Source organism: Microplitis demolitor, chromosome 5 (assembly GCF_026212275.2).
Source record: "Microplitis demolitor isolate Queensland-Clemson2020A chromosome 5, iyMicDemo2.1a, whole genome shotgun sequence".
NCBI lineage: Eukaryota > Metazoa > Arthropoda > Insecta > Hymenoptera > Braconidae > Microplitis > Microplitis demolitor.
In genome coordinates, this window is record NC_068549.1 from 4,226,079 (window position 1) to 4,477,078 (window position 251,000).

The 251,000-nt window shown below is 27.2% G+C and overlaps 16 protein-coding genes and 4 long non-coding RNA genes across 30 annotated transcripts; 9 read left to right on the forward strand and 11 right to left on the reverse strand.

Annotated features, from left to right (window-relative positions):
* Positions 1–4,849: 4,849 nt before the first annotated feature.
* Positions 4,850–24,773, reverse strand: LOC103569035 (uncharacterized). Of its 7 annotated transcripts, none has more exons than XM_053739260.1 (8): positions 24,708–24,773; positions 14,917–15,398; positions 14,059–14,644; positions 13,452–13,991; positions 9,917–10,039; positions 7,099–7,237; positions 5,784–5,943; positions 4,850–5,359 (listed from the first exon to the last, which is right to left on the reverse strand). In XM_053739260.1, exons 2-8 carry the CDS (start codon positions 15,390–15,392, stop codon positions 5,263–5,265), a joined length of 2,121 nt encoding a protein of 706 aa, XP_053595235.1. In that variant the 5' UTR covers positions 15,393–15,398; positions 24,708–24,773; the 3' UTR covers positions 4,850–5,262. The 7 variants fall into 7 exon arrangements, with proteins under 7 accessions (XP_053595235.1, XP_014294972.1, XP_014294968.1 ...); XM_014439486.2 differs by lacking the exon at positions 24,708–24,773 and adding an exon at positions 21,701–21,871; XM_014439482.2 differs by lacking the exon at positions 24,708–24,773 and adding an exon at positions 18,597–18,665.
* Positions 24,774–29,701: 4,928 nt separating this feature from the next.
* On the reverse strand, positions 29,702–74,686 carry LOC103569036 (box A-binding factor). Of its 2 annotated transcripts, none has more exons than XM_014445294.2 (8): positions 73,621–74,686; positions 52,837–53,311; positions 51,773–52,747; positions 41,550–41,680; positions 41,077–41,400; positions 32,462–32,637; positions 30,934–31,237; positions 29,702–30,199 (listed from the first exon to the last, which is right to left on the reverse strand). In XM_014445294.2, exons 1-8 carry the CDS (start codon positions 73,691–73,693, stop codon positions 29,814–29,816), a joined length of 2,844 nt encoding a protein of 947 aa, XP_014300780.1. In that variant the 5' UTR covers positions 73,694–74,686; the 3' UTR covers positions 29,702–29,813. The 2 variants fall into 2 exon arrangements, with proteins under 2 accessions (XP_014300780.1, XP_014300783.1); XM_014445297.2 differs by lacking the exon at positions 32,462–32,637 and adding an exon at positions 32,149–32,234 and having other exon boundaries at positions 73,621–74,685.
* Positions 74,687–77,692: 3,006 nt separating this feature from the next.
* On the reverse strand, positions 77,693–81,632 carry LOC103579565 (mitochondrial import receptor subunit TOM40 homolog 1). Its single transcript, XM_008560997.3, has 6 exons — positions 81,256–81,632; positions 80,952–81,066; positions 79,634–79,887; positions 79,199–79,360; positions 78,974–79,123; positions 77,693–78,302 (listed from the first exon to the last, which is right to left on the reverse strand). Exons 1-6 carry the CDS (start codon positions 81,419–81,421, stop codon positions 78,163–78,165), a joined length of 987 nt encoding a protein of 328 aa, XP_008559219.1. The 5' UTR covers positions 81,422–81,632; the 3' UTR covers positions 77,693–78,162.
* Positions 81,633–83,275: 1,643 nt separating this feature from the next.
* LOC103579566 (MIP18 family protein galla-2) lies at positions 83,276–84,501 on the forward strand. Its single transcript, XM_008560998.3, has 3 exons — positions 83,276–83,521; positions 83,620–83,699; positions 84,151–84,501. Exons 1-3 carry the CDS (start codon positions 83,401–83,403, stop codon positions 84,415–84,417), a joined length of 468 nt encoding a protein of 155 aa, XP_008559220.1. The 5' UTR covers positions 83,276–83,400; the 3' UTR covers positions 84,418–84,501.
* LOC103579568 (mitochondrial inner membrane protein OXA1L) lies at positions 84,488–89,478 on the reverse strand. The gene is made up of 8 exons (XM_008560999.2): positions 89,303–89,478; positions 88,976–89,189; positions 86,834–87,013; positions 86,157–86,300; positions 85,991–86,076; positions 85,646–85,912; positions 85,166–85,328; positions 84,488–84,767 (listed from the first exon to the last, which is right to left on the reverse strand). Exons 1-8 carry the CDS (start codon positions 89,366–89,368, stop codon positions 84,610–84,612), a joined length of 1,278 nt encoding a protein of 425 aa, XP_008559221.1. The 5' UTR covers positions 89,369–89,478; the 3' UTR covers positions 84,488–84,609.
* On the reverse strand, positions 87,116–87,360 carry LOC128667751 (uncharacterized). The gene is made up of 3 exons (XR_008403688.1): positions 87,330–87,360; positions 87,214–87,243; positions 87,116–87,145 (listed from the first exon to the last, which is right to left on the reverse strand). It is a non-coding gene; the product is annotated as an uncharacterized LOC128667751 (long non-coding RNA).
* On the reverse strand, positions 87,640–87,910 carry LOC128667750 (uncharacterized). The gene is made up of 3 exons (XR_008403687.1): positions 87,876–87,910; positions 87,773–87,799; positions 87,640–87,667 (listed from the first exon to the last, which is right to left on the reverse strand). It is a non-coding gene; the product is annotated as an uncharacterized LOC128667750 (long non-coding RNA).
* Positions 87,994–88,599, reverse strand: LOC103579567 (uncharacterized). The gene is made up of 3 exons (XR_549544.2): positions 88,579–88,599; positions 88,485–88,511; positions 87,994–88,109 (listed from the first exon to the last, which is right to left on the reverse strand). It is a non-coding gene; the product is annotated as an uncharacterized LOC103579567 (long non-coding RNA).
* Positions 89,479–92,198: 2,720 nt separating the features above from the next.
* On the forward strand, positions 92,199–94,752 carry LOC103579569 (dehydrogenase/reductase SDR family member 7). Of its 2 annotated transcripts, none has more exons than XM_008561000.3 (5): positions 92,199–92,468; positions 92,646–92,905; positions 93,030–93,269; positions 93,331–93,620; positions 93,990–94,752. In XM_008561000.3, exons 1-5 carry the CDS (start codon positions 92,345–92,347, stop codon positions 94,075–94,077), a joined length of 1,002 nt encoding a protein of 333 aa, XP_008559222.1. In that variant the 5' UTR covers positions 92,199–92,344; the 3' UTR covers positions 94,078–94,752. The 2 variants fall into 2 exon arrangements, with proteins under 2 accessions (XP_008559222.1, XP_008559223.1); XM_008561001.3 differs by having other exon boundaries at positions 92,200–92,468; positions 94,005–94,738.
* LOC103579571 (28S ribosomal protein S2, mitochondrial) lies at positions 94,745–96,889 on the reverse strand. Its single transcript, XM_008561002.3, has 3 exons — positions 96,663–96,889; positions 96,490–96,600; positions 94,745–95,474 (listed from the first exon to the last, which is right to left on the reverse strand). Exons 1-3 carry the CDS (start codon positions 96,694–96,696, stop codon positions 94,831–94,833), a joined length of 789 nt encoding a protein of 262 aa, XP_008559224.1. The 5' UTR covers positions 96,697–96,889; the 3' UTR covers positions 94,745–94,830.
* An 810-nt stretch (positions 96,890–97,699) lies between these two features.
* LOC103579573 (protein UXT homolog) lies at positions 97,700–98,137 on the reverse strand. The gene has a single exon (XM_008561003.2). It carries the CDS (start codon positions 98,135–98,137, stop codon positions 97,700–97,702), a length of 438 nt encoding a protein of 145 aa, XP_008559225.1.
* Positions 98,138–98,673: 536 nt separating this feature from the next.
* LOC128667866 (uncharacterized) lies at positions 98,674–99,663 on the reverse strand. The gene is made up of 3 exons (XR_008403783.1): positions 99,627–99,663; positions 99,014–99,132; positions 98,674–98,923 (listed from the first exon to the last, which is right to left on the reverse strand). It is a non-coding gene; the product is annotated as an uncharacterized LOC128667866 (long non-coding RNA).
* Positions 99,664–100,523: 860 nt separating this feature from the next.
* LOC103579574 (glycine--tRNA ligase) lies at positions 100,524–103,869 on the reverse strand. The gene is made up of 2 exons (XM_008561004.3): positions 103,408–103,869; positions 100,524–102,767 (listed from the first exon to the last, which is right to left on the reverse strand). Exons 1-2 carry the CDS (start codon positions 103,639–103,641, stop codon positions 100,785–100,787), a joined length of 2,217 nt encoding a protein of 738 aa, XP_008559226.1. The 5' UTR covers positions 103,642–103,869; the 3' UTR covers positions 100,524–100,784.
* Positions 103,870–105,782: 1,913 nt separating this feature from the next.
* On the forward strand, positions 105,783–108,485 carry LOC103579575 (soma ferritin). Its single transcript, XM_008561006.3, has 3 exons — positions 105,783–106,071; positions 106,174–106,398; positions 108,140–108,485. Exons 1-3 carry the CDS (start codon positions 105,973–105,975, stop codon positions 108,323–108,325), a joined length of 510 nt encoding a protein of 169 aa, XP_008559228.1. The 5' UTR covers positions 105,783–105,972; the 3' UTR covers positions 108,326–108,485.
* Positions 108,486–108,635: 150 nt separating this feature from the next.
* On the forward strand, positions 108,636–110,503 carry LOC106693088 (soma ferritin). Its single transcript, XM_008561005.3, has 3 exons — positions 108,636–109,820; positions 109,906–110,097; positions 110,213–110,503. The coding sequence occupies exons 1-3, from the start codon at positions 109,572–109,574 to the stop codon at positions 110,483–110,485; spliced, it is 714 nt and encodes a 237-aa protein (XP_008559227.3). The 5' UTR covers positions 108,636–109,571; the 3' UTR covers positions 110,486–110,503.
* Positions 110,504–112,093: 1,590 nt separating this feature from the next.
* Positions 112,094–114,999, forward strand: LOC103579577 (DNA primase small subunit). The gene is made up of 5 exons (XM_008561008.3): positions 112,094–112,267; positions 112,376–112,526; positions 112,602–112,777; positions 113,735–114,135; positions 114,291–114,999. The coding sequence occupies exons 1-5, from the start codon at positions 112,180–112,182 to the stop codon at positions 114,696–114,698; spliced, it is 1,224 nt and encodes a 407-aa protein (XP_008559230.1). The 5' UTR covers positions 112,094–112,179; the 3' UTR covers positions 114,699–114,999.
* Positions 115,000–115,877: 878 nt separating this feature from the next.
* Positions 115,878–119,814, forward strand: LOC103579578 (solute carrier family 35 member E3). The gene is made up of 5 exons (XM_008561009.3): positions 115,878–116,474; positions 117,842–117,994; positions 118,254–118,336; positions 118,431–118,569; positions 118,884–119,814. The coding sequence occupies exons 1-5, from the start codon at positions 115,986–115,988 to the stop codon at positions 118,950–118,952; spliced, it is 933 nt and encodes a 310-aa protein (XP_008559231.1). The 5' UTR covers positions 115,878–115,985; the 3' UTR covers positions 118,953–119,814.
* Positions 119,815–120,189: 375 nt separating this feature from the next.
* On the forward strand, positions 120,190–133,418 carry LOC103579581 (GATA zinc finger domain-containing protein 14). 2 transcript variants are annotated; one of them, XM_053739382.1, is made up of 7 exons: positions 120,190–120,679; positions 121,742–124,028; positions 125,632–125,793; positions 127,732–128,112; positions 129,407–130,474; positions 131,394–131,628; positions 131,698–133,418. In XM_053739382.1, exons 2-7 carry the CDS (start codon positions 121,806–121,808, stop codon positions 131,733–131,735), a joined length of 4,107 nt encoding a protein of 1,368 aa, XP_053595357.1. In that variant the 5' UTR covers positions 120,190–120,679; positions 121,742–121,805; the 3' UTR covers positions 131,736–133,418. The 2 variants fall into 2 exon arrangements, with proteins under 2 accessions (XP_053595357.1, XP_053595358.1); XM_053739383.1 differs by lacking the exon at positions 120,190–120,679 and adding an exon at positions 121,279–121,369.
* A 1,149-nt stretch (positions 133,419–134,567) lies between these two features.
* LOC103579579 (autophagy-related protein 9A) lies at positions 134,568–145,429 on the forward strand. 2 transcript variants are annotated; one of them, XM_008561011.3, is made up of 8 exons: positions 134,568–134,795; positions 135,324–135,491; positions 140,170–140,486; positions 140,955–141,421; positions 141,511–141,695; positions 142,698–143,642; positions 144,714–145,079; positions 145,181–145,429. In XM_008561011.3, the coding sequence occupies exons 2-8, from the start codon at positions 135,438–135,440 to the stop codon at positions 145,331–145,333; spliced, it is 2,487 nt and encodes an 828-aa protein (XP_008559233.1). In that variant the 5' UTR covers positions 134,568–134,795; positions 135,324–135,437; the 3' UTR covers positions 145,334–145,429. The 2 variants fall into 2 exon arrangements, with proteins under 2 accessions (XP_008559233.1, XP_014294899.1); XM_014439413.2 differs by lacking the exon at positions 135,324–135,491.
* Positions 145,430–149,010: 3,581 nt separating this feature from the next.
* Positions 149,011–238,657, forward strand: LOC103579580 (myb-like protein P). The gene is made up of 9 exons (XM_008561012.3): positions 149,011–149,084; positions 149,213–150,390; positions 228,711–229,116; positions 229,966–230,853; positions 230,949–231,128; positions 233,897–234,038; positions 235,339–235,469; positions 235,561–235,628; positions 236,807–238,657. Exons 2-9 carry the CDS (start codon positions 149,348–149,350, stop codon positions 236,982–236,984), a joined length of 3,036 nt encoding a protein of 1,011 aa, XP_008559234.1. The 5' UTR covers positions 149,011–149,084; positions 149,213–149,347; the 3' UTR covers positions 236,985–238,657.
* Positions 238,658–251,000: the final 12,343 nt, after the last annotated feature.

Genomic DNA, 251,000 nt, shown 5'->3' on the forward strand with positions numbered 1-251,000 from the left:
TGTTAAGGGACATGAAAAAAAAAAAGGATGAATAAAAATAGAATACGATAAAAAAAAGAAAACTCATCATGGGTGAATTGATTTTCTGTAATCTAATCGTGTGACGGGGTTTCTGGTCGAGACTTCCTGGAAATCGGGGCGGCAGCTTGATACAGAGGACCCGCGAATCCTGTGGGCGAAGAACGAGACTGTAGGAGAAAACTCGAAGAAAAATAAAACTAAAAAATTTTTTAAATGGTAAGAGAATAAATAAATAAAATAAAGAGAAAGTGTTTGTGAGATATTGGAGGGAACTGAATAAAGACAACGGCGAGGACGAAGTCGGAATATAAAAGACAATAAAGAGACTTAAAGACGTGGAATGAAGAATAAAACCGAGGAAACTGCTGAGGAAAGACAAGAGGAAAAAAAAATGTCCTGAGGTGCGGCTATAGGGAGTGGGCAATTTCGCTGGACAGAGTAAAATATTGCTGATAAATAATAATAAGACAACAATTAAATTATTCAATTTATTTTTAATATTCTGTCGGATTAAGTTAATTTTTTTTTTTTTACTATTTATTGCTATAGCTATTCAATTAAAAAAATTTTTAGTGTTTAAGTTTAGCAAAAGTTATCAAACGTTAGTTGGTAATCACAACTTAAATACAAGGAAATTAAAAGGGTAAAATTCATTTTAATTTCTTATTAAATTATTTTTCCGCCAATTTCAGAAAAAAAAAATTCCGGGACGGTGGCCCACCTCCAATTAAAAAAAAATTATTTTTGTCAGTTTTAATTACCTTATATTTTTTAAAGTCACTTTTATTAAAAAAATTTTTAATTAGACATAAAAAATTTTCTTTTTTCAAATTTTCAAGTCTAGTTCGGCCAGAAAATTTTAAAAATAGAAATTTTTGTTTTTTAAAATTTAACTTTTTTTTTGGATGTCCCAGGTGTCTCATTTTACCCCAAATACTACAATTCATACATTTCGCTTCTAAATTCCGTATACTTGAAATTTCCACAGAAATTTCAAGATAATTTTTTGTTTTTGAACAGATTTCCGGCTTGGTCCATATTGCCCCAAGTAAATCACACCTTTTAGAAAAGTAAAATGGGATTTGAAAAAGTAGATTTCGGTTGTAATCAATTAGTTGACAATTTAAATATTTTCAAAGATTCTAAACTGTTATTGAAAACAGTAAACCCAGGATATCTGTCCTCCATTCCGGACCACCAACTACTTTATTAAAATATATAGACAAGTTTATTGTTTTTTTTTTTTTTCTTTTTCAATTTTTTCATTTCATTAAGTGAAAAAAGTGAAATTATATTGAAGCGAGTAGTATAGGTAAAGAAGACTGATAAGAAATAAACTAACCGTAGACTGGCGCCACAATATATTTTCATAGTTTAGTATAGTGTACAATATTTTTTGGTCGATAAGTAACTTTTGTCAACGATCGAACAGAAATATCGTTAAAGATTTCATTTATGTTGTCCTAAAGACATCTTCCTAAAGTGGCGCCAGTTCAGCAGTGACAAAAAATTTTAAAAATGACTCATGTTTTAACCGTTTCCGAAATTAATCTTGAGAATAAAAATTGATTGCTAAGTTCGACTCAATTTAGTATTCATCGATTATTTGTTTTTATTGTTTATTTATTTTTTCTTTTTTTTTTTTTTTTTTTCTTTTTTGATAGAGAGATATTTAGTAAAAAGAAAAGTAATATTGGTTATAAGTTATACGGATTTGTTAGACGCGTGCTCCGTGTGATAGGATTATGTACATTCAAAAAGGATACGTGACCGTGTTCAAACACGGGTGGGCACATGCAATGAAGAAGCTGAACCCAAAGAACCTTTACTTTGGAATCTTCGAACTACGAGATGCTTTTTCGGGGGCAGAATGTTGGCGCCGGTTCTTAAACTTCCTCTCACCACATTCTAGACATCGTATTTACACGTTTTCTTAATTTACTTTTTTTTTTCTTTTATTTTAAGGTGAATCGTTGATCTTCATTCTTCCCTAACTAATCCACTATTTATTTATTTTTATTTACATAGAAAATTATTATTAATAATTTTTTTCAAATATTAGATATTTTTCATTAGTTTTGAAAATGCTGTCATGTATATTTATTATATAAATTTACCGTCGGAACAGTATAAATTATTGATCGTAATTACAAATGACGGTAATTTTTATATTTTGTCAGATCAGGAAAAATTTACTGACAATTGAAGCAGAAACAGGAAAATTTAAATTTAGTTACACAGTAGTTAAGGATGAAAAAAGTAATCGAATCTGCACGGAAAAAAGAATAGTGGAAAAATTACAGTTTCAAATATCAGTAAAATCTCTAAACTTTGAAACTGTAAAAATTACAAAACGTAGTAATTATTACAGTTTTATCAGTTTAAAAAACATTAGAAACTGTCTGTGTAAAAAAAATCGTTGCAGAAAGATTAAAAAAGTGTTGACTATTCTAAACTTCAAAATGTGACACAATGGCGAACTTTTTTTAAACGATGTTCAAACTTCTGAAAAAACACAGAAAAAAAAACAGTTGACTTGATAGTACAAATTTACATTTTTTAATGCGAAATATGTTCAGAAAAAACTGATTTCGAACTATTGCTGAAAGTTAACATATCTTAATGATATTAGGATATTTATTTGTTTTTCTCTTCAAGTTTTGAAAGTTTAAAGACATTCAATAAAAGTTCGTCGTTGTGTCACGTTTTGAAGTTTGGAATAGTCAACACTTTTTTAACCTTTTTGCCGAAAGTTTTTTGTGCGAGGGCCCTGTTTCCACACTGAAAACTGTAATTTTGCCCACTGATCATTTTTCCCAGTAACTCAGGAGAGTGAAATAGGTAATTTTCGAAAGGACCGTTTTCATAGATAAAGACCCTAATCATTAAATAAAATATTTCATTCGATGCGTGAAGTTATTATTTTTCAAATGAAATACTTCTCGTTCGGAAATTCCAGGTTATACCTGAGAACGACTCATTTGAAATTTCCATTTGCTAATATAAGTGCAATAAGGACCGTTTTGTTTGTTCACATGTGTATAAGAAAGAAAATAAATGGCATATTCTCTTAAAATAAATTTTATTTTGTGATTTTAAGTACACAGAGGAATATATTACTCTCATTTGAAGCTACGGTGTCATAGAAACGCCAGACCATGTTGGCCATCTGCAGAAATTGAAATAAACGCATGGAAAATTTCCTATGGTTAACAGTAATTTTTGATATACCTGTCGTTAATTTTGCTATGGCTATAGTAATTTTTCCATGCGCTTTTTTCAATTTCTGCAGGTGGCCAACATGATCCGGCTTTACTATGGCACCATAGAATTTTTCAAACAAGAATAATTTCTCCGCGTACTTCACAATTTTCATCATTCCATACAACAATTAATTAAAGAATTTCAAAAAATAACTAAAAACTTTTTTGTGCTTCGGTTCAGATGTGAAATGAGTTAAAAATTTCCCAATTAATTTTTTACAAATCAATTTTCAGGACAATAGTAAATTAGCGGGAACCAGGATTAAATTTAAAAAATTACCGGTGGTCAATTTTTTCATCGGTCGGTTGTTCATAAAATTTTTATAGGATTTCTATGTCTTACATCACTAATTGTTAATTTTTTTCAATTAACATCAAAACTAATATCCTTAACTTTTGTCTCCATAGATCAAATTTTTTCACTATATTCCGATCTACGAAAAAAATTTTCAAGATTAAAGCAAAGAAAATCGAACCATGAAAATAAAAAATAAAAATTTCATAACTTCATAGATTAAAAACAAACAGATTCTAGATTTACATCGATCAGTATAGATCTTCTAGATCAATTAAAATTATAGTAAATCTGTAATTAATAAAATATTGAGATTCAAGTCGATCAATTTGGAGTAAATAATTTTTTTCAAGTATATAATGCATTAAATAAAATGATAATTGGACTATAAATAATAATAAAATTGTAAAATGGAGCAAAATAAAAATAATGTGTATCGTACAACAAATACCTCGGATACTTTACCTTCTCTTCTCTCAACAATTATCATTTTTCGTCCGACATTGTCCGAAGAGTATATCTCTTTACAGCAAGCGATAAATTATACACGCGGTAGGGATACATTATAATGCCTCAGCTTAGTCCAGGTTGAGTTAAGTCTGCAAAAGTCGGAGTGAGATCATCTCAGCAGAGGACTAATGTAGAGAAAGAGAATCTTTCAGGCCAACACAAGTCCGCTGGCTGCCGGATCATACACATGTGAACGTGTGTTGCCCGCGAGTTTATAAAAACCAAAGAAAAAAAACATTTACTATGTATGTAAGTAATATAAGGAAGATAAAAAATAAATAAATAAGAGTAAGAAGAGGGATCGTGGTGAGAGGGCGGCGCCACGTTTGCGCCGTAAGAGAAACGTCCAGCTGAAAAAAAAATAAAAAACGAAATAAAAGAAAAAAAAATTTGCGGCGAGACTGGCTAACATGGAATAGCCCTTAGCGTTCTTGGGGCCGGTACGATAGCCGACTCTTTTAGGCTGATGGACTCTCCTCTTACCTTCCTACCCTTCATCACTCAACGCTTTTTACCCTCCATCTCTTTCCCATCCTATTCTTACTTTTATTTTTACTTATACTGTAAATAAAAAAAAAAGAAAATAAGCAATTAATGATTTCAAATATTTTTCAAAACAATTTTATTAGTCATTAAATAGTACAAATTATTTACTTTATATTTATATTTATATGTATAAATTTAATTGACTGATTTATCTAAGATTTTTATTTTAAAACTAATTATTAGAACAATTATTAAGTTGATTACTATAATTATAATTCGATTGACAAAAAAAAATCGAAATTTTTTTTCTTTGCTTTAAATAATTCATATATATATATGAATTAATTATATATATATATAAATTAATTATAAATCTTTGGATGTATAAAATTTATATACAATATGTAGAATCTCATTGATTAAAAAAAATTAAAATGGATAAAAGCAGTCGCGTAACACTTACGTACTTATATATACATATTTATATATATTTATGTGTCTATATATGGATGCATATGTTTGAAAAAGTTGTTTTTTATTATTTGAAGGTAAGGTTGAGTGACTGATGTTGCCGTCGTTAGTAAGTGGTACGGAGTAGTCGATAAAGCAGCTATTTTATTAAAATATATATATATAATGTATGAGAGACAATGAGTATGTTATCGACTTGTGTAGAAAACTAAGTTATCATGATCTGTCGATATTAGTAGCCAGTGATGTTGATGTTATCACCGTCAGATCCCCGCTGGATTTGTTAATTGTGATTGGTTCTAATGGGGGCACACTGTAAATAAATTAATTATTGATAATTATAAACTTAAAAAAAATTAAGTATTAAAATTAAGGCTATATTTTTTGGACGTCATTAAAAATTTTTTTTTAATATAATAGCCGTGATAGCCAAATTGACAGAAATTTGATGTCAATTCACTGCCGCAATTTGATGTCAATTAAATGCAATAAGTTGGTGGGCAAAAAAATTGACACCAATTTGACGAAAATTTTTTGTGTCAATGACGACAAATTTGCAGCAGTTAATTGAAGTCAATTTTCTAAGGAAATTGACGTCAAATTGATAGCAACTCATTGACATCAACTTTCTAATAAGAAACTTTTGCTATCAGAGAGTATAAAAATTTTTTTGGTAGTGATTAAAAAAAAAATGATTGAATAAGATGGCGGAAAAATTCGAAAAACCTAAAACTTACGTAAGATTAGTTTGGCGATTCAATACCGCAGCAGTGGGTAATGTGATGGGGGAGTGCGCGTGACCCAATTGCGTTGTTATGGAATTCATGTAATCGTCTTCAACCCTCTCAACACTCCCACCCCTATTCGTGAGCATGTTCAAGTGCAGCTTCGAATCCACTGCAATAATTATATTACATCGATCATTCTAATAATTTTTATTTACAAACGTATCAAGCTAAACCATATTTAAACAAGTATACGTATTTAAAAATAAATGGGTATTAGCCATGTTAGGCAAGTGTGCGCTCACTTTCCTACTTGACTCTACTATTATCGAAAAATTAAAAAAAGAATAAAAATTTGAATTATTTTTCGTGCAAATGTCTTTTGAAATTTTTGACTTTCTAAAGTACACTCCCCGATAAATATAAATTTTAAAATTCATAAATTTGTTAATCGAAAATCAACTTTCTGAGATAGTATCGTTTTTAAAATACTTCGGTATTTCTAACTCCTAATATTTGCCAATAATTTATTGTATTATTTTAATCCGAATATAACAGATGGGACTTTCCCGTCCCTTACTATATATATATATACACATATATCTTTTATTGCATTGTTTATCCCCACACTATTGTCCACTAGCCCCTTCTATTCTCTGTCTACACATATCATACTCTGGCACCAGATATTCCGCCGCGCAAGCGTGCAATTTATATATATATATATATATATATATATATATATATATATATATATATATATATTTCCCAGCAATAATACAAGGAAAAATACTCGTTATAAAATTATCGCGTTTATTCATTTTACTCTAACCAATCGCTATCATTTGATCCAATCACTCGCACATAGTATGCCCAGCCTTCCCTTATGTCGTCAAATTATCCGCCATCATTGAAATATATATAAATATACATAATTCACGCAATAAATTGAAAATATTGATAGCAATAATCATTAAAATGTAACTCATTTTTAAACTAATTTAAAAATTCCTCCTCCCCCTTTCTCTATCTCTACCCCTAATTGTTCGATAAATAGCTCGTATATATATATATATATATATATATATATATATATATATATATATATATATATATTTATTTATTAACTAAATATTTTTTCACCATCCGAGGAATTTGAAATCGACAAGTTTATATAGTTAATTAAATTTAAAAAAATAAATATATAAAACAAATATTATCTTATCCAAGTAGATCAATCAGAACGGATTGTATAGACGATAATAAAAGTTATATATGTATATATATATATGTGTATATATATAGATATTGCTCACCAAAGACTCACCGAGTAAATTTTGTTTCATCTCGGATTTATTTAGTCCAGCACTTGGTCCTGCCAAAACGCCAGACATTCCTGAGTGATTTTTTGGTTTTCTTTTACGTGTTTGTATTCCGTCTTTTTTCATGCTCATGGGCCTGTTTACCTGTTAATTTTAAATATTTATGTACTTTTTTTGTAATTTTAAATTAATAAATAATAATAATATTTATTATTATTATTATTGTGATTGTAAAACTTTATAAAATATAAATATAAATAATTTATCAGTTTTATCGTCTACCATTTTTCCATGTTTACATTTTGAATTAATTTATAAATATTTTTAACGATCATAAGATATGACGGTGAATTTTGCCCATTGCAGAAAAAAAATAGTCCAACAATATGTGGAATTGTTATCGGTAGAAAAATATATGCGGGTGATAAGCAACGATTACTTATTGAGATCTTTATCAATATATATATATATATATTCTTTGATGAGTATGAACTCAATGTAACAAAGTTCTTAGTAAATTTTTTTTATATAGTTATTATTAACACTATTATTATTATTATTATTATTATTATTATTATTATTATTATTATTATTATTATTATTATTATTATTATTATTACTCTGTAAAAAATTCGGCGTCTTAATATAAAAATTAACTCTTCTTCGGAGTGAAGTTTACTCCGAAGGAATCAAATAAATGACCAGTCATCCGTTCCGTATTTACTCCAGACTCACTCCGAGTTTAATCCAAATTTACTCCGCAAATTTTGAACAGTGAATTAGTATGAGGTGATGTTGACAATAATAAATTTCACTTTCTATTATATATACATAGATTCAAATTTAAATATATTATTAAAAGTCTATAAGTAAAAATAAACTGCAAAGATTAAATTTTAAATTTAATTACTCCGGCATAGGGTAGAAGTAGCATTTGTAGCCACTGCTCGATTTTTAAAAATTTAATACTTCATTTTAATTAATGAAAAAGTATCAAATAAAATTTCCATTTTAACAGTGAGATAAACGTATCTTTGAATACATTTCAAAAATTAATTATGTCATTGTGTATTTTATAAATTATTTTATTTATAAATTTATTATTTGGAATGTTCAAATTCCCCATATTGACACCCGGATTCCGGGTTATAATTTCTAACACTAATTTTTAAAGTTTATTGTTTTCCATGTATCAAACAAAATAAAAATTGAAATATGATAAATTCTGTCGGGTTTTCTACTGTTTGAAAAAATTCTTAGTTACTTCTATAAATTAAGATAAATTTTTTAACAAATTATTTATGATGATAAAAACAATAATATTATTGTTACTTATTATAAAACAATTACCACGTGCTAGATAAAAATAGTAAATAAATTTATCAATTGAATGAAATATTTAATCGATTGTATATACGATTACTTAAATTAAAATTATCTAGATAAATGAACGGTCTATAATTAATCATATTTTCGTGAATCGAGTTGTTTTTATATTTCCATAGTATAAGTGCATTAAATAATTTGCATAAAATGTTCCATAGTATAAATGCAAAAAATATCAATCAGTTAATTAATTATTTTTATAAATAGAGCTATCAAAAAATGGAATATTTTATCGCTCTCAATCAAAAGACATTAACGTGGCGTCTTTTTACTAATAAAAACTTATCGCAAGAATTCGCACATATCTATAAATATAGTATATATATGATTTGATTACACATGACACAATTGTCATCAAAGCCTCAAAAACCGTTTGATTTTACGATAGTTACAAATGACTCACTTTTTTCATCATTTCCGTCCTTGTATATTTTAGTAACCTGTCAACCGGAAATTACATTAAGATGGAAAATAAATAAACGGAACTGAATCTCAGTCCTCAGTTAAAACAAGAAAATGTCTAAAATATCATAGTTTTTAAAGGTGTAAAAAATAATGATCATAAATTTTTTTTGTTTGTTTCCCTGCAACCTTTTTTCAATATTAAAAAAATATAACAATACACCGTAAAAAAAAACCGGGGTAAGTCCAGGCAGTGTGGGTATTAAATTTTAACAGCGAAAGCGGTGTTAAAATAACACTGATGCCAGTGTAATTATTCTTTCCTGGTGTTAAAACATTTTATTTTGTGAATATTTTTATTTACTCGATCACTACAGTTCGTTAGTGGTTTTATTAATTAATTAAATTTAATAGTGATTGAAATGGTGACCGTAAAATTGTGTAATTTTTAAATAAATTACGTATGACATAAATGATTATTTAAATAAGTATATAGCAAAATTGAAATTTCCTCCAGATAATATTCATTTAATTTTTATATTTTTTTATATGTAATACATTTTTTTTAATTTTTATCCGTGGAATTTTTTTTTACACTGATTTAACACCGCCAAATTACACCGCCTACATCAATGTTATTTTATTTTAACACCACATGGTGTTAAATTGAGTTCATTTTTAACACCGCTCTTTTTACAGTGTAATAATAATAATAATAATAATAATAATAATAATAATAATAATAATAATATTTAAAGTATATATAGAGGAAATGACACTTAAACCCGCGCTAAGAATACAAGAGCCTTAAATAAAAAAAAAAAAAAAAAAGAAAAACAGAAAGACTAAAACAAAGAAAACGTAGATGGAATAAAACCATAAATAAATGTCATAAAGTTCAACGAACTTTGTTTGCATAAGTTTTTATAACATATAAAAATTATTTAAAAAACAAACGGATTTATATTTTTCATAAAACTTCACTACAAATTCAACAATAAAATAAAAAAAAAAAATATTTATATGTATACTTACATTGTGAAGTTTATAATAGAGCCCACATGCATTACAAACAGGTTCTCCATTATTATTTCTCCGCCATAATGTTGTATTACTTGTATTACAATTTGCGCATTGTATCCCGGCTCTTCGTCCACTCTGAAATAATAATAGTAATAATTATAAAAATAAATATTTTATTATTTGCTAAGATATTTCCGTGATTCAACCCCCTAACACTTCCAGTCCCTCGCCAACAATTATAATTGTTTAATTGTTTGAAGAGTTTGAGGACTAAAAAAAAATAAATAAAATAAAATAATGGGCGGTCCCGTCAGGTAAGTAAACTAGAGCAAACAACACCCGCCGCGTCCCGACCTTTGTTATTTGCTCTGGTTTGAGATAACAAGCGTTCTCGAGAGCACAAACATTACTTAATATCGAAGTCGTGTAGTCGAGTATTATAGTACAAGTCGAGAGAGGCTAAACCCTAAGCGTCCATAACGCGGACTCTTATCAGCACAAATACCTGTGGCCTCGTTTAACGATGGACAATTTTTTTGGTATCAGCTAAATAGATTTTATAACTGGACACTTTTTTTTTTAGCTGAACAATATCCGGAAACCGGGGCATTTAATTAGATAACAAATTAATGGATGACAAATTTTTGAATTATTAGGTGTACAAAAAAGTTCTACCCGTTTTTTGTCAAAAAAAAATATATTTAAAAATTTTAAATAAAATACAAATTTTAATCAAAATAACCACCATCAGCATCTACTACCCTTTGCCAACGCTCAGGCAACTGATGGATCCCACGGCGATAAAAGGCTTGATCTTTTGTCGAAATGAAATCATCTATTGTTTTTTGCATTTCGTTTTCATTTTGTAAGTGTTTGTCAGCCAAGTAATTTTGCAATGAACGGAATAGGTGAAAATCACACGGTGCAAGGTCTGGTGAATACGCCGGGTGCGGTAAAACTTCCCACTGTAAATCATTTATAGTGTGGTGGACGATTGAACTTCTATGAGGCCTGGCGTTATCATGCTGCAGTATCTTTGGTCGAGGTTTTTGTCCCGCAAATCGTCTTTTACTGTTGATTTCATCTGCTAATTTTTTTAATTGACAACTGTAGCGTTCTCCAGTAACGGTTTCTCCTGGTTTGAGTAACTCATAATATAGCACGCCCCACTCATCCCACCAAATACAAAGCAATATTTTTTTCCCAAAAACATTACGTTTTGGTGTTGATGTCGTTGGTTGTCCTGGGTCTACCCAATGTTTTCGACGTTTAGGATTCTCATAGTAAACCCACTTTTCGTCCCCTGTTACAAGTTTCCACAAAAAACTTTTTTTTTTAAGTCGTGAAAGCAACGACAGGTAGGTGTCAACTCGTCTCTCTCGTTGTTCTGGAGTTAATTCATGAGGTACCCATTTTCCTTCTTTTTGAATCTTACCTAAAGCATGTAATCTTTCAGAAATAGCTTGTTGAGTAACGTTTAACTTTTTCGCAAGTTCTTGTTGTGTTTGTGCAGAATCTTGATTCAGTAATTCTTCCAATTTCTCGTCACTGATTGTTGAAGGTCTTCCAGAGCGTGGTTTATCATTTAAATTAAAATCTCCGTTTGTGAATTTCCGAAACCATCTTCGACAAGTACTGTCATCAATAACACTGTCACCATAAGTTGCACAGATTATTCTTTGAGCTTCAGCAGCACTTTTTCCTTGATGAAATTCATATAAAAGACAATGGCGGATATGCTCATTACTTACTTCCATTTTTAACTTAATAAAAAAATATATATATCGAAGATTAATATATTAAAAGTTTGATGAATTTAAAGAGTACAAACAGCTGTGCATGTACATATACGTATTCATAGCTAACCTATAAATAGCTGTTAGATAACTCCATCTTTGAAAAACGGGTAGAACTTTTTTGTACACCTAATATTTTGATAAAATGTAATGAAATTTTTTTTTTTTGTAGTTATTTGGAGTAAAAATATTCACAAAGTAAAATATTTTCAACACCGAAAAATATTTTAACACCATGAAATTTTTTTAACACCAGTAAAGAACATTTACACCTTCGGCGGTGTTATTTTAACACCGTTTTCGGTGTTGAAATGTAACAGCGAAAATTTTAACACCTACACTTCTTAAATTTACCCCGGTTTTTTACAGTGTAGAGAATTATGCTTATAGGCTGTATATATATGAATCACTTTATGGTTTAAGTGTTTATTTTGACCTTTACGGTTATTTGTCTAAGACTTTGTCATATCCAGGATATTTTCTATTACTTCATTTTTACATAGACTGTACTTAGTTTACTAAATTCTTATGATCTAACGGCAATAAGCTGTCATTAGTGAAGAATGACATTTTTTTACGAAAAAAAAAGAAAACTATTTTTAATGGTTTTAAAATTATATTTCTGTGACGCGCTCACTGTAAATCGAAGTGTTTTAGTTTCAAACACTTAATTTTTTATTGCCATTTAAATACATGGTACACCGTAATCACTTTTTAAACGTTGAGCAAGTATTTAAAAAGTGACGACAGTATTTAAATCGCAATAACACTTGGGCCAAAAACGATTTTGTAGTGACTTTATAGTTCCTTCGTAATTTATTTACGTCAATGCTATTTATTATTTTATAATTATATAGTGTGTATGTTTTTACATAAATCGGTAATTTTTATAAAGAAATTTTGAGATTTTGCTCTGTTTTTTGTGACTTTTTGAAAACTGTAAAAAATCGGGAGTTTTATAATTTTGGAAAAAATCTCTGTGTACAGAGATCGGTAATTTTAATCCCGTGAAAAAGGAATCATATATGTCTATATATAGAGCATACGTGTAAAATACATGAACATTAGCCATTTATGAAGTATATATAGATTCCAAATGCTCTGTATATGAAACGTATGAAAATTGACCATTTATGAAATGTATGTAAATCATATATGCTCTATTTTTGAATCACATATGCTTGATATATGAAACCTTTGAAAGCTTTGTTTTCTGAAACATACACAGATCATATATGCTCCATATTTGAATCATATATGATGTATATGTTTCACATATGAAATATATATGCAGCATATATGATCTACATGCCATACATAAAAGGCTAATTTTCATATTTGTTCAATATATGAATCATATATAGCACACATGTGGCCAATTTTTATATATGATCATATATGATTCGTTTTTCACAGGATGTCAAAATGAACTCCTCTTCAGAGTGAATTTCACTTTGATGAAAAAATTTAATAAGTAAAAAATCATCTGCTCCACTTAGTTCCAAATTTACTTCGAATTTATCTGGTCTAAAATGAATCAGTGAAAAGTACTGTAAGTCAGTGTATATTCACCGCGAATCAGTCCCAAGTATATCACTGATTCAATCATACTTGGGGCTGATTCGCAGAGAATATTCACTGGTTTGCAGTATTTTTCACTGATTCATTTTAAAAAATCGCGTTTACTCTTAAAAATTTTTTTGCACTATAGAGCCATGAAAAACGTAGAACATAAAATAAAATAAACTCACCGCAGCAATAGTTTGTTTCATCTTAGAATTATATCTCATCGTAGCTCTATTCGCCCCATTAGGTTTGTTATAAATTTTACACGTATTACATAGAAAATGTCCAGTTCCATCTCTTCTCCACAGTGTCGTCATATTAGCTGCGCAATTAACGCATTCTTTTGTTTCAGTCATAACGGAGCCATCGAAAGCTTCATCTTGCAAACTTGCCCATGGTGAAGATCCATTGCTCGTCGTAACATAACCACCGCCGTTGTACATAAGACCTGCGGAATCGGTTGCCGAAATAGTCGCAACACCTGGGTAACCCTGTACGTACTCGAGAGTCGGTGGTGATGCTGAACCAGCTGGTTGCCAAAATGTTTCTCCAGTTTGCTTGACATACTGGAATGTCGGCGTGCCAGCTGATCCATAAATCGTAACTTGTGATCCCGGTGAACCCGGTTGTTCATGATACAACTGTGTCGTTCTTCCACTGCCGATCAGTGACGAGGAAGACAATGTGGGATCACTTTTTATGTAAACTCCAGAAGGTGCTTCAACCTAAGATCAATAGAGTAAATAAACGGGCCAATTTGTTGATAAGTTTTATCTTTTACTTGATAGTTACCTCGGAATTTCTATTGGAATGTCCTCCCGAATAGTTCAGGTAAGTTATTTCCGGTTTGGCGTAACCGTAACTGTTGCCGTGTTGAAAACTATCAGGAACATACTGAGCATATTGTACGGCCTGTGATGGTGGCAATGGAACAGTCTCTAAAGTCGTGTAAGTACTACTCGTTTTTATGCTTTCGGACGCTGCGGCAGCAACTGCTGCAGCAACGTCGTACTTAATCGCTGCCTCGGAATAACCTGTTGGGACTAATTGATGCTGCGTCGTCCGGGCGACTTCAACGGGCGTTGAATAAGACGCAGGTGACCCTAAGACCGTTGATCCAGATTGAGACATCGAGACACTGGGTTCGAAGTCTTCAGAACTGGGTGATTCGTACCTGCTGTTCACTTGGCCGTTTTCGTGGGGACTGAAACGGTGTGACTGGGGATGGTGATGGTGATGGTGGTGATGATGCTGCTGCTGACGACGGAGGTCTTCTTGCATTCGCTGGACTTGGACAAGCATTGGGACTTTTCGGCCGTCTGTTGTATCTGAATATACGTATACGCGTTCTACTTCTGATCTTTCAGCGGTTATATATCTGAAAATAATTAATGATTAATTGGATTAATTTCAGAAGCGAAGCTGGAAACTGTCATTTTTCCCCTGTTCTTTTTTCCGTAAGTAAAAATTAAAAAAAACTCATCCAAAATTCAATTCAAATTATTTAAAAAATTTACTCCAATTTACAAAAATTCATCCGTCAAATTTTCAACGCAATTACTCATGTAATTAAATATTTTATTAGACCCATTTCATATTGCATAAGCTAGAGTATGTAATAAACTACAATTCTCAATAAAAAAAACTTACTTTGGTGGTTCTTTGAGTGACAAAGTAATAGGATGACCATCGGAATTTTGTGTCTCAACTTGTAACTCATCCCCATTATTAGAATAAACAACCTGCTGATGCTGATTACTGTCCGTACTGTTGTTATCAGCCGGCAAATGTATATAAGATTGTTCTTGATAATGAGAAGTTTGTTCATTATGTTGATGATCTGCAGTTTGTTGCTGCTGATGAATTATCTTATGATTAGTTTTATTTTCCCCAGGACTAGAGACTGGCGAGGGCTCGGAGTCTTCGGCAATAGTTTCAGTAATATGTCCAGTGGTAGTAATCGTCCTGACGTGCCGGCGTGTCGTCGTAACGATCGTCGGCCCATTGACAGGACTTCCAGCTCCGGCCTGTTCTTCAGCCGTCCGCGGAATCTGCGGGGAAGTTTCTTCAGGGTGACGGGCCTCCCAATCATTTTTTGTTTCCTGCTTCAGCGAATTCTCCTTCATCGTATCCTATAACACATTTCAACATTCAAAATTACATTTCATTTTTTTTAAAATCAAAATTTTTATTTCGTCCGTAAAAATTTTTCAGCTTTTGCTAGAAAGTGGATTAGAAAAAATTTAAAAAAAAGACACGCGACTCAAGTTTACACAAAGCACACAGCGCACACTTATATTGATATATATGTCCACATAAAATGTATAAATGTGTATATATATGACGACACACCTTGTCCGTCATAAGAAAAAAATTGTTCAAGACCATCGTCGGTTTATTTGCTAAAGAACGCGTCACTTCCGCTCGACAATGTCAAACTTTAACTTCCGCCGCTCAATATTCACTAATTGACTTTTTTATTTTATTATTAAATCTCTTTGTCTTCATAAAAATACGGATAATAAAAGAAATAAATATAAAAACTGAAAAAAAATTTTAATTCCCGGGAGATTTAAATTTTTTCACTACACGGTAATTAAAAAAAATTAATTATTTACCTCAATAGTTGCGTGACGCATCGAGTTGGTTATTGTTTAACAAAACACACGATTATTTATTTAAAATTTATGTACTGATTTGTTATAAAAAACGTAAGCGAGTGAGGGTAAATTGTATGCCGATAGACCGAAAAGTTTTCGTCGGCAATCTGATGATGACTGACGGAGAACCTGAAGAGCTTGGAGTAGGTGACGAAGTTTAAAAAAAGGTGAGAGGAGATAATGAAGAGATACGAAGGTGGGGGTGGAGGTGCTGGCCGTGGAGGTGGAAGTGGTCGTGGTGGTCGCGTGTCAACTGAACTCATCTTAAAAGTTAAACGGTGATTCCTTCTCTGTTTAGTTTGCACGGACTATTATTGTATTGGAGTGAGTTTGCGTCTGTGTTGGAGTGGTGATCACTGATGATGATGATTATTGATGGCTAGTAGAGATTACTGATGACAGGAGAGTCTGATATCTGAGAGCTGGACGGAGAAAGGTTGAGATTTTAAACGAGGGAGAGAATAGAACGAATGGTTGCACGGGAGCTAAACTCGTGACAGTGCTGATTGGACAGCGTCCCCCACCGTTATTTCTATTGGTCAGTAGACTTTTTTGCTGATTATCTGCCTGGTGAACATAAAAGTCGGTAGTTCTGATGTCTGGTGGTTTTATAGAGATATGGGAAAAGGAATTGTTTTTATGGAAAAATATGTAATTTATATTTCCCGCGGTTGGAAAAATTTTAATTAATTTTTTTAGGAATAGTAATTTAGTTGGTTTTGTAATAAACATTTAGTAAAAATGGTCAAGCTGTACAACTTTACGCTGTAAAAATTGGAAGTTCGAAATTTTAGAAAAAATTTCTTCAAGTACGGAGTAAACAGGGAGCCTGTCTTTTTAAAGAAGTTAATTCAGAGTGATCTGGAGTCAACTTCAATCCACATTGACTCCGATTCAAAGTTTTATTATTAAAATAAACTCGCCTTTGGAGTAAATTTCATTTTGAGGGATCAAATAAAGGAACAGTCATCCGCTCTTTAATATTCACTCCAGATTTAATCCGTCTTCACCGCAAAATTTTTTTGGTGTGTGATTGTCCAGTTTCAAAATCTAGTAACAGCTAAATTTTAAATGGTTCTTTTTATTTGTATTTTTGTACTATGACTTTATTTTTGCATAATCTCGTCCATTTTTTTAATAGAATGACGGATTCGAAATGAAATATATTGGATCTTGATGAATTTTGAAAATAGACAGACGTATACTGTAAGAAATCAGGAGTGAGTCCGGATTTTATTTCAATCCAAATTCACTCTGTAACTCCAAGTTTCGAAGTTTTAAAAAAAAATCACTTCGCATACGAAATGAATTGGGATTTTTTTTTGAACGGAATAATTTCGAAATGACGCGATTTTATTTAAACCCGCATTTATCCGATTCGGAGTTTATTAATTTAAAAAAAAAAAAAAAACTCCCTTTCGGAGTAAGTTTAGTGGCATAGTTTTTATGGGAATATTTTATACTTCGGTAAAATACAAAATAATGTTTCGTAGAAAAATCTACTTCTTTAACTTCATTAGCACGAATTTCCATTATAATCTGCTTATAATTTTTTGAAATTATTTCGCGTAAATATATAAAAAGAGAGCTCGCAATTATTTCCATACGTAATATAAATGTCAAAATATAAAAGACCTAATCTCAGTATATATTAGCATTTTTTTTTTTTAATTAATATTTTTCAAATCTTCCCTTCGAAATGAAATTCACTCGAAGGGGAGTAAGTAAATAAAAAATCATCCACTCTTTGAATTTTATTCAGTTATCCGTTATAGTAACTCTTAGTTAAAAGTTTTATTGCACACCTCAACCACTAAGCATCAAGTGAATTTCGTTTAAAAATTTTTTATAGTAACTTCTAAAATATTTAAAGATGTTTAAATTTACCTGTATAAAGTAAAAATAACTTTAAAAAAATTTTAATAATTCGCATAAAAAATATATAAAGACCTGTACCCAAAATATCAAATATTTGAGCTTGCAATTTAATATTTATTTTTTTATACGAATTATCTAGAGGATTAGTTTATCGAGCAGTTAAATTTATGGCTGAGATTTTGTATCGACTGAAAAAATTCAGCGGATCAATTTCATATTTTTATTTTTTTTTTTATTGACATCGACAATAAATTAATCAAATAAAAAAAATTAACTCTATATTTTTAGTCTAAAAAATTTGATTTAAAAAAATCAGAATAGAGAACCGTAATATTTTTTAAACCATAATTTATGTAATGGAATAAAATATAAATTAATGAATTAATTGGTGGAAAAAATATTAAAAAATTTTAAAGATAAAAATAGAAATAAAAAGCAAACTATAAATTACGAGGGATGTAAAGTGAGAAAAAAAATAAAAAAATATATAAATATATTAAAGTCTCTGGTGATTGACACAGAGTTAAGCGCTGCAGAGGGGTACGTTATTTATTTAATGATAAAGTTGCAAGCCAAACGGCGTTAAAGAGATAACAGTGTTGTAGTTTTAAAAAAACCCGGTACATCTATATATAAATGTACTTTTTATATTTTATATTCTCTCTCGCCGATTTCCAGCCATCAGGCATCACGAGCCGCCATTTTGTCTACACGTATGCCCGCGGGTAAGAGCAAAAATAAACATCACCCAAATAACTTCGTTATTGCACACCCTCGGGTGCAATGACTCACCAATATTTGGCACACCCGCAGTGACAGTAAACAAAAAAATATATTTCTCGACATTTTTCACTCTCTATTCAACACTAAACCATCTCTGATTCATAACACTGACTAACCTAACTACAGTAGTTAAATAATAATAACGACTCATTTATTCTCATAAAAGTATGACTACTTAAATAAATCATAGCTTAAAAATTAAAACCACTGACAGTAGGGAAAATCTTCGAAGGAATTTCAAAAATTTTAATTTTAATTTCTAAAATAAATATTTTAATTTTTAAATCATGAGTTTTTATTCCATGGTGTGCATTCTTATACTCCATGTAAATTTCAATAAAACTCAGATTAAAATTTAATTAATACACGGGGTAAAATGGGCTTATAAAAATTTGTGACAAAAATAAATCAATTTTTACTAACAAAATTTGTCTTTTCTATGAATTATAAAAAAGTATGGAGTAGCCGGTATAAAATGGGTCAGCTAAACTGAGGAAAATTTTTTTTTATTGGAGTAATCGCGCGCCAAAAAAAATTATTTAACAAATTTACGGTAAAATAAAAAAAAATTTTGAGAAGATAAAAATTAATTGCAATCGATCGAAGAGAGTAATTAATTAAGTAAGTAAATTGGCGGTAAATCTCGTGGTACCTGAGTGAGTTTTGTTATTTAAATATTTTTTCTAAGATATGAGGGCTGATAGGCGCCGATGATAGGTCGGGAGTGAGCCTGAGCGTTGTCAAAATAAGCGGCACACTATCGCAATTTATCTCGTTTCCCATGATAATATATGAGATAAAACTGCATCATTACATTAGCAAAGTATCTGCTAAAATGATTATTTCAGTCGAGTCACAGCGGCCATATGTGCTTACAACCCTACTCATTATACACAAAAATACCGTATAAATTTTTAAATTACGTATAATATTTCACTTCAAATAACAAAAAAATATCATTCTAAAAAAAAAATCTGCGAAATAACCGCGCCGATAATTGATAAATTTAAATATTTAAATAAGTGAGTGAAAATTATTTTGACAGGTTTAAAAATTTGCTTTATTGTTATTAAGTGAATTTCAATAATAATTTAATAAAAAAATTTATTTGAAAATAAACAGAAAATTAAATTCAAAATTAATTATTAATTATTGTAATAATTAAAAGCCAACGGTTACATCATCGGGTTTATCTACGATCTAGTAAATGGTTAAAAAAAAAAGTGTCACGTTATCATGAAGATACTTGTCAACAAAACGTCTTAAGTTAATATAAACATATATATATGTATATATATATATATATATATATATATATATATATATATATATATATATATATACATATATATAGAAGAAAATAAGAGACAAAAAGTTAAAATTGTCTTTCTCATTTTTAAGATCTTCAAGTGGATCAAGATATCAGCAAACAAATATCGATTCTTTGTAAAATAATTATTCTTTTAAATAAATTTATTTTTTATATATATAAATATATATAATGTATTGATCGATGATCGTATTTGTAAGACTAAAGTCCAAGAACTTATTCTACGGAATTTCTCAGTAATCGCGATTATAGATAACAATCAGTTTCAATACGTAAAATAATAAAATAATTTAATTGACAGGAAAATTTTTTTTATTGAAAAAAAAAATGTAACTTTTTTTTTTGATAAAGTTAATAAGAAATTTTTTTTTTTATTTAATTGAAATTAATTTAAGAGACAAAGAGGTGATGAGTCTTTGAATGTGTGTTGAGTGTTTTATGTGGGTTTATGTAGTTTTAAAAAGATTTTATGAGACGTATATTTTACAACGTAATTGCACTAAAATTTACAATACTAGGGATTTGAACGTATGACGATTTATAATATATATATGTATGTATGTATAGGCATATGTATTTTGTCCGTGTATAATATGATTAATAATATTACGAGAAGTGTCTTATTTGAGTAAATAAAGCCAAGAAAATTTTATTTTATAACTTTATTCTTAGTACATTTAATGTCTATAAAATATAACTTTTTTTTAAATTTATATATATTAGAAATACTTTCGAATGTTGAATTTTCAGAATATTTAGAGTAGAATTTTCTTTAATATTAAATAAATATAAGGGAGCAGTAAAATGTTACTATTGCCGGTACTCTGTAAAAATTTTGGCAAAATTTCGTCGCCTTATTATTTTGTAAATTGACGGTGTATTTAATTTTTTGTTAGTAGAATTTATTAGGTTTGTTTTCTATTTTATTTTAAAATGAAAAGAAAAAATAAACAATTTGAAAATTTGAAAAAATCAAATTTGGATTAATAATGAGATCTCATTAAATCGTAGATCTAATTTTTTGAAATAATAAATTTATAGACACACTGACATGAAAAAGTCTCTTATACGATCCAATATTGTGGTCATATTTATTTATTGTGAAGCCTAGAATTTTTTTACAAATCGAAATTTGGAGTTTTTACGATTTTGATTTTTTTTTGCTGTGAGTTACGTAGCAAAATATGTTTTTTTTTTTTTTTTTTTTGCATAAGAAAAATATTTTACATTCGAAAATATCTATTATATATGAAAGATATGTTTTAGTCTAAATTAGTTAGATTTAGATCAAAATACCAAAATATAGACTTTAATTCTAAATTATTTTTTCCCTTTTATCAAAATCTTTAAATTTATTTACAGCCTTAATATATATTCAATTGATATATTTCTTTAGTAAATATATTTTATTTAAAATTTTCACAAATTCAATTAAAAATTTTGTTGACCGAGTAATATATATTGAAGTGAAAAATTTTGAAAACCAAATTTTGATACTTGAAGCTCAAAAGTAAAAAGTATCAACAAGAATATTCAATAATTTATAAGAAATGCGGTAATAAAAAATTTGATTTAATATATTCCTTTTTAAAATATATATAGAATGAGAAAGATAAATAAAAATACAGATGAATAAATAGTGACGACTTGGACTTAGGGTATAAATGGTATTTATTTTTTTGTACGTTGGAAATAAAAAGTTTAAATTATTAAAAGAACTCATTAAAAACACTTAAAAACTGAATATTGGAAAAAAATTGTAAACGGTAATTCAAATACCTACGGGCATTAATACATTTACTCGAGTGTCCAAAGCCGTTTAATTACTCGATGACTAAACGTCACTGTGAGTACACGACACATTACTTATCTTTCGATGATAATAGCTTTACGGACAAATAATATTTTAATAATACGCGATGTTTTATTAAGTAACTAGAAATTTAACCATTAAAAACTAAAATGTATTTGAAATATAGTGATCTTTGACTATTAGTAATTACTTAAATCATACGTATTTAATGTATGTAATTTTTTTTCTTTTTTGAGAAACCGAAAATACATAGATATATGTACGCATGTATAAATAAATATTAATAGTCTTTAAGTGTATTATATATATATATATATATATATATATATATATATATATATATATATATATATATATATGTATTTCATATTTCACAGTAACTAGTCTGTGTAATGAAATTTATTAATGATTTATTATATTAATGCACAAACATTCGATATGTATTTATTAATATATACATCACGACCATATGTGAGTATTTTATGTTTTAAGTAAAAATCAAATAATTATTATATAAAAGTGTTACATATTTTATTAAATATTAATATAAAAATTGATTAAATTGATTTTAGTCTTTTTTAGTTTAAAAATATTTAGGAAGTTTTTTTAATTTTTTTGACAATTTTTGGTAACCAAAATTGATCTATTTCAAATGTTATTTTTGATATTATAGAAATAGTTATTTAATATATGATATATAGAGATATCTAGAGCAATACACAAGACTTGATTTTGCGAAAAGATAATTTTGAACTATACCCGGGTCAAAAAAATTATTTGATTTTGACTTTTTTGATTTATTCGATTTGCTTTTGATTTAATTAACGTGATTTTGGCTACAGTAACTTTTGTTAATTTTAACTTGACTTTTTTAACTTAAAAATTTAAGTCAACTTAATCAAATTAACGTCACGTTGACTTAAATTTAGTGACGTAAATCGGTGCTAAGTAAAACGACAGTCAAAATCAAGTCAAAACCTAATGTGTTTTCATATCTTGAAATGTGTTTTTCATTTGTAAAAAAAAAGGACAAACTTAACTTGCTTTTCAAATTCAAATTCAAATCAAATTATATTTTTGACCCAGGTATGTGTTAATTTATCAATGAAAGTAGAATCAAAATAATTTCAAAATTTTCGAACTGCTGCGCATGCCGCCAACTTGTCTATCCCTTTCTCTTTAAAACATAATTTTTTTTTTCACAATTAATAACTTTTTAGCTATCATATCTTTTTATGATAAAAAATTCCCCAAATCTCATTAATTCGACAAATTAATAAAAAAAAATTCATAAGTAATTTACAAAATACTTAATTAGTCTAAAAGCAATTTACCTCTACAATTACTCCGATAAAATAAAAAAATTTCAAAATTTATTTATCATAAAAAAATTATTGATCGCCTATAGGCAAAAGAGAAAATATATAAATATACAAATCTACCCATTTTAGATCCTAATATTTTTTTTGGAACAATATACATATACATATATTAATACGCTACGATTACCCTGACATTCGCACACCGTCCGACGGCAATCATCATAAATATCCGAAGATTAATAACTAATAATATAAATTAATATATTGAATCTAACAAAAAAATAATAACATTCACACACATAAATATTATATATCCACATATATATATATATACATATATATGTGTAAATCTATTGTAGAATATTTAAATAAAATCAATAATAATTAATGAATAACAAACATTATTATCGCTATTGCCTGATATTATTCTTCATTATCTTATATATACAGCAACGGTAATATGTGTTTAATGATTAATAAAATATTATCTGGGTGATGAGGGCTATCGCACGTCTTTCTGGTCGACGGATAGTTTCAAATCAGACGTATACCTGAACGTTCATTTCCAAACGTCTTTAATAAATTTCATAAAAAGTTATTACCGTTGCGTATACTAATTTATAACATTAAATTATATAACTCTACTCCACATATTTTCAAAAATCAATCACATATGGTCGCAGTTTTGAAATTTTGAAATGTTTCAAAAATATATTTTTAGTTTGTAACCGAGTTTGTGGGCAAAAGTGATCGTTTACTTTTGTATATTATAATAGAAAAAAATAGTGTGTAATAAAGTTTACTTATAAGTGTACCATCAGGTGAACGGATTAATATTTAGTCGCGGGAGTCAGTCAAAAAAAAAATGTGTGTGACAAAGTAAAGTGTTTTCTTAAACAGCTTGGCTGAGAGAGCAACTTGTAGTGTAGAAATATTAAGAAATTTTATATTACGTTTAATAACCAACGAAATCCCACTTTATATATACTTAATATTAAATATTATATATATCTATAGAGTATATGGAACGTCTGGCCCCCTTCGAAATAAAATGATCGCGCATTATATTATTGTACGAGAATGTTGAATTTAAATTTAATACGCAGGTTCAACCAACAGTGTGTCGTTCAATGTTAAATATATATGTAAATATATAAATATATATTATGTTTAAGATGAACTTTTGATACGTGGTACCACTGAAAAATTTTAATAACTGAAAATAATAATAATAATTTTTATAATTAATATTTATATTTATATGATAAATATCAATTTAAGAAGACATTGAAGAAAAATATATGACCTTAATATATAAGATTTTTTTTTATATATTAAATAAAAAATTACGTTTTCAATTTCGGCTAATGGAAGGATCATTAAAAAATCTATTAAAGAAACTTAATTACTTGGAGTCACGTGGTATTGAAAAAAAATATTTTTTTTTTTTGGTTCTTATAATAAAAAATAAAATATTTCATACTGATTATTTATTGTTAATTACATAATTTATATTAATTGATAAATTGAACACGTGAGTTTAAATATATTCTGAGTTAAAATTTTATGTGAGAAAATATTTATAAATGTTAGTGTAAATATTGAATTTATAATTTATATTAATATTAAATTTAATTATAAATTATTTCACTCACCTTGGCTTTGATTATAATTAATTTTTATTTATAAAAAAAAAAAAAAAAAAAAAAAAAAAAAAAAAATGATTTAAAATTTGTAATTACACTAAGATAGCGGAGGTGATTTTTGATAAGTATTTTTGATAATTATGATGATTAAAAAAAAATTTTTTTATGTGAACACACAATTTTAGGTCGTTATAAATTCCTGTAACTTAGTTTGTAGACGACTAAAAAGTCTCTGCCAGCGTTTTCTGTATGTTTGTAGTATAGACGGCAATGCCCACTTGACACAGGTGTGATCCAAGGTGTTAATAAAACGACGATGCTGCCGTCTAGGTAGCGATTCCTATATTATTTATTTGCTTTTTTTTTTTTTTTAATATACTAAAATGTAATTTTCAAGTTTTTTACAATTTTGATATTTTTTTAACATATTTTTTGATAAATAAATACAAGCAAATTATTAAATAATGACTTCAGTATTTTTGTATCCAATTAAACTTTTGAACTAATTGTCAACGTATAAATTTAAATCCGATTTTAAAAAAATTTATTTATTAATTTCAAATATAATTTTTTAAACAGACCGCCAAATTCAAATTATTTCCGCTTATTCAATTTTCGCGGGCAAATTTTCAATTTTATTTTTTAAGACTCTTTTTATTATTGGCTCCAATTTTTTTTTATAAATTTCTCTTTTTGAGTTTTGAGTTCAAATTTTTTTGTTCACGATTGAAGAATTTATTTGAAAAATTGCCTGAATTCTCAGTTATTGTGAACCCTTTAAAATACTGATATCTTTATTTGAGGGTTACATTTATTTGGAAAAGACTGGGGCAAAACGGCCCACCCCAAAAATTTGACTAAGAAAAAAAAAATTTTTCAATTAATTTTCGAAAAAATTGATAAATTTTCTGTCTTTTGAACGCGATGAAATACTTGGGGTAAAATGACCCACCCCCAATAATTGACGCTAACAAAAAATTATTTATCGAGAATAAAAAACTTATTGGAAAAGACATGAAATAATTAATATTCGATGATCGAAATCAATAAGAAATTACTTGATTAGTCAGACCATTGTGCCCCGGTCGTTATCGAAAAAATATAGTCAGACAAGATTTTTAAGATACCGCGCAAGTAGTCGACATTTATTGAAACTTAAAGCCAATTACTCGCATTATTTTTAAATTTTCATGTTCCGATGAAAAGTTGAAAAAAAAAAGTATTTATTTAGAACAATATGAGTTGTTTATCGTAATATAGACGCTGCATAAGACACAAATGTATACACGTGTCTTCTTTATGATCTTTTTAATTCACACTCCAATAAATCTCTCCACACTAGTTTATTGTAGCTTAAATATGTAATTACACAAAACTGTTTTTATATAGTCAATAATTATTTAACGTTAATAAAGATCTCGTTAACGACGTCATAAAAAAAAAGTCTCGGTAACTCAACCGCCTTTATTATTTTTATTTTTTTTATATTCATGTAAACATGTCTATATATATATTGAATTATTCTCGCCCACTAAAATCGTTCTCGGAATTGTTAGATCTTGGATCCTGTAGACAAGTTTTCTATCTTTTTTAAAAGTTTTTTAAAATCTCTTATCATGTGTTGTTGTCATGACAACGTCGTGTACTTACAACTGATAACAAATATATATACATATAAATAAAACAATAGAATTTTTTTCTTCAATGTTTATACTACTGTGACGTTAAAATTTTCATTTTTCATATTTCTACTTTAATTAAAAATTATGTCAATTAAATTTTCTTTTTTAGCCTCTTCTCCTCAATCAGGAGTTACTGAGTCCAAACAGCTTCCCTACTTAATCACTCTAAAGAGTTTCGTACTAGAAACCCGTTATAAGCCTCTGTTAAAATTGTCTTAATTGTCAACTAACAATAGGAAAAAGTAGACAAATTAATGATGAAAATTTACTATCTATGTTTCGCGTATAATAATTTAATCATTATTAAGTAAAATATAATTTATTATTCATAATTGTAATCATTAATTACATCAAAAGCTTCTGTTACAATTTAAAAGTTTTATTGAGCATTAAGTTGATCAATAAAATTATTATTTTAATTATTACTCTAATCAATACTGTTATCATTACAATTTTTTTCATTTAAATTATTATTAGTGTAAAAAGATAAGCATTTATTTTAGCGCTGTAAGCACCAGGACAATCGGGATAGTCTTATATGTAACAAAACGTAAATATGACGTTTAAAATGATATAAAAAAAAGCAGGCTTATAACGAGTAGTCGAGAATAAAACTAAACGCACGGTAGTGGAAAAACTGAAATTACAAAAAAAATTTCCTCTACATCCTCTAGACCAGGCTTATGACGTGTAGTCAACTGTAATGTTTTTATTTGAAATAAATGAATGTCAAAATAAATAAAAAATTATCATCTCTATGATGACAATACTTTTTTTTATTACATCAATTTATTAACTATAAACACGTTTATTAAAATCATAAATATTTTCAATAAACTTTGAAAAAAATATAATAAAGGCTATCAATAGTTTAATTTATTATCAATTTTTATAAATAATCAAACTGATTTATTAATATCAATATAATTTTTTAAACTGATTTAGCTTTATTAACAACGAGATTTGATTATTAAAATTGAAGTACGGATAAAGAAATGTTTTATTTACATATTCATTAATAAATTTAGACAAAAAAATATTAAATCGAACGATACTCAACCAGGATCTGATATTCGGGCCATCTGAATCAAGATCATTGATTTTTTTTACAATATATATATGTACATATATATTAGTGATGCAAAATGACCATCATTTTTATGTCAAGTCATCAGTTACAATCAGATGACAAGAAATTTATTGTCAATCGTTCGGCAATTGACGTCAAAAATGACTTGGTCACTTTTTCGGACAATTTCTTATAAAATAATTTTCTGAGCAATGTTAAATGCATGAGCAATTGCAATTGTACATAAACTGCAAATCGCATCACTCAACATAACGATCGATTTTTTTTTTTTTTTTCATAAAAATTTTTAAAAAATTTCTCTTCACTTCTATCCAAATGCAAAATGACTAAGAAAACTTTCGGTTGATTTTAAACGAATTAATTTTCTAGGAAAAATCCATTTGGTGCAAAAATGGCCATTAAATTAAAAAAATAACCTTTGGTCAATTTTGCGCAGGTCAATTGTCTGACAATTATCTAGACAATTTCTCTGCCGTTCATCTATACACAGAAAAAAAGAGAATTTTTCCAAAAAAAAAAAGCTGTTGCCCCAAGAAAATTTTTGATTTTAATTCATAATTATAACCGGGCAGCGTTGGTTTACGACGTGAGAGTGCGGCTCTCTCGCTGTCTCAGTCTTGATTTGGTCTTTCTCTATCCTTCTCATTGCAGCCTGATTGCCGAGTTTGGCTGAGCTAGGCGTTAGACCACAAGGGATGATTCCACGCAGCAGGTGACCGTAAATCGGTCATGTGCGCATAATTAGGTAGGGGTCATCGGAGGTTGGGGCCTAAGACGACTAGATAAAAGAGACGATTCAAGTGCAGGCGAAGAATTCAATTCAAGGGACACTCAAGTTCAAGTGTTCGGCTAGATAGTCACGCTGAAGTCAGTCTATTGATTCCATAAAATTATTAAATTCGTCCTAGTGATTAATTTTGATACAAGTGGTTTATGAAAACCAAAATTCGTTAAGTTTTTTCGTGAAGTGATTTGCCACAGTGTCAAGCACCAAGTCCATCAACAGCTCAGGAACTGGAAAGGAAGTCACACTAGGATTCGCCATGCAGCGACGCCCGATTCCTGCAGTACGTCCTACTCAATAAAATCTAGATAAGATTTATAATAAATTTATTAATATTTATCTCTCTTCAACGCGATCTAGCGTAAATAATTATTAGATTTTATTTTTCCCGTGTTCATTAAGCTTGGTGCGTTAAATAAATTTATAGCATTGTCGCTGAACACTTATTTATTTCTAAAGGAATTAAATTAATAAGCAAAGGGAAATTTTGTATATATTGGGAATGTGGTTAAATAAAATTTGTATATAATAATTAAATTAAGCCTAAAATTACTTTCATCACCAGTGTCTTTAGAATAAGTTAAATTTCAGCCGCGTGTCCGGTCAAGACGAGTCGACCCATCCCTGAGATCTATTTCCCGCGTTCAGAACCAGCAATATAATAATTAAAATTCATATTTATAATTAATAATTAATTATTTAATCGGGAAATTTTGTAACTGTGGTTCGTGGCTACTGGACACGAAGTAGCCAAGGTCACCGTTATATAATACAAAACTTCTTAGGTCAAGTGAAAATTTTCTTAGGGACAGGAATAATTTTTCGCACCAAGAAATTAGTTTTTTTTTAGTATAAAAAATCAATATATATTACATATATATATAAATTTTTCATTAATAATAATTACAAAAAAATAAATTTTAAAATATTTTTTTTTCATTTAAATTTCTTTAATAATTCAATATATTTAAATATTTTAATATATAACAATTATAAAAACTATTGTTGTACCTCGATACATTTTATACTATACTAATTATATTATTAATTAAAAAACATCTGTGATTGTCACGACCAAAAAAAAATAATTGCTACTTATTCATTAATTATTTATATAAACTAAATATTATTATTGTCATAATTAAAAAAAAATTTAATAACTAAATTTATCATTTCTAATTACATATTATATACCTATAAATATTGTATATATACAAAAATAAGATTTTATTAGTACTCCAATTATAATAATTAATTTTTTAGTCAATTTGGTATCGTAAGGAGTTTGGTGACGTTATCTTTGGTAAAAAAAAAGTAATTTGTAAAATTAAAAATCAACTAATGTCTAAAAAAATTTTATTTAATTTTTGTTTATTTTTTTTTCCAATTTTAGTGTCAATCAACTCCTTAATTGATTTATTTAAAACATGTTGATTAAAAAAAGAAATAAAAAACTCAATAAATTTTATTTACAAAAATAATTGACGAAATTATTTCATTAGAATAAAAAAAAAAATTTTTAATTTTATATTTAAATAATATAATTGAAAAATAATATTTTACGATGATATTGATACGACGGTTGGTCTTTCTAGATGATTATTATCAAGCATAAGCTTACTGCTAGTTGTTGTTGGCGAGGAGTTACCTAAAGTTACGATGTGAGGGGAATTTAGATGATGATCTGGAGAATGACTCGCTGATAATAACGCCGGAGATCCTTTGTTTGATGGGGAGGAGCATTCAACTTTAGGCGAATGACACTCAAGTAACTGATGCTGCTGTTGCTGATGCTGATGCTGTTGGGACGCGAGCATGTCGTAATAAACAGTCTGTGCTGTTGGTTGGTATGAAATAATTCTGCTCGATTGACCATTTCCGCCGTACAGCGAACTTGCGTATGATTGGTTTATATTCGAATGGCTCATTCTTAAGTCAGGGTAATCTAAAAAAAAATTTATCATTATTTATTAAGCTGTTAATTGAATAAGTAAAAAAAATCTTTAGCATTTAATTATGATATGACATTACAGATTTTAGGTCTTGCTATGCATGGATTATTTCAAATAAAACTATACTGTAAAAAAAACAGGGTAAGTCCAGGCGATGTAGGTGTTAAAATAACACACACACATTTTTTACACCGATTTAACACCAATATTTCAACACTGCTAAATTACACCGTCGGTACCGGTGTTATTTTATTTTAACGACGAGTGGTGTTAAATTGAGTCCATATTTTAACACCATTCTTTTTACAGTGTAGTGAAATTTATAAAAATATTTTTCTTCTTATTATTGAGGGTCATCCATTTATTGGTTGAGTTACCCCAGGCTTTACAATCAGAAATCAGAAATTGAAAAAACAAAATCTATTTTTCTATGAGCATACGTCAAAAATATTTTTTTTTTATACACTGATATAAAAAAAGACTTGATATAAGAGAAAAAATCTTGAATCAAGAATACCATTTTAAAGAAAATGATTTTCTTGAGTTAAGAGAAATTTACTTAAGCTAAGAATAATTTCTTGGCTCAAAAATTTTTTCTCTTATATCAAGTCATTTTTTTTATCAGTGTAGATTTATGTCTTAAGTAGAATTCCCGAGTTGTGATCAGACACTTGTTATTTTATTATCATTATTATTATTATTATTATAATTAATTTTAGTAACACACCTGGTTCTAATTTAATGTTATTATTAATAACATTATTGTTATTATTGTTGTTATTATTATTAATAACACATGACGGAATGTTGTGGTTGATTGGAGTGTCCGAAGACTTCATGCCACCCTTTGGTTTACGCTTGCGCGTCTGAATGTTGTCTTTTTTCATAGCCAATGGCCTGTTGACATTATGGAGTTTGTAGTAAAGTCCGCAGGCATTGCAGACCGGCTCTCCGCAAGTGTTTCTGCGCCACAAAGACGTTACCGTCGTCTGACAATTGCTGCAAGACAGACCCACGCGCCTCGACGCTGACTGGATAAAAAATCAATTCGAAAAATTAATTCAATTGTTAATTATTAAGAAATTGAAATTATTTTTTCATGCTCGACAAAATTTTAACCGAAAAGTAATTACATGCATGTAGAATAAAGAGGTACCATGGGTATAGTGGCACCTCAATAATTTATGAGAAAAATATAAAAAGTGATAATTAAAATACAGTCGACTACCCGTCATAAGCCTGGTCTAGGGGACGTAGAGGAAATTTTTCTTGTAATTTCAGTCTTCCCACTACCGTGCGTATAGTTTTGATCTCGACTACCCGTTATAAGCCTGTTTTATTTTATATCATTTTAAACGTCATATTTACGTTTTGTTACATACGCGACTATTTCGATTTTCCTGGTGCTTATAGCGCTAAAATAAATGCTTATCTTTTTACACTAATAATAATTTAAATGCAAAAAATTGTAATGATAACGGTATTGATTACAGTAATAATTAAAATAATAATTTTATTGATCAACTTAATGCTCAATAAAACTTTTAAATTGTAACAGAAGTTTTAGATGTAATCCAAGATTATAATTATGACTAATAAATTATATTTTACTTAATAATGATTAAATTATTATCCGCGAAACATAGATAGTAAATTTTCATCATTAATTTCGATATTTTTTCCTATTGTTAGTTTATAATTTAGAGAATTTTAACGGAGGCTTATAACGGGTTCTCTAGTACGAAACTCTTTAGAGTGGTCAAGTGGGGAAGCTGTTTGGACTCAGTAACTCCCGACTGAGAGGAAGAGACTTATGACGGGTAGTCGACTGTAAAATACTTAGAATAAACAAAAAAATGTTAATTATTTAAGAGACAGATTATTTTAATAAAGATAATTATTGTAGAGTTATTGTTTTTTTGGAAGGTTTGATGACACCTACCAAGCGGCGGCTCGATTTCTCCTCGAGGACGCGACGGGTGCCATTATACCCATAGAAGCCTTTGTAGAATTCGCCCGGGTCCGCCACTGAAACAGACAGGAGGCCAAGCGTTAGGGTCATTTAATTTATCTTTTAGTAAAAAAAATTTCTTTAAACAGTAACACAAAATAACAATGGGGGTGGGAGTGCGCGATGAGAGGCAGCACGGGCGAATTTCCACTCAGGCTCCTGGTCCAAAAAAATTTCATTTTTAATCTTTCTTTTAAATATTTTTAAATTGAGATTTTTTTTTTACGACCGAGCCTCTGCTTACCAGTCGCCGTGGTTGTTTTACTAGTGGCCGGTTCATTCCATTCATCTTGTGGTAGAGGCCGCAGGCGTTGCAAAGATAATGTCCCGTGCCGTCTCTTCGCCAAAGGGGGGTCGATATCGCCCCACAGTTCACGCACTCGCGACCCTCCGTAAAGTATTCCGCCTCGATGTTGTGCACTGGATTTTTAGTTTTATTATTTAGTCTTATTTTTAAGATTTTATTCCATTATTATTATTATTAAATTTTTTTTTTTTACATATTTTTGTTAATATTCTTAAATATGAATATATGTTTTTTTTTTATTACGTTGGCACAATTTTTAAGTAAATATGTTTTTTTTTACAATATATATATTATATATATATTTTATTTTAGTTGTGATGAGTCACAATACGTCAGTTGACGATATCACGGACTTTTTTTTTTTTACTACATAATCTAAAACAATATATATATATAGCATTAAAAATTTATATATATATATATATATATATATATATATATATATATATATATATATATATATATATAAATTTTTAATGCTATAAAATTTTTAAAAATTATATTATTAAATTTCTTATAAAAAAAAATTCAAAATTATAGATGTGGTCATAATTGAACACTTAAAAAATCTTGTAAATATATTCTGTAAAAAAAATTATTTATTTTTATTAAAATTGATCTCGAGTGACCGAATTTTAAAAAATATTAAAAGCTGTCTCAATAAATTTTGATAATTTCTGATGCGACTTAAAAATATTAATAAATTTCCAATTAAAACTCTCAACACTAAACAAAAATTCTTATTTTTTTTCTTAGGTTTTCTAAGATTTATGTCAAAATTTCACTGAAACAGAAATTTTTTTTATCAGTTGTATCTGAGACTTTTTGCAGTCAATATTAATCATCTATAGATTATTAGCAATTCTCACTGCAGTATCAAATTAAAAATCTAATAAAATCTTTGACTCCCCCCCACCCAGACATTGAAAACTGTGCTGTCAATTGATTCCAACAATTTTATACCACAATTGATCCCTACAAAATGATCCCATCGACATTAGATTGATATTGATAAAGGTAATGATAATGACAGTTATAAAAATCTTGATTAAACTGATTAATTACAAGATCTATTGTCAGTTGGATCTAGTCTATGGGATCAGTTGTCTAAGATCAATTATCATGGAACCACATTGAAGTTTTTATTAAAAAAAATAACAATAGTTCAAACAATTTCAAGTGTCATTTAGTCACAACATTTGAAAATAGATTTTTAAAAAAATCTTTTTGTAAAAAAAAAAAAAATTAATCTATATAAAATTGGAAATATTTGTAATAAAAAAAAAATCTTTAATGATTACCAGACTATAAATATATAAATGCATCGTCTGTTAAATAAAATTTATCTTTCCGAAGTTCAACCTCAATAGCAGTGATTAGTTAAAATTTTTTACTATTATAGTCTATTATAAGCTTCAAATTAATGATATAAAAAACTCGAGTCAAAAAATATCAACGATTTCAGCGATCATTAGCGTTAATATAAAAAAAATTGAAAATGAAGATCATATATATATATATATATATATATATATATATATATATATATATATATATATATATATATATATATATATATATATAGAGTACTGAGAAAAAGAAGATGGACGAAATAAAATGAAATATAACATAACGGAAGACTATAAAAATATTTATGGGGATCCGAATAAGTAAAAAGGGAGTTGATTTATAAAAAGAAAAAATGTCCAAGTGTGGGCGGAAAGTGTTATCAGGGCTTCCGGCAATTGCTGATAGCGGAACAGACACATCAGAGCCTAACGTTGTACTAGTTGCGAGTCTAGTCGTGATTCTTTACAAAAAAAAAATTTTTATATATTTTATTACATATATGTATGTATAAATATATACATTTTTTTTTTTATTTTTTACACGGCTACTTATCGATATTTTAAATACAAGAGTTTTGTACCTGCATTACGTACATAGTATACAATGTCCACAATATTATCGGAAATTCCATTCGCCGCGTGACAGCGGTGTCATTAAAAATCACTTAAAGATTATTAGCTGAGAGTTTATACTTAAAAATATTTTATTTTCTTAACCTGAATAGTTTTTTATTTGTTTTGTAGTAACAAAAAAAAATATTTAAATTTATTTTATGGAAAAAGAAAAAATAGTATTGCAAAAATAAAAAAAACAAATAGAAAAAAATAATAAAAGTGTAATGTGAGTTGACATGACACAGAATGTAATAGTTGATAAATTTATTTTGTAATTGATAAGTATATGTATAAAGTACAGGGTTATATATTTTGAATAATATAGAAAATCATTTTTTTTTTTCCATAAAGAAAAAATGTAATGACTTTTATGTTTTTTGCGGATTAGAAACTCAGAAAATGAATCTTGAATATATCGAATCCAAAGTTTGAAAAATTAATTTTTTTATAATTGATAAAAAGTATTTTTATATTTAAGTAAGTGAAGCTGTAGTTTTCATAATTATTATTTTTAAAAACTGGGCCGTAATAAGATAAAATCTCTGGGAAAAATAAATTTTTTAAAAAAATAATAAAATTTTGCAAGGGTCGTAATCTTCAGGGTGACCAACTTGCCCTATAGTGTCTTAGGCCATTAATAAAAAATAATTAATGTAAGAAAAAAAAAATTTTTCCTCTAAGGTAGTGTCTTATTTTGCCCATAGTTGCGTTATTTTAATACATTTTGAATTATTTTAGGCTACAGTTTAAAGGACACTTCAATATTTCTTAATTTTTTATGTAATCTCAATCATGTAATAAAAGTGTATCACAAGAATTTATCATCTATAAGCTTCAATTTAATACCCAATTGATAACCTTTCCTGCCATATAATTTTTACTGTACAAAAATTAAGATTCTCTGTGTCGGTACAAAAAATAAGTGGCATTAAATTTGATCAACTTTTAGTTCACTATCTTTTTACAGAAAGCAAGTTATACAGAATGAAATTATATAATTTCGTTTTTCTCGTATAATATCAAAGATTTGCGGAGGGAACTCGGATGAAAATCCCCATTACTCTACTGAAAAAAGAACTCCCTTTTTACTCCGTAAACGGAATGATTTTTTCAAAAACTGGAACTTCGAGTGAATTCAAATTTAAATAAAATCTGTATTCCGTCCTAATTTTTTGAAATTCTGGAGTTTAAAAAAAAAACTCTGCATACAAAGTAAGTAGGGAGTTTCAATGTTAGTGAATTCTACTCCATCCTTCATTTTATAAATTAAAAAAAAATAATAGTAATAAATAAATATATTATGATAATTTTAATCTTCTAATAAATCCCAATTATGGTAACTTATTTTTATAAAAAAGTGGACCATGGTCAAATTCAATGAAGTCAATATCAATAGTAATCAGTAATGTCTATTTTGGTCCACTATTCAATTATCGTTAAAAAATATTCTTAACTTATATATTAACCCTGCGTGTGTACAAAAGGGAAGAGTCAAGTTTTCAAAATTTCTAGGCTTTCAAAAAATCTGGAAAAATTTTTAATTACTTGTTACAGTATCTAGTACAGAGCCTAGAAGTTGCCAAAGTCAAAAGTTCAAAATTGTTGTCAACAAAAATTGAAGAACAATAAAAAAAACTGAATTTTTTCAAAAATTTGCTGTTCCTCCAAAGACTCAGTATAGATAAGCAGGGTTAAAAAAAATTTTAATTCTTTTGGATGGTAAAATTATCAGCAAAGATCGCATTGACATTTGCACATAAATTTGTTTGATCAGCTTATTATCTGATTTTAAAAAAGAACGAATACTTAAAGTAGCATCCTAGTGAATGTTTAAATAAATAAATAAAATGAAGATTTAAATTACAGGATAAAAGGTTTTGTGTGAAAATGATTACAAAGATAAAAGGATTAAAATTACTTAAGCACGGAATTGGATATTACATAAGTAAAACTGTAAGCTGAAAAATATGATGACGGTTGCATTGTATTTTAACCTCAGATTGCTCTCCGGCGTCTCACTGACGCCGGTATAATGCCAATGGAATGTGCATTTACTGCTGAAATTATTCAATGAACCCTTTTAAGATCTCAGGACATTAGCCTTTAATATAGTTCATATATTTCAATAAATTATTGATTATTTGTAAATAATGATATTTTTTAAAAATTCTAAGCCCTAAAAAATATAAATTGACAATTATTATTTATCAATTAAAAATTATTTAAATCATTAATTCGTTACTAATTAACAAATTTAGATAACATCTGATGACATCCACTGAAATATTTTAACTACACAAGTTAATTATTTCTAAACTTATTAAATAAATATCTGAGATTAATGTTACGATTAAAAAAGCCCTTAAGCTAAATAATGTAATTTAAATATATTGAAAAAAAAATTTTTTTTTATAAAACACAAGAATTTTTTTACAATTTCGAAATTTTAAAATTAGACAAGACTGAGGTTGACAGAATGTAAGATAATTTAATTATTGTAACTTTTAAACGCACTTTTTTTATTTATTTAAAAAAAAAAAAATCTCATTTTACAAACTTTTTATGATACTGAAGTGAGCCGAGGTTTAATAAGTTTGGATTATTTTCAATACGATAAATTATAAAAAAAAAATTTGAAAAAATTGCACTTACAGTTTTTTAAAATTTTCTACAAGTGCATATTTTTTATTTTCTTTTTTTTGTAATTAATTTGTTAAGAAAAAAAAATCTGAAAATTTTTGATTATGTCAATTTCAGGATCATAATTTTTTTACTACTCTATCATACACTAAAAAATTAATATCGATTCAAAATTTACGATAATTGCAAAATTATTGATAACAAAAAAAATTATTTTCGAGACTTTTAGGGTTTCTGATATCGCGCGCTGATTCTCCAATTTTTTTTTATGAAATTTATCAAGCCCACGTTTGAATATAAGATTATTATTATGTCTATTTTTTTTTCTAATTAATATAATAATGACTAGCAGATAAATTAATAAATTGTTCAATAGACATTCATTTTATTGAGATAATAAAGAGAAAAATGTAAATAATAATTAAAAATAAATACAAATGAATGAAGTTGTCAATTGAATTCGATAAATAAGATTAGGGATTGAGTTTACTTGTATTAAATATGAACGTGAATTGAAACAAACCAACATTACATGTATATAAGTAACATATATATATCGTAAAATGATTAGATACACAACATTAGGTGTCGTCGACTTGGAATATCGAAAAATTATCGTACACTGCGGTGTATTTTGGATAAATATTACTCTATCAACTTTTATGTATATATATATGACTACCAGCTGCGTATCAATCGTAGACATAACTTGATTACAACTAAATAAAAACTCAGTGTCGAGGTCATGGTTTTCAATTGATCGTTTTGTTTCATTAAATTAATTGTTTTTTTTTCTTCAATGCTTTTCATAATTAAACGAATTAATTTTTCCGAGCTTCGATTACTGACAAAAAATTTTCTTTCGATTATTTTTTTTTTTGAAAAAAATTTCTTTATTTTTTTTTGAATACTTGTAATTAAAAAAAAAAATGGGGAAATACAGAAATCCCTAAATTGTGAAAAAAACAAAAATAGTTATTTTTTTGAAAATCGTTTAGGTGCCCCAGGTATTTAATATCGCTCATGAACGGAGTATTCATTATCTCAGATAAAATTAATTGTTGTTAAGTAATGTAGTTTATTTCAATCAATTAATTATTATTGTGTCTATAATAATGTCATTTAACTTCAAAATAACAGTATTTATAGCAGATAAATGGTAACGTCATCAACTCTAAAGAATTAAGACTCAAAAACATCAGAAGCGAAAGTGAATACGGATTTTCGGCGTTTAAAAAAAATAATTCGTGTACGAAGTGAATAGGGAGTTTTTTTTAGCGGAGTGATGTGAATTTTAATATTACAATCAGCTCCATTTCGAAGTCAATTTGACTCCGAGGGATTTAATAAATAAAAAATCCACAAATTTTTTACAGTGAATAGAAGTGAGCAAAAGAAAAAGTGTAACTTATGACTATATTTTTTAAAAAAAATCCAATAAAGAATTTTATTTATTTTAAACTTTTTTTTTATCGATATAATTATGGTTATTAAAGAAACTACCGAAATAAAAAGTTAATTTTAAAGTAATTAGGCAATATAACTCACTTCAATCTATAATCAAAGAGTATGTTTTTTCAAAATTTTTAATCGACCGATTTTTAATGATCGAAATTCCCTAACCGTAGGCAATATAGAAAATAGATCATCACATTATTTATAAATTATTACATGACAAAACATCAATTTAATATTCGATAATGCATAAAAAAAAAATAAAATTGTTGAGTTAACTATAAAGTTTGGGTTAAAAAAAAAATAAATGTGATAAATAAAACATAAAAAAAAAATTATCAGTATACATTGAGACAAATAAAATTTCTAAATATCAATTTAAAAACAAAAGTAAACACATAAAATTATTTTTCATATAGTAGAACCTGGGAATAGATGCGATATCATTTCGGAATTTCTGTTTTTATAAATATTTTTTATTTATGATTCTTAAAAGATAATGCGCAAGTTGGTGATTCATAAGAGGTTGACAAAATTATATGGAAAGAAATTGTTCTTTGAATTTTTTTAATTATAAAAGACAAAAATAAAACTAAACTTGGGTTAAATTTACTATTACAAAAAAGTTATTTTTTATTCAAATTTTCAAGTGGCCGTACTACAGTCGACTACCTGTCATAAGCCTGTTCTAGGGGACATAGGGGACATTTTTTTTATAATTTCAGTCTTTCCAATACCGTGCGTTTAGTTTTGTTCTCGACTACCCCTTATAAGCCTGTTTTATTTTATATAATTTTAAACGTCATATTTACGTTTTGTTACAAACGCGACTATCCCGATTTTCCTGGTGCTTATTGCGTTAAAATAAATACTCATCTTTTTACACTAATAATAATTTAAATGCAAAAAATTACAATGATGACGGTATTGATTACAGTAATAATTAAAATAATGATTTTATTGATCAACTTAATGCTCAATAAAACTTTTAAATTGTAACAGAAGCTTTGAATGTAATTTATGATTACAATTATAAATAATAAATTATATTTTACTTAATAATGATTAAATTATTATCCGCGAAACATAGATAGTAAATTTTCATCATTAATTTGTCTACTTTTTCCTATTGTTAGTTTATATTTTAGAGAATTTTAACGGAGGCTTATAACGGGTTCTCTAGTACGAAACTCTTTAGAGTAGTTAAGTGGGGAAGCTGTTTGGACTCAGTAACTCTCGATTGAGGGGAAGAGGCTTATGACGGGTAGCCGACCGTATTTTTAATAAAAAATCAGAAATAAATTTTTCAGAGAAAAAAAAAAATTTTACTCTGTACCTCACAAATAAAAATTTCTAATTTTCTTTTCATTTAACCGGGGTCTTATTTTACCCGAATGTTTCATTTTGTTAAAAATTTTTCTGTACTCATATGTATAATTATAAACATATGTGGGAAAATTTATATATCGTAAACGTATTTGACGATGACCACGCGTACAATTATAATGGGGTTTAAAAAAAAAAACCATAAGTTACGTCGGATGGTTTTTTATAGTTATCATATGATTTTATTTTTTTTCAGGACCACCCTTATGTTAGAAAAATATATATACATATACATATATATATATATATATATATATATATATATATGTCGACACAAGCATCGCGAAACGCGTGATTTTTTACCCTCTAACCACTTTAGTAGTATCAAGTTAAAAGATATGCCGCCAAGATCTTCAAGTGGGCGGTTTATTTCAAAAGAAAAAAATAAACACGTGAAACAAATATTTACCAAATATATAATTTCCCAATTTTAATATATTTATATAATAATAAAAATTATATTATTATTGTTTATTTATTTATTTACACGTGTAAAAAAATCCTTTAAAATAATTGTCGTAATAAAATTAATTTGATAGCAAAGCCCGATTTTTTTTTTATTATTATTAAAAAATTAGTTTACAAATTTTTGAATTTTTCTCAAAAATGCCCAAGGTTACAAGAAAAAAAATCAAATTTCAATTCTACTGAAAAATGTTTTCTAATTTATTTATCTCAGAATAATTTATTAAAACTAATTAATAGTATCATATATATTTTTTTTATGAGTAAATTGTTAAAGAATTTTTTTTGTTTTATCATTTGTCGTAACTCCATGGACTTAGTACTTGCAGCAAATGTATTTAATATGATTCAACAATTGTTTAATAATCTAATACGTGAGAATACATCAAGACTTACACATTAGTATATGTGTATGTATATGCATATATATAAATATTATTATAATTTATAATTAAAATATTTAAATACTATCGCATGTAAAACCTTGAGTATTTTTTTATTCGGATAAGGAATTAATTGTTAGTTTTTTTTTTGTGCCAACGTGGGTTAAAAATTAGATATTATATATACGTATATATTTTCGTTTATACGTAATGAATTATATAGTAGATATAAGTGATAAAAAAAAATAAAAAAACTCACTGGCTGAAAGACTCGCGGCGGCACTCAATTGGGAATGAGATGTCGAATTAGATGTTTGACGTCTCGAGGGCGCCGCGACGCTACCGTATTGAGAAGTAAGAGAATCAGCAGCCGATGAAGGATAAGACCAGGTATTGGGATCCCCTGTCGCGTTTGCTCCAGATCCACCAGATGTTTGCTGTGAAGTATAAGGAGGACTGTACCCTCTAAAGCTCGGGCGACCCCCGAATGGTTGGGAAAATGCCGGTAGACTTTGGTGAGTCACCGTAGCCGATGATTTAGAACCATAGTCGTCAGATATTGGTGGTAGCGATGTACCAAGACCTGGAAATAGTTTTTAATTTTTTTACTTACTAAAACTTTTTTTATAATTTTCTTTAAATATAAAAAAAATTTTTTGGTATGGGAAAGTTTTTTTGTTTCAGTTAGAAAAATATGTATGTATATGTAGATAAATTTTTTTTTTTAATTACTTGATGAAGTCCAGAGTTGCTGAGGAGAACCAGCTAGATCTGTAGGACTGTTCATGTAAGGCAAAGTATAACCAGCACCTGCTCCTCCCATCGAACCGACTCCAGTCATACTGCGGTACAGAGATGATGAACTGTAACATGTAACATGAGATATATATATATATACATATATGTATATGTGTGGTTAGAAATAAAATAAATTATTTTTATTGAAAACACATTGACGAGAAGTGTGTCTGGCACACGCCCCTGCCCATGGGAATTCTCTCTTCATTTCTTGTTTTATATAGCACTCATCATTTAATTTTTACTTTGAATTAAATTCGATATATTTTTTATTCAATTGTACATGAGTTTTTTTTTAATTTTGTATACTTTGGTCACTAAAAAATTTACTGTAATTTTAGCACAAGATTCTCAAGAACCGAAAAAATTTATTCGAAGTTTACTTGACCGATTTATTTTAAATTTAAATTTTTATTAACTTCTTTGATTGAAATGAATTGCCAGGCGAATATTATCATGTCACAAGCGCGTAATTAACGGAAGGTTATTTGTTGCACATATGAGTAAATCTAAATTTCGAGTGGTCCATCACTTATTAATTAAAATACTTGAAAAAATAAAATTATACATGATAAATGATAACTTCATAAATACATCAAATGAGACTTAGATAATTTTTTAGGGTTCAAATTAAATAAATTTTGTAAAAAATCGGCTAAACATGGAAATTTTGATTTTCTATTTCTTCTGTGAGTATTCACGCATTTATTTTTAAAATATATTTTATGTTATAAAGTATCATTATTTAATATTATGCAGTTGAGGTGCAGGTTGTATAGATTTTTTTAAATATTTCGCGGGTTTTTTTTTTTAATTTCACGGCGCAGTGCGATGTCGCAGCAAACAGCAAGCTTTTTAGGTGTCACAGACATGTTGCAGCAATGGTAAATTTTTTTGCTCGTCACAATCATGTTGCAGCCATCAATTCTGTAACTGTATTCTGTTTTTACTTGGGACTACCCGGTTTTTTTTAACTTGCAGTAAAAATTTATTTTTACAAATATTTCATCCATCATCAATTAATTTGTCAGCTTAAGAAAATAATAACGTGCTGTCTAGATTAAAAAAATGAGTTGTATTAACTGACATTGAAATTTTTTACCACAAAATTTACTGTGACATTGAAAAAAAAAAAAATTCGATTTGGTTTAGTTAAAAAATAACATTTTTTACCCAAGACATTAAGATTTAATTTGATAATAAAAGACTTCTTTATACTTTTAATGATAATAATTAATTTCATGGCCACTTCAATGCGAGTAAATACTTTCAACAAAAAAAAAACCAATTAACGACAAAGAATTTTTTACTTCAACATTTACAAGCTATTCTTTAACTTTCGAAGCTATAACGATAATAATTAATAAATAAAAAAAAAAAAGTAAATAATCATCATAGGGGGTACAAGAAAAGGTTTTTTTAAAAACCGGAAACCAGGGGCTCAGAATACCGGAATCGCGGAGGATGGACTTAACCAATGCGGGCGCGTGCCTCAGGTTTTATTTTTTTTTTTTTAATGGATCCCCTAGACACTTACGACCTAGACAACAGGACCTAGACCCCAGTCCCTAGACCTCAGACCATCTGAATACAAGTTGACCACCAGGACAACACGATTACTCCATTACTTTAACCCAACATACGACAACTGTCTACACGTCACCTTTCCTATATTTCATCCTCACTTATCCTTCATCGACATGCTCAATAAAATTCCTATACTACAACAACAGACAACTCATCGATGCAAGGAATTAAGAAAAAAAAAGTAAAATAGAAAAAAATAGGACCCGTTAGGGTAAAAAATTCTTAGACGATGGCGCCTAAGCTTCTTTATCGCTCTGAATTCTTCAGCTCTCTGAGTCATACATTTTTTTCCAGGTATTTACTTTTTTTTCTAGTGATCTTTGCACCTTTTTCGAAATTGTCAAAGTCTATCTGCTATCTGGTATCTATTTATTTTAAAATTGTAACGAACTATAATGACTAACACCAGAAATATGTGGAGCTCAAATTTCTAACCGAAATTTTGATTAATTATTAATTGCAGTAGCGGTAATTTTGAATTTAAAATTAATTGCTAGATCTACTGTAGAGTAAAAAGCGGCAATTATTTAAAGCTTAATGTCAACATTGTGATAAATATCCTTGAAGACGTACCAGTTAGTGAGCACGTTCGAATATGTTAAGTACGTGCTCAAATGAGTGTCGAAAGAAAGAACAAAACAACGCAGTTATGATATCAACTAAAATGCACGTGTACATTTTTCTTACTACCGCATCCGTATTTTTTAAACTTTATTTTTTATGCACACATTTATTTTATGATGTATACTTGTCTTTTTGTTGTTTTATTTACAAGAAAAAAATCTTTTTATTTACAAATATTCTTTAAGATAATGTAAATTTCATTGTTTTTATTTTTTATTTTGACTGAGTTTAGATTTTTTTATTTTTAATAAAATACGAATATGCTTGCGCTATTTGAAAAATATCTTCCTTTTTTTTGCGGTAAAAGATGTAAATATAAGCTCTGGAAGTTAGCGGTATTTTGTGCGCACGTGTAAACATATCCTGAATTAAGTTAAGTGCAACGCGTGCCATGGATTTACGGATGAGTAATTAACAGGGAAATTGTGGAAATTCATTGCCGTGTTCTGTAAAAGTGCATCTGCATGTTTTATGTAATACCATAGACAAATCTTTATATATATGTATATATGTACTGTGTATGAAGAAGTAAATATTGACAGTAATTTTTAAAACGAATGATGAAAAAAAAAGTCGTCAAAAAATTTCTTATAATTTTAATTTTTAAAAAATGTATGAAATAGTTTTAAGTCAATTGTAAAAAAAATACTTGACTATTTTTAATTTTGAAAAAAATTAAAATCGAAAAAAAAAAATATATATATATATATATATACTAAATTAGTATATTTAAAAAATAATTAATTTGTTTTTTATTTTATCTTATTTGTTTATTTCTCCTTCTTGTTATCGTCCCTATTGGGCCACGTGTCACTTTTATTTAATATTAAAAATGAATTTAATTGTTCAATTAAAACAAAGTAAAAAATTATGAATTGCTAATGAACATAAAACAAATGTTATTTTATACTTATTGCTATTTTTAATTATCAAAAATTACTACTGGTTTTACCAACGATGTAACTCATTTTTATGAGGCTATTAAACTTTTGCACGCTTTTTATTACTTTATGTGATATAATTTTTGTTAATAACTTAATTATTTATTAATTCATAAACAAACTCCATCATTTCGTAAGTTAGAAAATTTTATGAAAAATTATTTTCTTTAAAAAATTTGTCCCCATAATTTTTGACATCATAAGTAAAAAAAACAGACTTTAATTCTTTGTAACAAAAAACAAAAAAAACATGTCGATAATTGAAATCGCGATCTGTATACTAATTTTTTACAAAATTTCACTGAAATTTATTTTATCCTCAAATAATTGATATACAAAGTTTCCAAAATGAACGTACCCGAATTAAATGACGACAGAAAATAAATAAATACTGGCCATTCATAAAATAAACCCGCGTTATTTGATACCAATTTCTTGGTGGTCCGTCAAAGACTGAGTTTATTAACGTAAGGAATTTTATACATAACGTATTAATGCACTTGAGTGTCAATATAAATAAATACATAAATACATACACTACAGTATACGTAACTAATACATGTATTAAAATATTATTATTGTTATTAGTATTACTTAACGCAATAAACCTTACTCTTATTTCTTCTAAGAATCATTGACACTCTTATTTCCACGACTTTTTAATCATCCGTTAGATTTATGAGATATTAAATGGTTTATCTTTTTATCCAATTAATTAATTAATTAAAAATAAAAAAAATTGCTTATTTGTTTTTAATTTTTTAAGCTAAATACTGTAATAAAAATAAATATATAAGAAGTTTAGATGAGAATTAAAAAAAATGGAATTTTGTAATATAATATTACACATATGAGGTTATTAGCCCTTTTATTTTGCTATGTACGTCCGGCATTTGATCATTTCTCATATGATAAAATATCATTTCTCACGATGTTATATATATGACAATTATTATGATGATTATTAATTTATAAAAATAATGAACTTGAATATTTTGTTACTATTCAAATTTTTTCCGTTTCCCGCGTAAATTTTGAATTTCAAAAAATCATTTATTTTTTATCGATCGAATCAAAAGACTCAGCTATTAGCTGCGTATCACTTGACACTTTAATTTGGTCAATTATTTACTAATAAAAATTTTCAGACATTCACAATAATAAAATTGAAAATTTGACAAAGCTACAAGTTGTGAATTTTTATAAAATCTTAAAATGGGAACTTTAAATCATGATTTAATTTCGACATTTTAATTTTAATTAAAGGTTCTGTGTAGCGCGTCATCAAAAAATGAATTTCAAATTTATTTCAATCGTTAACTTCAAATTTAACATTATTCCGGGTGCCAAATTCAAAATTACAGTAAAATTCATATATGTTTCTTTCATAAATATACATTTTATCATTTTGATTTTGATTTTCTTGTAAGACAAATTTTAAGAAATATTTGAATCGGTCCATGAATTTCAAAATTAGGAAGAGTTCAATTGGAATTTCCAAAATAAGATCACATAAATTCAAAATCAAGATATTGTCAAAATTTGAAATTTAAAAAACTTTAAGCTTGATTTAAAATCCTCAACATAAGTTTGGAAAATATAATGAAAAATTTTTTTGATTCATTTTCAAACTGAAAATCCCTAGAAAATGAACTAATTTTTCATTTAAATATAAAAAAAAAAAAATGAAATTTAGCGCCGTTACCAAAAATAATACAAAACTGAAAATTCTCTAGATTATATAGCACACGTCAACAATTAGTACATCCAAGTCATCAACTGATTCCACTTAATTTTATTTATCAACAGTAAAAACGATTAATTAAATTAATATAATTATCAAAAAAGCGAATGCGTTAAAAAAAATATTTACTATTAATATTGAACAGATAAAAAATATATAAGAAATTTACTAAGCGTCAAATAATCAATAGATTGAACAGTTATTCAAAACAAATAAAAATAAAATGTAATAAATAATTTATAAAGTTAAAAGTACCAATACTAAAATATATATTTTTTATCAGTGCAAAGAACTGATAAAGTAGGGCACTATTTTTTTAAATATTTGCTCAGTCGCATCAGAGATTATATTCCAATATTATATATATATATATATATATATATATATATATATATATATATATATATATGATCTGTCCTATATGTCAAGTATTCGAAAACTAAAAACAAGTGATCTAATATTTACTCAAAATTTATCAATTTTCATTTTTAAAATAAAAAAAAAATAGTCTAATATTTTTTAGTAAAAAAACTTCTCTATCTTAGAATTTATATATAGATATATACATATTTAAAAGAATAACTCACTGCATGTTTATAGACTGTTGATTGGTTTTAAAAACGTTGGATCCACTGATAAAATTTTGACACGTGTCGACGTTAATTAATTAACAAAAAAATACAATAGTATATCAAATAACGGAAACAGACATTAAGAAAAAAATTTTTAATTGTAGTGAGTCACAAATTTGAAAATAAAACAGTTTGATTAATTAAAAATAAATGCAAGTTAACGCTGCAGAGGATCGTCGTTATATGACGGTCCTGACGGAAGGTAACTAACAAGTATATTTCCCCTCCAAACCACCAACGCTTTTCTCACTCTTAACTTTTTTCTCCCTTCTCCATTTCATTTGACTTAACTTTGACTCTCAAAGAATCCCTACCTCTTTTTTATACGTCGGCTTCTTCTTACACTCATACTTGATCATACACTTGGATTATAGTTTTGTCTACTGCTAGTAATGAACGTTATATATATAAATATATAACTTTAAGTGCCTCTACAATATCCCCACTCAATTAGTTTCAAATACTATTGTTATGATTATTATTATTAATATGACTTTTAATTATTGGTTTATATTTCAAGAAAACCAATTTTTTCTCAACAATAATTTTAAAAATTAATTATGACATATATATAACCAGTGTTATCTAGAAAAAAGTAAATATTAATTAGTTTTCTAATTAATCTGTGATTTGGTCGTCTTACGAAAATAATCAATAATCAAATATTTAAATTAAATTATTATTTTATTACTTTACTAATTAGTGAGTAATAATCACGTGCTTGACATGATATTATATTTTTTTGATTAATGAGGATTTATAATAGAGCGGGGCAGGGTGAGGTATCTACGCAAGTATGTAATTATTTTTTTTATATTAAGGTACAGTTTGCTCGTATTTTTTATCTATTTTTTAAGAATTTCAATTTCAAAAAATTTGTTTGTTCACGGTAAGGTACCGGCTGTGACTGAAAATTTATTTTTTATTTTTTGAGCCCTAATTTAGCTGGAGTACTTCTCAACCCTTTAACAAGTCGTATAAAATTGAAAAAAAAAAATTCCCCATTTCTTATGCCAAACACTATGAGCCTTTTCGCGCCAAAATTTTAAAATTGAAAAATTGATTAAAATTTTCGAACTAGTCCTATTGTGCCTCGGCTGTCTCAAAATAATCAACTCTCCCCTGAAAAGAAATTTTCTATTTACTCCGTTTGCGGAGTGATTTTTGTTGAAAACTCCGAAACTCCAAGTAACGGAGTGAATTTAAATTTAAATAAAATCTGTAATTACTCCAAATTCACTCCCGATTTTTTACAGTGTAAGAATAATCAATTCGATTATAAAATTTGGTCGGTTCAAAGTCTAAATATTCGTTTATTTAAAATTGTTTAGAATCTTATTGTAAAAAAAGTTCATATATAATTTCATTTTTATCTGCAGGCGCAATGTTTTGGTTCTCTGATGTAATTTTGAATTTTTGACTGTCTAAAAAAATTAAATACCTGCTTAATTTACCCCAATATATTTTTATAGAGTTAGAGCTTATTTTTTCAAGCCAACTTTTGTTAAAAAAAAAATCGTGGATTATTTTTACGTTTAAAATTCAAAAATCTCATATTTTCTTTTCTTCACATAAAAAAATGAAAATTCATAATTGTTAAAAAAAAAAAAAAAAAAACTGTACGTCAGTATTTTATGGAATCATAAGAAAAGTACTACACTGCAATTCCCTTCGAAAAATATTTAAACTCAACAGCTGAGTTCTTCCAAACTTTATACCAATCGAAAACTTGTTATCATAAGTGACAAAATAACAATCACTTTTAAAAATAAATAAAAAATAAAAACAAACGAAGCGACAATTACCTTAATATTCTAAAGAATAAAATTATGAGCGTGGAAATTTAAAAACAAAGTTTAGTAACACATAATTCCAACAGATGCCACTTCCGTCGTTTTTTCTCTCGTCTTATTCGTCATTGGATCAGAAAGGTCATAGTCTGTGTAATTTATAAACTAAATAATTTTTAATTTTTTGCGAATTAATATAATTTATTATTATCATTTATCTCGCAACAATTAATTTTAAAAATTACTCATACATAAATATATACATATATATATTTATATATTGCTTATTTATTTAACGGACACTGAATCTTTAGAATGAAAGTCGATATCTTTGAAAGTGAGGATTATACTATAAATTGCATATGTAACTATTTATGATATAATAATATATGAATATATATTATGTATGATCTTAAATTCTTAGAAAGCACGCATACTAATTATTGTAAATTAATATCTTCTAATAACATAAGAAAATTATTTTTAAAACATTTAAAAATATTTGAAAAACTCAAATTAAAATTCTGACTTCTTTAATATCAAATTAAAAAACTTAAAAATTTTTTATTTTGAAAAAGACCGGCGGCTTTTGAAAAAAAAATTGTTGGTTCAAGGAGATGTTCATTTAATATCTAAACATATCGATTGATATCAATGTAGATTTAAAATTTTTTGAAATTAGATCTACGTTAATCTAATTAGAACTCGTATATGATCCAACATGTTTATTACTGAAGGTATATTGCGTAACAAGGGATAAAACAATAAGTCGATTTCAGACGAGGGTGAAAGCTTACTGACATCATCCGAAGTTTGACAACGTGTTTTACCCCGTACTATGTGCACTATATTTCCCATATTACTGCATTGATACTGAGAGTTTGAATGCCTGGAGTCTCTTCACTTTTAGGTACACCCTTAAAATGAATCAGTGAAAAGTACTCCAATCAGTAAATATTCACTGCACAAATAGTTCCAAGTACTAATTGAATCAGTGGTATACTTCGGACTGATTTGCAGGTCTTGTCATTGATTCACTTTTAGATAGTTTAGTAATTTAACAAGGAAGCAATGGCTTTTCCACCATATCTGCACCAAAAGTTTAAATTCCTGCCTTGTTTAGAGGGACGAAAGTCATTCTCTACTTCTATGAGAAAACAAATGATAAAAATTAGCGCATGCGCCATTCTTCCCACATATAGACGCAAAAATTCAAATTTTCAGGTACAGATCTGGTGAAAAATAGTATATAGACACCACAGAAGATTATTGGTCTGTTTCAATCCGCGGGTTAGAATCTCCTACTTCCCTCCCTTGCCGTGTCATATACTATTTATTAATTTTTTTTTTTTTTTATAGAAACTCATATTATTTTAAAGATTTTCCAAACACAAATGACAGTTTGGTTGGATATTAAAATGGCATAAATCTTGATACTAAACTTTAATACCAAAAAAAAACTAATACAGATTTGTGTAATCACTTAAAACGAATTTTATGGTGTGTTAAATATCTATATAGTTTGCTTATGACGTTTCAATTTTATTTGACAGGTGCGTTAATTTTGACTACCCATATGATTTTAAAACAATTATAAATTAAAAACTTTCATTGTGATCAATTGTCATCAAATTTACTGACATACATAAAAAAAAAAATTTCTTGGCGCAAGAAATATTTTGCATCATTAAATGAAATAAAAAATTTTCTTGTTTAAAAAAAAAATTTCTAAGGGCAAGTAAAAATTTTGTTTGGACGAGTAAAATTTTCCGCGTCACGAAGTCTATTTTTTGTGTAGAACCATTAATATTTTTTTTTTTTTATTTCAATTACATCCAAATCATTTATTCCTGACTTGGATAAAAAGTTATTTTTAAACGACTAAGTAAATTTAACACATTAACTGCCTATTAACAAGATATAAATAATTAAATAGACCCAAACATCAGTATCAGATAAAAAATTTTTGATAAAAAAAACTGGTATATAACGAAAATACGGAGTTGTCCCAAGAAAAATTTCTTTTTTACAAAACACTTACAGAGTAAAAAATAAAAATACTTAAATTAAGTAATTGTCCAAACGACAATTAAAAATTGATAACATCGCCATAGCGATAGGATCTTCAGTTATCAGTTTACTAATTCTCCGCGTGTAGTTTAACGAAAAAATAAAAATTAATCATTACAAAGTTATGCAACTAATAAATAACTAAAAAAATTTTTTCAACGCGTTTAAATATTGATCCTTATCCTTGTAAGCATTAGAAAAGTAAAGAGACTTGAAATAATTAGTTTTCTAGGTATGGCCTAAAATATGTGTCCATAATTGCCTGATTGATGAATCAGTGTATTGGTTTTTAATGTACACATCCATTAGTTAATTTAAACCATGTGTTGACAGAATAGATGCTTTGGAAATTAAAGCTTTAAATTAAAATTAATTTCTTCTCTACCTAGTGTTAATGAGCAGCATAATTACACACGAATTTAATTCAAATTACTGTCTAGACACGCATAAATTAATAATTCATTGCTCAAAACATATTTTCGTCAATTGATACTTGATATTTTATTGAACTATAAACTTTCCACCATATAAATTCATTGATAAAAAAAATTATTGGTAATTTTGACACCTCGAGATAAATAAAAAAATTATTTAACCCAAACTAGATCATAACGAATGAGATAAAACAGACATTAGAAAATTTAAAACTCAAAATTTTCAAAAAAGTATAAAGCTAATCACAATCACGATTCGTATCAATGGATTTTTTATTCAAAAAATGAACTTTTGCAAGTCATCAAAATTTTCATTAAATAAAAAAAAAACTTACCTTGAGAGTGGTCCTGAAGGCGAATGAGAAGTAGGAGGTTGATCATGATCAGTATGATGATGTGAAGTAGCCGCAGGATTGTAAATTGAAACCATATATAAATCCGAAACGCGGTCAGAGTCCTGAAGCGATTGATGGACACCAGGTGGCTGCATCGAAGTCAGATGAGTAAAATTTTGCAGTCTGCTTTGGTCATTGGGGCTGTACCCGTCGTCTGTCTGTGAATTATTTACGTGCGCGGATGATGACCGATGAGGTGATAATCCCTGGTCATCACGAGGGCTGCGGCTAGAACCGGGTGAACTTCCAGTTCTGACGTTACTCGGCGAGACACCACCACTAGAACCTCTGATATGATGTGACAAGTACGGGTCTTCTGGTAGAACTTCATCCAAATGCTGAGCACTAGAAACGTCAACAGAACCAGCCGTTGAACCGGCGCCAGGTAAATTTGGAAACAATACGCCCAATGAATAATCACTACGTGATCCTCTCATGGCCGCGACAATTCCACTGACCCTTTCAGCAGCCTCTTGATGATGATTGCTGTGGTGCTGATGGTGTCCGTGCTCTTCTAGATGTCGAGCCAATTGGGAATCACTCAGATGCTGATGCTGATGCTGATGATGTTGATGTTGATGTTGATGTTGCTGATGTTGATGTTGGTGATGTTCTGCTGACTGTGAGAGCGTTTCACTAGTGTACCGATGCATCGTGGAGTGAGGCATGTGACTACTAACTCGATGATTTCCCTCTGTTGTGAGCGAGACCTCAGACGGATGTCTATCCCCTCCTTCAGGGATCGGTACCTCGTTTACCCCTCCGCTGCCCCCACTACCGCCAGGCTGCTGGCCATACTGCTGATGATGATCGTGTAAGTGATGCTGATGGAGGGAATTAGATGACTGCTGGTGATGATGATGATCCTCTTCTTGACTGACTCCTTCATACGGGGATCCGACCACCAAATAATCCCTGGTGATTATAAACAATAGATTATTATTTTTATGGTATAATTACACGGTAAGTTAACGAACAATAGAAAAGTTTTGTAAATATTATACCTGGACATTATGATATGAGGCGACTGATAGTCCAAGGTATGGTGAATTGTGTAAGAATTGTCCTTTGATGAAAGGACAAAAGACACTGGCTCCGTGTTTGCTTCAACCAGGACGCCATTTTCAATTTCCGGTCGGACCGCCTCCAGTACGCCCACGGTATCCCCGCCATCTGGGTAATTCAATTCTTGCTTTAGCTGGTGATGATCTGCTAGCTCCGATAAACTCTGATCATGACTTTTGTGATCGGGTAGTTGATCGTTATGATCAGGTAGCTGCTGATCATGATCATGAACGTGTAAGTCGTGATTGCGATCTGACAGCTCATGATGATCTTGATGTTGATCATGTCGCTCTTGATCTGTCAGGCAAACAGCGTCGACTATTTTTAATAATGCTGGGTCGGCTATTAAATTTTCACTGTCATTTATACTTTTCGTGTCTTCCTCAGTCCTTTCTACGTACTCGGATAATTTTGCTGAGAATAAAAAAAAAATTTTTGTCTTAATTAAACTGAGGTTCTAATTGTGATTTCGAGTGACAGATTTTTTTTAACAAAACCGTTGCTAACCGTTGCCTTATAAATATATGTCTGTTATCTCATATACTAGTATATAGTTTATATATATTTATATATATAGCTTGTTTAGTGAAGACTATATATTTAAAAAAAAAATTTTTTAAAGAAATGAGATAAATTTTTTTTTTTTTTGTATGATATATAAATATATATAGACTGAAAGGGCAATAACTACACTGTAAAATAAGCGGTGTCAAAATACCGGTGTTAAATCGGTGTAAAAAAAAATGTATTGCATATGAAAAATATAAAAATTTAATGAATATTATCTGGAGCAAAAATATTAACAAAGTAAAATATTTCAACACCGTGAAATTTTTTTAACACTGGTAAAGAATATTTACACCTTCGGCGGTGTTAATTTTAACAGCGAAAATTTTAACACCTACATCAACTTGACTTACCCCGTTTTTTTTACAGTGTATATAAAAAAAAATATTTATTATTCATCACCATAATAAATAAATAAATATATTAATTAATATATATAAAAAGAAAGTATAAAAAGTAGTTTTTAACATTGAGTTAACCTTATTGACGTTACCTAATCAAATTGGAAAGGTCAGGCCCACATGACGATAATAAACCATATTTTTAAGTAAAAATAATTAACAATTAAATGAATTTTAAAAATTTATAATTTAAATCTTCATTACGAATAAATATACATATAAATTTTTCTCAAATAAAAAATACGAATATGAATACGAATGTGTAATAAAAATAAATGTAGGAGGCATAGAGGACAAAGGTTAAGGCCTTATCATCTCTAGTGTACAAAAACAGTCTCTGTCATCCTCCATGTACACAAGACGAGCATCAACGTCCAAAGTGTACGACAGCACGGAGTATAAGTAAAGAAAAGTAGTAGAGTATATCATTCTATTAAATTCCATTTAATTCGTTATTTCTCAGTCCTCAGTTCTCAATTAAGTCTCCATAAGATTTCAACTGATTCAATGAAAGCTTTATCTTAAGACGTCACATTAAACTCCATGTTGTCCATCTCAGTTCAATGACTGACTTTTATTAACTAATTTTTTTTTTTTTTTTAATAAACTTCCTGTCTAACTTAAGTGTTTTTTTTTTTTTATTTTTTTATGAATAATAAAGCTCTTGACATTCAGGTGAACAAGGTGTTGGTTATGAATATATGAATTGTCTACAAATGCCGGGTGCTAGACTTTTTTAAAATATATATACATATATATATATATATATATATATGTATAACAGTTACTAAATTTGCTGATAACGTACCAGATGTTTCCCTTTTATATTCTTTACCAACTTTCATACACGTATATATGTATGTATATATATATATATATATTCGAATAAATTGCACATATTAAGCGCAAGTTGAATTTACTTATATATTTATTTTTGTTAAAAAATTTTTCGCTTCTACTTATTTTGGTAGGGGTAAAAATTAAAAAAAAAAATTGTTATTGTTTTCTAGACATATTTGTATGTATCTATTTATCTATGTGTATATATGTATGTATATGTATATGAATGTATATATGCATGATGTGTACTATCATTATTAAAGATTGTAAATTATCACAAGGACGTTTGGTTAAAAAAGATTAGGATATCCTAGGCCATATATATCCGATATGACATAATACGAAATCAGCATGCGTAAGTTTGCTATCGTTACTATATACTACGTACTGTAATCATTGTGTATTGCTATGATAGCTTCTTGAGTAGAAAATAGAGATAGCGACAATCGGGCAAGTCCATTCATCCCGCATTATAAAGATATGCTTAATCTCTGCATCACCTTCTTTATATATTTCATTAACTTCCTACTTTTTTATTTCAACTAATCAACACACTTGTGTATTTATATTTTATTTTTTTTTCTCATTAGATATCGAGCTGGTCATTAAATAAATTTCACTAAATTTTACTCTAATAAATTCAACAATTTACCATTAAATTTTTTTTTTAGAAAATTTTGACAAAATTTTTTACTTGAGTGAAAAATATTTTTATACTTTTTTTAAGAAAATAAGAATTTAAATTGACATCAGAATTTTACTTTGCGAAAATTTTAAAAGATTAAAATTTTAAAATATCCATAGATATTTAACTAGAAAAAAAAATTATATAAATTTGTATATTTATTTATGGAATTAATTATATTAAATCAAGATAAATGTATAGGGCAAAATTGGTGATTTTTTTGAGGTCAAATTGCATTCAATAAATAATTAATAATTTCATATACAAAAGTTGACTTTTAATTAGAATAATGATTTGATAGATTCAAATTTTCAAATTAACTTGATTGGTAATAAATTTATCTATAAAAAAATTTTCGTAATGAACACGAATTAAATTTGGCGCGAAAGATCGTGTCTTAAATAAATTCACTTGGAGTAAAAGTCACTCCGAAAGGGAGTTTATTTAAATATTAAAACTCCGAATCTGAGTAAACGCGGATTTAAATAAAATCCAGTTTACTCCGAAATTACTCCGCTGGAAAAATAAACTCCCTATTGTCTTCGGATCTTCCGAGTGATGGAATGAATTTGGATCTAAATACAACCCGGATTTACTCCCGATTTTTCACAGTGTAGTCAGTAAAATAATGAATAAGCATCTGAAAATATTTCAGTAAATAACATGTAAGTAGAGATTTGACACCGGTAAGAGACTATTGATATTAAATGCTTAAAAATAATGACAGATAAATATTTACGAAAATATTTTAAAAACACTAACTGTCCCCTAGACACTTTCTTGTTATTGTTAAAGTTAATACGCAGTAAAATGTGTTTACATTGATGGTTAAACGGACGTTTAAGTTTCTTTTGCTTCCAGAAAAAATGCAAATGACCCCTGAGGAGTCACCCACAGATCATTTAAGCGCACACGTGTTAAGGATTCAGTAAATTTTATAATCATGGCCCCACCTCTTTTTACCCCGAAAAGAAAAAAAAATTCTAATCTTTTTATTTTTTATAATCAACGATAAATGAAACTGTAATTCGAAAATTTACCAAAATTAAAATAAATTTCTAATAAATTTTGTCTGTAAATTTTTTTTTTTCAAAATCAATCACAAAAATTTTACGAAATAAATTGAAGTTTAAATTTATTTTAAAAAGTTTTTAAAGTTTTTCTGCAATATCTCAAAACTTTGACTATTTTATTGTCCGCAAGTGACATTATTATGAGTCCCCCTCTGCAGTAGGGGTCAATGTATCTCCTCTATGGAATAAAATAATCATAATTATAATTATTGTTAAGTTAAATTCTTTTACTTCATTTAAAATATTTATTGCAGTCCGCACAATTATAAATAAATAAATAAATAAATTATAATTAAATTAATAAAAAAAGAAATAAGGGGAGTACGGGTCATCAATAACTGTTTAATGAACTTTTTTAAATTTAAAACTTGTTTATCTCAAATGTTTCTTCGTCTTCAATTTTGTCAATAAACTTTTCCTCTCTTCATTATAAATTTTTTTTTCTGTACATAAATTTTCAAGGTTTAAAATAAAATAATTGAATTTTAGTAACGTCACAATATATCAGTTTGAAGTCAATAAAAATATGACTACACACATATATTTATATATGTATATAATATAAATGAAGTATAAGAAACGATGAGAGTCAGTAGCAATGATCCCTAATGAACTCTGGACCATGTCCCTCTTTCCTCTCATATATATTTCTCCGTAATTGTACATATTTTTTTTGCATTAAATGTTTAACCAAAACCCGACAATAAATTATTTTATTTATATACAATAATATTTATTGGCAATTAAACAATTATTTTTTTTTTTATCATAAATAATACAAAATCCGTAAATAACTTTTCGACATAACGCAAGTAAATAAGTAATAAAATATAATATATATTATTACTGGTAATTATTTTAGCAGCATCCAAATATTTATACTGATCAAGTATTACGATAATTGTTTATCTACTGCTCATTAATTATTATTATTAAATTTATTTGTTGGTAAAAAAATAAGATATGAAAATATTTTCCTCTGTAATGCAATTTATTATTAAACTTTAGTTTTTTTTGATATTTATATATATATTATTTTATATTCAATGCTACTAGAAATGTAGTAGTAAAATTAAAAAATATCTATGTAATAATTTAATGAGTTTTTAAGAGTTTGTAAATGTCTACTGTATTGTAGACTTTTTAGAGTGTAGTGTTTTAAATTAATGATTTTTCGAGTAGAAACTTAATAATGATAATAATAATAGTACGTTAAGATTCGGATTTAGAAGCAGAATAGAAGAAAAAATGATTAAGAAGAAGAAAAAAAATAAAAAATCGGTAATAAAAGTTATGGTTATACAGACACCAGACTCTCAGTCGCTTCTTTTTCGTTTTCTCCGTAATCTCAAAGTATTTCTTGTGATGTTTGGAGTCAAGAGGGTTAACCTTTATTTTTTACTGCATAAGAGGGATGTCTGAGAGTTTTGATCATTTTTATACACAATAATGAAAAAAAATATATGGATATATTTTACTGTTAGATTATTAATTTTTTTTTTACTGTAATAAATTTTATCCTTTAAATTACTGGTGATATTTTTTCAAACAAAGAATAAAAAAATTTTATTTTGTTTAGATTTTTAATTTTTTAGAGAACGAGATCTGCAATTCAATTTCATTTAATTTCACAAAAGTCATTTTTTAATACTAAATTATTTTTCACCGCGCAACTGAGTCTCGAAAATTTTTTTCCGATTTTGATTACGAAGATTTTGAATTTTTCACCTAACAAATTTTGGTCTGAAACGAGACGTAATTTTTTTTTCTTTTATATTTTTTAGCTCTCATATTATCCTAGATGCTTAATTTTACTTGAAAATTTATTATAAACTCAAGGATAATAGTGAATTAAAAAAAATAAATTTACAAAATTTTCTGGACCCCAGTTTCCCATAAATCCCCATAGCTTTTTATTCTAGAAGAATTTAAACAAAATTTTGGCTTGAGATTTTTAATAGAGACTTTTTTAAAGACCGCGAAAGTAAATATTAAAGTGTGGCCAGAATAAAATAATCTGTCCCTTTTTTTCATATATCTTAACAAATATATTTATATATTCCCATCTTTTTCCTTTATTTTGTATTTAACTATTATTTTAGGATCGTTACTTTACTCCATTACTATTAAGAAACGCAATTATTTAACTATTAATAAACAAACCGGAAAAATAAGGAACCAAAATTATTTATTTTTGAAAATAAAATTACACAAAGTATTTTTCTACCCTTTTATTGTTTACTTTTTAAACTTTTTCGGCACTAATTTATTATTAAAAAATTATATTTTATTTAGTCATTAAAAATAAATCAAATAATTTTATAATTTCCCTTAATTGATCCTTCAATTTCCACGCTTGGAAAAAAATCCCAAGATTTTCTCACGCCCAATCAATACAGTGGCAATTAATTATTCAAAGGTTAAAAGTAAAGTAATATTTTAAAAAATGTAATTTAGTAATTTCTGTCTGTATTTTTTTCTGACCACTTGAAATAAAAATGAGGACCTCCGAAATTTATAAAGATTTTTTTTTACTTTCTCTTCTACATCTTTTTTAAATGTAACGTGAGTGTGGTATATAGCATACATATATATTACATTATATTAGGGACCGGGACAACAGTTTAAATCGAACTGCGAACAAACGTAACACAGACAGAGAGGTGTAATATGAGAATCCCAGCGGGTAGTCTTCAGTATTTTTTTTTTCAATCGTGTGACAAGTGTTTAAAAGGTCGTATTGGTTTAAATAACATTTTTTTTTCTCTCTTGTACGTAAGTAGAGCGCCACTGATGACTACTTTTAAATTATGAAGATCTTTTATATTAAAAAAAAAATATATATATATATATATATAAGCCAAGAAGTTGAATTGGAATAAAAAATAATTTAAAACATTTTTTAAATTAAATTTGAATATTCCCGCGCTAAAGCGTTCGGGTTGACCGATAGATGACACTAAATAAATTTTTCTCGCAGGTACTCATTAATAGTGAAGTTTGAATATATAAAGGAAATTAAATGGAGAACCTCGGGCAAATCCGTCAAGTCATGACGGATTACCTAAGGCTCGACGTAAGAGTTCCAAGGTGTTATACCCAGTCAGGGCGCAGCCCTTCCTCAGGGTCGTTATGACCCTATAACTCTGTGGGCCGGTGGGTATTTCCAATTAAATTTCGGAATATCTATCGGCCCCGTCCCGCTGGAGCAATGAAACTACGTAGAAAAATTTCCCCCGGTGGACAAAGACGAAGACATTGGGTATAATGGTTAACACTTTGGATCACTTACATCGAGGAGATGAGTTCTATTCGGAGAGACGTAATGCAATCTCTATACCGACTAGAAGTTGGTCACAGCCAATAGGTAACTCTCATCTCATTACCCACCGCGAGGTTGGGTAGTCCTTTTGCTTTTGTGAATTCAAATTGACAAAAAAAAATTATAATTAATATTTTACAAATTACAAAATGTATTTTTTTTAATAATTATGAACTATTTTTAAAGTACGATTAATGACAATATTAATTAATTACTCAACAATAATTATTAATTATTTTTTTTTCTAAATTAAAAACTTTAGATGATTTTTAACTTTTTTAAAAAATTTTAAAAAATAATAAATATTTTTTTGAGTATATAAATTGATGGTCTGATTTATTTTTATAATTAAAAATATTTTAAGTAATGATTAAAAAATAATTATAAGCATCTATACAGTAATTTAAAAATGATAAGACTTATTTATGTCAAAATAAAAAATTGATAAGTGATAAGGTTTGCAAATTTATCTCTATGTAATGTAAAATATAAAAAGAATTTCGCAGTTAAATAAAAATTAATGATTAAAATTAAACTTATGAAATATCGAAAAAATAATTTTATCAATAATTTTTTTTTATTTTTTTCTTATATAACGTATCTTTGATTTTTGAATATTACATGAATATTATGATTGATATTGTTAATTTCAAGAGGATAAATCTTACTCGGTATTAGTAACAAGTGTGAGTATTACAAGACTTAAACAAAAATGAAAATGAGGCCAAGAAATACTCAAGAGTGTCCATAAATCAGTCATCGCGAGTCAAAGGTCGCGAGGGGACGGTTACTCTTCTCACCCTCACTAGTAGACGATTTATAAAATAAAAAGAGAGTAATAAATTTGTATAAACTTCTTACCGATTCAAATCACACTTATGTACATACATATTTATAATAAACATACATATATATAAAAAAAAATTTTTTACTGATAAGTCCGATCTTCACGGATGATGAAAATTCGAGACGTTAAATCTTTAAATTTATTGACGAATTTTTTTTTGTACTTTCAAATTAAAAAACAAATAATTTAGTATAGAAAGGAGAGAGTCCCTTAATTTTTTAAAATCTAATGACTAAATAAATTATCTAAGGGAATAAAACTAACTTGCAATTGATAAGAAAAAAAATCAATTTTTTTTTCTCTTTCTATACTGAGGATTATTTTGTGATAAAAATATGTATAAAGTAAATGTCCCAATTATTGATTAGATAAATATTGTATATTGACACTTGGTGTTATATATTTTTTTAACTTCCTTTAATACTAATAAAAATCACAAGTATTTTAATATAATTTTTTTTTTCTCTGAAAAATTTATTTCTGGTTTTTTATTAAAAATACAATCGGCTACCCGTCATAAGCCTGTCCTTCATAAGCCTCTTCCCCTCAATCGAAAGTTACTGAGTCCAAACAGCTTCCCCACTTAATCACTCTAAAGAGTTTCGTACTAGAGAACCCGTTATAAGCCTCCGTGAAAAATCTCTAAAATATAAACTAACAATAAGAAAAAGTAGACAAATTAATGATGGAAATTTACTATCTATGTTTCGCGGGTAATAATTTAATCATTATTAAGTAAAATATAATTTATTATTCATAATTGTAATCATTAATTACATCCAAAGCTTCTGTTACAATTTAAAAGTTTTATTGAGCATTAAGTTGATCAATAAAATCATTATTTTAATTATTACTGTAATCAATACCGTTATCATTATAATTTTTTGCATTTAAATTATTATTAGTGTAAAAAAATGAGTATTTATTTTAGCGCTATAAGAACTAGGAAAATCGGTATGGTTGCGTATGTAACAAAATGTAAATATGACGTTTAAAATGATATAAAATAAAACAGGCTTATAACGAGTAGTCGAGATCAAAACTAAACGCACAGTAGTGGGAAGACTGAAATTACGAGAAAAATTTCCCCTAAGTCTTCTAGACCAGGCTTATAACGGATAATCGACTGTATAAAATAATTCTGTTTAAAATCTCAAAATTAATTTTAATAATAATTATTATTTACATTTTTCAAATATTTTCATCAAACATTCACGTATTAAATCACTTCAGTCTTTAATTCTCATGAACTCGTATTAGAAATAGAAAAAAAAAATTATACTATTATTTCTTAAGACGGCTCATCTTACCCAGCTTTAGTCTAAATAAGAGAGAAAATATATACACATATATACATATTCAAACTATATTTTTGAAAAATATTTATGCAAGGATTCTAGATAAAAGAAAATAAATTTCAGCACAAGAAATACTTATTGTTTTTATTTTCTCAAAATATTGAGTGACAAAGACTTTTTATTTGATCTCGTGGTCTAACTTTGACACGTCGGCATTGTTCTGAAGGACTCATGTCCTTTTGTCACAGTTTTCAGACACTCAAGCCAGTTAAACAAATAAGACACTGAAATGTTTAACTTTTTCTTTAAAATAATAACAATAAATATTTTTCTTACAGTCTATAGTCTATATTTAATAAATATACAAACATATCCTCATACATTTACATATTTATTATTTTTCCTGCTCATTAAATAAAGGATTTAACAGAACCGTCCTAAAATAAATCCGAATAATCTCTCGGAAAACTTGAAATTTATTTTTTTTTTATTATGAAAAATAATTACTCATATTAATAAATATATTTTTGATAAATATATATACTATATATATGTATATATTTGTATATATTATTGTTTAAAAAAATTTATTCAAAGAATTGTTGGTAAACTAAACTTATGAATGAACGGATTGAATGGAAATGAAATAAGAGAAGTAAAAAATAAAAAAATAAACACATAAAAAATTTAAAAAAAAAAAAAGGAGAAGAATAAGGTAGAAGTTTATAAAAGAGAGTGCGTGAAATGAAAACTACCTGAAAGATTGTTCGCCGAAAGATTGTGTACTAAACATTGGAGCTAAAGGGGCTAATGTTTGCGCCTTAGCTTTACGGCGAGGCTTTCATCTATATATATATATATATATATATATATATATATATATATATATATATATATATATATATATATATTGTGTGTAACTGTATTATAAAAAAATATAATGTACACTTTCATTTTTTAACTCTCTTGTTCTTTTTCACTCGGTCTATAACTTTCTCTCTCTTCTCTCTTCAACTGCCACGAGACTGACGTCACATCCTGAGCAGGCGGACATCCGGTTTTGGCTGGTACCGGACTCCTAGCCTGGCCCAAGTGATAATAAAATCTACGTCTCATAAAATAACAATACTTGTAAATAAAAATAAATGTATAATAGACTCACTAAATTCAGCATAATTTTTTTATAGTTTTGAGGATTTTGATATCTACGAGAAAAATCCTCAGAAACTCTGGTTAGAAATTTATAGAAGATTCGGACTTTATACATTTTTGTCAGTTGAAAAATATTATTTTTTTCTTTAATTATTGCTATTATTTTTTAAAAAACCGCAAACTCAAAATTTATGTACGTATATAATTTATATAATTTAGAAGTGCTCAAACTTAATTAGACAAAAGTGAAGCAAAATTTTCCAAAATTTTTTTTTAAAGTTTCAAAAACATTTTTAAAATAAATTGAAATATTACAGTTTATTTTTTCCCATTTCTCCCAATTATAGATTTGATAAAAATCTAAATGAAAAGGATAAAAATTTTGAATGAATACGGAACGGATGGCTGTTTATTTATTTACCCCCCTCGAAATGAAGTTTACTCCAAAGGGATGTTTACGTTAATATTGAAATTCTGAATCAGAGTGAATGTGGATTTAAATAAAATCCCGATCACTCCAAAACCACTCCGTTGGAAATAGAAACTCCCTATTTACTTCGTATGCGGAGTAATTTTTTTTAAACTCCAGAATTCTGAGTGACGGAGAGAATTCGGATTTAAATAAAATCCGAATTCACTCCTGATTTTTTACTGTAAATCTAAATTATATTTTTTCAGGCCTTATGAAATTTTAAATAAATGTTAAAATATTTGTCTAATTATATAAATAAATCTCGTTAATTAATTTTTGATAACTAAAAAAAAATTTCAATTTTCAAAAAAATTTTTTGATAAAAATACAGTCAAAGAATTAAATTCCATAGAATATCATAAAAATTGTAAACGAAAGCTTAAAATTGCATTAAGAAAATACTTAAGACCACTTAAGTTTCTGAAAATACTACGGTATTAGTATACAAGGATATATTTTGCGGTTTTATGGACATGATGACGAAAAAGAAACGGAAGAGGTTTAGAAACTTTGAGAGAAACAAGGAAACTATGTATATATTTATACATATCTATAATCTAAAACCGTCGGAAAGGACAACGACAAATATTTGCCTCGTTATTATTTTACTGGCGGTACTTTGTTGCACAGACAGGATTACGAATTTACAATGCCCCAAAAGGAAAATACGTAAGCACAAGAGTAGGATATAAACAAACTTTTGTATTTAGTGTTAAACATATCTTAGAATCTCTCTTCACTTCTTATTCATATTTTTAAAAGCATTAAAATATACAGCAGTCATAAATGTTTTTTAAAAATTTTTTTTCTAGCCGCGCTTATTTTTTTTTTTTATTTAGCCTAGACCGTAGACTCTATAAAAATCTATGGGAAAAAATTTTTTATAAAATTGTTAATTATTTTCACTTATATGTAATTTCAATAGCAATAAATATTTTATATAATATATAAGATCTTGTAGCATCTTTTAAGTATTATATAAATATATATGATATGCTGATAATAAAAAATAATTATTGCAAAAAATTAATAAAAGTTCACTTAGTTTTATACAGATGGCATCAGTTCGCAGAAATACTAATGTTGTGTTTACTATACACTCAAAGTATCCTATATATATATATATATATATATATATATAAAGACACGCAGTAAATCTATGTACATATTTGAATTGGTAACACAACTACGTCACACATATTTTACCTCTTGCACAAGTACTGTAATTTTTTGTTGTTAAAAAAATTCTATTTTTTTAATCAATTTTTCATATGTATTCATTTTATAAAACATATATAGAAATTTCTGAAGCAAAGATATGACACAAATTTCTAGACAAATTTTTTTTTAATGCGTAATTACAGTTTGCAAAAAAATACCGGGTAAGTTGGTCAGCCTAGAAAATTAAAAAACTTCTAGTAAAAACACAATTTTTTTTTTCCAGGTGTTTGTTATCTGAATTATTTTAATAAGAAGTAAAAAAAATTGAACTTGAGGTAGAATGGGCCAGAATCTATCAAAAAAAAATTTCCTCAATATTTTCAATGGGTCGCACTGTTGAATTCGATCAACTTGCCCCATGCTTCTAACAGCATTTTTAGATAAACAAGAATGGGGTCTTATTTTGCCCCGAGTTTCCCTGTATCTCAAAAATGAAAATAAAATTTTTATCCAAATTTTCAAGCTTTCTTTCAGTTTTTAAATTTTGAATTTGAAAAAAAATTGTATTGTTCAATTGGAATAATAAAATTGTGGAAAATATCCTAGAAAACTGTAAGCTGACTGAAGCATGAGAAAAAATCATAAGAAGTCTTCTCAAAGTAAAGAAATAAAAAATAAAAATATATAAGAACCACTGCACAGTCGATCAAAACACTAGTTGAGAAAAGTTTAACAAAGGTATAATAAGCAATAACAAAATAAACTAGTAAATCAAAGCCATAAAAAAAAATTTTAAAATAGCTTTGCTACATTAATTGCTAAATGAAGAAATTTTATTACTATGATTGAATATAGTCCAGTACACAGTATAGTAGTACGCACATGAGAGACCTGAGAAGTAATTTCTGATCGACTTTACATCGTCTTTCATATGTTGTTATACATACATATATATATATATATATTATATACTGTATATAGAACAATCAACTACCTCGACGTTTCCTTATGGAACTCATAAAATATCGCGACAATCCGTTATATTGTTTGCCCTCTAAGTTCACCAGTGCCTCTCATTATTTTTAGTTTTTTTATTAATATAAAATATATAAAAATATATAATATAATTTTGATTTTTATTTATCCGCCGATAAATTAATAACTAATTTGAATATTGTACTTTTATAAAAATTGTAATATATATTTATGACTAAAATATATTTTGACGGGTGCGTTTAACTCATATAATGCATATTAAAAACAGTCATACAAGAAAAGATAAATAAATACATATGGAGTACTCACAACTATTAGTTGAGGGGCGTATAGGGGCGGTTTTCAATACCCATGAGATTTTTAAAAAAAATACGTGTATTTCATAAACAGATAATTTGAATAATCTTCGACGAACATCTTTAGTGACATGACACTTGAAAACATATCTCATGGGGCTTGTTAAGATTAATTGATTGTTAAACGCCCAGCAATTGGTTATGTCTAGGCCAGCGCAACATACAACATATGTGTTTTTTGTTACTAAGTCATTTCTACAAGATTATTTATGGGTGAAAATTATCATGACGATAATGTCTAGATAATTTGAAAAATTTTCAATGTTTTTTTAAATTATATTAAAAAAAATTTAATAATTATTAAAGACCGGGTGAAATAAAATTTAAAATTTTTTCTACGTGGGGTAAGTTGGTCTTTCAAAAATTTTGGAGTAAAAAAAAAATTAAGTCTTTTTTTTCTTGAATGAAATTATTTTTTTTTTTAAATTTGTATATTTTTTTTATATGGGGTAATATGACCATCTCAATATTTTTAGTTTTTAAAAATAAAAATTTGGAATTTCTTATATGACTTTGAAAAAAAAATTTATAATGAATTAATTAAAAAAAAATATAAAATAAAAATAATTACCAAGTAATTGACGTTAAAACTCTTGTACTTTTTTTTACTGATAAGAAAAAAATAAAATTTTTCCCAGGCAAATAAACGAGAGCGGAAGCAAAAAACAAGTTTGCGTGGGTTCGCGGGCACGCTCAAGTCTTTTTACGAAATATAAATACAAATATATATTATTGTAGACATATTTAACGTATATTACTTGTACATATATGAATATATATGTATGTCCATGTGTTTGAATAATGAGTAAAGCTTATTAGCTGCCCTTATGCGGGTTTGTTATCATTTAAAATACAGACTGACTACTAATGCCCTCCCTCGAAGAGTATCGCGATTATTTAAAAACGACGCTAATTATTCAACTCGAGGACAAGCATTTAAAGTGACTTCATCAAGTGGGTCGTACATATGTTATACAAAAATTATTAAATAATTATATATAAATAAATTAAGTTGTTCCTTTCATTAAGAATAAAAGTCTACTACGCAATATTTGATAAATTAATTAATAGATCACTGATAGATCACTACATATAATATTCAAAATAATATGATTTAAATCGTCGTTAAAAAGGTAAATGACACGATAAAAAGTACAGTGAGAGTGTCAGGTCAGAGTGAGAGTAAAGAAATGCAACAATGCCGTTTATCTTCACGTCCTTGGCTAATCTTTAGTCGCTAAAAGATTACAATATCACTAACAAGTTACCGTACACCCAAGATTATACTAATAATCATAATTATATATACATATATACATATATATAAAAAGGTATAAATACTACCTTCATTTTTTCGTAAAAAAAATTTACTCTGATTTTTTTTTAAATTAAAGTAAAAGTTGTAATTAATGACACGATAGAAAGTTTTAAAATTTGAATTTATTCAATAGGAATTGAAGACATGTAATTCTAGGCGCAAGTCTAGTATTCCAGAGTAAGTGAGATCAAATTTTAGCGTCGGTGAAAGATATTTTTTGTAACAAAAAAATTTTTTCGGGTAAAATGTATATATTGGAAAATATTTTAGGTATGCATAAATACATATAGTAAAAAAGGATTTTTTGGCACAACGAATTTTTTCAATGAATTGAAAAAAAAAGATTTTGAGTCGAGACAAAATTTCTTCTGCCAAGAAATTTTTACTTGGCCTTAGAAATTTTTTTGATCATGAATTAGAAACTAAAATTTTCTTGGGGCAAAAAAAAATTTCTTACGTCAAGAAATCCTGTTGTTCTGAGTATGTATATATATATATGGATGTGCCATCAATATATTTTATGTTACGCATTTTTTTTCCTCTGCACTTCAATATGTGACCGAATGAAACTTAAAGTAAAAAATCACATATATATATATATATGTTCATAGGTTCGCTATCGCCCGACAACCAACTAGCGATACCTTATCTGAACTAGTTGCATAGACAGTGACTCTCATTTTTTTTTATTTAAAAAATATATACATATATATATATATATATATATATATATATATATATATATATATATATATATATATATATATATATATATATATATATATATATCATCTATTTAGTATAACAAACCACTAAAAAATATTTTCAATCCCTCATCACTCGAACTAACATTTATTAACTCAACTTTCCTTCAATACATAATCAATGAACCTCAAAATTAAAAATTTTTTATTTGAACTATTAAATAAAAAAAAATCACAAATTATTTAAGCCAAATAAAACGTCAATTAATATTGAAATTCGATAACAAAAAAGACTTTAAAAAATATAGTTTATATAGAATATAATATAATATATATGTTTATAATAAACTCGGCCACGACTCACATATCGAATGATAAACGAAACCATCAAACTCTTCAGCTGCACATTAATATACATGTACACATATATACGTCTATGTTTATAGTATAATTTATGTACATAAAAGTATTTAGTACATTTAACTATAAAAGATCGTATCAAATATCTCAGAAGCTTTTGAATGATGATCGTAATTGATAAGACAACTCATTCATTCAAATTATTTAATTCATTATTTATTATTCAACTCTATATATATATATATATATATATATATATATATATATATATATATATATATATATATAACATTTAAATTTACCTGTTGGTTGATATTTATATAGATGTCTATATTATTAATAATATTAATATTAATATATTTAAGATCACCTGAAGTAGCAGCAATAAACGGAGTTAAAAGACATACTGGCACGATTGCAGTGTCTTAACCATAATATGCGGAAGGCTGTATAATAGTACGACGATATCAGGCCCGAGATAACTCATATCGCAAAAGTCATAATGCTTTAGTAGGCAAACTGAACTGTAATTCTCCTCGTATATTATATATTACACTGCTAAAGATACAAGACCATGTGGCATGTGCGATTATTACCGTAGTGTACTCCCAGATATCGGTAATCAACGCAACCACATTCTGCACAAAAAGTATGTTTATTATTATTATTTATTAATTGATTATTAGTTTTTATATGCAAAATCAGTTGTGCGGCTTCATACTTTGAATTATTACTGTTTTTTTTTTTTACATTGCGTCGATTATTACAAAGAAGTGACAAAAGTATATAAATTATTTTTTAAGTTATTAAGACAAACGTTTGTCAAATGACTATGAGACAAGAGTCAACTTTGAAAATTATAAAAATGTTAATTGTTTTTTTTGGTTACTATTTTTTTTTCGTGATCAATATTTTAATTTAATAATAATAATGATGTTAATTATACACTGTAATAAATCGGGAGTGAATTTGGAGTGATTACGGATTGTATTTAAATTTGAATTTGAAGTTCCGGAGTCAGAAAAAAAATTCTGCATAAGAAGTAAATAAGGAGTTTGTTTTTTCAGAGGAATGATTTCGGAGTGATCTGGATTTTATTTAAATGCGCATTCACTCTGAATTAGCTCCGGATTTAAACTGCTTTTACTCAAATTTTTTAGTGTCATAATAATAATAATAATTATAAAAAAATAAAAATTATAATAGACACTCAGTTAATAACGTCGCCAGCAAATTAAGTCGTTTGAGCACGTGAGTAATTTTTTACTGGCGCTTTAAAAAATTGAAGTAATCTAACGTACTTGCAAAATAGACTTATTAGCTTTGAATTATACAATATAAAACTGTAGAAGGTCGCACTCTAAAGTTACTGATATTATAAGAATTATATATGTGCTTTAAATGTATCAAGTCGTTTTTTATATTTTTTTTACACTTTAAATTTGAGATTAAGTGAATCAAATGTAGATTTAAGTGACTTTTTACACAAAAAAAAAATTCTAGAAAAATTCTATTGCTGCAAACTAGAAGCATATAAAAAAATAGAGATTTCTACTTGTAGCATCCGAAAATTACCGTTATTTAAGTAGAATTTCAAACTATTACTATAAATGATATTTTTAATTTTTGAAAAAATTTTATTGTGTGAAGTCTACCGTAGAATCTCGAAGTTCTATTTCTCCTAAATTGGCTGCAATATTGGAACCCTGTATTAAAGTTACCACTAAATTTCGACCCGAACCAACTTAACAATAAAAAACAAATATTTTTTAAATTAATTTTTTTGGATCTATTTTAGGACCAAATTCTTTATTTCTCAAATCTTTCAAACAAATGGGATAAAAAATGACTAAATTCGACTCATTTATTTAAAAAATCTTCAAATATACCTCGATATCAACTTTTCTATATTTTATATTTTTTGCCATAAATTTTAATAAATTTAAATACAACTATCATAAAATTTTTTAAAAATAACTGCAAGTCGGAATTCTGCTCATGCATAAAAAATTTTTCAAAAACTAGATTAACAAATTTACCGTAAAATTTTCTAAAGTAAAAAATAATCCACTGCTTGAACAAAATAAAGTAATAAAAAATTTTTTTTTATGTAAATTAAAATAGAAAAATTGAAATTGACGGGTCGATGACGTATAAATAAGCCGATATCAATATTATTATTTATGTGACATGTCGTAAAGTATGGAAATGACAAAATAAAAAAAGGAAAGTGTAAATATAAAGATAAAAGGGAAATAGTATAGAATATAAATTATATATACGTGGGTTATTTCTGAAACTATGTAACGATTAATGTACTAGCCTGGACTATTATCATTTAAATTATGTAACACATTGCACTCGCATTTTGACTTATAAGGCAACTCGTACTTGAACTAAATACATTTCATAAAAAATACTAAATATTAATGTTTGTTAAAACTTTTGTGTTTTGTTTACTTAACTTTTTATTTTTCTTATCATAAAATTATTATTTTCTTACACATAAACATATATTAATATATGTACTAATATCATTCATGAAAATTTTTTTCCTTCCTTTCCTTAATTTTTGAAATTCCTATTTATATATTTATGTTTTTTTTTTTTTTTATCATTATTATATTTTATCAGTAGTGACGGTCACAATTTACGTATTGACTACTTAGGAGCCCAAGTAACTGCACATGTGTAATTAAAAAGTTAAATTATTATATGTATACCCAGTAAATACTCTACTCTACGTATATATTCATATATATCAATTCACAATGTCAATAAACATGCGACAGCAAGGAAAATTATTAAAACTAATTACTAAAAAAAAAAGTAACCTGTTTACTGATAAGAAAAAAAAATTTATGAGAAAAGTTGTAGTGACAATTTAATTTTTTGTGCAAAAAATTCGACGAAAAAGTCGGAAAATTTTTCTCTGAAATTTAAAAAAAATTCTCCATTAGACAATAATTTTTTTAAATTTTAAGTGAAAAATTATAGATTTTTTGTCTAGTTTATAAATATAAATATATATAGATATAGATGTATTGAGTTTAGGTGAAGGCGGAGCAAAACTGTGGATATGCCTTCTAATTCTTGACAGCGAATTGCTTCGCTTCCCACCAGCCGCCATTTTTCGAGTCATCTTTTTAGTCTTGTAATCTTATTTTATACTACACATATATACATATTCTCAATGCTCATAAATATATATGTATGTATAGTTAGGGGAATCCGGTGCAAAATGGAATACTATAAAATCCAGGAGTTTCTGGGGCAAAGGAGATTTTGAGAGAAAAAAAAATTTTTTTTGGTTCAAATCTTAGAAAGTGGGGTGAGTTGGTCATCTCGAATTGGGAAGTCAATTTTTTTTAAGTGTTAATTATTTTTCTAACTTAGGGGAAAAATTACTAAAAAGAAACTGGGATAAATGAGTCACTAAAAAAAAGTTTTCTTTTGCTCAAAATTTTGGAGTGACATCAGATCAACTTACCCCTCCCTCTTCTAAACTATCAATAAAAATTTTTTCTCCCAAATGACGTCTTAGTTTTCCCAGGTTTAAAAAAAATCAACTCCGAAATAAAAATTTTTTGTACTGATAATTTTATTTCTTAAAAATTTTTAAACCCAACACATTTCTCCCGGTTATTTTTATACGAGGATGTGGTTTTCAAATTAAAAAAAAAACTTAATAATATAAATTTTATCTACAAAAATAAAAAAAAATTTTCCGTAAAAAAAAAATTCATGTCTGAGATGATTTAATGAATTGTTTATATGAACCCTGACTTTTGTTACTAATGACCTCGATCATCAGACCAATGTCCGCTGACTTGTAAACTGATAATCCCAGAATAATAATAAACATTTCTTAGACATTTAAAAAAAAAAAAATAAAATAAAAACATTTTCCATTCGTTATCTTCCCTTACATTTTAATAATTTAAATTTCCTCAGATAAAGTTAATCTATAATTTATCCATTTAAGTATTTCCTATATCCAACTAATCCAATATAAATTTAAAATAAAATAAAGTCTTGTATTATTAAAATCATAAGTAATTATTATTAGAATGATTCAATAGTCTAAATAATTATTAATAATAAAAAATATAAAAAATATTTATACTTAAAAAATGAGTCAAGTGAAGGTTAAAAAATAAAATAGAGTACATACTAAGAAAGAAGAATATACATATATATGACGTGTCGTTATAACGTTATAAGCTATTCATAATAACTATATGGAGTAACGTCAGTAGCAAATAGCAATATAATGACGACCCTGACTAGCAAATGACGACGTTTAAAAAAATATATATTGACTATTATTTTATATTAATGCCAATTAACTTTAAACTAATTACTAATCAGCAAAATAAAATAAAAAATTTTTTCATGTTAAAAAAATTTTAATTAATACACTGTAAAAAGAGCGGTGTGAAAAATGGACTCAATTTAACACCGCGCGGTGTTAAAATGAAATAAAACTGGTGTAGGCGGTGTTAAAATACCGGTGTTAAATCGGTGTAAAAAAAATTCCACGTATAAAAATGAGAAAAAAAATGTATTACACACAAAAAAAATTAAATGAATATTATCTGAAGGAAATTTCAATTTTGCTATGGACATTTAAATAATTATTTATGTTATATGTAATTTATTTAAAAATTACACAATTTTACGCCCACCATTTTTATCACCAATAATTTAATTAATTAATAAAAATACTGTCTGACACAAAGTAAAATATTTTCACCACCGAAAAATATTTTAACACCGTGAAATTTTTTTAACACCAGTAAAGAATATTTACATCTTCGGCGGTGTTATTTTTCATTTTAACACCTACACCGCCTGGGCTTACCCTGTTTTTTTACAGTGTAGAAAAAGTCAAAAAAAAAGTAAATCTTGAAATCATTAATTAAATTAACGATCATAAAAAAATCTATAATAAAGTAACAAGTCTTTATCGCTCATATACAGGGGCGGTGTTATCACTATTGATATCCATATATACATCCACGACAAACGGCCCCTGGTCTCCAGTAAGTCGCGGACCACCGGACCAGTGTGAGTTAATTAGTTAATAACATATATTAATTTAATCTTCCCCCTTAAATGAACCGCCAAAAAAAAACGGGGATATAAACAATAAAATATAAACAACTCACCAAATTCTTTTACTCGATACTTGGTGACATCTGGCGTGAGATTGTCTTTGCATCTTCGTCTCTTCATTTTCATTAAACACTTTTATAAATTTATATATATGTATATGTAAATATTTTTATAATTACATATAAATGTATTGACACAACAAGTATTTATTTATGTAAGCGATTGTTAAATATTTAAGGTAAAAAATGGTCGATTTAAATGAAAATAAATGAACCAACTGTGTAAATAATTTAAAGTTGACTATGAGGTGCGTGGAGAAGAAATAAAAGTCCGCGGGCATATGAACCGACTCTATGATCGGTCATAAGCTTTACTTGTGTATATCGTGTACATAGAAAAAAAAATTTATATATATACATATGTATAACTATACTAATATACGCTGAATTTCATTACACTACATATGCATATGCACTACTCTCTGCACTTCTCTGTACTACACTAGTGCCGTGCAGAAACCGCTAAAGACTTACTTTACTTATGTTAAGAATAATATGCCTGTGAGTAAGTGAGTAAGTAAGTAAAAGTGAGTGAGTGAGTGAATGAGTAAGTGTATAAGTATAATAATAATATGTCGTGAGTAAGTGAGTGAGTAAATGCTGCAAGAAAAAGAAACAACCAATTGCAAGAGTTTGAGGGCATGAAAATTGCTAATATATATATATGAGAATTAGGAGGGGAATGTATATATATAATATATAATAAACTATTGATGAACTAGTAGTGGGGTAGAGTTCAGTAGACATTTAATTATTTTTATTTTTCTTTTAAATATTTTATTGGAGTGGAGCAAAGTGGGTTGAGAAAAAGTTTTTGTAATTTGAGGGAATTTTAATTTTGAATATTAGAGAAAAAATTTTTAACCGATTTTGTATAAAGTTTTAGCCTAATAGTGGGGATAGAGTTCAATAACATATTAAGAGGTGGGGAGGAAGGGATTTTGAAAAAAAATTGTTAATGTAAATTATTTTACTATTTTTTCTTGTACAAAATAATTATTTTTTGATTTAATTTATTTGGGAAAATGTTAATTCAGATTTCATATAATCAAAGTAGATCGATTTTTTTGAAATTTCTACACAAATCTAGACAATAATTAAAACATTTGATCTTAGACTCGAATTTAGATTTCAGTAAATCTAAATTTTTTTTCCGGCAATTAATTTTAGAAAAATTTATGTAAGGTAAAATGGTCATTCTAAAAAAATAAAACACTTATTTTTTTCAAAATTTAAATTTTCTACGCAATACAATAATTGAACTGTTAATTTATTTTTAAAAAAATTTTTCAAAAGTTGATTTTAATTTTAATTATTTTGAGTGACCCAACTTACCTTACTTTTTCGAATTTAAAAAAATTTTTTTAATTTTATTATAAAAAGTCTATTCGTTGCTACTGTAAAAAAAAAATCCTAAAAAATTGAATGAATTTAAAAAAAAATAAATTTTCATTTGAAGTATGAGTCATATCTACAGCAAATGTGTAAGCAATGAAGGGCCTTTATGGTAATTTAAAAATGATCTTTTGTCTTACAATAAAAATAAATGATTTATGAATAAGTTTGTTTACAAATGAAGGAAAGCGTGAGTTTGTTTATTCAAATATATATTATTGAGAAAAATGAATCACGTAGAGCCTAATTGTTCAAAGCGATGTGTTCAAGATCTTGTTACAAAACATCTTAATGATCAAGGACAATCAATATTTTATTTATTTTATTTCATTCATGGTATTTTTGTTTGGCTTTGTTTCGCGGGGGCGTAATTTTATTTATTTTTTTTTTTAAACTCTTTTATTTCATTCATATTCAATTGAGTTACGGTATTACAGACGAGAAATTTATTTACCAAGTGTATGGAGTGAATAATACGAGGCTATGGTTTATGGTGGAGAAAAAAAAATAATATGTAATGTTTACTATTGTACGGTGTGTATTGAAGTATAATGTACGGTCCGGTATGTAATATGTTTCTAGGTACATAAGGCCACGGAGTTGCGCGAAAAGTCACGCTGTTGTATTGTATGAGCGTTAAAATCACCTGAAACTACCGTCTTGCTATGTGTTATTTAGCACGTAGATGTATGGTTTTATGCATATTATTTTTTCTTATACATTATTTTTCTTTTGCAGTATACATTTAAATATATTTTTTAAATATTATTGTATATTTTTAATTTTCATCACATAGTTTTTTTTTTTTTTTTTTTTTTTTTTTTTTTTTTTTTTTTTTTATAAGTAATTCGATAAATAATTTTAATATTCAATCTTCTAAGTATAGTAAATAAGGGATCAAAGTCATTTTTGGAGTGAGTCACGGTCTAGAAAATTGAAACAAAATTTTTTCTCAATAATTGCAATTGATGATTTTTTTTTTCTGTCAAAAATTTTGTTTTATTATGAATAATATCTAGAGTCAAATGATTGGATTTATTGTAATGGATATTATTCAGACGTTGACTTGTTGGTTAGTAATTAAGTAAATAATTAAATTTACATTTAAGCTATGCTTCATATTATTTTTAAAAGAGCCATCATTTTTTTTTAACGTGATATACACGGTAAAAAATTTGCGGATCGAATGCGGATTGAATCCAAAATGAACTCAGAGCGGATGACTGTTTATTTTTGTCGGTGTGCTGTCACCTGATCCCGACAATTTTATACCACAAATGATCCCTACAAATTGACCCCATTGACATTCGGTTGGAAATAATAAAGATGAAGGTTTTGAGGATGATTTGATGATAATGAAAGTTATAAAAATATTGATGAAACTGATGAATTGTCAGTTGGACGAGATCAGTTGTCAGTTGGATCTAGAATCTGTGGAATCAATTGTCGTGCCATCACTTGCCGGGGATCAGTTGTCTTAGAACCGAATACAGATTTGAATAAAATTCAGATCACTCCAAAACCACTCCGTTGGAAATAGAAACTCACTATTTACTTCGTATGCAGAGTGATTTTTTTTACTCCGAAACTCTGAGTGACAGAGTGAATTTGATATTGAAAAAAATCTGTAACTACTCCGAATTTACTCCCGATTTGTTGGTGTATTAATTGGGAGTAATTGAAAGAATTTTTATCAATTGATAAATCAATAAATATAAAAAAAAGTTTGTAAATATATAAACAATAAAATATGAATTAATTCTTGAATTAATAATAAATTTATCAATAATAAATCGATCTTTACTCCAAATATTCCGATCACACGATTTCTCAATGCTATATATATGTGTCTATACAAATATTTTCATATTTCACAATATCTTTATCACAAAATATTATTTCACAATATTTCAGTTACGAAATAAATAACTTATTTTCAACAAATATTTTTATCCAGTTATTAATTCAAATTTTTTTTTTTTTATTTATCACCCCCTTCAACTAAATTAAATTACCAAGTAAATAATTAATCATCAATAAAAAACATGTAAGTATATTTTACATATAAATTTTATATTTGTTATAATTATTATATATGTAATTTATTAATAATCTCTATGAAAGATCAAAAACCTGGAAAGTTTTTTTTGAAAAATCCAGACAAGTGAAAATGTTTAAAGTTGCAGTAAAATTAAAAAAATTGCAGTAATTTTCGCCACTGAATTTTTTTTTTTACTTTAGTATTTAAAAGTTCGCGTTAAAAACCCGGACAAAAAAAAACCCAGGGTACCCTGGACTTCAAAAACAAGGACTTGTCCAAAAAAATCCGGGCGACTAAAGCAGCACAAAAAAAATTTAACTTTTTGTAGAATTTCACTTAAAAATTGATTACATGGCAACAAATTGTTGCCTTAGGTTCAACAAAACGTCAACGATTTTTTTTGTGCCGCTTCGGAGATGAGATCAACTGTAACTTTTTTGTTTTTAAATAAAAAACTGTCAGACAATCAGAGCTGATCCACCCAATCAATAAAAAAATATTCAACAAATTAATGACAGTAGGGCAATTAAAAATAAATAAGAACTCCAGTATAATTTTTTTTTTTAACATTAAACCATATAATTTTAATAAATGCATTTATGTATTATTCACTATGTGTATATAATAAAAAATACAGTAAGACTAATGATTTTAAAACAATTAAAAAAAAACTGAGGTCCAAAATGTAATAGTTGCTATGAATAAAAAAAAATACACAACCACGTGGTAACAAAATGTATTACAATAATTTGCTACTAATATTGCGTTAAATAGTAATGCAAGAAACCGGATATTGTAGTAATATTATACATTGTTTAAATTAATATGTAACTATTCACAATTAGCTGAAAAAAAATTCCATTTTTTCTATTAGTAATGTTTTGTTTATTTTATTTTATTTTATTCTTTAGTTTAACAGACCAAACTAAATTCTGTGTCATGAGCCTCGACAAAAACTGATATTGCATCATCAATGCATATATTGTTTGTTTTTTATGTTAGTGTTGATATTAATAATAATTTTTTTTTTTTATTATTATTATTATTACATTGAGACAAAACAAGAAGAATTATTTGTTTTAATTTTTTCTTTAATTATTTTAACCGATAATTAAACCACATCCTAATTGGAAGTGCCCTTTGGCGTGATTTAAAAGACCGCTGAGTGCAAATGAGAATGGCAATGGCTGTAATTTTTTCTCAAGTACTGCACCAACTGACCAATTTGAATCAACGCTTCCTAAAAAAATATTAATATATTAATTTTAAATATTATTACAATCAATTACTTTAATTTTTTAGCGGAATAATAAATAAATCTGAGGGGTGTGATTCGTATTCGAACCGAATATGAAACCTAACAACTTGAAAATTTTGTACTTTTTTTAAATTTTTAAATTACTCGAGCCGAATCGAAGAAATTCTGATCAGCTTTCAATTATTCAACTTTTATTTAATGGAGAGCTTCGTTTTTAAAGCAACAAAAAATAATTATTTCGTAGATTCGTGTCTAAGTTCTCGTTTCTTTACCTCTGAGAAAAATTTTAATTATTAAGAAAAATAAAATATTTTTAAGTCATTAAAAAAAAAATTTCTGGAATTATTCGTAAATTTTAAATAATTCGAGAATTTACGAATAATGCAGAAAGCTTTGAATCATTTGAAAATTTACAAATAATTCGAAAACTTATAAAAAATTCGTAAATTTACGAATAATTATAAAACTTAGAAATAATTCATAGTTTCGAACTATTTGAAAATTTATGAACAATTCAATTTGATTTGAATAGTTCGATTTGATTTGATACAAATGATTCGTAAGTTCAAACCATTCGCACTCTCTTAATAAATATATCTATAAATTACTATATTATTATTAATGATAATTAAAAATAAATAATAAAATATTACCTCTAAAAACTATATCTGCCTTTGGTAAGTCAACTTGATACGCAATAGTTGCTGTTGATTCTTGTATTCTTCCATTAACTTCTAATTCGACACCGAGTTGTAATGTTGGACTTGCACGTTGATGGAAACATAGATGGCAACTTGCTAAACCTGCAGATTTAAATATTAATTAATAAACTAATAATTATAATAATAATTGATTATTTGAAATTATTATAAACTTACCAAGACTTGCACTAATTGTTGAATCACCGGCGGTATAACGACCAACAAGAGAACCGACAGCAATGGAACCACCAGGAATACCATAACCACGTTGATAAGCAAGTTCACCACCCAGTGCTAATTTTGGTGTTAAATTTTGTAAATAGTGAGCAACCATAACTCCTGAAAATATAAAAATTAGTAATTAGTTATTGTTAATTAATCATCTGTATAATATTATGAGAAGAATTAAAATAAAAAAGTTTTTTTGTGGTATATCTCTGTAATAAAGCAAATTGAGTTGATTAAATTTGTATCAGTAGATGTCTTGACTTTAACTTAAGACTCGAATTTAATTTAATTTAATAAATATAGTAACGACACTTGGGCAAACCTATAAGGACTACAGATTTGTAATTATTATTATTTGAGTAAATAAATGGAGTATAGTTTTACCGGAGCCGTTGATAATATCGGGATTAGCAACAGTAAGTGATGCTGTGAATGCATCGCCACGATAATCCGATGTCATTTGTACAGCAGTGAATTTACTTCTTTGTACTTGTGTTGCGACTTTTGTTTTGATACGCGGATGAAATTGATGTAATATATTGGCATTTAAATTTCCGCTTGATTCAATGTCACCTAGTAGTACCGGATATGCCTCCGTTGGTGATGTTTGTTTTGTACCTACATATGTTGCTCCAAATCTGTAACAATTATTTTTTATTAATAATTTAAATTAATTTTAATAAAATTTTGCTAGCAATATTTGAATATATTAATTATAGTCAAAGTCTTCCGTATCAAGATCTCAGTCACTAATATTTCAACGTAAGTACAGTCGACTACCCGTCATAAGCCTGCCCTTCATAAGCCTCTTCTCCTCAATCAGGAGTAACTGAGTTCAAACAGCTTCTCCACTTAATCACTCTAAAGAATTTCGTACTATAGAACTCGTTATAAGCCTCCGTTGAAATTGTCTAAATTATAAACTAACAATAGGAAAAAATATCAAAATTAATGATGAAAATTTACTATCTATGTTTCGCGGATAATAATCTAATTATTATTAAGTAAAATATAATTTATTATTTATAATTGTAATCATAAATTACATTTAAAGCTTCTGTTACAATTGAAAAATTTTCTTGAGCATTAAGTTGATCAATAAAATCATTATTTTTATTATTACTGTAATCAATACCGTCATCATTGTAATTTTTTGCATTTAAATTATTATTAGTGTAAAAAGATAAGTACTTATTTTAACGCTATAGGCACCAGGAAAATCGGGATGGTCGCGTATGTAACAAAACGTAAATATGACGTTTAAAATGATATAAAATAAAACAGACTTATAACGAGTAGTCGAGATCAAAACTAAACGCACGGTAGTGGGAAGACTGAAATTACGAGAAAAATTTCCCTCTAAGTCCTCAAAACCAGGCTTATGACGGGTAATCGACTGTATATTGAGACACTAAGATATTTTTGTCAAATAAAATGAGGGAGAGCCCTAAAAAAAATTTAATTGTAAGATCGAACTTTTTTTATATTTATTCAGGTAATTTTTAAATTCCCAGACTTTTCCCAATTGTCCGCATGAGTAGCGACTTGAATAATTGGCTTCCTTACACACTCTGAATTTACATGAGCGAATTTACTTATATTTTATGACACACTAGCAGTAATTACTCCAATGGGAGAGATAAAGTAATTAAGTATTTTAAATTATCAGTAACATAATAAATAAATAAATAAATAAAATTACTTGTATCCAGATTTAACCACAGAACTCATTGATAATGTATGTGATATTTGAAAATGATTACTAAGCGCTTTGTTGACCATAAATTTAGCACCTTCAAAATTTGTTGGAAACACATCTACAATTAAAAATATATATATATATATTAATTAATATCAATAAAAATTGAAATAACAAACTCTTATTGTTTATTAAAAAATAAAATTTTATAAATAAAATTCTAAGTTATGATTAATTGTAAAAAAAAAAAAATTAAAAAATTGATCACATGGAATTGTAATTTATAGTGAAGGAAAAAATTTAATACCTTTGCAGAGTTTATGAAGTTCTTCAACAGTACCGGGATTTTCAATTTTCTGAGCTACTTCAGTTGAAGCCAGACCTAGTTGATGATCTTTTGGTATTTCTGGCGGTGCGAGTACCGACATAGGCGGTGGTGGAGGTGGTGCTGAAGCTGCCACAACGTTACCCATTATAAATATGTAGATTTATTTTAGTTTAAATTTAAATAATAAATATAGTTTATTTATCAACACAGTTTTTATTACTAATATAAATATATATATTTATTAGCTTATTGTTTATTAAAAATAATTATATTATTATTTAAATACACTGGAATTATTGACCAGTAAATGCGGGTTATAAAAGGCAGCGTGTCTTGCCGTGTGTCGCCATTTGTAAAAAAAAAAAAATACAATTGCGATAATCGATATATATCGAACACGCGTTTCCTGTAGATCACTTCATACTGCTGGATATTTTTATGTTATTGTATTTAAATTCAAATATTGTTATTTATCTATTTAAAAATTAATTAGTAATGTTATTAATTGTAAATTTTTACTTTTTGTTTGAATTTTTAATTTACTTTTAAATAATCTTTTTTTACTTTATTTGTTGGGTTACCTTTTGTTGATAATGAAGTGTTTGACCCCACGCCCTGGCGCATTCGACTACACTTAAGTTGGCAGGGAAGTTTAAGATTTTTTTTTTGAGAAAATGGGAGAAAAATTAATAAGTTGGAAAATATCAGCATCAGCAATTCGCAACACTTTATACTAGCACTTAACACTCAACACTTGACTACACCATAGGCACTATTTGAATTAACAAAAGATAAATTTCACAATCACTGCACAAATTTACACGACTTAATTGCAATACACTTTAGCAAAAATTTGAACGCTGAATACAGTAACGCGCAGTGGCGCCAACTTGGCGCGAAATTTCAAAATTGAAATTTTTCTGGGAATCCTAGACAAATCCAAGATAAATCCAAGAGAAAATTTAGAAAAATTCATTTCTCTGACAATCCTAGACAAATCTTAGACAAATCCAAGACAATTATTTCATAAAAATTTATATATATCAATAATTATATTAATTAGACTAAAAAATATTCTCGAAAATTTTTATTTTCATCATTAGTTTATTAATTATTCTGATTACTTGCTCGGTAAATTTCAATATTTGAAAAATAAATTATTAGAAATTAGAAAAAAATTAAAAATCGTACGACAGAATAAAATGGTGGCAAAATATGTTAGAAAAAAATTTTAAACATTAAAAAAAAAAACACGCAAGTGTTTGAACAAACCTTGGTGGAGAAATAATATGCAGAAGGGTATCCTAATACACTTGGAGATTTGATTTAAATTGCTCCAAGTGTATTGCAGCTAAACAAACGTCACTTAACTGCTATTTCCCACCAGACAATGCCAGATAATTTTGATCAGGAACTTGTAAGCTATCAGCATCAACCATCAGCCATCAGCAACACTTTATATTAGTACTAAACACTTTACACTTTACACTAGCACTGATCACTTAACACTCAACTGCACGAAAGATACTTTACACAATTATAATTTAATAAACACTACACAATTTAATTAAATAATAACTACGAGCAAAATATTTTATGGATAATAAAAGGACGCTACTGCAATACTGTGTTTTAATTCAAATGTAAAGAACAAAGAAAGATCTGGACTGACTAGTACTGCCGTTGTCGATGATACTGACTACCGCTATTGGACCGTCAGTTGCTACATAGCAATCGATTTTGCAATTCATTCTCCCACCCCCACTTTGACACGCAGTGGCGCCATCTTGGCGCGAAATTTAAAAATTGAAGTTTAATAATCTTATTAGAACTTATTTATATCAATGATTATATCAATCAGACTAAAAAGCAAACTAAAAATTTTTTACTTTTATCAATAATTTATTCATTATTCTTATTAGTTACGCGGTAAATTTAAATATTTAAAAAATAAATTATTAAGTCGATAAGCTAGAAAATGAAAACTCAATAATGATAATAATATAAATATATAATGTTTTTGTAAAAAAGTTGTAGGTTACATATTTATTTAGTAGAATCTAAAAATAAGTACATACATACTTATATTAATTAATTATTTGTTGCAAAAAGTTAATCAGTAAAATGAGTGAAGTATTGGAAAATATAAATCCAAAGTTGTATGAAAAATTAGATGATCGTTTGATAACTATTGATGATGAAAATGAAGACGTTGTTGATGAGTTCGATTCAAGAGAAATTTTTGGTAGTAACATATATATATATATATATTTTTATTTGTAATTAGTTAATTCCAAATTATTGTTGAACTAAATTAAAGCTATTTTATTTTTATTATTACAGATTTAATAAGAAATATTAATGATCCAGAACATCCTTTAACATTAGAAGAACTTCATGTTGTTGAGCAAAGTCTCATTAAAGTAATTATATATATTTATTTATTTATTTAAGATTTATTAATCAATTTCGTTCCTCTGGTTTTAATTAAACCACGCGACTTTCCACTTAGTAATAATCTGGATCTTACCTTAAATCATTGTATAATTTTCTATTAATTTCAAATGATCTGAAGTTAGCCCATGTCTAATAATTTAAAAAATTTTTTCCATACGATTAATTATAAAAAAAAAGCAATTGTACCTATAGTTTTTGAAGTTTTCTACATGTCTATATATAATTTTTTTCTTTTGTAACTGATTCGTTGGAAAAATAATCTGAAAGTTTTTAATTGTCTGTTAACTTCAGGATCATTAATTTCAAAGGGTTTCAAAATTAAATTATAAACATTCAATTCAAATAAAATAAAATATAATCAATCTAAATTATTGTATTTAATAATTAGGCTGATAAATTTGTTCTTTTTTTTCAAAGGTCGACAATAAAAAAAATACAGTAATGGTTAATTTTACACCAACAATACCTCATTGTAGTATGGCAACAATTATTGGACTGTCAATACGCGTACAATTATTGCGCGCATTACCATCAAGATTTAAAGTTAACGTTGAAGTATCTCCGGGTACACACAATGCTGAGTCAGCTGTAAATAAACAATTAGCTGACAAAGAAAGAGTTGCCGCGGCTTTGGAAAATTCACATCTTATACAAGTTATAAACCAATGCATCACTGAAAAATAATTTTATTTTATTGTATAAATAAAGTAGAAGTACTTTAATCATAAATTAAAAATGTAAATAATATAAAAACTTACAGAAGATAATTTATATTTTTATTAAATAGAACTATTACACATAAAAATTAAAAAATTTTTTTTTGTTTCTTTTTCTTTTTTATTATTTTTATGATACATAATTAATTAAAGTATAAATTCATCTTTTGTCAGCAGCTACTGCACGTTTTTTTGAATCTTCGACAGGATTGTATGCATATGTTTTGGGTAAAGGTCCTCTGCCGAATTTATTGAATTGAATTGTGTCCAAATGTTGACGATCAGCCATTTCACGTGCAGTTTTCATGTTACTCCAAGCTGTGAAAGTTATTTATAAATAATTATTATTAATTATTTCTTTAAACTGCTTCAAAAAATTCTAATCTCTTGTTCTTTAAATTCAATTAGAACTGATAATTACGGCAATAAATACAAATTTGTTTAAATTTATCGTTAAAAATTTAAAACAATACGATCTTTTAAATAAACTATTAAAAAAAAAAAATTTAATGTTAGACAAAATGAGTCCCTAAAAAAAAAAAACTCATTAAATCTAAATTAATATCTTTAAAATATTTTTTATTGAAGTTTCTGTTGAAAATAAAATCAACTCAAATTAATACTTTATAATTAAATATCATTTGCTAGAAGAGTCATTAATTAATTGCAATCGATATCATCAGTTACACGATAATAATTAAAAGAAAATATCTTACACTCTTTGAATCCTTCTTTGAAAGCTTTCTTTGGTTGTAATTGGCTGGGCGGATGTTGTATTTGCTTGGGAATTTTACATAATTCTCTTATTTTAGGAATTTTTAATATAGAAACTTGCATCAATGAATATATGTTTGTTGATACCCAGTACCAAACGATTGCCTAGTATGTAAAATAATAATGAAATTTAGTAAATTATGTAACCCGTCTAAAAAAAATAGTTGACTAGTATTTTATATTTTTTCATTAATTACAATCAAGTATTAAATGTCCAAAAATAGAGCAGTTGCCATAAATAGTACTTCTACTTCATTTTAATAGTGTCAAGTCAATGAGTGATTTTTCCTTTGAATTTTTAATTTTAAAAAAATTTTCAAAAAAAATTCATCGTTGTCACATTTTGGAGTTTTTTTCAACAATTTTTTTTTTCACGGGAATTATTTAGAAATAAAAAGTAAAAATTCAAAAAAACTACTTACAGATGGGAAATTTATAGTGAATGGTAAAATTATAATAGGAATAGCTTGTATAACATATTTCATCATTCCCATAGTCTCCAATTTTGGACCATCGATACCCAGCTTAAGAGTAATTGCTAGTGTAGCACTTGTCATTATTGGTAATATAAAATAAGGATCAGTAACAGTGAGATCTGTGAACCACCAGAGCCCACCTTGACGCATACTATCCACTGGTAAATTTGTCATCCGTTTTAATCCGAAAAAAAATGAAATAAATATCGGTGCCTAATAAACAATTAATTTTTTTTCTTTAATAATAATAATTATTGAATATTTCCAATTAAAATGATAATAAATTATTACTTGACACAATGGAACGATCATTGATTTCAAAGGATTGCACTGATTTTCTTTCATATAAAACATCAGCTCCTGCGAATAACGTGCAGCTGCAAAATGTATTTATAAATAATTATTAATTATAACAATAAAATTTTAGTGCTAAGGGATTTTTAAAAATATAACTGACCTTGCAATTGATCACCAACGGCTCTAGCTTCTGTTATTTTATTTTGTATTTTTTGTAATCCAGGTAATGTATTATGTAAATTCGCTGTACTTCTTTGAGATATTACTACTAATGGAAATAGTAAAGTCCTGACACAAACCGTTCCTTGAAAAAAAAAAAATAATAATAATAATAAGTTATTACTGACGTACATAATTTTTATTGGCAGCAAAAATTTCCAGACAATCAAAAATGAATAATTGAGACTTAGATAAAAATACTGAATTTTTTTGAACTCTAGCATGAGATCAAAAACCTGGAAAACTTTTTTTTTTTAAATCTGGACAAGTGAAAATTTTTAAAATCGCAGTAAAATTAAATAAATTGTAGGAGTTTTTTCTCATTATTATTAAAACAAACTACACTTATTGTTATTGAAACAAATTTATTTTTGATAATTAGGAAGAACTTTTTGTAAATTAAATAAGGAAATTATAATATTGTTTTGTATAAATAAAAAATTTAAGCCGCTGAAAATTTTTTTATCAGTCAGTATTTAAAAGGTAAACATTAAAAAAATCCGTACTGCCCCGGAGGCGCTGAAAATGAGGACATCTGAGAAAACTCGGACAGATGGCAACTCTCTAAATTACTTAAAGTGTCAATTTAATAAATGAATATTAATTTTAATTAATTACCAAGTGCAATTGTTGCCCACCATGGCAATCCGCACGAAACATGGACCATATCTAATAATTGTTGGATAATACCAATAGGCGACCAACCACCGAGTCCAAGGGATTGTAAAGTCGGTTCTCCTAGTGCATTTGTAGCGGATACTATTTCTTCAACAGTCACTGGTGGTGGTACAGGTACATCTGTAAAATTAAAATTAAAATTAATTAATTAATGAATAAATGTCATCATAATTTAGAAAAATTTAGCTGAAAAATTAATCAGGTAATTTTATTTATTTTTACCTGGGATTGCATCAATTAAATTGTTCGCTTCTGTTTAATAATAACAATAATTAATTAATTAATTTACACCACCAATTACTTTGTTTTTCTATTTTTACCTGGAGTAGTTTCCACTGTCTCCGTTATTACTTATTGTTAGCATTAATAATAAAAATAATATAATTAATATAATTAAATGTAAATAACTAACTATATTATTTAGTAAAATAATTACCAGGAATATTCTCAGTCACGTCAGCTACAGATTAATAATAAATATTAATTTATATATACTATTTTATAATTAATTTTTACTAGTTTTTTTTATTGTTACCTGGAGACTCCACTAAATTGTTTGCTACTTTTAAAAATAAATATATGATTAATTTATTTAATACTCAAATAAATTTGTCATAAATTTAACTTTTGTTTTTTTACCTGGAGTTGAATCCATAAAATTGTCTATTACTACAAAAAAAAGCGACAAATTTATTTATCTTCAAAATTATTTTGATAATAAATTTTTTCAAAATTCAATACCTGAAATTACATCCTCCAAATTTTCTGCTATTACTTAATAAGAACGACAATTAATAATTAAAATAAACTATTCATTTTTTTTTAAATTCATTATTTATTTATTTATTATATGAAGTATATTTTTAAATTAATGTTTACCTGAACTATCTCCTATCAAATTTTCAGCTATGAAAAATAATTATCATAATTAATGTCGATTATTCAATGTCCGCAATAATTATTTTTTTTTTAATTTAATTACCTGTAGGAATTTCTACTGGATTTTTTCCTATCATAAAATATTAGAAACTAAATAAATTTCTCGATAATAAAAAAAAATTATAATTTTTTGATTAAAAGTACCTGTAATATTCTTTAAATTGCGCGAAACTAAATAACAAATAAATCGATAATTTATATTGATGTTTTATGATAAATATTATTTATTTATTTTTACCTGGTGTATCAAGGAAATTCATTTCTATCCTATCGTAAGCTATGATTAAGCAATTGATAAAACATTAATTATTACTCCGAATATTAGTTTAATTAATTGATTTATTTATAATTATTTCGTTGCAAAGCTTTAAGAATTTTTTTTAAGCGAAATTTCATGCGCTCTTAATTAAAAATTTTCAATTAATATTTGAAATTTAATCTACATGTATTAATTACCAATTAATAATTACAAAAAGATTTATTTTTTTAAAATTCTGCACTTTGATATTTTTTTTAAATTCATTAATATCTCAATTCTTGTAAAATTTTAAATTATTCTAAGTTCTAATTAACATTTTGGTAATAAAAAAATTAATTACATTAACAGAAATATTGTATACATTTAATTTTACTAATTATTCGTAATTTTTACCTGTGCCAGCATCAAATATCGTTTTCACTGTTATTTTTAAATAATAATAAATAATTAATTAAAATTTTTAGTTAAATACTTAATAATATTTTACCTGGATCATATGTGCTGGCTGTCATTCAATAAAAATTAATTAATTAAAATTAAAAATTAACTATAATTATTTTTTTAAATATATTTGACATTAAAGTTAGCCGACGTTTAATAATTTTTGGATTTTTTTCAATACTATAAATTATAAAAAAAAAAAGTATTTGAAAAAATTGCGGCTATGGATTTTTAAATTTTTTACATGTGCATATTATTCATTTTTATTTTTTTGTAATTGATATTTTAAAAAATAAATTCAAAAATTGTTAATTGTCCGCTAACTTTAGGATTATAAAAATTTTACCTGGTGTTAAATCTATCAGATCGTCTGCTTATACAAAATAATTATTTAATATTTATTTACTGTAGTAATAAATTATTGTAAATATATAAATAATAACCTGGAATAGCTTCCAATGGTCCAGTTGCTGGGGTGACATTTTCAGTTACTTTATTAACAGATTCCCCGGTGACACTTTTTATTTCCGCACCATCGGTGTTGATTCCTCGTACAAATGATGAGCAAATAGCCGGAGTTGATTTCCTTGACAAATTTAATCGTAACTTTGAGGTGACACTTCTACATGTCACGTGGATTGAACGATTCGTAAATTTCTGTATAATTAATTACAATTATTAAAAAATGTAATTAATGTTTTATTTATAAACAATTTATTATTTTGTTTAACCTCTTGCGTAACCTATAAAATGTTAAATATTATTTTTACCTGTGATATTACATGTGTTTTTGATAACACACGATTATTAATACACACAGCAGCTCGTGATAACATTTTATTTAATAATAAATTATTTTTTTTAGTTAAATATTTATTGTTTTAATTTCTAAGACCATTCATTGGAGTCAGCGTGAATTATTTTCAAGTCACAAAATCACGCGGAATTTTTTTTCATCATATGTATAGGATATATATGTATATATTTGATGATAAAATTGAATTTTTATTTATCAACATTAAAATTTATTTTTATAATTACTATTATTAGTTAATTTTTTTTTTTTTTTAATCAAATAAATAAATTTTCAAATTTAACTTTGGAATTTTTCTGTTTTACAACAATTATTTATTGTTTTCTACAATATATATTAATAAATGAATTTATAAATGAATAGATCAATAATTATTATTGAATTTGAAAAATAATATTTTTAATTATTTAAATATGAATGAGTGTGAATGTAGCTGACAACTGACAATTTTTTAAATTTTCGAATAGATTAACAAAATGTAAGAAGAGTATTAATAAAAAAATGCATATTTAGAAAAATGCAATATCCGTACGCACATTTTTTTAAATTTATAAATTGTCTCATGTCTGCGACATTCACACTCATAAATATAATCTTGAAATTGACAGATAATCAACAATTTTCGGATTTTTTTTTTAACAATTAAAATATTTAAAAAAACTAAAAATATGCACATGTAAAAGATTCAAAAAACTAAAGGTGCAATTTTTTCAAATATTTTTTTTTATAATTTATCGTTTTGAAAACTAATTCAAAAATTATTAGACGACAGCTGACTTCAGTATCCATATAATTTTTATTTTTATATTAATACGCATTAGTTTAAGCTGATAAAAGTTGTTACTGATCAGAAAATTATGTATTTGTATTAAAAGACCCTGTTATTGACTTTGGCTGTTGGGTCTTTGCTAAAGCCATAAATAAATAAACTAATTATTAATGAATTACAAAGTAAAACTTCGAACGATACTGAAGTCAGCCGATGTTTACTAATTTTTAAAACGATAAATTATAAAAAAAAAATATTCAAAAAAATTGCGCCTTTAGTTTTTTGTATTTTCTACATGTGCATATTTTTAGTTTTCATTTTTTTGAAAAAAAGAATCCGAAAAATTTTACTTTGCTCTTAACTTAAGGATCATAACTTCGACTTCTTAAAAAAATTTCAAATTAAGTGATTTTCTAAAATAAGTACATTCAAATAAGTAAGATGGCGCCACAATAGACGTTTTCTCGCAAGCACTTGTTAATAGTGTCGTTTGAATATATAACAATTCGTTAGTGTCTCAGTCGGACGCCTCCGGCAACGTCATGTCGGAAGTCTAAAGGCTCGTAGCAGTGTGCGCAACTCGATCCGGGCACACTCTCTCTGTGTGTGTTCCTCTTTGTCTTGAAGCGAAGCATTCTCGCTTTCTCGCTGTCCTCCGCCTGAAGGACACAACCACCCACGCAGTCATGGAAGTATTTATTTGAAGTCTCTCAATGGAGCAAAGTTACAGTCGGACCAATGTCCAAGATGTGCTACAGTGCGCATTCGCAAACTAATGTTGACGCTCAACGTCAAAAAATACAAGTCCTTACATGGTTGCGTGGGAGGATCAGGCACTGGAGTCGCTACACTGCTCGAGGGGATGGCTCTCTTCCGGGGAAGCGTAATGCAACTTCCTTACCGGCTGAGATAGTGGGCAATGATATAACTGCTATGTACTCATGTCTCATTGTCACAATTAAATGTTAGAAATCGCCCATTGGGTAACCACCATCCCATTACTCATCTCTGAGATCATCTCTCGAGATGAGTAATCCTTTTGTATCATTATTTTATTTTGATTTTAAAAATTATAACAATTTTTTATTTTAAATTTAAATAATCAAAGTAGTACAGAGACAACTTTAAGATGTCAAAGTCTCTATTATTATTACAGAGATTTTTTTAGCTTACGGAAAAATTCATAAGACGAATTTCCTCGTAAGATTTTCACTATTCGAATCGCATAAATATTTAAAATGTAATTACCCAAGTACAGAGAGAACTTTAAGATGTAATAAAAATGTCTTTTATAAAAACAAAACAAATTTTATTTTGTCTCAAAAACAATTGTTTGTTGACTCTAGGAGTAATAGAAAATTTGTCATCTTTTTCCTGTCTTAAAAAAGTAATTTCAATCGACATCATTTAGATAACTTGTTTGACAATTATTTCTAATTCAATTTTTACCGCCGTTCTTTTCAAGTATTTAAAGCAAATATTTTTTTTCAATGACATTAATTTCTAATTTTTTTGTCAACATTTTGGTGCCTATCAATAAGTCAAAAACCAGCTTCAAAACTAATATCTCATCTGCTAATTAGAATTTCATATTTGTAACTATTAATTTTAAAAAATAGGTCTAATATTTTATTTGAATTATATATATATATATATATATATATATATAATAATTAAAAAAATTCAAACATTACTTCAAATTTAAACACAATTCAAAAATAAAAGATTGAAAAAAAATTAGGATGTTTAAGTTAGAAGATAATTAACAATTTTTTGATTTTTTTTATCAACAAATCAATTACAAAAAACAAAAAAAATGAAAATATGCACATGTAGAAAACTAAAAAAACTATAAGTGCAATTTTTTAAAATATTTGTTTTTATAATTCATTGCTATTAAAAAAAAATCCAAAAATTATTGGATGCTGGATAACTCAGTATCATAAAAAAATTTTATTTTCCCTATAAATAATTCATTTATTTATCAACGATTTTGTTCTTAAAAGTTCAAAATACTCTTTTGTTGATAATTGTATTCATATATATGTATATAAATATGTATAGTACATACCCGGCTGATTACATAATACAGCGATAATAAAAAATTATTCTGCAATAACATAAAGTTACTGCGTTGTAAATACTTTTATTTTTTGCAGTTATAAATTTGAAAATTCAAATACCAAAAATATAAATTATTTATAGTAATCAGATTATTAATTAAAAATAATGGTATTGTGTGAATTAGTGGGTGCAATAACAATTATTTATTATATTTTTTATATAATATTCCCATGGTTTATTGACTGTGATATACAATTATTTTTTAAAGAGAAATTTGGTCAACCCATAGGTAACTATTAAAAAAATATATATAAATATATGCACAAAAATTTTGAAAAGTCATTCATGTAGATATTTTGTATAAATTTAACTTCCCCGCCAAAAAATTTATTTTAAAAATCTATCAGATATTAAAGATTACTATTATTATTTTTGTTTAATTCTATGTATGTTAATGTAATTACAGATGTGCTGAGTAGAAAAGTTGTTTGGATAACCGGTTCCTCGAGTGGTATTGGAGAAAATCTAGCATATGAACTTGCTAAAGTTAATTGCAAATTAATTTTGTCAGCACGTCGAGAAGAAGAGTTGATAAGAGTTAAAAAACAATGTTTGGAAATAAATAAAAATTTACAAGATAATGACATTGAAATTTTATCAATGGACGTTTGTGATTATCAGTATCATGAAAAAGCACTAGGTTATATTATTAATAAATTTGGCAAAGTAATTATTATTTATCACTTATATTTAATTAAATAGTTATTTATTAAACATCATGTCATTAATTATGGTTTGAATTTATTAGAAATTACTCTAGAGTAAAAAATATTAACTGTATTTTTTTCAGTTAGATATTTTAGTTAATAATGCCGGTCGATCACAAAGAGCTAATTGGGAAAAGATCGATATTAAAGTTGACAAAGATCTATTTGACTTAAATGTATTTTCAGTAATTAATTTAAGTCGATTAGCTTATCGTCATTTTATGGAAAATGGACATGGACATTTGGTTGTTACTTCAAGTTTAGCTGGTTTATTGGGAATACCATTTTCTGGATCTTATACTGGTTCAAAACATGCATTACATGTTGGTACATTAAATATATCTAATTATTTATGATGACAATAATTTTATTATTTTATTGCAGGGTTACTTTGAAAGCTTAAGAATGGAAAAATTAAATGAAAATATACCGATAACATTAGTGTGTCCTGGGGCAATAAGTACTCCATTTTTATCCGAAAGTTTTACTGAAAAACCTGGTGAAAAGTATGGTTTGAAAACGGATGTAAAGGCGTCTAATAAAATAAGTCCTGAACGCTGTGGATATTTGATGGCAGTAGCTATTGCTAATTGTCTCAATGAATGCTGGATTGCTAAATCTGTTGCTTTACAACTGACTTATTTAGCTCGATATTATCCAAATCTAGGAGAGTTGTAAGTTAATTTTTATATTTATTTAATAATATTTATTATTATGGTTTTAAATCTATACTGTAAAAAAAGTCAAGAGTAAATATGAATTTCATTTTGGTCTAAAAAATTACACGCTAACGGAGTTTTAATTTCAAAATAAACTCCCGCGGAATTAATTTCACTTCGAGTTGATTAAATAAATAAAAACTTATTCGACCCGCAAATATCTTTGGTGTAATTAATTTTTTACCAAATTATTTATAGTTAATATAAAAAAAAAAATATTTTTTTTTAAACTACGTTATTACAGACGATTTAAATCATAATAATTTATAAAAATGATTAAAATTATAAATAATAATTATTATTTTACCTTTCATATTTATTCAGTTTTTTAAATTTAAGCGTAATAAAAACACTGGGACCAAAATTTTTGCAACGTCTTCGTGATAACAAAGTAACCGTAAATGAAAAGTGATAATCAAGAGGATTCATAGTCGACTACCCGTCATAAGCCTGGTCTAAGGGTGGTAGAGAAAATTTTTTTTGTAATTTCAGTCTTCCCACTACCGTGCGTTTAGTTTTGTTCTCGACTACTCGTTATAAGCCTGTTTTATTTTATATCATTTTAAACGTCATTTACATTTTGTTACATACGCGACTATCCCGATTTTCCTGGTGCTTAAAGCACTAAAATAAACACGTATCTTTTTACATTAATAATAATTTAAATGAAAAAAATTATAATAATGACGGTATTGATCACAGTAATAATAAAAATAATGATTTTATTGATCAACTTAATGCTCAATAAAACTTTTTAATTGTAACAGAAACTTTTGATGTAATTAATGATTACAATTATGAAAAATCAATTATATTTTACTTAATAATGATTAAATTATTATCTGCGAAACATAGATAGAAAATTTTCATCATTAATTTTGATATTTTTTCCTATTGTTAGTTTATATTTTAGAGAATTTTAACGGAGGCTTATAACGGGTTCTTTAGTACGAAACTCTTTAGAGTGGTTAAGTGGGAAAGCTGTTTGGACTCAGTAACTCCCGATTGAGGGGAAGAGACTTATGACGGGTAGTCGACTGTAAAAAAAAAAATTATTAAATAATTGTACAATTACTTGGTAATATTTTTCATACTATTGTTATAAATTTTATATAATTATATACATTAATAAAAAAAAGAATATAATAAATTTAAAAAAACGTTTTTAGTGCGGCAGCATATCAGCCAACTTAGACCGCGCCTCTTTGCCTCGTAAAATAGCTTGTTTAAATAATTTACAATATAATTCAATAGCTACTGGCGTATCATCATTACCAGGAACTGGATAAGTCACTAAATTTGGATTACAATTAGTGTCAACAATTCCTACAGTAGGTATACACATCTTAGCGCTGTCACGTACTGCATTACTCTGATGAAGAACGTCATTGAGTGTATTCATTAAAATACACAAATCCGGAAGTCGTGTTACAGCTCCATACTTTTTTGTCGAATCTGTGAATATTCCATCTTTCCAAAAACGTGTATGAGCAAATTCTTTGCACTCGATCGCTGTTTTTTCAACCAAATGCGTTATTTGTGGGTTGCGAGCGACAAATAAAATAATCCCATTACGAAATGCAATATGAGCGGTAAAATTAAGTGCTTCACGTAATAAAACAGCTGTTTTATCAAGATCAAATATGAGATGACCAAGTCGTGATCCAAATAAAAATGGTCTCATTCTATCATCAAGCGATCCTATTTTATGCCCATAATGTACTCGTGCATCGAATAAATCTTTTACAGTAAACAGTTGATGTACTCCAAAAAAATCTGGATGTTTTAGTGGATCAATTGATGGAATATCTAAAAAAAAAATAATAATTAGTTAATAGTTAAAATATTTATATTAAATACAAAATACTGAGTAGACAACAGCGTCAATGTGTTAATGCGATGATTTTTATTATTGTAGACTTAATAATTAATTAATTTATTTATTTATTTATAACACATTTATATAATTATCTGGAACTACTTAATAAATACTTAGTATTTAATTGAAATTTATCCAAGTAACACATGCTTGAGCAAGATCTTGATGCCAGTGCCTTGATCACAACCCCTAGTCACCAGTGTCTTTTTCTACGTATGGGTCTTGGGTAAGATGTAGTAAGAAATCGTCATCAAGACTTGTTTATGACTTGCTCAAGGCATTGTAAAGAATATTGAAGATATTTGAAATACGGTGCAGTTTAAAAATTTCTGGCGCATTTCTTGCACTAGTAACTCAAGGCTCAATGTAAATTTTGAGCCTTGAGCAGATCTTAAGCAAGCCATACGCAATTATTTTTAACTATAGTCTTCCTCCAGAATTGAGTTATAATCTGGCACGAATTTCTTGTGTAAGACTTGCTATTGAAATCTGGCCACAAGTATCTGCAGCAAGATACATTGGTAAGAAAAGACACTAACGTCTATCGAACTTGAGACCAGGCTAGCTAACTCGAGTATTGAACAAGATTGTTATATGGGATAATTAATAAAAAAATATTTTTTTAATTAAAATAAACATTAAATTAAAAATTTGCCATGGAAAATTCGGGTGAGTATAAATTTTACTTTAAATATTTAAATTATTTCAAGTTTGATAATAAAATAATTAAAGCAGCCGATCATCAATAAAATTAACAATAAATGCTGATTGTCGAATAGTTTTTTAAATTAGTAATTAATTGATAATTATTAAGCTTGTAATTATGTATAAAAATTAAAAAAAATTGCTGTTATTATTAAATTAAAAAATTGTTATTTGAATTAATTGTTGACATAAAAATTTAATTAATTAGAAACTAACGAATAATTTTACTTGATACTATACCATTTGGATTCATAGATTGAGTTTCCGATTCACTTTGACTAGGAAGAGGATTAGCTTGTGTAGAAAAATTTTTCACACGCGGACATGATCCCAAAAATTTGAAACCTAGGGCTGGTAAAAAATAAAAGGTTACAATGCTAATTAAATCAACAAACTTTAAATTGTAACATTACCTTTATTTGATACTTTGATTGAATGACCCAACATAGTTGATCTAATATTAATAAACACTTTCTCAACAAAATTAAAAACTCTGAATACTTAATTAATGAAATGTCATAATACAATTTAATGTTCACTGACCGGTCAGCACATGGACCAGGGTTTGTTTCAGATTCTGAAAAATAGTCGCTGGTTCACAACAAATTTAATCATCGATCAGAACATTTATAAGCAGCGAATACTCTAATATATAATTTTATGAGGTTATTAAAGTTTTTAAGATTATCAACAAATGGTACAAAAGTTATTTTTCAAGGCATTCTCAGTCAATGCCTCCCATTTTTTTAAAATATTGAATTACTTTCAACTGTCATTTGTATAAAAATTTAATTAATTAATTAAAAAAAAATACTTACAGTTGACATCAATTAGAAGTTAAATGAAATTTATTGAATAAACTTTAGCTTCTTATAATTTGATGTTTTAAATTCGAATATTGACGAAGATTTTACTGAAATTTATTTTTCAAATTTCGTTCAACTTCAAATTGACATCAAATGTAAATAATTTTTTTTTAAATCTACACCCCGGCGAAATGGTAACTACTATGTTCTTTTTCAATTAATGCTATAATTTATTAATTAATTAATTAAACTTTAATATGGCTGACAGTCTAAGGTCATTGAATATTTTTAAAAAGTCGAGAGAGATGTCTAAGAATGATCATAAAGAAATTACTTACAGCATAACATTAAATTATATTTTTTAAATTTATCAGTATCATTAGACATGAATTATTTATTTATAAATTAAGTGCGTAAATAATAATAAATTATATGCAGATTTAAAAAAAGTATTTATACTTGCCGCCATTTTATCAGACTCTAAATTAAATTAAATGATTTAATTTAAATTAATATTAACACTAATTGTAATATGTATAAATTTTTTATTTTTATAAATTTAATATTAGAGACATTAATAATAAAAGATTAGTCAATTAATTATAAAAAATTTATTTACAAAAAAAAAAAGTCCAAGGGCGACACTATTTTAACCCTTGTAAATTTCTAATACCAATTAACAATAATTTAATATGCGCGTTCGTTTTCGCAATTTCTTTACGCAAGTTGTTTATCTGCAACTCTAGCAGTTTTATTCTCACATTAATGAGCAAAAGGGCTTCATCTAGACTGAATTCGACGTAATATCCCAGGCCAACGTCAATAAATATTTTCGAAGCATCATCAACACGAGCTTGGACGAAAAAATTATTTCCTAAATCAACTTTTGTTTTGAATCCAGATTCATTAAACTCATTATTTTTTAATGTTGTAATAAGACTTTTCAGTTGAATAAATTCAGCAAGATCAGTATTTTTAGCGTCCAGTTTTTCTTCGAATTTTTTGAGATCATTTTTCAAAACGTCATTGATAAATCTTTCAAATTGAGGAATTTTTTTTAACGCATTTGAATTTGTGGCCATCTATTAATTTTAAATAAAAAAAAAAAATTAATCACACACACATATATGATATATGTAATATAATTTTGAGGTTAGTATACATTTAATAACAACGAAGACTTAAATTATGTATTACTTAGATAAAATAACAAAAGTATTTACTTACTCTTTATAAAGTTATATGTAACTATAGTAATTATTCAAAAATATTTAATAATTGTTTATATTTTATATTTTACAGAAAATAAATTTTATTTTGATTCATTTCTCGGTAGCGAAATGTAAACAAAATGTGAATTAACGAACAGATGTCGCATTTACATTCAAAAAATATAACGGAATTTAAAAAGTAAAGAATTCTACTGGAATGTTAAATATAAATTTTTTTTTTAACTAATTTTAATTATTCGTTTTAATGGTTTTTTTTTTGTAATATATATTTTTTTTAATTTTCTTCAATGCATTCAGGGCCAATTTCTCAATTCAATTTAATTCACGGACAAACACTGGAAACCTAAAATAAAATCTTTAGGGTTTTTTGATAAATTAATTAATTTGACTTATCTCAGGATGTTCAAAATTTTTAAATTCAAATTATATACTAAAAGATTTTTAATAAATGTAAAGAAATATGTATATATTTTTTCAGGATAGTATAATAAATATATTATACTGTTGTGTATAATAACTACAACATTTTACGGATTTGTAGATTTAGAAATCAGATCCATCATCTGGATAACAGTGTCTGTCTCCAAACTCATTTGACCCGCATCGACGGTTGCAACAGTCATTGGATTCGTGACACTGTAATTATAAAAATATAAAATTTTATTATTTAATTAATAAGATTTAAGTTATTTTATTAAATGTATATATAAATTATAACAAACATACTTCATCACCAACTTGTAAACAAGCAGTAGTTATGCCAACAGCTATCAGTGCTATCAGAAGTACCAAAAATAAAACTCTCGACATTTTTTTGGTGAATTAAAAACGTAATCAGTGATGAGCTAAATTAAAATAATTATTTATAATTAATTAATTAATTAATTAATGAGTTAATTAGTAAATTGCACGCCTAGGTAGGAAAGTAGGACATTCCCACCTCGTGTATAATTGCCGACCCGAGTAAGGTGAGGGTGGAAAACACGTGGATTGGGACCTCTACCTTCCTCTATGATGTGTATGCGATTTTTCACCAGATCTACACGTGAAAGTTTAAACTTTTGCCTCTGTTTGCAAGGAAGTAAGTTGTTCCTTCCTATTATGAGAAAACCAATAATAAAAATTAGCGCATGCACCATTTTTCCCACAAACAAAGGTAAAAATTTAAACTTTTAAGTGTAGATTTGGTGAAAAATCGCATACACACCATAGAGAAAGGTAGAGGGTTCAATCCACGTGTTTGCTACCCTCGACATCGAGGGTATTATTTATCAATAATAAAATTATGAGACAAATATTGATAAATATGACAATTACATCAATAAATATTTCGACTTACAGAACAGCTTTCAATATTTTCTGCGATTTGATTGATCTCTTTCAGATGTTGTCTTTATACTACATGTTTATCATGATTTTATTTTTTTAAATTAGAGTTCATGTGTCACTGCCATAGTATTGATAATCTTTTGATAACTTTTTGTTAAACAAATAATATAAATTATTGCATAACTGTCACTAGAATTAGAATTTCATCAATTTCTAATAATTTAAATACTATGTATTTACTAGTATCACATGGCTTTGACATATATATATTTTCATGATAACAAAGTCGTTATCAATAATTATTAATTGCGTATTAGATTTAAATAAATAAATTTTCTAATTGAATATATTAATGAATAATTAAATTTAAATAATTATCTATCTACAAATTATTAATCATAAATATTAAATTTATTTGATTAAAAATTAATTTTACGTTCGACCCTTAAATGTATGTTTTTTTATCCATTTGAAAAAAATTATGTAAGAGACCCAATACCCGATCAGGGAACTAGTACCCAATTATTCATGGATTTTATATCTATATTTACTAAATTTTATTAAATGTAGATGTACAAATACATGGAGTGATCTACTAGGTCTTTTACCTTTTAGTAAAAAGTGTTTTACTCATAAAAAAGAGCTTTACCTATAAATACTAGATATTTTAAAAAAAATGTTAGATTATAGAGTAAATCATCGAGCTTCGTTCTTAATTTTGCGTTTAGAGGTTTTGTTTGAGAGAAAAATTTGTAATTTATTTTTTTAAAATTCTTACTAATGAAAAATTAATATTCGAGTGATTAATTAAGAAATCTTGTTTAAAAAGTAATGAGATAATTTAATTATAATTGCCTTTAAATATTAAGCTTACATCTAGCAAATAAATTAGTTACAATTTAAAAACTTAAGTCGTGAAAAATTTTATTTGCTTAAATAAATCTTGACTACACCAGCCATTGAATAAATTTAAAAAAATAAATAAAAGAATAATCAAGTTAATTATTCAACGAGATTTATTGTTTAAACAAAATAAGAATCGTGAAAAATATTTTTAAAAAAAGTACTCAAAGCTTATAGAAATGCATTGCAAACATGAAAAAACATGTCCATCAAACTTTTAGTTTGTGAAAAAATTATCCTATTACAAAAATATTCAAAAACGTATCTAAGCTTCATGTGATTCTTGCTGTTCAAACTTGGGATACTTCGTCTCGACCTCCGTCCAAGTAACTTTGCCATAAGAAAGGTCTCTAACAACACCTGGCAGCTCATCCAGAGGGATCCTGAGCTGTCTCATGCTGTCGCGTTCTCTCAAAGTCGCGCTGTGAGGTGTCTTGAGCGTGTCAAAGTCCACTGTAATACCAAACGGAATAGCTATTTCATCAGTACGTGCATATCTACGTCCAATACTTCCAGAAGAATCATCAACTTTATGAGACACGTCAGCTCTGGTTAATCCCTGGGACAATTGTTTGACGAATGGTACGAATTCCGCGTTTCCACTCAGTGGTAAAACTGAACATTTAAGTGGAGCAACAACAGGCGGCAAGCTGATGTACGTTCGCATTTCATCACCATCACGTTTTTTGAAGTTGTGTTCAAAGATTGCGTACATGATACGTCCGATACCAAAGGAGGGTTCAATAACTGATGGAGTTATTTCTTCAACATGAACAATCTTCTGGTATCTCTTGACAGTGAGCATTTCTTTAGTAAGACTAACATTTGAACCATCAGCTAATGTAACTTCGTAGGATCCCGTTGAATCGAGCGCCTTTTCCAGCTGATCCAATCCATCTTTCTCAGCAGCAGCGATTGTTTCAAGTACTTCCTTAGCTTTATTTCTAAACGTCTTACCAATAAGACCGCGGTTCGGTGTCGCCTCACAGACGTCTATTGTCTTGGGCTGTGCCAATTTTTTTTCAGCAGCCAATTTAACTCCAGTGGCTTTGGTATGCTGAGTTAAATCATAAGCAGATCTATCTGCACAACCAACGCACTCGACCCAACCGTACGAAGTGAGACACTCAGCATCCCAGCAATCGCAAGCGTAATGAGCCATTTCGTTATTCATATGTTGACGGAACCGCAGTTTCTTAGGATCGACACCAACTTTTACGAGAAATTCTTGGATCCTTGCTATAAAGTAGCCAAGAGTTTCATTGGCTACCAATCCTGATGCAACAGCATCACCAATCGTCCGGGTTTCGGCACTTTTACCATCCATTTGATTACACGCTGAGTACAGTACCAGACTAGTATCTTTTATTGCATCAAATTTAGGATGTGATTTATCATTTGGATCGCAGAAGTGTTCAATTTCAGCCATTGTAAATTCACGGACTCTTATTAAACCAGAACGCGGCGATATTTCGTTACGAAAAGCGTTACCTATTTGCGCTGCTGCGAAAGGTAATTTTTCGGAATTGAATTCTAACAAACGTTTAAAGTTTACGAATATTCCTTGCGCTGTTTCTGGACGTAGGAATCCCTTCATTGTACCGGAAGGACCAATCTGAGTACCGAACATTAAATTGAATTCAATTGGTTCAGTCAAATCGTTGCCGGTGGACGGCGACTTCATATTGAATTTTTTCATGACTGCAGCCATCTCGTCTTTAGTCATACCATCAAGTTTGACAACAATATCCTGACACTCTGCTTTGGTTTGTTCATCAGTTTTTTTGTCTGTCGCAATCTTTTCCAAGTGCGCTTTTATCAAATGATCAAGACGATAACACTCGCCACTTTTGACGTCTTTTACCATCAGGTCCGCGAATCTATCAACATGACCTGAGGCTTTCAGCACTGGCTCAGGAGTCAGAATTGAGCAGTCTACTTCAAGCATCTGTTCTTCTAATACGAAAAAACTACGCCATGCACTGAGTAGGTTGGCTTTAAATGCGCAACCCATTGGTCCAAAGTCATATTGTCCGGTGACACCACCGTAAATGGCGAATGACTGATCGAAAAAGAAACGACGTTTTAATAAATCTTCCATACGCGAACGATCGAACGTCTGCGAGTCAGATATAAAAGACAATTCTTTGTCTTCAAGAATTTTTTTACGGAGTTTTAATTCAGCTACTGCTTTTTTAACGTCCAGTTCTGGTGCGCCATCAGATTTCAATTTACGGACCAAGTCACCCTGAAAAATATTACCAGTTAGTTTATAAATAATTTATTTAACTATAATCTGTATCAATATTTCAACTTTTTGAAACGAATTTACTCCGTCACTCGGAGTTCCGGAATTTTAGAAAAAAACACTCCGCATACGGAGTAAATTTATTATTGATAGTGAGTTTGTTTTTTTTGGTAGAGTGAAATTTTTTTAGTATGCAAAGAAATTAATAAAAAAAAAAAATTTTTTGATGCTGGAAATAGCAGACCCGACAATTTGAATTTTTTCATTAACGACTCACTTGTCATTAGAATAAATTCTCAAAAATATGGACAAAAAAATTACTACAAGAACTTCAGATAAATTTTTTTTCTTAACATTTAATTTTTTAATTAAAAAAAAAACCAATAATTTTTGTAATGTCTGTTATTTTTAGCATCAAAAAATTTCTAGATCCTCATTTGACTGAATTTTAAAAATTTGACTGATATTTATAAAATTTATAAAAATCATAATCATGAATAACAAATCGTTATTTGTTGTATTATTTATATAAATCTAGGAAAAATATATTAAAAACATGTTTTAATTGGTTATGTTATAATTAATCAGCACACGTGTGTGATCATATGTCCATATGGAATAATTTTTAAGGTTCTGTTACCTGTTCTTTGACATTAGCACGTAGAGGTGCTAAAGTTTCTTCAATTTTCGGGTCCGTCATATCGAGAGGAAAATTCAATTTTACTTTTCGAAAATGTTTTTTTGATCCCCAGTTAAAACTCTTCGCAAATCTGACAGTCGTTTGTAATTCTCTTATAAAATTGCAATTATTCTGTTTTATTTGAGTCAGTACAAGTTTACTCACTACACGAATGCTGTGAAAGTATAAACCCATTTGGGTGAATGCACTCCAGTTGTTATTATATTGTTAAATACATACTGGCCAATAATTCTTGAGGGGTAGCGTAGAATCGGGAAAAAAAAAATGTCTCAAAATAAAAATGTATATGACTACTTTCATACAAATGTAAAAATATAAAAATAAAAAGTTTTAAAAAAAAAATTCAATAATTAAAAATATATATACAAATAATAAAATGTAAAATTATAAATATGTATTGTAAAATAAGTAAATAAAAAAAAATCCCTATAAAAAATGTCTCTATATTTGAAAATCACTAATAAAAATATGGTCACTATTTAAAAATTACTAAATAATTTTAGTGCATATATAAAATTATATGAATAATTGAAAAAAACTAAATTTAAAAGTCACTAAAAAAAAATTACTATAAAAATAAAAAATCCTACAAACCAAAATTTGCATAACCAAACACGTATATAAAAAAATTATGTGAAAATAAACATCTCTAAAAATAATATGTCTATAAATAATCGACTGTTTTTGAATATCTCTAAAAAATATAATGTCTATAATAAAATATCTGAATAAAATATAAGCTACAAATTGAAGAATTTCACCATGTGCTCATAATAGTGACTAAGTTTATATTATAAAATATAAGTATTAATAATTATGATAAAACAACAATAATAATAATAAAAATTATAGTTATTATTATGGAAAAATATTTAGGAAAACAATAAATAAATAAATAATTTTAAACTTATAATAAGAAACCTGGAGTAAATGTGAAAAATCAAAATCTGATTACTCCAAAGCACTGAGCTTGTAATAATTTACATAATTTTAATTAAATAAATTAATAATTTAATTAAATATTATATTAATTATCTAATTGTATAAAGAAGTGATTAAATTATGATTATTTAATCATATTCATTAATTTAAGTGTATAGTTGAAGTACAGAGTACTGTTTGATTTATGAAAAAATAAAAAAATAAAACCAATCAGTAATTTCTCATTATCACAGTGATGCTGATATAATATTAATAGTAAATTTAAAATAATAATTATAAAAATTATATTCATTATTATGATGTAGAGTTAAAATAGTAAATAAATTAAAAAATGCAAGTTTATAAAAGAACTTTGTTTATTTTTCAAGTTTTTATTATTTTTTTTTTTTTAAATGTTTAAAATTAATGTTAAAACAGTAATCTATATTGTAAATATATAATATATACATAAGATATAATCTGTAAAAAACATAATGTTGTACAGTTAAGGAAAATAAATAATAGTAATAAAGTATTCTATATTTACAAAAAAAAAAAAAAAAAAAACTTTGATTTAATTGATTTAATGACACTATTGATTTAATGTATAATAAATCTAACTTATAAGATTGAATTGTTTAAAGTTGTATGGATAAATATTTAATAGTAAAAATAAATGCAGCTTAAATACATTTTATAATAATAATAAACGCTGCTTAAATAAATTTTATAATAATAATAAACAATCAAAAACTTCTTTAATTACTATTTTGGCTTTGAGAAGCCTCCTAAAACTAAATAAAAATAAAAAACTTTGTCATTTTGGAATAAGTAACGTCATATAAATAATATAGTATATATTCAGTGACATTCAGTTACATACGTAAATAAATTTGTTAATGTATACTATATATTTAAGCATAAATTTTTATAAATTCAATTATCAAATTTTAACATTTTTTAAAATTATAACTTTAATCTGATTGGTTTATGTAAAAGCGCGCGCTTTTTGAATATGCCAGAATTTTTTATAAATTTAAATAAAAATGAATGAATATACGTAGTAAAAAAAGATATATAATTAAAGACGTGTAAAAAAAAAAATAAAAGGTACATTAATATCTTTATTATCAATTAAAATATAAGATGACGGCCCCAGTAAATAGACTTTATTTAAATTTTCTATCCAAATTTAAATGAAAACAATTTTAATTATACATTTTCAGAGACAATACTTGATAATTACTTAATTGACATTTTTCAAAACTGTAATTGAAATTTATAGAATTTTTTTCAGTATGATTAGATAAAAAATATGAGTGTGTTTTTTTATTGACCAAGCGTTCATTCGCTAGCTTAGTCAATTTATGTTTGTACATGCGCATGTCTTTTAAGATTTATAATATATATATTTATACAAAAAGTGGAATAAAAAATAGACAGCAACTTTCCGTATAAAATAAAGAGACGTACATTAATAACGTTTAGTTTGAAAGCCAGCTTGCGGCAAAACGATACAATATAAATATTAGTACATACAATAATTTTTTTTAAAAAAGTTAGCTTTTTTAAAACTACAACGCAATGAGTCTTGTAAGACAAAACTTTCATGCAGATTGCGAAGAGGCTCTTAACAAACAAATCAATATGGAATTATATGCAAGTTATGCATACTTATCAATGGTGAATATTTAAAATATTGACCTCTTTACGTCTGTTATTCTAAATCTCTAAAAAAAAAAGTTATGTTTCAAATTATTTATTGAGTATTGATTAATTTTCAAGGCATTCTATTTTGATAAACATGATGTGGCTTTGCAAGGGTTGCATCACTACTTCAAACAAGCATCTGACGAAGAACGTGAGCATGCCATGAAATTTATGACATATCAAAATAAAAGAGGAGGATCCATTGTTTTAACTGACATTAAGTCGCCAGAAAAAATGAATTGGGGTAGTGCTAAAGATGCAATGACTGCAGCATTGGAGCTTGAAAAACAAGTCAATGTGGTATGCAATTAATTTCAATACTTTGTAATTTCGAATTACATTTATTTTAACAGTTGACAGACAATTGCGTATAAAAATTATTTAGTTTATTTATTTTGATTATTTAAATTTTCCTTCTTTTTACTATATGCGTTGTTTGAATAAATGTAAATATTGTCATACGTCATGAACGTACGATGGACGTTATCGAGGTTTCAAGGATAAGAAAATTAGTGTCAATTTACTTTGGTGTTAATAAAAACAAAAAACATATGTGGAGTTTAAATATAGAGTAAAAAAAATTTGTCATCGATTTTAAACTAACATTTATCATTTTTAGGAATTAATAATGAATTACGTATTTTACGAAACTCAATTAATGATCAATGATAAAAATTTAATTAGTGGTATTTTTAAATTAGATGACGATACTATAATATAAGTGTAACCTAGAGCCTAGAAATATTATTTATTAAACAAATTTTTAATATTTTTTTTTTTTTCTATTAAAACAATTAGTGGCGTAACTCGGGTTGCAATCTAATTTTGTATCGTTTTTTTTACGCCTAATAACGCGAAGCGTTTAAGATAGTACATTGCTCTCAACATGTCAAAGTCAATCAATTTTCCAGACTTAAGTTGCCTCTGTTTTATTTATTTTTTTTTTTTTTTATTTGAAAAGAGTAAAGAGTATTATTAATTCAAGTTTTCGATTACTAAACCCGTTTTAAGTCAATTTCAGGCCGATTTTTCATAAACGTAATCCGTATTTAAAGGGGCGGTGACTCTAATATGAAGCTAAGCTGATTAGAAAGTTCATTGTAAGCTTTGAATTATTATTTTTTTTTTTTTATACATACTAAACCAGTATTTTTTTATTTGGATGGTAACTTGTGTTATCTACACAACCACACACTTACGAATAATCGTGATTTGTATTGGGGGTGTAGCTTAGTGGTAGAGCGCTCTTCGCTAGCAGAGAGAGATGCGCACCCCAATGTCATGATCTCAAAAATATATAATTAACGCTTATATGTATAATATTTAAGGCCTCTACAAATTATCTTAACCTGCTATTTAATTATAAGAGCAGTAAAGAAAATTTTCAATTGAAAAATAAAGAAAAATCTGAAAACTGTTTGATCCTGAAACTTCCCGCTATTTACTAACTTTTGAACTCGAAAATTCTATTCAAAATGTCGAGATTTTTTGAAAACTCGGTTTTCAAAAATCGGATCGAAACCATTAACTTCCTTTTTTTTTTAAATTTCAAATTTTCTTAGCGGGAATTTAAAAAGCACTCGCTTCGCAAGTGAGGAGTCTCAGGTTCAAATTTCGGCTCTTCTATCTTTGTTAATATAAATTTTATTTTGTAAAAGTAATCTAATCAAGTCAATATTGCATGATTGAATTGTTATAATACTACAGTTTACGTAAATTTTCAATTCCTAACATTTTTAGAGGGCTAGAAAGTAGAATTTTTCTATTTGAAGCAAAAAAAAAAATTAAATGAACATGCGCATGCTCTATTTTTCTCTGAAAAAGTAGAAAAATTTTTAATTTCTTTGAATTTTTTCATTGAATACTCAGGCAAAGTAACTGATATGGCCTCACGTCACCTTAAACAAATTCAATTAATAATAAAATAACTTTTACATTGATCCATTAAATCAAAACTCATTCCAAATTTTAAAAAATTGTATTTTCTAAACAATAATTTTATTATATGATAAAGTAAAATTTGTTTATTATTTTATTTTAGAGTCTTTTGGAACTTCACAGTCTGGCATCGAGTCACAACGATCCAAATTTTGTGGACTTTTTAGAAAACGAATTTTTGCAAGAACAAGTTGATGCAATAAAAGAAATTGCCGATCATGTAACAAATCTTGAAAGAGTTGGCGAAGGTCTGGGAGTTTTTATGTTTGATAAATCATTAAAAGAATAACTTTTAAAAAATTATTAACATTGAAAATTTTAAATTTTGATTTTTTGTTAGGTATATTTTTTGCTCATATTTTTATATTTAGGCGTCGCAACGTTTTTTAATACCATCAACATAAGTCAAAATTACATACCTACATATTTTATATAGCGAAAAATATTTTTAACAAGATAAATTTTATTGATACAAGAATTTACTTCATTGGTGATCATCAATAAAATAAACTTTTGTGTCAAAAATTTGTTATCGTTATTCAAAAAATTAACTTATATTTATGTGAAAATTAGTAATTGCTCTACTAATTGATTCAAATAATTACTGATGATCATTTTTTATTAAAGAGATTATAATAGTCCTTTTTCAGCTCAGCGTAGCTGATTAAAAGTAGCGAGATCTAATGATTACAATCATTGAAAAAAAATTGGTGCTTAAATCACATTATTCTTAAGCCTATACAATGTATACTTAGATAGAAAAAAAGGATTTTGTGGCATAAAATATTTTTAATCTACCCAAGAAAATTTTTAAATGAATTGAAAACTAAAATTTTCTTGGAGCGAGAAAAAATGTTTCGCGCCAATAAATTTATTTTTAGTCTTAAGAAAATTTTTGTTTTTAATTCATAATGAAAAATTTTTCTTGGGCCAAGAAATCCTTTTTTTCTGTGTATAAGATATGAAGCGATAAATTATATAACTTTATGCTTCGCAATAATATTATATATTAAAAATAATCGTCAATATATGAGATATAAGACTTAAAAGTCAATAATTAATTGTAATAAAAAAAAGTCTGGAAAATGTTTGATTCTGTAGGTCAGTCCTAAAAATTCCCGCTGTTTTTTAACTCAGCTTGAAATTTAAATTATTCATACTTTTTCGAGCTCGAAAAACGTTTTTATTTTGTTTAGCAACAGAAACGAGCCGAGTCACATTCTCTTGTCAATTCAACTAAAATAATATTGTCTTCAACACAAATTTAAAAAAATAAATAAATAAAGTTGTCTCGGTAAGAATTTAAAATTTTGCTCCCACTACAATGTCTCCATTTCCATCACAATATTATGATTTGCGCATGAGTAGAATCTTTTAAAAAATATTATATATTGGTGGGAGCAAAACCATAAGTTCAAATTAAAGTGATCAATTGTCATTAGTAGATTACTTCATTTATTATAAAAATTTTTAACCTTGTTATCAATTTAAAATTTTAATGTGTTAATGTGATTAAAAAAAAATCTTAACTAATAATGTCAATGATACAAAGAGTACTTTTTTCAAAACTAATAACAAATATTCCAAAACGTAATTATATCAAAAATAAAAATGAATTTAATGGAGAAATTTATTCATCAAAAAGTGCAAATGATTGTGATGGAGAAGTTAAAAAATGGCCTACAGAAAAGCGGATTAAATTTAATTTTCATCCTGAAACAGAGACAGCATTTAATCAACAAATCAATACCGAATTCAAAGCATTTTACAATTATTTATCTATGGTATAAAATATAAATAAAAAATATCAACATAATTAAAAAGTTTTTATCGTTAATATATATGTAATATTTATTTTTCTGATATAAGGCGACATATTTTGGCCGAGCAGATGTAGCATTGCCAGGTTGTCAATCTTATTTTACTCAAATGTATGTCGAGGAATATGAACATGCAATACAATTTTTAAATTATGTTAATATGCGTGGAGGATCTGTTAATCTTTCCGGTATTACACCTCCAACTAATCAAAACTGGAACTGTCCGCTCTATGCGTTCAAAGTACTCACAAAAATATATATAATTAATCGCAGTTTACATTTATTAATTTAGTTATTTATCACAATTAAATTAATAATATATAAATTAATTAATTTTTTATTATTTGTAACTTCAGGAAGCTTTGCAGTTAGAAGTCGATGTATCAAATAAATTAGCTGCTGCATATGAAATTGCTGAAAAACATAAAGACCTCAATGCAAGTGATTTTATAATCAGTAATTTTATGGAAAATCAAATGAAAAGTATTAATGAGTATGAAAAATTTACAACTATTCTTTCTGGTATTGGAGATAAAACTCTTTCAAGATTTATATTTGATAAAGATTTATTAGATAATTATGTACAACCACAATTTAATGTATTAAAAAATAATAATAATGAAAAATAAATTTAAGTATATAACTAAGTTATTATTTTATTAAAATGACATCACAAATTTACAACTGTCACTTGTAGTAATAAATTATAATTAACTCATTTTATATTTGCTAATTAAAAATTCAAAAAAATATTCGGTACATGTTCACATATTTTCGATCTTTAATTTATTTTAAATTTGATCAATGTTAATTTATGACAAATGTCTGTTCTTTTCTCAAAAGTTCATTTGTTAATTAAATATTAATTTTAGCCATTGAAATTTTTTGTTTGTCAGTTCAAATGACTGCGCTCTGATTAAAAACTCAAATCGAATCTGATTTAAATCGATCAGTCAATCGGAAATGCACTTGGGAGCGTTCCGATTAACTATGATTTAACTTTAATCAGATTGAGTCGGTTAATAATCATTTATTTTTTCGATTATTTTATGATTGAATTCGATTAAATCCGATTGAAATATTATAATCGGATTCAAGTAGAAAATAATAATTTTATTATCAATCATTTTTCCGATTGAAAGTTAATCGGAGATTCCTGATTGAATCCGATTAGAATTTTTCCATAAGATTCAATCGGAGTTTTTATTCATAGGCTATTTATTTCCTAAAAAAAATACTCAGTTGACCAAATACAGAATCTGATCTGACATAATCATTACCCGTGAAAAAGTGAATTAGATCTACGCAGATTTACGTCGATCTATAATTGTTTTATTTTGGAGATCTACGCAAAAATAATCCCTTTTTTCACAGGTATTCATGACTATATTTCTTTATATCGACGTTCTAATTAGCAAATTGTCTAACTTCATTTCAAAAAATCCTCCATTTATGCGAAGAAAAGGAAGTTAAAAATTTTTTTTTCATCTAAAAATAAATTTCATCTAGTATATGTATTGTATTTTTGTCAAGGTTACTCAAATGATATTTTCTCTGACTATTAGTATCTGAAAATTGCACAGAATTACCTACGAAAAATAATCAGTTAGACACTTTCCTAATTAGAATGTCGATATATTATTGTGTCTGTTTATGTGTGATCAAATATATAATAAGATCATATTTATTTTTTATCTATTCTAATTATTCCTTTACGATTTTAGTTAATCATATCTAAGTATTTTTTCTTGGGTTGACATAAATTTAATTATGATCCTCAAATTAGCAGATAATTAATAATTTTTGAATTCATTTTTTTTTTTTCAACAAATTAATTACAAAAAAAAAACTTAAAATATGCGCATATAGAAAATTAAAAAATCTATAGGTGCAATTTAAAAAAATTTTGTTTTTATAATTTATCATTTTTTTAAAAAATTCAAAAATTATTAGACGTCGGCTAACTAAGACAATAAAGTTAGCAGGCATCTGACAATTTTTAAAACTTTGAAATAATAAATAAAAATTTTTATAAAATAAAAATAAACAAATACACGTTTAAAAAATTAAAAGATCAGTGCATGGATTTTTTAAAATTTTATTATTTTAATTATTTAATTTGTCGTAAACTCATTTGAAAAAGTTAAAAAAAATTTGATTCATAGTTTTTAAAAATCGCATACTTGTAAATAAGCTTTAAGAATGTATAGTTTGTTGGTATTTATAAGAATTCCCGCCAAATCTTTAACCAAAAAAACTCGTATACGAATTGAAATTATTTGTTTATATTTATCATATAATAATAAAATTCAAATAAATCACAATGGATAGTTTTATGGATCTTCTAAAAGTTTATTATTCAAGATTATTTCCTCTTGATGAATATTACAAATGGCTTAGCTACGGAGACGGTAACGTATATTATTATTTAAAATTTTTTGAATTTACATTTCAAAGGTTATACCCATACTATTCAATAGTATTAATTAATTAACTAATTGAATAAAAAATTATTTTAGCGGATTTATTTAAACACAGAGAATTTTCATTCACTCTTGATGGGGATGTATACATAAGATACCAAGCGTTTCATGATCAAAATCATTTAGGAAAAGAGTTGTTAAAAATGATTCCAGTTAAAATTGATATCGGCGCAGTCTTCAATATTTTGTAATTTCAAATATAAATATATAAGTATTAATTAATTAAACATTAATTAAAAGTATATTATTATTTTATTTATAGTCCAGGCAAAGCAAGAGGAACAAAGAAACTAGAAGCCATGGAAAGAGAACTTGTCTTCGATATAGATTTGACAGATTACGATGAAGTGAGAACCTGTTGCTCCGAAGCTAATATTTGTAATAAATGTTGGAAATATATGGCAGTTGCTTGTAAAATACTTGACGTTGCTCTACGAGGTAGTTATAATAATTATTTTTATAAAAATTTTGAATTACAATTTATCAGCCTAGGGAGAAGTATCGGTTACGACTAGTTCTGGTCACTTACAAATTTTAAATCTCAAGTAGCACACTTGACTTTGTGACATCTGTTAAATAGAAGTTTTGAGGCTGTTTTTTACATCGATAAGACACCAAAATGATAACAAAACAATCGGAAATTTTTCACCGAAAAAATATCTGCTTGAACCCTAGTAGCACAGAGACAACTTTAAGATGTCATAAAGATGTCAATTAAAAGAACAAGACAAATTTTTTTTTATCTTTGTTTTTTTTATATAAACAAGACATACAGAAGTTGGGATTAGAAATCATAGGACATTTGTTTTCTTTTTTCCGTCCTAAAAAAGTCAAATAAAAAATCGTCTAGATGATGACTTATTTGACAATTATTTGTAATTGACTTTTTGTCGTCACTTGTATCAAGTTTTATAAACAAATATTTTTTCGATGACAAATTTCTGATTGTTTTGTCAACATTTTGGTGCCTCATTGATAGCTCAAGAAACGGACTTCAAACTGATATCTTATGGATGTCAAAAAGCCAAGTGTGCTACTTGGGAAAGACTTGACACTAGTGATGACAAAAAGTAAATTACAAATAATTGTCAAATAAGTCATATTTTTTATGACTCTTAAGACCAACATTGTCTTACTTATTTAAGAAAATTTGGCTTTGAGAAAAAAAAATTTGTTTTGTCCTTTTAAATGACATCTTAAAGTTATCTCTGTGCTACTTGGGATAAAATAATTTGAAAAATACGCAGTGACATAATGAATTTTTTAAATGTGTTCGAAGATACTTTGATCACACTCTCAAGTAACACAGACACAGCTTTAAGATGTCTTTTAAAAGGATAAGACAAATATTGTTGTCATTTTATTTCTACTTTTCTTTTTTTGTGTTAAATTTAGATGACTTTGGCTTCGAACATATCTTGTGGGTATTTTCTGGTCGACGAGGTATTCACGCCTGGATATGTGACTCAGTAGCACGTTCACTAGATTCAACGCAGAGAGGAGCTATCGCTGAATATTTTCAATTGATAGTAGGAAATGCTTATGCTAAGAGAAAAGTTAATTTGTATAAAATTCATCCATCAATTAGACGAGCGCTCGAAATTATTACTCCGATTTTTGTACCCATGTGCGTTGAAGAACAAAATATGTTGGGGTCTGAAAAAAATGTCAACAAGTTTTTGGATACTCTGCCAGATGAAGAGACTAAGAAAGAAGTTAAAAACTTATTTGATAGATATACAACTAGTTTAGACCGATGGAATGCTTTTTTACAATACTTTGAACAAGTTAAAGGAGTAAGTTTATTTACATATTTTATTTATTTATTTACGCCATAAACGTGAATTCTATATAATTTAATATTTTTGTGACGTGGTAATAACGATTTTTACTTTACCAAGTACTTTGTTATTATAATAACATTAATAAAATGTTTTTTTCTTTATTACAGAAAAGTTCCAAGTGGAGACAGCATAAAAATTTTATTGATGAAATAATGATTGAATATTGCTACCCCCGACTTGATATTAATGTAACTAAAGGTTTAAACCATTTACTAAAATCTCCGTTCTGTGTTCATCCGAAAACTGGTAAAATATCTGTTCCATTTAATCCAAAAGCTGTTGATAAATTTGATCCAATGACAGTTCCAAATATAAATAAAGTTATTGAAGAAATTAATGCTTATGATGATTTGGACAAAACTGTTGAAGGTGATGCGGGCAATGCTAAAAGAATAAAAGACTACAAAAAAACTAGTTTAAATAAGTCATTGCATATATTTAATGAATTTTTACGAAAATTAGAGCACTCGAGAAATAGTAAAGACGATAAATTGTTTGAGGCAATGGAAATTTAAATTAACTACTAACTTTTCATAGTTTATTAATTTTATTTTCTTTTGAAATATTTATTGTCCTTTTTTTTACACCGTGTACCTAAGTGGTACAAAAAAAATTGTTGATTTTTTGTTTAATTTAACAAAAAATAAATCATTTTTTTGTGCCACTTGGATATGAACGAAAAAATTTGAGAATTTTTTTTTTGAATAAGAGTTGATTTTTTGAATTTAAAATTTAATCTTTAGTAAAATAATTTTATACTATTATTAAAAAGTTAATTTATAATAATTATTAAATACAATTGTAATGACAATTAAATAAGATTACAATTTAACGTTAATTTGATTTCAGTCTTAAATGAAAATTTAAATAAATATTAATTGCTAATTAATAATGTTAGTTTCTCATTAAAAATTAAAATGTATCAAATAGCATACAATAATCGAAAGAGTTATTTTAATATTTTGTTTAAATCTACATATAAATATATAAAAATGATTAATAAAATTACTTTTGTTATGGAAAATAAACTATCAAAAATTTCCTCCTATAAATTTCTCAATTTTTTTTTATTAGTATAGTAACTAAATCATTAAAAAAAATTGATGACTAATTAAGTTAATTAATATATTAATAACTAGTTATAATTTGTAATATTTATACCTAATTTGTAAAAAAATAAAAGTGATAAATACTTTAAAGACTTTCTTTATGTGTGTATGTGTAGGGGGGGGGGGTGTTAATTTTTTTTTAAGTGAAGAAAATTATTTGAGTTTTTAAATTTAAATATTTTCGCGCCATTGCTATATTTAGCTAAATAACATTTCTATCGTATTTAAAACATAGTTTTTATTTTCCAAGTTTGATTCAATAATTTTTAATTTAAATAAAACCAAAATTTTACTTACACACTTTTTTTTTTACATGTAACAACAATCAAAATTAAAACCAGGAAAATACAGTCCTATTATAAAATAAAGTATCGACTATAACTAATAAGTAGCTTCCACATCCACTCCCGGTTAATTAGGAACAGAATGAGTTTTTTAAAAATAAATACAAATTTATTTATATATTGGTCAATTTTTTTTTTAAATTTAAAATAAAGTTGAAAGTGTCAGAAACTAGGACGGTGTCAATAATGGGGCTCTTTATCTTACCAACTTGGAATAAATTTAACGACAAAAACTATACCAATATTAACTATATTATACAGAAAAATAATGCAAATAATAACAAATAACACAGTAAAGACATGCCGGTTGTCAAAAATAATTGTAAATTATATAAATTAGAATATTAAAATGAACAAAAAAACTACAGTATTATATTTAGTACTTAATATATTATTTTCAATAATAATTGTACTGTTAAATAAATGGGTGTATTATAATATGGGTTTTCCAAACATAACTCTCTCAATGATACATTTTATAGTAACATTTATTGGATTGATAATATGTGAAAAATTAGATGTATTTTGTATAAAAGATGTTGCGATTAAAGAAATGTTATTTATTGCAATGACATTTTGTGGTTTTGTTGTGTTGACGAATTTAAGTTTGGCACACAATACCGTTGGAACTTATCAGATAGCTAAAATGTTGACAACACCATGTGTCATTATTATACAAATGTCATTTTACAATAAGCACTTCAGTATTCCAGTTAAATTAACACTGATTCCAATTGTATTTGGAGTTATTATTAATTTTTATTATGACATAAAATTCAATATTTTAGGAACTATTTATGCGGCTCTTGGAGTACTTGTTACATCTGTATATCAAGTGGTAAATGTTATTATTACTTATTCAAATTTTTATTATTATAAAGAAATTTTTCGTAAATACAAGATTAGATAAATCTGGCAACAAATTCTGCCTTAATATATCCTGTGAAAAAAATTCGTTCCAAAAAATTCCAAAAAGTTGGATACGTGGAACTTCTAAACTTGAGAAAGATCAGAACATCCAGTGGAACTTTTATTGAACTTTTGTAATTTTGATAGTAAAATAGAAAAGTTTTCCTAGGATTTTATCTGAGCAAAATTGGAATCAGAAAGGAAAGTTTTTAAAACATATTTCTAAAAACACGTTTTACTCTGGCTTCGAAAAAGTTCAAAGATCTCGAGTTTGGAACTTATCATGACTGTCTTTTGATTCTTATGGAGCTATTGATTTCTAATAGAAATTTTTCTGAAGCGGGGGTAAAATGTATTAAAAATACGTTTTAAGAAATGGGTGTTTAAAAAGGTTTTTTTTACTCGAAATTCGTTTCGATCAAGTCCTAGATGAACTATTTTTTTACGATGAAAATTACAAAAGTTCCACTCAAAGTTCTGATCTGTCTCAAATTTGGAAGTTTGACATATCGAAATTTTTTTTAATCTTTTTGGAAATAATTTTTTTTGCACGGGATGGATAACGAAACATTTGTTGTGATTATAATGTTTTTGTAATGATAGCAAATTGTTTATTGCGCTGAAAATCCTGCTTAAAAACTCCAATGAAATCTGATTTAAACTAAATCAGATTTCTATCAAATTCAATCAGAAAAAAACATTCAGTCAAAATTGCCGGAAATGTTCCAAATATCCGATTGAGTAAATCGGATTTTATCGGAAAATAATAAATTGATTTTTCGTGTATTTTCCGATTAAATTCAAAGAAATTTTTCAATCGAAAAATAACAATTTTTTTTCCGATTAACTTTCCGACTTCTGATTAACTTTCAATCAGATTAATTCGGAACGTTCTGATTAGATCAAATTAAGAGTAACTGAAAGTTAATCGAAAATTTCCAATTAAATCCGAATTAGAATTTTCCAATTGGAGTTTTTAATCAGGGAAATGGTTTATAACTGCAACAAAACTGTTTTGTTACACTAAAAAATTGGTTTGTTAAGGTAACAGAAGGAATTTGTAGCTCGAAAAAAAATTTTTGTAATCATAAGCTAAAATTACTTACGGTAACAAATGCCGTCTTTGAAATACGGCAATATTTTCATATCAAATCCACTTTTTAATTACGACACAATTTTATTTGTTACTATAACAAATTCATTATGACAAGAACTTTCGTTATCCCATCTTTTATTACGACTATTTTTTTTTTTGTAGATTTAAAAAAATATTTAATTTATTTAATTATCTTACAGTGGATTAATCAAAAACAAAAAGAATTACAAATGGATCCTATGCAACTTTTATATTATCAAGCACCTTTATCAGCTATAATGCTTTTATTTATTGTACCAATTGCTGAACCTATTGGAAATACTTTAAGTCACAGTTGGACTATTTTTGATATTGTGAGTTTTGTATTTAAAAAACAATTAATTATTTCTTGATTCCAAAGCTAGAAGACAATTGAAAATTTTTGAATTTTTTGGCAACAAATTCATTACTAAAAAAAAACTATAGATGTAATTTTTTCTTATAGTTTATCATTTTGAAAAAAGTCAAAAAATTACTAGACATCGGCTAACTCGATATCATAATTTTTTCTGTTCTAATTATTTGTCTTTATTTAAATAATTAATAAATTAAAATAATTGATTTTTGTTTTAGATGATGGTATTTTTTTCTAGTATAATTGCATTTTTTGTAAATCTTACGTCTTATTGGATTATTGGAAAGACATCACCATTGACGTATCCTTTTTTACATCATTAATTACACGTGTAATTAATAAGAGATAATATAAATAATATTTTTTCTTTAATTTATTAATATGAAATAATTTAGATACAATATGGTTGGTCATTGTAAATTATGTTTAATATTATTGGCTGGTTCTATTTTATTTGAAGAGTCATTAGCGTTAAATCAAGCTATTGGAATAATGTTGACATTAGGAGGAATTATTTCTTATACTCATGTGAAGGCAAGTTTGAAAGAAATTTATATAAAATTTTCGCGTAAAAAAAAAATTGTTAACAAAAGTTTGAAAAAACGTTTACTAAAGTATTACTACTGCGTTTACTGAACGTTTACTAATTGCTAAAGTATTATTTAATATTTGATGTCAATATTTACTGACAATATTTTATTTTTATAAATAAATTACATATTTATTTGCACTCAATGATCTTGAAAATCCTTTTTTTACGTTTATATTAAAATTTATATTTTTTTAATTAAAAAAATTGGCGGTTGCCTGTTGATCTTATTATCATATTAATTAATTTTAATTTACAGATGAAAGACAATCAGTCAATAGCAGAGTCACAAATTGAAGAAGGGAAACCTTTTGTACATAAAATATAATCAAAATTAACTTAGTACTCAAGTGGAATCCTCATAAAATTGTCAGGGCAGTCAGTGAATTTATGACAGTAAAGTTGGCGGACATTTGACTATTTTAAAAATTTTTAAATAATAAAATGAAATTATTTAAACAAAAAAATTAAAAAATGGACTCTTAGAAAATTCTACAATCAGTACATGCATTTTTTTTTAATTTTATTAATTTAATTGTTTAATTTTTTTATATGTAATTTGAAAATAGTCTTATGTGTACTACATTTACACTTATAGTGAATTTTACAATTTTTGTTTTTTTATAGATCATAAAGTTAACAGACTTTCGGAGTTTTTTTTCGACAAATGACAAAAATACAAAATATTAAGTTATGCAGATGTAGAAAATTTAAAAAACTATAGGCGTAATTTTTTCAAATATTTTTTTTTTTATAATTTTTCATTCTAAAAAAAAAATTCGAAAATTATTAGACGTCGGCTGATTTTAGTATCATTTTTTTTAAATTGATAGGACGATAATAAAAATTCTCATATTCTTAAAACCCATATATTTACTATATTTTTTAAAAATATTTTTCGGGCCGTTTCATAAAAACACTGCCTTGAAAATCGTAAATAAAAATTCAAAGAAATGCGATAAAAAATCTTAGCAAATTTAAAAAAATACCATTGATTATGACAAGTCTATATCAAAATATAAATATTTATAAATATATACATATATGTTATTTGTTTAATTGTAAGTAAATATTTTTCATTGCAGCCGAATAAGATCTTTATTGCAACAAGTGTAAATATACAACATTTTGTTTATACAAAAATGTAATAAATTTTTTTTCAATTGTACAAAACTTTTAAAAATATACATATATATTTAATAAAAAAAAAAAAAAAAAAAAAAAAAAAAAAATTAATTGTATCATTTTTCTCTTACAATCCTCGTAAAACTTTTTTACTTTTATGATTCTATTTATAAATTGCGCCAGTAGAATTCCATTTAAATTTATATTTAAAGCGAACCATTAAAATAATTTATATAAATATATTATTAAAATATTTATTCTAATTAATCGAACAAGAAACTCTTCATTAAGTTAAAGATAATACATTGTGCAATAATTATTAACAATTTTTTTTTTAATTATCGTTAATTATCATTATAATTATTTAGTATAATAATTAATTCTGTAAAATATGAAAAAGATCATGAAATTTTTAATTATATAATAATAATAATAAATTTTTGCAACAAAAAAAAAAATAGGTCACTGTAAAACCCAATTTAAATAAAGAGTTTGTAAAACTACACTCGTTTTAAAACTCCAATTCCATTCTATCCTTCAGTACAGACTATAATCACTCTACATACACACATCAGTTTCAGTTACAAGTTTCATATATTATATATTTATACATACATAGACATATCATATATTCTGTTTTATCTTTCTCTCTATTATTTATTTTTATTTCAGTGCGCAATTCAACACGTATTTTATTGTCGACACAAAAGTTATTTTCAATTATTATTATCAGGATAAAAGTTAATGTATAAATTATCAAGCCTATTAAAGAAAATATAGCATGACTTGTTATGCTGTTGTGAGACCGTTTTATATTTTAATTTAGTTTTTAAACCTGCGGTTAATGTAATTGTGTTTACGATACAGATGTAATTCAAGAGGACGAACAAATATTTTTAATAATCAACAAGTAAAGCGAAAGTTTTAAAAGTATGTTTTTATTTACTAATTCATTTTGTTTTATATATACATACATATATTTTTTTTAATATAATTCAGTAAAACCTGTTTTTAATTTAAATAATTTAATTATTTTATAAATAAATAAATAATTTTAATGATCGTGAAATTGACAGGAAAAAATTTGCAAATTTTATCAACGAATTGCAAAAAAAAAAAAAATATATAAATATGCACAGGTAGAAAATTTAAAAAACTATATGTGCAATTTTTTCAAATAATTTTTTTTTGTATAGTTTGCTTTCAAAACAAAATCAAAAAATTATTAAACGTCGGCTAACTTCAGTATCATTAATTTTAATGATACTTTTTTTTTAAAAGAAATGTTGAATTTTGTTTAATAATTATTTTCATTTAAAATATTAAATTAATTGTTCGTAATGTAATTTACAGTTATAAAGTTATTTAGTATTCATTTAATGTAATTGTAAAATATTTTACTTATAACTGTCACTCCAAAATCAAACAACATAACCTTTGCTAAACAATGCAACAGGTGTGTTAATTTATTTTGTTTGTTTATTTTTAAATAATATTTCATTATTAATTAATTTAATTAATAATCTAATAATTATTTAAGTGTAATTAGTTTAAAATTTATGAGTATTAATGTAGATGACAGTTAGTAATTTTTTAAATTTTGGAGCAAATAAACAAAATGTAAGTATACAGAATAAAAATTTTAAAATTCATGTTTAGAAAATTTTAAAATCAGTATGCGCATTTTTTAAAATTTCATTTTAATAAATTTATTTAAAATTTATAAATATATGATACTGAAATTAGCTGACGTCTACTAATTTTTGAATTTTTTTCTAAACGATAAATTTAAGAAAAAAAATATTTCAAAAAAATGCACCTACAGTTTTTAAAATTTTCTACATGTGCATTTTTTTTTTTTTTTTTAATTAAATTGAAAAAAAAAATCAGAAAATTGTTAATTGTCTGCTAAATTCAGGATCGTGAAAATATTTATAAAAAATTACATTTTTTTTTATTGAAAATCTTAATTTTTTTTTTTTTTTTTTGCAGGTGTTTAAATTTATAAATTATCAATGATTAATTAAGTGTAAAGTGTAAGTTTAAATATTAAAAAATGTCGCATTTGACGTCAGATAATGGCACGATGGTAAATATGATAAAACAAAAGTTCGAACAAAACTTGTGTAGTAAAAATACAAATAAAAATACAAATGAAAACAATAAGAAAAATAAAAATAATGATGATTGTGATAACGTCGATGATGATAATGACGATGATGATCAGAAAGAACAATTACGTAGATCACTAAGTTCTTCGCCAGTTAAAATTAAAAAAAATTTAAAGTTAAACGTCACAAGACAGTTATCAAACCCTGGTAAAAATATAAAAAGAACTCCAGCTTTTCGAGGTGATAAACTCACTAAAATAAGAAATTTAAATTCGCCATCAAAAGATAAAGTGTTTTCAATTGTTAATAAAAATGTTAAAATATTTGAAGAAAAACCCGAGTATGGTAAACTGGGTAATGTTAAAAAAAAACCAATTCAAGCTGATGATGAAGACGAAATAAATGAAGATGTTGTTGATTGTGGTGATGATAAAAATAAATATGAATATAAAAGCATTAGTAAAATAAATCGTCCACCATTGACCAAAGAAAATAAAATAACTCGTGAAAATTCAGTTAAAACAACAGTGATATCGCGACAAAAAAATATATCACCTATTTATAGTTTAGATGATGATTTTGGTGAAACGTCAAAAGATTTAAATACAAATAATGATTTTGTTTCATTTAAAAATTTAAAAATAAATGAATCAAATAAATTTGATAAATTTATAATGAATGGTGCTGAGTATACTAAAATAACAAAATCAAAGACTGCTAATGATAACAAAATAAAATCTAATGATGAATTAAATAAAGACAAAGGTAGTAATACAGTGATTGATATTCGTGAAGAATTATCAAGACGAAAATCAACAAAAGTTGAGAAAGATGAGTACAATAATAATTCATGTGAATCAACAGTCGCAGCAGGAGTTGCAGCATCGTCCAGAAAGTCTGACGATGATGAATCAAATGATGAATTAACTGATAGACTAAAAGCCGCATTGAAAGCTCCACTGCCTTCTGGTCCACCGCCAAAAAAACCTCCAAGAACTTTTGCTCACTGCCCAAATATAAATCGAAGGTATGATTTAAATACTACTACTATTGGAGAAAGTGCTAAATCTTCATGGACACGCAGTGATAGAGAATCTTGTGTTAAAAGTCTGGGTGTTGATGTAACCGGATCATCTAGAAGTTTTAGAAATTACGAAATAATTCGTGGAGATGATGATAATGAGGAAGGTAATAATAATGATAATGATGATGTCGTTTCTGGGTCTTCACAAGATCGTACTAAAATAGTAGAGAAAGAAACAGGATTTAAATCTTCACACAATGTAGAAAATGTAAATAGTTCATTATCATTGTCCGTTAAAAATGGTTTAGCATTAGATGACATTAAAGAACATTCTCCCACGGCATCAACCAGTTCCGTTAAATGTCGTACCGTTCGTGACTCTAAAAAGATGTTAGAAAAACTTGAAACTGTATTAATTCAACATCAAAAAGCCCTCGGTCCAAAAGTTATCGTGCCGAGAAAAGATAAATTTGATTTGGAAATAAAATTAAATAATAAAAATAAAAAAAAAAATCAAAGTGATTCGGATAATGATATTGAAAATACGGATAAAAACAAATTTTTAAATAGATTATCTCGTACATTAGATGATTCGAAAAAAATGAACGGTGATAAAAAAAATAGTGAATCTAAAACACGTAAACACTCGACATTTGATTGCTTGCCGTATTTAAATTGTGCAAGTCCAATAATGTATGAGCAGCCAAATTTCACTACATATTTTACAGAATCATCTTCATCTTCATTGAATGGATTTAAATCAAAATCTGATGATGTTTTAAATAATTCGATATCAAATAATATTTTATCAAGCAATAATGATTTTTATGATCAACAATTTAGTCCAGCTGCTAAAAGACTTTCGACCGAACTGACGACATTCATTGATGGTAAGCGGAGACAAAATTTATCAGCGAAAAATGAAGAACGTATTTATGCTGAGCCGTTTTCATTCGATAAAAAAAGTGGAACAGATATTATGGAATTAAGTAAATTATCACCGCAAGAACGAAATTATTTGTCACACAATTGGCACCATAGTGACAATGGATTTATTAGTAATCAAATGCTGCCGAATAATTCTGAAGAATCTTTATCTATTTTATGTCGAGAGAAAAAAAAAGGACCTGAGTTACATTACATGGTACACTATACTTTACTTAATTATTAATTGCTTTTTATGCAGATGTCAAAAAATATCCAGTAAAAAGTTTATATATTTATATATTAGACTGGTTCAAAAAAATTGACTATTTTTTTTTCTCAAAACCTATTAAATAGTTGCAGTGAAGTGAAATAAGATGTCTATTAAAAGATGAGCTCTTAATATTAATATTTAGAGATCGCTCATCGCAATTTTTGATGTCCCATTTAAATAACATAGAAAAAAAACTTAAGTTTGGACAGCTTGCTCGAGCATTGTACAGATCTCAGGACATAATTTTGTAGGGAATTAAACGCTGTGCAAAAAAAGTCTCTTATCATTTTTTGATAAATACATCTGTTTAAAAGTTATTGTAGCTTTAAGACAAATTTATAGAAAATTTCGATATCTTTTTACTTTTCCGGCGAAATTATCGGACTTATCACAAAATGTCATAGAATTTTTTTTGTAGACAATTTTATTTCCTACAAATTATCTTTGATAAAATTTTTCAAAATTCCGAATCGTTTTCTAGTTATTTCCATTTTAATTTTAAGTTCTTAAAAAAAAAGTGTTCTGAAGGATTTCAAGATCTTGACATTAAAATGGAAATAGCTAAAAAATTATGCGGAATTTCAAAAAACTTCATTGGAGATTATTTGTAGGAAATGAAATTGTCTACAAAAAAGATTATATGACATTTTGTGATAAGTCTGATAGTTTCGGTGAAAAATTAAAAAGATCTCGGAATTTACTATCAAATTGACTTCAAACTCCAATAACTTTTGAACAGACGTATTTATCAAAAAGTGATAAGAGCCTTTTTTGTAGAGCGTTTGATTCTCTACACAAATATATTTGAAATTTGTACAATGAGCCATTGCCGAAGTATAAATTTCCAAACAGAATTATAATCGAAGTAACATAGTATTAGGAATTTCATAACTAAATTGCCAGGTTTTTTGAAAAATGTTGTCAATAAATTTAAAATTTAATTTTTGTATTTAATAAGAAATTTCTAATTCCACTCCGGGTAAGGCCGGATGGTTTCTTTTATTTAACTATTTTCCAGCGAATAAATAAAACACTAGTTCACACGATCCCGTTAATTGCAAAGCAACCATATAATCAAATTTTCCCACACTCGGTCAATAAATATATAAATACTAGAGGATTGTAATAAATAATAACATTAGATATTATTTTTTTTATATACTATAAATTTAAAGTATTATTATTATTATTAATATCAAGGCTATTAATTATCTCGTCTTATTTTAAATTTATTAATTAATAAAATTTTTGAATAAAATATTAATTTAGTTTTTAAAATATAACAATGAGAGAATTATACATTACATTGTTTAATATAAATGTTAATGATATAAATTCCTCAGCAATTATCTTCGAATGTATTCTATTTTTAAATTATCACAATAATTATAATTGTTTTAGTTGACCCAAAAAAATTTCTTGAGATCTAAAGATAAATTGTAGCCATTGTATTGATCATAAATTTTTCCCATACTATACATCAATTTATTAAGTATTGTCCTAATTAAAAAATATATATATAATTAATAATTATTTCTTATTGTTTCAGTGTACGCCAATAGAACCATTACTTTTGGAAAATAATAACAATAATAACACATCGAAGACTGATGAGTTTGAAAAATTAACACGGGATATTAATTTTCATACATTTATTAATAAATCAAATTCTTTGTCTCGATCATTTTTAGATGGTCCTAGTCAAATTAAGGTATTACTTTATTTTTTTTTATTTTATATTAATAGAAAAATTTATTTATTAATTAAGAGCATTCTCTATTGCAATTTTATTAATTAATTAAAAAAAAATTAAAGCATAAAGTGAAAAAATGTATGAATTGAAACGATATATTTAAAAAAAAAAATATTTTAGAAAATTGCACCTATAGTTTTTTTAATTTTCTACATGTGCCTATTATTAGTTTTTTTTTTTTTTTTTTTTTTTTTAATTAAATTGTTGAAAAAAAGAATCGAAAAGTTTCAATTGTCTGCTAAATTCAAGATTATATTTAAAAAAAGACATTGCAGTTACAATTTTGCTGAGATATAGATTTAAAAAAAATTACTTACAGTTGTTATCAATTAGTAGTTGAATGAAATGAATTTTAGCCTACAAAATTTGAAAATTCAAATTATAAAATTGACATGAAGATTTTATTGAAATTCATTTACCAAATTTCGTTTAACTCCTAATTGATATCAATTGTAGATAATTTTTTTTAAATCTGTCCCGACAAAATTGTAACCACGTTGCCCTTTTTTCAATGAATGCTTAAACTTTTTTTAAATTAATTATCAAAATTTTAATACGTCATTGCAATTGAAAGTCATTGAATATTCTGAAAGAGTGGTGGCACTGTCTCAAAATGGCCTTAAGGGAGGAAAGGGGCCTGAGATACAAAAAAAAGAGGACATTTTTGTGATTTTTTTTTTCAGAGTACCTTCTTTATTAAAATTTAAAAAATTTGTGACATTATTAAGCATCATTCCAAGAATATTCTGCTAAATTTTCATAAAAAAAAATTTAAAAATGAGCTGGTGGTAGTGGGAAGAGACGAGTCATGAACATAAAAGTCTCCATGCCGTAAGCAAGATAACTCATGATTGCCTCATCTGAAATCAGAAAATCAAAAAGATTTCTTTAGTACATAAGTTTATCTTAGATTTGAACTAAGGATTTTTTTTTTCAATTACTACTTATTTTTTAATTAAACAAAAGGAACAATTTTTATCAAAAAACAGAGTTTTTTGATCGCACCTTTACCAAAAATTCAAAAATGAATATTTTATTTGTTCCTTCGTTCAAATCTAAGGTAGACTTATGTACTAAAAAAATCTTTTTGGTTTTTAGATTTCAGATGAAGCAGTCATGAGTTATCCTGCCTACGGCATGGAGACTTTTTTTTAAATGACTCGTCTCTCCCCACTACCACTGGCTTATTTTTCAATATTTTTTTATGAAAATTTAGCAGAATATTGTTGGAATGATGCTAAATAAGGTCACAAATTTAAAGAATTTTAATAATGAAGGTACTCTGAAAAAAAAAACCACGTAAATGTGTTCTTTTTTTTGTTTCTCAGACCCCTTTCTCCCTTAATTAATTAATCCAAAATAAATAAATTTTTTTTTACTTAAAAATGTATATATTTTTTTACAATAAAATATATATAGAATTGGCTTCAATTAATTCCGTCGTTAGTAAATATAAAGAAGCTGCAAAAAATACCCAATGAGTCATATTTTATAAGAGTAATCTTAGATTTTAGTTGACGTTTATAAACTGCGCTATAGACTCTGATTTATATGAACTCGTATATTTTTTTATTGATATTAAATACTTTAACACTAAAGTATTGCCGTATATTTCAATATTTTAAATTAAATGAAAAGTATATATTTATATTTATTGGCGCGTACTTACTACCTTGTAGTCCTTATTGATACAATATATATATATATATATCATAACAACATATAAAACTTATTTCATGATGACGTAAAGAAAATGTATAATGTATCAATTTATGATGATTCAACATAACATCATTTAAAAAATCTAAAGATATATAAGTACACTCGTGTTTATTAAAAAAAATAATAAAATTGTGAGCTAATAAATACAATTTTTTCAATTTATAAACAAAACAGGTGGAGCAATTACTGAATCAAGCATTCGGACAAAATACAATGGCTGGAACAGAACTATCTACAGACTCAAACACTTCTTCAGACACAGATTCCATAGCCTCAACACCATCATCAGCAAATGATGAATTATCAAGTTTTAATGATAAATTACGACTATTCAAATATCGTGAAAACAGTACATGTAAAACAAGTAAAGAAGAATTACATCGCAATCTTACTGAAAAAAGAAAACATTATGTTAGACGTGTTTCTATAAAGTATTCAGAAAAACATGAGTCTAGCCTTCGAGATAGACGTGATAAATTGTTCGATGTCTGTTTACTTGTGGAACTTAATTTATGTACTAGAGAACCATACATTAAAGATAAATACCCAATTTATGTAAGTAATTATACTGGAAAAAATTTTTCTAAAAATTTAAAGCAAATTACTTTAAGTTATTAAAAGTCACAAATTAAAATTAGTCATAAATATCATTAATTAACTTATTTTTGTACTTTATTTTTCATGACATTAATTTTCCAAGTTATAAATGTCACAACAAATTTAAATCCCAATGAATTTTATTTTATTCCATTTAAATAATTCTTTTTTTATGTTTATAAGTCAATTAATTTTAAATAACGTTAATGTCAAAGCTGATGGTTATTTGAAAAACTTGAATTTTAATTAAAAAATGTTTTTTTTTTTTCATGGATAATTAATTTTTAAATATGATAAATTTCATAGCAAGACTTTAATAAACTCACAATTATCAAAAACTAAATAAGGTTTGAAAAAAAAAGTTAGTACTGCATTTAAAAAATATTTTAAATTCAAATTCAACTCAATATTTTGATTAATTACATAGAACATATGTTTTTTAAGTAGTCTCATTGTATTTTAATTAAAAATTATGCTTTAATTTTTTTAATTATGTGAACAAATTGATATTCATGTAAAATTAATGGATTCCATTAAATTTCCATGACAATTATCCTGGAAAATCGAATAAAATTTTTAAGTCTAAATATCGAGGACGAGGGGAGGGGGCAAAATGGGATGCCCTCAAAATTCTAAAATAAAGTTTGTTTTATAAACATTCCAAAATTATTTTTGTAAATATAATTGAGGATTATTTTGAATTTTGTTTTATTAAACTTTTTCAAAAATCGAGTGTCAGTCGAGAAATTTCAATGACTTGTTTTATGATATAAATTATTAAAAAATTTTTTTTTTCCTTTGCATTCAATAATTATGTAAAATGTAATTTTTTAAATGTAAAATTACTAATAAGAAAATTCAATTTAATCAAATTTATTTAATTGCCAGAAATATTTTTTAAATCTTTTTTAAGGGGCGCCCATGTTACCCGCAAAAAATGAAAACTTTTTTTTTTAACTACAGTTAAAAATTTTTTACTATTCACTTTGAATATCATAAAAAAAAGATTTGAGTTCCCAAAAATTTGGTATTTCTTTCATACCCTGTTCTGCCCCCCACTATCTAAGATAAAAGACCCAGTACTCGATCAGGGAACTAGTACTCAATTACTACATATATTTTTATATCTATATTCACTAAATTTTACTAAATATATCTACACAAATACTTGAGATAATCAGGTACTAGTTCCCTGATCAGGTAGTGGGTCTTACCTCATATTTATTTTACTAATAATAAATATATTCAACAGGCAAAAGCTCCAGCTTGGATTGAAAGTTTTTGTTTTCCCGATGCTCAAGATTGGCCTTCACCAGATTCTAATCAAAACCAATTTTACTCCCTATTTTTGATGGATGACAAAGGAAATTGTAGATATGGTTATTGCTGTAGAGTTAAACCAGAAGGTGGTCCAATATTACCACTAGCTTACTGTATGATAACTAAATTTCGAGCTAGTGGATTTTATCACAAAGTACTACTAGAACTCGAATCACGACATGGACTACCTGACAAGAAACGTAGAAAATTTATTGAAGATCTGTACAATAATCCGATGCCAAAACCTGGCAGTTGTCTCAAATTAACAACAGATAAAATCGAAATATTAACAATTAGTAACCACAATAATAATACAATTAGCAATGACAATGAAATTCGTTCAACGACAAGTGAAGTAAACGATAAATTATCAAATGATGATGAGCAGATATCAGTTAAAGTAGAACCTAATTCACCAGAAAAAATAATTTTACGTTCAGGCGATCCTAGATTAGAAGAAAAAGATATGAGTCAATTATTTGATGCTGTAAGCAATAAAGTACTTATATTTTTATTTGGTACTTTACTATTGGAACGTCGTGTTGTACTTTTATGTGAAAAATTAAGTAAATTGTCATCGTGTGTTGAGGCACTCCAGAGTTTACTTTATCCTTTTAGTTGGCCTCATACATTCATTCCCGTTCTACCCGATATACCAGAGCTATCGGAAATTTTACAGGCACCATTGCCATTTGTCATTGGTATTTTAAAGTCGAAAAATTTACCTAATACTCAAGTTGATTCTGTACAAGATGGTATTGTTGTTGATCTTGACACGTCAAAAGTTATTTGTGCGGTCGGTGATGAGTCGACTATTTTGCCATCACGATTACAAAAAGGAATTAGATGCGCGCTACAATTGGTATCGAGTAATGTCAGACCAGCCGATGGAATTAGAAATTTTCTTGTCTCCGAAGCATTTCTTCGGGTATTTGTTGAGACATGTGTGCATTTTGAAAATCATTTAGTCACACAGCAAGACGGCAAAATTATTTTCCAGGTAATTGTATACTTGTTTTTAATCACTACAAAGTTATATAATTTAAGGGGGACCACTAGTGTAAAATTTTGAAAAAATCCATTGTTTTTTGCATACTTCGATAGTCTATAGCTTCAAAAATAACATACCATAATTTCTACCGAAAATCATCAAACTTTCGCGCGAAATTTGAATTTTTTTTAAAACTCCGCCATTTTGTTAAATTAAAATTTTTTTCTTAGCTCGAGAGTCATGGTACTGGAAATACCTTCCAGTTTAATAAACTTTTTGGTTTTTTTGATTTCCGGTACTGCGAAGGTTGATATCATTGCAGCAGTGGACTTTTTTTTTTGAGCGTTGGGAGATTGTGAATAATTCGCTGAATTTTGAATTTTTTGGTCCAAAAATTTTATCTCATATTCATAATATACCCACAAATATATCCTTAAAACATTAAAACATTCCATGCAGTAGTTTTCTTTAAAAAAATTCCAAAAAATCATCTTTTTTTTCATGCGGTCACAATAGTGGCCTCCCTTAAGTTTTATAAAAATGAGAGTAAATAAATAGTATTTATAGTTTCTGCTTAATTATAAATTGCAAATGACTATTTACGCTTACACTAATAGTTTATGATATCATTGGCCCTACATTAACTTGTTCCTGATTAACTGCTGACACTGAGACTTTAAGAATCATGAAAAATATTGTGTGTAACTCAAGATGAAACACGATTTCAAACTTCACTCTGGTTTGAAATCGTCTTGTTTCATCTCTTGTCACACAATATACTATATTGTAATTTTTTGAGTGTCCAAAACTGGCCCTAAGATGTCCAAAACCGGTACCCTATTCATAGTAATATTATTAATAATTGAATATATAATTGTTTATCTTAAAAGTCAACAGAATTAAAACTGTTTTTTTTATGCTTTTACAGAAAGAATCATTTGTCAAAGCATCTCCTAGTAAGACTTACAGATATTTCCTCGAGTGGTTCATTGAAACCACGATGTTCAATGCGTTTGTAACAGATTATATTGCACATGTTGAAGGTACAACAGTTAATGATCATTACAATATTAAATTATTTATCCAAAGAGTTGCAGAGTATCGAAAATCGATTGAATCAAATTCACACTCGAAGAAATTTTCATCCAAGAAAAAAACTTTCGGTAAATAATTCATTACAAATTTAAATTGAGTAATAATATAATTAAAAAATCTTTTTTTTTTCTTTTCAGGTGATCGTTTAAAAGATTTGACAAATTTTTATACATAGAAATAGAAGTGAGTCTTTTAAAATAAATTAGAGTACGTAGTAGTTGAAAAAAACAATTAAATATTAAAAAATTAATATATTTATATTTTTGAATCTCAATAATGGCTTCAAGTAGCTTTAATTAGTATAAATGTTGACAATAATATTGTAATTTCAGAGTAATGAGCTATGCCAGTTTTTAATAAGAACTACTGTATGTATAGTTACAGCTACTATTTTTTTTTTTATTATTATTGTTGATATTTAAGTTATATCGTGTCACCAATTTCAAAAGGACATATTTTTATACATAGAAAATAAGGAATTTTTGTACTATGAATTAAAAAATTATCCTGAAGTTGACAGACAATAAGTAATTATCGGATTTTTTTTTTTTTTTCAATAAATTAATGACAAAAAAGAAAAACTAAAAATATGCACATGTCAAAAATTTAAAAAACTACAGGTGCAAATTTTTCAAATGTTTTTTTTTTATAATTTATTGTTTAAAAAAAAATCTATAAATTATGAGACGTCGGTTAACTTCAGGATCTTTTTTTGTGTACGCCTTTTTTTGACTTTGGTTACTAAGTTTAAAACCAAAAGGGGTGTATATTTTTTTTTTAATTAATAATCATATTGTAGACTTATTCTCAAGCTGAAAATTCGAAAAGAAAATTTTTAGCTATTAAATAATTCTACAAACAATTGGCCAAAAAAAAAATTATACGTCTCTTTGGCTTTGAAGTTTTCTAAAGCCAAAAGGGCGGATAAAAATCTGTCCTTTTGGAATTAGTAACACGATATTTAACTAAAACCTGAATTGAATTTGTCAATTATTAGGGTATGAATCTCATATTTTATTTTATTTTATTTAAACAATAATTATACATTTAGTTATTGAGTTATGAAAAGTATTACTACTTAATTTATAATTAATATAAATTTATCTCAAGTAAAATTTTTATATTTATGCAAAAAATTAATAATTACGCTTTTAAAAAAACTGAATTTTTATAAATTATATCCGTGTAAAAAAAAATTACATTGATTATTTAATTATTTAAAGTCATTTTATACTTTAACGTCATATTTTTTTACTTTATTTAAAAATTAATTTATTTTTGAATTTTGAATTTAAAAAAAAAGATAAAATTTAATTTCGTAAAATTAGAATTCGTATTGAAAAAAAAAAACGAAATTTTTTTAAAAATATTTATCAAGAAATTGAAATAAAAAATTAAATTTTGTTGGTAAAAACATGATTTACTACAAAATATCAAATGATCTTTACTACGATAAATTTTTATGATCGCACAAATATTTATAAAAAATTTTATTGATTAATAATGATAATTATTATTATAAGCCATTAAAAATATGTGAGTTTTATCGTTAGTACAAGTACGGAATAATAATTTCGGACTAGTTTGTTTGTTTCTAATTTATTACCGTACTAATGAAGTGCCTGAATAAGTGCCTTGTAAGTAACCGGTGATTATTAACGCACACATCTTATCTGTATACAGCTTTTGTTGTTTTCGTTATAGAAAAAAAAACTTGTTAAATTTTGAACCAAATTTTTGTCCATGCGCAACGTACTTATAATAACATGTGGATATTATTACTGTTGCCATGATTTATACTGTGATTACTTATTGCATTAATTATGATTATGAAAATAATTTAAATTTATTAGACTGTTTACGTAATTAAGATATTATGTATTATAATGATATTTCATTTCTTATATACAATAAACGTTATTTTTAATATAAAAATATATTTTTATTTAAATCCTAACATAAGTTTGCATTCGTTTTTAAAAACAAAAGTGACTTAATAATTTACGAAAAATATACAAAATTTAAAAAAATGCGCGTACTGATTTTTTTATTGACATAAAGGGTGCATTCTGAAATGCGCTGCGAGCAGCTGTAGTGTAGTGCATTCCTTGCACCCTCATTGTTTATTCTTATTCATTGGGCGGTAAATTTAAATATTTGAAAAATAAATTATTAGAGATTGGAGAAAATTTAAAATCGTACGTAAAAATAAAATGTGACAGAATATGATAGAAAAATATTAAAAAAATTAAAAAAAAAACACGCAAGTGTTTGAACAAACCTTGGTGGGAAAATAATTGCAGAAGGGTGTCCTAATACACTTGGAGATTTAATCTACATTGCTCCAAGTGTATTACAGCTAAAAAACGTCACTTAATTGCTATTTCCCACCAAACGATGTCAGATGATTTTGCTCAGGAACTTGGGAGGTATCAGCATCAGAAATCAGTAACACTTTACACTAGCACTGAACACTTAACACTTAACTATATCACAGACACTTTGCAGATTTTAATTTTACAAACACTGTACATTTTAATTAAACGATGACTATGAGCAATAAATTTTATGGATAATTTCCTCAATGCTAATAAATTTTATGAGTGTGAATGTAGTTGACAATTGTAAATTTAAAAAATTTTGAAATAAATGATTTAAATGTAAATCGAATACAAGTAAAAAAATGCACATTTATAGAATATGAAAATCAGTCTGTGCATTTTTTTTATTTTTATATTTTCTATTATTTAATTCGTTTATTTGTAATTTAAAATTTGTCTCAAATATGCTAGATTCACATTCATATGAATTTTTCAAATAATTTTATTCAAAATTTAAATAAAAATTTAAAAGTAAATTAACCCGCATAAAAGTAAACTATTACTGGACATTTAAAAGTAAACTGTCACTGGGATATTAAATATTTAAAACTTTAATTCCTAGATGTCAGCACATTCTGCTGTCATCTTCAGTCGACGCAAAATTCATTGTTTAGAATGGAGTAGACGTTCGGTTGAGTTTAGGTTAGCAAAGTCTGTATCACAAAGAAAAAAAAAAGGCAAAATGGTGTGTCATACAAAACAGTCGTAATACTGGAAACAATCAAATGTTTAAATTTTTAGTGATTAAATTAACACAAAACTTTTTTCAATATGTGAGATATAGTACTCGTATTATTTTAAAATTTAAATAAGTACGTGTCGTTCGTGAAAAAGAAAGAAAATCAACATCGAAGGTAAGCCTATTTGCTTTGTTTATTAAAATCAGCTGTATTGCCAAACATTACAGTCATCATTTCATTCAATTTTTTCCCATACTTTCTTTGTTGTTAAAATAATAACATTATCCATAAATAAATTACCCAGTTTTTAATTAAAATTTATTTATTTATTATTCATAATAAATATTTAGTTTAATTAATTATTCGTTACCACTAATACTAAATAATTATTTGAAATTTTATCCTCATCCTTATTTATAACGGAGTAGTATATATATATATATATATATATATATATATATATATATATATATATATATATATATATATATATATATATATATATATATATATATAATTACACACATGTATGTATATAAGTCAAGGTAGATTGCGAGAATAGAATACTACTTTTATATACAGGCGAATGTCACGTGTAATATCAAATGTTTAATAATATTTTTTAAAATCCGACTAAAAAAATTGTTTATTTAATTAAAATCATGAGTATAAATTACACTAGGATATTTAATCATTTCTCAGCTCATTCAACATTGTCCGCGTTGTCATCTCGACCTCACAAATGACCTGCATTTTATTTGTTTGGAGTGCAAGTGTTGATTGGTAGGTATTTAAATTGAATGATGAAATGAAAGAATGAAACGTGACACTATTATTACCTGCGTGGAGCCAAATCACAGAGTAAGAACGGTAAGGCTCCAATTTTTTAAAATTACGCTGCTCTTCTTAGTCATTTTTTTATTTAACGATATGAGTTTATTGTTTTTATGTATGTACTAAAAGTATTGGTTTTGATTGATTATATAGAGAGTAAATATTAGCACTCAGATTTTATTTTATTTTTGGCTTTATTTTGCTGGTTTTTCAAAAACGGTTCGTTATTTTTAAAATTTTGATAGAGTAGGGGGACGGAGCTTCTTTTTTTGCGCTTAACTGGTAAATGAAAATTTTGCCAATGTTATTCGTTTAAACAAAAATGGAAATTTAAAACAAAAAAAAAGTTGAGACAATAGATTACAATTTAACGCATCGATCTTTGCTTTTATTACATATCCAGCTTTTACTACAAAAATTGATCTTGAAAAAAAATTTTTAAATATTTCTTTGAAAAAAGAAAATTTTTACAGTTCAGATTAAAGGAATAATTTAACTCGAAGTAAACAATCATTTTTTTTTAATTGTGTCAATAAACTTGATGAACCAAACGTTAGATATGAAATGAATACGGAGAAAAATGTTGGCTCGAAACCAATTAATTTTTATTATGCTGTCGACCAAACTTGAAACAGAAATTGAAGCATCCAAAAAATTATTATGCCGCATCACAATTATTGTATTGTATGAAAGTAATTGTTATCAAAGCTTATCGATAAGTTTCTCGCGCGTAGTAAGGATTGTGATACAGCATAATAATTTTTCGTACGAGCATAATAATTTTTAGGATGCTTCACTTTCTGTTTCAAGTTTGGTCGACAACATAATAAAAATTGGTAGGTTTCGAGCCAGCATTTTTCTCTGTGAATAATACAACAATTCTATCTATTTATTACTCGATAAAAAATTGTTTTTCTAAAAGTTGCTTTTTTCTCCGTGTAATTATATAAATAATTCAATGTAAACTATTTGAATTGTATTGAAAAACTGGTTATAAATAATAAGTATAAAAAAATTGTTTAATCCCAAATTATTTGTTACCGAAATATGAACAGATGGCTGCCTGTCTTTGCAAAGAAATTTACATAAATAAATGTGTTTATATGTATGTTTAGAAACAAGATTACTCTCTTAAAATGAATCAGTGAAAAGTCCTGGAAATCAGTGAATATTCACTGCGAGTAAGTCCCAAAAATATCACTGAATTAATTAGTGATATACTTGGGACTATTTGTGCAGTGAATATTCACTGATTGGATTATTTTGGATTCATTTTAAGAGAGTACACAGTTCGTTATTTGAACAGATATTTATCAAGTTAAAATTCGCTTCATATATAAAGCAAATACTTTTTAAATTTTCTGTAAAATGAATCATTGAAACTATTCATGCGATGATCAATATTCGGTTTTCAAAAACCATATAGATTTGTTATTTATTGATTTAAAGTATCATTTTTTTTTTTTAATTGAGAACAATGATACGTAATCTGGGAATCATACAATGGTGATTTTTGAACTATATATTTTTACAGACTATGTTTATTGTAAACTTCGCTAAAGTTTGCGTAACTTTTGAATAGAAATAAAAATATAAAATGTCTTTGCTAAAGTCTAAAGATCTTCTTTACAAGTTGTTTTGAATTACATCGATATAATTAATACGAAATTTGTATAATTCATTAAATTAATTATAAAAAAAATGTTGTGTTGTATTTTTTTCTCACTTCATAAAGAGTTATAAAGTGTATACATTTTTTCAATAAAAATTATCGCTGAAAAACAGTAATTGATATTTTTAAATAATTACACTATATCAAATAGCAGTAAACAGAGAAAATTTTAACATAAATATTGTTGTTATATTATTTATTATAATCGAGCACTTGTGGGCTATGATGTCTTTTTATTCTTGATTTACGTCCTGTTATTTTTTCAATGATTAAAAATAAGTCAGATGAATGTTTACTCACAATGACAAATAAAAATTACCCTTAGTACTTGTCAAAGTAAACACTTTGTTTAATTCAAGTTTTATTCGCGAGTTTTTTTTATCTGTTGTTGATTTCAAATCACTTGCGTTGCTATAGAGACCACTGAGATAGAAAAGGAAAGAGAGACCAGCTTTCTTTCTCAAGCATAAGTTTATGTGGGGTAGGTGGCATTGAGATAGAAGTCGATTGGAAAGGATTGTTATCACGTATATTTAGTTTACCTAGATCCCGCTTACCCGGAGTTTGATTACATATGAACCTGATTAAAAATAATTTTTTTTAGATCGATCTTATTTAGACAGGATTATTTTTAAATTTACTGACATAAAGATATAACTCGTAGAGATATGCGAATGGAATAATTTGAATTTTCGAAGTAACTTTTCAAATTATTCGTCAATTTTCGAATTATTCAATTCGAATCGAGAAAATTCTGATGAGCTTTCAAATATTTAATTTTTATTTAAAGAGCTTAGTTTTTTTAAGTAACCAAAAGTAATTTTGTAGATTCATGTCTGAATTCTAATTACTCCTGACAAAAATTTGAATTATTGGAAAAAATATTAAAATTTCACGTCATTCAAAAGAAAATTTAAAAATTATTCGATTTGAAGTTCGAATAGAATATTCAGTTCAATTCGATTCGATACGAATAATTCGTAAGTTAGAATTATTGGCACATCCCTAATAATTTAACTCAACAGCTTCTTAATATTTTGTAAGTTTTAAAAATTTTTCGACAATTTAAATTCTTTTAAATCAAAATTTCTGTTAATTTTGAGTTTTTGTTCTGCGTAAAATAAATAACGGATTCAATTTTGAAAACAAAATCAATACTTTTCGTTGCTTTACTTAAAATATATTATATATAATTTCCACAAATTCACTGAAGATGGTTAAAAAAAATGTTATTTCATTTTTTTTGCATGGAATTTATTTATCTTTTCAACTTTATAGCACTTGTTTAAATACTTTGGATGCGCAGAAGCAGAATGAAAACAAATATGTTTATTTTTAACAGTTAGTATTTAATTTTTATCTGAATTAACGCTTATAAAAAAAAAAATTAATCTTTCAAATTAATGAAAGTATTGAAGAAAATAATTTTTTTTTCTGTTAGTGAACAATGGTTTCAAAAAAATAAGACTTTTAGTTTATAGTCGTATGAAAGTGTGTATGTATGCATGCATAATCGCAATCGCAATCATTTCATAATTTCGATAATCATTATAAATATTTTTCATTGTCATGTTTAATAAGTAAATTTGTTATAAAATTTTTTTGATATAGTCTTAGAATTTGATAAGAAATATATTTATGTTAACTATTGATATAAAGAACTATTAAATTTTCTAATCTAATAATCGTATTAAATTACAATTGTGAAGTATAAAAAACAAAAATAAATTTTTCTTCATTATAGTATACTTTGGTCAGACCCTTAAGTTTTATCTCATAAAAATTAGCGATAGAAATTTTGAATATTCAGCATATAATATTTTGCTTTATTATTTAAACTATTTTGTATTTTTCAATGCATGCAATTTAAATTAAACAAATAAAATTGTAATTTTTACAACACTGAATATACTTAATTACGCAAAAGTAAAAATTAGTAATTTTTTTTTAGAATTCTCCTTTTGTAGAAAAAAATAAAATATTTACAGTGAGACCTCGTTATAAGACTATACGTTATAAGACTTTTCCCCTCAATTTATTAAAACTCGCTTAAAACGTTTCCCCTACCAACAACTCAATAAAAGTTTTGTGCCGAAACCTCGCTATAAGACTAACGACCGGTACGATTAAAGCCGAGATAAAATGTACATACATAAAGATTATAGATTAAATAATTTATTTTCATAAAGAAAACTTAAAATTTCGTGGTATCACATAATTAATTAACAGAAAAGAACGACAAAATTTTGTTTATTTATGATTATATATGAAATAGATTCACTGTATAACAGAGTAGAGTTGAACCGAATACATAAATAAACCGCAAAATAGCCATCGTCTTATAGCGAGGTTTGGGCGCAAATGCTGTTAAGTACAATAGTGGGGATACCTCCATTCTAAGAATTTTTTCCCCTACAGCCCCGAGCTAGTCTTATAACGAGGTTCTACTGTAATAAATCAACTACGTTGCGTTCCGATGTCACAGTTTTCATTGAAAACTGATTGAATTCCATTGACAAGGAAATTTCCGATTGTTTCTACTCGCAATTTTTGTTTGATTTTTAAACTTTTTAAACTCAAAAAACACTAAAAATAGCAACGACTATAAAAAAATAAGCAATTAATAATAATTTTTGTGAAAAATAAGCCAATTTTTACGTTTGCGTAATTACTGTACAGCCGAACCCCATTAACTCGGACAGTTAGTCTACGAAAGAGCGGGAATTTCCGAGTTAACGGATACCCTTCCTCTCTTAAAAAGTAAACTATACGCATGCGCTCTTACATATACATATATGATGCATAGATAAATATACAGAGTCATACAAATGTATGGCATCGGGTGGAAGACAGCGTAGCTTGTAGTGGGAATCAAGATTTAGGAGAAGTTCCGAGATAATGGAATCCGATTTAATGGAATTCGACTGTATACAAAATAATTATGTTATGTAGCATGAATTCTACTCACTGTAAAGTTATTTAGCTTATTTTTTTTATGTACAATAATAATTGATGCAAAGAAAAAATAATAATTATTTTTAGATGACCACAGTACTTGATGGCAGCTATCAACAACTCGATCCTTACTCTGCGGAAAATGGAGATGGCGAAGGAGATGATCCTGACGAAACACCACATGAATCAGGTGTTATGATTCATGTGGTTCCGGAAGGTGGAAAATCGCGATGGAACCATATAGAAGATTTAGATTCATTTTTTACTAGGATGTACCATTATCATCAAAAACATGGTTTTGCTTGTATGATGTTACAAGAAATTTTAGAGCTTGGTCAATTTATTTTTGTTGTCGGATTTTCAACCTTTCTGTTTCATTGTATAGATTATTCAGTACTATTTAAGTAAGTGCAATTTTTTAAATAAATTTTAAATTTACATACACAATAAAACCAAAAAAAAGATTTAAAATCTGAAAAACATACACACGGACGGGCGTCCATCCGAAAATAGTCAGAATAAATTCCTAGGGCCTCGAAACGTCAAGATCTAATGAAAACTCCATTTTCGAAAATCGAACCGAAATCAATAACTTTTTTTTTTTTAATTTTCAATTTTCATGGCGGGAATTTAAAAAATTAAAGCATTAATTGAAAAAAAGACAATTTCACCGAAATATAGAATTTTCTTAAAATCACTTACAGTTGTTATCAATCAGGAGTTAAACGAAATTTATTTAATAATAGCCTAAAAATTTTGAAAATTCGAATTATAAAACTGACATGAAGATTTTACTGAGTCATTGAAAAGTTTTATAGCGGGAAGTAGTGTTAAAAAAAAAAAAGAAATAACAATACAACTTAATATTACAGGGATAAAGTAATAGATAATTCTTCGCACAAAACATCAATGAGTGATGCAATATTATCGTCTAATGAAATTTTATCGTCCATGGGATTAATAACGTGGATATGTATTTTAATAGCTGCAATATTTTGGATACTACGTGCTGTGAAAGTTTTGTATCATTTAACACAATTTTGGGATATTAAAATGTTTTTTAATATCGCATTAAAAATAGATGACAATGATCTTGATAATTTAACCTGGCATGAAGTTCAAAAACGCATCAGAGAGGTACAGAAAGATCAAGAGATGTGTATTCATAAACGAGAATTGACTGAATTAGATATTTATCATAGAATATTGAGATTTAAAAATTATATGGTAGCTATGATTAACAAATCACTTCTACCAGTTAGACTTAAGGCTCCAATTGTTGGCGAATTTATTTTTATGACACGAGGATTAAAATACAACATGGAGTTGTTACTATTTTGTTAGTAAAAAACGTGTTATTACTTTTTTTTTCTTGTCAAATTTATTTAATGCTATAATAATATTAATTTAAATAAAATATTTGTACAGGGGGACCATGGTCACCTTTCGAAAATAATTGGCATCTTAAAGAAGATTATAAAAAATTAAATAAGAGACAAGAACTTGCAAGGATGTTGTCCAAACAAATACTGTGGGTTGGATTAGCTAATTTTATGTTATGTCCTCTTATATTACTATGGCAAATTTTATACTCATTTTTTAACTATGCTGAGGTAATAAAAAATTATGTTAAAAATATAATTTATGTCAATGCTTAGTAGGGTTTTTTTCTTTAAAAATTTCTTAGAGGCGTCAAAAAATTTTCTGTGCAAAAGAAAAAATTATGATCTTAGTTCCGGAGATGGTTCAAAAGGGGGATCCTTTGCCTGTATTATTAATACGAGAAATACTAGAAATTTTTTTTAAATATCAATTCATTAACTAACCCTCCTTCGAACCAGATCTATAATTGACATAAATATGAGTGTGGATGTAAGTAGCAAGTGGGAATTTTTTAAATTTTTTAATAAATAAATAAAATGTATATACACTAGGGTACTTTTTTCAAACATTTTATTTTTCTTAGCTTATATGAAAATTTTATTGCTGACAAGAAAAAAATTTACAGAAAATTTGAGCCCTTAATTTTAATTTTAAGAGGTTGCGTCTTAAAATCTGAAAATGCATCTATGTCACGCAGAGAAATTTTAAAGAGGACTTCAAGTCCTACAAAATGAGCCCAAAAAACGAGTCGATTACTCAAAAACTGCCTCAGTAAGAATTTTTTTAAAAAAATGTGATATCGTTCCCATGCTTTTTAAATGAAAAAACTTTAAAACTAGATCACGACCTCTTAAAATTAAAATCAAGGGCTCAAATTTTCAAGAAATTTTTTCTGATGTAACTGAGTTAAATCTGAGATAAAACTGAGTATAATCCAGGTGTAAGTGGTTACTATCTGAAATTTTTTTTAAGCTCAGATGTAACTGAGTCGGTACCATCTTGTTCTTTCCGTGTAGAATAAAAATAAAAAAAATGCGTATTTAGATCAATGAAAAATCAGTACGCGCATTTTTTAAAATTTCATTAATAAATTAATTTTTTCGAAATTTATAAAATGTCTTATGTCTGCTACATTCACACTCATAATTTTTTTTTATCTCAAAAAAACTTTTATTTGCATAAGCAAAAAAAAAATTTCTTTTAAAAACATTTTGATATTTATTATTATTCAGATAATTAAAAGAGAACCAGGGACATTGGGAACACGAATGTGGTCCCTGTATGGTCGTCTTTATTTACGACACTTTAATGAACTAGACCATGAATTAAACGCACGTCTAAATCGTGCTTATCGTCCAGCATCCAAGTACATGAGTATTTTTACATCACCTGTTATGACAGTAATAGCTAAAAATATAGCCTTTATTTGCGGAAGTATTCTTGCAGTTTTATTAATTCTCACAGTATACGACGAGGACGTTTTAACAATAGAACACATGCTTACAACAATGACAATTCTCGGAGCGATGGTAGCTGGAGCCCGTGCGTTTATTCCAGATGAAAATCTTGTCTGGTGTCCGGAAACACTTCTTACAGCTGTTTTAGCGCACACGCATTATCGGCCAGACAGTTGGAAAGGTCATGCTCATACACAAACTACGCGAGCACAAGTCGCCCAATTATTTCAATACCGAGCTGTTCATTTATTAGAAGAATTATTGTCGCCACTTCTCACGCCATTTATTTTATGTTTCTATATGCGACAACGATCTCTTGACATCGTTGACTTCTATCGTAATTTTACTATTGAAGTTACTGGGGTCGGTGACGTGTGCAGTTTTGCTCAGATGGATGTGAGGAAACACGGGCATCCTATGTGGCAAACTCTGCCTGTCACTCCTGAAGAGGATCGTACTGATGGCTATAATAATTATGGTGGAGAGCGAAATACTCTTCAGATTCCAATGTCTAATCAATATACTCAAGCTGAGGATGGAAAAACAGAGTTATCATTGATACACTTTACGTTAACGAATCCCGAGTGGAAACCACCGAGTCACGCTGAAACGTTTGTCACGGCCTTACGAGAGAGAGCTAAGAAAGAAGTTGACATAATACCAGGGGACATAAATCCACTGATGGCTAGTCTTAATAGTCTTTCCAGTCTTGGACCAGGAGTAAGTTATCAATTTATTGTTTAATAAGCGGGAAATTTAAATTAAATTTTATTAGTTTCATTAAAGAAACAAATAAATTTTTTTTTTTAATAATTAATTGTCATATTAAAAGTTACTGGATAATTATAATTTTTAGAAATTTGGACGGGGTTGGATGACAAAATTAAATCATTAGTTATTTCGACGTTTTATCAATTATATTTTGACTTCATCAGCGAAACTATCAAGATTCCATGAAATTTCGATATGTGGAGCTTTTAAATTTGAGATAGATTAGATTTCGAGTGGAACTTTTGCAATTTTGATAGAAAAAAAAAAGTTTATCTAGTACTTTATGTGACATTTTACCCTCTTTCCAAAAAAGTTCCCATTAAAAACTGATAGCTCCATAAGAATAAAAAAAAGCGTTCATAAAAAGTTCCAAATTAGAGGTTTTGGAACAAGAGTAAAATATAGCAAAACTACGTTTTGAGAAATATGTTTTCAAAACATTCTTTTTTTACTCAAAATTCGCTTATCGAATTTTTTTTTAATTTTTGTAATTTTGATAGTAAAAAAAAAGTTTATCTAAGACTTTATAGAAGCAAATTTTGAGTAAAAAGAAAATGATTTTAAAATGTATTTCTACTATATTTTACCCTCGTTTCAAAAAAATTAAAAAATCTCTAATTTGGAACTTTTTTGGTACCAGGGTAAAATGTCATATGAATTCTTAGGTAAACTTTTTTTTTTTACTATTAAAATATCAAAAGTTTAAAAAAAAGTTTGACTCAGTTCTAATCTGTCTCAAATTTACATTTCCACATGTCGAACTTTTTTGGAATTTTTTTGGAACGAATATTTTGTTACACGGGTACTGAAAACCACTAATCTTATATTTTTTTTAATTGTATGATTATTAATTTATAGTTTTGCTAATGAAGTCAAAATATATTTGACAAAACATCCAAATAACTAATGATTTAATTCTGTCTCACAACCTCGTCCACGTTCCTAAGATTCATAATTATCTATTATTAAATATCATAAACACGATTCAACAACAAAACTAAAAATCATTTTTTGTTGCAGTATAATGATATCGTGGCCAACATAATTTGTAATACAGTAGTCAATCACGTCAGCGTTCCAAGTATGAGTAACGTATTTGGAAATCAATCAGCAGCGACAACGTCAATCGGTGCTGATGCGTCCAACAATCGTTCCGATTGCTTATCAAGCTTTGTCAGGAAAGGCATGACTAAAGCTGAGGGTTTACTGCATAATGAACGAGGTCTGCTCTATGGTTTGCAGCAAGGAATATCTAATCAATCTCTTGGTGCTTCCGTGTTTGGATCCGGCCAAGAGTTAACACCTGATTTCTCAGTCCCGATAGAATTCACTGCAGCTGATATGTCCCTATCCACTTTGTACCTGCATGAGCTTCATCATAAACAAGTGAGTTTTATGCGAGTAAAATAATACTTTAAATTTATTGTCATAGTTAAATAATTTATATGTTTTATTAAATATATTTATGAGTTATTATTTAATTACAGATAAGAAGAAGAGGTTACCAAGAAATGGCCACTAGAAGTATATGGCAACGGAGTCCAGTTCAAGAATTGTCTACTTTGTCAGAAGTAAGACAAGAAAGAGCCCCATTATTAAAACATCAAGATTCTTCGATACGATCAACACGAGACTCTTAGTATCATTAAATAATTTAATTATCGACTAGATTATTGGTGCAATCGTAATCATTTAAAATTAATAAAATATTTTTATTGACAAAAATTTAAGTTTACTTATTAATTTATTATTGTACAGTAAAATTTAACAATATTTTATTTAATATATTTGCTTACACACACATACAAACTCAGAAATTATCTTTAAAATAGTCAGAATTAAATCTTAGGACCTCAAAACCTTTACATCTTATAAAAATTAAATTTTTAAAATAACGACTCCTATTTTTTTCAAATTTTAAATTTGATAAATTTCTAAATTTTAATTTAGTATCATGTTTAAAAACATGAGTGTGAATTCAGCAGACATGAGACAGTTATCTGTATGCGCGTTTTTAAATTTTCACTTTATTAACATTTTATTTAATTGTTCATGAGTGTGAATGTGTCTGACAATTGACATTTTTGAATAAATAAATAAAATGTAAGTAGAATAAAAATTTTAAAATGCGTTTTAGAAAGGGTGCATTCGAAAATGATCTAGCTCTAGCCAAGTGTTCTCATATAGTGAGAGCTAGAACTAGAGCACTTCCGAATGCACTCAATTATTTTTATTACTTGCTTGGTGACATTAAATATTTGAAAAATAAATTAATAGAAATTGGATAAAACTAAAAATCGTACGTCAAAATGAAATGGCGACAGAATATGGTAGAAAAATATTTAAAAAATAAAAAAAAAACACTTGAGTGTTTGAACAAACCTTGGTGGAGAAATAATATGCAGAAGGGTGTCCTAATACACTTGGAGATTTAATTTACATTGCTTCAAGTGTATTGCAGCTAAAAAAACGTCACTTAACTGCTATTTCCCACCAGACGATGCCAGATGATTTTGCTCAGGAACTTGGAAGTTATCAGCATCAGCTATCAGCAACACTTTACACTAGCACTGAATACTCAACATTTAACGACACCACACAGACACTTTGCACAATTTAAATATTACAAACACTGAAGATTTTAATTATACAATGACTATGAGCAATAAATTTTATGGATAATTTCGCGAATTAATTGCAATACTGTGTTTCAATTTAAACGTAAAGAAGGATCTGGTCCTACTGTCATTGTCGATGATACTGACTGCCGCTATTGGACCGCCAGTTGATACAAAACAATCGACTCTGCAACCATTCGATTGCCCCCACTTTAGAAAACATTTGAACGTTGAATGCAGTGATGCGCAGTAGCGCCAACGGCGCAAAATTTCGAAATTCAAATTTAATAATTTCATTAAAATTTATACGTGTCAATAATTATATTAATTAGACTAAAAAATGTACTTGAAAATTTTTTAGTCTAATTAATATAATTATTGATACATATAAATTTGGTAATTATTTGGAAGTGGGATCAACCGGTATTTTAACAAGCAAAAAACCAAAAATAGACCAATGGCTTTGATTCCAATTTCAACCGCAAGCATTTGTCGGCGGATTGAAGTTACATTCGCTTAATTAGATGTTTATTAAGCGTTGGTATTGTATAAGTGTATGTCTATGGTATAAAAATGCTCATATTTTGGATTTTTCTTTGAGATTTTTCAGTTCCGTGCTGCACTGCACTATTGACATATTTTTCTTTCCATTCTATGTATTGACTCTGAAGTCAACCACCAAAACTTAAGGTATATGTCTATTTGCCATAATGTTTGTAGTTTCGTCCTAAGTACGTTAACGGACTCATCAGTAAGGCTATGTTAACGCACTCTTGCCTTAGACTACATCTTTTACTAGTACGCACCGGTGTAAAACAGTGTTGTAGGCTTCAGCCAGACACTATACTAGCAAAGGGAGGCGGATACCGTCCAAACTGCTTGTAACAAAATGTTAGGTGAGCTGTTGTACATCATAAAAATATTGAAATAACACAAATATGCTGATTTTCACTATTACAGGAGTTCAAAAATTATTTGCAACTCTTAGATAGACCTTCCTATCGCCACCGTCCATGTTACGGCTTTAAATAAATTATATTATTATTATTAGAAAAATTTATTTTTAAAAATCTACATGATTTTGTGTTATTTTTGACAATTTTGCGCACATTAGTTATAAGGTTCGGATAGATATCACATGTTAGAGACCAAAACTCATACAGAAAATTCAATCCGCCGTGTAGCTGAACACGCAGAAAAAATTTAATTATAGATATTTAAGGTGCAAACCTTTGGAACTTTAGAAAATGTGGTTAACCCTGATTCCAAACCATTACCATAAATTTTAATAAAATTATTAAATTTCAATTTTGAAATTTCGCGCCAAGTTGGCGCTACTGCGCATCACTGTATTCAACGTTCAAATGTTTTCTAAAGTGGGGGCAATCGAATGGTTGCAGAATCGATTGCTTTGTATCAACTGGCGGTCCAATAGCGGCAGTCAGTATCATTGACAATGGCAGTAGGTCCAGATCCTTCTTTACGTTTAAATTGAAACACAGTATTGCAGTTAATTCGCGAATTATTATTATCCATAAAATTTATTGCTCATAGTCATTGTTTAATTAAAATCTTCAGTGTTTGTAAAATTTTAATTGTGCAAAGTGTCTGTGGTGTCGTTAAATGTTGAGTATTCAGTGCTATTGTAAAGTGTTGCTGATAGCTGATGCTGATAATTTCCAAGTTCCTGAGCAAAATCATCTGGCATCGTCTGGTGGGAAATATCAGTTAAGTGACGTTTTTTTAGCTGCAATACACTTGGAGCAATGTAAATTAAATCTCCAAGTGTATTAGGACACCCTTCTGCATATTATTTCTCCACCAAGGTTTGTTCATACACTCAAGTGTTTTTTTTTATTTTTTAAATATTTTTCTACCATATTCTGCCGCCATTTTATTTTTTCCAATTTCTAATAATTTATTTTTCCAATATTTAAATTTACCGCGCAAGTAATAAGTATAATTAACAAGGGTACATTCCGAAAAGCGCTATGCTACAGCTGCTCACAGCGCATTTTGGAATGCACCTTACAATTATTTCATTCTAAATTAAAAATTGTCACACATTTGCTACATTACACTCATATTTATTCTTAAATTTAAAAAATTTACAATTGTCAGCCACATTCACACTCATTTAAAAACAGTTTCCATCAAACGACACTCTGTCACCCAATCCGCGCATTTTCCTCAGTATCCTAAATTTTAATTGGCCATCAAAACTCCGAATCAACCAACCGCATTCCCGTTGCGTCAGCTGTCGCACCGGGAGTCAGTTCGCTATTTATCAGTAACGTCACCACGAACTCCAGTCCTAAATAAAATTCAAAACTTAAAATTTAAAAAAAAATCTTTGACGCAGTTTTATAAAAATTTAAATAAACAAAAAGTCCTAAAAGTTTTTTAAAAAGCGTAAGCACTAAAACCTACACACAAACATTTAATTAAGCCATCCCTGGAGGTTCCTAGTTCCCAGTGCGCAGACTCTCAGCTGTAGGAGTTTTGTTTTATACCAGCGGCATTTGAATTAACATGAGTGCAAGTGAAACCGACAGTATCTCTAAAAAGAGGTAGAAGTTACCCAGAAACGTCATGACAGAGGAAGATAGCCAGTGAAGAACAGAATCCTGGGCGTGAGAAAGAGGTGGCAAGACATCAGAGCGCACACGAGCAGTCACCGAGTGAGCGTCGTCGTCGTGAGCCAGCAGAAACACACATCGAGTGGTTGTGGCGCGGCCCCGGTGTGTACTCTACTGTGTGTTGTGTCGCCACGGTGAGGATTTATTAACAATAACAATACATTCATAATAAATAATATTTATTTATTATTTTAATATCAATAATAATTAACAGCAATAACAATAATAACAATTAAAATAATAATAATAACTTTTGTTACAGTGGTTATATTCAAACAAATAATAATAATAATAATAATATATATTATATATTATATATATATATATATATATATATCTATATCTATATATTTGTGTGGGTGAAATAGTGTGCGTGGTCATATAGGGCCTCTTCAAAATGGCAGACAGGCGGCCCGCGGAGGAAGCCGCGGCCACCGACCTGAGTGACGATAGTCGCGTGCTCCGTGAACGACACAAAAAACGCGTGGTAGAAAATAATAAAATTACGACGATCATGACGACGACAGTGATGACAAATTGTTCAAGTAGCAATAATAATAATAATAATAATAATAATAACAGTGGTGAAGGTGGTGGTGATTATTGTAGTAGTAATAGCAGTAGTAGTAGTAGTTGTGGTGATGCTGGTGATTCAATGTCGGTTTTATTTGATGTAAATAATCATCGGTATCATTACAATAATTCACGATGTATTGTTGGTACAACGCAATGCAATAATAGTGATAACGATAGTGATTTTCATAATAATCATAATAATAATCAGAGTAATAAAAATTGTGAGTTGATTAAAAAATTTGTTACTAGTAAAAGTGATATGTATGAAAATAGTGATGAGGAAGAGGAAGATGATGATGATGGTGATGAAGAGGATGATGATGATGATGATGATGAGCAGGAAGAGGAGTATGATGATGAGGATATTGTACGTAAGAATAATATCGAGTGTGAAAAAATAAACAAGGCGACGATGCTGAAAAAATTGTCTGGGAAAGCAACACAAGGTGATAAATTAATGCAGGAGGAACGTAAGAGAAATATGGTTTTGGATTTGGAGCGACGTGTGACTGATGAAAATTGTATGGAGGATATTGTGGTTTTGAGAGAATTTGGAGCATCTGGTGATTGTAAAGCAGATGGCAATAGAGATTCGAATTCGACATCATCGTTGACGATGGTGGTCGATGCTGCTGCGGCTGCTGTTGCAGTTTCAGCGATTCCTGAGACTGTTAAAGACTTGCATCAACTCAAGCTTAATAATCAGAGTCAGCAGCAACAGACGAAAAAATCGTTGCCGAGTGAGGTTGTTGCTAGGTTCGGCTCTTTTAAGGGACAGATCAGACCCGCTGAAGACACCCTTGTTGGACCCTGCGGCAAGAAGCGATGCGCCGATCGATACGACAGTTCTGAGAGCTCCGACAGGTGAGAGAGATAAAGATATTACGTTAATCTAGAGGCTAATCCTCTATGTTTTTTTTTTTTTTAATCAACTTCTACATGCTAGACACTCGTTCGTTATTTTATATTTAATGATAGGTATTTATTTATTTATATATGAGTACTGCTAATTTATATCTACATATTCTGAATTTTTACTCTTCAAAAAAATTCTTACTTACCCCAAGAAATTTTTTGGAGCAAGAAAAAATCTATTACGCCAAGAAATCCTTTTTTTTTGTGTATTGCTACTTATAAGTATACGATACAGAAGTTAGCTGACGTCTAATAATTTTTTCATTTTTTTCAAAACGATAATTCAAAAAAATTGTACCTATAGATTATTTAATTGTCTACATGTGCATTTATGAATTTTTTTTTTGTAGTCGATTTGCTGGAAAAAAAATCCGAAAATTTTTAATCGTCTGTTCACTTCAGGATCGTATTTAATATCTACACATAAAAAAAAAAGGATTTCGTGACGCAAAAAATTTTTACTCGCTCCAAAAAATATATCAATTGAAAACGAAATTTTTTTCTAGTCTTAGAAAGATTTTTTTTTTTTTTTCATTTAAAAATCCAAAATTTCTCTTGCGCAAAGAAATTATTTTTCTGTGTACTGCGACTTAAAATCTACATATTATTAATAGCTGAAGAAACTGCAAAGATAAAAAAATCGTCCCTTCCGTATGTAAAAAAATGTTTTGTCTCGTGTCTTGTTTTTTTTACTTCACTCTATTTAAAAGATAACTTTTTTTTTTAATCTGTCGTGGTTGAGGTTTGGAAATGAATTTATTAATTATAAGTAGATTAATTATTTGTAGGATGTTTGACGACAGATCGTTTTGTTGTTGAGGTCGTTGCTCCGTAAGTGTAGGTCTAGTAGTTACGCGACGAATGGTACACGAATGCGTATGATATAGTGTATGGTTACACATAGGTACTTTGTCGCGTGTATGAGAAATATACGCTTGCGCTCCTCTGTACTGTTGGGATGATATGCTTGCACTTTATCGTCCGAGTTATGTTACTACTCTGTGCACCAAAGGGAATAAGCAAAAAAGCGAGACAGATAAATATAGCGGAAAGCTAATGTATGTGATGGGATAAGGGGGTAAAGACGGTGAGAGATGGTGAGATTCGAGTAATATATATATATATATATATATATATATATATATATATATATATATATATATATTAAAGAGGCGAGGCTCAATACTTACACAACTACTACTATTGAGTTTACATATAAGAGCCAATACTCAAAGTTTTTGAGGGTGACGAGAAGCATGGAAACAACTTGGTTAAATTTTCTACCGGTCTTCAAGTTTTTTTTTTCTTACATTTTTTATCTCGAGGACTTTTTTTTCTGACGGCGAAAAGCACTTAGTACTTGCAAGAAATCGATTTCTATTGAAAGTTAGTCGCCGAAAGATTTAATCATCATGATTCGGAATACATGAGTAACACTTGCTGTGAATTGAGGAAATTACGTGTTTGTAGGACGGATAGTGGATATCATCGTTAGGTAATATTGTAATTTTAATTACTAGTTTTAGATGAAGCAATTTTTTTTTATGTAGTTGACATTTTCCGCGTAATGAAAATTAAAAAAATTTATGTAGTTTGGCATGTACTTGAAAATCGGAATGATTATGAAGTTAGCAGACAATTAAAAATTTTCGGATTTTTTTCACAACGAATCAATTACAAAAAAAATCATAAACTAAAAAATGCACATGTAGAAAGTTAAAAAATCTATAGGTACAATTTTTTTTTTTATAATTTATCGTTATTAAAAAAATCCAAATTATTAGACGTTGACTAACTTTGAAATCATAAGATCGGAACGATTTTCGCGTAACGAAAATGAAAAAAAATTTATGTAATTTGACTTAAGCAGTTGGGGGAGGGCTGCAATTTTTGGCTGACGTGCGAATCATTTCAGAAATGTAGATCCCGTAGATTTTTTACTTTTCATTTCGTTTTTCTACTGATTAAGGGGGGGGGTATCAATTTTTCCTTTATTATTTTTCAATATAGTATTTTATCAATTGTAAGCATTTTAATTAAGATTCTATTCTATTAATGTATGGTATTGCAGTGCGTTGATCAAATTGATATCCACATGTAATCACTCATGCTGTGTAGAATCTAATAAATATTCTGTCAATTGAGTAGATCAAATAACCGTAATTCCTATAATAACAAAAATTACAATTTAGTTTAACGAGTGTGATTGTAGCAGACCAGACAAATTTAAAATTATAAATATGTAGAGGAAATAATTAAAAAAATAATATTTATAAAAAATACACTTATTAATTTTAAAATTTTTTAAATGCGCATTTTTTTACATTTTATTATTTACTCTCTTATTAATAATTTAAAATTTGTCGGATGTTTGCTACATTCACACTCATGTAAGTTTAGATATTTTGGAATTTAAAAAAATTTTTATACCTCCGTGGGGCACAAATTCATAAAGAAATTATTTTTCAAGGTGAATGGAGACTAAGTTGTTTTATTCTACCAGTCATTAAATTATTTATCTCTAGTTATTTTGTTCTGATAAAAAAAAGTAACGACATTTTTTTTAAATTGAACAGTTCTAAAGCATACATTGGGAAAAAAAAAAAAAAAAAACAATTATTATAAAGTCGTTTGAAAGTAATTGTAGTATCAAAAATAATTTATCGATTAATTAATTATAGTATACAACAATTAAATACAAATCATACGAGTGATTTGTGATAATGAGTTTTTATTTGTGATAATTACTAAATAGAAGTATTTATTATCAATGTAGATAGAAAACTGTATCATACGATAAATAATACAATCATTAATACGATATCTAAATTTTATTTGAAGTAATGACTATTTATCAAAATTCAATTTTTTTTTATAGAGTAGTCGAGTATATAATTTTATTATTTTTCATCGTAATAACATACGATTTCTATTTAATTAAAATTATTTATATATAAGGGGTGTGCGAATACGTCGAACTTACGAATTTTTTGAATTATTCGTAAATTCTCGAATTATTTAAAAATTCACGAATAATTCCAAAATTTTCTTTTGAATGACTTAAAATTTTAAGATTTTTTCCAATAATTCAAATTTTTTGTCAGAAGTATAAATAGAGCTCAGGCACGAATCTGTGAAAAAATTATTTTTAGTTACTTTGAAAACTAAGCTCTCTATTAAATTAAAATTGAATATTTGAAAGCTGATTATAATTTTTTCGATTTGAATCGAGTAATTTAAAAAGTTACAAATAATTCGAAAATTTTCAAATAATTTGAAAACTCAAATTATTCGATTTGAATTTTACATTGAATAGGTATATTCGATTCTATTCAAATTCGATTCGCACACTCCTAATATATATTTAATGAGAACTATATAATTAATATATTAAAAGTAAATATGTAAAATGATATTTTATAAAAATAGTTAAATATTTATAAAATATAGTTTTAAAAGCAGTGAAGCTGTCTTGTGACCGTGACCATGGCCGTGAAAGCGAAATTCGTGAATGAAATGATACAAAAGTAAATAAGTAAGAAGACGGGAGTGGATTCGAGAAAAGAACTTGGTCCAAAGTGGTAAGACAGGTCACCGGTTTTATAACTTCGTACACTCTGTACAATCACTTTTTAAAATTGCTTCTTCATCCACACTTATCTTGAGTTACGTCATAAATATTTAAAATTAAACTCGATTAGTGGTTATTTTTACGGTACTTAATATCATTTCATTACATGCATCCTCTACAATATCTTTTTACATTAAGTCGACAATATTTTTAAAAATTCATTTGATTTTTTTTTATAAATTAATGTGACGGTTGACTGCTAATTTTTTTTATTTTCACGAGTAATTTTCATTGATATTTAAAAATATTTTTTAATTTTACATAATGTTAGACATTAATTTTTCATATACAATAACATACAAAAATTAAAGTATGACTTCAAATAAGATTACGATTTCACATTATAAACTTCGTTCGATACAATTTTTACCATAATTCCATACTGCCCTCGCGCTACTACAGCTATAGTAATTTTTCTGTAAATTTTTTTATGTATACCATAAAATTATTTATGTTTTAGATATGATTTTCGTATATATTTACTTGACAATCTCTCTTGCCAATAATTTCAAGGAATTTATTTTTAATTTAAAAAAAAACTTTTACCATCTTTGTTTCAATAACATAATTAAGTGATAAAAATCATTAGTGCTATTAAAAAAAAAATGTATACAAAGCAATTAATTCTTTATACTATATTGATATTTAAAACGTGAAATATACATGTGTATTGTACAAAGCAATAGTAAAGGTGCAATTATTTTATTGATCAATAATAAATTATAACATTATCATGGAGGTGGTGTTTTATGTTTGACGCTAGTATTAGACAGACATAATATTTTTAAATAAAAGAGAGTAAGAAATGTGGAAAATATTTTCTCATATGCTAATCACAATGTTGCAATGAACGATTTAGAAAGCCAAGTAGATATAATAGTAATTTTAAAACTTCTATTTGTTTTTATGTAGATCATTAGCTTACAAAAAACTAAACATAAAATGGGGATTCGATAATTTAAAATCACAATTATTATATATATTGTTGGTATTTATTTAATTGTACCATGAAATGAATGGTAAAAACAACGTTCACATGATATAGAGTGAGAGGATTTTGTAGAACACTATCATGATTTTACGTTAGTGTGGTAGATATATATATATATATATATATATATATATATATATATATATATATTTATACATATATATAGTGGGAACGACTGGATATCATGTCGAGGCCAATATGGCTTTGTTGGAAGAGCAAAGCAGAGTCGTTCTGCAATCAAAAGACCCTAGATTTCAATCCCAGTTACATTAGCTATGGCTCAATCCTTCAATTTTCTAGTCATTTCTTCTTACATTTATTCAACGTCGTGAATATTATCTTTCTTATAATTTTTTTTCTTTCCAAATTGATATACCTACATTAGCAACTTTATCTAAATTAAAAAAAATTATCATCTTTTTTTTAATGCCAGTTATCAATAAATTGCTCAATAAATTATAATTTAATCAATTTGATTAAAAAACTTTTACATGCTATTTATAAAATTTAATTTTATTTATTGTAAACAATTTTGGTGTCAAAATGGCCCTCGGGAACTTTACATGGCCGTGTAGTAGGAAATAACGGTGTAAAAAATCCATCTGGGTAATTTTAACACTGTGTAATCTACTCTTTTACACCATTTCGTGTTGCTCGATATAATTTCGATTAATGAGCAACAAATAATCATTAGACATTTTTAACTACACTGCAAAAAGAGCGGTGTTAAAAATGGACTAAATTTAACACCTACACCGGCTGGATTTACCCCGGTTTTTTATAATATATTAATTTTATTTAGGTACTAAATAATATTTTGAAAATTTCAATATTTTTATGATTATTTTTCTTGACGGTGTAAAATTTTTAATTTACACCACCTAAATTTAACACGAGATTTGGTGTAATTTTTACACCGTGTCATTTACACTACAGCGAGTCCAAAAATTTTTTACAATGTAAGATTTTTAACAGTGAATTTTTAAAATTAATTGTAAATTGTTGATGTAAATGTGAATTGAATATTTAAAAAAGTAGACGGAAACAAGGCAGTAGACGATTTTGTCAATTTCCGTTTGGCTATATATGTTGTCGATGCTACGAAACGTGTCAATCGAAATGCAATTTTAGTTTGTATGCGTCAGATGGTTGGATCAATACCTGAGAGAATTTGCACTGTTACATATATACATATATACGTATATGTATATAAATATATATCTATATAAGAACCTTCGCTGTAGCATCATCAGCAAGTATATAATTATTTATCGATTAGTATATATAGGGAGATTGATCTCTGATGAATCCAACTTGATTGGCTTACAGTGTAACGAAGTTCAATGTTTGACCATTCTTTGTGTGTATTTAAAGAGAATTATTAACCATGTCAATCTCATTCACCTGTTGAGAGAGTACATTGAAAGACACTTTAGGTGTATTATCTGGTTTGCTGTCAAAAGCGAATCATTATGATTATTTTTATATAAATTTGAATAATTTAAAAGCTCGGTATTTTTAAAATGAAGTTGCTTTCATTCTCTGTACTTCATTCTTTAATTTCCTACGTCGTATTGCTGTCAAATTTATTTTATATCTTTTACACAGGAACAAATGAAGAAATTCATAAAAAATAATTTAAAGTGGATTTTATTATCAATTATTCATATCTTATGTCTATATAAATACCAATACTATTAGATATATATTTATAACTCAGTAATAAAAGCCAATTAATTTACGTTATCTCAGGTATTGATTTTTTTTCAGTTAGTTATCATTTACTCATTAAGGAAAAATTATTTATAGTACATACTTATTAAATAAATTATATTTATACATTTTAATATACTAACCGTGATTTTTAAACCAATCGCAAAACTCCAGGTTTATAAATTATACAAGAAAATCAAAAAGCAGTTAAAAAAAGCCACCCTTTCAGCTTAAAAAAAAAGAAAATTAATATGCACATGTAGATATTTTTGCTCAGGATAAAATTTTCTTTACTAATACATATTTGAATATTTTTCACCATATCGGTGCCGAACGTTTAAATTCCTGTCCCGATCATAAGAAAAAAATCGTTCTTTTTTTGTTTGAGGAAACAAATGATAAAAAGTAGCGCATGCGCCATTTTTCTTACAAACAAAGGCAAAAATTTAAACTTTTAGGCACAGATCTGGTGAAAAATCGTATTCACATCACAAAGGAAGGTAGGACGTCTCAATGCGCGTGTTTGCTACCCTCGCAATTTCCGCCCTAGATGTATAATATACTATTTTGTCGTAATTTTCTTGTTTTCGGTTCTCTGATATTTTTTTTATTGGAGACAAATGATTTTTAAGCGCCAATTTTTGTAACTTTGAAATTCGACATAAATGTTTACTACGCATAATATATATATTAACATATTTATATATATTACGACGATTACTAACGGAAAATTCAAAAACGTAATTATTAAAAAATGTTTTTGGCACCTAGCTACTGAGAATTATAAAATTATAAATTTTTTCAAATTTTTGCATAAATAATTACCATTTTTGACCAAATTACGATTCTTGTTAAAAATAAATATGTTAGTACTAGTTTAAAGTCAAAAATATGCTACAAACAATTAAAATTTACAGGCATAATTTTTTCGTAAAAAAATAAAAAAATGTAACGATCGTATCTTCATTTTTAAATAATTCATCCATTTTACTTTTATTCACATCAATGTTATTATGTTAATAAGTAGTCTGAAGACATACATATTATTTAAAAAGAGCAGTTGTGTTCTTATTTCACTTATTCACTGACTTCATTGTTGTAATTTTTTCAACTTATTCTTTTATTAAATAAACAGTACAACGGTTACACTTTTTATATTTATTTATTCATTTTTTTTTTACTATTAAGCTTTAATGTTATTTTTATTATTAAGTAATCCAAAATACTTAAATAAAAATAAAAGAATCATAAAGTCATGCGCATTGAAAGTGAAGTAAAAAAGTTACATTTTATTTTTTTTATGATAAATTACAAACAATATGTCTCATTCTTACCTTTTATATTTATTTCAATGCATCATATAAATTTAAACGAAAAGAATATTTTTTACGTAATATAGTAAGATCGTATTGATCCATGCAATATTAAAGCTAAAAATAATTAAAAAATTTCGAATTATTTATTTCATTGTTCGAAAAAAAAAAAAATGTTGTCTATTGATTTACTTACGATATAATTGCTTATATAACAACATGCATCGAGATATTATTAGATATACACAGGAATATTATCTTTGATGACAATCAAGTTAATTATTATTTAAATTAATTTTTTTTATGTTTTCGTAATCATTGAAGCAGTTATTTATTTTTTTATTAAAAATATCGATTGAACTAAGTCGAGATCAGTTTAAAGTTTCTTCGATCTTATTAATTTATTTTGCAATATTCTATTTTAAAAGATCTAATATAAAGTTAATTGTATGTATATGTAACTACACAAAAAACGAGATTTCTTTGCGCGAGAAATATTTTGCATTATAAATCGAAGACAAAAATTTTCTTAAGACTAGAAATTTTTTCTCGTCCCAAATAAATTTTTGTCTTTAATTTATAATGCCAAAAATTTCTTGAGGCAAGTAAAAGTTTTTTTAGGGCGAGTTAAATTTTTTTGTACCGAAAAATAATTTTTTCTGTGTATAAACACAGAAAAAAAATTTTTTTTTTCGATTGAAGATAAATATTCTAATTCAAGAAACTTTTTTTTGAAAACCTCAATTTTTTCGGATAAAGTAGAAATGTCCTCTGACCTAGATAAACTCTCTTAGCTCAAGAAAATCTTGACTTGGTTCCCAAAAATTTTTGTCTTCCACAATATTTTCTTGACTCAAGATAAGTTTTTTTTCTGTATGCTTTTATGAGATTAGTTATGACGAAAAAACAGCTATGGGAAAATATTTTGTAACAGTTTTATTATTGGATTGAAACAAGGTCTGCAATATTTACATATATTATGAGAATTTATTTATTTTTTTTCTATTTTATTTCTTCAATTGCATTTTTGTATCCTTGTTAGATGTAATTGTACTGCTTATAAAGATCCTTCACTTCAGATTGTTTTAGGTTGGGTTAATGACAAGATATATGTCGAATGTATGTTCACTGTATACATATATACATATATATGGCGTAATAAAATAAACATTTTTACACGCAAATTCTTGAACAAGCTGTTGATTTTACTTTTTTCTATCTTATAATAAATGATTAATAATTTTTACGTGAGCATACGTTTTATATCATTAATATGTTTCATACATAAATCATCATTTTTATTTATTTTAGCTTCGTAATAGTAAATTATAGTTATTAAATTAAATTTATTATTTTTTACAAACGAGTACAAAAGAAAAATATCGATTATTATCAATACGTAATATGTACTTGTTTTTTAATTTAAAAAAAAGATGTATAATTTCATCTATGTTTTTTTTTTTCTCCATTGAAGTAGACAAATTGTTATTAGGATAAAAAGGATAATATAATAATGGCAGTAAAAGTGATTACGATGTGCAGCGGTGAAGGTGATCGTGGCCTCGCTAAGAAACGCTATTATATATATGTATAAAGTGAACATAACAGAGTCATACTGAGTAGTATCTATCAACCTAGGCCTAGTCTTGTGGTGCATTTTGCAACAACATGTTTTCGCAATAGTTTATTTCAAAGAACGACATGATGGTCGTGTTGTATAAAATATAATCAGAGTTAAGTTAACAGTCAGGGAAAAAGATTATAAGAAAATGTACTAATATATGTACTTATTTTTTTTGTCAATTATATTTAAAAGTTAATGCATATATATTGTATCTATTTTTAATTATCAAAACAATGATAACAAAAATAAATTTATATATAAATTGAAGTTTATTCTGTGTTTACACAGAAAAAAAATCATTTCTTTGCACAAAAAATTTTTACTCGTCCGTAGAATATTTTGCCTTAGGAATTGAAAATAAAAATTTTTTGAGGTAAGAAAACATATTTTTTAGTCGTAAGAAAATTTTTTATTTCATTTCATAATGATAAATATTTTTTGCGCTAAGAAATTCTTTTTTTTTTATATATAGCAGATAGAAATCGACAAAAAATAATAGTGGTTTAGTCCGGGAATCGAGCTCAGGTTTTTTCATATTTTTAATATAATAAAAAGACATCAAAAACTTAATAATAATGATAAAAAGGTCATCTAAGCAAAAAATATAAAGCCAAAAAATATGACCATGCAAAATCAAAAAGAAACTATAAAAATAATAATAATAGTTATGTAGGTTATAACATAAAACAACCATTAATATTTGTAAATAGTGGTGATTATGATCACTGTGAATAAGTGATTATTAATAGCTTGCTCGGCAAATGGCATTGCATGATATACTTTCTGGAAAAAGTAAAAAGTGCTGCAATCAGCAGCAGTTACATTTATTCATATTACTGCAATTATATTCAGACATTAAAAATTATATGTAGTGTGTTTTATTAATAGACTAAAGTCCTTTTCTGGTAAAAAATATTTCTGATTTCACGAGATCTTATTAGATCTCTCACTTGGCGCAAGAAATATTTTGCATTATGAATAGATCACAAAAATATTCTTCGGACAAGAAAAAATTTCTTGTTGTAAGGCATTTTTTTTGCCCTAAGAAAATTTCACTTTTTAATTCATGGTGCAAAAAATTTTTTGCGGCTCATAGAAATTTTCTTTATACCGGTGTACAATTAAACCCATTTTGATGCAGTTAAAAAAGTTGAAATTATTTAGCGAATGCAAAATAGTAGCACATGATCGGTTGTTAGTAAAAAATTTTCAACGTTTCGCGCTTGAGGTATGGGATTTTTACCGAATTTCAAATCCCATATTTGTAGATTTTCAATCACTAGAGTCGCTTCTCACGCAGAAATAAATATCGCATAGCGATGCAGTTCACATAACAAACTTCAAGTCCGCTGCATAAACTCGTAAGAATGTCGAGGAGGTATTCATATATATGATGATATATACATATTCTCACGCCAATGTAATATTTTTCTTGTGACTTGTGGAAGTAAGACGCATATAGGAATCGTTGCACCCAACACGTGTTTCAATAATTTCGCCGTTACTTTTTTCATTGATCCTCATAACAAATCAAATTAATCGATAAATAATAATTAAATAAAAATAAAAATTTTTTTTTTTACATTAATTACGTATTTTAAATGCAAATAATTTTTGTTTTTATTTTAATGCTCATATTTATATATGAGATTATCTTGTGAATTATGACGATTTTTTACCCTTGAGTTTATCTGATACAAAATTAAAGCTAAAGAATATATATGATGTGATATGAAGCAGAAAATATAAAAGTATAAGTTTGTTGAGCATGCGCGTTATCATCGAACCCGTCACTAGGTTCGTGTACAAGCCATTTTCTCTAGTATAGCCAGTTAGAGGACTTCTAGGCCAGACAAAGAATATGGCGTGGCAACTAGTCACGATGACCTGAGTTCCTTATGACCTCAAACCCCGTCTCGCTTCTAGTTTAAACTTTTGTCTTATTATTATTTTTACTCCATAACAAGCACTTGAGATGGCGAAAGGCTTCTCGGTGGAACTTTAAAATTTTTTTTATTCTTATTAATTTTTTTTTACTCTACAAACAACTTAATCATATTGTTTTTTAAATTATAAGTTATGAATTCACGAAAACAAAATTATGCTTTAAATTTTCATAGTTTGTGGTAATTTTTTTACTTTCAATTAATGTACATATTTATAAATTAATTTGCGTTGAAGGGTAAATTATATTACTATTTATTAATTTTCATTTTTTTTTTATTTTTAATAAATTTATAAAGTCATGAAAAAATTTTTTTTATCATTAGTTCCCCATTATTTATCAAAGTCAGATTTTTTTTTCTACTTGTTATGTTCCGGTTTTTTTTAAATTCACAGTTATTGGTTTTTTTTAAATATTTATTAGACATCCAGAGCTATGACTTGAATATCAATAATTATCAAAATGAGCTTCGTTTTTTACAGACTAAGTACAAGGTATGCATTAATTTTTTTTTTTTTTTTTTTTAATAAAAAGTGACCCATTTTAACTCAGTATCAGATTTTCTTCAATTCTCAATAAAAAAAAAAATTCTTTTTTTTGAAAATAAAAAACTTTAAATTGATCACACTGCTCAGATTGAGAAATTTATCCCATGTTTTTTTACAAACTGCAACTAATTTTTTTTCATAGAAAAAAAATTCTTTTTCTCTCAAATATGTCCGTTTTTACCCTGATCTCTCCTTTATTGATAATAAGTTGATAGAATAACATTTAAAAAATAAGAATTGGAAATTTCAAATCCCATTAAAACATTAACAGAAAATAAGAATACTTAGATATGTGCAATTATTTTTTCCCAATGTTTCGTCACCTATTATGACTTTCTCCGAGCTACAATGATAAGAATTCTTATTGTTTAAAAAAAAGATCTATTTTACATATTGTATTGTTAACAAATATAAAAAATTACGCATTCGTTAATAAAGTATTTTTCTTATTAATTACTAATATTAAGCATTTTTTTGTAATAATTTGTGTCTTACTACCATAGAGCCCTGAGAAAGTCACAAATGGTGACGAAACTTTAGTAAAAAATATACAAATAATTACACTGATCTGTATTCTTATTTCCCGTTAATTTGTAATTCGATTTATATGCAGAAAAAAAAATTTATCTTGAGTCAAAAACGTATTTTGAAAAATAAAAATTTTTGGGAACCATGTCAAAATTTTCTTAAGCTGAGAGAATTTGCCTTGGTCAGAGAAAATTTCTACTTTATCAGAAAATTTTTTTCTGTGTAGTTACGGACGTAAACAACAAGAGTTAAAAATTTAAATAAAAATCAGTACCCGGGAAAAAATGTTTTTATAAAATTTTTTAAGAGTTTACAGTGAAATTTTATACAATTTCATATTTAATTTCAAATTTAATATCTTTACCACAAATATATCAATTACTTACCACAAATAAATTATATGTTTTCATCAAATTATAAAATTATTTGAATCAACTGTCATATTTAGTTGTACCAAATATATTTATTTGTCATTAAGAAATATTTTTAAAAAAGTCACAAATAAATTAATTTATTTGGGACAAATATTTCTTTTTTTATGTGTATTAAATGCATAAAAATAATAATTATTGATAACGAATTCCACTTTAGTCTGTTTTTTTATATAAATATGCGACAACCATCGAAATTAAGTACATACCATAAAAAGAAAATTTTTAAAATTGATGATTGCATTAAAATGTTACTGTTTGCAGTTTAATTATCCGTATATAATTAAACAATTAATATTAAGTATTAATTTAAATCCTAAAATGTCAAACGATCCGTTATCACGCAACGTTTTTATAAGTACCTTACTTTGGTATTGCGAATAAGTTTCAAACCCCTTGGCGTCCAAAACAGGCAATACTTGTCGCATTTCCGTGATCAGCTTAAGGGGTTAGGCTCGACCCCCCGCGTCGTTCGCTAATTAACAAACTTTATTAACTGGCCCCTGTATGTACATTTTACACATACTCTTAAACAAACGGCTGTTCATATAAGAGAAGATTAAAAGGAATATTATTGGAAATAAATATAATTGCTTACTCTTTAATTTACGCATAAAAAATTACTGATTGCTTTAACATAAATAATATACTTGTAAAAAAAAATACTGTTTCATTTAAATTATTACAATTAAATTTATGCAAGCACATCGGATATTATTATTGGCCTTGCTCCGTTATAAATAATTGAATAAATGCAAACTAATTGTTTATTCTGAATAACAATAAAATAAATTAATACGAAATTCCGCTAATTAATTCGTTTCACATGAGTTTAATTTTATTAAATAAAATTGTTCTTTCGCAATTTAAAATTAATTATTCGACATTAATAACATATATGCTGAATATATATATTAAAAAATAAGGAGTTTGTTGTAAAAAGATGTTTATTTCCTTTTTAATCTTCTCTAAATCTTCTTTCCTTTGTTCGTCTCTCTTTGTCATACGTATATATATCTTATTTTTCATCTTCCTCAGTGTATTGATTTGCGCTCGATTTAGCGCGCGAGCCCCCAGAATTTGTGGAATGCCCCAGCCTGGAAACCCGTCAATCCGGTTTTTCTAATTGCAAAAAGGATTGAACATTAGGGGAGAGGGAGTCGCGACTGGTCCAACTGAGCCGGACCTCCGTACAATCCCTCAGGACTATACAGTTTGTCCAGTTGTAGCTTATATTACACTAGTGTAGCCAGTGACTAGTCCTCTGAGGAACATTACCACTGAAAAGTTATATTAAACAACTTTGTCGCGGTTACGATTCTTTGTTATAACTTATAACTTAAACTAAACTTTCTCACGTTCTGGCTGAGCTGTCGTCATTCATATAATGACTAATAACTATAATCTTTATTAATTATTTTTTTAATCTTATATATTTATATTTATCTTAAAATACCAAGCACTATTTTTTTATAATCTATATATATATATATATATATATATATATATATATATATATTGGGCCGATTCAAAAAAATTGACTATTTTTTATTTTTCAAGGACACACTCAAAAGTTTCAGTCGCGTAAAAAAAAAACTTCTGGTAAAACTAGAGTTCTTAAAATTAAAATTATTTCCTGATTGCAATTTTTAAAATTTTGAATTTTATAACTCATTGACGACTTAGTCTACTAAAAGGTTCAAAAACATATTTTTGTATAGAATTGATTGTTCTACAAAAAAAGTCTCTTATCAATTTTTGATGAATTGAATATTTCAAAAGTTATTTGAAGTCAAAGTTGAATTTATAGAGTTTTTACTATTTTTGAACTATTTTGGTGAATTTATCAGACTTATTACATAATGTTATAAGACCGTTTTTGTAGGACGTTTCATTTCCAACAAATTATTTTATACAAACTCCTCAAAATTCCTGAATGCTATTTAGTTATTGGCATTTAAAATCAATCAGATTCAAACGTCGTATTATGGCTGAATTCAATTTTCCTGCAAATAACTAAAGAGCATTGAAGAATTTTGAAAAATTTGTTGAAGATAATTTGTTGGAAATCAAATGATCTACAAAAAAGGTCCTATGACATTTAGTGATAAGTCTGATAGTGTCACCAAAAAAGTTGAAAAATAGTAAAAACTCGATAATTTCAACTTTGAACCCCAATAACTTTTGAAATATTCAATTTATCAAAAATTGATAAGAAACGTTTTTTGTAGAATGTTTAATTCTCTACAAAAATATGTATTTTTCCGTTTTTGTAGACTAAGTTGATAAGTTATTAAATATAACATTCAAAAAAATTTTTTCTCATATTATTTAAACGGAAAATGGAAAATCGCAATCCGGAAGTATTTAATTTTGATATTCAGAGCTTTAATTTTAACGCGTTTTTTTACCCAACTGAAATTTTTCAGTGTCCTTGAAAAATAAAAAATTGGTGATTTTTTTGAATCAGTCTAATATATATATTTATAAGTTTACTGATTTAATCTGATGATAACATCTATTGTACAGATTTGATGACAATCTTGATTTAAAATTAACGTATTGTAATTTTTTTTTATATTTTAACAGTCGGAACTTTGAATGGTTTAATTTAAGTTATTTTATTTTTAATCAACATTCAGTAGACACTTGAGCGTATGTTAATTTTATAAAAACAATGTATGTAATTGCAAATGCATTTGTGAAGTCGCGTAATAAGGAAACGATTGACTCGAGATCTCATTCACTATATACTTAAAGTCGAGCCTAAAAAACTGGTTTTATCATTAGGAGTCTGAGCTCCGGCTTTCAGTCTCCCTAAAACGTTCCATGTTATAGTAGTTCTTTGTCCACACCTTGGAATTTTTTGTATGCTTTATCTTCTTTTTTTTTTTTAAATTTTTTTCTACTTACTACATCCCGAGAACTCTACAGCTGTATAGAATACATAATACACATGAGTTTGAATAGTTCATAGGAACAACTTTTTAAGTTTTTTTAAATTCAAAACTTTTGTTTTATACGGCAATAAAGTTTTTAATAAGCGAATTGTTAAATTTAAAAAAAAAAAAAAAAAAAAAAAAAAAAAAAAAAAAAAAAAACTTAATTATTTATATGCTGCGAATTTAATTGGTATTTTAGATTGTAATTTAGTTAAGCATTTTTTTTAACAAAAAATAAAAATTAAAGAATCAGCGTTGAGTAATTTGAGAACGTGACTTGCATTGCGTATTTTCGAGACACATAATATTGTGAGTTTCTATTCACTGAGTAACGTAGGAAGAATAAACCGGATAAAGGAACTGGCACGTTAAGTCATCTATACGAAATTTATTGAAAGCTTATTGTAACTTGTAGATATGAAATATATGATATTAACAAAATCAATAAATTTTTCATAATTTTATTTTTGATGAACTATTGTAGAGAAGAGAGTAAAATAGGAACTGGGGACACTACGATAAAAATTATTCTTGTTAGTAGATTTTATAAAATTCTAACTGTTGTATTTGTTCTCATGACGCAACTTTACAAAAATTTTAACATTTTCTATCTATTTGAGTCAAGTATACTTACCTATATAGGTACGAAAAATACTATTGGTGAAAAAGTTTATATATATATATATATATAAATACATATATATATATATACGATGAAACGCCTGGTTCTCCGACGATAGCGTCCACAATTCTACACCGATCTTGATGAAATTTTTCATACATTTTCTTCAGCTAAAGAGCTCGGTTCAGTTATAAGTTGAGCTAAATCGGCCAGAAAGTTTAGAAATTATAGTCGTTTAAAGATTTTTTAATTTTTCAAAAAATTCAACTTTTCTTGATTTATCTTTAACTAACTTTTGATCCTAAAAAGCTAATCTATTTTTGGTGATTGAATCTTTAAGTTCATTCGATAATTTTTTCTAATACTTTGATGAATTTCAAAATTTTCAGAAAAATAAAAAAAAATATTTTTTTTCGCTTTCTCATTTAATAACTTTCAAGTAATACATGATAGTTGAATCTTGTTAATATTTTTATGTAGCTCATCTAATGCTTCATATTTTCGTACTATTTTTTTACATTCAACGAAAATTACCTATTTATTTATTTATTGAAATTGAGCTGTTGCATTCGTTCTTCCACTTTTTAATAAATTCATGTAACTGTTCCAATTCTGATTACTGCCGTGTAACACTTTTAAAATCTCAATATTAAAGTATACGTAAAGTATTCTTTCAAAATTAACAAGCATAAATATAATTAATCTTATAAGTTTTAGATGAACCTTTCAACGCCACCGCCTACTTTACAGATTCTAATAATTAAATAAATAATGAAAAATCTACTTCCATTTCGGCTGCCGAATGGCCTTTTTTTGAAATGCTATGGTGTCATGGTAAAGCCGGACCATGTTGGCCACCTGACGGAAATCGAAATGAAACTTGGATATGAAACTAAGCATAGCAAAATTTACAATGGTTACAGTGATTTGTGACAATTTCTTGTCAATTTTACTATGGCCATACACGCTGAAAAAAAAAGTAGTGATACTTTCCATCTTAATTTTGTTAAGTAACTATTCCCATCTTTACATTATAATGATTCACATTCTTTTATGTCAGCTTTTCCTAACGGAGATGATAATCACCTCAAAAGACAAAATTAAAAAATTTTTCAGTTATAAGAAATATTACTATCTATATGGTAACTATTACTATCAGAGATGGTAACCATTCTTATCCGGGATGATAATCATTACTATCTCAAAAGGCGAAATTCAAAAATTTTTCATGCATAAGAAATATTACTATCGAGATGGTTAAGTAATACTATCGACAATAGTAATTATTACTATACGAGAAACGAATAGTTAACATAAGAGCATGATAATGATTATCACATACAAATAGTAATCATTCCCTATTGCAAGATGGTGATAGTTAGCATTTTTTTTTCAGCGTGTAGTAATTTTTGAAATATATTTATCTCAATTTCTGCAGGTGGTCAACATGCCCGGCTTTACTATTACACTGGCATTTTAAATGAGAATAATTCTTCCATACATAAGAGTATCCCAAAAATTAAGTCAAGAAGCCCTCGTGAATTACTCTTGTAATAATTGAAAGTATCAAAAAAATTTTGTTTTTGTTTAATTTTATTCTTTTCTTCAAATTTTTTTAGAAAATTAACGAAAATTTATTTGTCTTTGCTTTTTTGTTCAAAAATTGTATGTATTGGAATTTTATTGTTTCAGTAATCAATGAAAATTGTTTTCATTAACAATGAGTTTGCTTGATTTTCATACAGTAAAAGTAAGATTCCGCTAACGAAAGTCCATTTCTTCTTTCACTTTTCCATTATGCCCCCGTTTTGTCTAGATAACCAGTTGTAATTTCCCGGACAACAATTTCCCACCTCGTAATTTCCCAAACATAAAATTTTATGAGGCTCTTTAGCTTTAGGAAAAGCTTCAAAGTTTAGGTTTTATTTATCGAACTATTCGACAGTAATGCCCTATGCAAGAATCGCATATGTGACACATTAATCTCTTCACGATTTCCAGACTCTTATCCTTATAAATTTTTTTTCTTTTATCATTTTCCTTTTCTTTTTTCGCATTATCACGTTTCCTAAAGTGAAATGGTAAATCCCCGAGTTTGCCACAATCTCCGCACTCAACTTTATTTTTTATCCTATTATTTCTTTTTTACTTTTTTTTTACTCACTTAAGTTAAAATACAAGTCGAAATACACAGTAGCTACTGTTTCAACGTTATTACCGAAGCTATTATGAAACCGTAAAGCAACCCTTGCATTATATTTCAATCGTTTTTTATACTCGAATTGTTACTGTCGTAATTTTTATCGTAATAAAATATTTTTTAAATATCAAATTCCCTTCTCAATCATAAAAATTTTTAAGCACTTGAAATTTTCATTTTTTACTTTTTTTTTCTTAAATCTAATTTATTTTTTACGACGGATCGAAAAGATTAAAAAAAAAGAAACGGGGAAGAGAAAGGAAAGAAAATTCGAATATAGGGATGCGTAAGTCTCTGGGGTCTGAATACGTTAGACCAATCGATCCGACTGGTTCGACGGACCGTACAGGTCGTTACAAAATTCTTCTTAGCTTTTCTTATCTTTTTTCTTTAAACACAAAACTTTTTTTTCTTATATTTATCGCTAATTTCTTGTTGTCGACGAATCGATCTGTTTGATCGTGAGAGTCGATGAGTGAGGTAGTGACCGTTTCATCCGGAGTCACGATGACAAGAACAAAAAAGATCTTGGTGTGTCCAAGCTGATGTACCGTAATTGGTCTTCAATTAAGCATCGGTTCAAGACAATTAATGCTATAGTTGAATGTCGTCTGTCAAGGAGCTTGTCTTTCCTCGCATATATAGAACCAAACACTTCAAAATTCCATCAGGTTTCCAACTCTTTTTTTTTTATTATTTATCTTATTTTATTCATTCTGTACCTTCATGTTTTTCCCTACGGGACAATGTCCTGCATTGAAAATAAAAATAAAAATAAAAAAACAGCACTCAGGAGGAAGAGGGCGTGGAATATTTCTGACGTATTTCAGTCACGAGAACGCTATTGATCATGGATGAGAGCCTTGGGAGGGAAACAAATACAATAAAAAAATATGAAAAATGTTAAAATACTGAAAGAGAATATAAGGAAATTATTAGTTGAGTAAAAATGGCATGTATAATATACAACATTTAGGTTTGAATAGTTGAATTATCTGTAATTTAATTATAACGTTCCTCAGACCATTGTCAATTTTTTCTCCACAATTAAAATTAATTAGGTCAATGTGTAAAATATATTATATTTTTTGATAAAATAAGAAAAAGAAAACTCTTTCATCATAATTGAAATGTACGGATGTAACGAGACATAAACGAACAGTTGTTCTGGAAAATAAATGAACCCATGTTATTCATCGGTCATTTTTTTCCCTTTTTTCTTCTATATTTTTTATACATACGATGAGAGAGACCCACTTTTTCGCTCACGCTTACGGCAGCTCGTCAATTCTTGCAAGATGATCTTACCCTCCCTGTATCTACTTCCAAAACTCTCTTCTTTGTTTCTCCATGTGATGAGATCCTTCTTCTTCTTCTTCTTTTATTTTTTTTTACTCTTATTTTTATTTCCAAACTCCGTTGCTGTGTGACTTTGGATCCCAGTTTCTGTTATAAAAGAACTCAAGTATATCCTTTAATAATTTGCTAGCCTTTTACAAGTAGTTCTAGACAAAACATTGTCAGCTTTGAGACTATTTCATAACTTACTTTTTTTTTTTACTAAGTTTATTACTGTAAGTAATTGGAACAACTTTTAAAATTATATGTTTTGCTACATCATCTTATTGTTTTAAGTAATTGGATTACAATTCACAGAAAGTTATTAAATTAAAAACTGATGTTTATCTGTATTACGCAAATCATTAGCTTACATATGATAAATTATAAAAAAAAAAGTTTAGAATTTTATAATAATTCGAATCGAGTATTAAAACTCAAAAACTGAAATCAAGTTTAATATTCGATTCGAAACTCGTCAGTTCAAATTATTTGCACTAATCCAAGTAGCACACTCGCCTTTGAGACATCTATAAGATATCAGTTTTTAGGCTACTTTTCGACATATCGATAAGGCACCAATATGTTGACAAAACGATCAGAAATTTATGTCACCGAAAAAATACCTACTTAAAAAACTTAACACAAGTGACGACAAAAAGTAAATTACAAATAGTAGTAAAATAAGTCATCTGAATGACTTTTAAATGAAAATAAGACAGAAAAAACAATACAACTCGGCTCTGTCTTCGGAGCCAACATTTGCATGTCGTATTTATATCAAAAAAGGTGACTTTGAAACAAAACAAAATTTGTCTTATTCTTTTAAAAGACATCTTTAAGACGTATTAAAGTTGACTCTGTGCTACTTGGGAGTTTATCAAAAATGTATACCATAGATTATATAATCGGTTCCATGCGTTTTGATCCCCGGACAAAATATCCCCAGACAAAATATCTCGATGACAAAATATCACCATGCAATACTCAATTTTTTTTCAATTTATATTCCGATTATAAAAGATTAAATACTCGAATATTCTCATGTAGTTTACATAAGAAAATCGAATCAACAACTTATTACAAGTATATAATATTATGATATTTTTATTATATTACGTAAGTTCAACATTATAAAAATATTTTCTTATTATTATTGTCATCAACATTTATACTTTTGAACTTATTCGAAAATAGACCAACACATATGCTTGTTATCGTGCTGTGCCCTTTTTTCATGGATTTTATGTGTGTTTATTCGAAAATAAATTCATACGAATGTATAGAAATATACATATATATAAATTTATGAGTTTTTTCAAAATATACACTCATGCCATAAACTAAAGGAACGGAAAAATTTTAGAAATTTCTTATTTCTATATTATTAATAAGACTGTAACTTCGTAAAAAACAATCGTATCCGGACCGTGGACTCTCAAAGAAAAGAAAAAATTTAGAAAATTTTTGTCTCACTGTATTTTTCATGTTTGTGCAATAGCTAAAGCTCCAAAAGAATTTTGATGACAATGCGCCAAAACTAAAAATTTCAAGATATAAAACGCTTTTTTTAAATCCCGATACGATTATTTTTCACGAAGTTACAGTCTTACAAAAATCAATAAGAAATTTCTAAAATTTTTCTGTTCCTTTAATTTATGGCATGAGTGTATATATGAAAATTACTAGCAGCGTAAAACATTAATTAATAATCAAGAGAATATTTTATCAAAAGTTCATTTTGTCTAAATGATATTTTGTCATCGAGATATTTTGTCCGGGGATATTTTATCTCGGGGATAATTTGTCTTGGGGATAATTTGTCCGGGGATCAAAACGCCTGCTACCCATATAATCGTCTTATGACTTGAATATTCATACGTGAAACTTTCCTCAAGAATTCATCACACGGAAAAAAAATATTAGTAAATATTATTGGAATTCTCGTCAACAGCGCGACTAGACCGAATCTCAGTAAATATTACTAAGTAGAACGTAAGAAATTAATAACAGATGCATTTTTTTGACAAAAGTCTTGTAGTTTTTTAAGGTTTAAGTAGTAATTTTAAATAGTCAAGCAGTATATTTTAACGATTAACTGTTGATTATAGCAGTTTAAACATTAAAATCATAATTTTACTGATTGAAACGACATTAGCTGTTGAACATAACATAAATAATCAAAAGTTTAACTACAATTATTGTAAATTATTTTTTTTCGTGCATGAACTTCAATTTTTCTTAAATTTTTTTGCAAAAAATTTGGTTATCGTAACCATCTAAAGTATTGCTAATGGTAGATAGTTGACATAACAAAATGTATCGTTAACTTGGCAATACTAGATTGCAGCATTAACTATTTTCAGTTTTAAATGAAAATATTGTTAATCTAACCATATTCTTTGGTTATATTCTCCATACTTGGTGTTGCTGTTTGAACGATTTCTATAGTTTGCTATTGTAGTAGTCCAATTTGTTAATATAGCAATCTGGATTGTAAATATATCAATACGTATTGTCGTAGCAACCATCTATATAGATAGTTGATTTAACAAAACATTGTATGGGTAAAATAGCAATCTAGCCTTTACGCAAATAAAGTGTTGCTATATTAACAATCAACGATTTTTCAAATTTTCGATTGTTACTATAACCTAACGGTACTGCTATTACAGCAATATTCTTTTTTCAGTGCGGAAATTGTTAACGAAAACATTTTTTTTACTAATAGAAAAATTGATGTAAAATTTGAAAAATAAAAACACACTAATGATTTAAATTCATGATTTTCCTGTTTCAAAAGCAGTGGGAAAATAAAAGGGGATATAAACCAGGATGTAAGAAAAGACGGGTGTGATCAACCTCGCATCCAGTGGTGCTACACCTGGTCCTTTGAGCACCTTGCAAACTGGTCCTTCGGCTCGCTCCATCTCGTAGGACAACTCATAAACTTCCTTCAAAATTTTAATTGCAAATTTTATTCATACGCATATGAAATTTAAAACGTACCGATAACAAACACATGACATTATTAAAAAACACATATACATTCAAAAATCCATAAAACATTAATGTGATTTAGCCATTTACTTGATTCAAAATTGTATTTCAGTGAACCTTAACCGCATAATTGATTTTCAAAACCTATTTTCTAGTTAAACTTTTTTTTATTAATAGGGCATCTGGCAATTTTCGTTCAGCAAAGTTGCCATGAACGCAATCCCTCTGACAGATCGGTCAGTCCACAATTCAATATCGACCACCCTCGTTATTATCCCTTGATATCGCTGGTTCCCCTCGTTCGCGCCAGAGTTCACCGGAGTACTATTTTCCATCCAATATATATACACTTCCATATATATACAGATTCGTTCTCTGCTAGCTTGTAAAATCACAAGAGCTGGTCTTGAACCGTGGTAGGAATTGAGTGGATCTTACGTGTACCCTTCTTGAGCTAGCGTACACAATCAAAGTCTATACTACAGAGTACAACAGCAATAGGGCCTAAATCCGTAAACTTTTGTATCTATGACGTATTTTTAAACCAGTAGATGTGGGAACACAGATGGGGAGGACGCTTAATTGGCTGTTGCCCAAAAATACCTATTATATATATTTTTATAATGTTATATCCTTCATAAATCAATTTTTTCATAATCGGTTACCACCCTAAAGAAAAATGCAACGAACTGGATATTTTTTTAATTCAGTATATTTTAATAAATGCACCAATCGGAAAAAACTTTGATAAATGAAGATATAATTTTTAAAAATTATATAGGTATCCATCATTTATGATAAAATCTATATCGATTACTCATTAAACTGACATAGAGATCAATTTAACCACCAGATCTTAGTCTATAGACTACAGACTGTACATCGTCTGATGGTAAAAGTAAATAACGATGGTGATAACTGATAACTGGCAAAGCGAACGACAAGAACAAGAAGACTCGTTTTTAATGATACCAGAAGATGTTAAATACATCAAGCCATATTTTATGATACATGTCCTTCGCTTCCTCGTTCCTAAGATTATATTATATTTATATTACATTTCTTAAACTTTTTTTTTTTTTTTTTTTTTTTTTTTAAACGATAATTACCTATTTTCTTATTTTCAAAACAAAAATCCTTGCGTAATAAATTCTCATATAATAAATATATGTCCGCGGTAATTATTTAATTAATCTCCGCTTCGCAATTAACAATCTTGATTAATAATGATTAATAGTAATTAACCTTATGTCATACATGTAAAAACATTTTTTTTTGACGAATTTAGTTTATCTATGAGTTTTATTACGGATATTATTATATTTATAATATATTTTATTCTATAGATTAATGTTCGAAGAATAAAAAAAAATATTTTTAAATTGGTACGGAAAAAGGATGAGGGTAATACGGGTATCAATGAGGGTCAATGGGTATGAATCATATTTAATATATATATATATAAAGCCTGGATGGTGAGATGTGTATAGTTTGTTGTGATCCTTGATGCTACACACGTTTCATTTTTGTATGTTCTCCCCGGGCCGAATAGAGGCTTGAAGCCGTTTGGTTTTTGCTCAGAGCTGTTACTACGCTTTAAGTTTAGAAATGAAAGAATCCATAGGCCAAGAGAACTAAACAGGATCTGGTTTACCAACCTCACAAGCTCGTTAGACACACGTGTGCTACCAGTTCTTTGACATTCTCTGCTGTACAAATATATATTTATATGAATGCACTATTGTGTTTCACATTTAGCATTGTTACATTAGATCTTTGACTGAAGAAAGCGATATTCCAAGAAAGTAAAATACAGTGTAATGTTATGTTCCAATGCTTCTCATAATATCTTAGGTTATTTATCATACACATCGTTACAGTGTCGAGTAATTAAAAAAATTATTATTTGCACTCGAATAATATATTGCACAACTCAATTGCGAAGCAATAAGATGTGTTCTGCTGATGCTTACTTGGTCTCTGCTGATCCGCTCGCGTAAAAATCGTATTTACACATTCAAATATTCTCAATTAGAACAAAATTCGTACCATTTGAAAGATAATTTATTAAGGAATAAAACTGATACATTTTCATAGATAAAGACCCAAATCAATGAATTAAATATTTCACTCGATGCGTAAAGTTATTATTTGTCGAATGAAATGCTTTTTGTTCGGAAATTTCAGTTTATATCTGCACTGAAAAAAAATGATCGGTAGAAGCTACAAATTATTTTGATAGTCTTTACCGATTGAAATCGGTAGCTGTTACCGAAAATTAATCGGTAGCGGCTATTCAAAAATAATCGGTCTCTGCTACCGATTATTTTTTTGTGTAAGAACGGCTCATTTGAAATTTCCATTCGCTAATGTAAGTGCAACAAAGACCGTTTCGTTTGTTCACATGTGTGTGAGAAAGAGAATAGATAGCATATTCTTTCAATAAAAACTTAGAACTGGCAATTCATGGAAAAATTTAGCCGCCATTCTTTTTTATCATTAGTATTTTACTATTTTTTAAATACCTTCTTGTATATAAGAGCGCTATCTATTAGTCACTTTTTAAATGAGCGAGTGAACCGGCACGTTTGGATTTTCCAACTTTTTTTTTTATATTTAGCGGAACTGAGATGATTGTTATTAAGTCATATATATTACTAGAACAATTATATATTTTTTCATCAATGCATAGGAATGCATTGTTAAAATTGCTTTGTATTCTATACAGTTTGATCTTCGGTCGAAATTTCGGATACGTGCCATGAATTTTATCATATATATTTGTTATCCGGATGTGCATCTGTTAATATTGCGTGTGCACGTCTGTGGCCTCAAGGTGTTACTTCTCGAGGTCATTTGTAAATATTTTTTACGTTCACCTGCTTCTTGAGTCTAATATTATTCTTTCGCACCAATACCAATATGAATATCGATTAATGAAATGAAAGAAAAAAATAACTATAGTTGACGAACCATGAAAAATATGAATTTATAAATTTCATCAAATATAAATTTTTCACCGCAATCTGTTTTTTTTTCCTTTTTTTTTAAAGTTTTGATCGAAAATTGATAATGCGCTGGTGCGCGTGATATAAAACTAGTATATGTTGTTGAAAAAGTAATAATGCAGCTGTTGCTTTCTTGAAAATATAAAATATATAATTCCATCACGTCTATACAATAATTCAATATTATGATTTTTTTTTATCTGCGTGATGCTTAATTTAATGTGCGCATAAACGCGCATTATGATTGAATCAATAAATTACGAAATTGTGTGAGCTGTCAAATTTTTCCAAGACACCTTCAATCTATATTAAAGTTAACACTTGGAGACAACCGTCTCGTAGCATAATGTAATTGTATTTGCATATTTTAACTTACATCGGTCATAAGTTCATAGGGTTGATGTCCGCCTGTTGGGGTGATTGGAGGTCGTTTTATATAAGCACTACCGTATTCGTATAACGTCTGCGTCAATACACTGATAGAAAATTTATATGTATATACAGTGGTGATGAGTAGAAGGGCGATTTAATAGAATAATCCCGTGCACTAAAAAAGCTTTTTCATTATAATCCAACATGCATTTAAAAATATTAAAATAAATTTATGCATAATCAATCAATAGACGTATTAATTTTTTTAAATTTAGTCAGCTAAGCTACCATTTCGTTACAAAGTTATGTTTACTTTGACAATTATGATAAATCATGATTTTTTTTAAACAGATGAAGATCGGAAAGTTTTTCGCGCAACGAAAATGAAAAAAATTCATGTAATTTGACTACTGAAGGGGTAGTTCTGGATATTTAGAGTGGCCTGATTTTCAGCCGACATACCAGCATCTAGTGAAACATTTCAGAAATCTAGCCATCCAGTAGATTTTTTTATTTTCCAATTTTTGTGTTTTCATTGCGCAAAAAACGTTCCGGTCGTCAGGTACATATTTGTTTTTTCGTTGAAATAAATTAAATTTGATATCTATACTAGTTATATAGAACAATATTTTAAATTGAAGAGGTATAAGTGATAAAAAAAAAATTTCAGCTGGAAGTGGTTTTGAGCTCATAGAATTTTGCTTTTTTCGTCGCTTATACCTTTTCAGCTTCAACCCCGTCAATTAGTTACATTTTTTTTATTATGAAAACAATTAATAGTCATGTGAAATTAATACATATTTTATTACATATCAATGAAAATTGTCTTTAAAAATAAAGAAAAGTTTTGACAACTTGCGTACTAACGCATGAGTATGTGTACATGTGATGCTTTTTTAAAAATAGTATTTTAATGGCATTTTCAGATGATACCCCCCACTTTTAAGAAATATTCAACGAACTGTCATAACCGTATTTCAATTTGATCAATTAATTAAAAAATAACACAAAGCATTAATTGAAAAAAGGACAATTTTGCCGGGTTATAGATTTTAAAAAAAATTGCTGACAGTTGTTATCAATTAGAAGTTAAACGAAATTTGTTAAATAAATTTCAGTAGTCTTCATATTAATATATGTATATTAGACTAGGCCAAAAAAATCAACTATTTTTTTTTTCTTCCGATACTGTGAAAATATTATTCCTGATGACCAAAAAAAATTGTTGTGCAAGTTTGAGCCCTTAATATTGATATTAAGAGGTGTATCGTTGTGACTATTTGCTTTTTAACAGAAATTTCATTTTTTACTCAAAACTCGTAAATGGTCTATCTGAAAAATTTGACCAATGTTTATTCTTAAAGGGAGTTCAATTCCTTATACAAAATCTCTCTTAGCAAATTGACGTAAAACGAGCTGTTTCCTTGTAACCGTGCCTTAAACATTGATTTGTTTTTTAAATTCTTTGTTTCTATTTTGGATTTTTGTAATTGCTAAAAATATCAAAATTTTTTCTAGTCAAGATACGTATTTTTAAAGAAAATTTAATGCTCTACAAAAAAGATCTCTTAACGTTTTTTGCTAAATTCACTCCGAAAGTTATTCAGGTTATTGAAGTCGTTTTGACCCAACTTCAACCTTGAATAACTTTTGAAGGAGTGAATTTACCAAAAAATTTTAAGAGACCTTTTTATAGAGCATTAAATTTCCTTCCAAACTATGAATCTTGACTAAAAAAAAATTTAAATATTTCTAGTAGTTACAAAAATCCAAAATAAAAACAAAGAGTTTAAAAAGCAAATCAATGTTTAGGGCACGGTTACAAGGAAACAGCTCGTTTTACGTCAATTTCCTTAGAGAGATTTTTTATAGGGAATTCAATTCCCTTTAAGAATAAACACTGCTCAAATTTCTCAGATAGATGATTTACGAGTTTTGGGTAAAAAATGAAATTTCTGTCAAAAAACGAATAGTCATAATGATACATCTCATAATATCAATATGAAGGGCTCAAACTTGCACAATAATTGTTTTTGGTCATCAGGAATAATATTTTCACAGTATCGAAAGAAAAAAAAATTGTTGACTTTTTTGGCCCAGTCTAATATACATTATAGTTCGAAATGTAAAATTTTGCATGCCAGAAATTATTTACCAAATTTCGTTTAACTCCTAATCGATGAAATTGTAACTGCGTTGTTTTTTTTTTTCAATTAATGCTTTAATAATCTTTATGTTAATTAATAAAATTTTAATACGACTATGACAGTCGTAAGTCATTAAATACTTTGAAAAAGTCGCGGGCACTGTTTGAGAATGTTCTTAATTAAAGTTAGACATCTTCACTCTACTAAATTAAATGACATAGCGAAAGTAAAAAATCATGAATTTACAAATTTGTGCATAATTTATTATTATTTCAATATCATTGTCCTAGGGGGCACTTTGAGATCAGAAGCACCGCATGTTCCCGTCTCAATTCTTTGTCGCCATCACGATTCGACGCTTTTATTCACCATGCCATGACACGCGCCCGAGGTTTTATCTTTCCTCACCATGTGTCGTATATGTAGCTTGATCCTGTTGGTCCAGCCAAAGTTTCACCCATCAGGGGTGATGGCCACGTGCGGCCTTTACCCCATCTTTTTTCATTATAATGATTCTTATGCACCACAATAGCTACAGCTTTTTTTTGTCAATCATCCAACTAAAAAAATAATAGAAAAAAAACCAATAAATTAGACGTTATCACGGTAATCACTAGTTAGTGCACAGAATATACTTTAATAGCTTTTGATAATTAAAAAGGAAATGACGGGCTCAGGAATGAATTATTTAGCTGGCAATTAAATTCAAAACGAAAAACTTTAATTTAAATAATTCATTATTGTATGATATGATATGAGTACAGTATCCATTAATAAAAAATGTGTCAATACAAATAAATGAAATCGTTGAATATATAATTAAGTTGCGATAAAAAATATCAGCAAACTTAACAAGGCGTTATTATAAAATACATCGATACTCATTTAAATTAGTGACTAATACTATTAATTCTTACTATATCGAACTAATTTGTATTCGAGTTTAACAATAATTGATAATAATTGAATATTTGAAATAGGCTCTCTAATAACTTAGCATTCGATATCTATTTGATATTCTTGAATTTTTTATTAATAAAGTTTAATGAATTATTTTTTATGATTAATCATATTCGCATAGTTTACATAAAAGTTAATTCTGATTAGCGAATTATTATAGTATATTTTTTTTACATCTCAATCACGAAGCAGTTAATTAGGTTCTATTTTCTTACACTATCCTATAGTCATTTTAACACGAACGTTAAAAAGTCATTAGTTACCAAAGTTGATATTTTCTTTAAAGTTTTATTAGGTAAGAGACCCAGTGCCCGATTAGGGAACTATTACTCGATAATTCATACATTTGTCTAACTATATTTACTAAATGTCACTAAATATAGATGTACAAATATATGGAATGATCACCCGTGTAAAAAAAATTATTGAAAAAAGGTCAAAAAAGTGTTGACTATTCTAAACATAAAAACGTGACACAACGATGAACTTTTTTCAAACGATTTTCAAACTTCTGACAATACACAGAAAATAACAAATGACAATACTACAAATTAAGATTTTTCTGTGTAAAATACGTTCAGAAACAACTAATTTTGAACTATTTCTGAACTATTATATTTATTGATTTTTCTCTTGAATTTTAAAAAGTTTAAAAAACGTTCAAAAAAAGTTCGTCGTCGTGTCACGTTTTTAAGTTTAGAATAGCCAACACTTTTTTAATAATTTTTTTTTACACGGGCGAGTAGGTCTTATACCTTATAGACAATTGTATTGTGTTCGTTTGAAAATCTGTTAATTCACGAAAATTTTAATAAATGAACCTGATTTTTTATGTACTTGGAGATCCGAACGTTTTTTGCGCAACGAAAATGAAAAAATTTATGAAATTCTACTGCTTAAAGGTGATTTGAGGGGTAATTTAGGGTGGCTGCAATTTTCAACTGAAACTTTTCAGAAATCTAAATCCAGTAGATTTTTTACTTTTCATTTTTTTTTTTTTTTGTTACGCAAAAAACGTTCCGATATTCAGGTACATGCTTTTTCTTTATTTACTGGAAATTTATAAAGATTGAACCCTTAAATAAATATATTACTATTAAAGTTAATAGCTCTATATAACTTCTGCAGCCATTTTTATATTGACTGTTTAATTTTTTCTTTCTATCTGGTACTGGTAGCAACATTAGTGTTTCTTTTTTTCAAAAATTGTCTTCAGGAAGACCGGTAGTTAGTTTCGTTCAACCTTTTCTCTCAAACAAAAATTCTAAACGCGAAATGAAGAATGAGGCTTGATGTATTGTTCTTTAATCTAGCAATCTACCCTCTAAAACTGAATCAGTGAAAATTAGTAAATATTTACTGATTCAGAGCGATAGCCGTACCACTTATTCCAAAAAATACGACCATCGCTCTGAATTAGTAATTATTCAATATTTGCTAATGATTTTCGCTAATTCACTTTTAGGGTACGTATTCACTTTTCAAAAATGTTCATTCGTTTAACGGAAAGACGTGGACAAAGTTTCCACTTACTGCGCAAGTGCAACAAGGGTAGTAAGGTAGTACCTTTTGTCCACTTTGGTGTGATAGAGAAAAACAAACCGACCCCTTTTAATAGATTTAAATTTTCTTCTGTTAAAGGGGTTTGAATTTTTTTCTCTTTCGCCCTAAAGTGAACAAACGGAACTGTCCTTGCTGCACTTTTTAAGTAATTGGAGGCTTTGCCACAATTCTTCTTTGAGTCTTGGTACGTATCTTGTAGAAGTTTTAATTTGGGAAAAAAACGAACAGGATACTATGTCGAGCCTTCTTGAGAAAATTATTCTTCAAGTGAACTATGAAGTTAAAGTTGCGATAATTTTTATTGGTTTATTACTGAAGAAAAAATGTATTGTTCCATTTTTTTGCACATAATCATGTTGCATGATTATCTTACATGAGCACTTTTAGATTTTCAAATTTTTTTTCTGCATCCTATTAATTAAGCATAAAATCTACAAGCCCGTATCTAGTGTTTTGGATTTTATTTATATTTTTTCTTAGTCGTTAATGTAAACATCTGCTTTGAAAAACGTTGGTATTTTCTGGACAAGATCATATATAGTTACGATCGATTACACATGAGAATCCACATATATTCTGAGCAGCTGCCGCCAATCGAGAGATCTTGAATTATTTCCATAAGTCATGTCACTCCCATGCAAAACTTGATTCTCTGTCACGATAAATATTATGCTGGCTGTATTTCGCCAAGTGAAGCCTTAATATTGCTGACAGACTTGTTTTTTTTTTTTTTTTTAAATCCCAAATGAATAATGATAGTAAAAACATTAAATTAATTACATGCTCATAGTCGTGTGCATAGAAAATAGGCGTTAATTGATTATAAGTGTAATTAATAGTTAATATTTCCTATGATATATAATTTATATTTTGAATATTGATCATAACTACATTAATAACGGTATTAAATTATATATAACTAGATTCATTTAATTTATATTCTTAAATAGTCTTTTTTTTCTACATAAATTCACTTAGAGCAGTCGTCTTATCTTTATACCCTTCAAGTAAAATTCTGTAATTGCATTTATCATTTTTTTTTCCACCATTTCTGTTTCTTTATTCCTTTATCTTTATATATATATATATATATACATATAATATGTATTTATATATCTCTCTATCGTATCTCTTCTTATTGCGTTTACAGTTAATTTACTCTCATCGAGCTATCGTATATACATTTATATAAATGATAAAATTGTATAAAACGGGTGTATTTATATTACGCCGATACAATCTTTAATCCATTTATGGGATTTACAGACAGTTGTTTATTTTTTTTTTTTTGCATTAGGTATATATGTATATGTATATGTCATCGGTATACATTTGTTTACTTTATAAACACTTAAAATGGGTGATTGTCCGACCAGCATATTTTATCAGCTTGACAATCATTAACAAGTCTTATATTTATTGAATTCTATGTTTATCCATTTTATCATAATTGGAAAAAAAAAGTATTTTATGCATAAATATTAAAATATTCCAATTTGCTGTTTTCTTTGAAGTTTCAATAGCAAAACCTACCCGCTGCTAATTATGCTACTCACTGACACTATATTACATCTATCAGTGTGATAATAAAACAAACTTGTAAAACTGACATCGTATTTACTTAGCTTCCGGGCGTCCTCTCACCCGTGACGATGTTTTTCTTTGTAAAGCAAGAATAACGTTAATTGAAACAATAAGCATCATGTTTTTGGTCTTAAGCATGTATAACGGATATCTCAAATTATCGATAGCTCTAAAAATTTTATAAATGATATTTTGATTAATTATTTTGAATCGGGTGTACAATCATTGCTAAATATTAGAGAAAGCTAACTATTGTATTTGTTATGATAGTACAATTCGAATTTGTTCGGAAATATTCGGCTATTTTCGTTCATTCTAGTACTGATAGGTTAGAATAAAATATCTGGTGCATAAGGTGTAGGCGAGTATCTCTGCAAAAAATTTTGTGAATTTTCCTTTGGAAATTTAGTAGACGGACTGTTTTTACTTTTGTTAAGGAAGTCCGAGCGAATCTAATGTAAAATAATTTTCCAATTTTAAGATTTGAAACTTAGTATATATAAATGAGTACTTTATAGATGTGTTCTCAAAATTCAAAAACCATCCTGTTTCGTAGAGAAAAAAAATTTCAAAAATGACATTTTCAAAGTTCTTAAACACAGACTCTTATGACTGACAAGTTTCCGCCATGACATTATATTTTTTTCATTGTTAACCTCCCAAGTATAAAAAATAAAAACCCACATATCATAAACTTTAATATTTGTAAAATATGATAACATCTTAACAATATAGTGTTAACAAAAAAATTCGGACGCTACTTTGACTCACTAATTTCATTCGAACCTCTTTAGTAATGTTTTATTTGAATAAATAAATAATCATTTAATTTACGAAATTAACATGGTTATATTTTGCTGTTACCAAGTGATTGCATGTATATTTAGCTATTGAATGCACCCAATCTATTTTTTCAGCTTTCTTTCAATTGTAACTTTTTTTACGAATATTTTGCTACATGTTCTTATTTTGCATAATCAATTTAGGTGCAGCCGTTAAAAATTTATAAAATAAAATGAAATTAAATCTGTTGCCATGTGAATTTTGCAATGTCACATTTTAAGCTGTGGTCGATGTATGTTCAAAATTTCTGTATCGGTAATTTTTACCATAATTCCTTACTGTTATCACGCCTCTATTACTATAATAATTATTTTATGTGAAAAATACCGCCAAATTTTGAGTATACTTAAATGTGTGTTGATTTGGTTTGACGATTTGAGGTTTCGACAAATTTAAACTTACAACGTTTCTAAATACTTGACGTTACGTCCCTATGTGAATAAATTCCTGACCCTATGCTTATATATATATATATATATATACTTTGATAGATTGGTGTTGGTTATCGCACTGGGGGTATGTTTTATGGCGCATAACAACTCAAGAGGGAGGTAGACGAAATCAGAGAATGTAATGTAAGCTGATGATTTTCAGCCATACTGATCTTTATCGAAATTGACAATTTTTTTGTTAATAACTTCATTTCCTTCCAAAGTCTTTATTATGCATATACTTTTATACCATAAAAAACTTATTTACTCATGTTAATTTTATGAAATTTCGCATAAAGTGAGAGTAATAAACTCTTAAAGTTTTCAAAAGTAATGCAACGACAGGGAATTTATTTCAGATGCTTTTTTAATCGAAATAAAAATTCTCTTTTGTTGAAGTCATTAGTACAGTTCGCTAACATCAATACTACTTACAGTTCAAAGTCCTATTTTTATGGTTCCCATAGGACTTTTAAATGCACACACTATAAATTACAGTATTTTACTGTTAATTATCAAAGATTATTAATTATAATAATGAAATTATTACAAATCTGAAATTGTTGTTTGTTTAAAATTGCTTATTTATGACTCGTAGAAAAGGATGGGGCAAATTGATCAGCTTGAATACTTTTCCAGTTTTCAATAAAATGATTTAGATTTCAAACATTTTCAAAAAAAATTCAAATTAGCCACTGATCAACTTGTCCACTTTTTTCTAAAAATCGTAAGTAAAAACCATTAATCAAAAAACAATTGGTTTTGTCTTGAAAAAGGTGTCTCATTTTGCTCCGTACTCCCCTAAATGCTTCTATAAATAAAATGAAAACGACCGATTTCGATAGTCTTAATTTAGTCCTTTCTTCAACATTACCTTGAATAGATCTTTAAAAATATTACGTGAATTATCCATGGAAAATTTTTTTAACAATAGAATAATAAAAAAAATAGAGTTCTAGGTGACATTAAAAGGATGTAATGTTGAGAGAATAATGAAAAAAAAAGTTGGTTGCAGAAAAGAAATAAGAGAGAAGTAAAAGAGGAAGTGAGAGAGATTGCCTACTACAGAGGGTTGGTAGACGTATCGACCGCTGTAGGACGGTATTGTAGAAAGGGTCTTTCGTTTGGTTGGAAGGGATGCATAGACGGCTTTTGCGCGAAGAGATGAGAAGAGTGAACCAGCAACTGCTGGGATGGTAGTCAACAGAGCGACATGGAAAACTAAAAGAGAACAACCCCCTTTCTCTCTCTCTCTCTCTCTCTCTATATATATATATATATATATATATATATATGTATCCCACACAAGTATTTTTGTACAGCTGAGGGTGCAAAATGAGATAGCGATGGGAGAGATGTCACGCTTCCCTTTTAACCTTTTTTTTTTCTCACGTAAAAAAACATGAAAACCATGGAATATCGACTTTATGGTCAGATAATTTATAAAATAATAAACCACTTGATTCAACAACTTATTTTCTTTATTAGTGTACAGTCTAGTACGTATTGTGTTCTATGTATTAATCCGTATGCCAAGGAAACAATAGCTATTCTTGTACAAGAGTTCAGTTCATGCAATACAAGTTGGTGTATAAAACTTTGTACTTGGACTTTGCTGCAGTGCTCGACTTTTTCTGAAGTCTTAATGTACACACAAGTCCCTCGTTGGATTTTATGCGTACACGCAAAATTAACTGCACATCAGCAAATTCTCTTTCGATGAGCCAAGTAGTTAAATAAAGATATCAGAGAGCTTGTCCTTTACAATGAGTACCATCATTAAAAATACTTACTATCTTTGTTTTGTTTCATGTCTACGATAGCTATTTATTTTATTAATATAATAAAATTTAAGTTTCACTTTTTAAATCAAGAGATTAAGATTAAAAGTACGATACTTATTACAATTATATAAATATGTATGTATACATGTGCAACTTGTTATTTTACTTTTATAATTGTCTCATTTTATTTAATGTGATACTGAAATTAATTCAAGTATTTGTAAATTTAATGCTAATTACTTGAGTAAAAATGAAATCATTACATTTTTTAGTTATAAATGTTGTATCTTGTCATTGTCGATCGTTATTTTCCAATTTTTATGCTGTCTATTACTTGTCTTATGCTTGACTTGCTGCTGTATACATATATTTGTATATATAAGAACGAAAAAAGTAATTTTCTACATCGCGGATTACTCTTGAAGAGTGAAACAAGTTACATTTGAGAAAAGTCGTATAACTGGTTACTGGGTTTGATTTTTTAGTAACAGGTGCTGGGATACCATTTGAATCTTCAGTTATTTTTAAGTGATAAATCCTATTTAGCATAAGGAAATCCATTATAATTTATTTATGTCGCATTCACGCTTACATTTTTTGCTGTATGATGTGCAAACATACTAGATAATTATTGATAAATAACGTGAGCATAAATTTATATTTTTTATCTTGTTCCGGGTTTTTTTTTCGGCGAGTCAGTATCAGCTTAAATAAGTCATAAATGAATCAGTACTGACTCGCCAAGTTCATCCGTATTAATTTTGAATTTCATTTTTTTTTATATATACACAGTTGGAAAATTTGCGTTAAATTTAACACAAATCACATGTTCCAAACGGTCCACTCATTTTTTTATGTTAATTTAACACATTATACTTGTGTCAAACAATAATACAGGTTTAAAACTTGTTGACATCAGATAACACATTAAACTTTAGTTAAATTTGCATGTGATGGTGTCAAATAATTGACACAATATTTAACCATTGAATTTTTATACACAAGAGCACAAAATTTTCAACTGTGTTGAGCAGAAGTACCATTTGTGGCTACTGTTCCATTTTTGGACATTTGATACTCTATTTTAATTAATGAAAAGGTACTTTTAAAATCTGAAACAGAGACTATTCAGTGTTTCACAGTTATAAGTATACTGTGATATACTTATAGCCGTGGAATAGTGTGTATACACTATTTTTCAGTGGTTTTCACTGTTTCAAATTTAGAGAGTATTGAATAAAATTTTCACTTTAATAGTGTGATAGAAGTATTTTTAAAGACATTTTAAAAATTGATTAATATATTGCATCATTTGCAAATTATTTCATTGAAATTTTTCAAATACCTAAAACAGGCACTAAAGTTCCAAAAACGGTACCTCTACTCTCTAAACCTAAAATAGTGAATTATCACTAATTCACAGTGTATATTCACTATTTTCCACAGCTAAAAGCCGACCACTTGGAATTAGTGCATATACACTCATTTACCCAATGAAATGATGCACTTATGAAAACAGGGAAATTCACTGTAGTTATCAGTAGTAAATAGTTCTAATGATATTTATTTATTAAAAAGTAAAGTTTTAAATCTACTGTGTAAAAAGTAAAACTTTCACTATTTATACATGAAGTTCACTTTTTTCCAGTGAATTAGTTGATCACAGAGAAAAATAATGAAAATTTAATTATTTCAAGTTTAGAGAGTACCCTATTATTACGGAAAAAAACTGATCTTAAAAATACTAACGGGATTTGATAGCATTAACTTTTGACAAATGTAAAATATTATTATTCCATAAATAAAATACGCTATCATAGATTAAAAATTATGAAGTATTTGTATTTTTTATTGTGTTTGGGTCTTCTACTTATGGAATAGTAATTTTTCACGTAAGCCAAAAGTATAAGTTATCGGATCTATTACGCCAGCCTATTTATTCACTTGTGAAAAAGTAATTTTTTACTTTTGTCAAAAGTAACAGCTATCATATCCCATTGGCGATTTTGGGTTACTTTCCATATAATAATTTTTGCTTAGTTTTATTTTACGTGTGTAAATATTATACCTGAGAAGCCCAAAAACATTTCTAACTTTTCATTGAATTTTACATGAAGCTGAAGCTAGCGGCCAGTAATTTTTTGCCTGGCCGCTACTTATTACGGCCGTTAGCTTCAGCTTCATTAAATTTTATTGAACAAGAAATCAACAAATATCAATTGTTGACTGAAATTAACTAAAAATTTATCAATATTTTCATGTACCTTAAATACTTTGGTAGTGATTTTAATTTGAAAAATTTTTATTACAATAGATTCATACTTGGCACACTTTTTTTACAAATGGAATCTGTTTTTTGGCTAACAAAATATACTATTTGAATAAAAATATATTGTTATTGATGGATAAATATCATTATGAGTTTATAAGTAATAAAAATGTATTTTATGAGATTTTCAAAGCAATAATTAAGAAGAGTTCTTTGAAAAATAAACCCAGCACGACGTATTTTTATGATACTTTTATATTTTAGCCATCATTTGAATTATATTTTTATTTTTTATACTCGACCATTTACATGTATTTAAAGTATTAAATTATCATATTCATAATTGGTTGTGTAGTTACAGTAGTATACTTATTACTTAGTAACCATTTTAGTTTTACATAAAATTATACATATATGTGAAGAATGAAATAGTATTTTTAAATGAAATGTCAGTGATCTTTATACGAAATAATTGATCCACTTTTTAAAATTTCATAAAAGCGATGACTTTTAATCTTTTCAATGATAGATTTAACAGCTCGTTGATTCCAAGAATAAAAGTAAAAATTTTATTGTAAAGATACGTAATGTAATCATTATATCATTGGGAACAAGGATTTTAAAATAAACGTTGATATCGTAACAAAAGAATTGCCCTGAGAGACATTCTATTTCATGGTCGATGACATTGAGAATTAATGATAACGGTATTTGTGTTTTGCGACAATTCTTTAATATTTTTTTTTTCTTTATCGTTATTTTATTATTTTTTACAGTTTACAAAAAAGATTAGGTATTGTCACAACACAAACATTTAATCAGCAGTCAAACTTTTTATTTTCATTTTCAAAAGTTATAATTCCGCTAATATTATTTTCTTTATTAATGCACATAAAAATTATTCTCTAATTTATTACTACTCACTTTGTGCATCAATTCTTATAATTGACTGAATTTACTACAATAAATAATGCATCCCTAGAATATTCATTTATTTCCGGTTCTACTTTAAAATTTTCTCGTTTTACCTCACAGTAATATTGTATTTTTGAATACTCACTCCGTACTTTTATATCAGTCTTTTTTTTTCTCTATCTATAACTATACTTAGTATATACCTGAAAATATATATATTCCGTACTCAAAAATAGTGTCTTTTGTTATTTTTTATGAGTCAATTCACATAAAGCAACATAAGTAATTATCGTAATACTTAATCTTATACAATAACAGCCGACACTAAAAGACTAAACAAAAACGATTTTATGTCCACACAAATTTCAGTCATTTTATTTTACTGTAATCTCAGCAACGAAAGTTTATTCTTGTCATTTTATATTAAGAATATTACTGCATTAAAATTTGCAGAATCTATTGTAGCAAAAAGTTTAAGATATCATCTTTTATATTATTAAGGCAATAAGAAAAATTTCGTTTCAGTCATATCTATATATATATATATAGAATTAGTTAATGATCTAGTTAGAATTTTCGCCCTTTAAGGTTTCAACTCTTCTTTGTTGCCAGATATCGATGTCAATTTATCTATATGTCATTTGAAATCCGTTCAAATTACGCGGGAAAGAAAAGACGATTATATTTATCTTCTTTAAGTAAATTAATATTTTAATTATCTCTGATCCGGTATTGGGTCTTTTATTTTATATGTAATTTGAAAATAATATTCTAAAAAATTTATATTTTTATGTTTCAGGTGAGTTAACTGTTGCAATAAATATAAGAAACAAGAACACAGATAACAGTAAGCATTTATCATTCATATTTTCATAACAAATAATCTTGTCTCATAAAATTATAGTGGCTACATAATCTCAAGTTTTCATGCATAATATCCGTTTACTAATGGGTAAATCCTAAAATTAAAAATCACAGACTTGTCTTTAAATTTCTGATATAACTATCAGTAGATACATGTATGATGTAAAGCGAAACATAACGTAATTGATATAATGAATCACCGTAATAAATCTAAATAACATATTCAATCGTAAGAGAGTCAAGTTTCAAGTAAACGAAACTATACGAGAGTACCGGGAATCGGGCGACGTACTGTAATCTTCACACCGGAAGTTCGCACCCCACGCAGAAGGGCGTGGTTTCATTCTCTACCGGTGCACAACTTAAGCAACTCGGAGGAGAGACATTGAATCGTAAGGCTCGTGCATTATTAGCAGCTTCATAGAAAGTACCGATTTCTATATAAATTAAAATTTAGTTTTTTAATTTTATAATTAGATAAATATATCGAGTTATTAATGAAACTTTTTTTTTATTTTATACAGCAGATAGAATGAAAGTAAATTTCTCTCTAAAATAATTTTTGGACCTCATTGAAATCGGTTTAAATTATTTCATGTTTTAATGCTTCGTTTGCAGAACTTACCTGGGTCTTTATATTTTTTGAATAGTTTTTTCGAAAAAGACGCTATTGCAGTAGTTTTTTTTCATTATTTTCTCTCTTAAATTTGAAATAGTGAAAATAGTGACTATTCACTGTTAACTAGTGAAAAGTATGTCTCTAATTTAAATAGTGGTATATTTTTTACTGACAATAAGTGACTATTCACTGAAAAATTGTGATTGTCACGTGACTTTTATTAATTCGTTTTTAGAGAGTTCATAATTTTAAATCATTACTTGAGTCAAAAAAATGACTTTATTTTGGCGTGATTTTAAAAATTGAAAATAAAACAAGCCTAGCAAGACAAAAGTCAAGTTTAAGTTCTTTTTTGAATAAATGTAAAACATATTCTAAGATATGAAAACACATTTCAAAGCCACGTCTTGAACTTCACTTTAATTTTTAAGTTAAAAAAGTTTTATTAAAGTTCAGACAAAGGAAGTATAGTCAAAATAAAGTCAACTAACTCAAAAAAAAGTGTAGCAGTTAAAATCAAGTTATTTTTTTTGACCCAGGTATTTTCAAACTAACTTTCTTTTTGTGTCTAATCTCGAACTTCATCAAAGTAATTAAAACTCGATAAAAACTCTGAGCGTATTAATATGACGAGGTTCGTAATATCCCATGTATATAAAATTTTGACCCGTCGGTATAGTTTCGGAACGTACTTAACCATAAACAATAATGGCAAAATTAAATCTAATTTTTGCCATGAAGACAAACAATAACTAAATTTATATAAAATATACCGAAAACAGTCAAAGCTTAAAGGAAAAATTTAAACTACATTTTTTTGATTAATTTTTCTTACGAACGTTTTGATATAATTCAAAAAAATTTCGGAGTGAACGTGGATTAAATCCAGAGTGAATGTGAAGCAGATGTCTTTTTATTTATTTATTTCCTTCGGAGTGAAATTCACTTCGAAAAAGAGTTTATTTTAATATTAAAACTCTAAATCGGAGCGAATTCAAATAAAATCTAGATCTCTCCGAAATCATTTCGCTGAAAAAACCAACTCCTTATTTACTCCGCATGCGAGTGATTTTTTTTTACGTCGGAACTCCGAGTGACGGAATTAATTCGGATTCAAATAAAATCCGTAATGATTCCAAATTCACTTCTAATTTTTTACAGTGTAGTATAACAGCCTTTTTATAGTAAAATTAGTCCGTTTAAATAAAGTCTTGAAACGAATAAGTACTACATGGTGTGTTCAAATATTCGATTAAAGATTTTATCGAAACAATGATCCATTTATATTTACATATAATTAGGGAAGTTGTTTATGTGATGTAGATAAACCAGATAAAACAACGCGTAGAATCCTATTTTACGTGCATCCAGATAGTTTAATATCGTACAGTGTCAATGACAGAATACTGTAACAAAGACAAATTTGTAAATATTTGCAAAGTTTATCGCACTTTCTTTGATAATTATTTTTGTTTGGTCGCGTGTTGCAAGCGTGTATTAAATGAGGGTGGTACATGTCGGCACGGAAAAGCACCAGACGAGCTACTCAACTCTATGCATGGGGTATAACCACAGACAAAAATAAATTAAGACCCCGTAGATAACAGGAAACCATACTCCCCACGTGGTTCAGTCTTCTCGCGCTAGTCGTCTTGAGAGAATCTCAACAAATTTTTATGTATTAAGTTTTATCGCTGTACAGTTACATACGATAAACTTTTTTTTTTTTACATCCAGTGAAGTCATCATATTATCAAACACACATTTAAATTTAACGATACTCAGGCATTTACTTTTGTATCTATAAGAAACAAAAAATGTAAGTCCAATTATTACTTATTTATTTATTTCAAATTTTTAAATCACTGTTTCATTTTCATCATAAGGTTCATGTTCAATGTCAAGTGTATACATATAAATTTATATATAATACATGATAAAAAAAATACATATATATATATATATATATAAATATATATAATAAGTAATAAAAATGAGAACGGAAAAATGTTATTAAGAAAAAAAAAAAAAGATAAAATTTATTTGAACATTTAAAAGAATTTAAAAATACACTTCGAGCGAGATGATATATATATATATATATATTTTTTTTTTTATATTATTTTAAAATAACTTGATTGAATGTGTCAGTAAATTATTTGCGGTAATTGCAAGATGTCAGAGTAAATAAGAAATCATTAAGACATAAAGTTTTGTCTTACATGTGTGACACATACTATGTGTGAAATCTGACGTTGTACAGTCCCTGTTAATTAGCTTTGATTTTCGTTTCTTAATACCCCTTAAATTTTCTCAACATTTTTTTAACTTATTTATTATCTTGGCAAGTACTATTGACCTGCAAAATATAACTAGGAGAAGGGGGTAAAGTGGGCCTCTTAAGAAAAATAATTATAACATCATTAATTTTTTTCACGCGTTTACTTCTTTTTAGATCTTTAATACTTATTTTCACTTCATTATGCTGCGTCCATTAAAATTGAAAAATCGAAAATTAGGGGCAAAGTGGGCTATCCATAAAATTTCGAATTTGATATTTTTTATTCTTTACACGTGTGATATTTGCAAATAACTATACTACAATTGTATTTTAATAATATAAAAAATAATTTTAATAGTCTGTTGTGATATAACTTTAAAACGTAATTTTATTATCTTCAACTTTCTTAATGAATTATATTTTATGAACAGTTTTGGTGGTCTATTTTAGCCCTCATTATACAAGAAATTTCGAGAAGCTATTATCTGTCCAAATTTATTGACGTATAGAAAATTATGAGGGGCCCACTTTGTCTCCGTACTTTTTGAATTTTTGAAAATGTTAAGGGGTCCACTTTGTCCCCTACTCTCCTATATTAAGAATATAAAAACATACCCGAGACATAATATTTTAAATTTATATCTCAATTTCATATTCTATATATGTATATGAGAAAATGAAAGCTAAAAATATAAAATGTCCAAACTGAAAATAATTGAGTCTTAAAAATTTTTTCAAATTTTCAATCTAAAAGAGATTAGAAATATAAAGAGACCTAATAATTTTGATGTAATTGTATTTCATTTCTTGTGGAATAATATCCATATTTTTCCTGTTGATATTCACTTTCATACGGAGAAATTTATATAAACATAAAAACTGGTATGTAGATTCAACCAGCCAATAAATCAATCATAAATCTAATCGACAATCATATTGCTAATATAGTCTTGAGCACACCTGTCATGCAAAACATAGGTCACGTATTATGGCCATGGAATATTACTCATATCGTATTATTTTCCATACATGTACTCTCTAGCGTTTACTTTTATTTGTTATTTCCTTTTAAATCGACTTGAAAAGAGGATAAAGTTTTTATTTCATTTTTCATTTCTCCATACATTTATATGACTGCGATTATTTCATAAAATCTAGTAACGTTATTTTTACAAAACTTTACCTTCAATATTGAAGCTCTAGTAATTATTCACTTCAATTTTTCATTAAAAAATTTTAAATTATTTTCATCAAGATTTATTTTTTCAAAGTTTACTTAATGAGGTTTTCTATCAACGATACTTCTGCTTGTGGAGGAATGTTCCATTTAATAACCAACTTTGAGAATTGACTTGTCAACGTAAATTTGTTAGAAGCCACAAGAACAATAGGTTCATATTCACTGTAGTATGTGTAGTTAATATATGATGACCTAGTTGCATGAAACATATTTGATAACGTAGTATTTGCTTTGTCACTATTATATCAAATAATATATATATATATATATATATATATATATATATATATACGTATATATCGTAGTGTATTGGCTTTTCTGATTTCATAGCATGTTTTGTTTTTTAACAAAAACAACTTGATTATTATATTAATATCCGAAAAAAAGGTCATAAGAGCGAACTTTCAAATTCGAGAAAATTCTGAACTTAAAAGTTGTCATTTTTTAAAATTTCAAAAGACTAATGAGAAATTTCAACTGAAATTTCGCTGGTTTGAAAAATTTTAAAAAAATAGTATATTACACACTTATAGAGAAAAATAGGACATTCTTACACATGTGCGTAAATGCCTACCCGAGCTGAATTCAAAACTGAGGATTGAGATGTCTTAAATTTCTCTGTGGTGTATATACTATTTTACACCAGATTTACACCTAAAAGTTTAAACTTTTACCTCTGTTCGTAGTAAGAATGGCGCATGCGCTAATTTTTATAATTTGTTTTGTCATAAAAAAAAGAACGGCTATTTTCCCTTTAAACAAGGCAGGAATTTCAACTTCCGGCATAGGTATGGTGAAAAAATTTTTATGATCAGGAGGTTGAAAATTTTTTTACTTTTGAATTTTTAAAAATTCCAAAAATGATCTCAAAGTGAAGAATTGTTTCAAATTAATGTTCGCTGTTATTGAACTTTTTTATAATATTTTCCAACCAAATTTTCCTTTACACGGGTATCATCAAACCTAACCTTTAGGAAATGAATACTTACAGTAGTAGTAATTTTATTTGAATCTATATGTATATAAACGTTTTGAACAGGTCAATTGATTGATTAATTTTATTGAAAGGAATAAAAAACTAACGACAATTGACAAATGATTTAAAATAATGTTAACAAGGACATTGACGATGTATTTCCAAGAACTAGCCAGGTAGAAAAAATATCAAAGGAAACAAGAAATATAATGGTTATTTTTTTTATTCTTTATTCATGTTATACCAGTGGTTACGTTATTTGTGACATGTCCTTTGATCAGTTGAACGAGAGACTATATAATCAACAGCGTTACCTTACCTTCTCAATGTATAGTTATTTATCAACTGTATACAATGATCCATTGATTATTCTATTTAAATATGCATATATATACATATATACATACATATTTAATCCTACGAATTAGGAAAATAAAATATATTTAAATGGTTATAGTTCGTAACAAATAATAGTCACCAGAGTTTTTAATCCAATAAATAATGATTATATTGGGTATTATTATTTATATATAAATATATATTGTTGTCCTTCATGCCACCTGTCGTGAAACTGCCATACTTACTTTCTTGGCCGTCAGGTGTTTTTCTGTATCGAGGTATCGAACAAGGACAAGAATGAGGACACCAACAGCTTGACGATGGTCCCGATTATTACAAATATCACGTAATCCTGGTTATACAACTTGGTAGCATCTGTGATATGCTTCTAGACTCTAAATATGCTTTCTCAAAATTTAAGCAATATCCTAATCCAAATATAATATTTTTTAAATTCATTCTTTTATTAAATTTCTTGTTGTTATTTTTACCGTTGGCTATACATGCAGGAAAAAATATTGTAGTTTATACTATATCCGAGTCGTAATTATTGCAATCGCAAAATTTTAAACTGTAACAATCTTATTATATTAACAATTACTATACGTATAGTTACTCCTATCATGTGAGATGCTGACCATTACCATCTTGCGTTAATATCATCAACAATCTGACGCAGCTGCGACTAGTCGTTTTTAAAACCAACTAAGGTAGTAGAGGTTACTATCCCAGTAGTAAAAATTATGATATAGCATAGGAAAGCTTACTGTAGTTAGAAATTTTGTGTATTTGTATTAAAAAATTTTTTGTGTTTTTTTCCAACCCAGAAATCTGTTAATTTAACACAAACCGTTTGTGATATTTTACTTTAACTAATTCTTTGTGTTAAATGATTAGAAAATTTATAATGTAACACATTTCTTGTGATATTCGAAAATTAACACAAAATTTGTGGTGTTTAGCTAAACACTTCCGCGCGTTTCTTCATTACTATAACCAAGCAAAGCATTGTAGCAGCATTGTCTGCAAGAAACTTGAATTATAATTGACTTACAATTAAATATGGTCATAGATAACTTTAATATTTTTATGATCAGGTTCAATGATTTTTTTATTCTCATTTTACGGAGGATAATTCATAGCTCCGTTTTTTAGAAAAATCACCAAAAATCTAACTAATTGTTTGCTAAATTGGCATACTTTGTACTAAGGTTAGATCAGTATAGTTGAGTTGGTTAATTCATGTGCTTATATTTATTAGTTAATTTCAACACAAAAAGTCTGTTAAATTTACACGAATTTTCTGTAAAAATAACAGATTTTGTGTTCAATTATTTAACATAAAATTTGTGTTAAAGGTCAACTCGAGCGCAATGTGTGGAATTTAACACAATTTCTCACTGTGTATATTCACGATATTTTTTTTATATCAATATAATAGATCATATTACGCTGCGATAGTGAATGTTACAATTTTTTTCTCTCCGCGTATAAATAAGTCAAGCAATCAATAAATAAGAGTAATAATCTATTATACTTTTATTCGCATTGTATATGTTTACAAATATTATATATGTCAGTGAAGAAACTTTGTTATTTAATGAAGTTTTTAACATTTAGTTTTACTCTTATTTCAATGGTCTTATTGTTTTTAAAATAACAAAAGAGATGAAAAATTTTTTTTTCCTTACGATAAAAAGATCTAAGAAAAAAGTATTTTAGCGTAATATACTTCTTCTATGTGCTCATACGCATTTATAGTAAGCTATATTCGCTACACAGAGAGCAGGAAATGGCCTCTGGCTTTACGTAGAGTACAGCTGTGTGTTGTTGCTGCTGCATCAGCTGTCGGCCTTGGTAGAGTGCAATTACCTCGAGCTGGTCAACGAAGAAGAGGCAGAAGAATTTAGAGGAACAGGATTTAAGAAAAACAACTGGAGCCGTACAATATGGTTCAAATCCTTGTAAACAATTCAAATAAACTAGACATATTTACCTAACAAGTTTCGCATCTATGAAAAAAAACTCTAGTTGAATTCAAATTTTGTTCGATCGAAGGAAAAGTAAACATTCAGATGCGGGAAGAACAAAATAATTTATTACAATCTTATATTCAAAATGTCTATAAGTGAATAAGACTTTTTTGAATACTAGTTTGTCTATGGTCACTATAATTTTAGCTGACATGTATTTGAGCGAGAATATACAATATGATTATATATGCTTTTATATATATACATATATTAACGCTATACGTGGGTTCAAAAAACTTAAGAAAGGGATGACAACTATATGTGATAAGATAATGGTAATGTCAATTATTTATGATAGGAAATGAGTCGAAAAGAGGTCAAGCTAGAAAACGCTAGTAATGCTCGAGTAAAATAAACATACACTCTAGTAGTTTTACATACTGTTTATTTATAGATTATGATTATTGAAAAAAATTATGTTGAACTTGTTTTTAATTTGCGAGTAAAAAGATATCTCATTTTTGCATAACACTATTATCCAAAAAAATCGTTCAAGAAACCGTATGCTCTTTAAAAATGAACAAATAGTGAATACTCACTAATTTAGAGTATAAATCGTACCACTTTTTGGAATTGGTGGCAGAATCGTACTACAAAATAGTGAACATTCACTGAATTTCACTAATTCGATATTAGAGAGTAGATTAGCTGGAAATTTTCTATGACAATAACTCCAGAAAACTTATGAGACTTTATAAAAATATGTATGGGTTTATGTATGAAATCTTGACATAGTGTCAAGATTTTGTACATCAAAAACTATCAATATTTTCGATACACATCTGACGTTATAATGACTTTTTTTTTTTTTTTTTTTTGAGGGTATAATATAATTTTAGACGAATGTTGTCAATTTAAGTCTATGAAATACTTCGTTCTAAACATATATATCTTGATATTTTTGTTTAACAGCAGCATTTACTGTTTAATATAAGAGAAATTCAATCTTTAAAAAATTATGTGACTCATAAATATGTACCCGAAAATCAGAACAAAAAGAAAAGTAAAAAATCTACTGAACCTAGATTTCTTATGTTTCACACATCAGCTGAAAATTGCAGGCCTCCCCTAATTACACCTCAAGCCAAATTACATAATTTTTTTTCATTTTCGTTGCGCGAAAAAGCTTCCGATCTTCAAGTACATTAATAAATTTATTTATTATTAAATCACATATAAATGAATACCGTGTAAAACCGCCGGAATAAATCAAACGACACTCATTCAATGATTTGGATGCACGTCTTATAGCAAATTCACTTTTTAATAGTGCGTAAAAGTCATTAAAGTTTGTAAATGCGGGTTCAAAAGTAAATTCTACAGTTTAGTCAACTACAACAACAAAATGCTACTTTACTTGTGTCACACAATGCTAGAATATTGAGCTTTAGGTACATGAATTAAAAAAAAGTTTTTTCCTTTCTGAATATTATTTTCAAAATAGCCAGATACAGTTTTAGTGAGTCTTGTAGCTACCCTGCTTTACAAGTTTTGATAATTTTTCTGTTTCTCTTCAACTCTTTCTAACACAATCTCTTATGGGTTCTCTCAACCTCATCTGTTACATTATTCATACAGTGTTGGATGGAGGTACAGTTTGTCAGAGTCTCTTATTCTGCTTTTTTTTTAATCCCGCTTTAGTCCCTAATAAGTGTCTATAAAGTAACTTGATTAAAAAGTCGTCGTCTGGATTTTCAAATCGTGAAGCTCAAATACGGCATAATGTTTATTAGAAGTTTTCTATTAAAAGATTTATTTATTTATTTATATTTTATTTACATGAAAACAATCTTTGAATGACTTTTATCTTGCATGCTGTATAACGTAAACAAAGTGTACATTTTATAGACAATCGGGACTGAATGTGTTCAGATACTATACTATTGATGAGCAGAAAATGATAATCATAAATTTGTATTGGCTTTTATCAATTATGCATCTATTACATGCATGTGCAAAATTGCATAGCAAAAAGTTAGTTGTTATTGAAACTTTTATATGTAGACGGATGTGAGGAGTACCTGCCATCGTATGGTGGGGCCCGAATAGCTGTGCGTGTCTTGTGCGGGACCAGAATCTGTCCTTGGCCGAGGTACGTTGACCTTCTTGAGTACGGCCGCCATCGCGCAGGTCCGGATTTCATCTTAACAGGGCTTAAATTTCCTCTGATTTTACTCTGATGCGTAGTTCATTATTCTTTATCTTTAGAAAAAAATATAATATTACATCCCATGTTTTGCTTATAGTTTATTCTCATCTTATCATAAAGCTTTAGTTTTTGATCGAATTTGTTATGGTTAGAAAATATCTATTATACTTATTTGTATCTAATATGACGTGCGCGATTTTTAAAAGTTGTCATTTTATTATGGAAAATAGCTCTTCATTCACAAAAACTAAATCCAAATAGTTGATACTTGTAGAAATGCAAAATATGTACAATCGAAGTTAAAAATTGAAGAACTAAGAATAGTAATGTAATACTTCGTTTCTTTTTAAATGTTTTATATGAAAGTATTAGCATGTACTTGATTTTAAAAAATGAAATAACATTATGTAAGTTATGTACAGTGGCCCCATTTCAAAACAAAGTAAGAGTCTATTACCTTGTTCTAATTTCATCTCTTAAAAAAAAAGAATAAGAACGTATCAAGTCCAAAAAAAGACTTAATAAGATGTATAAATACAAAAAAAAAAGACAATACTTAGTTTTTACCGAGTTCTGAAATTAGATAGCCATGTATTTGGGTAAAACCGCAGTCACATGTTATATTTTTTTGCTCTCTCTTAACCCTGCGTGGGTATACTGGATCTTTAGAGGAATAGTCAACTTTTGAAAAAGTCGCGTTTTTTTCGATTATTCTTTAATTTTTTTTATCAATAATTTTAAACTTTTGACTTCGGCAACTTCTGAGTCATGCATTAGATACTTCAAGAAGTAATCCAGAATTTTTCCAAATTTTTTGAAAGCTTAGAAATTTTGAAAACTTCAATGTTCCCTAAAAGACCCAGTGCACATACTGTGTCTTGAAAAATATACTGTACACATACAGGGTTAAAATAAATGAGTGAATAGTACTGAAAATCAGTGAATATTCACTGCGAATCAGTCCCAAGTAAATCATTGAATTAATAATTGATATACTTGGTATTATTTGTGCAGCAAATATTCACTGATTGGAGAATTTTTCATTGATTCATTTCAAGAGAGGGTATTGTAATGATTAAAAATTTTATTATTATTGATACACTGTAAAAAATTTGGATTGAATACAGATTTATGAAATTCACTTTGAAAAAGGATGAATGAATAAAAAAGCATTCACTTCGCAAAATTTGAACAGTATAATAATCTTCATCAAATTGCAATGTTCAATAAATTTAAATCATCCTTATTATTCTTAAAGTACTTTTCGTTTTGTAAAAGTTAACTTGTCTGGCCCTCAAGTCTCGGGATGGAAATGCTTAAAAAAATGAACAAAACAAATTTATACAAAAAAAAAGTTGTTATAATGAAGATGAAGTCGAGAAAATTCTAGTGAACACTAAACAAGCACAAAAGTCAAGTAGATCAAATTACATGGCATGAAACCATGATCTCGGCATCAATTACCATATCCGTAGAAATAGAAATTTAACTTGTATGTAGTAAATCTAATTTAATGTTGTAGACTCAAACGTAAAAATTACCATATCTATTAAATATAACACGACAAATTGCAATTGCTTTAATTAATGTCATTTTAATACACAATAAATTTTCCGTCTGCAATAGTAAATTTAAATTCAAATCCAAAGCCATTAATCCTCTTGAACAATTTTCGATCTACTTTAAATTCATAATGTTATGTAACAAAGTAATAAGCATTATTATACAGTTTATGTAAATAATAAATTAATTTTCAAACCGTTAGAAAGTTTAAAAATATTTGAAAGACGGCTATCGGTTTTACTACTCCACTCTACCCTGTTATATCTACGATTATATATAGTTCATCGAGTGGGTCTGTAAGCCAGCTATGGCTTTCATCATTCACGAGCCAATTCTCGTAACTGCAGTGGCAGTCATAGTCTGTACTCAGGGTTTTTCCTGGAGATCTATTATTACGTACATTATGGTTAACTCGCCGGGCTTAGTTCCTCCCGCCCCCATTCTTATGTACAATCATAAGGAAGACTACTTAATACTTTGTTGCTTCGATTCTATTTCTCTATTTTATATGTATTTTATTGGTTTAAAGAAATATTTTTCTTACTATATGTTGCATATCGATACTGCCATTCTAATACGTCGTATCCCACATTTGGGAAATTTTTCAGATGATAAAAACGTTTTACAGTCGACGAAGAAAAATTATTTGTACTATGCTTACACTGGTATAACCTACAAATTTTTTTCATGTTTTCATAAAATACAGGCCATTGTAATGAATAAATAATTTTGAATTATATGCTGTAAAAAGAGTCAAAAATTATGCATCATTACCTTCTTACTCATGTCGTTAATTGCTTCCTCAACATTAACTTAAAATTAAAAATGTTAAGCGTGACTAAACCTATACGAATATGGGATACAACATTAGAATATTTGTTTAAAAATACTAAATAAACAATTTGACCTCGAAAAATTTTACATGAGCTGCACATTGTTACAATGGTTCCATTTTCAAAACAGTGAAAATGTCAATTTTTGTGGAATATGACGTATTAGAATGGCAGTATTGATATACACAAAAAAAATATTTCTGGGATGAAGATAGTATATTACACATCTAGGGAAGTAAAGTAAGAAATGTCTCAGATCACATGTAATTGTTGGCCGAGGCGGAAAACGGCAACTTCGTTTTGCACAGCGGGACGAAAGTTGACGCTTTCCGCCCGGAGGCGAGAAAAAATATTTTCTCGCTCCACGAAAATTTTCGTTTTAATTCATAATAAAAAAAATCTTCTTGGGACAAGTAAAAATTTTCTTGGGGTGAGTAATAATTTTCAACGCCACGAAAACATTTTATACTGTGTACAAATAAAAAATAATAGATTACACACCAAGGAAGAAAAGTCGGAAATTCTAACCCTTGTGTTATTATATATTTAAAACTTTATTCTAAAAAATCAATTTTTACCCTTTAGCTATTAAACTCGGATAGGTATTATGTCTTATAAACAGAACTAAGGCTAGAAAATTTAACCTGCCCTGTAACTGAAAGTATATTTATAGAAATTTAAAATTTAAGCACACGGGACTTTAGAAAATGTGTGCAGCCCCTTAAGGTAAAAGACCTAATACTCGATCACTTCATGTATTTGCATATTTTGTATATCCATATTTATGAAAACCCAGTAAATATAGATCTACAAATGTATGAGTGATCGGGTATTAGGTCTCTTACCTTATGTAGAGTTACCAAATTTTCGATTATAATTTTTGAATATTTACTAAATAATCCAATGCTGGATGAAATCTATACACAACTATGTACTTATACTTTCATATATCACGTATACTATATCGCATTCGTAAACTGCAATGCCGTATTTCAACTCTGTTGCGCCTTATTTATAAACATACCGTTCAAGTTGCATAAACGAATACATGGAGCCCACACCGTATGGACTCTACTATCGATAGAATAGAACAGAATGATTATGCAATTGCGGATAGAGAGTTTGTGCAATATATAGGCCAGGGACAAGTTTATCATATACTTCTATGTATAGTAGTTGACTTCTGCATATATTGTCATCACTTTTGCTAGTGTTATTTTTATGTTTATAATTTCCGGTTTCATTATCATTCTAAACAATAAATAACCATATCATATAATTACTAACCCGATGTTAGTAAACGAAGAAAAAAAGTAGTATAATCATCAAACTATTATGTACACTCTAAAATTGTGTGTAGTCAAAATTAACACCCTTGCCAAATAACATGGAAACACCATAGCAACCTATAGATATTTAACATACCATAAAATGTATTTTCAGTGACTACAAAAAACTATAGTTTTCCTTATTGCTTCAAACATGGAATACATTTAATGTGTGTTGAAATAAGACTCTTGCAACGCGCTTGGTTTTAAAATGTATGGATGGATAAATTTTACTATAAAATTTTTTACCATACCTGCAGTCTCTAAATCTAAAACAGTGAAAACGACTGAAAATAGTGTATATACACTATTTCACAGCTATAAATATACCACTTGATAAGCTGTGAATAGTCACTGGTTCAGATTTAGAGAGGATCAAAAATTTGAATTCCTCCATTGTTCATAAGGCAGAATTGAAAGCAGCGTTTTCAGGTTCAGATCTGGTGAGAAATAGCATACACACCTTGCAGGAAGGTAGGACGTCCCAATCTGCATGTTTGCCTTTGGCTCGGGTAGCAATTACACACCCGGGTTGAAATGTCCTACTTTTCTCCCTAGGTGTGTAATAAACTATTTCTAAATGTTATTTTTTGTCTTCCATTGCATCTAGTATCGTTATGTGGGTTTCGTCAAGAAAGCGATCTGGAGTGCTATTGTTGCGATCCAGATTGCTATACTACACAGATAAATTATTCTTGTGTGAAATACTATGGTATCTTAGTAAAGCTAAGTAACCATGTTGGCCACCTGACGGGAATTAAAATAAACGTACGCGTAAGTTACCATGGCCATAGTAAAAGTTTTAGTGGTTACAGTAATTTTCTTTATAATCTTTGTAAATTTTACCATGGCCATGGTAATTTTTGCAACATGTTTATTTGAATTTCATACTATAGCATTTTATATACAGATCGCTGCCAGGACTTAAGTAACGCTAACCTAAAAAAAACTTTCAAATAACTAAATGAGTATCGTGACAGTCAGAAAATTGTATTGTTCTCGTCACAAAAATTTTTTATTTCGTCTAAATTACCTTAGAAAATTGATAAAATCCATCTATGCATTTTTTCCTGTACGTAAAGAATAAAAATGGTTCATCTAACGTTTGATTAAATTCTTGTTTACAAAAAACCATGATAATAATGAAGACCACAAATACATTGAATATTTTCGATGATATTCAAGTATAGTATTTTGTTTTTGTTTTATCCTCGAGTTACTTGCTCAATTTTATAAGCGCATCACGGGTATAAAAAAGGAGTATAACCTGTTAAAAAGACTTGCCGATCTGAGTGAGCGACAGAGTTCCGGCAGAGGGTTTGCCAACGAGAGTGGTGAGAGTACATGGCGCGGAACCAGCCGTACCTGAAAACAATATTGCATTGTATGTCTTCTTTGGATATGTTAATCCAGGTCAGTAACTGTTGGACGTATACTGAAAAATATTTGCTTCCAGCTCACCTCGTCCTATCGCATTAACCCTGTAAATGTATATAGTGCATATATTTATATGAAAAAAAAATTTATATAAATTTTTATAAATAAGACGAAGTAAAAAATAAGCATTTGCGGTCGCTCTTTGATAATTCAATCATTTAAAGTTAATGCTCACTGCATATTATATTAAATATGAATGCTTATATTAAAAGGTTTAAAACAATATTGTACACAAAAAAAAAAGATTTAAAAAATTTTTTCCTGACGCAAGAAAATTTTTTAGAGCGAGAAAAACTTTCTTACGCCAATAAATTTTTTCTAGTCTTAAGATAATTTTCATTTTCATTTCATAGTGTAAAATATTTCTTTAAAAAAAAAATTAATGAACAATCTAACATTAATTGAATAAACATGTTCTGAATAACGGTAATTTTTTTTTTTTTTATATTCAATTTTTATTATATCAAAGGTTTTACCCGAAAAAATATTAAATTTAATTACACAGTTATTAGTTAGTGTATTCATATATTGCATGTTCAAGGTAGTTGACGTTAGTTGAGTAGTGATAAATAATTAGTTAAACTATTAAAGATTATTTTAATTACAATGGCAAATACTGACGTTATAAATATTACGTACATCGGTAATAAGCTTATAACTAATGAGAAATTACACTCGACAGTATTACGATTAGGGTATGTAATTATCTTATAGCATATACTGAGATAACGTGGGTTATGATCGACATCAAAGTGTTGTGTGTGTGTACTTTCTACGGTTAATGAATCAGACGGTACTGAACTCAATCTTATCCAACTGGTTTTTCAGGTGTAACCATATGAAATACTTGGGTGAGTCTCATGATAGTTATGAAGTAATTCGCTATGATTGCTATAACTTTTAAAACTACAGCTGACTAATTTTTTTTCTCATAGTTACTAGCCATACTATTCATTAATGAAAGCATTAAATATTATAGATTGAAAGATTTTTTTTATTTAAAATTAATTTGAGTCTTTAGATTATACTGTCGTGTTAAAAAAAATATATTAACTATACATCGAAATAGATTTATGTTCTAATATTTTTATTTCAATGTTAAATTTCCTGTTTAAAATGTTCTCATAAATTTAAATTTAATTATTTCAAATTATCAATCGTTTTAATTTTCAAAATTTGAAAATTCTCAGCTTAAAGTTACGTATTGGCGTAAGTTTGAAAAGTGACGATAGTAAAAAATTTTCGACTGATTTTTTTTTAAGCAGGGCAGGGTTAGTTCTTAAAATCTGAGACAAAAAATCTGATGATCCTGTGATCATTTGTTGCAACTTGTACGGAGCTCTTTATTTTCTTCATGACATGGTGTCATTAAATGTCATGGATACTCACACTTGGACTGAAAAAAATCTGTTGGTGTAACTTAAGTAACTTCTTGGCATCCCACTGACTTTTTGTGTCAAAATGTATCGACTAGCTTTATTTATTTTCACAACATCATTGTAATACTATACGACTTACTGTGCAAATAATTTACTTAAAATAAACTTATAACCATAACATTTTAAAAAAAATTTACCATAAATCACTTTGAATATTTATAGCTGTTATGAATAGATATTTGCATACTTTACATTTATGCATTTCTTTACAAAACTACATGGTTCAAATCTTTGAAATAAATACACATATAAAAAGGCCGGGCAAAACGGGACTGCTACGGAAATTTTCAGTTGCGATAGAAAAGATTTTTTTTCCCAGGTGGACAAAACGGACGACCCCTAAAAAAAAGTACAAAATTTTCTTTTATTGTCTGATTATCGCGTCTTATCATATCTGCAAAGCGAATCCTAAACGGCCGTTTATTGATCAGTGGTTAATAATTTGTCAAAAAAGATCAGTTTAATTATGGGGATTATACACAAACACATTTAAATCCATAATCACATTTTTCAAAAGTCATTATCGACCGATCTCAAAAACAAACCCTACTATTATCACAATAGCTGTTATATTCTTATATCAAAATGATAAATAACATTGAGAAGCATCGAAGTGTACATTAATAGACTTAATTGCAATAATTCTACAAAAACTTAATATATTTTTAACAAGCATGGATTTTTCAAAACCGGTCAATTAGTTTGTTAATGGGCATTTAATGACAAGTGTATCTAGTTAGTGTATAGTTTGCGAATAAACATAATACGTCAAAAAGTCTGAATTTTTTGTTGATAATTGTTTGTCTCCGTTGAAAGGCTGTAATTTTGATGTTTGGGAACAATCTGGCAGCTTGCATGAAAGCTTATGTGAAAAAGAATAGAGAAGAAAGAATATTAGGCGGAAGAGACACGAGACCACCCGCATTGCGTTTCTAAAGGACTCTAAAGCAAAACGACGTCGGCCATGATGCTTCAAAATGCTATTTGTTGTCGTTTTTTTGTAGAGAATCAAGAGAGAATAGCAAAAAACCCCAGAAGGACTCCCTTTTATATTTATACTACCATCTTCTATTACGCTCTTATGCTTTTCTTTTATATACATATATACAAACTGTATACATACTTCTTCTTGGTTTTAAATTCCCCGCCAAGTCCCCGGATCCTCATTTCTTTCTCTTTAACACTTTGTCGGCTCTGTCGTGTAATGCCTTTCGATTCATGCAGAACAAATTATTCTATACCCACGCACGACGACAAATTATTTAAATTTTAATGATTCTTTTAATAAAATTTGTTTATGAATTTTTTTTTCTTTATAATGCATTCGCGGGTTCTCTTTATTGCAACTAATAGAGGAGAAAAGGTGAGACAAAACTAATCCTAATTCCATAATGGCACTCTTTTAAAAAATCTCAAAAATTGTTGTTTTTATTTAGTGCCAATTCACAGATCGGGGAAAGTTAGACCCAAAATAAAAAATTTTTCATTCAAATTAAAATAATTTTTTTTTAAAATATTGTTATTATATCGCGTTACTAATTCCAAAATGACATATTTTTTGTATGCCCTTTTGACTTTAGAAAACGCTCTAAAACCTACAGGGCGTGTAATTTTTTTTTTATTACCAATTTTTTTGTGGACTTATTTTATAGCTACAAATGGAATAAAAAAAAATTTGAAAGCCAGAAGGGCATATCCCTTAAATTATACGCGCTTTTGGCTTTCCAAAATTTGTTCCCAATTGCGGGCTTTAAAATAAGTCTACAATATAATTACATTGACAGTAGGATTTTTTAGAATTCAAAAAGAATTTCTTGAATATTAAGAAAATTTTTTAAATGCTAAAAAATCCTTCTATCAGTGTAGCAATTAAAAAGAAAATTATACGTCCTTTGGATTTTAAACTTCATGACTAAAACCAAAAGGGTGTATAAAAATATGTCCTTTTGGAATTAGTGATGCGGTTACTTTCATTATAACGTTATTTTTCTTTCATGTCTGTTAATAAGACAATGAAGACTTAAAGAGTATAAAATTCTTTAATGAAGGGGAAAACACATCCGGCCGGAAATACTCTTGACTTGCATCACGTAATCGTTCACATGACTGTATACATGTATATTAGTGCATTGGATATATATGTGACTAGTTTGGAATAACATACAATTGATGCATGGTAGACGATACAAAAAGTATACATATATACATGAATATGAATATAACAGTCAAGTCGACTTAGTAACAAACGCATTATATGCAATTCGCACAGAGTTTAACTCAGAGCTTGCTAATGTACTCGTTTGTTATTACGTGTATGTACATATATGGTCATAACTGTCATGAAGTCTTTAAATCTAGTCCTTATCTGTATGTGAAAAGTATGTATGTATAACATAATATATACTATACTGTTAGAACATTTACTTTTAATTTGAATGTTAATGAAAATTATATAAGATTACATTAATGTTATATATAATGACATTATACTTAACTAAAATATTATTATCCTGTTGTTAATAATCCTCACTAATAATAACTTTTAGTGTGACTTATAGTTGGCTGTTTAAATAGTTCATTAAGTAGCCGTTTTACTACATACTAATTTCAGAAAAAAAAAAAAAAAAGGATTTTCTGCAATAAATATATCAGGAGAAATTTTAAATTGAATTTTTAAAAATTATTAAAAAAAAATTCTTAATGAGGGCGAAGTTTACCAGGTATGACATAAATTATAATTTTAATAGGATACTAAAAACACGACGAATTTATTATTGCAGAGAAATATATATGTAGAAAAACATGATATAAATAATAAGATATAATAGCATATGGACAATTAACCCAAGTTTTGAATATAAAGTTCATAGCTTTCAAAACTAAGAAGAATAATTTTCCACGTCAGTAAGACCTACATCGCACGTACAGTATTCATTTATTCATTCATTATAATCCCCACAATACATATATATGCGTAAATCGTATTTGTGATGTAATTAAAAAAATTTATGTATACACTCTTTAAAACCGTCAAAGTTAAATGTTTTACTCATTTCTTAAAAAATAAACAAAATAAATTTACCGCGTGTATTTTTCTTTGAAACATTTTATTTTAAATTTTTCGCTTTAGAAAAAAAAAAAAACTACTCCCCGCCTTTTATTTCAAATTAATGAACAAAATATTTATGTCTGGTAAAGTAAGAGTATGCCACACCATATTTATTTTAGAAAACAATAATAAAATCGCATACATTGTGTAATAAAATATTTTTATTTCAAATAAACATGCGCACATAGCTTATATTGAAAAAACAAAAAATACAATTGTATACACATATTAAACAATTATGCGTATAAATTTTTGTAAAATACTTAATAAAAATTCACTTCTTCGCATGGAAAAAAATAACATTGATAGTTTATATAAAGTAGTAAACAATGGAATTTATTATCAATAATTAGTATTTTTATTTGTTTAATACAAAGGAATTTACTCGATTTGTTTTGTTTACAATTTTACACTGGAAAATTATTCTTGTTTAAAATGCTATGGTTCCATAGTAAAACTGGATCATGTCGGCCATCTAACGGAAATGAACCATACACTGTGAAAAATTTCCAACAAATTTTACTATGGGTGTATTGTAACACCGGACCATAAGAAAACTGGTACAAAATTTACAAGTATCCCATAGTAAGCTGTATGCGCAGACGTCACAATTGTGACCTATGCGCATACGTTTACTATGGGACACTTGTAAATTTTGTATCAGTTTTCTTATGGTCCGGGGTTACAATACACCCATAGTAAAATTTAATGGGAATTTTTCACAGCGTAGTAAAATACACAATGGTTACAATAATTTTTAATAATATTGTTTTAAATTTAAATACTATGGCCATAGTAATTTTTTCAGTGTAAGGTAGAAGTACCATTTCTGGCCACTGCTCCATTTTTGACACTTAATACTTTATTTTAATTAATAAAAAAGTATGATATAAAATTTCCATTGTAACAGTGTGATAAAAGTATCTTTGTACACATTTTAAAAATTATTTATGTAATTGCGTCTTTCGGAAATTAATTTTTTTAAATTTTTCAAGCGTCCAAAAACGGTACCTCTATAGAGGTATACCCTATTTATTTTGATTTCTGTCGAGTGGCAAAAATTGTCCGGCTTTCATACACAAAGAAATTATTAAAACAGCTATATTGTCATAGAAAAGCCGACCCATGGTGGCCACCTACAGACATTTAAATAAACTCATGTAAAAATTACTGCCATAGTAAACTTGTCAATGATTAGATCATCAATTACTGCAACCACTGTAAATTTTACTATGGTCATAGTCATTTTTCCATGTGTTTATTTAAATTTCCGTAGGTGGCCAACATGGTTCAGCTTTACTATGACACCATAGCATTTCAAACAAGAATAATTTCCCCATATACTTGTAAAAAGTAAGAAGAAAATATTAGAATTTTATTTAATAACGCAGCGCTTCACACTCGAAATTGGAAAAATGTGAAAGAATTCTGGAAAAATTACAGTATCGAAAAACAATTTTCTTAAATATAATTCTCAGCATTAAATTTTACAGTTTAAGATGTTCTTTTCACTAAACTCATTATAATCCGGAAACCCTTATTTGAAGCTATGTTAACCTGTCCATATCCGGTAATTTACATGCCTGCAGTACTAAAGAAAAAATATAATATATTTTAAATGGAAACAAATATCTTTAAAATTAACAATTTTTTTCCTGTTTGTAGAAAATAGACATGCTTGCATTAGTCATTAATAAAATAAAATATTTCAAAAATTTAATCTACCCCAGTTTCAAATTCATCAAAATCCATTTTTTTCCAAATTTCTGGAACCATACATTTTGCTCAAGATCAGTACATAAATATAGTAATTCAAAGTACAAAATTTCAAAAATTAAAATCATAATTTTTTTTTACACAAACGTAATTTTGTAAACTTAGCAACCATCAATGATCGCTTATGATTTTTAGATTGAGTTTGAAAATCACGTAGTTTTAAAAGAGGTTCCAGCTGTTCTTTTCTATTTCTATTCATACACGTGAACCGGTATTCGCAGTTAAATATTATCGTGGGCTGTGGGTTTCCTTCCTCTACCTGAGTCTAGCTATTCCATGGACATGACGAAGCACATGCACTATTATATACATGTACACATATACCCATACACTAAATATCTATACATACATACATACATATATACACGTACATTATATGTGAAGAATCGTATATATGTATATATAGTATGTACATATAACGTAGGACAAAACTTATGGTACGATAGTGGAAAGGCGTCAGTGTGACCTCGATGTGTATTCTTGATCCTTACATTTACAAAATGCTGGCATAGGTCTTCTTTTCTTCTCTCTCACTCATTCTCTCTCTTTCTCTGTCTCTCCCTATAGGTTATGGTTTAGGTTTTAGGTTCTGTAGTTGTATAGTAGTCATCACTACCCCTCTTAGTAACCCCCTCTAGTTGCAGTACCCCCCAAAAAATAGGGAGCCCCCCTTCTCATTTTCCCGTCGACATTTTGAGTCCTATTTCAGTCCAACTCTTGTCCTGCTCCAACTCACATCTACAATTTCGGCAGACGTTTATTATAAATAAACTTTTAATAATTAAAACAGTTCATTATTTAACTAATTAATTTTTTTTTTTGTAAAATTTGAGTGTTAATTTTTTAGTTTAACCGACAGTTTAAACCAAGTGTAAAATAGTATAAATACTGTGTTCAAAATTCGTGTGATAAATTTGAAAATTTTTGAATTTGTTATGGAGTTTTATTAAAATGCCTTTCTTTTTTAGTGGTTAAAGGGTTGCGTTTGTAAATATTGTATTTTAAATATTATATAAAAAATTTTTAAAGGTAATTTCATACTTCCGGTTGGGCAGTGCAATAAGGGTATTATTTATTATTTTATAAATATTTGGTGTTGATTTATTTGAATGCTACGTGTGCCTATTTAATTATTCCGGAAGTTGTATAAACTGTAATGTCAATGTTACGCGAAATATACACGAGTTAATTAAATATATATACATGTATATAAGTGCGGATATTATTTATGTGTTACATACAAGGGATTATAGCTGGTTTATGAAGGATTTGTAACAATACTACCAGTTATTACGTGTTATGCTCGCAATGTGAGTTATGATTATTATTATATTTAATATTGTAATGATACTTTTTTAAACTCATATTCATGTCAACAGTAATTAATATTAACATTTAATTATATTTTTAAAATTTATTTGATGAAAAGTATTTTTCACGAAATAATTTTTTTAAATTATCTAAAGGAAAATTATTTTTAAATTCAAATGGGAAAATAAAATTTTCTATAATCCTTTTGTCTATTGAGAATTTCAAAGGCTTGTAGAGAAAATGAAGGTTACATTTTTTTTTCACCACAGATAATACACCAAAGGTTTAGTTAATTTTATGCCTGTAAATTTTAAAACCCATGGGCAATAGTCTGTAGTGTGACAAGTTTTAAAATATTTAAAGACACTTAAAATATAACCTTGTATTAAAGAATTTAAAACGCTAAAAATTTACTGCGGTCGTTAACCTCAGCTATAATATATCATAAATATTAGAAAATAGATACAATATCTTTATGACTTGTCGTAATTCATATTTTTGTCGTAACTATAGATCTATAGATTTAACAATAGACAGCGATCGTATTGTTTTGTTATAACACCATTTTTAAAAATGGATTTTCACTGCCGAACATCTAGGATCCGAGTATAGTTTTTCTTTAAAGCTCTGCTAAATAAATTTTTATAGCTCACTATTGCTTAGTTTTTTTATTAGAAACTGTAAAAAAAATACCCTATGGAGTTGTAGGCAACCTTCATAAAATTTATGGAAACATAGAAACGAAAAGTCGCTAAAATTACGATAAAATTTTTTGGAAAACTTCGACTGCTAAAATGATACTTATGATTAGAAATCAGTTCTTGATCTAGCCGACACGGTAATTTCTAGAAAAATGGTTACTTTTGAACAACCCGAGGTCAGTGCTTATCTGTCGTCTTATTCTCACTCATTGTAGCTATGGGTTCAAATATAAGAGCAAGTAGTCCTGGTGACGTCAAAAGTACTAGTGTAAGCTATAGGTAGACATATTTTTCTATTTCAGTAGCGTATCCTTATAAAAATTCAATGTATTTATACTTCGAAATTTCAAAAATTTATTACGGGTTATTTTTTATAGATACAAAGACAATTTTTTACACTTTTTAATTCGCAGAAAACGGATTTTTTGGCGCGGGAAAAATTTTTGCAATACGAAATAAAAACAAAAATTTCCTTACGACTAAAATAAATTTCTTAGGGTAAGTAAAAATTTTTTGCGCCAAAAAATCTTATTTTTCTGTGTGAATTTTATTTTTGTACGTTTTGTTTGAAAGTTTTCTACAAAATTTTTTTGTTGATAAAATATCCAGGAAAAATCTGTTTTTGAAGGCATTTTTATTTTATTTTATTTTTTTTATTAACCTCTCGGGTGAAGACTTTATTTTATGGGTGACACCATGGCCTTTAAGCAATTTTGCACCAACTTTCAAAAAAGTCTCCTATTTCAGAGTTTCGACTGAACTATTATCCAAGTTTTAGAATCTTACTAAACCAATAGAAGATTCTCTTCTATGTTCACTTATATGTGTATGTATACTCAACAATATATACCCTCGGAAACGTTAGCTGTGAAATTATGACCATTTTGGCTTTAAAAAAACCAGCTGTTCCTCTGCTCTCTCTATCGCATTTACTTACTTTATATAACTCTTACTCTACTACTATACCTCTTGCTTCAGTTGCTGTATCTGCTGTATCTAGTCTCCAGTTTATAGTATAGTTCACCGACAGGAGTTTCGAGACTACACTATCCCCATAGAGAATACTCTAAAAACGCCCTCATGTGTATTTTTACAAAAGATCCCAATAGTACTGCTTCTTTTTATGTGCTATGATGCAATAGCTATCTTCTATTTTTTTTTTTTTAAATAAAACTTTATCAGTATACTAAATTTTCTCCATCACTTACTTTGATTAAAAACAAAATCTTTTTTTAAAATTTTTGTGATTTTTTTTAAAAAATAAATCGATGTAACATCGCCTAGATTTTACAATTAATTTATACATTATTAATTTGTTTAAAAAGTTTTTTGTCAAAAATGTTCGTAGACTTATTAACGTACCTCTGATAATTTTAAAGTTATAGAAATAAACCAGGAAATTTTGAATTTTTTACAATAACTTTTGAACATTAAGCTGTTAGTTGGTTGTATTTTAAACTCAAAAGGATACGAGTGTTATTTTGTCTTATCTCTCGACGATATATTTTACTTTTATCGTTATTAAAGTTTATTCTGAAAAGTAACAGCGTTATGGACGTAAATTTAAAATTTATCTGTAATATTTAAACTAAAATATTTAGTCAATTCGTATGACAAAGGGTCGTATTGTTCTAGCAAAATAAAATTTAAAAAAAAATCTCTACACTAGTCGTTAAAATATAAAATAAAAGAGTTTTTTAAACGACAAACAACAGCGATTATATTTGAGTGACACATTTTGAAATAGTATAATTTTTGTTCGTCGACATTGACCGCAAGATCCTGCTGTTGATCCATATCATTACTCTTGGAATTCATTCTCAACTCAAAAGTCCAAAGAATTTTTTCACGACTCAACTCTTAATTCTTATGATGGGATGTACGCTTAGTCTTGAGTCTTGAGTCCTGAAAAAAAATAAAACAAAATAAATACTGAGGCTTAAGATAGACAGAAAATGTAGATTCTGATCGTAGCCCTTGTGAACGTGTACAGAGTATGAATAAGCAAACACCCTATTTTACTTTCTTCATCTACCAATACCTGCTCTAAAAACTACATTTTCCTCTTCATATCATCCAACAAATAGCTGAGATTTTCTTCGGTGACATCGATGAATTTTTATGAACACAAAAAAAAAGAGATAAAACATCTTGATAAAATTGCCAACCGTTCTTATGTTAATATTTTACATCTTATCAGTGTTTATTTAAAAATTTTCATTTATTTAAATACATGATAGTTTAAATTTTATACGACACAGCTTAAAATTATACTTAAAATATACAATCAAAAATAAAGTCCCCAAAAATTAAAATTAATATAAAATAATAAGAAGTGAAACTTATTATCAATAATTAGAATTTTCATGTACACTGACAAAAATATTTGCTAACATTTGATTAATTATAAGTATTGAATATTCGACTCTATTTATTAAATATTAATCTACATATCGATACTGCCATTCTAATACGTCGTATCCTACATTTGGGAAATTTTTCAGGAGACGATAAAAACGTTTCACGGTTGGCAAAGAAAAATTATTTGTATTATGTGTACATTGGTATAACCTACAAATTTATTTTCATGTTTTCATAAAATACAGGCAATTGTAGTGAATAAATAATTTTGAATTATATACTGTAAGAAAAGTTAAAAATTATGCATTATTACTTTCTTACTCATGTCGTTAATTGCTTCCTTAAAATTAACTTAAAATTAAAAATGTTAAGCGTGACTAAACCTATACGAATGTGGGATACGACATATAAGAATATTTATTTAAAAATACTAAATAAATAATTTGACCTCGAAAATTTTTCCATAAGCTGCACATTGTTACAATGATTACATTTCTCAAAAAAAGTGAAAATGTCAAATTTTGTGAGATACGGCGTATTAGAATGGCAGTATCGATATATCAAATATTGATCTATCATCTTTTACATCGACTAAATATTGCTAAATTTATAATAACATTTAATAGGCCGTTGATTAATATTTACTATAAGTTTATTAATATTTGATAAATGTATCAATTATTGATACGTGAGATTTGAAACTAACAAACTGCCTGATAGACGTCTTACAGTTAATAAATTTTCATGCGTTTAAATCATAATTAAACATAAAAAATATAGTGCTATGAAAGAATTATTCAAAAAATGGGACTTAAAGCTATAATTTCAAATTTTAATATTTGTGTCCATATTTATTAATTTGATAAACTGTTTATCAATATTTTATAAACACGTTCACTAATATTTAATAAACCGTTTATTAATTATTGATAAATTTTATTAATATTCGTTAAATTTTTCTCTCAGTGTACTAATTTAAAGTACAAAATATACCATAAGCAATTAAAATTTCAAGTTTTTTTTTTTTTAGTACTTCTGGTCTACCAATTTGTCTTCTTTGACGAGTGCATGAATATTTATTTTTTTTCTTGATGTTGATTAATAAATTCTGCTTCACTTCTTTTCTCATCAAACAGAATTTGTAATTAACTTGAAAATTTTTTTCGGTTATTATAGAACTTTAAACCATTTTTTAATGGAACTAAAATTCTTAAAAAATGCATCATCATTTGAGTCATTTCAAACAGTTTATAAAGATAAAAAAAAAAAAATATAAAATTAACAAAAGATTTTGTTTGCATTGAAGATAATAAAGATTAAGTATTTGTATTTTTTATTTGTTGAACTTTGATTTGGGTATTGTTAGTTTTATTATTTGCCGCGGTCGTCATATGGCAATGAACTTGATTTAATATTCGATGTAATGCAGAAGAGTGAAATGATTGTAAATAAGAAAAAAAAGAGAGCGACAAAGGCTGAAAAAGAGGAAGAGAGAGAGAGAGAGAGAGAGAGAGAGGAACAGATATCGTGTACAGAGAGGTTATAAAAAAAAGTGAGAGTAATGACACCGAAGCAAGTTTTACGTTGGTATGTTCACTTTGGGACAAGGTTACTGTTACTGTGTCGGCCGATACACACTTGATGGTTCAACTTCGGTAATGTAACTGTCGGCAGAACGGCAGCTTCAATTGATCGACGGACCAAATTACTGTCATAAATAAAAAAAAAAAAAAAAAATGGTAATTTAAAAATTTTACAGTAATTTGATGTCAACAATAAAATCTCAATTGATATTTATTTTGGAATATATCCATATTTTTTTATTGTAAAAAGTCAAAAAAATTTTTTACTTCCAAAAAATGATTTATTTTTTGAGTCCTTGAATAATTTTTAATTTTTTTGAATAATTTTTACTACTGTCAAAAATGAAAATTTTCCATAAAATTAAAAGGAAATTACTTGATATTATTAACAAGCTTGAATTAGTCAGAAAAATTTAAATAATGAATTAGCTTATTTATATGCTTTAATTTTTACATAACTTTGAATTTTCAAGCCATAAGTGACGCAAAAATTAAAATCACAATGTATAGTATTCTATTTTATTAGAATAATTGTTTTTTTTATGAGTAATTAATTTTTAAATAGGAGAAATTGTCATAGCAAGACTAATAAACTTGCAGTTATTAAAAACTAGTTGAGGTTTCGAAAAAAAAAAAGCTAGTACGGTATTAAAAATTCTTTTGAATCAAAATCCGACTCAATATTGCGATTAATCACAAAGAACATGTATTTCAAAATACTCTCATTGTTTTTTCATTCACCTTTCGTTACTCGCTCTATGAGCGTGATGCCGCCTTTTTGACTAAAATTGCAATAAAAGTTACTGTATAGGTATTTGTGACGTTATACTTAACCAATTCTCTTTTTGAAATCTATATTTTTGTCAAAAATGTGTATGATTAATAAATATACATTTTAAACATAAAAAAAGTATATTGATGTATAACAAGAATGTGACAAAAGCGGCACAATGCTTATTATACGAGTTAAATCGTCGATTCAATTTTCGTGACAGTGAAAATTTTTTACAGTGTTTTGTATACGTTGTATATTATCATTACTAAATTTTGAGCTCTGTTTCCATATAAAAATTTTTTTACTCAATGGTATCAATAAAATGAGTACTGCTATTATTTTCGTGAAAAATATGACACTTTATTATTACTAGAGTAATATGCAGTAATATTGTTGTAAATTATATATTTTTTTTTTTTTTTATTGTTATTTTTTCATAATTTGCATGAAGCATTTTAGAGTGTAGGTATCGGTTTGCTTTTCTAAGAATCCAGTCTCCCGGTTCCCTCTTGTTGTATTGGACCAACTTTTTGTTCCTATATAACAGGTTTACACCGACTCTCGCAAATACTGTTACAAGTTAACTTGCACTACACAGGTTACACGCCTATATTATCGCCCACGTGTTTACATTTATTTAGTATAGTATTATGTGGGTGTATATAGCGTATCCGATATTCACATATATATATATATATTTTTTTTTTTTTTTCTGTCTTTCACATGGCTTACATAAATCTAAGTACATGCTTAATTTTATGCATTGTGTATATATTTATTCAATTTATCATTTAGTTATAACGGTAACTCACCGAAAGTGAGATCACAGTCTTCTATTTTATATACATACAGACGTATATACACGGAGAAATTATTCTTGTTTGAAATCCTATGGTGCCATAGTAGAGCCGGTCCACGTTGGCCACCTGCAGAAATTAAAATAAATACATGGAAAAGTTACTATGGCCATAGTAAAACGAGGAATTTATTACTAATTACTGTAATCATTTTTAATTTTACTATGGTTATAGTAACTTTTACACGTGTTTATTTCAATTTCCGTGAGGTGACCAACATGACCCGGCTTTACTATGACACCATAGCATTTCAAACGAGAATAATTTATCCGTGTGTGTAAAATCATGTGTATTATTATCACTACACTGTTATAACCGGTAGCAGCTACCGATTATTTTTCGCGAGCCGCTACCAATTATTTCGGTAACAGCTACCGTTTATTTCGGTAGCCGTTACTGATTGGAATCGGTACCAGCAACCGAAAAAAAATTGACAGCTGGTACTGAAAATTAGGTAACTGGTACCGAAACAATCGGTAGCGGCTACCGCAAAATAATCGGTAGTGGCTACTGATTGACAATATGTAGCTGCTACCGATAATTTTTGCACGGCTCATGATGCGAAGCATCAAAGAGTGTTTTACGATCGAAAAATTTTTTTTCGCTTCACTTTTTTCAGTGTACACTGTAAAAAAACTGATGTAAGCACGCTGAAATACGTGCACTTAAAACCGTTTTTTTTTACAGTACATCAAAAAATTTTGCATTTGTAATCCTGTCTCATATTATGTTTTGTATAATGGCAACCCAAGTATGTTTACTATTATTATATTTTTTTTTATTTTTTTAAAAATAAATAAATAAACAAAAAGTAAGATGTCAACTCAGTGTTTCCTGTTTAAGAAACATGATTATAGATTGTCAATATTTATTTTATCTTACTTTATAAATGAACGATGTTTTATAACACCTGAGAGCTCAACTGACTGATCATCAGTTATAATGTTTGCAAAAAAATAAAAAAACGTACCTGGTACATCCGTCATTGATTTCCAATGCCTGGCACGTGCTTGTACATAAAGGGGAATACATCATCACTGTATTTGTCCTCTTATAAAGCCGCAAGCCGATGCCTTAGTCGCTCATCTTGTCGCATCGTATCCTCGTTGCCGTCATCGTCATTCTCTTCATGACGTACATACCGAAGTCATCAAAAAGGAAATGTACTGTGTGGTTCAAATTCCGTTACGCCAATCTATTAATTGGATAACACAGACCATTCTGAAATTTTCTCATTCCATTAATTATTGATCCTTATCACTCTAAATGATTATTATCATCTAAAGTATCTATGTAAAGTTAAGTTTTTTTCCCTACACACGAAAATAAAGAGTTTCGTCATCATAACGAAAGATTTTGTTGTCATGATAAACATGATGTTATTTTAATTACTCGCCTACGGTAACAAATCAATTTGATGTAGTAACGAATGAACTTGTGTCGGAATTAAGAAGTCGATTTGTTATACACATGATATTTATTATTATATCATCCAATATTTGTGGTCAAATGGATAAAGCTCTTGTTCTCGAACTCAAATACTAGCCAGGCTTAGATTTGAATCCCACAGTTGATAAATTAATTATTTTTCACAAGTTAATATAATGCATTGCCATTTTACTTGAGATTCGTTCCCTGTAGCCGGCAGACTGTCACCTGTCTGCAGTTTTTCCAGCTAAAACACTCCATGATTGCAAATAAGTATGGAAAAGAGATATGAGAAAAAACAGCTATGATAAGATATGAAATAAGTAAAGACACTCTCTTAACATGAATAAGTGAAATAAGTGAATATTCACTTGTTCATGTTTAGAGAGCAAGGAAAAGAAATGGCCAGTAGAGATAGTCCAAAAAAGTTTAGAGTAATCTGTTAGAAATATAGTGAAATGTCATATGGTTTCTTTAAACAGGCATATGTTACCGTAAGTAATCTTAGTGTGTGATTACAAAAGTTTTTGATAGTGCTAGGAATTAATTTGGTTACTTAAACAAATCAATTTTTTTATTGGAACAATATCAGTTTTGCTACAGTTACAAACCATTGCTTGGCCCGAGAAACAATTTGCTAGCATTGCAAAAACATTGCAATCACACTGAATGCTTCGTTATTCATAAATTAAAGGCAGAATTTGGTTACCGTAAGTTATCTTGTTTGTGGTAACAAAAAAATTATTTCCGTCTACGATTTCGTAAATATTTTTGTAATGAATAATAATTTGCCGAAAAAGCAATAATGATTTTATTTAGTAATTTTGTATTTTGGGGAAATGGTCTGTCAAAGCAAAAGAAAAATGTGTTGAAAGGGGACTGTCAATCAGCTATTATTTGTGAATAGACGCAGGATTACATGAAAAAATATAACACCCCAATGTAGGTTTGCTTCTATTCCTATATATTATGAATGTATGTATGTACGTAAACGAGAAACTCCCAAATCCTATTGGAGTTAAAAATCACCTGATGTATTGGATTATGTTTCGACATATTTTTATAGCTGTCATTGTAGTCATGAGCACGAAATAGAAAATATTAAAAAAGTTTCAATGAAATATCATTGTTAGATTACAAAAGGGGATAAAAAATATAAGGCGTGAGAAAATTTCTAAAATTGATAAATATATATAGTAAAAAAAATAGTGTTAAAGTCAACATAACCTGTGTGTTACAAATGCTCTACACAATATTTGTGTGATTTTTTTTATACAGACTATTTTTATTGCATTTCAACACAAAATTTGTGTTAAAAATCCCTGATTAAGAAGTCTAATTTGAAATGATTTGAAAAATCTAAATTATTTCATATCGTTTCATATCATGAATGATTCAATTTAATTTGAAATGATTCGAGCGTTTGAATTATTTCAAATAATTTTAAATCATAAAATAATATTTCGTTAATTTTTTGATTCATTATGATTTAATATGATTCATTCCGAAATTTATACTCGATGTAAAATAATTTAGGCAATTTAGAATGATTCAAAATGATTAAGAGTTACGTAATCTCAAATCATTCCAAGTTAGATTTCTTAAACAGGGATTCCAACATAAAATTCGGGTTATACGAGAACTGAATTAAACACTTTTTAAATGTCAGTAGTGATACGAAAAAAATTTTAACAAACATTTTGTTTTTCAACAATGGATATTCATTATATATTATTTTGAGGTTATCAAAAGTGACAACAATTATCACTTAACATTAACCTAATTATTGATTGTAAAAAATCTTATTATAAGAGTCAAAATTTGAAAAAATGACAGAATATATTGCATACTAGTTGTAAGTACAGTTAGAAATTTTGTTGTAAATTAAACACCAATCGTGTTGCAAACGGTCTACACAAATTTTAGTGTTGATTCAACACATTGCGTCTGTGTTGATCTTTAACACAAATTTTATGTTAAATAATTGAAAACAAAATCTGTTATTTTGACGGAAAATTTGTGCAAATTTAACAGATTTTTTGTGTTAAAATTAACTAATAAATATAAGCACATGAATTAACCAACTCAAGTATACTGATCTAACCTTAGTACAACGTATGTCAATTTAGCAAACAATTAGTTAGATTTTTGGTGATTTTTCTAAAAAACGGAGCTCTGAATTATCCTCCGTAAAATGAGAATAAAAAAATCATTGAACCTGATCATAAAAATATTAAAGTTATCTATGATTATATTTAATTGTAAATCAATTATAATCCAAGTTTTCTTGCAGACAATGCTGCTACAATGCTTTGCTTGGTAATAGTAATGAAGAAACGCGCGGAAGTGTTTAGCTAAACACCACAAATTTTGTGTTAATTTTCGAATATCACAAGAAATGTGTTACATTATAAATTTTCTAATCATTTAACATAAAAAATTAGTTAAAGTAAAATATCACAAGCGGTTTGTGTTGAATTGCCAGATTTCCCTGTTAAGAATCAACAGAAAAAATTTGGCACGGATAGGCAATATTTCTTACTGTGTAGTTTTTTTATTCCATTGATCATAGAATTTAAAAACATGAGACTGAGCTTATATATTATTTTCTTAATAACCAGTAATGGAAATCCTACCCGTCACTAATTAAATATAAAAAAAGAGCTATATATATCTATATTTATATAATTTGTGATTGAAGTATTATTGTTCTCAGTCACTGGTGGGTATCATCTTTACAGTGTGTTGGTGAATCAATATAATCACTATAGAGTGCGTAGATTTATACTGAAGGAAGGAGGGTCATGTAATTCCCAGACGGACGAATGGGTCATCAGCTACCCTTCCGTGAACTTAGCAGACAAGGGTAGCAACCCCTTTGTTGGCTGCATGCTATTTTCAGGGATTCATCTCAAGTTGGAATGGCAGAGAATAAACTGCAGCTGCCATTACTTCTCTCTCACTCACTCTCTCTCTCTTTTACTCTCTTCCATATGTTTAAGACAAGAGTCTAAGTGGGTATAGGTCAGTTATATCATCAAGATCTCATAACATTGCCTTACAATCGTAATATATATGTTCTCTATATAATATCGTGCGATATTTTTATTTCAATTCTACTATTGTTTATTCACCCTCAAAATATGTGTGTGTGTGTGTATTTTATAAATATATATAAATCAAAACCTTTGTCCTCGTCTCATATTTTTACTTGGATAGTATCAATTGCTTTTATTCGATATAAAATTTCCTAATGTCATATCAGATATTATTTTCTAGAGATTGATTTTTTTTCTTCAGATGAATGCGCGTGGGAAAATTTTAATTTATTTTTTATTGGTAAAATTATTAAACGTAAAATAAATAAATAAATGGCTGAAAGATATTTTATTTGAATATCTTGGAAAACTTCTATTTTATTTTATTAATAGAACAATTGCTTTGATTGTTCTATTAATAAAATAGCTTTTATTTCAAAAATATAAAAAAAAATTTGTCTATGTTTTTCCTCGAGAAATTAGGGTTGGTATAGTACTAAATTCTTAAGGGGAAGTTATGTTATGAACAGCACAGAATGACGTCCCTCTGTTTTAAGCAGCAATATTAGTAGTATGATGATATGTAGAGACATAAATAAAACACTTGGACGCTATTTTAAGATTTATATATATATATATATATATATATATATATGTATATAATGTCAACTTGACTTTTGATCCGCAACCTGCTCAACAATTGCCTGATTAAGAGTTATTTTGAGTTCGTTGACTTAAAAAAAAAAATAACAACTTTTTCTTTAATCGTATTTATAGTTATAAAGAAGATAAATTGATAACACGGCTGCTTGTTTTAATATTATTTCCCCGACATATATTAATACAATATTGTAAATATTTATATCCAAAGCTTCTCTGTAGCTAAACTGATCCGAATTATATGATTTTGTGTATGTTTTAAAATACACTGTAAATAAAAAACTGGTGTAAGTCCACGCTGGTGTTAAAGTTATCGATGTTAAATTTAGTCCCGAAAACGGGGTAAAATAACACTAGTGGTGTTAAAATTTTTCCGATGTTAAGCGGTGTTCAAAAAAATAGTTATTTTATTTTTGAGGCAGAAATGGAACTGAATTTTAAATACAAAACAAATTTTGATTTTTCCAAAAATTTATGATACGATTTACCAACTAATGGAGAAATCCAAAAAAAATTTGTCCGTAATTAAATATTAATGCTATTGTATAAAATACGGGAAACAGATTTTTATAATTCAAGTCTTTTTGGAAACTAAATCAGCGAGAAAATAAAATGAAACTATCGATAACTAATTGATCATTTTTAAATCAGTTATTTGCCTTAAGGAAAACATCATAGTTATAATATATATAATTATTATATTGTTCCTAAATATTTAATTTGATAAGTGATCAAAAATTTACGCAATTCGTTTTGTAGATTTTAGAATACTTATAATCACACCCTCATAGTCCGATCGAAGTTAATTTACTCCATATTTACACTGTTTTAACAGCACTACAGTACAAATTAACATAAAACGCTCATAAATTAGCTGAAGTAACCCTAATTATTGACATCATAAAAAGTATGTCAAACATTATAATTTATTTATTCAAACCATTGACCAAATTTAGTACATAGTAAATACCAAAAATTTTGAATCATCATGTAAAAGTATTAATTAATGACGTGATGATTTTTTTGTCTGATGAACTATAAAAAATGTACACACTAAAATTATTTTATTAAAATATTATTTAAAACCGAACTCATGTATCATCGCCATAGACAAGAATACCACATATGCGTGGCAACAGCGTATAGTAATGTATTGATTTCAAGCCATAGTAAATATATATTTCCTGCATGACAACTTGTGCAATTATTAATTTTTATAAGACCTCATGAAATTTCTTTAATTGTAAGCTTACAAATCGCGTGACCCTTATCATTTCACTTGGAATTTACATCACAATGCAATATTATAATAATAATGCATTGCAAAACATAAAACATGCATTGCATAGCTCTTCTCAAATTATTATGAATCTTTTGATCTTTTTTTTTTTATTTTATCAGGTGTTTTTTTTTTTCAACACCACAACATATCACTTTCCTTATTATATATATATATATATATATATATATATATATATATCTCGTAAAGAAATAAATTGTTAAAAAAAACGTTGACTATTCTAATCTTCAAAACGTAACCCAACGATGACCTTTTTGAAAATGTTTTTCAAACTTTTGAAAGTTAAAAAGAAAAATCAATAATCGACTAAATGCTATTAAAATATGATCAAAGAAAACAGTTCAGAAATAGTTAAAAATCAGCTTTTTCTGGATGTATTTTGCCCTGAAAAATGATAAAATTTACCATTTTTAATGGACTCGAAAAAGGTTAACAGAAGAGCCTAAGATGATTATTTATAGTATTAAGTCAATTGTTTTTTTCATTCTACAACCAAGTGTATACACAAAGAAAAAAAAATTGTTTTCTGAACTATGAAAAATATAGTTCAATGAAACCTCCACTATCACCCTCAGTTCAGATAACTAATATATAGTTGTAAATGTACGATGATATCATAGCTGTTTTAACTGTGTTATAGTTCAATGAACAATGACAATAACGAACGTAACTAAGTCAAAAGTGCTACTCTTATTACAAAAAAATAATGAAGAAAAATCCTTAATTGAATTCGTCGACGACTTAAATGATGCTAAATTAATTAAATTATAATTGTGCAATTGCTGAAACATTTGTGATTCTGCTGAAGTATAAGTTCTGAGGAATAATATTAAATAGTTACCATAACAAAACAAATGCTTAGTTAAAACTACTACTTTCAAATAGTTTCGGGCACTATGATATAGTTGAAGAAACTAGAAATATTAGTTAAGATAACTATTTTTTCATTCCCATCCCTTTTTAGTTACCACAACCATGCACTTTTTTCTCAGTGTAGTCAAAACTACAAACTTGCCAAATAACATTGAAATGCCATGAACAATCTATAGATGTTTAACACACCGTGAAACGTGTTTTAAGTTACTACAAAAAAACTATAATTTTTTTTATTGTTTTAGACATGGAGCACATTTAGTATATGTTAAAATAATACACTTGTAACCCACTTGGTTTTAGAGTGAATTCTCTGCATTTTCAGAAGTTCAAAAAAAGTTCATTGCTGTGTCATGTTTTGAAATTTAGAATAGTCAACGTTTTTTCGACTATTTTTTTTTTTTATACGAGTACATAACTCTTTTTTATCACCTGCACTGAAAATTGACATTCCTGTCGGGTTTATAGGGAAGAGAGTCGTTCTTTTCTTTTATGAGAAAATACATGATAAAAATTAGCGCATGCGCCATTCTTTCCTCAAACAGAGGCAAAAACTGAAGCTTTAGGTGCAGGTTTGGTGAAAAATCATGTACACACCACGGAGGAAGTTAGAATGTCCCAATCCCCGTGTTTGAAGGCAATTACACACGCGGGTTGGAATGTACATGCCACTTTCCTCCCTCAGTGTGTAATGTACTATTATTTGTAATATTTATTTTAAAGATAAAGTACTTAAAGTACTAGGTAATTACCATTAAAATTCATAAAGTTATCTATGGCAATTGCTTTATTTTAAAAATTAAAAATAATTTCATGTCTGAAGATAATAAATTCATAGCAACATTTTTTTTCATCATTTCCGATACATCCTTTTGTATAACAAAAAAGTTGTATTTCCTTATCAAGATGAAAAAAAATCCACTATATATATTATTTGCACTATCAGAGTCGAATAAATAATACATAGTATGTGATCATATATAAGGGTATTGATTTAGAGCAATGAACTTGTCATTTTTTTTTAATTAGCATATTAATCTATAACGATAATAAGTAACTTTCTGATTGGTCGTTAGACATAAACATGATTTTTTAAAAATGAATATAACTGGCCTGATTATAACACGACTACTTACATCACTATTATACATGTTCTAACCTTTGACACACTAGAAGATGCTCACGCTACACCCTAAAAGTTTTTATTCTTATTGCAGAGATGTTATAAAGCCCCTTAATATAACGTCTTTCTAGTAAACAAGTCCAAAGCCTTTGTCTCTTACCCTTCTATTTCTTTGCTTCACCATACGTTATAAATATATACCTCATGTTTAGTGTAATTTACTCTCTTCCCCTTCACTTTCCACCCACACCGTCTTTTATGTGAACCATATTACTTTTACACGGTATATTCGCACGATGAACCGCAAGCTATTACATATTAATTTATCATTATAATGAAACTATCATCTATTATTTAGAATATAAAATGATAGTATAATTTTTTATGAATTATTTATATACAGTGCAAAATAACTCCAAAAAACTACATCGTTAAAAATTTTCCTTTTAATTTAGAATAAATTTCTTTGAGTTAACAAGTTGAAAAAAAATGGACATATCAAACTTCAAAATTTGAGACGAAGTCGAACTTTATCAATTCCTTAATATAAATAGAAATACGAATATGAAAAAATTACAGGATGGAACTAGAAGACGAAATGAAAAATTTTCATGGATTATTCTAGAAAATCATATGTTTCTTATTGAATTTCTCAAATACGAAAAAGGTGGTCAGAATTTTATGTACCTGAAGTTCGGAATGTTTCTCGCGCAACGAAAATGAAAAAAATTTATGTAATTTGACAAGGAGTAGTTGGGGGAGACCTGAAATTTTTGGCTGAAGTGCGAAAACATTCCTGAAATCTAGATTCAGTGGATTTTTTTCTTTTTCATCAGAATTTTTCAATTTTCAAGACATTTTTTCATGAGTTGCATCAGTAAAAAGATCGAAAATTTCGAAATTTAAGTACTGAAAAAAAATTCAATTTGAGTCGCAGAAATGACAAAAATTGAAAATTTTTCACTAGTTCTTATCGATATGAAAGTTTGGCAAAAGTTTGAAATTTTCTAAAATTTTGAAGTTCTACATGTCGGACTTTTTTTGAATATTTTTGGATCCAATTTTTTCACACAGGGGTATTGAATTTTCATTAAAGATTATGCTTTGATTTTCTAAAATATTTGAACAAATCGATATTCATGTGAAATTAATAAATTTTATTAAATTTTCGTGACAATTATCTTTGAAAATCCTAAATATTATAACAGTGCATATTTTATATTAGTAAATGATGGAATAGCTTGAGAAATTAGCAGACCAATTCCCAATGTCTGGGTATATAATTCGGTTTTCGTTGTCCGTAATATCATTACCGGGTACACATGCAATTTTCCTCTACCGCTGAGGATTTCTGCTGGAGGCAACTCCAAACTCCATTTACCTGCCCTCTAAGATTGAACTGGTTTAAAATTTATTTTTTATTTGTTAAATTGTATAATTATCTTTAAGGATATTTTGATGTTAATTCATACAATAATGAAGATTCAAAATAATTTAAAAACAATTATGATAATTTTTTATTTTAAAAAGTAAAGATGAGTTTTAAATTTATTAAAAAATTATAATTTCAGTGGTGTCGCAGTATCATGTGGAGAATGCAGCAGCAGTGGTACGAGCGATATAACCGAACCAGGATCACCGTGCAGCACAAGTAGTGACGAAGGTGTTGCGATTAATGGTAAAGCGAGTCCACTGCCATCACTGACCAAACTGGCACCGCAGAGTTCGACTCTGTTAAATGGGACCAGGCCCCAGTGGCCCTGGACCCCGCCACTTGCAGCCACTGCCTGCTCAACCTTCAAAAGACTCAATAGTGAACCCGAAGTAGGAACACTGCCAAAAGTTGCTGCCGCTGATCCAATAGTACGCAGCACTAAGACCTCTAATAAACTTCAAAATAATCAACATCATCAACACGAATCGCAGGGAAAGATAACTGAGTACTTTAAGACTCAGATAAAACCACAGCAATTTAAAGTATATACTTTTTAATATGTCTATTAGGTGATCGGTTCAGTGAACAAACTCGAGCAGGAAATTTGAAAATTTTTATTTTTGTATTAATTCTGTACCAGTGGATGCATTTTACGAAATTTAAGTCTTCTACTTGAGTATAAAAAAATTTGTTCAAAAAACATTCCTGATAGTGAATTTCCGAAATCGAGATAATTTTGAATTTTTAGTTGAGCATTTTTGTGACTTTAAAATAAGAAGTGGGAAAAATTTTCAACTAATGTGGAGTTTTCTAGCGGAGTTCATAATTAGTTACAATTTCTCGCTTTGTGTACTATTTTTGAAAGAGTCAAAAACTGATCTTAGCAAAAAGTTCTGATAAAAGTAAAAAAATGTTCATAAATATTTTTTAAAATTAATTTTACTTTTTTTTTTGCTTCATACCTGAACAGTTATTGCAAGAATAGTAAATGTTCATCAATTCCTAATTAATTTCTTTTTTTTTTTATATTCTTCAAACCCAAAAAACGCTCAGGAAAAGCCTTCACCAGTTGAAAATTGTTCACTTTATAATTTTTTTAAATTTCCAACAATGTTCAACTTAAAGTTCAGAACTATCTCAATTTTGGAAGTTCACTGTCATGAACGTTTTTTGAACAATTTTGGAAGGAATTTTTTTTACACGGGTAGTTCTATTGTTTATAAAATAGACCATAATTTAGATATTCAACTTTTGAGCCGAATGTATATAAATGTAAATCTATATGTAAACCCAAATAATCATTCGTTCACTGTCTCGATCACTCGATATATTTTTTTTACTTAAAAAAGAATCTTGTAAGAATTTATTAAATAAAATTGTAAATTTTTCAGTCGAAGAAAAATTCATCAGACATGTCTGTAATGGTAGCAAAAAATTCTCCGGAATTCCGTCGACCTCTCACAGTCCAACGTAATAAAGGAGGCATAGCAAAGTACCTGGGTGTGGTTACGCCGAACAGTAGATCTGTCGTTAATGACTGGGATGTTAAATCAATTTCAATTTCGTCATCACAGTCGGCAAACAAAAAATTATCATCAGTAACACCAAGAGTCAGTGTAATGAAATTAGACAAAATTTTTGTTAACAAAACATTACCCAGCTTGCCAATATCAAGCGACGTACTGTCGAGTATTCCTGGACGTAAGATATCGTCACTAAGACTGACCGGAGAAGCGAGTCCTAAACCTAGTGGAGAATCACCACCTTCTACACCAACACCGACTTTGGAAGCCAGTGAATTAAACGTTGACTTTGATAAAAAAATTTCAAAACCAATAGTCAATGATAACAACAAAAATTTAACCAGTACATGTACTAATATTAATAATAATTGTAACAACAATAATAATAATTGTAGTAACAATAACAATAACAACAATACCAACAACAACAACAATAATAATAGTAATCAAGGACTCAGTTTTTTGCGATTCTCGCAGTCCGGTTTATTTGGAACTAGAGAAAGTAAAGTTGAACCGGCTACTGTCAGTTCAATGAAAGAGGACGATGATGAAGAAGAAGAGGAAGAAGAAGATTCCTCGAGAAGTAGTGAATCGAAACCTTCGAGCTCACCGATTCTTTCCACGCCGACTACCATAAGATTTCCAGCCCGAGTACCGACCAAAAATGGGGCGCGAGCTACCGACAGCGGAATCTGTAGATGGGACAAGTGCGAGGCCAACTTTGAATGCAGCAGCGCTTTCTTTGAACACTTACAAGTAATTAAAGAAGCCTTTAATTTAAAAATTAATTACTGAATATTGTTATTTAATTTATATGTATATATGTTTTTTTTTATTACTTGTAATTACAGACGGCGCACATCAACACACAAACTGGCGGAGATAATTTTGTTTGCAATTGGCAGGGTTGTAAAGTTCAAGGCAGAACTTCCTGTTCAAGAAGATGGTTAGAGAGGCATGTTCTTTCTCATGGTGGGAATAAACCGTTTAGGTGCATCGTCGACGGATGCGGCAACAGATTTAGCTCACAGGTATATTGACATGTCTTTTTATTTGTTTTGCTGAAAAACTCAATCAGGTTAAGTTTTGTTGTTTATTTCAATAAAATTGCTACGTAGAGATGGAAAGTGTTGAAGAATTTTTAAAATTCATTGACAAGCGAAAATTCGGAAATTTTTTGAATATTTAACCGCCTAAAAATTTTAGACAATGAGGAAGTTTAAATTTAAAAAATTGCAAATTAAAAATATGGCTCGGAATCTACAAGAAAAAGATCTATTTACAAATAAATAGAGATATATTAAATACTCACATTAATTTTTCAAGACTTTTAATAAAAATATTTTTTCTCGTACTGAGAAACCCGAAAATTAAATACTGTGGCAACTCTATTGAAAATAAATCATATTTATAAGGTTATTTTTAAATTAATAAATTTATATTCATTTATCAATAAGTCGAAATAGCAGTTATCTGTTTTCAACTATTGAGCATATCATAAAATTAAAATGCATCATTTAATTTTGAATATACGGTAAATATTTAATTGGTAAAACGATCAATAGTAGATTGCAATTTTCTTATAAATAATTTATTGTTGTTTAAAATGAAACAATATACCGACAAATAAAAATGAATATAAATGTATGACAATAACATAAATATTATATATGTATTGAACTTTACAAAAATAAAACTATGGTGTTATGAAATTGGATCTTAATGACGAAATAACAAAGTCTTCCATTTTAAAACTCTCCATACTTATTTCTGACATTTTTTAAATATTAAAATAATTCATATATATTTGATATATTTATTAAACTATTTATTGCTCCAAAGATTACAAATTATTGACAAAGACCTTGCACCTTCAACCGATGAATAGCCGTTCCGTAACTTACTGACAGAAATCCAATAACCGATGACAGGGGAAAAAAAATATTATCATCTTGTGTCAACCGATAAATATATATCTGATGTCATCAATAGAATTTCTTCAAACTATTTACATAAATTTCGTTGGGATTGTTATCATTTTTTTTGTCTTCACTCTTATCATTTTTTCTCAATTTTTCTGAGAAATTTTTGTTTCATCCAAAATAGCTGTTCGTTTTTTAAAATCATGCTCATAATTCACCTCTGATTCGAAAAAAAAAAAAAATAAATAAATAAAATGAATAACAGTTGAATGATTGCACACCTCTGACGCAAAGTTCCAGTCGTGCTCTATATTCGCTTGACAAAAAATTATATCATTCTCATACACATTATAAAAATATTGTTTTTGCAACACCTGCTTTGAAAGTTCAATTTCCAAGCGCTGTAAGTCGTGTCAGAAGCGCCAAATATATTCAGCCTTGCCTATACATTTTACTTAACCGCACTTGTGCACTAAATAACCTATAACTTTACTATACTTACGTAGTAATAAGATGCCATTTAATTTTACTCTCTATAAGTAACGAAGTGATCTTTCAGTAAACTCGCGATTTTCTTCCGGTCTCGGGAATATTTTGAAAAAAATCGAGAGAAGGTTAAAAGACTAAAAGATCTTTAAAGAACATAGTGTAATATTCTAATATCTACTATTTATTATTTCATTCATCATATCAATATATAAAATATAGTTATAACTATTCAGATTGTAGTTTGTCAATTATTAATATTTTTATGAAAATTAATTTTTAAGTACATTGCTTACTATACACTAACATTAATGAACTGTCGAGTTGACCAGTATGGAAACGGTTTTGCGGCAGAGTTATGAGGCAGTTAACCTTACAAATGACATAAAAAAGGGTCAAACAGAAACAAATCAAAGTGGAAAAAAACACGAGTTTGTAATATTGAAGCAAGTGAAACGCCACCACACGTTGCGACAACGCATTACTTTTTATCGCTTATAATATGTCATGTATACGATAGACAACTTAATATTCCTTAAAAATTTGATTTAAATTAAAATTTTAATTTTTTACTTCTCGAAAATCGAACTTTCATAGCAGGGTTTGTTCGAAATAATGCACCCTACAGGTGGACTAAGAAGCGAACATGACAATCCTGATCGCACTATTCACTTTAAGGTTATACCTACGACTCATAGTGACTACTCCTCATGTCAATTCACCGTAAGCCTTACGCTCATATCGCGACAACACAATTGTCAAATTATTCGCTCCTTAGCCCACATGTTGCATAAACTACTATTACTTTCTCGTCGACAATGAGCTAATGACAAGGGATGATTTGGTTGTAAGTCTTACTGCAATTTGTTTCGCAAATTCGAGTTATTTCCATCGATCACAACCTACATTTAATTCACTTACGAGACTATTGTGCCTGAACAATAGTCAGGACATATATTTAATAATGTGTCCTTTAAATTTTTAAATGATCGACTTGAATTTAAATATTATAAGACGATCAACATTCAGTTTGTCTTCTTTCGTTTAAAGTATATTAATTAAAAATACTTATTAAATTATAGGTGCAAACTTAGAGTTGATTCGTGATACTTCACTGTGTCGAAATACTGTATTCAGCCTTAGGCATTTTTTCTGCTAAGGCATTTTCTACGACAGCCGAATCCATTGTTTGTTGTTTTTATAAAATGAAAAAAAATTGATTTTGAAAAGACGGAATCTTTGCTTGTAATAATAGTCATTTTGAACAAAATATCAATAATTATATGAATAAAATTTAAATTGAAGCTATTGATTAAATTAGTTGGAACAAGGCTTTCCTGGGAAATGCCGTCGTCATCATATCTCATTTAATTTTTTTTTTTTAATTACAGATAGCTTTAGAGAGACACGTTAACAACCATTTCAATCAATTCGAAACAACCAGCAACAGCAGCAGACGAAGTTGTGAAAATGGCGGTAAATTAGTTCGTAGAAATGGAAAGAAATTGAGATACAGGAGGCAGCCGTGGTCAGGTAATTTATTTTTAAATTTAAGGTTGATTATTTAAATATTTTGCAAGTGTAAAAAAAATCATTAAATGTGTTGATAAATTCCCTGATTAAAGAAAATTATTTACTCAGTGACGAATGTATATCTATGTGGTATTAAAATTTAATCCTGTGGGGTCTTTCGGTCTTGGTTCGTCCCGTCGTCGACTTTTGAATTTGATCTGATTTAAAAATTAAATTTGAATTCGAATTCGATCAAGTTGGCGGGACATGGGATTTCCCGAAGCTTAATAATATACAAATACTTAAAAAAAAATTTTTTTAAATAATGAAAAAAAAAATGACTGCAAATTTTTTCATGAATTGCCAATTGTAGTTTTTTATTAATTATAATTACGCTGAATGAATTAGCTAGTAATTTTCAAAAGGGTTCTTCTACTTAAGGAGGTTCGACCGATACTAGTGAGTCAAAGTAGTGTTTGAATTTTTTTGTTTGCTAAATTCTCTTGATAGTTATGAAAATTCATTATTTTAATTTATAATAACATAACGAATTCATAAATTAATATTTATTACTTATTTAATTAAAGAAAGTAATGAAATGACTTGGTTATTTTTGACTCATATGATTCAATAAAAAGATTTGACAACAGCGCGTTCTAACTTCTTACACACGAATATTCAAATTGAAGCGGGAAAATTTATTTCTAATCTTGTCTTTCTTATTAATGTATTTCTATCTTTGTTTTTTCTCTCAGCTGCTTCTGCAACGTTGCCAAACCCTCAATAATATGTATCTCTGTCGATGAACAAGATTAAATAATAAAGTTTAACTTGAATTATTAAAATAATTACAACGGTAACACTATATTATTAAAATCTTATCATATTCCAAAAATATTCAAGTTTATGACATGTGGTTTTTTATTTCTTAAATTTGGGAGGTTAATAATGAAAATAATCGAAAAAATCATGACGGGAGCTTGTCCTCCATAAGAGCATGTGTATAAGAACTTTAAAAACGTCATTTTAAAATTTTTTTTCTAAAAAACTAGACGGTGGATCATATTCAAATTTTGAGAATACATAGATAAAGTACTTCTTTACATGTATACTAAGTTTTAAATCTTAAAGTTGGAAAATCCTTTTTACATTAGATTCGGTCGAACCTCCTTAAGATAAGATTAATTTTATTTCCCGCCAATTTTATTTATACAGCAAAATGATTTTTTTAAAATGATACAATAGCTTTGTTGTGTAATAATAAAAATATTATCAATTAATTATTGTTATTGGGATTTACTTATTTATTTATTCATTATAGCGAGGTTATTTGATTACTTTGACACCGGAGTGATGGAGGGCCTTCAACATAGATTATTAGAATTAGCCAAGTCAAGAACTCAAGGTCAGCTGGCGAGCACACCTGGAAACTCAATGGCCCTAACTAGTCAAGTACGTTTTTAAATAATATTAATTACTGTCACTATAATTATTTAAGCCTTGTAACAAATATCTAACAATTTATAAAAATTAATTATTAAAGGTCTTAGCTAAGAGAGTCGAAACAGATGGAAAAACTAAAGTGTTGTTGCGTTGGTACCCCGAAGACATGTAAGTTTATAATTTAATAAAATGTTTTAAGACATTCTTAGATAGTGCTCTGTCCCCCCACTTTTCAAAAATATCCAATGACTTTCCTCTGTCATAATTGCATTCAAATTTAATTAATTAACTAAATAAATTAAAGCACTCGTTAAACGACAGCGTAGTTGCATCTAATTTTGCTAAAATATCGTGTTCTTAATACCAAAAAGACATAATTCTTTTTTTTTTTCTCAATCGCTTAAAAATGATTTGAAATGAATATTTTGATAATAAACAAAAATTATAACCCAAAAGGCTCATAAATATACATAACCTTTTTTCCTTTTAGGCACAATGATCATTAATGACAACAAGGCCTATAAAAAAAAAGTAAACTGCCATAAAATTAAACCCGCCAATTCAAATTTGAATACACTAATAGAAAAAATTGAAATTTAATTATACTAAAGTTAGCTGATGTCTAATATTTTTTTGACTTTTTTTTTAAAAACAATAAATTATAAAAAAAAAAATATTCAAAAAATTGCACCTGAAGTTTTTTTAATTTTCTACATGCGCATATTTTTAGTTTGTTTTTTTTTTTTTTGCAATTGATTTGTTGGGAAAAAAAAAGAAAATTGTTAATTGTCTGCTAACCAGGATCATGAAATTTTTTTGTGATTTTTGAGAAGCTGTACTTAAGAGGGGTCTAAATTTTTCTATCACACTCAAGCCAACAAACGCTACTATCCTTGTTGCACTTGCGCAGTAAATGGAAACTTTGTCCACATTTTTCTCTTAACCAAATGAACATTTTTGAAAAATGGAAACGTAAGTTGCTAGATTATAGAGCAATGCATCGAGCCTCGTTCTTCTTTATGCGTTTAGAAGTTGTGTTTAAGAGAAAAGCTTGAACAAAAATTGCTATAGACCCTACTGAAGTAAAAAATCCTCGTACCGCGAAGTAAAAGAATTATTTTTAAGCTCTAAGGCCATTGTAGGCCGTTTTGTCATTAATATTTAAAATTTTGTAATTCTAAAGCGATATGTGAATTTAAAAAAATATATCTGCCTTTTTGGTTCTCGAAAGTCATTGAATATTTTTAAAAAAGTGGCAAAGAGGTGAGGGCGCTGTCTAAAAATGGCGTTCATTTGAAATAGAATGATAATAAAATAATAATTAAAAATAAATTGTATTTTTTAAGAACGCCAGACGAATGGGTCCTCGAGTCTGAGGTAATAAGCAAAAAACACATAGACATACGTAAAGCAGCAACTACCTCTATAGACGAGGTAAGTTACGTTTTATATCCCGCCGTACAAGGAGGAACGCCACCTGTAACACGAGTAAAACAGCGCCGAAAACCGGTTAAAAATTCGTGATAATCAAATAAATTTATAAATCAATAAATATATATACACTCATATATATACATATACATAAATCTATATATATATAAGAAGAAAAAAAATGTCTCACGCCTTACGCTAGAGCTAAGACACATCACGTATAGAGAAGCTAAAAAAATTAATTTATGACTGAGTGACAAATATTTTTTTTTTAATTTCATTTATCATGATGACTCATAACTGCCAGATTAATTTGCATTCGACCAATAATGCGAATTAATAATAATATATATATATATTATATATATATAACAAAACAAATAAATTAATGAAAAACTGCTGAGGAACATCAGTGGAACACACAGTGGAGTAAATGGAAGAAAACATCTATTTGGCTGATAATTAAAATAAAATCTATCACGAATTAGCGACATCGACTTTTGAAATTATGATTTAAATCAAGAAGAAGAGGAAGAAGAAGAAAAAGAAGAATCATAAAAATGAAGATTAAATTAACCTGATTATGTTTTAAATCTCATATTCTAAATGTCTAATGGCAATTACATTAGCACTCTAGGGTCCTAACTTATATAATTATTATATAAATTTGGCCTGTAAATAATTATGTGAGATTGAGTGATAATTAATCAATGTAATAGTTAAAATAATTTGATAAATATGTAATTTAAATCGCCTTTAATCATTGATTAAAATTATATGTTTAATCTGTGATTTAATCCATAGCCACAGGTAAGTCTAGAAGTGTTGTATTTGGTCCGAATAAGTGCCTCGCTGTTGGATCGTAAAGGTCGTTAGTATAACTGTCTGTTTAATAAAGTACGTGGGCAGTATAAAGAAAAAAAATGGTTATTAAAAATAATATTTAATGAAATAAATAAATAAAGAAAGAATGAATGAACAAAAGTGCTGCTGAATTTGTTTAAATTATACCAATAATTAAATGTTAATAATTAGCATATAATTATAGTACACAAACAAAATAATCACTCTGGTGGCCTTATGTACCATTTGTTATTCAAAAAAAAATAATGCTAATAATAATAATGATCTTAGACACTTCTAGACTTACCTAATTTTTGTCACTAATTGAGAGGATTTATTTTAAAATTCACTCAGTTTTTACAAAAATTAATCATCTAGGATTTTTTAATTTAATTAATTAAATTATGCAGATTAAAACACAAGTCGTTAATATTTGACGAAAAAAAAAAAATGGAAAAATTGAAACTATGGTTGAGGCTGATTACTGCGATTTTTTTTAATTTAAATTATTAATTTTGTGAAGATTTCTACTCCATTAGTGTTCTCTGATATTTATTTAATTTTTATTTTTAAAAAGTCGTACAGCATAACACAACAGGTATTTGATTATAATTAATATTTAAATTATTTTTTATATATTTTTAAGTTAGACAGAAAATAATAATTTCTTGGCGCGAGAAAAATTTTCATTATGAAATGAAAATTAAAATTTTATTGACTAGAAAAATTTCTGGGCACAAGAAATTTTTTTTTTGGCTTAAAAAAATTGTTTCAAATTTATAATACGATCAGTTTCTTAAAGCAAATAAAAATTTTCTTGGGGCGAGTAAAAATTTTTTGCTTCAAGAAAATTTTTCTTGGCTCAAGAAAAATTTTTATTCTATAGAAAATTTTCGTTTTCAATTTATAATGCAGACAGTCTCTTAGAGCGAATATAAATTTTCTCGGTTCGAGTAAAAATTTTTTGATTCAAGAAATTTTTTCTCACCTCAAAAAATTTCTTTTTAGCTTCATAAAATTATTGTTTAAAATTTTAAATGCAAACAGTTTCTAAACGCAAGTAAAAATTTTTCGCATCAAGAAATCTTTTTTTTCTGTGTATAAATTTTCATATGAAATTTAAGTTTTAAAATTATATTTCACTGCCTAATTTGAAACTTGTGATAAACGTAGTTACCGATAACATTATTTGCTCAATAATAATATTATTTATTAAAAATATATTATTTTGATTTTATATTACATCTATTGAGTTGTTCATTCATTAGTAAGACTAGTTGAAATTTTTTTATTTGACTTTTTTTTTTTTACAAAACAAACTGCCAGTTATGCTGTACGAGTAAATTTTAAAAAAAATGAGCTGATAAATTAACCTTGTAAAAAAGGTGATAAATATATACCAAGGCTGTGTTTAAATTTTTCCACGCCTCAAGCTGGGGTTAAAAACTAATGGACAAAGCATGAGTTAAATACGAATATTTCGTATTTAAACTTGAATCAAGTAACGATCGACGATTGATTATTGGCATGTTATCATTTTATTCAAGAACGTAACCTTTTTTTAAAAATATATAAATATATATATATATATATGAATTAGTAGTAGTAATTAAAGTAATTAATGAATTGAAATATTATTTTATTGTAAATTTAGTAAACAAAGTGCTTACGTTCTTGAACAGATTACGATAATTTACGATGATGACAATGTACACATATGTAGTTCAGCTAAGAGTTATTTGTAAAATATAAGTCGATGATTAAGATTAAGAATTTACGAAAAGAAATCGAGTGAGTAAATACAGAAAAGAAAAAAAATGAAAAAAAAAAAAAGTGAATGCATGAGAGTGAGAATTATTGTTTAATAAAAATAAAAAAAACGTTAATGTCGACGTTGTTATTAGACAATATATATTTAGATACATATATATGTATGTATATATATATATATATATATATATGTGTGTGGGTAATGGATAAAAGAGACATGTACACACCAGCTAAGGTACACTGCCAATACGTGTAATTTATTATTAAATAATTAATTAATTGATTAATTAATTAATGATAATAATTTGAAATAATTATAAACGATTAATTAATAAAATTTAGTCCGCGTTTATCGGGCCCGAATTACGATACTTTAATAAAACTGCGATAAAATGCTCGATTATTAATTTTAAGTACGCGATTTAAATGCAGCAGCCTCGTGGTCATTTTTTATTTTTTATTTAAGATTAGATTTTTTTTTTTAGTTTTTTTTTGTAAATAAGTTGTCGTACAAAGGTATGCGTGCAGCTAATCAACGCTTATTACGCATGTAGCGTAATCTTTCGACTCTTGTAGAGTCTGTTTTTTTTTTTTATTTTAGTAATTTTTCTTCCATTTAAAAAAATAAAATTTTAAAATGAAAGGGCTGCCACGCACAATTTGAAACCCAACGCCGAAATAATTTAAATATTATAGGGTAATTTTAGATAAATTATTATTACTGATTAGAAAGCCTTGTCTATGTAACGTCACTGCCAAATTAATGCTGCCTAGTATTTTTTTTTTTTTTTATGAATATGTTTTGTCGTTTTACATTTGGTTGGTTATTACTATTATTATTATTATTTTTTTTTTTTTTCAGTAACTAAGGTGGTTAGATCGTAATATTATTATTGTTATTGATTGTTACATTAATTTTTTTAATTGGTAAAAAAAAATAAAAAATGGAGTTGTCATAATTTTTACTAATTTTTATATTTAACTGAAGTTATTAGAAAATAAATCTAATTCGAGAGATAGTAGATAAAAATTTTAATTTCTAAGGAAATTTTTTTATTTTAATAAATCAAATAAAAAATTTTTATCGAAAATTAAAAAATTACCGGTGTAAAAAAACGTTACAAAAATTTTCCTGACTGTAAGCTTTAAAAATTGAGACAATTCTGAAATGAGTTGAAAATTTTTTGAATTTTAAAACAATTACAAGTATGAAAAAGTTTCGACTAGTGTTAACTTTTCTTGAAAATATTTTTTGGACAAGTGAAAAAAAAACAGATATTTTCAAAAAAATTCTAATAAAAGTAAAAAAATATTCATAAATATTTTCAAATCATTTTTTTTTTTGCCTCAACTTGAATAATTCTTATAAGAATCGTAAATGTTCAAAATTCCTTTTTTTTTTTTTTTTTTTTTTTTTTATATACTTTTTAAATCCAAAAAATTGTAAAATCAAATTATTTTTGCTTAAAAAATAAAAAAAAAATGCAAGAAAAGCCTTCGCCAGTTGAAAATTGTTCACTTTTTAATTTTTTCAAAGTTCCAAAAATGTTCAAAATTGTCTCAATTTTTGAAGTTTACTATCGTCGACTTTTTTTAATCAATTTTTTTTTTTACGGAGGTATTTAGAAAATAGTGTAATTGATTTTTTGTGAATATCTCTAAAAATATTGAGTAATCTGAAAAATTGTAAGAAACCTTTTTTGTAGAGCATTAAATTCTCTACACAAAAGACTCCTTGTACTTTTTTCAAAAACTCAATAGCTATTGAGATATTTGGAGTTGAATATTATTCGGGTGTTCTAGACTCCATGTGACTGTCAAAACACAAAAATATAATTTCTTTTATACGATTAATTCTTCGTTAAATCATAATCATAAAATATTGTGACAACTATTTTAATAATTAAAAAATATTAATTAGTAAATTTTCTTATAAAAATTTAATTGTATTAAAAATGTAAATATTAAATCTAAAATGTTTTTTTTTTCTTAATTATGAATTTTTAATTTTAACAATAAGTTAAATATCTCATTTATTTTTTTAAGATTTCGCCACCTTAGATTTGAAATTTTGTCAATAATATAAATTAGGATAACTGTATATTTATAACTATATATTGTATTATATTTAAAATCAATTAATGCAATTAAAAAAAAAATCAGTTATAATGTCACCTCCCTACTTTATATTAATTGACTATTTAGTCATGTCAATTTTAAAGAAAATAAATTATTTAATTTATTTTAAAGCCTGCATTCGAACAAATCATTTTTTTTACTTATAATTTAAATAAAATAAAAAAAAATTTTTTAATTATTTTATAAAAAATTTAATTTCTAAGTTTTTTTTTTTTTTTTAAGTAAATTATCATTACTGCCAATTGCGTTTTTTTTTTAACGCATAACATTTTATTATTGAGATTTATACTAATAATTATAACGGTATTATAAAAAAAATATTTTATTGCGTGAGGGTTATTTTCTACTTAAAATTTTATCGTGATTTATTTATAATTATTTTGTAAAAAATAAATTTTTATAAAATATTTTTTAAATAACGAGAAAGGGTTTAATTGTCTCATTAATTGTCGTTTAATTCATAAATTATTTAGAAAAATTTTTAATTGTGTTAAGTGGCTTGATCACAAACTGATAAACGTCAGTTATTATTATTATTATTATTATTATTATTATTATTATTATTATTATTATTATTATTATAATTATTATTATCACTATAATTAATAATAAAAGTAAATAAATTAACATAATTAATAATAGTAATAATAATAATTAATCAAAATAAAATGAGTATTTATGTAATCCAGAATTAAAAATGGGACCAATTTCACGTAAAAATATTTCGAGTCTGAAAATAGAAATTTAATTAAAAGAAAAAAAAATAATAAAACTTTATCACTAATGACATTCGTTATCAGTAATTGTGATCATGCTTGATCTCCATAATTAACAAAATTGTAATTAAAATAAAGAGTTTCGATCAAAGATCTGATCATTGAATAAAAATAAAAAAAAAACAATAAAAGTAAAAATGATTAAAAAAAATAAAAAATCTAACAGTAATTGAATTTTTTAATAATTATTTTATAGACTGATACATAAATAATTTAAAAATTATTTAGTTCAAGTAATTTGTTATAAAATTGTAGTGTAAAAATAAAATTTTTGTTTTTTTATTAATTAATAATAATAATTAAAATAAATAATTAATTTAATAAGTTTAAAATAATTAAACGCTATTTTATTTTTATTTATTTAGTTATTTTAAATTTGAGATATTTATTAAACGTAATATATATAAATATTGTTCTGTAACATTATATTTGAGCACAAAATAACCGAGTGACAAACTCATCGTAATTCGAGTTCCCGTAAAATTGATAAAAAAATATATAACCAATAAATTAATCAAATAAAATTTCAAAACTCTAATTTATTCAAAAAAAAATATATTATTATCATTATTTAGCATATATATATATATGTTAGTGTGAATACTAAGTATATATAATACCAAACTATAAATTTAAATTTTCATTATTTTTCGGTCAACATCTATATGTATGTGGCCTTTTCAAACAATACAATATATTTTGATAACAAAGTTTGTATCAAAATTAATTGAACAATTGATTACTGGTTTAGTTTTATCAGAACTTATAACAATTAATGACAAAATAATAGCTCGCTATCTTTTAGAAGTTCCGTCATATTCTCATATATAAAAAATGAAAATATGTCCACAGAAAAAAAAGTTATCTTGAGTCAAGAAAATATTTTTGAAAACAAACGTTTTCGGGAAAAAAGTCAAGGTTTTCTTTAGCCAAGAAAATTTGTCTCTGTCAGCGAAGATTTCTACTTACCCTCAAAAACTTAAGTTTTTAAAAAAATTTTCATGAATCAGAATATTTAGTCTCAGTCGAGAATTTTTTTTTTCTGTCCAGCTAAACGCAGACAAATGAGAATTCAATGAATCACTGACAGGTCATTTGTTTATTAATATCCAAAATTAAAATTACTCATCTAAAATTACTATTTAATTATATTTTATATTAATTTACGTTCATTACATCAATCGATTATTTTTTCACTCACTAATTTTGTCGCTCATTTATTTTGTTCTCCAGATAATTAATTGCAGCATAAAATATACAGATGGTTTTACAATAAATGCAGTTTTATTTCAGATTAGACTGAATATTTAGTAATAATTAAAAAAATTGTATCAGTAAAACACAAAAAAAAAAAAAAAACTTATAATGACAAAAAAATCTATAATAAGATCAGTCTTTGATTACTATAATTATTTAAAAAATTAATTTAAAAGAAAATCTCTAATTTCGACAATTAATTGACGACCCTTTCTCTCAATTAAATAATTTTTTTTTTTACTACAAATTAGTTCGAATATCATTAGATAATTTGCGGTAATTTTCTAATAATTAAATAATCGTTTATTGTAAAGTATAAAAAACCATAAAAAAATATATAAAAGTAAGATTGTTTGTTTATAAGTTATAATTAATTTAATAGTAATTGTGCTAACGATTGAGCTCAAATTTTTAGTAATCCAAATTTATATTTAAAAAATAAAGTGGCCATCACTGCCGAATAAAAAATAGTACTCTTATCTTATATATGTATAATTATAATTACATCTATTACTTATTAATTATATCGTTTTTTAGTACAAGATGTTTGTATAATTATTATAATTATTATTGTAATCTTTGGTGTGAACGAGTGTATGTATGTATGTACGTTGTAATAAATATTTTTTTTAGTAATAAGGAAAAAAATAATAATTGTGAAAAGTAATTTTAAAAGTGAAATTTTGCTAGCTAATTTTTAATAAACTGTAAATATTTAATTAATTATATATCAAAGAAATTAAATAAAAATTAAACATTCTGGATATAAAATATTACTGCGGAATAATAATTAATAATTAAAATTGCGAGTATATTCATATTTTTTCAGGATATAAAAGAAAAAAATATATATATAATATAACAAAATTGATAGATTTGACAGAAAATTCAAAGTTTTGCAGTAATCATATCATTAATTTTATTTTAAATTAATGATACAAGTGCACGTGTGTTAACCAAAAGTATTTGTTATATATATTTTTTTGTTAAATTTCATTTTTTTTTATCAACTTATAATTAAGTTTTCTTTTAAATATTTGCTACAATTTATTTATTTTTTTGTCTTTTCTTTTGATAAAAATTGTTAATGAGAATAATTTAATTGATAATTAAATATAAATTAATTTTTTAATTGTAAAAATAATTGTAATTTTTTTTATTCTAAAGTTAGGAGACGATTAAAAATTTTCGTATTTTTATTTCAAGATATAATCGCAAAAAAAAAAAAAATGCACATGTAGAAAATTAAAAAATCTATAGGTGCATTTTTTTAAAATATTTTTTTTTTATAAATGACCATTATTAAATAAAATCAAAAAATTAGTAGACGTCTGCTAACTTTAGAATTATAAATTTTAAGGAATAATTATTCCATTTTAAATTGAAAATCTAAAAGTCAAAATTTTTGTTTTTCGAAAATTATTCAAATATTTTTGAGTAAAATATTATTACTGATATTTTTTCTTTGCAATATTATTGTCTGGAAAAAAAAGATATTTCACCTAAAAATTAAAATGTCTAGAAAAAAAAATTTTATTCAGATTTTAAAGCTCAGTAATTTAATTGCTTACAAGAAAATATAATTTTGCTTAAATTTTTCTAAATTAAGATTAGTAAATTAGTAAAAAAAAAAAAAAAAAAAGTATATAAATTTGCAATTTTTGAAAATATATGCAATTGATATATTAAATTAATAATTTTTTTATTAATTGAATTATTCTCGTATGCAATTTCTTACTTTTTGTTTCAATCAATAAGTTTTTTTGTTTTTTTTTTTTTTTTTTAAGAATTAAAAAAGACAAGTGCGATTGATGAAACAAAATAAATATATATAACAATTTTAAGAATAAAAATAAATAAAGTAGTTGCAAATAAAAGTAAAGGAAAATATAAATAAGTGGCTGAATATTTATCGAATAATAAAACTATTTTTCGAGAGCATATTCACAATTTAATGGGACTTTGTAAATATTTGCTATATAATAATAATAATAATAATAATAATAATGACTGTATGCAAAAATTACTGATAGATTTGTAGATTTAAAACTGGGTACCAGCTATATAATATAAAAATTAATGGTGGTGTTTGCATCTATTATAAATTCTATATAGTGTCCAAATAAATAATAAATTAAAAATATATATTTATATGTATCGCGTTACTAATACTTCAAAGGCTTACAATTGTATACTTTTTTTTGTCTTTAAGAAGCTTTTTAAAACCAAAAAGGCTTTTTTTTAATCGTCAATAATTTTGTAGATTTATTTTGTGGCTAAAATTTGAATCACGCCTTTGTAGCTTTCAAAATTCGTCTTTAAATTTTTAGCTTTGAAATAATTCTCCAAAACAATTGGTAGTAAAAAAAAATTCTAAGTCCTTTTGGATTTAAAAAGCTTCTTAAAATTAAAAGGGTGTATAAAAATATGTCCTTTTTGAACTAGTAATGCGATATACGTGAGTTCATGTGTGTGAAACAAGATATTAAGATGTGAGAAGAATAACTAAAGTGTGCAAATCATTGGGTATTCGCGATCATGGGTCATAAAATGGACACGTGGTTACGATTCATAAATTTATTATTTTTTCTTTTTTATTTGTTTTTTTTTTTTTTTTTTTTTTTTTTTTTACCGAATTATTATTTTATTCTTTACGTAAATGTTTTGATTATTTTTAGTATATATATATATATATTTTACGTAATTTAGTACTACTGAGAAGCAGCCTACATTGATGTAATTCAGTATCGCAATGTATATTAATATTGTATTGATATAAATTTATTGAAATACAACCGACTTCGATTAAAATCATTTTATTAAATATTTATTATGATTTAATATCTTTTTATCTGTAATATTTTTGATTATTGTTATTAATTACCGGAATTATATGTGAGGATATTATTTAACCACGTTCCTAAAATCCTAAATCGCGGATTCTCTAGTAACATTAAATTCAAAATTTATACAAAGAATTATCTAGATACAACTTGTAAATATAATAAAATAAGTGTTGTAAAAATTGTAAAAAATTGTTGCGAACACCTATTTGTATTATTGTCAAACAATTTTGTATATACGCGCTGAAATTGACAAATTTATCATAGATTCATGTAGATTGCTAGGAGTTTTTTTTGGTTAAAAGCTCTAGTTTATTATGATTGGTGGAAGAGGGCGCCTTATAAGCGCTCTGATTGGTCCGATTACCTTTCAATCAGGGGTATTAATCATTAGGATTAATTTCAATCTATTAACAATTATGTTAAATCTTGGTTTTAACCCTTAAAAAGACAATTTTATCTTTTCGATAGATTTGTAGAAAATTTACATGGGTTTATAATATTAACCCTGGCGAATCCGAGTTACGGTAATCACCACAATTTGTCCTAATTTACGGTATTAGGAATAATTACGGGTTTTTATGGGAAAATACCGCAACTTATGGTAAACATGCAGTATTACGGCATTTGTCGTAAATTTGCGGTAATATAATGATAATTTACCGCAAAACTGCGGCAAGTCTGCGGTATTTTACCGTTAAGTGACATATTGCACTGTAAAAACTGTAGAAATCAAAAAATATACAGTACTTACTGTAAAAATGCCGTAAATTACGATAAATTGTCGTAATTTTACCGTAATTTGCTGTAAAATACCATAAATTGCAGTACATTTGCCGTAGAAATACTGTATTCTACTGTAGATTACGGCAGAATGCGGTAAATTACTGTAATTCAAATCTGCCAGGGAAATTACAGATTTCATGTGAACAATCAGTGGTAATTACGCGGACGTGGAGTTACGTAAATTTTGTTCTGTAAAACTTTTTTATGATTTTTGAGGTTAGAATTTCATTTTAATAGATTTTTTCACTGCTTATTGAATACTTGAAAAAATTAATTGAAGAACTTGGATTCTTTAGTGAATTTTATTCGAATTTCAAAATTGAAAAATGTTCTATTGCTTGAGTTAGGGCAGCAGATGATTTTTTGAATTTCGCACAACTTAATTGCGAAGCAATGAGATGTGTTGTAACGCTTATTCGTTTATTTCAAATATACATCAAATATATAAAAGTAAATTTTGAAAAGTCGTCTGTAATTCAAAGATAAAAAAATTTTCAACTGTCTACTGATTGCGGACTTCAAAAGTATAAAATTGTCTTCTTTTAACGATTCAGATTAGATTATTCAACTATTTCAAAGATTAATGATAAATTATTTGTCACCTACGAGAATCTATGATAGACTTGTTAATTTTTACACGGTCAAACTTTAAACAATTTCATAATTCTATTTAATTCTTTTTATTTGTTGACTGATTAAAAAAATAGTTTATGCATGATAATAAATTAATTTATTATTTGTTTTCTCTAATTGTTTTTTTCTCATTAACTTCAGTATTATTTTTTGTTAAGAAGCTGAGGGTCATTAGTTTTTGTTTGTTATTCAATTTTATAGATTTTGTAATTTTCATAAATGAGTTTCTTTATAAATAATTTTTTTTTTTTTACTATCAGATATTTTATTAACTTGGAATCCATCAAATTTTACTAAGGGTTGAAAGTAATGAAAAATTTAAAAAACTTTTGTTTATCAACTAATCAGTCTCATTAGATTGTCACTTTTAATTGGCTGAATCAATACATTGTAATTTAAAATTGGTAAAAAAAACCTTTTTTTTTTTTGGTTTAAAAAATTACATTTCCGGTGTAATTAACAATACAACGAAAATCACTTTTAAAATCTTTTTTAAAAAATTCAAAAATTAATAGATGACTACTTTTATGAATTGGCACCAAAAAATTGAGATTTTTTATAAATCAAATTATTTTTGTTGCAATTTTAACTGTATAACTTCCGTTTTCTACTATTTTTATACTTTCCATATTTACAATACATAGTACTTAGGTTAAATTACAGGTAATTCGAGTCCCCATTTTTTTGGGTAAATATTTCACTAAATTTCTAGAAAATCACTCTGAATTTTTTCGAATTTTCATCTTTTCGCTGGCCATTTTCTTTTTCTAGTCTTTTCTATTCTATATCTCATTATTGCTGTTTTTCCCCATTTCGTTTTTCTATACTTGCTGCAATCGCGGAGCGTAGTAGTGGGTAAGATTGCAGACAGTCTGACGGCTATAGGGGACGATCCTCAAGTAAAAGGACAATGCATTCTATCAACTTGTGAAAAATAATTAATTTGCTTGCTGTGGGATTCGAACCTAAGCCTGGCCGGTACTTGAGTTCGAGATAAAAGTGTTTTCACCGCCACAAGCTAAATGTTTAAATTATTACTTTTATTTAAAAAGTGGGTTGAAATCTAATTTTTTTATCAAACCTAAATTAATTTGATTTTTTAATTTAATAAGAAGAAAATTTTAAAGAATTTGTTTTTCCGCCAACTTCAAATTTAAATAATGAGAAGTTAATTTGTTTGAATTAATGTTAATAATAAAAATTCAAACTCAGCTTCTTAATTTTTTGAAAATAATATTACTTTTTATTCAGTATTTCTATTTTTATTTTAAAATTGATTTATTAGTTTTTAAAAATTATGAAATTCGTATAAAGCGAGATATGAAATAACTTTTTGTAAAAATAAAATTTTATTGAATCGTGTAATTTTAAAATCGTGTGAGAGCATAACAGAGTGTTTTTAAAATTTTTAAGAGCATTATAATTGTGTAGAATGGTATGAAAATACTTAAAAATTCAATGCGAAGTTATTTTTATAAAGTGATTTCAAACCGAATTTATGTATAATCAGCCACAATCTATAATAATATGTATTTATACATAGTAATGTTCACTTTAAATTTATAAAATACGCTGAGATGGAACGAGTACATCGTAGCACGATTTGATTCAAAAGATTTTTTTTTTCTAGTTTATTTACAAAAATTTATCGCGTTCTTTTATATCGCGATTTTTTTTTTCTAAATCTTAATTCAACTGAATTTAATTTCTTCTTTTCGTTTTTTAATAATTATTCACATTTATGAATTATTCGAGTTTCACTTTTGAAAAAATCATTCCTATCAAAAAAATCCATGTAGATTGCAAAGAAGCCCATAGGAATCCATACAGAAAAGTATGGATTTATGTAAAAATCCATAGGAATTAATATAGTCTATGGATTTATATGAGATTCCATGCAGGGAACCATGGGTATTTGGATTTCCATATGGGAAAACTTCATAGGAAACCGTGGGTACGTTAATTCTCATATAGAGAATTTCTTTATGGGAAATTTATATAAAAATCTAGATTTCTATGTCTATTGTCTATTGATACTAGATGAATCTATGCTGGATTTCTATAGGAAACCATATGGGAATCCATACAAAATCGCCGTAGAAAATCCCATAATAATCTATGCTGAATTTCCTGATGAATTTTTTTAATAAGGATATTATAAAGTTTTATTTTCGTAGTGAGTTTTTGTTTTTATATTTTTATAATTACCTGCATCAAAATTTGAAGTTTTAACATCTGGAGTAATTTTTAAACTGATAAATTACAAATGTCTTAAATTCATTCTTTTATCAGTCATTGAAGCTCATCAAATCAGGTAATATGAATACTATATTTTTAAATTTTCAAAAATTAATCGAATATAATTCATAATCAATTGATTTGTCATTCATTAATTGACTTATATTCAATATGGTAATTAATTAATTGCAATAATTTATCATAAATTGTAATGCATGAGCTAAGTAATCAATTTTTATAATTGATTACCATCAAGTTAATATCTAAGAATAAATATAACCTTAAAAAATATAACTTTTTTAAAATTAAAATTTCTATCAGTAGATGTACGTATTGTAATTCAATAAATAATTTGTAAATTAACTTTTATAATAATTAAAGAGACTTACGAATATTAATTTCAGCATTTTATAATTATAATTACTTTGAAATTTATTTTAGTTAATTATGGAAAAAAATAAAATAATAATTATAATTTATCTTTTTATTTTTGAAAAATAATTTTCAAATTTTATTTGAGATGAAGTTTTTATTTGATAAATAATTCAGTTTTAAAATTAATTAATCAATGGCCTTTTCGGCTGCTGGATCGGGACTTCTCGGAGCAGCCGAAAAATTCCGAAAGCGAACGAGGTTTTCCGAACACTATATGAGTGTGAATGTAGCAGACATTGGGCAAATTCAAAATTATAAATAAATAAATAGAGTAAATAATTTAAAAAACAATATTTACAAAAAATGCACATTAATTTCAAAATTTAAAAAATGCGCATTTTTGAAAATTTTGTGTTATCTCCATTTATTAATAATTTTGAATTTGTCTA

Excerpts from the sequence above, each read along its gene's own strand:
- LOC103579579 (XM_008561011.3), top strand. The coding sequence starts at position 135,438 with ATGAAACGTGACACTATTATTACCTGCGTGGAGCCAAATCACAGAGTA. Across the intron at positions 141,696-142,697 it reads CATTTTTTAACTATGCTGAG|ATAATTAAAAGAGAACCAGG; the intron begins GTAATAAAAAAT and ends ATTATTATTCAG. Across the intron at positions 143,643-144,713 it reads TTTCCAGTCTTGGACCAGGA|TATAATGATATCGTGGCCAA; the intron begins GTAAGTTATCAA and ends TTTTTGTTGCAG.
- LOC103579573 (XM_008561003.2), bottom strand. The coding sequence starts at position 98,137 with ATGGCCACAAATTCAAATGCGTTAAAAAAAATTCCTCAATTTGAAAGA.
- LOC103579575 (XM_008561006.3), top strand. The coding sequence starts at position 105,973 with ATGAGTCTTGTAAGACAAAACTTTCATGCAGATTGCGAAGAGGCTCTT. Across the intron at positions 106,072-106,173 it reads GTTATGCATACTTATCAATG|GCATTCTATTTTGATAAACA; the intron begins GTGAATATTTAA and ends TTAATTTTCAAG. Across the intron at positions 106,399-108,139 it reads TTGAAAAACAAGTCAATGTG|AGTCTTTTGGAACTTCACAG; the intron begins GTATGCAATTAA and ends ATTTTATTTTAG.
- LOC103579578 (XM_008561009.3), top strand. The coding sequence starts at position 115,986 with ATGAACAAAAAAACTACAGTATTATATTTAGTACTTAATATATTATTT. Across the intron at positions 116,475-117,841 it reads TTACATCTGTATATCAAGTG|TGGATTAATCAAAAACAAAA; the intron begins GTAAATGTTATT and ends ATTATCTTACAG. Across the intron at positions 118,570-118,883 it reads TTTCTTATACTCATGTGAAG|ATGAAAGACAATCAGTCAAT; the intron begins GCAAGTTTGAAA and ends TTTAATTTACAG.
- LOC103579571 (XM_008561002.3), bottom strand. The coding sequence starts at position 96,696 with ATGTTGGGTCATTCAATCAAAGTATCAAATAAAG. Across the intron at positions 96,601-96,662 it reads AATCAAAGTATCAAATAAAG|CCCTAGGTTTCAAATTTTTG; the intron begins GTAATGTTACAA and ends ATTTTTTACCAG. Across the intron at positions 95,475-96,489 it reads TCAATCTATGAATCCAAATG|ATATTCCATCAATTGATCCA; the intron begins GTATAGTATCAA and ends TTTTTTTTTTAG.
- LOC103579577 (XM_008561008.3), top strand. The coding sequence starts at position 112,180 with ATGGATAGTTTTATGGATCTTCTAAAAGTTTATTATTCAAGATTATTT. Across the intron at positions 112,527-112,601 it reads GGCGCAGTCTTCAATATTTT|TCCAGGCAAAGCAAGAGGAA; the intron begins GTAATTTCAAAT and ends TTTTATTTATAG. Across the intron at positions 114,136-114,290 it reads ACTTTGAACAAGTTAAAGGA|AAAAGTTCCAAGTGGAGACA; the intron begins GTAAGTTTATTT and ends TCTTTATTACAG.
- LOC103579566 (XM_008560998.3), top strand. The coding sequence starts at position 83,401 with ATGAGTGAAGTATTGGAAAATATAAATCCAAAGTTGTATGAAAAATTA. Across the intron at positions 83,522-83,619 it reads CGATTCAAGAGAAATTTTTG|ATTTAATAAGAAATATTAAT; the intron begins GTAGTAACATAT and ends TTATTATTACAG. Across the intron at positions 83,700-84,150 it reads TTGAGCAAAGTCTCATTAAA|GTCGACAATAAAAAAAATAC; the intron begins GTAATTATATAT and ends TTTTTTTCAAAG.
- LOC103579580 (XM_008561012.3), top strand. The coding sequence starts at position 149,348 with ATGGCAGACAGGCGGCCCGCGGAGGAAGCCGCGGCCACCGACCTGAGT. Across the intron at positions 150,391-228,710 it reads AGTTCTGAGAGCTCCGACAG|TGGTGTCGCAGTATCATGTG; the intron begins GTGAGAGAGATA and ends TTATAATTTCAG. Across the intron at positions 229,117-229,965 it reads TAAAACCACAGCAATTTAAA|TCGAAGAAAAATTCATCAGA; the intron begins GTATATACTTTT and ends TAAATTTTTCAG.
- LOC103579569 (XM_008561000.3), top strand. The coding sequence starts at position 92,345 with ATGGTATTGTGTGAATTAGTGGGTGCAATAACAATTATTTATTATATT. Across the intron at positions 92,906-93,029 it reads TTATTAATAAATTTGGCAAA|TTAGATATTTTAGTTAATAA; the intron begins GTAATTATTATT and ends TATTTTTTTCAG. Across the intron at positions 93,270-93,330 it reads GTTCAAAACATGCATTACAT|GGTTACTTTGAAAGCTTAAG; the intron begins GTTGGTACATTA and ends ATTTTATTGCAG.
- LOC106693088 (XM_008561005.3), top strand. The coding sequence starts at position 109,572 with ATGTCAATGATACAAAGAGTACTTTTTTCAAAACTAATAACAAATATT. Across the intron at positions 109,821-109,905 it reads TTTACAATTATTTATCTATG|GCGACATATTTTGGCCGAGC; the intron begins GTATAAAATATA and ends TTCTGATATAAG. Across the intron at positions 110,098-110,212 it reads GTCCGCTCTATGCGTTCAAA|GAAGCTTTGCAGTTAGAAGT; the intron begins GTACTCACAAAA and ends TTGTAACTTCAG.
- LOC103579565 (XM_008560997.3), bottom strand. The coding sequence starts at position 81,421 with ATGGGTAACGTTGTGGCAGCTTCAGCACCACCTCCACCACCGCCTATG. Across the intron at positions 81,067-81,255 it reads ACTTCATAAACTCTGCAAAG|ATGTGTTTCCAACAAATTTT; the intron begins GTATTAAATTTT and ends TTTTAATTGTAG. Across the intron at positions 79,888-80,951 it reads GTGGTTAAATCTGGATACAA|ATTTGGAGCAACATATGTAG; the intron begins GTAATTTTATTT and ends TAATTGTTACAG.
- LOC103579568 (XM_008560999.2), bottom strand. The coding sequence starts at position 89,368 with ATGTTATCACGAGCTGCTGTGTGTATTAATAATCGTGTGTTATCAAAA. Across the intron at positions 87,014-88,975 it reads ACCATTGGAAGCTATTCCAG|ATGTACCTGTACCACCACCA; the intron begins GTTATTATTTAT and ends TTAATTTTACAG. Across the intron at positions 86,301-86,833 it reads GTGGGCAACAATTGCACTTG|GAACGGTTTGTGTCAGGACT; the intron begins GTAATTAATTAA and ends TTTTTTTTCAAG.
- LOC103579574 (XM_008561004.3), bottom strand. The coding sequence starts at position 103,641 with ATGGGTTTATACTTTCACAGCATTCGTGTAGTGAGTAAACTTGTACTG. Across the intron at positions 102,768-103,407 it reads GTGCTAATGTCAAAGAACAG|GGTGACTTGGTCCGTAAATT; the intron begins GTAACAGAACCT and ends AATATTTTTCAG.
- LOC103579581 (XM_053739382.1), top strand. The coding sequence starts at position 121,806 with ATGTCGCATTTGACGTCAGATAATGGCACGATGGTAAATATGATAAAA. Across the intron at positions 130,475-131,393 it reads ACGGCAAAATTATTTTCCAG|AAAGAATCATTTGTCAAAGC; the intron begins GTAATTGTATAC and ends ATGCTTTTACAG. Across the intron at positions 131,629-131,697 it reads ATCCAAGAAAAAAACTTTCG|GTGATCGTTTAAAAGATTTG; the intron begins GTAAATAATTCA and ends TTTTCTTTTCAG.
- LOC103569036 (XM_014445294.2), bottom strand. The coding sequence starts at position 73,693 with ATGAAAATGAAGAGACGAAGATGCAAAGACAATCTCACGCCAGATGTC. Across the intron at positions 52,748-52,836 it reads CCTCATATCATAATGTCCAG|GGATTATTTGGTGGTCGGAT; the intron begins GTATAATATTTA and ends TATAATCACCAG. Across the intron at positions 32,638-41,076 it reads CGCCGCGAGTCTTTCAGCCA|TGCACAACATCGAGGCGGAA; the intron begins GTGAGTTTTTTT and ends CTAAAAATCCAG.
- LOC103569035 (XM_014439482.2), bottom strand. The coding sequence starts at position 18,650 with ATGTCGAGAAATATATTTTTTTGTTTACTGTCACTGCGGGTGTGCCAA. Across the intron at positions 13,992-14,058 it reads ATTCCAATAGAAATTCCGAG|GTTGAAGCACCTTCTGGAGT; the intron begins GTAACTATCAAG and ends TATTGATCTTAG. Across the intron at positions 5,360-5,783 it reads AATCGCCAAACTAATCTTAC|TGTGCCCCCATTAGAACCAA; the intron begins GTAAGTTTTAGG and ends ATTTATTTACAG.